At 42.5% G+C, this 288,358-nt stretch overlaps 2 protein-coding genes across 3 annotated transcripts; both read left to right on the top strand.

Annotated features, from left to right (window-relative positions):
* Positions 1-128,879: 128,879 nt before the first annotated feature.
* Positions 128,880-265,472, top strand: LOC308255281 (sperm flagellar protein 2-like; the record flags this gene model as incomplete). Of its 2 annotated transcripts, XM_080682505.1 has the most annotated exons (36): positions 128,891-129,009; positions 139,428-139,530; positions 142,652-142,904; positions 148,368-148,508; positions 150,162-150,226; positions 154,980-155,166; positions 156,639-156,827; positions 161,723-161,910; positions 164,682-164,850; positions 178,606-178,825; positions 180,555-180,703; positions 182,167-182,242; positions 184,018-184,079; positions 186,076-186,179; positions 188,554-188,810; positions 190,982-191,090; positions 192,128-192,285; positions 195,433-195,600; positions 199,699-199,773; positions 202,878-203,026; positions 206,536-206,663; positions 206,747-206,885; positions 207,280-207,417; positions 213,502-213,653; positions 215,516-215,696; positions 223,284-223,431; positions 225,254-225,382; positions 227,000-227,138; positions 229,837-230,066; positions 243,200-243,306; positions 244,174-244,356; positions 249,103-249,195; positions 252,710-252,889; positions 256,802-257,041; positions 257,190-257,312; positions 265,383-265,472. In XM_080682505.1, the coding sequence occupies exons 1-36, from the start codon at positions 128,952-128,954 to the stop codon at positions 265,470-265,472; spliced, it is 5,280 nt and encodes a 1,759-aa protein (XP_080538631.1). In that variant the 5' UTR covers positions 128,891-128,951. The 2 variants fall into 2 exon arrangements, with proteins under 2 accessions (XP_080538630.1, XP_080538631.1); XM_080682504.1 differs by lacking the exons at positions 178,606-178,825; positions 180,555-180,703; positions 182,167-182,242; ... (22 more) ...; positions 257,190-257,312; positions 265,383-265,472 and adding an exon at positions 146,110-146,280 and having other exon boundaries at positions 128,880-129,009; positions 164,682-164,856.
* Positions 240,020-240,790, top strand: LOC308254608 (uncharacterized protein; the record flags this gene model as incomplete). Its single annotated transcript, XM_080680852.1, has 4 exons — positions 240,020-240,049; positions 240,137-240,344; positions 240,441-240,564; positions 240,654-240,790. 4 exons carry the CDS (start codon positions 240,020-240,022, stop codon positions 240,679-240,681), a joined length of 390 nt encoding a protein of 129 aa, XP_080536978.1. The 3' UTR covers positions 240,682-240,790.
* Positions 265,473-288,358: the final 22,886 nt, after the last annotated feature.

The raw sequence follows: 288,358 nt of genomic DNA, 5'->3' as shown, positions 1-288,358 counted from the left end.
TAGTAAGTTTTCCAAAAACCTACTTGCTGAAAACAATACGTACTTATTATTTTATATTTCTCTGCGTCAGGCATTAGGAAGACGGCTCCGTTGCTTGGTTCTGGTTCAAGGTGTCTCATGAGATTGTGATTGAGATATTGGCCAAGACTGCAGTCCTTCAAGGCTGCACTGAGCAAGAGGATCTGTGTCCAGGCTCATTCCTGTGGCTGCTGGCTGGACTCTTCAGTTCCTGCCTGGCCATTGGCCCCAGTTGATCTTCATACATGGGCCTCTCTTATGGAAGTTTGCTAGCTGCTCCCCGAGTGAGTGATCCAAGAGAAATAGCATGAGGTAGAAGTCAGAAGGCCTTTTATGAGCCATCTCAGAGGTAACATACTCTCACTCTTGTCTCGTAGACCAACCCTAGTAAAACACGGAAGAGAAATACACAAGCGCCTGAACACCGGGATGTGGGGCCACGTTTGAGGCTGGCCACAACAGGGGGAGTAATCTAGAGAAGTGGCAAACTTGATTTTAATAGTTGTGGGTGGTCAAAACGATTTGGCTGTTTGGACTGTGACTTAAAAAATGAAGGTTACATTTTTATTTTTATATTCCCAGGGAACATATTCATGGATTGGAAATTTTTCTGTACCTAAACTAACAGATTTGGAAATGTTATCATTCTGTCCACCTATATCATAGGAAGGATGTTATAAGAAATAGTTATGCCAGTATATGTCAGTATTACATAGAAGAGAGACATTTTACAATTTTCCTTTTAAAATCTATGTGCAAAGACAGTTGAGGGACCTCTCATGACTTGGCATGTGCTGGCTATCAGCAAACCCTAATTAGAAGCTTGGGTGTTTGCTTCCATTTGAATGACTTTTTCTTTACACATCCTTTGAGGATTGAATACTTAAGTACTTCAGTAGCATCATGCATTAAGAAGGTTGACTTATTATGCAGCCCTTAGATTTCTTTCTAAAAATTCATACAATACAGGATGGCAGTGAACTGCACAAAGACAAGATGTGGTCTGGCTCCAAGTGAAGACTTAATGTCATTTGATTTATAAGTGTCCAGAGCCATTCTCATCATTTTCAATCCTGGAAAATTAGGTGAATATAAATTCCAACCAATCAATTGTATGTAAGAAACCCCCCCCCCCCAAATACATATGTAGACATCAAAGGCTAACCCAGGGCCATTAGTTTACCCTGTAGTTTCACCTATCACTTGTTCATGGAATGATACTTCCTGATCTTCTACCTTATTCCACATTGTCATGGATGCATCCAGCAAGGGACCCCGAGACTCACATCTTCTCATCTTCAGAGACTCTTTCTGTCTCAGCACAACAGACTTTTTGGGACAGAGTTTAAATGTTATCTATGGGTGATTACAGGATGTCACACCAATTCTGTGTACTACTCTAGCTGTCAGAGCCTCCTCCTGTTCCCCATGCTCAGGTCATCTTTGCTGAGAATCCTCATGATCCCTCTACTATACCCTTCATATACTTTCTGTGGAAATACCATTTCCGTGACAGTGGCAGCTGCTGAATGGGAAACTTTCCTGGGGGACATGTTCGATATCCCAAATCTAATGCCTCTCTCAGTTTGGGGAACAAAAAGATGTTTCTAAATTTAGGTGACCAAGTGGGGAACCGAGGCAAAAGCACTTGGAAGATCGAATCTGTCCCTTGTTCTGTGGAACCACCAGGAGGACACTGAGCCAAAGCACTGAATTACCCACCAACCACTACTTGGCCCCCAAAACAGTGATTTCCCTTTCTTATTTACTACAGAATCAGCTTCAAGTTGAAACTTATATAGCCACAGCTCCAAACAGTGAGTGCTTTAGAAAACGTGCTAGGTCAAGAGAGGCATCAGCACCTAACAGGAGGAACTGAGAACTGAGCATCCACCCAAGTCTCTCTAGGCCATTCTTGGAAAGCCCCAAGCTGGTGCCAGTCAGATCACTTTAAATTCAAAATCTTTTTTTTATGAGAGTCTTTTATTTTTAATAATTTTTTTTTTTATTCAGAGAAGAAGGGAGAATGAGAGATAGAAACATCATAATGAGAGAGAATCATTGGTCAGCTGCCTCCTGCATGCCCCCCACTAGGGATCGAGCCCGCAACTTGGGAATATGCCCTGCCGGGAATCAACCCATGACCTCCTGATTCATAGGTCAACGCTCAACCATTGAGCCATGATGGCCAGGCTAAATTCAGAATCTTAAACACCAAACCATGAGGGAGACACTTCTGAATTTTTCAGGAGCACTAATATATCAAAAATAACTGGGGTCAGGAAATGGTAGATCAGGGAACTCCACCAAATGCCTATAAAGAAAAGGAGGCCAGTAAGACTGAAGAAAGGATGTAGACGTCATTGGGGACATTTAGGTTATATTTGTTATTATGGGATTTCAATGTGTTCTATACATCCTCCACCTGCTGTGATGAATAAAACAAAATTTGCTTTTAGGTTTTTTTTTTGACTTTCAACTGTAGGGAAAAACCTGACCTTATATTCCTCAAAATTGCACTGAGAGAGCAGCTTGCAAGGTGTTATTCTAGAGGAGAACCTCAGCTGTTTCTGAAAGCAACACGCACTTGAAGGAAAGACTCACCATGCTTTGCAAGTCTTCCTTATAAAAGCCATCTGCAATGACAAGGTGGCACTGTGGAATGACTTTTTAATTTGTTTTTCTAAGGAACTGCCAATATTTAATTAGGCTTCAGCTAACAGACTTCAAGTTAATTTAAGACAAATGGCTTTGCTGTGGCTAATTGCTAGGATATGCTCATCTGGGAACCTCCTACTGCAGTGAGTGTCTGCCCTTTGTAATTCTGCTGTGGGTGGCTGAGTGACCCAGGCAGGGCTGTCTGTGTCTGATTGGAAACACCCAAATGGTTTGTTTGGGGCGACTAAGCTCCCTATCACACTGCCTGAGTTTAGCTTTTCAGAGTTCACTCTAAATTGGTACGGATTGAAAACCTGGATTTTATTATCAAATGAATCAATAATAATAGCTTCTATGTGTTACCAGCACACTTACATCTATCACGTCAGAATGCCTTAGAAAACATACCACATCACAGCTGAAATGAACCTTAGAGAACCTTCCAATGCCCACAGTTGATTTGAACAAGTAAAAGCACCAGAGAGAGAGGAGGAATGACTTGCCCAAGGCCATGTAGACTTTGAACTTGGGCTAAAACTCAGGTCTTTTCATTTTGAGTCTTCTGCTTGTTTCTCCTTTCTGCCCTCTTCCCACTCAATAAGTTGTATTAAATTTATCTGTTAACTCCACCTCCTTAGGACAGGATGTCAGAATGGATTTAAGCCAGCGGGTGGGAATGAACATTCTGAAGGGCTGGCCTGACCAGCCCCCTAACCCCTCACAGCAAGTGCTGTGGGTGGCCTGTCTCCTGCCACTTCGGCAGTGCCTGTGAGAGCAGGGCCTGCAGACTGGCGACAGGGCCAGGCTTGCCACTGTCCACAGGAAGGTGTGCTGCGGGCAGAGGGCAAGGCCTGGCATGGGGGGGGCAGGGGGGCGGGGGTAGGAGGAGGAGGAGAGAAAGCGAAAGACGTTGTAGCATAATTCAATGAAATTGTGCCTGCCCTTTGCCTGATAATTGTGCTTCTGATTAGATCTTCTCCAAGTTTCCCCTCTCCAACTCCTCAAGGATGGACTCTTAGACTTGCTTATTTTCAGTTATTTCCTGTCACCAATGGCCTGTCATTGTCCCTCTGTTCCCCACTTCCCTCTGTCCAGTCCCTCATGCTCACTTATCTTTGCTTCTCAGTGTGTCTATTTAAGTTCTCACTTCCTTCTTGGTGTTTCAATGTCTTCTCCACGGTTGGCTTTAACCAATTAGTTTTCTGATCTTCATAGATTGGCCTGATGACAAAGCAAGTAGAAATATGTAAATACTTGAGAAGAATGTCGGATATATAACAAGCACTCTCTAAAGGGTGGCTACTTTTCCTAATCATTATTCCATTTGTTTTAGGATCTGTCTCTTCTTCTGCCTAAGGTTCTATTTTCATACTATGCTCATTTAAAAAACTCTTACTATCTCCTGTCACTCAATTCTCCATTCTGCCTTGAATGCTCCCTCTGTGTGTACCCTCTCTTGTAGACCTGACATAATTGGGGACAAGATGCTCTTCCACTGGGTTTTTCATCTCCTTGTTAGGTGAACCTTAAGATATTATTTCAGAAATTCACATTACACATCCCCCCAAAACTGCATTTTTAATATATATATATATATTTATTGATTTCAGAGAGAAAGGGAAAGGGAGAGAGAGAAAGATCAATGATGAGAGAGAATCATTGATCAGCTGCCTCCTGTGCACCCCCTACTGGGGATCAAGCCCACAACCTGGGCATGTGCCCTGACTGGGACTCGAACCATGACCTCCTGGTTCACAGGTTGATGCTCAACAACTGAGCCACACTAGCTGGGCCAAAGCTGTATTTTATAATAATTGTGTTGTAGAAACTATGTACTTTGTTCAATACTCTTGCTACCATAAACATCAATTTAAGCCATCTTTTCAAATTATTAGAGTTTATAGAATTTTTTTTTTCTAAACTACTTAAAAATGAAAATATTAAAAAAAACACCGAAAATATAAATCTGGAAAAAAAAAACCACAAAAGACATTTAGAGTGAAATTGTTAAAAGGGGAATAATAAAAATGAATAAAGACATTTTTTAGTTTAAAAGTTTATCTAAAAAGTAATTATAAAGGGTCACTTCAGATATTTGTTATAATAGAAAGATAGGCTGATTGTCAAATATTCTAACAACTGGTGAGGTAACAAACATTTTAAAAATCTTCATGAAAATTAAGTGTGTCTTTAAAAAACAAAACTGGCATTAAAAGAAAACTTCTATGATTTGGGGAATACATGAGAAAAACAGAATACAAACAGCTAATGGACATGCTGAATATATTTAACTGAGCAATACGTTATCGTTAACTAATTTTTTCCCCATTAGTTTGCCAGCCTGGATGCCCCTGTAAATGGGCTAGATGTGCCAGGCAGGTTCCCTGAAGCTGAATAAAGACAGGACTTTATGTGCACTGTATGCCACGAAGAGTTTCAGTTGAGGAGTAGAATAGAAATAGCATGATTCACAATTTCACAACATTTATTTTCAAAAGCCACGCAATTTCCTTTTCCAAACTGCAAAGCAAAACAAAGCAGAATGGCACTGCTATTGCTGAAACATTTGGGCCACCTGTCTTTAACTCTCTATGGCTACCGATGGTTTAGATTCCTAATCCGTGTCCAGTAAATCAAGCACAAATGCCTTATAATTAGTAGGAATGGGAAGTTAATTATGTCTGGATGAACGTTTCAAAAAAATAAATAAATAAAGCATGAAACCAATGAACTAAAATATCAGTCAGTGTGCCATTACAAGCTTGTCCCTGGCCCAGGCTTCTAGAGAGGATATTTTAATATGCTTGAAGCTTCGGTCTTTTTCTGGCAACAAGACTCAAAGGCTGCATCTGTTAAGTACTCTGTGGTCATAATGATACCAGTTAGTGATTTCTACCCTCCTGATGGATTTACATAAAATAAACACCCTGCTAGCAACATGACAAAGAGGAACACTGCAGCCAAATCTTCTAATTCAACTGTGGGCAAGTCAAACATCTAATGATTTCCATGTCTTGGACCCAGGAACTTAACCAAGTTTCTAATATGGTTGAGGCTTAGGTATTTCTTTTTGTTTTTAAAATATATTTTATTGATTTTTTTACAGAGAGGAAGGGAGAGGGATAGAGAGTTAGAAACATCGATGAGAGAGAAACATCGATCAGCTGCCTCCTGCACACTCCCTACTGGGGATGTGCCCGCAACCAAGGTACATGCCCTTGACCGGAATCAAACCTGGGACCCTTGAGTCCACAGGCCGATGCTCTATCCACTGAGCCAAACTGGTCAGGGCAAGGCTTAGGTATTTCAAAGTTAAGTTTCTTATGGGATCTATTTCAGTTTCTTTTCCTTTTATTGAATTTACCGGGGGGGGGGGGGGCGGGGGGGACACTAGTTAACAAAATTATACAGGTTTCAGGTACACAGTTCCATAACACATCATCTGTACAATGTCTGCGTGTTCACCACCTCAAGTCAAGTCTCCTTCCACACCATTTATTCCCGCTTTACCCTCCTCCACCTCCTTCCAGCTGCCCTCCACCCGATCTGCCAATCACCACCCTGTTTTGGAAGAAATGTTGTTTACAAGTTGTAATAGATTTTATTTCAAAACATTCGTGAGTCTCTAGCCCTTTCTTCCTCACTGGACACTGTAACCTTTGGGAAAGCTATCATTAATCTAGGTGGAAGTCTACGTGTGTGGACTCGAACCAGACTGCCTGGTTGAATTCGGGCTCCACCTTTCTTTATGACGTGGATAGGTTAGCTAAATCTCCATGTCTCGCTTTCCTCATCGATGGGTGGCCTAACACCAGGCAAGCAATAAGAAATATGCTATTGCAAAGCAATGACAAGATACCTGGCATGCAGTAAGTGCTCCCTAGATGTCACTTGAGATGGTGATGATGGAGGGCCTTCAGCAGCCTCTCAGGGAACCCATGGCTCGTTTACGAAAGCACTCAGCATGCAGGGTTGCAATCGCTCACCTACTGTTTCCCTTTGCAGACTATAGACTCTGTGAGGGTAGGACTCATGTATGTGTTTATTATTTCTTTTTTGTTGTTGTTAATTCTCACCCGAGGATATTTTTCTACTAGTGGCCCGGTGCACGAAATTTGTGCACGGGGAGGGGGTTTCCTAGGCCCGGCCTGCATCCTCGCCAATCTGGGACCCCTCGAAGGATGTCCTACTGCCGGTTTACAGGGATCGGGCCTAAACTGGCAGTCACACATTCCTCTCACAATCTGGAACTGCTGGCTCCAGCTGCTCACCTGCCTGCCTGCCTGCCTGATTGCCCCTAACCACTCTGCTTGCTGGCCTGCTTGCCCCCACCTTCCCTCCCCACTGGCCTCACCCCCAATTGCCCCCCTGCTGGCCTGCTCACTCCAAACTGTTCCTCCCCCCCCCCCCCCCCCGCTGCTGTCCTGATTCCTGATCACCTCCAACTGATCACCAATGATGGCTTGCTCACCCCCAACTGACCCCCCTGCTGGTCTGCTTACCCACAATGGCCCCTGCCATCCCATCCTGGCCTGATCACCCCCCTGGCAACCCAAGGTCCCAGCCCCTCCTTTTTTTCTTTTTTTTTTTCAGCGCCTCCTTGAGCAGAGGCCAGGGCCAGCTGGAAGCAGGTATCTGGGATTTATTTATCTTCTATAATTGAAACTTTGTAGCCTTGAGCGGAGGCCAGGGCCAGCCAGGGTGGGCGGGAAGCTTGGCTTCCTCCATTGCTGGGGCAACCCAAGCCTCCTGCTTGCTCCAGCTACGTGGCTGGCCGCCATCTTGGTTGGGTTAATTTGCATACTCACGTCCTGATTGGCTGGTGGGTGTGGCTTATGGGTGCAGTGAAGTGATGGTTAATTTGCATGTTTCTCTTTTATTAGTGTAGATTGATTTTTAAGGAGAGTATAAGAAAGAGGCAAAGACAGAGAGAAACATTGATTGGTTGCCTCCTGCACAAGCCTGGACCAGGGCCTGGGCTGGGGAGGAACCTGCAACCAAGGTATGTGCCCTTGACCAGAATTGAACCTGGGACCCTTTGGTACGCAGGTCAACACTCTATCCATTGAGCCAAACCTGCTAGGGCTGTATTATTTCTTGATTCATCACCAATTGATCTCAGCACCTACGGTATTGCTTGGCATGTAGTAGGTTCTAATGAATAATTGATACATGATAGTTTAGGGAAGAGGATTTACTCATTGTAGGGCTCTGGGAAAGTTACCCCCTCTCTTTGAGACACATGTGTCTCAGTTTTATAATGGGAATAAGAGAGTTGAGATAAGTAGTGTGAAAGTGCTTTGTAAAGTTTATGTGTGTGTGTTGTTGCTGTTTTTACAAAGGTAGGGGATGGTTGATAAAGGGAAGTCTGGCAAAGTGAAAATAGATGGTAATGATTCACTTCTACAAAGATGATGTAATCTCCAGGTAGTAACCATTATCGGCTTAGTCCTAAAGCTTAGTCCTGTTATGGTCCAGTACATCATCAAAACACTTGCAAACCTCAAAAAAACAAAACAAACAAACAAAAACGGGTTTTCTGAACCTTAAAAATTTCTAGATATTTCCAAATTGGGGGATAAACACATTCAGATTACTCTCAAGACCAACTCAAGTCTGGCGGGTGTGACTCAGTGGTTGAGTGTCGACCTATGAACCAGGAGGTCATGGTTTGATTCCCGGTCAGGGCATATGCCCGAGTTGCAGGCTCTATCCCCAGTGTGGGGCATGCAGGAGACAGTCAATGGATGATTCTCTCTCATCATTGATGTTTCTATCTCTCTCCTACTTCCTTCCTCTCTGAAATCAATAAAGATACACTTAAGAAATAAAAAAAGACCAACTCAAGACCATCTATAGCATCCACTGACCAATGTCTAAGACCCTGTTGCTTGTGCATAAGATACTTGGACTTCTCAGATGACGGACACTGGCTACCAATGGTGTGTTCTCACGAAGGGTCCATCTGTCAGATGCAGCTAGTCATTTTCCTCCCCGGGAAGCTCTAGGCCCATGGCAGATTAGCCAGAATTTGCAGGCCTATTTTTTCCCGCTCCAATTCCCTTCAGCAAGACAGACTGACACCCCATCTCCTAAGCTATACTCCTCTCGAGTGATTTATACCTTAGGGAAACAGCTGTCACTGGTTATTATTACATCATTGACTACTGTAAAATACTAACATCTTAAGGCCATGTTCTAAATTGAACACAAAATTAAAAAGGGAAACCTTAATTAGATATAAAAGTTCCAGTTAAAATAAAAAGTGTTAGCTTTCCTGGATAAGATAAATATTTTAACACTGTCCTCCTTGCTGTTTAATTTCACAGAATGTATTCTTTACACAGTCTACAAGTACAGGTATAAATGATGCATATTGTTAATAGTATATAGTGGTCTCACAGGAAGCAGAAGATAGTTGTCAAATAGAATAAGCATTTCATAAAAAATAAAAAAAAAATGGATTTGATTTAATACTTGCCAGTAACCCACTTAAATGTCCAATTGAAACAATGACATTACAATGACGCACTTACACACTACACTTAGATACTAATTATAGCACACTGGAGGAAAATAATTAAAGTGGTAAATATCTTGAAATGCTGCATAAGCTACAGCAATCTACTAAAATTCATTTTCACTGTATGAAACTCTTTGTAAACTCCAACAAGAGCACTTTGTTTCAAACAAGTGAAGAAAAATCTTTCACCTTCTGGTAAAAAATATCTTAAAGACGAAATTTAAAATATAAACCCTAGTCTCCTCACTGGGTAAAGCATGTAATTTTCCTCCTTAGGTGTGTGGGTTTAAAACAGCTGTCATGCCTATTTAATTATGGGCCCTTTGAGTCAAAATGACGGATTTTCATTTTGATAGCAACCACATTGAATGTTTATTTAACAAGTGTAGGTAATTATTCCAGTTTTTATTTGAATTTTCTCCAGAATTGGTTGTGTATTGTTCATGAAAGGCTGTGATCTCAATACGCAGCACTTCTGGGTCTCTCTTTCCTCCCTTACCACCCCCTAACCCCCCTTCTATGAGACTTTTCTCAGAATTTAAAAAGCGATTTCTCACCCATTGCTGCACAAGCACTAATTCCATCTCTGGAGAAAGAGATGCATGAAAGTGTTGATGAAAAAACTTTTCTATATTTCAGGGCAGAGGTCTGATAGCAAAAAATGTCCCGCTCACCATCTCTCATTCCTGTTCTTTAGTCCTTTCCTGTGAGACACGGAGGCCATTGCAACCGTTCTCAAAGGAGGCCATTCATTTACTAAAGGTAAGAGGTCAAGGTGCCCACACTCCATCTGTTGATGTGAACTGGCTTTCAGAGCAAGGAATGAGGCAGAACTTCAAGCTCCTGCATTGAAAGCTGTACAAGTAAATGATAACTTTCTACTATGAGAGCATGTGAATATTCGGGAAGTGTTTTCCTTTTATTTATCTTGCTTGAGCATTACAATAATAATTTAAGGTAGGTAGGAATAATAATTTAAGGTAGGTATTTTAATTGATGAAAAAACAGATTCTTAGAGCTGTAATATACTTGGTTCAATAAAACAACTATAGGACATTGGGACCTGGAACCCAAGGCTCAGAGTGTCTAGCATAGTGTTGTTCACAAGGATAGCCTTGCCTCTGATATCTTGATGGGGCAGAAAAGAATCTAGAAACTACAGAAGAAGGCTCACAAGAGCCTATTTTAGGGTTGCTAGGTAAAATACAGGTCACCTAGTTAAATCTGAGTTTCATATTAAAGAACACACACCAATATTTTTTAAATTTTTGTATAAAACTATTTTTCAATTACAGTTTACATTAATATTATTTTGTATTAGTTTCAGGTGTCTAGAGTAGTGGTTAAATAATCATATATTTTACAAAGTGTTCTCCCCAATATTTTTAGTACCCACCTGGATCTGTACATAGTTATTACAATGTTATTGATTGTATTCCCTATGCTGTACTTTACAACCCTGTGACTATTTTATACCTACCTATTTGTACTTCTTAATTTCTTCAGCTTTTTCACCCAGTCCTCCAAGCTCCCTCCATTCTGTCATCCATCAGTCTGTTCTTTGTATCAGTCTGTTTCAATTGTTTGTTCGATTATTTGTTCTTTAGATACCACATATAAGTGAAATCACATGGTATTTGTCATTCTCTAACTGGCTTATTTCACTTAGCACAATACCCTTTAGGTCAGGGATCATTACATTAATTTTAATATTTAAATATAAAGGAATAGGGAACAAATGATTTAATTTGTTCTAAAATAAGCTATCTAAAAAATAAGAAGGAACAAGTTAGCCAAAAGAATGAAGTTAAAGGTGTTTTTTTTTTTTAATTTTAAAAAAATGTTAACTCCATATAAATTTTAAAGGACAAAAATCATCTCCATAGGCCTATGACATTCATATGTTGTGACTTTCACAGAGAAAAGCACCTGGGACTCCACTCATTTAATTCATTTACTTATTCGATCACAGCCTACCTTTGTACTTTTGTTTCCAAGAGGGCTAGGGGTATACCAATAAGGTGTGACTTTAATGACTAAAAAGAGAAAAAATGTCATTTTTCTCATGCTTCACATTGGCTTTCTTGCTGTTCCTGACAACCCAGGCATGTTCCCACCTCAGGGTCTTTGCGCTTGCACAACACACATCCTATTCCTGGAGACCATATGCTCACCTCCTACCTCCCTATCTTTGTGAGACATTCCTTGACTGAGCAATGAAAAATTCCCATGCTTCCTCAACTCATGCCACATTTTCATTAATTTCTCAACCCCTCTCATACGTTCTTTATTCTACATACTCTTATTGCTTAACATATCAAAGATTCCACTTCTTGTCAAAAAATTGCCCATTTCAGTTGCAAGGGCAAGGATTTTTGTCTGGTTTGGTTACGACAGTCCATAAGTATTTGTCCAGAGAATGAATGAATGAACATGTATTAAAATATCAAACTTGGATATTAAAAGTTACAATGGAATAGGGTCAGGGCTTCAGGGATTGACAGCATTTCATAGGAAGCAACTTGAAGAACGAGTATCTATATAAAAATATGTCTGTTTCTAGCTTACCAAGAAAGCAACATTCTGCCCATCAAAAGGGCCTTAAATTCTGTCCCTTAGTCAGTATAGAGTGAAGGAGGCCAGTCCAAGGATAGCCACATTAGACAGAGAGGGGTCAGACGACAGGGCCCCAGCACTGCGTGGGCACTTCTGGAGTTGCTCAAACATTAAGACCTTTCAGCAATCAGTTAAAAAACAAAACGAAACAAAAAAAGAATGGAAAGAAGAAGAAGCCAAGATCCCATACCTGTTATCCAGGTTGTCCAAGGCCAAAACAACATGAGACACTCACAAGGACTAATGTACGTAAGAACCATGTCCTTAGCTGTCCAGGTCATCACCTGTTCCTTGGTGAGGAGGAAATAAAGACTGATATGACATTTTTTGAAGGTTTACATTTGTATGTTTTTTAAAGCCTTGAGTAACATCTACTTTCTAGTTATGTGATAATTAAAGTAATGGATTTATCACAGTGGCTAGCACTTACTGTGACTATTATTTTATTATATACAACCTTGTAAAGTGTATTATATGTCAAGAAGAATTACAGGAAGTCTTGAAATGGCAAAAAATAAAAAGAAAGAAAGATTGCTGGATGTTTTATCTAATGTACCAAGTTACCTGTGACATTCATTGTCTTTGAGCTATTTTACAACTTCATAAATGCTATTAATGCAAATCGTTCTTGTCCATAGACATGCAGATGACTTTTGGCCAGTGAAGGTGCAATTGATTAAGACCCCACTGGCACTGACTGGTTGTGCGTCTATTGAGGCATTCATCTCAGCATTTCCAGTTGCCAGTGTAGGTGTCTGCTCTTTGGGTAACGCTTTAAATAGGTTGCGACTTACGATCCTTATTAATTAATAGTTTAAACAAAATCTTTGACCTGTGTTTATTTCCTATCTCATGAGGATTATGATTTTTGTCTTCTCAATATCTTTAACAAAGATACAGTTTCTATTATAAACCATGGTTTCAGCCAGAGGCAGCAAGGCATTCTATTATTTTATCAATGTTTCTTTTAATAAATATTCAGAGCGTGTTAATTTACGTGAATACAAATTACCCAATACTCAATTTAAAATAAACCATTAGAGAGAAAATGGTAAGGGAAAGCCGAGTCGACATACTGACAGGGGAACGCCTAAGGAAAGAGGAGTTGGGGAAAGAAACCAAGATTGCGAAAGGCCTGCTGAGCCAGACGGAGGAGTTTGGATTGGCTTCTGAGACTCTGGACTCCATTTGAACAACAAGGGCACCACTGCAGAACTCTTAGGAATGCTAGGACATCACAGCTCTCTCTAGTGCGGCCTATGACATTCTTCTTTCTGAGCAAACCAGGCCCCGTGGATTTGGTAACTTAAAGTCTGTTCCAAGTTACCCCACAGGTGATAGCAAAGCTCTCAAGTACTTTGCTTCTCCTAATTTTATGCCAATAACTGATATCCTATTACTAATGGGGATGGATCTGTGATGGGCAAAAAGAAATAGTTGGATTGTGTGGACCAACCTGCGCCCCCCCCCCTTACCCCCCCTCCCCACCCTGAGGTTAAAATTCAGATGCTCATACTGGGCAAGTACAGACTGAACTAGCTCAGGACTAGTTTCTTAGCTGCCCCTTTTTGAAAGAGTTATAATTTTAGGGTTTTGATTAACCACTGCTTCATACTATGTGATGATTAAATAAGATAATTTAAGTGAAAGCGCACCATAGTGGCTAGCCCTATTAGCACATTCCTTCACGTCCTTCCTTACAGAAATTTGCCCGATGAGTCCTTTCTCCGTGCAAGTGTATCACATGTTGTGCCCTAAGATACTAACACATGATTCATATAGAAATGGGAAGATTTTGAAACACTTGCCGTTAATCAGTTTTATAAGGCTCTACCAGGGTCAGCGTACTCCGTGAAATTCCTCCAGCCCGCAGTGCAGTGTCCCAGGTCATGAGAGAGTCCACTCTGACTTTTAGGGCATGGATTCAAACACATGGCCTGCTTAAAACAAATGTTATTGTTATTATTGTTTTTTTATCTCAATGACCTTCTGGGGTTAAGGTTTTGAAATGTCTACACTGCTCTTAAAATCCTGGTTGTGAAATGTGATGCTGTGTTTTTGGTTAAAATCACCGAGTGGATTGAAAACTGCAATGGAAGGCAGAGGGCAAAGCCTCCAGGGCTTCTGGGATGGTAACCCTCTGCGTGTTCGGCCTGGGCCATCGACCTACTAAGTAACTCCCAACTCGCAGTGTTAGTAAGCCCAGACGCAGACCCCACGGCTGCCAAGGGTTTTGGAGGGAGAACTCTGGAAACATTTCTGAGATCAACATCTGACTCTTCACAAGGTGGCCACCTCAACAATGTGCTCTGTAGGAACACGAAAAATAGCAGGATAATCGACTAACAAGTAAAGACGGGAAGGCGCAGAGTCCCTGGAATCTTCCTGAAATAATGAGACTAAAAGACTCTCCCAGAAAAAAAAAAAAAAAAAAAAAAAAAGGAATGTGAGCCATGCCCATTCAAGTTCCCTCCTGTCTCTAGAGCACCTTTCACAATAGAGACAGCCCGTCGGTGGGGGTGTAAGCGGACCAGGAGCTAGAAACATGGGTCACAGTGTCATTACTTAACCATCCATCTGTCTCTGAACTTGAACCCTGCATCTAATTCACCAGGTAAGTGACGTGAAGGGTAGTTCTATAGGTTCTAGTGTAAGATGATCTAAGAAAAGACAGGAACAAACATTTGCTTAATACTTTCATCTCTCCTGTACATCTCTCAATAATTCCACGAGATAAACACTTACGATTTCCAATTTATCCCTGAGGTTACTGATGTTTGGGAGCTTAAGTAATTCGTCCAAGGTAGTCATCACACTCACGAAATAATAGAACGGAGATTCAAACCCAAGTAGCCCAATTCCAGAAGCAAGAGCTTGATCACCATTCTCTGATTCTACTAACCTTGGGGGAAAATTTAACCCTCACTTATAAAGCTGAGTCTAAACATTAACAAAATCATCCTCACTGGGATAAATCACATGCATTAAGCACAAGAGAAAGAACACTGGAAGTGTCCCATAAATCTGCTTCCTGAATCCATTTAGAGGCTATATCTTACTGGACAGTGCAAAATAAGAAAGAATCCAGACCTGTGTTTCAACAAAAATGGCCCCAGTGAGGAAAGACTCAGAATTCTCACGGGCAGTGTCTACATGCAGCAGTTTGTTACTAATAGCTAACTTATTGAACATATACTGGGACTAAACTGTTGTCCCAAGCATTCTACATGTGTTAACATACTAAGTATTCATAAAATTCCTATGACATGGGCATATTATTATCCACATTTTATAGATGAGGAACTCCAGGCACACTCCAGCTCATGCAGGAAGTCAGGAGCACCTCTTAGAATACAGCCCCCCAGTGTGGCTCCAGAGCAAGCATATCAAACTCGCAGCCCGCCTCATTTAGGGCGTGCGGCCTGCTGGCCGGGAGTTTGACATACTTGCTCTAGAGCAGTGGTTCTCAACCTTTCTAATGCCATGACCCTTTAATATAGTTCCTCATGTTGTGGTGACCCCCAACCATAAAATTATTTTCGTTGCTACTTCATAACTGTAATTTTGCTACTGTTATGAATCGTAGTGTAAATATCTGTGTTTTCCGATGGTCTTAGGCTCTACAGCAGCGGTTCTCAACCTGTGGGTCGTGACCCACAGGTTGAGAACTGCTAGCAGGGTCGCTAGCAGGGTCGCCTGTGTTTTTGGTTCAGGTGGTCTGGCTTTAGAGTCTACACTTTTAACAACCAGTGGCCTCCATGTTGGATAATGTTGGATTGTGTGAAAAAAATAAAAAACAGACTTCAGGGATTGCGCGGTATCCTTGGACAGTATCCTGATTCTAAAAGCCCAGGTTCCTACTTGAGAACTAATTGCAAGCAGAGCATCTAAGATGAAGTGTGCAATGGAAAAGACATGCTATGGTGTAAAAGTCCAAACTCACTGATGCTTACAATTTACGGTGGGAAGGGCTAGAGAATTTCTGCTTTAAGTCCATTACCCAAGATTATGCCACTAACCCAAGGTCAAGGCACAAGGAGAAGTTTGAGGTGGACCCAGGAAAGGAGTTCATGACAGTAGAGGGACACAACATACAAAGTCAAGGTTTGTTGCATCCTGTTCTGCTATTAACATTTATTTTCTCAGGTGTTAAGAAACAAAGCTTTCTTTCTTCTTGATAAGCATGATTCTCATTTGAATTGTAGACACAGAAACTGCAACAGATACATGAGTAGGGGATTCCCAAAAATGTCACCTCTGAAACAAGCAGTCTCCTTCTGTCCATTAATATCTTCACAGAGTAATCCCTATAGCCACACTTTACATGTATATACATTATCTATATGTTTACATGTACCTCATGTAACTTTCAAGGACTGAAAAGCGCATGACTTAAGTTAATTTAATTTGTTCATTACAATAACCTCCTATTTATTGTTGATATTATCTTCTCACCTGATATTGTACAGATATGTTCTGAAATTCATCCACAAAATCATTTCATAAATGAGAAAATAGGCTGAGAGGTTTAGTAACTTGCCCTCAGCTAGCAAACGGTAGAGTTGCAATTTGAACCTAGGTCTGTGGGCCTGGTTAAAGACCACCAGTCCTAGCCTGTTTGGCTCAGTGGATAGAGCGTTGGCCTTTGGACCAAAGGGTCCTGGGTTTGATTCCGCTCAAGGGCACATATCATGATTTCAGGCTCCTCCCCGGGCCCAGCCCTGGTCGGCCCATGCAGGAGGCAACCAATCAATATGCTTCTCTCACATTGATGTTTCTTTCTGTCCTTCCCACGCTCTTCCACTCTCTCTAAAAGTTCAATGGAAACATATCCTCGGGTGAGGATTAACACACACACACACACACACACACACACACACAGAGAGAGAGAGAGAGAGAGAGAGAGAGAGAGAGAGACAACCACAAACTCTTTTCTACTCCTTCCATTGATAAGAGGAGTCTAATTTCCCTTCCTGGAATTTAGGCTGGTCTTAGTGACTTAGAATGCAGTGGAAGTTATGTTCTGGAATTTCTGAGGGGCTTGGTTGTAATACTGCTTTGCAGCTTCTGCTTGGACCTCTGGGAAACCTTGCTCTCAGGAAATTTCCTCTCGGGACACTCCCTCTTGGAAGTCAGCACCATGCTTTGAGGAAGTCCAAGTGGCCCCATGGAGAGGCTTATATGGAGGTTAATTGCGGCCCACTGCTGACAGTCCAGGTTGAGCTCCCAGTCAACAGCCAATGCCAACTTGCCAGTAATGTCATTGATTCATCCTCCATGACTCCTAGGCCAGTTGAGTCTTCAAATGATTGTAGTCCTAGCTTGTATTTGATGGTAGCTTAGCTGGTATCACAAGATACTTCATTTCCTAGGACTGTCATAACAAAGTATCACAAACCGTGTGGCTTAAAACAATAGACAGTTTGCTTTCACAGTTCTTGAGGCTGGAAGTATAAGATCAAGGTTGTCAGATGGGTGAGGATCCCCTAGAAAGCTCTAGAGAAGAATCCCTTCTTGCCTCTTCCAACTTCTGGTGGCCCCAGTGTTCCCTGGCTTGTGGCAGTGTCACTTCAATCTCTGCTTCACAAGGCTTTCTTCTGTGTGTGTGTCCCCCTGTGTCCTCTCCTCGCCTCACAAGGACACCACTCATTGGATTTAGAACCCACTCCAAATCAAAGATATTTCGCTTTGAGATTCTTAAACTAATTATATCTGCAAAAACACTATTTCCAATGAGGTTACATACTGCATTCTGTGGACATGAATTTTGGAGGACACTACTAAATTCACTTCAGATGCAAACAAGACTTGTACAGTCGAGCTTTTTCTGAAATTCATCCACAAAATCATAGTCATAAAAAAATGGTTGTTTTAAGCCACTGAGTTTTGCAGCAATAGAACGCCATGTCTTTCTAGTTTATGGCATTGCCTCTTTTCACAGAACCTGTAATATTGAAGACTTGCAACATATATTACAAAGAGTTATTTTAAAAACTATAATCTACATTTGCAAACAACTGTATTCTTTATTTACCTCACGGAAAATTATATTTGTGAACTACCAAGCTCAGTAGACATCAACATCTGTTAAATCTTTGTATTATTAATATTGCTAGACCCACAAAGATTTATTTAAAAGTATATTTTTTAAATAAAAAAATCTTAATCCTGTCTCTATACTCTTGAGCTAAGTCTCTAAATATGGGTATATGTTTATTTGGATATTTGTTTTTCATAACCTCTTGGGATCACTCCCAAAATTCAGCCTTGTCCTTGGCTTGCGTTATGAGAGCACATCCTGAACTATGGAAGGATATGCTAACTTGGCATCAGTCATATATATGTTACCAGTTCTACCAGAAGGAAGGCATCTTTGGTTTGTGTGGATATGTAGATGTGTGTGTGTGTGTGTGTGTGTGTGTGTGTGTGTGTGTCACATTGCATAACAATTAACAACACAGGCACATGTCAGCTACTGTGTTCTCTCATAGTTTACTTAACTAGGGCAGAAGTGGAAAATCATCAGCCTACTGAATATATGTCTTGGACTTGATATATCCAGTGAGCTGATCTAAAATCTAATCCAAGGGATAACATTATTCTGCTCATTGTTTTTGGACATATCAAACAATTTCCCAAACCTAAGGGTTAAGTCACCAAGAACAGACCATCTAAAGGATTAGGGCTAAAGAGCAGACAGAGAACGTAGAACAATGTTTATATTGCTTGTTTTAAATCATAGAGGTTTTCTAAAACCACACCCCAACTGAAGAGCATGGTCTGGTGAAAGTCTAGTGAAATATCAGGAATTGCTCAGTCATCTCCCTCCTGCCCAGCTTCTCTTTAATTCTCTTGGTATATGTCTTCCTCTCTTTCTCAGTGCGGTATCTCAGTTCCATTTTTATCCTATTCCATTCCTGGTCTGTTAATTTTTTCCTAGTGACTTTTGTCCTTCCCATTTTTTTTTTCATGTTAACCCATTTGACACTTTCATGTAAGTGTCAATTCACAAGCGATTGCAGTATTTTTCAAATGTATATAGTATCTATAATGACTATTTCAAAAATTCTTAATTTTTCAATGGTTATTTCAAATAGTAATGTAAAATTATTGAACTAAATTACATAATTTATATCTCCATGTCTGATAATTCTGATAATTTATTTTTGCTTCAGGCTAACTACTTTTATGTTTTAGATTATATGCTTAATTATGCCATACTTAAAAAAAAAGTTTTTCCAATACATTAGAATATAAGTTCCATATCCTTTTTTTGTTTGTTTTATTTATTTTTTAAAAATCCTCACCCAAGGATATTTTTCCATTGATTTTTAGAGAGAGTGGAAGACAGAGAGAAAGATAGAGAGAAACATCGATGTGAGAGAAACACATTGATTGGTTGCCTCCTGCATGTGCCCCGACCAGGGCCCGAGCTGGGGAGGAGCCTGCAATTAAGGTACATGCCCTTGACTGGAATTGAACCTGGGACCCTCCAGTCCACAGACCGACACTCTATCCACTGAGCCAAACCGGCTAGGGCAGTACCATATTCTTTTTAGAAAGAAAACACATTTCATTAATTGTTATTACTTTAGGAAGACTCATTTTGAATTAGTAAAGAGCCTCAATTAAATATGTATGCATTTTTTCATGAAATTTTAAATTTTTATCTCAGAAGAGAAGATTGAAACGAGGCCAACACTCTCACCTAGTAGAGGTCTTTAGAAACCTAATTTGTAGAAATAATAAAGTGTATGAGGGCATGTAATAAAGTATGAAGCATAAAAATTTACTCGCCAGAAATTCTTCAAATTTCTCAAAGAAAGCATTCAAAATGAAATGATTATACTTTCCAGTGTAGACTTATCTGTTGAGTAAAGGCAGGGAACATGGATCTGCTGGGGCCGCCAGCTGTCCTAGAGTGACCCCATATGGCCTTTAAGTGTGAGTAGAGTACAAGAAGTTAGTTATTTAATTGTTGGTTTAAATGTGAATCCGGTTTTACATTTGCAATTTTTATTGTTGATTTTATTTTATTTTTATTTTGTAATGGATTATTCAGCCAAACTTCACTAATTTACTCAGAGTAGGTCTGAATTCAGGTTTGTCTTTTCACTAAGAACAAAGACATTTCAATAAATGGTCATCACAAAAACAAAATTAGAAGGTGATTAAAACACCAAATGAAAAACCCTGGCTTTTTTTTCATTCAAAGAACTGCCCTTCAGCAAACAAAAATAGTTCCAATCTAGGTGCCCCATCTATAATAATAAAAGGGTAATATGCTAATTAGACCGAACGTCCTTCCAGGTGTCATTCCAGACGTCCTTCTGGATGAAGTTGGGGCTGAGGCAAAGCAGCCCAGGTTCTGGGTGCCAGAGGGAAGCCAGTGCTGGCAGTAGGGGGAAGGAAGGCCTACTCTTGCACGAATTTTTGTGCATCGGGCCTCTAGTATTTAAATAAATTTGCTGACATTTATAATATATATGAGATGCACTCTGAGTTGTAGGGAAAAAAACAAAGAGGTTAATTATTTCACATACAGTATGAGGTCAACTCAATTATACCCCCAGAAAGACTAAATATTCATAAAATTTTGTTTCATTTTGGAGGTTTTATAGTACACAAAAGAGACCTTTTCCTTACTCCCCAAATTAGAGTGTGCCTCACAGAAGTTGTCATTAGAGATTCAAACAAAGAATAACCAAAGAAGTGAATAAGAGTAAACTTTAAACTCACAATGTCCTAAGCTAAATTATTCAGGCATCCCCCACCCCTTTTCCAAATCTGGCTATTACACTGAGTCCACCTTCTAACTGGCCAGGGTACTTGAAGTCTCATAACGATCTTCTTGGTTTATACACAATCAAGTTGATCATGAAACACTTTTTCCTTAGTTTTATCCATTTCCATGATTTAGAACCTCATCCTCTCATACACAGATGCTTCAGACAGATTCTTTCATCATCTATCAATCAAATCTACCTTCTGCTTTTTAAAATCTTTATTTCATCATGTCATTCCCTACAACCTTCAGTGGCTCCCTGTTTCCCAGCCCATTAAGGCTTACTTTTCTGTGTGGCTTTCAGGAATCTTCATTGTATCTACACTATCTCTGTTGCGCTTACTACTTCTCCTCAGATTGGAATTCTATATATTAGTAATTCTATGTAGTGCCCTCTACTTCTACTAATACATTCTATTTATTTCTTAGGCCGTATCTTAGTTCATTTTGTTTCAGAAAAACTCAACCCTTTCTGTCTCCATTTACCTCTCCTCAAACACAAACTCAAGTCCCGCCTTTCTTCCTGATCCTTCTCGCTCTTCCATCTCTCCTCTGGCCTGCCCTTTTGCCCACAATTTGGTTCTCACTGTATGTGCTCCAACGGAGAGTCGTATATTGCATTTGGTACAATCACTTCTTTCCTCCAGTGAACTGAAGTTGCTTGAATTTAAACTTCAATTCTTCTTGAAAGTCTTCCCAAATTACACCTTTCACCTCCAATTTAGACAGGCCCCCAAATGATATGCTCCCATCACATGCTGTTTTTCCATAGTGACACTCACCACACTTGCTTGTTCATTTCCCAATTGGCCATGAACTCTGTTTATGGCAGCAATCTAATCCATCCACACTGTGCATCCTTGTATCTCAGGGACCATTGTATCCCATAAAGCCTGGCACACAGCAGTTGCTGCAATAACATTACTTGACTTATTGTCGATCTAAAGACAAGGGCCATGTTCTCATTGTTTTTGTTTTTTCTTTTGTTTTTTCTTTTTTTTTGTATTCCCCCAAATAGTTGTTAATGTAAAACTTTTAAAAATTATAAGACCTTGCCTTTAGACATGGAAAAATTATTGATGATAGTTGGGTTTATTTTTCATGCACTGGGGTAGAGATTCAAGCTCACTTTGAGAAGCAAATGATAAACATTAATTTTAAAAAATCTGCTTAGTAAACCACAATGGAAAACAAGCCAACACACCCTGAGGGATCTTGACTCACCTGAGGTGGGGCCTGAGCCTTCCCAAGTCTGGAAGGCAGATACTAACAGTTCCTCTGCCCTTGGTTTCCAGAAAAGAGCGTGCTCTTCTGATCCTTAGCTGAACACCGAGTCCTAGGGAAAAGGTGAGGGCAGGGCATGAGCACTGCAGTGAGGACATCTGACACATCCAGCACCTGTAACTCCAGCCCACAAGTCCTTCTGTGCCTGAAACCTGGGACCCATCACTTAAAATACCAGCTCAGGGAATGGCAGCACCTCATTTTTGGCTGGAAATCTTCAGGTACCCCCAGGGCTGCAGTTAATTTTTCTCCAGGTGCTCATCCTAAGAACATATCCTGGGCACAAGATGAGTTGATTTCCCAATTCTGGAGCTTCCTCAAGCAAAACCTGAGTTTTTGTGTCTTTTTTTTTTTTTTAATTAAAATGACTTGTATCTCTTTATTCTTTCTTTTTGTTAACTCAAAATTTTGGAATTGCACTCTAGGGCCCATGTTTTAGAACTGTCTGGTTTAAACTATATGTGTGAAGGGGGAGTAGAGGGGAAAAGACCCAGTTTCTTGAGGTCCTTCTAATGCCTATCTTCCCTTTCATTCTCCCGACCTTCCTAAATTTCTGAGCAGGAGTTCTTAACATGAGGGTCATGGGTGGCCTTGCAGATTCTTGGATCTGTGTAGACAACTGTCTAAAACTTCATGTGTAGACTGTGTACAGCTCTCAAAGGAACCAACAAGCCCTAAAGACTAGGCACTACTGCTCTATAGGTTTATATGCTACCTTCAGGCTCCATCCCTTGCTAGCCTTCTTTTCTCAACTTTTTTTTTTTCTTCATGATCAAAGGATTCAACCATCAAAAAACCTTACGCCTGATATAAGTTTATAGGATGATTCATTCATTGGTTCAACAGGTAGAGTCCCTACTATGCGCTGGGAACTATTCTTGACACCAGAGAGACAATATTAAACAAAATGGCTACAAGATGCATTATTTGCTAAATGCCTACTCTTTATGAAGTATTTTGTTAAGTGCTTATCTCCTTTCATCCTCGTGACAAATTTATGGAATAGGTACCATTATTATACTACTTTATAGATAAGAAAACAGAGGCAGTAACTAATCCAGGTCCCCATAGTTCAGTAATAATGACTGTAGGGGCTGGAGCCACCTCTTTAAGTGAGGTCTTCAAAGTATTTGAGGGATACAATGGAAGACTGAAGTCAACCAGGCCCAAAAGCCCCAGTCCTAGAGAATGACCAAAACAGCAGGGGCTATGATCCTGAATAGTGTATGGTCCATTCCTCAACGTTCATAAAGGTTAGGGAACTGGGGGCCTATCTAACAATGGAGAAATGGAGTAGGGTGGCAAAACTTGTTCCTAGTAAAAAAATTGAGGTGCAGGTGGTAAGCAGCAAAAGATGAAGTGTGGGGTTTGGGGATAAAAGCCTCATTTGTTAGTCTCTGCGACCTGTATGGAAATTGCAGATGTTTCATCTTTGGACAATTTTCTTCTCTGTCCTCAAATTCATGGACTCATGATTATTTATCAGCCATCTTTCATTTCCCCACCTCCTCATGGAGGTTTCATCTTTACTTACAGGAGAATAACAGGCCCTACTAGCATAGCAACATCCGATTAAATCAACAACAGTATTTTTAGCCAGGCTTCATTAAAGATTCAGCACAAGGCCAAACTGTGTTAGTCATAACATCTGAGTAAAAGCGCAGGTTCCCTTTTCATTCATTTTAATAAAAAATATTTACATATATTTACAATTGTCTCTGTGTACCCAGAAACAATCTTCTCTGCAGGTTAGTCATGAAGCCACTTGCCAAAAGTCTATGTGTTCAAATAAGCGTTAGCTCTTACTTCCAGCCACCTCTAATGGGGTCCTTCCTCCTCCTCCTTCTTCTCTCTTTTGTCCCATACATCTCCCATTTGTATGTTTTGTCCTGTTGTTTCCAGAGATTGAAGATTTTGTATATATATATATATTAAATTTCCATTAGACCCATAAAATATTTTAAAATCATCATTATTTTCTTTGATAGCCTTTTGCCAAGAGTCATCTGAGAAGTCTGGGGATTTGAAAATTAGACAAAGTGGATCTAGAACTGTGTTGTCCAACATGGTGGCCACTCAAAAGTGGACGGTGCCACATGTGAAATAAGACTTTGGATATACAGTATTAGATTATTTTAAAATTAATTTCACTGATTTTTTAATGTGGCTACCCACATTTTTAAAATTATACACTGTATATGTGGTTCACATTACATTTCTATTGGACAGTGCTGAGCTACACAGACCAATTTCTTTTCCATCACCATGCACAGCTGAACAAAAGAATGTCAGCCTGATGCAGACTTAGGTATGCTGTTTATGCAGTGAATAAATAAATATTAATGTTTGTTCAGGCTGTACATGGGAACTACCAATGCAGGGAAAATTGTAGATGTATATTATAGACTAAATTAAAAGAAATTTTTAAAATCATTGTAAGTCACAGATACATTGAAATGATGAACATTAGTTAAGTTTTTGTACTGGGCACTAGTTTCATATGACTTTTCCACTGGACATGCTGAGAGTTATAATTCTAAATATTGTTCTGAGAATGTTTCTGAGAGGGGCTAAAACCTTGACTATTTGCGCAGTGTTGACCCTCTCTTAAAACTGACACATCTCATGAGATGGGACCAGTGATAGAGGCCCCATTCTAGCCGCTAAAGAGGTTTTTAATTATTTATGGACTATGACCACATCACAGATCCACAGTGAAAATCACACGTGCCCACAGAGCTAATGTACCCGAGATGCTCTTTTCATGAACATACACCAGTCAAATATCAATCCACAAATCAACACTCATGAATGTTTCCTTGTATGCTAGAAAAATGGACGTATTGACCAGGTCTAGAATTTCTTTTTCATTCATAGCCAACTGTCCATGAGCTTGAACACATCAGATGTAACCTGACACTGATAAGGTATATTATGCACATCACATACATGTTTATACATAGACGCACACACATACCACAAAATAATCAGGAAAAATGAGGCATTCCTGACTAACCTACAGACATTTATTGATTCCCTAGCATATGGCCAGCATTACCCTAGGCATGTGGGCCTGTGCCTTAAAAGAGTTTCTAAGGTGCTTGGACTCTAAGTTTCACTTATGCCAATGCCAAAGTGAAAGGGCATTTTCCTGCTCTTTCCCTGTCCCTCTAAGCTGACCTGGCACCCTTGTGCCAAGGTTTGGGGAAAGAAAGACTGGCTATTGGACAAACAAAGGAGACTTTGGAAATCAAAGCCTTGGGTCTAATCGTGGTACCATAGATCGCAGCAAACTCACCTTGGACGAATATCCCAAGAGTTTTTCCAACCCACTGTTAGAGAATACAGGCTCTTGAGTGAGATACCTGGGTTTGAACTCTGTTTCACTTCTGATTAGTTGGGTGACTTTAGGCATGTTACTCACCTAATGTCACTTACCTCAGACTTAGTTTCATCCTATGAAAAGTGAGGATAATTATAGTTCCTATCTATTACAGTTATTACAAGAATTAAATAAGGTGATGCCTATACGTTCTTAGTTTAGCATAGTATCTGCACATGGTCAGATAATAAAAAAATATTATTCCCCCAGTTATTAAGTATTGAGGTCAGAGTCCTCCTTTAATGCACCAATTGGTTTTAAGAAGCCAGAGGGAATTCAGCCACATCACTGTTCTGCTCTGCCTGGGCTGTACCATGAGGCCCTTAACGCCAAGTTTTCCTTTTACATTTTACATTGCAGGGACTGCCCTTTGAAAGGCTTTTCTCTTTTCAACCTATGAAGTTGGTGATCCTTTCCCTTCTATCTTCCACACAGTTCTAGATCCACTTTGTCTAATTTTCAAATCCCCCTTCTTCCTCTCCCTCCTCCTGCTCTTCATTCTTCTTTTTATTTTAAAAATACATATTATAACATTGAGTTCATGGTTAGGCAATTCACATAAGTAAACACTCAATTAAAATGAGTTAATTACCTTACTTGATTTAAACATTATGAAGAATTCTCTCTGAAAGTACTATTATAGTATACCCATAGCGTTCTTCAAGAATAAGTACCAAATCATCCAATAGCTCTGTGGAGCTTTGTTTTTATATGTATTACATGGCAAATAAACATAGCAGGGTGCCCATCAGAATTATACAATATCATGGCTTTGTTATGAGCTTGGGTATATTTTCAATATCAAGTTTATTATGGATTTTAAGATATTCAGGCTAATCTCCACTCTGCTTGCTACCAATCCACTCAGAGTCTTCCAGCCTTGTTGAGATAATAGGATTAATCACTATAATGCCCTTGTAGACAGTGAAACAGAAAAGGGGCCCCAGTAATTATCCCTTAAAAAAAAACCCCAAGAATTTATCAGATTAACCTGATTTATAGTTAGTTCATTAGAACTTTTTTTGACTGAAGCCAATGGTTGCTATAAGACAACATGATTGGTAAGCATAACTATAACTATAGTTTACCCCATAAATAATTCAGTGCACACACACACTTAACACGAACAAGCGAAATCACCTAACACTAGCCCTAACCGGTTTGGCTCAGTAGATAGAGCATCGGCCTGCGGACTCAAGGGTCCCAGGTTCGATTCCGGTCAAGGGCATGTACCTTGGTTGCCGGCACATCCCCAGTGGGAGGTGTGCAGGAGGCAGCTGATCGATGTTTCTCTCTCATCGATGTTTCTAACTCTCTATCCCTCTCCTTTCCTCTCTGTGAAGAATCAATAAAATATATTAAAAAAAAAAAAAAGAAATCACCTAACACTAACTTTATATGGGCTATTTTCTCGACTGGGGTCTTTCTTACCCTTTTTATCATCAGAAGTGATTGTCTCTGAAAACATTTAGAACAAGCTGCATGCGATCAAGTTTTACCAGTTGAGTGTTTGGCAGCCAGTACATTCTTTTTCACTCTAAATGTTACAGGCAGGAAGATGACTCTCGAACCATTTTAAATGTAGCTGGACAGTCAGCTTTCTAATAGACGATGTCTTTACATGATCTTTCAGCTGAAGAGTGTAACCCACTGAGGCCTCACTGGACTGCTATCACTAAATGCCACCTGGTCGGGTCTGCTGGCTTCCAAATAAACCAAAAGTAGCAAAGTTTCGAATGCATTTCCTCCCAGCATTATTTTTTAAGAGGGTCTGTAATAGTTTTGACAGTTAGTACAACCATGCAGGAAACTGTTTAAGGTTTTTTAGAATCGCCTCACCCAGCAAGCCTCACATGCCGGGTATCAAATTCAGAGTCTTGGTCATTTCCCAGAGCACTTGGGTGCAGAATATTTTCAAGGAGGAAAGAAATATGAAGAGGCAAAGCCTTGACATTGGCAAAGCAAGAAGCTTTGTTTGGCAAGATGCCCATCGTCGGTTGCTCATTTCAGTCATTGTTCCCCTGTTGGAAATGTCAGCACAGGGCCAGGAGTCTGGATCAGACAGTGAGTGGGCAGCTGTTGAGAGTAAAGCTGTTGTGGTATCCGCAGCAGCTCTAGCAGCAACAGCACAATTTTTTGCCATTTCCTGGTGCTGCTTTCCAATGTCTACCTTCTTAGATACTCTCTAGAGTAGAAGCGGGTGGCATAGTGGCCTCCAGGATGTAACTTGGCATTTACTACTGATGCCTCAGCGAAAGGCATCCAAGGTTACTTATTACCAACATGCAACTATCACTCCCAACATGATGGACTATCAAGCATGCTGTCCCCACCTCAGAAATAACAACAAGACATCCTACAATCTGAAGAGAAAGACAGGAGATAACCCAGCCACATGGAGTAGATCGGGTAGCAAGGACGCTGGTCAACTGGCTCAACAGAGAGAGACAGCAGCGGGGCTACAGGCAGGAGGTGGGCAGCAGTGGGCACTGAGCTCAAGGAGATGGAAGAGAGAACCAGGGGAGGGGACCAGGTCCAGTCATTACCAAATCCCTGAATCAGCCAGAGGTGACCTGACCCTCTTGCCTGCCAGTGTCATGCTACCCACAAAGAACACAGAAACCTGGAAGAACAAACAGTGGGCCTCTGCTGGGAAGATTCCAGCGGCATCATCTGAGGGAAAAAGGAGAAGGAAGCAAATATTGAAGGAGAGAAAAAGGATACAGCCCTAACAGACACCTGTTTACTTTCAGAAAGACAGTACATGCTGAAAGTATGCAAATAAAAATTACCTCTAATGACAGAATGGCGCAAACACGCTTTTAAATTGTTTAACTCTTCACAGTCGCCCAGTCCAGTCTCTCCTTTCTGCTGGGATCTAGGACCATCCACTTGGTTGTATTGGAAATAGTGCCTTCAAAGATGTAATTCAGGTAGAACGAGGTCATATGTGTGGGCCCTAATCGAGTAGGACTGGTAGATTCTTTCATATAAGGAGAGGAGATGGGGACACAGACACAGGCCCACGAAGAGCAAAGGTCATGTGAAGGCACAGCAAGAAGATAACCACGTGCAAGCAAAGGAGAGAGGCCTCAGGAGAAAGCAACCTGGCACACACTTTGATCTTGGACTTTTAGTCTCCAGGACTATGAGAAACAGATTTCTGTAGCTTAAGCCACCCATCCTGTGGTATTTTGTTAGAGCAGTTCTAGCAAACTAATTCAGGCTTATAATAGACTCCTGATGGATGCGAGTTATTATTGCTCGTTTTTCCATTGAGACGCCCCATAATAAATGTCTAAGCTGGGTAAACAAGACTGGCTCACAGTTGATGGCAAGCAACTCTTCACTGAATGGAATAAAAGGCATACATAGCAAGGTATGAATTCTTAAAATATCCCCAGCCAGCACACCGCAGTATTAGAAATTCCTGGCTCATTTAGGAGAAAGCACTAAAGAGTCCTTTTAAGATGCACATTAAGCCGTTATCCTCCATTAATGTCTCCGGACTAATCATTTAGAAGATTGTAGCTAGTTTCAGAGACCAGGCTTTGGAGAGGATAATATCCAGAGGAAATAAGTTTTCAAAGGGGAGAGGGAGAAGGGAAGTATGGAAGTGCAAGAGCATAGTGTACCGAACGAGGAAACTCCTCCCTAGTGTTTCCAAAGAAACAAAGAGATGGAGCCATGTCGTCACTGAGTTCAACAGGGTCCCTCCCGCCCCCCAAATGAAATAAAACAAAACATGAAGGTGCTGATAAAGGGATGCTGAAGGCAAAATTTCTCAGCTCATAATTTGGCTGTAGAAGAGATTTGTTTGTCCCTTAGATACAGTGTCAGAGTGTCTGTGTGTGTGTGTGTGTGTGTGTGTGTATGTGTGTGTGTCTTCTCACATTTCCTCTGCAGAATCAGAACAGTCACCATGAGTTATATTCATATTCAGACACTGAAAAGTTAAATGATACCTCGCTGGGCTACTAAGACATTCATGAGGAAATACATTGAAAACAGGAAGGCAATGGAGGCTAGCCACAGGATAATAGAGACAAAGGAATCCCTACATGCAGAAGAAATCATGGACTCAGAAAACTCCAACTGTTTCTTAAAAAGCCTGATACCACTGTTACTCATTTCTTCCCCAGGTCTAACTTAAATCCCAGTCAATGCAAGTCAAGATTATGTCACCTTGGAGAGTACTTTTCCATGGTTTTCTCTAATAACTCTCCATAAACTTTAATTATCCTTTGACTCAGAGGAAGTTAAAATAAAATGAACTGAAGAAAAAAAAATGAAGTGAGAAAGTAATTAAAGTGAGTAAATCAAATGGTTCCTAAAAGCAGAGAACTTATATCTGACTGCAAGTCAACACAGTTAAAGCAATTATTCGGTGTGGTTGCGTTGTCAAGAAATAGCAAAATCTGACATTTTAAACTGGAAGGAAACCTAGAGACATCAATTTCATTGTTTACAAAATGATGAGGTTGGACTGCACAAATCTAATGGCCATTTCAGCCATATTATTTTTGTGATTCTATAGCTTTCTTTAAATGTTTCTGCTTATCAGGTATTAGCAAAGATTGGCCAAATGATGATATCATTAAATGACGAAGCATATAATTCTAAATCATCAAGAGGACTCAGTGCTAGGTCAGATCATTTTCCAAATAACAAGTTCAGTGTCTTCCATTTGGCTTTCATTTTTAATACGATCAGCCCAAATTGAGGTGTGAGGTCATTTCTTGGACAACGAGTTCCTTTAACTTTAGTTCACCGAATCTGAGTTTTCATTTAAGACTTTCTCTTTGTTGCCCATTTTATGACAGTTCCAACATAGTCACCAGTGACACCTTCTGCATCTGGTACAGACTATGGAACCCAAGATGCCACGAAGCAAACAACTGTGATCCCCCTTGGAGAAAAACTTTCCATTCCAGTGAAATATCTAAGACACTGTTTTATAAACTGGTGATAAAAAGAAATCCTCAGCAAGAGCACATATGTGATTGCAAAATGACCGTCACAAAATATATATCAAACACAACAGCTTGCTTTAAAAAGTAATTTAAACTGCTTCAGATCTTAAAGTCAGCAAAAGAAAAACAACAAAACAAACATGAAAATCAATGGGGATTAAACCTTCAGTTCTCCTTACGTTTTGTTGGAATTGAAGATAGGACTGTTGGTGGCTTTGGACTGTCTAGCACCAAAGATGAAGACCCATTTCAAACAAGTATAGCTAGCAAGTTTCTTGAGGGTGAGAGCCATGTCTTGTTCATCTTTGTGTCTTCAATAGAATTTCACATAAAACATAGAGGCTTTTAATATACATTAGTGGAATACTTGAAATAAAGAGTGACTCTTGTAAATTGGGATCTTTTAGAAGCTTTAGAAATTTATCTAAGTAGAACTGGTTTTGAAGGGCAATTTTCCTTGGGGATTTTTTTGTCTTACACTGGCCTGGACTGGAAATACTAGCAGATCAGAATGAATTAAAAATGGACTTGAAAAAAAAAAGATAAATGTAATTCAAATAGCATTGAAAGATTAGTTTTTGGCCTATCTCCTGTTATATGAAATATGCTGTGAAGTGTTAAACAGTTCCAGTAAACTAGAGTTAAACATGGTTGGGACACCCATTTGGTTTGTTATTACACACTAGAGGCCCAGTGCACGGATTTGTGCACTGGTGGGGTCCCCCGGCCTGGCCTGCACCCTCTCACAATCCGGGACTCCTCAGGGATGTTGGAGAGCCAGTTTTGGCCTGATCCCCACGGGCCAGGCTGAGGGATCTCATGGGTGCATGAATCTGTGCACCGGACTTCTAGTATGCATACAAGATATTTGGTTAATCTCTTCCTACCCTCCCTCCTTCCCTTTGAGATTCATCAGTCTGTTCCATGTTTCCACGCCTGTGGTTTCCATTCCTGCATTGAGCGTTTGCCCCCTGGTGGTCGGTACGCATCATAGCTACCAGCTGGCTGGTCAGCTGATCAACCAGTTGCTTAGGCTTTTATATATATAGATTTGCATATGAAGTTATGTAATCATATGTAATATATCCATTAACAGCTAGGGAAGAGTAACTGAAAGGGAGAGTATTTATGTCCTTTTTGGGAATGGGTTGCTTAGCTTGCCCTCTGCTTTTAAACTTGAGAAAGTTGAACGTGCAGGCATGAGGGCTATGTTGACTAGCCCAGTTTTAGGAAGGAAGTGTTGAGGGGAAGTTATAAGCCTTTCTAAGACATTGCAGACCAGGTGCAGGTTGAATTACGATTTGTTTCTTGCTATTGCAACCTTACTGTGACATATTAATTTGAAAGATGATATTGTTCCTTATTATCATCCTCCCTGAGAGGAAAACATTCAACAAAACAGATGAAAATTATTTTCCAGATCCCATGGGGTTTCTGATTTGTGTTATTGAGAGAAAATCTACATGTTTTAGTTCTCTGAAATATGTAGTAATCCCAATATTCAAAATATGCATGCTATGTGCTCTGCTTTCATAAAAATACTCCTGGATAATTGAAATCAACAATCTAGTTTTGTGGGTTTTTTGTTTTTTTTACAAAAACACCTACCATTTAATCCATCAAACTAGGATGAGGATTTACTCACTTGAATAATTCAAGTATGGCATTTAAACCAGGCACAGTGTGCAGTTTTCCCTCCTGCTGAGGGGCCCGTGCACTTGGGAGAACATACAGATCTTGTTGCTTCTTGATAAAGTCAGAGGAGCTTAGGTAGAATGTAGTGATGCTTAACGCTCATTGGTTTTGCCTCTGGAGCCACAAGGCTGTTACCATGACTACAAAACTGCAGTTGCTACAGCATCCACAGACTCATCTGGTGTCAAGGCTTCTGGGTAGCCAAGCACAAAAGCTATTACTTTACATTGTTTTCAAGAAGACTTTGAATAGTAGTAGAGAATTAAAATAATTCCAGGTAAACAAGGTTTCCTATACTTTTCCATGTAGACAGAAAGCTCTTCTTCAAAGTGGGAGTAAATGATCTAAACGCATTTCTCCCATCAGAAAAATAAATTAGAGTTAAAGAGCGAAAAATGTGCACAGCCAATATAGAAATACTGCCTTATTAGCATTTTCTAAATGTCATATAACTTCACATGAATCTGTAGGTCATGTATATAGACAAGGCCAGACAGCCAGGTCACTGTTTGGTAAGAAGGAAAAGCAGTGTTAAAAACAAGAAAACAGAATCCGAATCAGAAAACCAGAAGGGCAATCTTGCCTCTAAGATAACTAGGATCAACTCCTTTCTATTTCTTTGATTATTTCAGCTTTATTGCGTTATGACTGACAAATAATCATTGTCAAATATTGATCAACAAATATGTAAGTCATAGATATTTAAGGTATGTGGTGTAATGTTTTGACATTTCTATATATTGTGAAATGCTGTGGCAATCAAGGTAATTACCTAACCATCAGCTTACATACTTACATGTGTGTGTGTGTGCGCGCGCACGTGGTGAACTCTACTCTCAGCAAAACCCAAGTGTACAGTTAAGTATCATCACCATTCTCTATCCTACGTCTCCAGAATTGATTGATCTTATAAAGAAAGTTATTTCTTCATGGACACCTTTCCTGACACCCATACAGGATTGCTTCCTGGAGTTTTAACATGCTAGAGTGCTCTGTCTTACTTCCTAGAACCCAACACACTTGTATTGAATGTCAGTCTTTCCTTCTAGACTCTACAAGGCCAACTCCATTGCAGTTCCATCACCCAACACAATGCCTCTAACAGCGCTCCCTAAATATGTGCTAACTGGCTTACAAGACAACAAGAAGCCTACGTGGGAAGGGACAAGTTGTCTGGTGTGCCTCAAGCAGAGGATTCATGAGATGAAATGGTGGACAATAAGTTTGGGGTTATTTTTTTCCAGAATCTTCCAAGCAAGACTGAGGCATCCAGGAGGCAAGGGAAGCCAGTCTAGGATTCTGAGCGAGGGTGTGATGAGGTCAAGGTAGACTGTGTTCACATTGCTTCCTACCTGACATGAGGGCAGACCCGCCAGGCTTGTTTGTCTTGCCTCTTTTACAACGTCAGTTCTCCAGAGTCACGGCCGCTGGTGCTGATAAACATAGACTTGGTCAGAATGTTACTGGACAGGGACTGGCCCCGGGCGGGTCTGTCGCAGGCTGGCCTGTAGTGTATGGGTTCTTGACTTCGGGTAAGAAAGATTTCACAAGAGGTGCTTTTAAGAGTATGTTTAGTGCCCTAACCAGTTTGGCTCAGTGCATAGAGCGTCAGCCTGTTGACTGAAAGGTCCCAGGTTGATTCCGGTCAAGGGCATGTACCTTGATTACAGGCACATCCCCAGTAGGAGGTGTGCAGGAGGCAGCTGATCGATGTTTCTCTCTCATCGATGTTTCTAACTCTCTCTCCCTCTCCCTTCCTCTCTGTAAAAAATCAATAAAATATGTTTTTTAAAAAAGAGTATATTTATTAAAGCTGGGGACAGTGAAACAAAGGAAGGACTTGGGGTAGAAGAAGGACCAAGAGCCGAGGCGGAGCTCTGCTTTCACTCCCTAGAAATGCTATGGGAAAGAAGTGAGCCGAGGTGGGGCTGCTGTTAGCTCACTGGGAAGTCAGAGAAAAGGGGGCCTGGGAGAGAGGATCCTGGGGTAAGCCCTGGACTAGCTGCTGCTGTCCCATGCTCTCCTGGTGGCAAGTCTCCTGGGGACCCTTAAGAGTTTAGGAGGAAGAAAAAAGTTCATGGGTGTGTGTGTGTGTGTGTGTGTGTGTGTGTGTGTGTGTTTTACATTACACTTTTTACTTTGCAGTTTTTCTCACCAACCTCTTTTCAGCCCAGCAGATGTAAATCGTACATTCTTTTAATGTTGCGAGAATATTCCATGGTATGGATGGACCACAATTTGTTCAAGCATTTACTTACTAATTAACATTTAGATTTCCAGGTTCTTCTTCTCCAATAGATAGTTCAATACACACCTATGTACTGCTACCTATACACACTGAGCAATCCTACTTTTGAGAAATTAGCCAATAAAGATAAAAGCAGCCTTGCACGAAAAAGTTGTTTGAGAAAAGGGCATGGGTGTGCTCTAGAGGGAGCCCTTGCTGAATCTGTCCTGAGGGCTTTCTATCTTTTTAATGTGTTCCTAAGGGTGAGCATCTTAGGGGAGGGTTTCAGCAGTATCTTCAACAGCTTCCTAGGTGCATTTTTAACGTGCTGATGCATCAGAATGAGCGCAGAGGGGAGTTTGGGATCATTCTTTGGTCGGTTTTATTGTTTTAATTTTATCTGAGGCCTGTCTGGCTTTAATGGGGTTTTTGTTACTTGTCCCCCTGACTTCATCTGTCCGTGGGTTTAGCTGATGCAAATGTCGTTCACTGGGTCTTTGTTCTCTTATTTCCCAGACCACGGTGATTTAAGCTCTGTATTCTCCCGGCGAGGGCGGTAGGTATCAACTATTTGCTCTCAAGTGCCCTTGGTTAGGGAAGATAAGGTCTTGCAATTCACAAGTTGCTGGCTGTAAGCTGCTCAAATTGTTTGGCCTTGTTTAGTTTTCTTGTCTCAGTTTCCCTATTCCACTTGCCCAGGGGTTTTCCTAGCTTCTTACCATCCTGCCACCATCACAACCTTCGGGGCCAGCATTTCTGCACAGTGTGTTGTACATCATGTCAATGTTACCGGCAACACAGAGATGACATTTTCAGTTCTTCTGACACTATCACGGTTTTACCGCCAACTTGCCCTGGAACAAGAAAGGGCTATTTAAAAATAACTACATACCTACCAACAAGTGAATCTAAAAATCAAGTGAATAAAAAATCTGAAGAACAGAATGGACTGGTGAATATAATAGAATCAGGGACAAAGAAAGGGAGTGGACTGACAATTCTCAGGGGGGAGGGGGTGTGAGGGGTGCGGGAAGAGATTGGACAAAAATCTTACACCTATGGATGAAGACAGTGGCGGGGGGTAAGGGCATGGGGTGGGGTGGGGAATCAGGTGGAGGGGAGCTATGGGGGACAAAAAAGAGGAACACCTGTAATAATCTGAACAATAAAGATTTATTAAAAAAAAAATAAAATAACTAGGAAACACCCTCAAAATGCACAGCCCCCTTTGGGCAACAGGTCTGATTCTGCATGGGAAACTAAAACAGAGCTAAAGCAACGTCAGTGTCACTCCCCTGTCTTCCCCGTAAAGAAAAAAAATCAACGTTATCCCGCCACTGCCAGCCGCTCCGCACATCAGAACCAGAGATGACGATGTAAATAAAGTGTGGACGCAGAGAAAAGAAGGCTGCATTTTTTACTTTGGTAGTTGTTTTTTCTACCGTGAAGCACATAGTTTATTAGCAGCTGCCTGGCCTCTAAACATATCTTTCCTTACAAAAGCTAGGGCCCTGGGGGACCGTGAGTCAGAGCTGTTTACTTATGCTCAACAAAGCATAGCTCCAGACAGTCTTCTGGGCTTTGTCAGCGCTTCATTGTCTCTTACGTACCTGGCTCTGTGCCCTAAATGCTCTGTAAACAGTAAGTAATGGGAATGATTAATGCTACTTTACAGCGTTTTGTGAAACCAAGTAAAACACATAACTAATTGTTAGCTAACTGTCCCAGAAAGACCACAATCTCATTTGGGGTAACTCAGGGACATGTCCGGTAAGATACCAGCTTTAGAATCTAGGCAGGAATTCTGGCCCTGTCAGCTGCTAATTGTGCGACCTTGTGCAAGTGATTATGAAGTTACCCGATGGCATACACATATAAGCGCTTACTCTTTGCTAGCTACTTTACACTGAAGTGTGTACCATTATTATCTTCTTTTTCTGCAAGGGAAACTGAGGCAGGGAGGTTATGTAATTTGCCCAAGATCACACAGCTAATAAGGGCGACAGCCAGGATTCTAATTCCAGGAGTCTGGTTTCTGAAACTTGCTCCTACACTACAGTCTCTAAGCCAGGCGTCCTCAAACGACGGCCCGCGGGCCACATGCGGCCCACCGAGGACATTGATCCGGCCCGCCGGGGGCCGCTGCCTGTCCTGCTTAGCAGCCGACGCGTCCCGGGCCCGCAGTGCACATAGGAATTGGTTCATAGTTTTTTTTAAAAACTATAGTCCGGCCCTCCAACTGTCTGAGGGACAGTGAACTGGCCCCCTGTTTAAAAAGTTTGAGGACCCCTGCTGCCTTAGTTTCCTCTCTAAAACAGTTACAGTAACACCTACCTCACAGGATTGTTGATATTTAAGTGAAAAAAAATATATGTAAAATGCTTACCACAGTGCCAGCCCATAGTAGCTGTTATAGTTAATAATCCATGAAATTGATGACCTTAAGAATATTCACCACGTATTCAATTATCATTTTGGGGGAGGGGTTACCCATGGTATAATTTTAGTCTCGTACTGGACGTCCCCTTGTGGGATGTCTTTGGGGCATTGCCCATCCCCTTGGCTTGGATATGTTCAGAGGGTATTTGATATTGGTATAGTCTGGTGTTATCCAGGGTACCAAGACTCAGCAGTCTGTATTTTCAATGTAGCTGACTTCTTTTACTCTTTAGCTCTGTGAAGGTCCTTAAAGCAATGGTATGTATCTATGGTATGATAAAGGAATAGATGTTAATGAAAAGAAGAGATTTTTTTTTTAATCAAAAGTTTCGGAGTATTCTGAAATAAACGTAAGCATGGTTCTTTTCCTAATGTATACTTCTAAGCTCCAAGCAAAAGCTCTTTACGGGTGCAAAGACCATGGACCCTTTCAAGCTTCCATCTGGAGCTTCCAGTCCTGTTGACTGGAAATCACTGAAGAAGATAACAGTAAAATACAGCCGTTAATTTGTGCTCCGCCCCCACATTCAGATTTTCTTAACTTGCCACAAACCTGCCTCAGGCACCAATTCTGTTCTTCTTTATTCATTTTCTTCCTCTGAAAAAAAAAGGGGCTAGTTTTGTTTTGATACTAGCCTGCCTGTTTCTATTCTAGCCATAGAATTAAGCCACTCATTTATATTTGCTGCTGATTTTATATACCTCCTTACATTTTTAAAAAATGCACATCATTTTCCTAATAAAATAGGCATATCAAATGCCCTTATGTAAAAGGTTCTATGTTCAGTACTAGAGATATAAATACCAAACCCAGAGATATAATCATTGAAGGAATAGTGGGGAAAAGAATACTATAACTAATAAACCCGGAACAGCCAGAGAACTGGGAGGAAAAACAGATATTTATAGTATCACACATGTCAAAGGAAAAGGTGATTATTGGATTTAGGGTCTGAAAAGCACAAAAATGGTGAAGCGAGGGAAAATGCACTCTCTCTCTGCTGGACTGGTTGAGACAGGGAATGACTCCAGGAGTGCTCTTGCAAAACGACAAGAATGTCCTCTCTCTCTCTCTCTCTCTCTCTCTCTCTCTCTCTCTCTCTCTCTCTCTCTCTCTCTCTCATCCACGTATGGCCCTAGGCACTGCTTCTACCGTTTCTATTGCCTTCCTTCCTCTCTGCTGCCCAAAAGAGTAGAAAAACAAACAATTTTGGAAAAACTATGAATTTTCAAATAAATCTAACTTTTATACAGAATGTTTTATGTCACAAAGTGTTTTATGGAGTTATACGGCAATGAGCATCAATGGCGTAACGGCATAATTTAACTTATACATTAAAAAGCAAAAATCTGTGATACGGACTAAACTTTCGAACGGAAGGCAATGTGCAGCGTTCACAGGCTGGTTTGGTTTGATATAATAATGTGCTTTCTTTCAGGCAGTTGTTTGATGAACCTGGGTCAGACTGTCTGGTCAGTTCCGAAGTTGAAGGGAAACTCAAACTTGCTCTCCTTGACCCGGGCAAGACAGCCGCAAGTCTTTGTTCTCAGTACATGGCATCGCATTCATTACCCCAAAGCGGGCTGGCAGAGCTTAGCAAAAAATACATTTTGCAAGAAAGTTTCCAAACCATTCAACTCTGCAAATGATCCATACACTTCACTCTCCACTTAGGAAAAAAATATATCTCACCCTACCCGCAACCCCTCAAAAACACCCAGGAAGCCTTTTCATTTTTGACTCTTTATGTGGTTTATTTTATTTTATTGCTAATTTTTGAGTAGCTATCAAATCCACATCAGTCAACAACTTTAGAATATACATAAAGTGAAATAATTAACTTTAGTCTTAGTCTCCCATCTACCCTCCATCCCACCAAAGATAAAACAAACAAGGAATATTGTTTCTTTCTTTGTGTCTTTCTGCTGGCTTCATAAACACAGATTAATTTGCATTCTAATCCCCACTTCTCTTAAAGAAGAAAGGGACTAGAGTCCAGCCGTGGGCAAACTACGGCCCGCGGGCCGGATCCAGCCCGTTCGGCTGTTCTAGCCGGACCATGGAGCCGAAAGAGCGGAGGGTTCTCTTGCTCTCCCCTCCGCTCCTTTACTTTGAATTTCTATTAGTTCACACAAACACTCCATCCATGCTTTTGTTCCGGCCCTCCGGTCCAGTTTAAGAACCCATGGTGGCCCTCGAGTCAAAAAGTTTGCCCACCCCTGGTAGACTCAGGGAAGCCACCAGTGCCTGTTGGCCCGGGACTTTTTAGCACTGACAGTCCTGTGTCTTGGGAAATTTCTTATCCCTGGGCAAACCAGGTGGTTGAGCACTCCAGGCCTACTTACTATACACTATCCAGAACCAATATATTTGGGGGGATGTTTTCCTATCCATATCAAGATCTTCCTCAGTTTCTTATGGCTGCATAAGTTTTTGCACTGTGTAGTTACAGATTGGTGAGTATTTGAGGTTTTGGGGTTTGTTTGTTTGTTTTTTTGTAATCTTTTATATTCCCAAACCAAAAGTATTTTAGAAAAGATTCCATTTCTAAGTGCCTCCGAATTTTTATAAGTTTCTTTTAAAAGACATGCATAGCCCTAAGCTGGTTTGGCTCAGTGGATAGAGCATTGGCCTGCGGACTGAAGGGTCCCGGGTTCGATTCTGGTCAAGGGCACAAGCCTGGGTTGCGGGCTTGAGGCAGGGGGCGCGTAGGAGGCAGTCGATCAATGATTCTCATGATTGATGTTTCTATCTCTCCCTCTTTCTCCCTTTCTCTCTGAAAGAAATATATAGATATATATTAAAAGACATGTATCAGTGTTTAATACATACATACTTTTACTGCATATTCATATTTGGGAAATGGCCAGGGAGTTCTTCCTATGTGACCCTGGGCATGCAAATTCAAAGACTGGTAGGGTTACTTTTCTAGCCGTCCTTTCAATTTACTTCTCAAATAATGTGACTTTCTCTGTGGCTAAATGATCTAAAATTTGTTTTTCTATTAAAATTATAGCCGAAACCGGTTTGGCTCAGTGGATAGAGCGTCGGCCTGCAGACTGAAAGGTCCCAGGTTCGATTCCGGTCAAGGGCATGTACCTTGGTTGCGGGCATGTCCCCAGTAGGGGGTGTGCAAGAGGCAGCTGATCGATGTTTCTCTCTCATCGATGTTTCTAACTCTCTATCCCTCTCCCTTCCTCTCTGTAAAAAATCAACAAAATATATTAAAAAAAATGTTAAAATTATAAAGTGGCTTGGTTCATTTAGCTGAGTGGGTGATCTGTTAGTACGGTGGCCCTATTTCCACTTGCTGTCATTTTTATCTGCAGCTTTAAATGGGCCAGCCATTTGAAATCAAGCTACTCCTATATAATTGCCAAGCAATGTAATACAGAGTTATCTGAGACGCTCTCATGCTAAGTGGATTTTAATGTATTTGTGTATTATCTGTGGGAGAGGGCAGAGAGATGACCAGGGACGTGAACTGAGTACCTACATCTATTCTGACAAATCGATGTCATTGTTATGGCTCCTTTCAACCTGTTTTCAGTGCCAGAATTTTACAATGTCACAGAACGGCCAGGTCCATAGCTTGGCGCCTGCCACCGATGAGGATCTGTTTGTGGTTAGGAGGATCTGGGTGGGTAAGACTTGAGCATTTCTGTTTATTAAACATTCCTCTAGCGCTTTCAACTCTTTAGAAGTCACTGTACAACCATCCAGTAATATCATCCGCAGTTTATACCTCGGTGAACTTGGCAAAAGCAGTAGCCCAAATTTGGGGAAATATAAACATCTGTCCAGGAACCTCAATTAGCCCGTCATGCATGGTTCTAGGATGTAAAATATTAGTTGGAAAATTATTCTTCCAGGAAGAATTCCAAGAAAATGTTGAATGGAAAATGTAGTAAATATATTTGTATTCAGCCACGTATCTAAATGTTGCTCCATTTTATTCAACTACGTTTTAAATGAAATGCCACAGCTTCTTTGAAACTGAGTATTTGCTTCTGTGCCTTATTCATTTTTGCATCCCCACTGACTAGATACAGGCTTAGCAGGTGAGGTTGATTTGAATAATATAATATGGTTTACCAAGTGCTTTTAGGTAAACTAGCTTTAGCCTTAAGCAGCCATGTACATGGGTTTGTGGTGGTGTTGGGCAATCATCATTGTACAGATGAGGAAGCTGAACATCAGGGAAGTTATTTGCCGAGGGCCACAAGGTAAGAGGGGGACCTGGGACTGGATCAGTCCTGACCTGCCAATTTCTAGCCTCAGGCCTTTCCACAGCTTCTCCGTAGGATCGCTCTGCATCTGCCATGTCCTAGTGCAATAGGAGAGGCTCAAGCCTTTGGGTGGGATCATTGCTCTTTTTGGATTGGTGAACTGGAAATCACGATAACTTATCCATATGGTATTGTCTGACATTAATCTCAGAGCCACTTTCTATTCCTCTTTTTCCTTCACCCTTCATACTGGTTGCCAAATCCAATGAACTATACTTTCTAAATATCTCTGGCAATGGTATCCTTCTTACCATGACCTCTGACTCATCCTAATTCAGGTCCTCACATTTCCTCAGGATGCGGTGGAGTCTCCCTACCCATCTCTCTGCTTCTTGGGTCTCACATGACACTAGGCCATAGAATCCTAGGTGAATTCAAAGCATGTCTGACCCTTTATGATGTCTCACTGTCTAGCAGGGAAGACAAACACGTAAATAGATTACGTTAACCCAATGGAGCAAGTGTAATGACAAAAATATATATAACAGGCCATCAGAATGCAGAGGGGATCTTCAAGTTGCTGCTAGGGTTTTCTTCCCAAAGCACAGATTTGATTTTAAATGCCTTGCATGGTTACTGCCTGCTTACAGCAAACCCAAATGCCTACGGAGGTTCAGGAAGAACACACAGCTGTGAAGTGGGCAGGTGGTGCGGTAGGGGGTGATGGGGAGTTTGGAAATTGTGGTGGACTGGAGAGGAGAAGCCTAGACTAAGGGTCAGTCACTACGAAGCTCTAGCAGGGGTCCTCAAACTACGGCCCGCGGGCCCCATGCGGCCCGCCGAGGACATTTATCCGGCCCGCCGGGTGCCGCTGCCTGTCCTGCTTAGCAGCCGACTGGTCCCGGGCCCGCAGTGCGCATAGGAATTTGTTCATAGTTTTTTTTTTAAACTATAGTCCGGCCCTCCAACGGTCTGAGGGACAGGGAACTGGCCCCCTGTTTAAAAAGTTTGAGGACCCCTGCCTAGCCATTTGTGATCAAGTGTGGTCCAAGGTGGCCAAACCATTTGTTTGTTTGTTTTGTTTTCCCAAGAGAAGCTGGAAGTCTAGAATTTTATGTTAAGTCTCCTAATTTTTAAATTATCATTTTTCTAATTCAAATTCCAAACAAAACAAAAACCTTAACGCACACAAAATACGAGGAGAGCCAACTAAAGCACATCCAGTTTGTAACCTTTGGCCGATTATGGGAGAGTCAGAACTTTTTAGGAAGACATCCAAGACTGCATAATCTGGGCCCAATCTATGTTCCCTTTAAGCTTTTAGGTACAACTAATCCCTCTCTTCTTTTTTTTCCCCCTGGAACATTTTATTCCGACTACCAGTAAAATATTGGTATCTGGTTCAAAATCCCACCAATTATGAGATTTTCCTCTGGTTTTAAGTTCTTTATTTCTTTCTCCCGCAAAAGATGTTATTTTCTTTTCCTTAACATTTAGTTAGTTATATACATTTTTAAAGATTTGTAACATTTTATGCAAAATTGCAAGTGAGTGGCATGAAGTTAACTGTGTTACCTCAGTCCACACTGCGGCTGGAATCTATTTTTCTCCCAAGTCCTGATATCCTATAACACCCTGATAACATTTGTATTAATTTTCTATCACTGCTTTTAACAAATTGTCTCAAACTTCATGGCTTAAAACAACACCAATTTATTGCTTTTCAGATTAGAGGTCCCACATTGGTCTTAATGGGTGACAATTAAGAGATCAGCAGTACCTGCAGAGGCTGCCTGCATTTTTCCCCCATTCTTTTAAAATTAAAAAAATAAATAAATCCCCCCATTTATTTTTTTATTAAGTTGATAGTGGTAATATTAGAAGGTGGCATTATATAAATCTCAGGTCACATTATAATTTACTGTCTGTGGACTCTGCTGCATGCTCACTACCAAAAATCTAGTTTCCTCTTGGGTGTAGTCATTGAACATAGCATCGCGCTTACTGCACATCTCGGTAAACTACCTATTTCTCTGGCTTCCTTACTAGGTTTTGGGCATTCTGAAGGCAGGGTGTGTTTCTCAGCCATCACTGGGTCTTGAGAACCTAGAACCAGGCGTCCTCAAACTACGGCCCGCGGGCCACATGTGGCCCGCCGAGGACATTGATCCGGCCCGCCGGGTGCCACTGCCTGTCCTGCTTAGCAGCTGACTCATCCCAGGCCCGCAGTGCGCATAGGAATTTGTTCATAGTTTTTTTTTAAACTATAGTCCGGCCCTCCAACGGTCTGAGGGACAGTGAACTGGCCCCCTGTTTAAAAAGTTTGAGGACCCCTGATCCTAGACCATTTCCTAGTGTTCAGTACGGCTCTGTAAGTGTTTATTAAATTATTGGCTACATAAAGGAAGAAAGAGAAAGCCACCATTTATCTCTCCTTCACATTGCTCCTGGTTAGGTCGCTATCATAAACAGGACACGCAGAAAAGTTGGCTGTCTCTGCATTCACTCAACTCCCAGGAACCCCGTGTTGATGTGTTAATACGAAGCATTAAAGAGCTCTTTGAGACCAACAGCACATGTAACTTACCTTTAACGTGGGCTTCCTGGCTTGAATACATGATTGCAGCCTTGTGGCTGAGACAAATTGGGTACGGCATTAGTAAAGGCCAAAAGGCCTCCACGTCATGGAGGCAGTTTCCTGGGGGTAATTTACAGTCACACCTACTGGCTCTACCTTCTATTAGCTGCATGTAGCAATAATTTTGAGCCACAGTTTCTTTCTATGCAAAACTAGATGCCAGTAGTTACCTTACAGTGCTGTTGTGAGTAATAGAGTTAAGATTTATAAAGTGCTTAGAACACAGTCTTGCGTGTACTAAAGCCCCAATTAAGGTGAACCAGGCATGGAAGAAGGTGTTCACATTTCTCTAGAAAGTGTTCATTTTGTCGAGATCATCAACAAGACAAGTAACAATAAGTGTTAGAGAGGTTGTGGAGAAAAGGAAACCTTGCTCCCCTTGGTGTGAATGTGAACCGGGACAGCCACTATGGAAAACAGTATGGTGGTTCCTCAAAAATTAAGAACAGAGACACCATATGACCCAGTAACCCCTCTTCTGGGTATCTACTCCCCACATTTGAAAGCACTTGTTCACAAAGATATATGCACCCCTATGTTCATTGCAGCATTATTCACTGAGGCCAAGACATGGAAACAACCAAAGTTTCCTTCAGTAGATGACTGGATAAAGACAATGTGGTACATATATACAGTGGAATACTACTCAACCATAAGGAAAGATGAAATATGGCCATTTGTGACAGCGTGATGGATCTTAAGAATTTCATGCTAAGCAAAATAAGTCAGAAAATGTTAAAAACTATATGATTTCCCTCTTATGTGGGATATAAAACAGAAAACAAGAAATGAACGAACAAGACAAACAAACAAGCAATAACTCATAGACCCAGACAATAGTATGGTGGTTGCTAGTGGTAAGGAGAGTGGGAGGTAGTAAAGGATAAAGGGGGTCTAATGTATAGTGACGGAAGGAGATTGGAATTTGGGTAGTAAACACACAATGAAATAGACAGATGGTATATCATAGAACAGTACACCTGAAACCTATATAATTTAATTAAGCACCAATAAGTTGAATTTTAAAAAAGTCACATTGCTAAAAAAATGTTCATTTTGCAATTACTAAATGTCAAAGGGAATGTCTTCTAGAGTTTTTCCTTCATTGACATATGTGTCATGGTTAATAACTGCAAATATCTATAGCTCAGCTATAGACTCTTGAAAGGAAATGTGACGAAAAGTTCTGTGTACTTTTAAGGGTGTCAAAGAGAAGTGTGGAGGGGGTGTTCTTCCTTAGCGATCACAATACTTTCAGTCAATATTTGGTGACTACATCTGAATCAACCATGTGGTTTCATTGAGCACAGAGGTGGCTTGAAGCTTCCCAAGTGGTATTTTTGTTGACAAGAAAGCTCCTTCTGCTGCCCCCTACAGGCCAGATAATAGAATTTCTGATTGGCATCATTATGCTAACAATTTTGTACTAAGCCAAGCAAAATGGAAAAAAATTAAATAAGCAGTATTGGATTTGCTGGATTCTATTTATTTTTGGCATAAATGCTCTGAAATACTACACTGTTTATTATCCAACTAGAGGCCCAGTGCATGAAATTCGTGCACGGGCAGGGTCCCTAAGCCTGGCCAGCAATTAGGGCCGATATGTGGGGCGACTGGCGAAGGACCTTTTCAGTGTTCCACTGGAAGGACTCTGTAGGTGTAACAGGCTTTCAGCATACGTGTTCAGGTATGGTCTTTGGGAGGAATGAACAAGCGGGAAAGGATAGTACCTGTAGCTGCGGAATTAGAAGCTAGGTGAGATTAATTTTCTTTATCTCAGTGTCATCCTGGCACCTTGTTTCCAAGCTGTCAGGTGGGCTACCTTTGTTTCCCAGATACTCCAACTTCCCACACCATTGGAACCCAAGTTTTCAATCATCTATGTCATACTGCTCAGCCACAACAAAGCATTTAGAATGTCCTCAAGTTGGTCCAGATCTATTTTCATTCACCACTAAATGACCATTACACTATTTTTGCAAAATTATTTTTTTGGACTGTGTCTCTAAAAGCTTTGGCTCCAGAGCATTCCAGATACAACTTCATAGGAAACTCAATGGAAAGCTATGATCTTAAAATCTAAATGAAGTAGCACTTATAATCTGAAGAACTTTCTTTCCCGGTCGTAAACTGGCACCCTGACATGACACTGGTACGGGAGAAACAAACCATAATTGACATCATGGCAAGAAGCCAAGACAAAGGCTTTGTAAGTACAGAGCAAGCCTTTTAACCACCGGGATGAGGTGGTTTGTACGCAACGGTGCAAGTCTACAAAGTTAGCAGAGCCTTTCCAAGCAAAGACGGTCAGACTCATAAAAACAGTCACATGAAGTGGAATCTACCATAGCATTCACTACAACACAACATAAATAAGCTAAACATTCCCTTCCAGAGGAAATCACCTAATGAGTTCCATCTGTATGCATTTAATTGGGATCGTCTGCGGGTTCTAAAAAAGAATTCTAAATACTGGTGAGTTTTCCTTGGAGAAACATAACCCAAATCATCACTCAGTGGGAATTATAAAAAGTATTACTCACTAAACAAGCAGTAATTTTGATTTCAAACCTTGAACAACACTTGGTAAGGAAAAAGAAAGTGAAGCAATAGCCTAGAGCTAAGCAAGCCAATTATTAGTAACTATACCAATGGGAAATGCTTCAAGTCTATGAAATTCAGACACTTTGATCAATATTGCTAAATTTTAATAAGAAACAGGCTAGTATGTGGTACATCATACTTCATTTTTAACTGATGTGTGTTATACAGAAGCAATGTTAGAGTTTTTGCAAAAGTAAAGCTGTTTAGCTGGACTTCAGAGATTTTTTTAAATAGAGGATTTACAGGGAGATGATGTGTTTTTATAAACTGAACACACTGGGTAAATGCAGTAAAGCAGTTTATTTAAGTACAGCCATGCCTTGGGACCCTTAGGGGATTGGTTCCAGGACTCGCCTTGGATACCAAAATCTGAGGATGCTCAGGTCCCATATATGAAATGAATGACAAATACCTTATTTTCACATAACCTACACACATCCTCTTGTATACCTTAAATCATCTCTAGATAACTTATAATACCTAATACAGTGTAAATGCTATGTAAATCGTTGTTATACTGTATCGTTCCAGGAATAATGACCAAACAAAAAGTTGGTACATGTTTAGTACAGACACAACCACTTTAGGCCTCACTACATAGTACACATCAGCAATAATGTAACTTTTTTCCAAATATTTTTGATCCAAGCTTGATTGAATCCATAGATTCAGAACCCAAGAATTCAAAGGGCCAACTATAATAAAAAAAACACACAGAAAAAAAATGGATTTGCCTAATCATGTTAGGGTTTTCCCTTCGTATTTTGCAACCAAATAAAAATCTGTTCCACTGAAGGCTTCATCAGGGCAAAGCTTGGAGTGCAGCCACCAGAACTGTGAGAAAATAAAGTCTTGTTGAAGCCACCAGCCTGTTTTGGTTATGACAGCCCAATCAAACTAATGAACTCAGGTGGCTGGTTAGTCTAGGTTAAAACTCAGGCTCACATCACACTTATAACCTCAAGATTAAATAAAAATAATATAATTTACACCCCAAAGCTAAGGAAATTATAATAATCTATACTAATAAAAGGGTAATATGCTAATTAGACCGGACGTCTTCTGGACATCCTTCCAGACGTCCTTCCAGACAAAGCCACGGTGGCGGGGGCCGAGGCAGATGCGGTTAGGGGTGATCAGGCAGGCAGGCAGGCAGAGGCGGCTAGGGATATCAGGCAGGCAGGTAAAGTGGTTAGGGGCATTAGGCAGGCAGGCAGAGTGGTCAGGGGCGATCAGGAAGGCATGCACGTGAGTGGTTAGGAGCCAGTGGTCCCGGATTGTGAGAGAAATGTCCGACTGCCAGTTTAGGCCTGATCCCTAAACCGACAGTCGGACATCCCCCAAGGGGTCCTGGATTGGAGAGGGTGCAGGCTGGGCTGAGAGACTCCCCCCCCATTCATGAATTTTGTGCACCGGGCCTCTAGTTAATAATAATAATAATAATAATAACAGCTAAACAATGTCCTAAATACTTCACATGTATTAACTCATTAAACCCTTACTATAAACTTATGAAGTTGGCTCTATTATAACATAATACGCTAATAAAATAATTTAAAAGCCCTTATATAAAAATAAAATTTAAACTGCAAAATAAAATAATAGAGAATGGTTAATAACTATGGATACTCTTTTAATATGGATAGATTGGATTCACTATGATTGGACAACTCTAAATAAAGGTGGGGTTTTTTTTGTTGTATTTTTTGTTTTCTCTATAATTCCTAAGCTGACAGTGTTCCTGGAACAAAATTTTTGTAATTTTATGCTTCAGATACTCATGGTGGAAAATTACAAGGGTCTTAAAATAGAAGAATCTGGAATGTGAGATAGGAATATTCACGTGGGACACAAATATGTAGACTGGCTGGCTCGAAAGTGTTCATAGTCACTGATCTAGAGAATACGTTATCTTCATTAAATAAAAACCTTGTCGCAATACAAAAGTTGCCAAAGGGGAAAGATGCACACTTATTCATCAATATGGAAGGATCATAAAAGCATAATTAGTGCTAATAGAAAAGTAATGATATGAAGGAATGAATGAAAGAACAGTTCTATCAAATTACAATAGTTTCGAGCATTAACATTATGAAGGATCAGTTTCAACTGAATAATTGAAAGATTAAATCAAATACACTTCTCAAGATTTTCTCTACTTGCCCACAAATCTTGTGAACTCTTTCACTTTTTAATGTTTTTCATAGTCTTCATTTTATTTCAGAAAAGCAGCATCTTTATTTTAAAGAAAAAAAATCTCATCCAAGGTCATTTCTGCAATCCTACAAAAATAGTTTTAAAAACTTGAACAGTAACAACTATAATACTTGTACATAGTCCAGACCTGATCCATCTTTTCATTATGTGCTACTAAATGCATTAAACAAACAGCTTAAACACCTAGGAATCAATTCTCTATTCAATAGAATCAAACGATAAGGTGGATCACTCACATCCATAAAATATATTCAACAAATACATGCATTCTTGTATTTTTACAAGATCAAATTAATCATAAAGTAAAATTGATAGAATGATATGAATTATATATGTAGAGATGTCTTCAAGTAATGGATGCAATTAAGAACATCTAATTTCCCAACCTAAGTTCTAAAGTAATTGAGATAAGACAAAGGGATCAGCCGATAGAGACCAAAATAACTCCTTTGTTGAAGCAATTCTTTTAAAAAATGTGGCCTACATCTGTAAGCATGTGGGGTTTCTCATACTAAACCCCAAGATGAGGCAAACTTACAAATCAGCATGGGAGTGGGGGAGAACTCCTATCGGCAGGGACAGGGCCCTTCCCAGAGGAGCAGAGGGGAGACTGACTCCCCAAGAGCAGTTAGCTCCCGAGCAGAAAAGCAAAGGAAGGACCTCAGTGACCTTTGCCTCCTCCTTCCATTCAAGTTCAATCATCAATTATGTCTAAGAGGGTACAGGCGTAGGAGTGCTAAGTTACATGAAGTTTCTCACATGGAAGGAAACACCAGAAGGTAGGAAGAAGTGTTTCCCTGCCCACAACATAGGCTGTAATAATTTCTGAAACATAGTCTCACCAGAGGATGATTGAGTCATCACCTCAAAAAGTTCATCACATCCAGGTCCCCAGAACCTCCGAGGTCATGCACAAGGGAGTTACCCTGTATAATAGAACTCCAAGAACAAATACATAGTGATTCCAAAGGTAAAATAAAAGTTATTTAGACCACATCCTACACACTAGGATGGCTTTAATAAATCTACAGAAAATGACAAGTGTGGGGGAGGATGTGCAGAAATTGGACCCTTGTGCATTGCTGGTGGGTGTGCAAAATGATGCAGTTGCTGTGGAAAGCAGTTTGGCGGTGTGATATTGTCATTTATAATGACAAATATTTATTTGGTTTTAGTCCCGTTTCTGGCACAAAAGTCCTAAAACCCTTGACATTTCCCAAACGTCGAGAGAGAAAAAAGGTGTCTCATGTTAATAAAGTGACCTTTGAACCCACCCAAGGATAGGCTGCTGGTTGCCAGTAGAACCAACCATGTGTCTAGAGAGTTGGAATTTTCATTTCTACCTCCAACCTTAGGAGAGGAAAACGGGCCTGAATAAGTCGCAAGTGGCTAATGATTTTATTAATCATGATTACGTAATGAAGCCTCCATAAACACCCAAAGGACAGGGTTCGGAGAGTGTCTGGGTTGGTGAGCACGAGGTGCTTTGGAAAGAGTGGCACACACAGAGAGAGCATGCGAGCTCTCTGCCCCTCCCCACATGCAATGCCCTATGCATTGCTTCCACCTGACAGTTCCTGGGTTATATCCTTTTATAGTTAACCAGCGTCTAGTAAGTAAAATGTTGTGTGGTACTAGCACCTGTGAGCCTCGGCATCAGTCCCAGTAGGGAAGTGAAGGCTAAATGCAGAGACACTGGCTCAACCCAGGCCCTGGGTGCTCATTGCTAACATAGTGGGCTCATTTATTCAAATTCAAATTTAATTTATCTTAAATATGATTTATTAGATATACTTTATTTAAAGTAAACTCACGAAGCACCTCCATGGGCTTGCTCATTGTTGCACTGCTATTGCACAATGTGCTTACATTAATTCTAAGAGCTTTACAGAGGTGAATCCGTTTATTACTCATAGCCATTCTCTGAGCTGGTACATTACTATTCCCATTTTACAGGTGAGGAAACTGAGCAGGAGGGTTAGATAATTCCCCTGAAGTCATACAGGTGGCAGAGTTGTGTTTAAATACTTACTTTTGGATGCTCATTCCTCTCCTCAACTAGTTGACCAGACTCCTGGGGCTGGGGTAGGGAGAGGTCTGATGAAAATTGTGGGTTTCACTACTCTTCCTATCTCCCCATTTCTCTTCTTTCTTTGCTGGGTGCCTCTAGTTTTCGCAGCACCTCACTACCCAGTTTGTGCTACCCCGATTGGCATTTGAAGGGGTATTTGCTAATACTTTTAGTCATACTCGTGATTTGTCTATTCTTGAGCCATGGGGGTGCTTAGGGTGCCTGGGACCACAGTACTTAATGACCCCCTCAGCCTCAACTCCCGAGCAGACATGTCCTCAGCAGGGACTGTGCAGTCAATTTCAGAAATGTCTCATAGGCTTCTGGGATGCTCCGACAGTCCCAAGAAGTTCTCTGAATAAGGCTCTCCATCCAGAAAACAAGTGAGGGTCACAGTGTTCCTCTGGCACTGAGGCCATCTGGCCTGCCGGAGGAGCCACATAAATCTCTGGCTTCCTCTCCATCCCTGCCGCCCTGGTCTCCTCACGTTTCATCTGAATTACTGTGCATCTTCCTAAGTGCCTCCACTCTGCCAGCTCCCAATCCGCTCCTCAAACAACAGCCAGGAAAGTCTTTTTCTGAAACCAGTTTGACTGTGTCACTCCACTGGCTGACCTCCTTCAGTGACTCCACATCACTTCACCGTCACCGCTGTTTCTTCCATTTTTAGGAGGTAGAAGGATCGATTGGAGACCAGGTTGAAGATGCAGGTCCCTGGCCCACCCCACATTCATGAAATCATCTCTGGGAGTTGGATCTGCAAGTCTGCATTTGAAAAATAAATGTTCCCTGGGCGATGCTGACACACATACTTTAGGGGAAATAGTAAGCTATGGGATCAAGTTCATGTTCCTTAACATGTTATGTAAGGAACGTGACTCTATAAGAAGAATATACATTTCTGAAGGTCTCTCCAACCTTATCTCCTGGGAGGACCCATCTACAAGAATGACAGTTTATAGGTTTGTGAATTTTCACATTGTTTTCTGCTTTCCTTTGTCTTTATGGAAGGTTGCTGCATACAGTAGTAGAGGTTGGACAACTCTAAAGGTTACCATTTACATTCTGGTCTGAGGATGGCTGCCATGTCATGGTTCATAATGCCTTCAATCCCTGGAATGCCTCTTTGCTTTCTCTCTACCTGACTTAGCTCCCATTATCTTACAAGACACAGCCCTGGCATCATTAATGCTCTGGAACCCAGAATTATTTGCATAGCTCTTTGATCACATTTATTACATGGCATTCTTTTTCTACATCTGTATCTTCTAGCATACATGAGCAAGTTGAGGGCAGAGTCTTATTTATCCACTTACCCTCACTATCAATCATAATGCTAGACCCCAAGTGGAAATTAATAAATAAAATGTGATGATTCATTCATTCATTCATTCATTCATTCCCTCGGAAACTCTGTTCCTTTTGAAGCTGATCCTATATGTTGACATAAAAATGTAGCAATGTCAAAGACAAGTTATATATTCTAAGTAGATTTCTGTGTTTTAAAGGTATTTTAGCAGTAAGTGAGAAAACTCAAATGGTTAAAAATAACAAAGGTATTTATTAGGTTTCATAAGAGGGGATTGTAAGGCAGGATACACTCCAGGCTACTCCTGAAGTTCCACGGGGCCATAGAGGGCTCAGCCTCCCTCGGGCACCTGTCCATCCACGGCATCAGCTGATTCCCCTCCAAGTCATTCCATGGCTGAGTCTTTTAAGTCTGGTGAGGCCAAAGCCTCCAGCAAATGCTTCTATGCTCATTCCAACACCAATCACTGGTAAAGGGAATGAGAAAATCTTATAACTGAACCTTATAACAAATCCACCTTTTTATTTACTTATTTTTTTAAAATATATTTTTATTGATTTCAGACAGGAAGGGAGAGGGAGAGAGAGAAACATCAATGATAAGAGAGAATCATTGATTGGCTGCCTCCTGCTCACCCACTCCTGGGGATCGAGCCCACAACTCCGGCATGTGCCCTTGAGTGGAATTGAACCTGGGACCCTTCCGTCCGCAGGACGACACTCTATCCACTGAGTCACACCAGCTTAGGCCAAATCCACCTTTTTAAAACGAAGGTCAGTTCCCCAATTCTCCCAAAGACATTCAGTGAAGAGAATGGGTTGGATATTTGGGAGACGACCCCAGTGTGCACAGCAAATGCCTACATGGACCTGCTACTGTGCCTTGGAAGTCCCTCAGCAGCGTCTGCTCCTAGAGGCACAGCACAGCCACACTGAGCAGGCCTTCCTTTGAAACGGAGGAAACATCAGGTATCTCAGCCGTTCCTTTTCTTTCCTCTTATTTTTAATTTAGGGGAAATTAGTGGTTCGGCAAATCCACCTGCTAAACAATTCCGAGAATCAGAGATTTGTCAGCAAGCCCCAATCACAGTTTTCTTACTTTCTGCCTAGGCCGCGGGATGTGAAGTTAGCTGGCTGTGATGAGAGCTGGGCGATTGCTGCCCGAGTGGGGAGAGAGTCCCCTGTAATAGTCTAGCGCCGAGTGTCATTGTGGACTCAATCACCACCTGCCACAGATCATGTGCCCCCTTCCTAGAGAGCGTGAGAAATTCCCGGAATCATGATGTGGGGACAATGTCTGCTTCAGGATGAGTCAGCCCGTCACTAATTCAGCCCTGAGGGGAAGCACAAGTCAGCTCCTACCTGGGCCTCCCGGCCCTCGGCATTTCTCTCCCTCCCTCTCTTCACGGAGGAAAAGGGGGGAAAGACTCATTTTTAGATGAGAAAGTACATTGCCCGCCCTGGTACGTGTTGAAAAACTGCCACCTCTTATCTTGCTTCCATGTTCTGTCCATGTGAATTCAACTTCAAATCAACCCATCTGACCAAACTGAAGTTCAAGTCAGTTTATTAGGTTAGACATGCGACACTTTTCAGGGTTTTATAGGGTCATTCTGACTGGTTATCTTATTCCTTCAAGAATACATCGTTCCCATTCAATTCCTCCTTACTCAGAGTAAGATAAATGAATAAAGGACAGAAAACTGTGTAATTTCCCCTGTCTTATCTCACCTTTTCTCCTGTTATTAGTATCTAAGAGTCTAAGTACCTAGAAGGAAAGGCATAACATAAATAGATATTGGTGTTTTAGTGAATTCCATGTGCCAGATGCTGTTACAACTAATTTTGTGTATATATGTTTATGCTGATTTTATATAAGCGTGTGTATATATATTAAGTGATAAATACCACCTATATTAAGTGATACCATTTATATCACAGTGCTCACAATCATGATATAAAACATTATTTTTATATTTTTTAATATCCCTCATTTACTGATGAGGAAACCTAGGACAAAAAGGTGATGATTCATGCCCATGCCAGGCTATGAAAAGACAGAGACAGAAGACCCACGGGGCCTGATTTCAGAACTGTGCTGCACTGTGGCATCACGGAGGCATTCAGCAGCTGCCTTCCCCCACTTCTGCGGGGAGTGCCAACTCCGTGCAGTTAGCAGCAGCACTCCCAAATGTTTCCGCCCTTCTTCCATCCGTCCATTTTCCCAGCCACCCAGCCGTTCTTCCTGAGTACCTACGGGTGAGGCCATCTGCTAGGCGCTGAGGATACAGGGTGAATGAGATGGACACAGCTCCTGCTCAGCCCTGCTCAAACCTCCCGTTCCCCTGACAACAGATGATAATCCCTGGGAAATAAGCCCTTCTCCAAACATTGCCCCTCAGTCTTCTCTTGTTCAAGAGAAACATTCCCAATTCTTAGAACATTTATATTTTTGCTAAGGGCATGCTGGGGTTAAAGTACACTGTTCTGAGCCCTGATGGCATGCAAAGAATATGCATAGTCCACGGAAAAAGTAAACTTATGATCAGGTGAATAGCAAGATCTTTATCCCAAGAATGTCAAGGAGGTATTTCTAAAGATGCTCTATGATACCATTTGTCTGGTATAGGAATTCTCCCCCTCCCTCTCCACACATACACACACACGTATCATCTTCATGAGGCATAGATTTTGTACATTCATCACAAGAGTTTTTATTTCCTTTAAAATATATTCCTTATGATAGAATTGAGATATGCAGTATAATAAAAATGACAGTGGAACATCAGTCTGCAGTCTGTCATCTTATAACACTAGTCAACTTTATGTTATTTCTCCATTTGTCTTGTAGGATTGATTATTCCATGGGTTATTACAAAGCCCCAGGGTACCAGAAGTGGGATATAAGAGGCTGTGAGGAACCTGATTGTAATGTTCTAAAAGAGTTCATGTCCTTAGATCACTCCTCAAGCCATTACTCTGCTCACTCTTTAGCTCTTTGGCTGCCTTTCTTGCCACTACTCCACATAAGCTGTGGAAGTCTCATTGCCCTTCTCAAGTGGGGTGCACTGTTCCATGTCTCCATGACTTTGCTCAGCTACCCCTTCTTGCCTCAAGGCCAGCTCTTCCCCTAGCCTATTTTTAAGTCATCTTTCTACACTCATCTCAAGTCTTCACTGACTCTAAGTCTAATCTAAAAGCTTCTTTTTTATGGCCCCTTAGCAATTTTACTTCTATTTTAGCAATTCTCATGTTGCCCTGTGGGCCCAACCCCACTCTTCAATGAAGTTCTTCACACCAAGGACCATAGACCTCATTCTGTTCATCTCTGTATCTTCTATTCTTGACACATAGGAGATGTTCAACAGCTGTTCAGTGATGATGAAAGAACCCCTGAGAAGCTTTCTCCCAGAATCAGGCTAAGAGCCCTGGAATGGCCCATAATCTTAATATTAGTAAACACAACTCATAGAATGCGGAGGCACAGATTGTATTTCTGGCACCCAGCTCTTCCTCATTACCTTCTGACACGCAAACGTGCACCATTGCTCACTGTTGAAATGTCTCTAGGAGGACCTTCTGTGTGCAGCACACGTCCCTGGACAGGAATGTCTCTGAGAAACATTCTCCAGGTTTCCAGAACGTCACAACAGACTCAACCGCATTGCCTGAGCATGTCCTTCCTTTCCTTCTTTTCTTACTTGTTGACAGGTACCTTATTTCTCTAGTTTTTGATTTTAAAAAAAAAATACTAATTTTAATGACCTTTGAATTTTAGAATAGTTTTATATTTACATGAAAGTAAACTAACTGGAAGGCAGAGGTGAGAGGAAAGAGTAAGAATAGCCTACATTATAAAATCTCTAACAGTTGTGTAGCCCAACATACTGTTTTGAGACACCCTCGGTATAAAAGTGTTTTGGATAATCCTTTGGGACATGTTTTCTCTGTCTAGTTCACACAAACTGTAATGAATAATGCAAATGCTTTCCCCAAAGTGACCGAAAGCATGGTTTACCTCCAACCTGTACGTTTTTTTGTACTAGAGATTTCCTCAGGCTGTTGGTGAGGCGTTCCTGAGTTCTGAGCCTGGGCTGTTGACACAGTGTGCCAGCTGTCTCGGAGCACTGCTGAGCTCATACCTTCAGGGCAGTTGAAATCAAATGACGAGGGAGGGCATAATCTGAATCCAATCAACAATCTGGTGAGAGTCCAGTGACTGTTCTGACACATGACATTTAGAGCGCGGAGCAAATGCAGTGATTTCTGGTCTGGTTTCTGTTATTCTTTAGCCCTGTAAGCACTAAGCAAATACAGCATAACAAACTTGAGGCAAAACAGATAAAAATGAATTTTATATAGCTATGACATTGGAAGGCATTTATGTGTGCCAGAGACTTGTCTAAACATCCTTCAGGAAGTAAGCCACATCTGTGGGCCATTCTGACCTTCCCTTTTAATTCTTATTAGTGGGTTTCTTAAGTATAATGAATGACAGGTTGTTGTTGTTTTTTTTTTTTAATATAACATGAACTGTTTGTCAAAGCTTGAGATTTATTTTCAAATTGAGGAGGATCAAATTTTCAAGCAAGGGAGTTTTGTTTATCTTCTTCTATCTGATTTTCAGTATGCTTAGGCAGGAGCACTGCTGGATGACTGAAGAGGAGAAAGAAATCCATGTCAAGCTTAAGAAGTGGATCATCATGCAGCAACACATACTGGTTTTGGGAGCAATGAGGCTCCATGGAAAGATTTGCCTCCTAACAAAGGGATATTATCAGTAAAAGCCCAGAGGGCGTATAAGTGGATGAAAACAAAGTCACTATGGCAGGTGTTGTTTGTGAGAGACGCTGTAATCTGTGAAAGCAATGGTGAGCAATGTAGCCTTTAGATTCAAAGGCTGTAGGTGGCTACTCATCCATGCCCTTGCCTTGTGCCTTGGCCTGTCACTTCACCTTTTGGAGTCTGTTTCCTTCTTTGTAAAATAAAACATTGACTCCTAACATCTCTCAAAAGTCTATAATACATTTTACACTTGTTGAGAAACAACCTGGAAATGTTATTGAAAGGATCTAGCTGCTCAATTAATCTGAGTCTCACAGAGTCTTAGCTTGTCTCACAGAGTCTTAGCTTGTAAGCTGATAGTCAAGAAACTATTTTTATACCATTATTAGAGGGCTGTTGAGGCCAGGGAGCTCAACCAATACTTTTTCAGACTCAATAGAAAAAGAATTATAGAAAAGTCGACATGTAAATTTACAATGAGAAAAATAAATGCTAAAGGCACTGGGACACACGGGTTTCTGGCCAGTGAACTATCTCTCTCTCTCTCTCTCTCTCTCTCTCTCTCTCTCTCTCTGTGTGTGTGTGTGTGTGTGTGTACTGATATCTCTCAGGACTCCCAATTAGTCAGAACTGAGTGATTATGGACCCCGAGCCCAGAGTCTTGAGAATTCTTCCTCCAGTTCATGGTAAAGTCTGTTGACTTATCTCTAAACCAGAAAAGAAAATATTGTGCTGGATAACACTGTCAGTGTTTTTGATGCTTTTTTAATTTCAAAAGCAGTAAGTTGAGAGAGAGTTCAAAGGAATGAGTAACCTGTTGACAAGCTTTTCTAAGGCCTGCTACATGTAACTGGTTAGGTTTCAATGTTTGGATTACTAATCGTTTGTGTTGCCAACCTGAATTGCATCCAGGTTGCCTTGGATGATGGCACTTGAGTGTTCTCCTCTTCTCAGATCAAATATTGATGAACAAGCTCTTCATTTACTTCTCAAATGTCATTTCACATTTCATAGATGGGGTTTACTAGTTTAAGAGAGTAGCCTTATTCAGAATCCCTGTGGAAACCCTTTGACTTTAAGATCAAGTTTGAAAGAACTGGCTGTTCAGGACTGATAAAAGAACAATGACAGTGTGAGACCGACTGGGGATCCCCTAAGGCAACAGTTACCATACTTTAGTCCTGGGGTCCATGCTAAAAATGCAGATTCCAGGGCGTCAGGCACTGAGAATGTCACTCAGTAGGAATTACAACTGTTCCAGATGATTTGAATGTGGGCAGCCAACAGAACCCTCTTCTCCTAAAGTCTCTTAGTTGCAAGGTAGGCTTGGATTTTGATTTATTTATTTGGGGAACAATTCCAAGTTTTTGGGAAAAAAATGCCTCCAAGTGAAGGCTTAAATTCATAGTCGAGAACAGTGGTCGGCAAACTGTGGCTCGCGAGCCATATGCGGCTCTTTGGCTCCTTGAGTGTGGCTCTTCCACAAAATACCACTGCGGGCGCACACGTACAGTGCAATTGAAACTTCGTGGCCCATGCGCAGAAGTCGGTTTTCGGCTCTCAGAAGAAATTTCAATTGTTGCACTGTTGATATTTGGCTCTGTTGACTAATGAGTTTGCCGACCACTGGTCTAGAAGAACCTAAGAATAAAAAACTAAGGTACTGAGTGGGCCATGCTGAGGTTTTAGGAAAAAAGGGGCCGGCCCTACAGATGTACACACTACTGTACAGCCATCCTCAGAGAATAATAGCATTCAGCTCTAAAAAAAAAATCTATATATATTTAGTCTATTCTATTAAAATTAAAATGGTGGGGGAGGGGCTCCCTGCCATCCTCATTTGGGTACATAAAACACAGCCTTGGGTCTTACTTCTTCTTTCTCAGCACTAGCTAGGTATAAGAACCCCACAAATAATTTACTAATTTGTAAATAAACAAATTAATACTGCAGTATTGGAATTTTCTGTTTTCCCTCCTGTCACACGCATAGGATTTTAAGTTCCAGGAAAGACTGGACATGCCTGCGTTGTTTGTCATTGTATCCCTAATGCCCAGCATAACGACATGGCATAATTTTTCAAACAGTCATTGAATACACAGGTGAACAGTGGCAATGAAAACGGAGACCAGCAATCAGGAAACTGAAAATTTTCACCAGGAAGTCCAGCTTATGCGCTGCACAGATACAACTTTTAGTATTTTCTTTTCACTGATAACTTTCAGTCAGGAATCAGGATGACCGCCTTGTTTGTATTGATCTAATACAGTCTATTTTCATAGCTGTGGTGAGGAGGGCAGTTGTAGCCACAGAACAGGGACTTCTGAGGAGGGATTTGAGGAAACAGAACGAATAGTCTCTCTTTGAAAGATCAGGCAATTGTTGCTGAGCAGGGTATGTACACAGGGCTGATTACACAAGAGATAGTCAAGACAAATAAAAACCTCTCACCGTAGGATGATAGGTCCTCAAGATGATAGCTTTGTTTATTTAGAGCTCTGGGCAACACTGCATGATGAAGACTACAGGGGAGAGCTTCCCTGTTCCCAGCGCGGTGCCCTCTGATGGGCACCTCTTCCTTGGTGCCTTGTACCCAGTGGGGGCACTACATCTATCTGAGGATTTGTCAATTGAGAGAGAGGCTGTGTTTCCCCTGAGAAAGGTAGGTGTCATCCAACACCCAGCTGTAGGAATTACAGTTCTTCAGGATATCATCCATGACATGAGAAAGATGAGCCCCGGGACCACCAAAGAGCTCATCTCAAGACTGTTTTCACGTTTCCATGGATTTCTCTTCTTGTGCAATAGGCAAGCTGTGTTAGTTTCTTACTGCTGCTATAACAAATGACCACATACTTAGGTGGCTTAAAGCAACACACATTTATTATCTTAGAGTTTGGCACATAAGATTCAAAATGGATCTCACTTGGCTGAAATCAAAGTATTGGCAGAACTGTAGAACTGTGTTCCTTTCTGAAGGCTCTAGGGGAGAATCCATTTCCTTGACTTTTCCAGCTTGCAAAGGCTGCCCCATTCATTGGCTCATGGCCCTCTTCTTCAAAGCCAGCACCAGCAGGTCAAGTTCTTCTTGGGGCACATCCCTTTGACACTGCATCGGTTGTCACATATCTCTGACTCTCTTCATTTGCCTCCCTCTTTCACTTTTAAGAACTCTTGTGATTATATTGGTTCCAAATGGATAATCCAAGATAATTTTCTTATCTTAAAATCAGCTGATTACCAACCTTAATTCCATCGGCACCCTAATACTCCCTTTGCCCTGTTCATGTTCATGCTATTCAGATTCTGGAAATTCAGACCCGTCTTTGTGGCCATGATTTCCACCTACTACACAGATCTAAGGTCTAAAGTAATATGACAATGAGGATATTAGATCGGATTTTAGGCTCATCTCACTCCCAGCATGGACTAATCTTCCAAATAAATAATGTGTAAATAAAACTAAAGAGACTAATCTTTTTTATAATATTTTTTATTGATTTCAGAGAGGAAGGGAGGGAGAGAGAGAGAGAGACATCAATGATGAGAGAGAATCATCCATCAGCTGCCTTCTACATGGCCCCCACTGGGGATCAAACCTGCATCCTGGGCATGTGCCCTGACCGGAAACAGAACCATTGACTTCTTGGTTCCTGGGTTGATGCTGAGCCACACCAGCTGGGTGAGACTAATGTTTATATTCTGTCACTGAAACACAACTTGTGTCTAACTGTCTTCCCTAAAGACATTTGACTTTGGAAGAAAGTATGGAGCTTTCAGCTAATGATGAACTGCAAAGCACTGTTCACAGTGCGTGGATTACAGCAGTGTCAGTCTATCCATACAGTGTACTCTGATGCCACTGCAGGACTTGCCAGGTTAGCTACGTCAGTGGCCATTAACCTCGGCTGCACATCGAAATCATCTGAAAAGGTTTTAGCAAACCAGATGCACAGACCAGGCCTAAGAATAACTCAAATCCAATATGTAGGGGGTGTGGCTCAGACATATATATTTATTAAAGCTTGCAGATAGTTCTATTGTGCAGCCAGGAATAAGAAGCTGCTCTATAGGCAAACACCTGTTTTAAATAATTTTTTCTAGATTAAAGGGGAGCTGGCTGTATGTCTATGGACTTCTAATAAAGCAGACAGAATCATTAGAATTAATGCACCTTGTCAGTTTTAAATTAGCTATCATTTGAGCTATTTCAAATTTCCCATCCTGTCAACAGTGCCCACTCTTATTTAGATTTTTGTCTTTTCATGTTTCAAAGCAACTTCAAATAGTTTCCTTACACTCTTCGCAAGACAATTTCCCATAAATATATTATTTCTTGAATTACTGAAATAGTTCCTTTAATGACACTTTCTCTAAAGAACCTGCTAGGAAATCTGAAAGAGGGGTCACTATTTCCACACATGATAGACATTTAATTCATCTTCCTCCATGTGTCTTTGCTATGCACACACACATATTGCTCCTGTAATAGCTTTCTGTGTTTCTCACTGCAATCTTGTCAAAGCACGAGACTACCCCCAGTTGCATAGAAACCCTGGAGAGTGCAGGTTCTCGGGCCCCACCTCAGACTCACTGACTCAGTATCTCTAGGGGCAGGTCCTAGAAATCTGCGACTCTCACAAGCATCCCGGGCGGTGTTTTCTCAGGCACCTCTAACTCGGCAGACAATGAGTCTGTAGACTTTCTCTCAATGAGCTGCCATCTTTGTGAGAACCTCCGAGAACCCAGGCCCAGCGTCAGGTTCTGGGGGCTTGTACTGCTGTAGTAGTTCCACAGTGGAAGATTAGCCTTCAGTCTTTTCTTCTGTTGACTGTTCTTTCTTTTTGTTTCTGTTCTTGTTTTTATGACACTAATTTTTCAAGCCCCAAAAGGCGTTCCATCCAGGAAATTTTCGCAGAGGAAGGTAGGCTTGCATGGTGTGTGAGTAGACAGGTGGGCCCAAACTGAACTAGGACAAATGATAAGACATAAAATAAAATCGAAAAACCTGGAAAATCATATATAGCAGGTAGACTGTGAATGATGGGCCTTGTGAGGCGGGGGCCAGAAACCAAAGATAAAGTCAGTTAATTTTGGGTGGAGGAAAGGAAGAGAACCCGGGAGCAAGTGTGTACTGTCATACCGTCACAAAGGGATCGCGGGCTGAGGAGGAAATGGATGTGAATTTGTAACCCTTACTGCATATTGCGCAAAGCCATGCTAAAAATTAGAACAAGGGAAAAGTCCCGAAACACATAGCTAGAGGCAAAAACTAACGTTTTGAAAAATAAAAATTAAACAAGTTTGTGAACCAAACAAAACCGCATGTCGGCTATGGTTTTTAGGACTTTTAGAATATGTTAATCGTTTTGTGTGTGTGTGTGTTTTAAAGTATGTGAATATGTTTTGTTTTGTGGTCTGGGATTTAAAAATAACTAAGTTGCAGCCAGCATTAACATGAAGCGAAGCACATGATAAATAGTAAACTTGGTTACCCAGCAGGCCTAAAGCACAACCGTGGAAATGGTGATCAAGAACCGTGGAAACGTTATATTCGAAAGAAAAATCGTTAGCAAGCGAAAACAAAGAACTCTTTTGTGTCCTTGGGATGGAAATATATCCTTATTAAATCTTCAAATGTTAATCCAGATCGTCTTTTATGTTTTTAAAAAGCTAAGCTTAACGAAAGCAGAATGTGGGCAACATGACTCCAAAAGCTGACATATAAGACAAATAAGTTCCCGGGAAGAAAAGTTCAACTTCATGGACGGACTGCGTGTGGGAAGTCTCGGGAGCTTGGGGGGCTCAGCAACAAGAATAAAACTCTAGTCATTAATGTGTGAGTTTCACGTAGAAAAGGAACCTTCACAGTTTTAAACGGCTGTTAATTCAATAATCAGGGCACTCAGCCGAGCACTATTAAAACAATGAATTATTCATGAAAATGTTTCCAGAAAGGGAGGGAAGACTAACTAATGGGAACTACTCCGTGGCATGAACGGCAGTGATAACGGAGAAAAATGGGTGGCTCAGGAGATTTTGTAATAGTGCCAAGTTCAAATGCAGCTTTTGATCGTCCGTCTTAGGGATCTGAGCCAAATAGAAAACCAGAACCAAAAGGAAGAAAGTTTAGGCAACAGGTGTTCAATGCTGATGCTGTAAAACAAACCCACTTTGCAGGTGGCATTAAAACATGGTCCGAAGTTTCACAAGTTGCCATGCCTTTCTCCTCCAAGAGGAGAAATGGTTTGTATTTGTGTCGTTAAAGGATGCTCCAAATCAACATCAGAAATGCTCAGACTGCTGGAGAGATACCCAGGAAACCAGCCACAGGGCCTTTCCCGGACAGAGGAACTGCACGGCTGGGCTGAGGGGCAGGCAAAAGATCTATCCCCTCTGAAGTGCCTTCACTGTAGCCACGTTTTCTCCCAGCTGCCTGCCCACAGGAGCTGACGCCTCGCTGACTTCTACCTTTTCTTATTTGGAGAGCAGTTTTCGTCTGATGAACACTGCAGTGGATGTATGTGGCTGCCTAAGAAATTGCCTCCAAACGTAGAGGCTTGAAGCCATGAGCATTTGTTACCCCCGGGTTCCTGAGAAGGGGTGGCTCTGGCTCTGAGGCTCTCAGGAGGTTGCAGTCAAGCTGCTGGCTGCAGCCTTCTGCCGGCGAGGCTGGTGCGGGATCCTGTTGTCAGTTCGCTCATGTGGCTCTTGATGGAGGTCGCAGGTCCCTGTGGGCCTCTCTGTGGAGGGGCTGGCCACACGGCATCTGCCTTTTCTCCTGGGGCGTTACCCAAGAGGACGAGAGAATGAACAATGAAGACGCGAGCCACGTTATCTCTGACAAGTTAATTTCAGAAGAAGCGCACCATTACCCCTGTCATAGCCTATGGGAGACACAGCTAACTCTGGTATGATGTGGAGGGGACGACACAGGGTGTGACACCAGGAGGGCCATCACTGGGGCCATCCCAGGGAGGGGGGCTGCCTTCTGCAAAGACCATTTGACACTCAGTGACGGCACTAATCTCCTCCCCCATTTGGATTGTTAACTCCTTGAGAACAGGACCCAAATCATATGACCCTTCTAGCCCCCCTCCTCCAAGTGACTTAGAAGTTCTGGGAAACTTTCATTCTTTCTTGGTTCCTTTCCTACCTATATAACCTTAATCTAGAGGGAAAGCAAAGTCTGATCCCATGTGTATTAGACCGAAACAGGACACAATGTGGGACGTGAGAGGGTAATCCAAAGGCTAATATAGGCTAAAAAAAAAAAAAAAAAAAAAGTCAAGGAATACTATAATGGACAGTTTGACAAAATAAGATTATTTTTGAATCCTCATTTGAGGACATGCTTAGAGAGAGGAAGGTGGAAGACAGACAGAGAGAGAGAGAGAGAGAAGAAAATTGATGTGAAAGAGAAACATCCATCAATTTGCCTTCCCTACACTCCCCAACTGGGGATCAAACCCACAACCTAGGTCTGTGCTCTGACCAGGAATCAACAGGCAACCTTTCGGTGCACAGGATGGTGCTCAACCAAGTGAGCCACTCTGGCCAGGCTATCATAAGATTTTTTTTAGATTTCTATTCTCATAGCTTGAGGAAATCTCCTGTCATGGCCTCCGATACCGGGACGATATTCAAGAGCCAATTCTAGACATCTGGAAAAGTCATGACTGACTACTAATGTCCATGTGTCGGGCCTCTGGGAGAATGCTGTTCTTAGGAACTGAAAATGTTCCCTTATAAAAGCAGCACAATTAGATCTTCTTTGGTCACAACCAAACCTTCACTCAGTACCACAGCTGACAATGTTTTGAATTATTTTAAAAGTCCTGAAAGTGAGTCATAGTCGTAGAATAATTTGTCACAACTGTCAAAATATCGATCAAATTCTTCTCATCTGGCGAAGTGCCTTGGTTTCTTCAGTGGCCCCTGGCATTTGTCTTCATCGCCCCCTCCGACTCCTCTTTGTATCATTATGGAGATTTATATCAAGTAAAAAAAACACACACACACACAAATAAAAAAAACAACACAACTTTTCCTTCACATTTTGAATGACATGAGAGTAAAGAGCAATCATACACTAGATTGCATTGAAAAATGTGTTGTTTTCTTTAAAAAATTTATAACCACAGCAAAGGTTAAATATTCTGTTTAATAGAAGAAGAGAAGAATATTTATTTAAGCAACATAAGTTATTTTGGGTACTAAGTTTACCGTAAACGGGGAAGGACTGACTAGGCATGCCATACCTTAAATCAAGCAAAACCAACAGGATGCTGATGGAATGAGCACAACCGCTTCCCGTTTTAAGTACCTATTATTGAAGGAGCAGATCTGCTCATTATTAAAATGGCCTCACATTTTTAAAGCACTTTCATCTTTTTCAAAGCACTTTAAAATTAATTGTCAGTTCACCCACTCAACAATCCAGGAAATTGACACTTAGAGCTAATTTTTCTATCCTTCCGGGTTCCCATGACCCAGAAGCCTTTCAAACTACCTGGCCTGTTTAGGTCACTGGGTGATGTCAATTATTGTGACTCAAAAGCTAATCATCTCTGTTGTTCCTGTCTGCTGAACTCAAAACCTTTTCCATTACATTCTTACTTGGGTTTTGCCTCTGAATGGTTTTTATTCCCTGTAATTCTTTCTTCTCAGACCTTTTTTTAGAACTTGAAGGTAGGCTAACCCTTTTGTGTTATTGGTAAGCAAAGAAATGATCCCCCAGAGAAATTAACTCAGTTGCCTAGAGTTACAGGTACCACGGTCCAAAACATTGCATCTATTATACAGCTCCCCACTGTTAAAATAATGGTCTAATCTGAGTTCATATCTACCCAATAATCCTTTATTAATCCTCTCAGAGCCATCAGGTTCTCTGTTAGATTATGGAAAAACTAAGATTAATTACCCCGTCAAGAAATACTATCTAATATTGATTGAGTGGTCATTCTGTACCAGATAGGACATTACATGTATTATCTCATTTAACTCCTGCAAAAACATTGTGAGATGAATAATTTTATTATCTCATTTCTCAGTTGAAGAAACGAAGGCACAGAAGGACTAAGTTTCTTGCCCAAACTCACACCTAAATCAGTGACCAGGCAACCTCACTTAAGGGACGTCTGGCAATATGCTTTAGATTGATAAAGTGCTTTGTGCATTCCAGAAGACATTACAAGCCTATTGTTTCAGTTGGTTTGACAATAGTCTTATAAGAAGAGTATTATTATGCTCTTTGGGTGGGTAATGAAACTACCAGTAAAGCACAGAGGGTTTGAGTGATCAGTTTAAACTGATAAATTGTAGAACCTGGGTGAGTATCAGGGCTTCTAAACCTCACCCTTTCCACAACACACTGTGGCATGTAATGAAATGATGGAAAATTGACCATTACCAAAACAAGCATGAACAAGAATTTCATGAACATGGAAATTTATAGCCATGTTGCCAATGGATTAGAACCAAAAGAATAAAGCACTATGATACATTTGCTATTCAAACTTAAGCATAGAGAAAGACAAGGGGGGAAAAGACAGGATTAAACAACAAAAAATACATTTGCTAATTCAAATTCTGGCAATGAATGGTGGGTGATAAAAGAACTAGCAAAATATAAAACTCCCAGGATGTGACACATAAAAACACATAAAACTAGGATGCTAATGAAAAACTCATGAGCAGCTAAGCCAGTCTCCCAGCGTTAGCTCCTTCTGTAAATGATTAAAATGTCTCAAGTGTGGAACTATCCACTAAAGTGTGCGGGGAAGTCAGAGGAAAGGAACAGTAAAAAACAAATAGATTCTTAAAGGGTGGTAAACAGAAAATTTAGTTTTAGAAACAAGTACCCCAAAGAATCCTCCTGTTCTCTCCAAAGGAAGCCCCCTCACCCTCTGATCCTAAATGAATTCCGATCAGTAAGTACTTTTGGAAATGAGTTCTTCTTACTGCAACTTCCCACAAGAGGTGAAGCCATGCTGTTGACATGCTCAGGTTTCCACGGAGACCCCAGTGACATGAATGTGCTGGAAGCACAAATTTCATTCTTCTTTAGCATTTCACTCTGGATGAGAAATATTTTCAATTGATATGCATGAGGAAATTTTTCAGAGGAAACCATCCATAATATGTAACATGTTGTTCTATTACGTTTGGCATACTCTATCTACCCTTGCATTCATTCATTTGTTAATTCAACAAATATTTATTAAGTGCCTACTATGTGGCAGGAATTAATGAACATAACAGATAAACCCATGTTTTCATTAAGTGGGTGAAGGCAGATAAAATCTATAGAGCATATTTTTAAATGTATTTTACCATTACCATCTTTACCACTGCTGTCTGTTTCCCGTTGGTGTCTGTCAAACATCACCCTGTTCTCCATCCTACCCCACAATAAAATCTACAGGATCCTTCTTCCTCACTTTCATATTTGGCCCAATCTTTGAAATAGAGTAGGAAGTTTGTTGTACATGCCACTCAACTTAGATCCCCAGCGCTAACATTGACCTGGTAATGAACCTAAGTCACACTTCCATTCTGCATTGGCAATAGACTTCATATCTTTTAAGGTGAATCTACCCTTGATTTGGTGATTTGCACATTCCTTGTGTGCAATTCTGAATTCTGTATAGAATCAAGAACTGGGTATAGTCTTTAATGATGTAAAAATATATATAGTATTTAATAAATTATTCATAGTCTCCGGAACTAGAGTTACAATGTAACTGTTGCATAGACAATAGAGCATTGATAAAAAATTTAACCATCTGGACACTGAAAACAAATTATTACATGTACTATATTGAACACTTATGGAGTTGCCTTCTTAGCAACATATAGAAAATGCCCCCCTCCCCATTCATTGTTATGATCAAAGCCAAGGTCATACACAGTGATCCTCTCTTTCTTTATTACAACTGACTGGTTTAGGGATGGGCACTTGACTCAAGCTGAGCTAAGTAGGTAATTAGTTTCCTACCTAATATTTGCTGAGTAAATGAATTATTGGCCTGCTCCCAACTTTGGTCAGTGGGATATTTAAGAAAAGACCCGAATTCGTTGGTTAGAATCTGCCTATGGTGATCTCTAAGAATCTATGAATACTCCATTTATTTCAACACTGGAAAAAGTATCAAAATAATTTCCTTACCCAAATTTGCCTCAAAATCCTTCAATGTTTATTTGGTTGGCTTTAATCCCCAGTGACCAGTCTATCATTAGGTCCATGGGGCCACTTTTCAGACCCAGGACAACTGCCTTGGAATTATTTTCCTCCCGAAATCTTACCTTAGAAACACAATCTGCTTTCCTACTGGCTTTAATGCTAATCTGAGTCAGTCCATCTCTTGGGATTTTTACTCCAACTGTATCTTGGAATACACAACAGGATACTTTCTGGCTACAACCGTACTTTCTACAGCTCTTAATTTCCTTTCTACCTTGGAAAGAATGCACAAAATATCCAGGAAGAAATAAACCCACTAAAGCAATATTTTGAAGGATTAGTGCTTGTCAGGTTTTTTTCTTTATACAAGCATAGGAAGCTGGTTAGTTATTTAATCTATGAAATATCCAGAAGAATGCTTCAACTCAAGACATTTAGAAAACAACAAAAGTAAAACTCTGTATGTGTTTTTATCTTTCTGGTAAACTTATGCTAAACAATTACATTCCGCATAGATTCAATACAGTGGTCATTTGACATTCATTTCCAATTCCCTCTCAAATGAGAAGTTGGTGAAGACTCTTAAATATTAAGAATATAGTGTCTGGCCCTGGCCGATTTGGCTCAGTGGATAGAGCGTCAGCCTGTGGACTGAAGGGTCCCGGGTTCGATTCCAGTCAAGGGCATGTACTTTGGTTGCGGGCACATCTTGTGCAGGAGGCAGATGATTGATGTTTTTCTCTCATCATCGAAGTTTCTAACTCTCTATCCCTCTCCCTTCCTCTCTGTAAAATCAATAAAATATATTTTTTTAAAAATAGAACATAGTGTCTGTGATTTTTCTGGTCCAAGTTTTTTTTCCCAAGTCTTGGTGATCTTTTCGGGGTCCTACATTATCCTCCTCTCCCACCAATGTGCAACAGCATCTTGGTCCTTTCTCAGGGCCTCTGTAATAACCTGAGAAAAGTTCTTAGGTTTGTTTATGTACTTTTCAACATTATTCTCCTTTTTGTAAAAACAGTACAGTTTGAGTTTCATTCTGAATGCTTTGGGCAAAACCCAGAAGGGGATCTCCTTCTAAAAAAGCATAATTAGACATTCCCTGGAACAGAAGCTCAGGGCTGTGTGGTTAGAATTTTTCTGAAGCTGCTGTCGCAAAGGCTATACAGGTACACAGGACTTCGATCTTTGATGAGTTTTCTTTCTAATCATTGTGGAGAAATAGCGAAAGGAAAGCAAATTCCCATAAGCTTTTTGTATTTCACAAAATCCTTACAGCTACGGTTTATTATTCCTACCTCTGAATGTTGGTGGCTAGAAACTACCTTTTAATTTCTGCTTTGTGCTTTATTCTTGAGGGCATGCCTCACCAAATATCAATCCTTTCTACTGACTCCCATTCAATGCAAGCACACCTCCAAATCAGAGAACAGCAAGGGGCATAGACCCGTCCACATGCTGTTGTTTCAATGAGCTAGCTGCACTTCTCAGGACTTCCAGAAGAGAAACTCCTATTTCTGTCGTCCCATTGGGCTCTTGCTATACTTTCTTTAAGTATTTGGGTTTTATTTGATAAAAAATATCAAACTGTTTAATACAGTGCTTCTTACAGGCATTCACCCATATACTTCCTCCCCCAAAACATATAAGTACATATATCATTCACCAATTCAGAGCTTATATATATATATATATATATATATATATATATATATAAAATTGATATTTTTCAGAGAGGAAGGGAGAGGGATAGAGAGCTAGAAACATCGATGAGAGAGAAACATCAATCAGCTGCCTCCTGAACACCTCCCACTGGGGATGTGCCCGCAACCAAGATACATGCCCTTGACCGGAATCGAACCCGGGACCCTTCAGTTTGCAGGCCGACGCTCTATCCACTGAGCCAAACCAGTTTTGGCTCAAAGAGCTCTCTTTATATGAGGATAATTATATTTTTTGATCGATTCTCTCCATAAATACTTCCCAAACTCGCTTGTCCTCTAAACTAAGAGGACCACAATATGCGTTACATAGAGAACCTGGGCCTTATATTCAAGAGTCTTTCAATGTCTGGCTCTAGAAGGTACTGCCTGTATGAACAAGCAAAGTGAATCTCAGTTGCATTGATTTTTAATAATATCTTATTCAGTTGGGCTTCTGTGAGGATTAAGTGAAGCAGTACTGTATGTGATTGTACCTAATACAGAGCCTGGCCTCGTTCAGGAACTCAATACATATTAGGTTATTTTCCTTGTATTTTTTTCTCAGAACTTTACAAACAAGAGGTAAGCACATCACAAAAGAACAGGTGACTCTGCTGACTCAGTAGGTACAAGAAGCAAAAGTGGCCAAATGAAGCATTTTATTTGCTGAACCCGCTCCTGAAAAGATATTCAGAATTTAATTTCTGGAGCAAGGATCTTTGTATCCCCTGTTTATGCTCTTCTTTGTTCATTCTCATGTGAGATTGATATCACCCTCCACATTGAACAATCAGGGGCAATTTGGCTCAGAGCTTTCAGATAAGCCTCTGTTTCCCTGAAGCCATTTTCTGAAGGAAAGGTCTAAAAAAATAAGTGATTTTTACTTTCAAAAGCCATAGATATAGCTGAGATTAAGCTGGCTCAGTAAGTCTAGGATGAGGTCCCTGATTCTGTGTTCTTCTTCTCCCAAGATCTTATTCAGTTAATTGGTCCCACTTTAATAAACAGCAATCTACAATGTCTGATGACCACGGACATGAGGGGCCATGTGACTGATGGCATCCTGGTCATGACTTCTGGTGAAGGATTGTTACCTTGCATGCGGCCCCATGAACCTTGGCCATGAATTAGGAAAGTCTGCCTTTTAAGATTCAAAACATTCCCCAAATGTCGTCGGCTTCTTTCTATGTCTCCTGGTCTGGACCGAGTAAAGCGGATTTTCCTCCCTATTCTGTTTGGGCCTCACTCAATCAGTTGACGTTCTGAATTGAAGAGAAAGTCCGAGGAGGAGCGCATGCCTGCCTGACCACCTGACATGGGACAGAGGTCTTTTCGGGCCTTTGCATTCACGCTGACACATTGGTTTGCCTTGGGTGTCTGGTTGCCACCTGCAGATCCTGGGACTTGTCAGCCTTGATAATTTTGTGAGTTCATAGCTTTGAATAAATCTCTCTTTCTCTCTTGATTTACATGTGGATTGACATGGATATAAATATTGATCTTCTCACCTGTCTATTTCATTGAAAAGCCGTAATGGAACTAAAACAATACACTGGCTTTGTGGCTCCTCCTACCCCAAATAATCTTCTACCAACAGACTGGACATTTGAATGCAGCAACTCCTCCTGCTTCTCAAGGAAGGCAAACGTCTGCATTACAGCCACCTGTTAACAGGCTAATATTATTGTTAGTAAGAGTGGGTCTCTTTGGCATCCATAATTTAGCCACTTAGGTTTTCAACATTGTAGTAGAAAAATTGACTTGACCTTCGTCCGAGGGCTGCTGAGTCAGACCTTTTAATGACCTCATTTACTGTGTTCCCAATGCAGTTCCATGACCACGCATAACGTCAGCATCTTGAGAGTAGAATCGGTACTCTTTTACATACAGAGGGTTGAACTCAGAGAATAAAGAAGACAGCTGAAGCCCTTATCCTCATGGAGCATCTGAAAAGCAATTATAGCTTTCATTTGCAAACACCTCGCCTTCATCAGCCTCACTCTGGGGCCTGATCACAGGCACCTTTGCGTGTCAGGTAATCTGTGCACCTTTGAGAACTACTTGTCCTAATTCACTTCCTTACATTTATTAGAAAGTCTCTCATGGAATCATTGTCCTAAAAGATGGTATAAAATGTGAAGGATCTTAGACTTACAAAGCCAGCGAAGGGATCAGAGATAACTTGTGCCGTCTTGAGTGTGGAGAAATAAATTTAGGTAGTGCATTTGGGTTCATGGAAAAGAAGACAAAGCGAGAAAAGTAAAAATCAGAACATTTGTCTGTTTCCATGTGCCTCACCTTACAACATTTTAGAAAACACATTAGTAGTATTTGAATGTATGTAAATGCTGGTTGTACACATAGCAGCTCTCAGTGCAGGCTCTCCCTAGTGTTCTAGTTACTCTCATCAACTTCGAACCTCAGAGATGATCAAGAATGAATATCTAAAGTCAATCTGATTAACAAAATATCAATGTCAAGCTGTCCTTTGCTTACAGTATGTAATTACTTTTTTTTTAATATATTTTATTGATATTTTACAGAGAGGAAGGGAGAGGGATAGAGAGCTAGAAACATTGATGAGAGAGAAACATCGATCAGCTGCCTCCTGCACACCTCCCACCAGGGATGTGCCTGCAACCAATGTACATGCCCTTGACCGGAATCGAACTCGGGACCCTTGAGTCCGCAGGCCGATGCTCTATCCACTGAGCCAAACCAGTCAGGGCAGTATGTAATTACTTTTTTTTTTTTTTTTTTTAAATATATTTTATTGATATTTCACAGAGAGGAAGGAAGAGGGATAGAGAGTCAGAAACATCGATGAGAGAGAAACATCGATCAGCTGCCTCCTGCACACCTCCCACTGGGGATGTGCCCGCAACCAAGTCACGTGCCCTTGACCGGAATCGAACCCGGGACCCCCCAGTCCGCAGGCTGACGCTCTATCCACTGAGCCAAACCGGTTTTGGCTGTAATTACTTTTAACATTTTCTTCTTTGTGTTTAAAACAAGTATCATACTTATTATATCTTTTCTGCCATAATTCTTTCACTTATAATTTTAAGAAAAAAATTAAGAAAAATCTTTCCCCCCTCCCCCTAAATACTATTAACTTTTGTTGTTGTTGTTAAAGAGCCGTGAATGAAACTCTTTGATTACTTGGAAAGCAAGCTGTTTTAGGGTGTGTGGGTAGACTGATGACTAGGTAAAGTTATTAATTAAATTTACACCAAGAAAAGAAATAAATATTCCAATGAGCGGAATCACTGTTTGAAACCTAACTTTGAGCAAGTTAAACTTACTGATAAAGAGAAAGGACAACGTCAGTGATTGATGAGCTACTTACTCAGAATTATGCACAGTCATTCATTAACTATTCCACTTAAGAAGTGATTTAAGCAAAAACATTATCCTGGGGTGAGGGCAGAACAGGGAACTAACATTCACTGAGCATCCACTCTGTGCCAGGTATTGGACCCGTGCTATTTCATTTGATCCTCAAGAGAAATCTTCAAGGGTGTTATTACAATGTCATTGTTCTACAGGTCAGGCACCAAACTCTAAAACCAGTGACCGGCCCTCCTAACTGAGCAGAATTAAGTAAGGGGAGGAGCAGAGTGTCAAACCAGGTTTTTATTACTACAGAGTTTAGTATCTTTATAGAATGTTGCCACTTAAAAACAAATAGAGAAAATATAGGAGTAAAACGTCCTCGTGAAGACTATCTTTAAACATTGACAATGCATACTTTTGTTGAGTTTTATTGAAATGCTAGGTTTCTTGACATTTTTACTTTCAAGCCTTCAAATTTGGCACTTTCGAAACTGCAGTGAGAACTTTAAAAGAATTACACAAAATTTGAGTGAAGTCTTTTTTTTTTTCTGGTCTTTGCATTGTTTTTGTTTTAAATCTTATTTTTCAATTACAGTTCACATTCAGTATCATTTTGTCTTAGTTTCGGATTGAATTTCAGCGGGGGTGGTCGGCATGAACTGCAAGCCAGACTGATTTTCAGGAGTGGTGGGATGGACTAAAGACTGATGGTTTAACAAACCGGGAGAGGTTTTCTGCGGCTAGGTGAGAAGGCAAGGTTGCCTGAAGTAAAACGAGGGGTTCGGGAGGCAGAGATAAAAGTAACCTAGAGACCTAGATCCAGGCTAGATAAAATACAGCCGGCATCAGCCCTGGGGTGGAGGTGGGAGGAGGGAAGAAGCAAGTGGTCAGGGCAGCAACAATCCCCACCATCCTGCCTGCCTTCCCGCACTGTTGACCATCTTCCGGAGGCTCATACCTGTGTGCAGTGCCCTGCCCCAGATGGGGAAACTTGGGGTGCCAGGCTCAGATGCAGCAGTATGCTCAGCTCAGTGACGGAGCAGCAGCCATGCCTTCTCTGAATGGGACACGCATTTTCTGGACGATGACAGTCACCTGGAGTTTTCCTGCAGGTGCCTATGAAAATCTGGGAGATGAGAGTCATTAGACACCCCAGAACTCCATCTCCCAACACCTCAACACACGTTTTCCAGGCAGAAGGAGGATGGTAGAAGGACTGAGACAGAAGAAATTGCATCCACTCGTTTTCCTTCATCCACTCCACCTCCAAGAGCTGGTAAATGCAGTCAGCATACAGAAGTACCAGTCGGCATTCCTGTCTCCAAAAGGGAGGATGGCCTTGGCCGCCCCTTGCCTTCTCTCAGGGATCCCGAGCCGTGGGAGAGTTTGATGGGCCCTGCATATCCCCAAGTTTTTGATAACTGTAGTATCATCAGTGGCTACTGAAGAGGGCCCCACAGGCTTCTCTGCTTCCATTTGCATCCTTGTTCCTCATGCATAAGCCGCGGACGGTAGCCAGCGTTCCCAGCAGATAGAAATGCTGTGATATCCTTTCCACAGGTTAGGTTCCAAATAGCCAGAGGTTAGTGCCGTGTCGTCCAGGTTATGGAGAGTAAAGAATTTTTTTTTTTTTAGCTTAAAGCTAGGGCTTGTGGGCAGAATGAAAATGAAAATTTCAGACCCCTAGCCCAGTGCCACCGGGTTTAATAAAAATCTATTCATTATTGATGTGCCTTAAGAGGATGAAAAAGTACAATAACTCTCTTCTACCATTCCAGACATCCAAGATTTTAAATGGCAGTCCTGAGAACTGCTTTAAAAATTAACAGTGCTGAAGTAAAGAATAATGTTTCCAGATATTTCTATGTTTTTACTATATGCTGAGCTAGGTAACCAAAAATCTTAGGCAGACTCTAAAAGTGTCAGAAATAACGATGATCCAAATTCAACATCGTTTTAAGTAATGGCCTCAAGTCACGTTTCTTCCAAAGGGCAGCCTCGTGACCAGGGCCAAAGAAACTGTCCTGCTTCCTGGCAGGTTGGTCCGAGCAGGGCCACCACTACCTACATAGTGACCTGTGTGAAGTAGGAAATGGGGCCTCCCCTGGGGGGAGGCTGCCCAGGTGGCAGCTGGCAGGGGAGACACAAACGCTGGATTTCAGCCGCTCAGCACCTTGGCCTCAGTGCCCCAGCTCTGGTTAAAATCCTGCTCCCAGGTGGATGAGACCTAGCTGGGGAGTGTCAAGAAATGTATACAATTTGGTCTGTGAAGACCTCTTTCTCAGGCCCCGTGGAGTCTTCATCAAGACCAGCCTTGGACATATGACTGAAGTACTCTATGTCTCCAGAGCGCATACACTGTCTCGAACCAACTTTCAAGAATGTTTTAAAAATAAAATATTGATCCAAGTGCACCCAGGGGGAGAGTAAGGGCCATTGCACAGGCTTGCAGTCTCCTGATCAATGATTCATTCACCGCGCAACAAAGCTCCCACAAGGTGGGATCTGCATCCACGCAGGTAATTTACTTTGTTTTCAAAGACAAGTGAGACTCCTTTGAAGGAGGCTGTCACTCAGATTGTACACTGCAGCTGTGTCATCTTTGTCACTGTGCTTGCAAAGCCCAAGGGGATGTAGCCCCCTCTCCCCACAAGCTGGAACTGCAAGTATTAACAAGAGGCAGCTAAATGTGTAAAGTAAAAATCGATTATTTCAAAGATAGAGTCAAAAAATGTGCAGCTAATTTTAAAAATATGTCTTTGGGAGATTTTTTATGTCTATCCTATCTAATGAAAGGGTAATATGCAAATTAACCATCACTCCGTCACAAAGATAGCGGCACCCATAGCGGCTGGGGCGGTGGACGCTGGCAGCATTGACCCGGCGACAAGCCCCAGTGTTTCACGTACCCCGGCCCGTGGAGGGAGGGCTGGCAGGCCTCTGGCCAGAGGCTAGCCAGGGCACGGGATGCTGGCATCATTGAAGGCCGGGCTGAGGAACCCCCACCCCCGTGCACGAATTTTGTGCACTGGGCCTCTAGTAAAATCATATATGTGGTATATGCATTGTAAAACATTCACATGCAAAATATACAGAACAAAAAATAAGTGTCCCTTCACTGTTCCTGAAATGCCACTCCTCTGACCAGGAGGAACCACGGTTAATAATTGATTATTTCTAATTTTTTTTCTAAAAAATTATACATGCACATGTACTTATACAAATGTGTTTAGATACCGTTTGAAAGTAAGCTTTTTAATTAAAGTATAACACAGATGTAGGCATAGCATAATTTTATATCTTAATAAATTGTCACAAACTGCACGCTCCAATGTAACTACCAAGAAACTACCAAATCAAGACACAAAGCACCATCAGCACATAAGAGGCCCCAAATGTTCCTTATCAATCTACGTATAGTTTTGGTGCATAAGATACACATTTTGCTGTCGTTAACTTTTTCCAGTTAACAATAATTTTTATGCCAAAAACGTATATACTAGTTTTACTGCTTTATAATATTTCTTTGTATTTGCTTTACATAGTTATTAAACATTAGCCTGTTAATAGACATTTATTTTATTAAAATAATATTGTATAAAATATTAAGCTCTAAGTGTAAACATCGATGTGAGAGGGAAACATCGATCAGTTGCCTTCCATACACACCTGGACCAGGGATTCAACCAAGGATTGAACATGCAACCTTTTGTTGTAAGGGACCACCCTTCACATAAGCAACCCAGCTAGGGCGCATCCCAGTTTTAAGGCCACAATTAACCTTAATCACCTCCTTAAAGACCTTACCTCCATATGTAGTCACCTTGGGGGGTTAGGGCTTCAACAATTGACTTTTGGGGAACACCATTCAGTGCATAACTCTGCCATAACAAATTATACACATTTAGCAGATTACAGCCGCACAAATTTGTTACCTTCTGTGGGTCAGAAACCTGGGTTGGTTTCTCCGCTCTCATTTCACGAAGATTAAGTCATGCTCTTGTCCTGCTGGGTTCCTGTAAAGAGGCTCTAGGAAGTATCTGCCTCTCAGCTCTTCAGTTATGGGCAGAACCCAGTTTCTTGCCGTTAAAGTTCCCTATTTCCTTTCTGGCTATCATCTGGAGGCCACCCTTAGCATCTAGAGGCCTCTCTCAGGTCTTCATCTGTGGGCCCCTCCGTCTTAGAGCCAGCAACGTTGCATCAATGTCTTCTCACACTCTTTGACTGCTTGTTCTGTGTTTGCAAGGGATCGTGTGTTTAGATTATGTCCACCTTTATAATCCAGGCTAATCTCCTGATTTAAATTCTGTACCTTTAATCACCCCTGCAAAATTCCCTTTTCCATGTATTCTACAGCATTTTCACAGCTTCCAGGGATTAGAGAAAGGGCCTTTTGGGGAGCCCATTATTCAGTTTACTACATTAGCATTTCTATTAGAGCTTCCAATCCCTCCAAGAGAGAATTGTGGGAACAACACCAAAAAGTAATGGTAATAGAAGTCCTTGATTTGTTACTGGTTTATGAGACTCGTTCTAGCACTTTATAACTTAGCAGGATGCTGGCTTTGGGCCTGTGTGTGTGTGTGTGTGTGTGTGTGTGTGTCTGACTTCCCTGGTAATATATGTATATTAAAAAGTATCCAGTTGTTATTTTCTAATTTAAAAAAAAATAATAATTGCTTTTCAACACTGTGAAATGCCTTTTTTGGCATCTACTATAATGTTTATGTTTTTCTCTTTTGACCTATTAATAAGGTACATAAATTATACTATTTATATTAATAGTTTTTCTACTATTGAATTATCTTTACACTCTGGAGTCATTTTAATATATGCCCATAATCCATGTCATGTGAGTTTTTTGTATGTATTTTTAAAATATAACTTTCTATTTTGTCTTATTTGTTAAGTTTTTATATCAGGGTTATTATGATCTCATAAGAAGAATTGGGATGATTCCTTTTTCTCTATGCCCTGGAGCTCTTTAAATATTACACCAGGTGTGTGTTCCTTAAGAGTTTAAAAGAATGCCTCTGAGAACCACTTGGAGTTAGCACATTTTGAGAGAAAGTTTCTTTCATAAATTTTTAATTTTTTTTCCTCTTTTTGGGTCAGTCCATCACAGTTTCTTTCCCACATTAAATACTTACACACGTACTTTGAATGAACACCACATATCTCAATACACAGTTTTGAATATGATCAATGGCATGCTTTTTGCTATATCTTCTTGAGGTTGGGTTGACAATAATGCTACATGCAGAGGGAAGAGGGACAAATATGCCCAAATTGCTTTAATAACATTCATAGCAGAGAAACTCATCTCTCAGAAGTGTGGTGATGGGAATGAAAATGAGATACTGAAACAAATGTAACAAATGTATCAAGTTTTCAATATGAATATTTCACTTTTTCACAAAATGAAGAAATAGAGCTGTAATTTCAAAATCCATCTTCAATTTGTCATCAGTACTCAGCTTCAAAATTTATCCTTTAAGGTTACAAATGTACAATATCTTTTGATGAAAGAACAAATGAAAAACGAACAAAATTTCCTGGAATGAATCTTCTCTTGACAGAAGATAAAACTCAAAACATCCTACCATTTGAAAGGGTTTCAGTGATTATTCTTCGTAAGTGTGCAATATTCAAATCATCACCTCCTTCATGGTTCATCATCGTTAAATTATGAAAAATGTCACAGTGGTCTGTAGAAACTATTCTTACAACTTCCTTTGCTTTCATTTTTGCTCTTTTATTTTAACTGCCTTTGAAAAGCATGTTGCATATTTTTTTTTTCTTTCATGGACATATTATACATTAAAATACAGAAGAGAAAGATATATATTTATAGGGATGTTAGGGTCAATGTAAGTCCAGATGTCCACTTTGCAACTTTAAAATGTTGGGACCAAAAACATTAAGATATTTTTCCTAGCTCAGATATTCTCAACAGAAAATTTTACCTTAATAACCCTTGTATGTCAGCATGTAGTAATAGTTGCTTATGATCAACTCACATGGTAAACAGAATATGGAGAATAATCTCAAAGTTAACACATTAGCCTCATGAAATTCACAAATTTTATGGCATCAGTGAGTGCACGATGTACATGAGTTGACATTTTTCATAGCAGGAGTCCCAGTGAAGGAAGCAGGATACTGATTGATTGACAGTTCCCGAACCTATTAACGACTTCAGAATGCTTCTCATTGCAGCGGCACCATCAGAGCATATTCCTGCAGGAAACTTAAATCCCAAACCCATTTGTTGACCAAAAAATTGATGTGAATAAACATTTAAATGATTGCATAAAGTAACAATTTATAAAAACGAAAAACACTCTTACATTTTCTCGTTATTGTACACATTTGGTTTGCCTTCAGATCTTAAACTATCACAAGCTGTAATGCATGTTACCTTTTTGGCTATTCTTAGTAGGACTTCTTTTTCTATTATGTATTATGATCCATACATTTACAATAATGTTGTAAATGGCTTCCTTGGGTTGACTAGTATGCAGTCTTCCACAGAAATAAGTGTGTCTTCTTTCCAGTATTAATGCTTCTCATTTCTTTGTCCTTTCTAATTGTATTGGGGAGTACAGAATTATGTTAGAATAGAGTTCTTCAGCTTCAGCGGGTAGGGGAAGGGAAGGCCCTCCTGTGCATTGTAGAATATTTAGCAGCAAAGCCGGGCCTCTACCTACTAGATGCCAGTAGTAACATGTTGTGGTCAAAAAGCTGAGTTAGAGGTAAGTAAGCAAGAGGTCGGAGAGGATAGGAGTAGCAATTAGGAAGTTGGATATGGACGGGTAAGATCTCTGTGAGGAGTGTTATCTAACACTGAGCCCACTTGAGATGCTTTCTGATTTATTATTTGTGTCTATTCATTTGCTTAGAAAGCAGTGACACAGCACAATCTATTTAAAAATCTGCAGAGACAAAAAGAGAAAGGAAAAACGTTCAAAATTATGAGAGTTGCTATTTCTGAGTGGAGGAAACTTTGAAATTTTTTTTCAACTTTTAAAAACATCTTTATGATTTGATGGACACAATTTTTAAAAATTGAGCTTATGTATATTTATAATAAAATAATAGTATTTAAATATAAATTTACAAAACTTGGTGGATGCTGAATAACCATAATTATGCTAAAAGCTAGGTCATTAGAAACTCTAATGTTAAAGCTATTTGTTTATGGATTATAGAAATGTCTTTTTTTTGTATTTTTCTTTTTTGTGATAAACATGTGTGATTCTATTGTTGGAAGGAATTTTGATTTTTTTAAAGAAAATTTTTTGGAGATGGATCTTGACCAAAAGCTCTGAGGTATTATGGTGATGGGAGTAAGTTGTTTAATAGAGTGAATATCTCTAGAAGCAGTAGCGAGTAAAAAAAAAAAAAAACCTAAAAATACTCTAACTTGCCTTTGTTATATTGGAAATTCAGTGAGCTAAGCAGAAGACGCCATAATCAAAGCGCCGAATTTGGAGTCTTTATTTCAAAAGCCGGCGTTCACGAGAGGACTCATGCCTCTCCAAACCTCGAGACCCCCAATGAGCTCAGGGGATTGCATATAAAGGCAAAAACTACATCCGGTTAGAACAAAGGGGGAAGCTGTGCTTAGCAGATATTTTGCAGAAAGCTTGTAGCCTTGAGCACAGCATAGCTTAGATAACCCGAAGACACCTGGCATGGGAGGAACTGAGGATGGACCTGACCCTTACGTCAGCAGAAAGGCTTGCAGGACCAGATAATTAAGAAGGGGCAGTGACTTAGTTATAGGCTAGCAAGAGTGTACATTAGGTTACTGGCACAGATTCAGATTGCTAGGCGCCCCCCCCCCCCAAAAAAAAATGTCTTATTTTCCCCATTACTCGAGCAAGCGTGCTTACAGAAGCTAGAAAAAGCTGAGTTACTTCCTGGAATTAACAGAACAAAGGACCATCTGTGTTTAGTGGAAAATTTTAAACAGCAGTTCTTACAAAATGGAGGTTATGGGAACAAGATGGAGTGCCTGTAGTTCAGATGGAGGGTGAGGGACAGGATGGAATCAGTCCTTTCAAGGCGCACTGTTCACCTTGTAGCCAACTTTATCTCCAAGGAAATAGAGACAGCGGAGAAGTGATTTCCTATTATGAATGCAGACCGGTACCAGGACCACCTACATAATTTATAGAGCTCCAAGCAAATGAAACTATGGGCCCTTTGTTCAAAACTCAAGGATTTAAAGACGGTGGGAGCAGGGCATTGGGAGAAGCGGGGGCCCTCAGAGCACTACATTTTGTGCCAGAGCACAGATTGCATGCCCTGGCAGTCAGCCCTGCCATCGTGGAAGACTTTTTTTTATTTGCCAAAGAAGTCATGGCGGGGCCTGGCAGAAAATATTCATTTCACAATTCATAATAGCCAATAAAAGGTTATGTCCTAGATGTTAGAAGGATGGGCGTAAAGAAAAATCAGAGAAAATCACTTCACGACACGAATAGATGAAGTCAATTGAGAATTTCTTGAAAATTTAATTCAAATTTCATAATTGAGGGTGAAAAATGGGGGTGGGTATCTAAAAAAAAATACATGCCCATTAAAAACACAGGGCTCCTCAGACGATGTCAGATTTTAAAGGACTTTTATATAAGACAGAACCGTATAACCCAGTGGTCGGCAAACTCATTAGTCAACAGAGCCAAGTATCAACAGGCCAACGATTGAAATTTCTTTTGAGAGCCACATTTTTTAAACTTAAGCTTCTCCTGACGCCACTTCTTCAAAATAGACTCGCCCAGGCCGTGGTATTTTGTGGAAGAGCCACACTCAAGGGGCCAAAGAGCCGCATGTGGCTCGCGAGCCGCAGTTTGCCGACCACGGGTATAACCTAAGGGGAATGTCGGGGCCTCCTACAGTGCTGGAGTGCCTCCTTTTCCTCAGGGGATGTGACCCAAGACCCCCAGTAAATGCCCGACACTGTGAATAGAATTGAACCCAAGTGTACCATTTTTCCTATGCATGCCTATGTTTTCCCTTAAAGGAGGCCTTTATAGCTTTTCCTTGGTATTTCAGAACTGCTAGTATCTCTGCTCTGGTGCTCGGTGGGGAAGGAGGGCATTATTTAGCAAAATAAGAGTCACTTGAGCACAAGCACTGTGATACTGTGACAGCTGTATGATGACTCCTAAGTGACTAAGGGGCGGGGATGGCGTGCAGGGTGGATGCTGTGGAGAAAGGGATGATTCACTGTCAGGCAGGACCCAGCAGGAGGAAAAGAGATTTTATCACACCACTCAGACCAGCTTCCCACAATTTAAAACGCATGAATTTTTTATTTCTGGAATTTTCCATTTAATATTTTGGGGTAGCGGTTGACTGGGAGTAACTGAAACTGCGTAAAGCGAAACCGTGGATAAGTGGGGACAACTGTACTGCAGAACGATGCCGGGGTGGTCAAAGCTCAGGGTGATCTGAGTCCTGGAAGGAAAAGTGGTTCTTTGCATGTATATTACAGACAAGTAAAAGACAGCAGCCCAAAGTCCATGAGTCACAGGTGTAAAGTGAAGACTTCTGGATAGTCACATAACAGGGAAGCTTTTATGACTGACTGTCTAGCCAGGTGGTGAGAGGGCTGGGAGGCAGGCAGGAGTCCACTTGAGGGCAGTTTCCTGGTACATTTTCAAGGACTCTGTTCTGGACCCTGTTCTTCTCAACAGCTCAGTGACTTACATCCCGACAGAACAATGAATTAGGTAAAAACTTGCTTGAAGCAGAGAGATGGCTAATGTAATTTGGTGACAGAACCAATATTATCTTAAATCATCTTAATAACTAGCATCATAGGTCAAATTGGACAAGGTGAAAATAAGTATGAAGTGCTGAACTTTGACTGAAAAAAAAAATCAACTGCAAAAATATAATCTGAGAGACATGACTTCATAAGACTGCAAGGTTTAGTAGATGCGTTCACAATTGATGTGATCAGATTAAGCACAGAAGTGTACTCTTAAATAATAAGTGAGTTAGGAGTGCTCTAGTCAGATCACACTTGAAGGACTGGGTGCAATTCTGAGGGCAACTTAAGATAGGAACACCTATAACATCTAACCAAGAATTGCAGACCACTGAGTCACCATAAAAAGACAGTAACTATGTCATGGTAAGAACTCTCAGATCCTGCCAGGGGATGGGGAGTAAACCGGTGTAACCACTTTAGAAGACGTGTGAACACAGCATTTCTGCTCCTCGGTATATACCCTGCAGAAACACGTATTTTTGTGCCCCAGGATATGTGATCTGGAAAACTCATAGCAGGCAACACTGTGCACAATACCCCACATGGAAAGTTCCCAAAGGTGCCTCAATTTTAGAATGGCTTTAAGCAACGTACCATATTCATTCATTCAACAGAACACAATAAGAAGCAAACAAAATACAGCTACACACAATAGGCATGAATTTTAAAAACAGCTGTTGGGTAAAGCAATGAAGACATGATTGCCTCTATATACTGTATGGGTTCATTTTGCAAAGTCCCTTCTCCCCTCCGCCCCCCCCCCCCCCAAAAAAAAAAACAGGCAAAACTAAACGTTATATAGTTAGTTAGGGTTATATAGTTAGGTGAATAAACTACCAAAAAGTAAACAAATAAAAGCAAAGAAAGAATAACCTTAAAATTCAGAATAGTGTTTTTCTTTGGGGGGGATAAAGGAAGAAAAAGGAAGTTCTGGCAGTGTTGAGGTTATGGACACTCTTCTGCTTAATGCCCTACATGGTAATTAGGCAGGTATATAGAATTGTGTATTATGCTAGTCATTGACTCTACTGTGTATTATATGTAATATATACAAATTTTGAAGAGCTTAAAAAAAGATAAGGAGTTCAAATTAGTGTGAAAATGGGAAAAAAATATCTCAAGGTGAAAAGTTGGGAACTGAAAGACTCATAGGAAGCCTGATGGTTATCTTCAGATATTTTACTAGATATTATTCTATAGTAGAAATTGTGGATTTGTTTACTCCAAACTCCTCTTTATCGGGGCTTTGAGACCCCCTTTTTTGGGAAATCACACCTTCCACTTTCCCTTTCTCACTTCATTTACATGGTAAAAGTCACCCATTTTAATACAGTGTGAGCACTCCACCCTCCTCACACACACAGCCACAGTGGATTAGTTACAGAGAGAATATCTGGCTCAGGTTAGGTCATAAGAGTCTATTTTCTATAAATGTATATTTAGGGCAACTAGAACTTATCAGTTGAAGTTACAGGGTAAAATGTTTGATTGTATAGAACCAATGTATTATTACAGAGTCACTTTCTTCTAAGGTACCGACTGCCCTGTGCCTGGAGGTGTTTAGGTGTGGCCTGAATGATTCAGGAAGATAACAGGCAGAAATAGGGACAGAAAGAAGGTGAAGGGGTTAACTAAAGAACATATATGCATACTCAAGGGACAGAGATAATAACAGTGTGCTGAAGGCCGAGGGAGGGGAATGTGGGGGTGGATGAAGATGGGCAAAGGGTGGGGGAAGTGGAGGACATCTGTAATAGTGTCAACATTAAAAATTTTAATTTAAAAAACTACAGAAGTTCTTAAACATAATATAGATACATGACCATTCCCCTCATGCACCCTCTCTCTTACAATTTTAAATGTCTCTATTTAGAACTAGCTTTTTCCTTTAAAATTAAAGCATGTCATTCCTCTCCTCAAGCATCTAACCAACAGCTCCAATATAGGATTCCTTTTGCACACTGAGATTTATGAAAGGCTATAATGACTAGGCCATCTTCATTTCATATCACCTCTCCACATGTCACCTCTTGACTTCAGCTAGGTGAACAAGTTTAACATTTTACATGTTCTATCTTCAAACTCCCAATGCCTGTTTCTTCCCTAGTGTGCTTTTTAAATTTCCTTAGTAATGAAAAAAATTATATCTAAATGGACCTAATGTACTGACTTGAAATGCTAAGATTGTATTTTCCAAGAGGAAGAACCGACTTGGTAGAACTAATGCTGAATAAATAACATTAATTATACTGACAGGTTTTCCTTGGTGGATGGATGGGCACAGAAATTCTTCAGGGAAGAACCCTTGTTAATGTGCTGGAAAAATTGTGTGCTATCATTTAGATTGTTACTGTAATGATAAAAGATTATTCGTATGTTGCATTGCATTATTCAAAAAAAGAGAGAAAAGTAATAAGAAATGAGAGAAGTGTGTAATATGTGTCATCCATTATTTAAAATAATCAAGCAGTTCATTCCACTGTAGGATGGAAATGCAGCATTTTTTTTTATTTTTTATTTTTGCACAGGACATTTTGATACTTAAGGTGAGAGAGACATTCCCCAGTTCATTTGACTCTTACTTACCTATTACCCGAGCATATCAACTGGAGTATTTAAATTTGGGGCAATAATTTTATTCCAGTATTTTTTCTCTCCAGCCTTTATTAACAAATAAAATAAAACACTGTTAAAATAAAGTTGTTTGAAATCCATAATGATAAAATTTGTTCATATTCTTCACAAATAAATTAAATAATTGCACAAACTGTTGAAAAATCCCTGCATTTAAAAATATTTTCAAATAGTCTAGAATTATTATTTAATATCTGAAATCAAGAGATGTTAGACTGGAAAAAGAGGAAGATTTGTACAATTTTGGCATTGAAAGTCCCTGAAGTTCAACATAGGAGGGTATTTGTGGTAAGCAGTCTGTAAGACATCCTCCAGGGATACCAGCCTCCTGATTGTCATGCATTATTTATTCCCCTCGAATATGGGCTGCATGAATCAGCTCACTTCTGGTGAACAGAATATGGCAAAGAGTAGGTTAGGAAAACGCGGTGGCTTCCGTCTTGGGCATGTTCGCTCTTTCTGTCTCCTGGATTGCTCCTCTTGGAAAACCCAGTTACCATGCTGTGAGGCGTTCCCGGGGAGACACCCACAGAGCAAGAGACTAAAGCCTGCCAACAACAAATAGCTGAGCTTGGAAGTGGATCCCACCTCAATCAAACCTTCAGGTGAGGTTAGATCCCCAGGTGATGGTTTGAATGCCACCTCGGGAAAGATTCTAAGTCAGAAGTGCACTACTCACTTGTGCCCAGATTTCTGATTCATAGAAACTGTAAGATAATAAATGTTTGTTGCTGTGCGCTGCTGAATCTGGGGGTCATTTGTTATACAGCAATGGATATCTAAAACAGTTGTACCAGAAAACGGAGATTTGGGGAAAGGGTACTTCTGATAATATTCTATGCATGATTTTACCTAGAAAAGTCAGGCAAAGGGGTGGAGGTAGATGAAAAGTGGTGTCCTGGGATGTCCACATGCTAATCCATGGAACCTATGAATCTGTTCCTTTAATAGGAAAGGGGATTCCACCAGGGTAATTATAGTTCTTAATTATGGAAAGACTATCCTGGATTATCCAGTTGGGCCCAAACTAATCACAAAGGTCCTTTATTAGGGAGGCGGGAGCATGAGTCAGAAAGGAGATGTGACCATGGCAGGAGAGGCTGGAGTGCTGTGCTTTAAAGAGGAAGAGTCATGACCTAGGAATGTAGGCGGCCCCTCGAACCGGGGAAGGGGCAGGAATGCATTCTTCTCTAGAGCCTCCAGAAGGAACGCGTTCCTGCCAACAGGTTGATTTTATCCCAGTGAAGCAGATTTTGGACTCTGACCTTTAGCACTATCTATACTAATAAAAGCCTAGGTGGTCGTCACGCCCTCATACTGTCACACCGTCATGCTGTCACACCGTCACAATCCATCACCAGGGTGGGTGGGGCTTGATGCTGTGTGAACGGCACGGGGGCGGGTCCTGGCGGTTGCTCTGCTCGGCTTCTAACGGGGTTCCTGCGGCCCTGCACGTGCTGTGGAGCCAGGACCCCCAGCTCTGGCTTACCTCTTTGGGGCAATCCATCAAGGAGCCCCGGATGGGTGGGCAGGGCCTACCTCTTTGGGGCGATCGATCGCGGGGCTCCCGCACTGTGAGACCGCACAGGCCAGGCTGGGGGACCCTCCCCCTGCCTGAGTGCACAAATTTCGTGCACCGGGCCACTAGTAAGATAATAAATTTGTGTTGTCATAAGCCATTTTGTGGTAATTTGTTATAGCAACAGTAGGCAACTAATACAGGAGCGTTTGTGAACATCGCACTGTACTGTAATATCTCTGTAAGTTGTTATATTGGAATCCACATGTGAATGGCAAAACCAGGGGTTTAAGACAATACAGACTGAATAAAAAGTGGTATCATGTTCAAATTGGTCTTGAAGTAACAGCACTTCCCACCCTCTGCCTCCTTCCACCTCTGGCATCTCACAATTTTCCATTGTAAGACCAAAGGGAACATAGAAAAAAAAAAAAAACACACACACCTCACAACGAAAATTAAAATTTACAAACAAATGAGAGGCTAGGCTGTATGAAGGCAAGAACCTTTTCTGTTTTAATCATGACTGTTAAACCAGCAACCAGTACATCACTGCCATATTGCAGACTTGGTAAATGTCTGCTGAATATTGTCAAATGACATCCTAAAAAGAGACGTCATCATAACTTGCCTGTAATGATAGGACAGATGGATTATACTGAGGAAACCCATGTGGACGTCACATGATGGCATGTGCAGTCTGTCTTGAAACTTAGCCTACCTGGGGGGAAAACAGGGGAGAACCCGGGACTTTTTTATCCAGAAGACTGCGTGTGGTTGGTTCTTCTTCTATGAAGGCTTTGCTTTTTAAAAAACAGAGAGAGAAGTAAGTCTTGCCTCCATCCCTCCTTTGTTCTAGGTTCATTTAAATGCATCAGCTCTAAACTTAGCACAGTCTCCTGGAGTGAAAGCTAACTCATTAGGGTACACGCAGGAAGAACAGGCAGTACTACATAGTGTTTCATCGCGTTCGGTTGTTCAGACTATCAAATAATCATAGGCAGGGAAAAGGAGAATAGGACTAAACTGAAAACAAAGTAAATATCTGTCAAAAATCGGTAATTGGACTGGGACTTGTCTATATCTTTGTATCCAGGTACAAATCTGAGAATGGAATTTGACTAGCACAAAAGTTGAAAGAGAACAAAATAGGGGAAAATCTGTATCTATGATGTGATAGAAAATGAAAAACAATCAGTTTTCTGAAGACTTAGAAAAAAAGCACATTGGTGGAAAGTCATGAACTAATAATCTAAGAAGAAAATTCTAAGAATTTTTGGCAGTCTCAGCAAATAAAAGTAGATATGATTTCTTTGAAACAGATAAAAGGCATAAGAAAAAAAGAGACCAAAATAAAAAAAGAACAGTCCAAATATAAAACACACACACAAAAATAAGATAGTGAGCAATTACTAAGAAACTAAAAAGATAATAAAAACATTAAATCCCACATTGCAGGGAATAAAGGATGGAAATAATGAGTGAAAAACTGAAGTAGAGGGCTGAGATGCTATCTTGAAATGCCAAGGAAAGAAAGAGCATAGATATAAAATAGAGAATGAAAATGTAATAAAAGAAAAATATTCATAGAGAAGAGCAAAAACTATGAAATGATGATAAGAAACTTTCTCAAACCCCCAAACATCTACATGGTGTTTTTTTAAATTTATTTAAGAGTTATCCATTCTCTAGGCAAAATTAATGAAAGGGAATCTACAACTAAATGCATCTGACAATATTTTTATTTGCAAGGATTAAAAATGCTCTATAAAATCTCTAGAGAAAAATAGATCTATCTATGATTATATCTAAATCTATAAATATTACATTATGTCTATATCAATATCTACATCTGTATCTATGACCCATATATAGAGCCAAATTTCAGATTGGCCCAAGATTTTTCTTCCTCAGAAACATATGGCAATAGGGCTATGTGACCAAACATGTCCCAGACTAAACTGATTATCATGTATAAAAGCTGTTATAAATCCACACTCACATTTAGAATGGCTCATCAAGTCTATCACCCATTTATTCACCTTTCTTAAATAACTTGAAGACATATATCCAATGATCAAGAAGTAAAATAAAATTAAGCTTATGAATGAAGTAAAGATATTTCAAAGGAAGGACACAGTGCACTAAAACTAATGTTTTTTAAAAAAATCTGAATTATTTTAACATGGACGAAACAACTCAATGGAACTTGCAAAAATTATTAATTGTGGAGAAGACATAGCAATTGCTTCACAAGTAATATATTCCAAAGAAATGAGTTTGCATTTGTGCAAACATATAGCTAATAAATGTTCACTAAAGATATATATATATAGTTACAAAATGAGAATACCTTAAATCCACCAACAGGAAAATAGTTAAGTTCATTGTGATGTATAGCATTATGATGAATAATGATACAGTTCTTATGACAGTATGCTAGAAGAACATTCAATAGCGTGGGGAAATGTACACAATCTATTTTAGTGGGAAAAATAAGTTATAAAACAGTATGCACAAAATAAACAGTTTTTGTGAAAATAATGCATGTGTGCACGAAAGGATACTGGAAGATTTTGTGCATAGTCACTCACAGTGATGTTCTCTGGATGATTTTCCTTTTTTTTTGGTTTTGTTTGAGATTTATGCACTTTCCAAATGTTCTGCCATAAACAGGTATCACTTTGGAACAAACATGCACATTCTCTGCTTCAGCAGCAAATAGGAACACGCGTATCCTACTTTACATTTCACGAGCTGCGTTAAGAAGCAGAAGGAGCCCACCACAGCTAACATATAAAACCGAAACTGTTATGTTGAGGTAGGCAGACATTCTCCAGCACTTAGGTGGACAGTCACTCAGCTGGCTGGAGGTGCATTTTCTCATTAGGGCCGAATTTAGGTGGACACTCAGCCAGCTGGAGGTACATTTTCTCGTTAGTGCAGACCAGCGCACCCACTGTGGTAATGGACTCTCAGAATCCAGCCTGCTCCAAGCACCAAATTAAAATTCTTTTGAGGTTCCATGAAATCACTGTTAAGATTTACCCTGGAAATCGTCCGGGCCAGGATATTTTCTGTTCGCTGTAGACGTTACTAATTGATCAGATTAGCTGTTTGCCATCCTATGGTCATTACTCTGAAACTGCATTTATTCATTCAACCACTTGCTTAGTCAGACAGTCCGTCTGTCCATCAACAAATGTTTCAGAGTCAGACATCATTCTACCCATTGTGTTAAAGCTCAGCAGTGAACAAGACACCCGAGATATCCACTCCTGCAGAGCTTACGTCCTACCGTAGGAAGATGGTCAATGAATAAGTAAACATAAATAAGCAAGATCATTTTAGCCAGTGATGAGTATGATGAGAAAATTAAACAGGGAAAAAAGTGAGGAAAAGAGAAGTTTCAGCACGAGACCATTTGAGAGAAGAGCATTTCACAGAATAAACAACTAGTGCAAATGTCCTGGGGCAGGAAGGCGCCTGAGTTTAAGGAAAGGCAGGAGGTCCAGTGTGGCGGAGGCAGAGAAATGGAGATGCATCAGTTACATCCATGAGAAAAAACAAAAACTGCTACTGCATTTAAAATAGAGGGAATTAGTGTATGGAATTGGGTGCATGGGTGGTAGAAGAGATCAGAAGCCAGTGGGAGGGTGAGGCAATCAAAGATCAGGAGTAGCAGCCCGGGCTGGGAGGACGAGGGGAGGGTGAGCTGTAGCGGGGGCCAGGTCAGGGCCACCCAGCGGACGCTGGACTTGTCCCACAGAAGTAGAGCCATGGAGGAGACAGGTCAGAGAGACGGGGTGCATGTCCTAGTTCCTCCCTTCCTCCCTCTCCTTCCAGCGCCTTCCACTGGCAGACTCAGGCAGAGGGCCACTGATGCAGGAACAGACCGGGGAGTGGGGAAGGATCGGGTCTACAGGCAAACAGGAGGGACAGGTGCAGGCGGGAGAGGCGTCAGGTCCCAAGGAGTCAGGTCAGGAAAACCCTTGCGGGCTGAGGGAGAGTCAGGAGCAGAGTCTGAGGGTGCAGGGAAGCCGTGGAGGGTCTCTAGTCCCAGGAAAGGGTGATGCAAAGTCCTGGAACTTAGAAAGTCTGGTCCTGCCTTCAAGCCTTCTGGGTCCCATGTCCTTGCTGAGGCATCACTATCCAGTTCTCTAATCCCCATCCCAAATGCTGTAGTGAGTTATCAGAGCAAAAGGCCAATTTACCGTTTACCTACAACCCAGCTAAACTACTCAGGAAATATTCGCAGTTCCAGCGCTGCAGGGACGTCAGTGAGCTGCAGGATAGCATAGCAACGAGAAGCACAAACAGCCTGGGTTCGAATCCGAGTTCTGCCATCTGCCACCCGGTGGGCTCATTTCAGCGACCTCTTCTGATGGCAACTATTCACACTCCCTCCCGTTGTGAAAGATTCCGGGTCTTAGATCTTTCTGCACTCTGGTGTCCACGCTTGTAAACCAACTCGAGTTCCTTCGGGAAGCGGACACGGTTGGTCTAGGTCAGTGGTCGGCAAACTCCTTAGTCAACAGAGCCAAATATCAACAGGACAACGATTGAAATGTCTTTTTTTTTTAAAATATATTTTATTGATTTTTTACAGAGAGGAAGGGAGAGGGATAGAGAGTTATAAACATCGATGAGAGAGAAACATCGATCAGCTGCCTTCTGCACACCCCCTACTGGGGATGTGCCCGCAGCCAAGGTACATGCCCTTGACCAGAATCGAACCCGGGTCCTTTCAGTCCGCAGGCCGACGCTCTATCCACTGAGCCAAACCAGTCAGGGCTGAAATGTCTTTTGAGAGCCAAATTTTTTAAACTTAAACTTCTTCTGACGCCACTTCTTCAAAATAGACTCGCCCAGGCCATGGTATTTTGTGGAAGAGCCACACTCAAGGGGCCAAAGAGCCACATGTGGCTCGCGAGCCGCAGTTTGCCGACCACGGGTATAGGTAATGGATGAAGCAATGAAAAACTGGTCTTGGGCCTGATGTCCTGAGGCAACTCTTTGCCAAGTTACAATACAGCTGTGCTCTGAAATGCCATTTCTTCGAACAGTAACAGTTTTGTTTATTTAATAGAGGTGCAAGCTCTGAAATCAGATTTCATGGGGTCACCTCAGCCCAACTGCTTTTCAGTTTGGGACTTAACTGTTTGGTAACTCGATTTTCTCATCAGTAAAACAGGAAAATGAATAATATCCCTTTAAGAAGATAGTTGTGAATTTAGATAAAGTATATGTAGAGCACTTGCCATAGGGCCTGGAACTTAACACATGTTAAATGCATGTCGGCTGTTGCTGGTATTGTTACCATTGTTATGGTTAGTTATGGCAACTTTGCTCTAACAAAAGATTTAAATGGGCTTCAAAGATTATGCAATTCACAAAATGCCATATTTAGAAGGAAGTGCAAGAGATTAAGAACATGTGCAGTTATATTCTAGACTAACTCATCATTTCTTTGTTATTTTTATTCCATCCTCAATGATCTATCTTTGTCATTGGCATTGTAATTAACTCACAAGCAATTTTCAAGTTTTTGAGTTATTAAGGAGCTTACTTTTTGCTTTCTTATTTGCACTACTAGTCAAGACTTTTCCAAATGTTTGGAAGTAAATAGGCATTATTGCATACACTCTAAACCACACACATGCGCACACATGCACACACCCGGAAACATGGGGTGTACACATCACCACGCCTGGATCACTAAACACCCCAGGAGCAAAATTATCGCGGTTTCCTATTCTCTCTTCCAGAGAAAAGGAGCATTTACTGAAATGCCCAGGAAGCGTCATGTAAATGAAGCTACTGGAAAGAGGTTAAGACATCCAGGTTCCCGAGCCTCTGGCAAACCTACTGAGTCAGACTCTCCCGGCATGAGAAGTTACCGGGTTTCCTCACAACCGGGCCTTCCCTGTGAGGATGAGCAGTGGCGTTGACTATAGCAAAAAGGTGTGCGATGGTCCCCGCAGGGAGCTTTTCAATGCCGCAGTGATGGGGGAGCACTTAGTGTCAGAGCAGTGGACCCAAAAGAACAAGTGTCAGATTATAGCGGGAAGGCTGGGGAGTGTTGGGGAGGTGGGGGAAGAGATCAACCAAAGGACTTGCATGCATGCATGTAAGCACACCAATGGACACAAGACACTGGGCGGGGGTGGGGAGGATGGTGGGATGAGGGCATGCGACAGGGGGTAGGGGAGGCTGGGGGAAGGTCAACGGGGACGGGGAAGGAGATATATGTACTACTACATGTAATACTTTAAACAATAAAATAAAATTTAAACAACAACAACAACAACAAAGAACAAGGGAACCATCACCTCTGCGGAGATAAACCTGGAGAGAAGATTGTTGGAGGCTTCTCTCCGATAGCATGGCTGGGGCGGCGGGGTGGGGGGTGGGGGGGTCCGGTTCTCCTGCGCACAGAGCTGTGCACACCTCATTCCAGGAGAACAACAGGACTTCCTTCAGATGGCGACCATTTTGTATGTGAAGCTGACAAGGAAAGATATTTAGCTAATTATGTCATTCTGAGTATTTGTGTGTGTGTGTGTGTGCATGTGCATGTGAGTGTGTGTGCGTGTGCATGTGCATGTTCGTGTGTGTGTGTGTGTGTGTGTGTGTGTGTGTGTGTGTGTGGTTCTGGAGAATTCTTCCTCTAATATTGATGTTCTTTATGTTTACCTACACTTCACCCACACTCTCCTCTCCAAAATAGAATTTACAGTTGATGTGAAATAGGTCTTTCTCTCAAAATTGTCTTCCACTCTAACTCCATAAAAAAGGAGTGGGCAGGAAAGCACTTTTGCCAGAGTGAAAGCAGCACACACTCCGCCTGCTGCACGTTCTCCCCCCCAAGGGGCTTCCCCAATTGCTGTCTTACAGAAGCGATGGAGTTCCATGGGATCCTTCTCTTTGGTGATACGAGTCCTTGTGTTTTAAAAGACAGAAAGGTGGTGGGCATGAAGAGGGGCCCTTAGACTAACAACCCTATCCATTTTATTGTGTTTTCATCTAAAATCATGCCTTCCCCTTGGATCATCCTTTAAGCGATTCATGACTACCGATTCAAAAGCACTTTTGCTGTTTGCTTTGTCCCTGTGCTTGGAAATAAATGCTGTGTTCAGACCGCTGTGGGGCCCACTGAGGTCCCCATTTCTGCCCGTGGCCCCTCTTGCTCCTAGGTATCGGTTCTATTATTTTATGAAGATTATTGTGATGGCTTTTCCCTAGAGTCCAAGCACGCAAGCTGTCTCTTACGTTTATCTTCGATTCCAGAGGAAGTAATTTTAAATGTGAAAGAACACAATCCATGATAACAGTGGAGGTTTCACAGAGTTCTCCTCCACCCCTATTCTTACTTTATCCACAGGTAATGTTGAAAGCTTGCCAGGTGCAAGTCCTGAGCGAAATGTTTTCAGTGTATTATGTCATCTATCCTCCTCACACCCTTTTATGGAGGTCAGTGAGGTCAATGAAGTCAGTGAGGTACAGAAATGTTAAGTCACCTGCTCATAGTCACACAGGTCAATAAAAGCACAGTGGGGACATGAACCCAGGTCTGTATGACACTGGAGTGGACCAAATGTAACATCGCTCAATATTACCTTGCATATTTACTACAATTACGTGATGTTTTCAGTTTTGTAAGGTCTGTATTTGTAATAGCCTAATTATGTCCCCCCACAAAGACATCAGTTCCTAACCCCTCATGCCTATAAAAGTGCCCTTATTTGGAAAAAAGGTTTTTGCAAATGCAATTAAGTAATTATTCTAGATTATTCATGCAATCACATGTCTTTATTTATAGATAGGGTCCTCATGAGCGAGGCAGACGAATGTTAGAGACAAAAGAAGAAAAAGCAATGTGAAGGTGGGGCAGATAGTAGTGATATGGCCACAAGCCAAGGAATGCCAGTTGCCATAGGAACCCAATACATATTCAAGAAACTGTGTGTTACTTCACTGGTAATTCAGACAACAGAAGAGAAATGGTGCCTTGGTGACGACCTTATCTTTTAAACAGTCTGAAATTTTTCCAAGTTGACTACATGTTTACATATTTCCTCTCATTATTTTAAGATAAAATGAAGGCGTGCATATTGAAGAGTGAAAATGTGTAACTTTGGAAAGCAAACTGGAGGAAGAAAATTAAAACTGAAGTGTCTTTGTCATTGATTCTTCACTATTTTTTTCTTGTGTCACTCCCATCTAGAGCACACTTGATAGCATGTGCCTGTAGCTGGTCCTATGTGACGTATCTGAGTTGCCCTTCCGCCTTGGCCACGCCCTGGTACTTCGGGGTGGCCCAGGGCTTCAGAAGCAGCCCAGCTTGACAGTCCCCTCGCAGCTGTGATGACTAGCAGTTTACTACAGGGTGTCATATTGAGAGCCCTTTTAATAACTTCCCGCTGAAAAAATACATTCCCCAAAGTCTAGCTAACTGCTTGTCTTAATCCCTGATTCCTTCTTCCCCCTTCCTGTGAGAAAGCCTAGGAGAAAAGCAACAGGATATTCTGCTGATCATTTCCCCCTTTTTCTCCTCCAGCTGCCCAACCTCAGGATCAACCCTTTTACTCCCTTATGTGAACACAATTCTACATTCACTAGTTGTTGTTTCTAATCTGATTTCTGATGCAGATTATCTTATGAAATAACTTGTAAGTATAAAAATCTCAGATGATATCATAAACAATTTTCTAAAAGAGTTAAATAATTTTAATAATATTAAATAGAAATTTAATAAATTTAAAACAACGCAAAGTAAATTTTGTCACTATTTGCATATTTTTTTCTGATTTTTGTCTTCTTGTTCTTACTCTTACCCTATTTATTGCCAAAGTTTTACCTTACAGTTTCTCCTCTATATAGTTTCGAAAGGTCAAAGTAGCTTTTCAATATTCTTAGCTCCTTTTAAATTCATTTGTAAATATAAATGAACTGAAGTCATCAATTGTGATTGATTGAATTGTGTAGCCTCCCCAAAAATATGTTGGAGACCTAATCCATTGTTTCAAAAAAATGACCTTATTTGGAGATAGGATCTTTAGAGAGGGAATCAAGTTAAAAAGAGGTCATGAGGGTGTCCTTATTTAAAGGGACAATTTGAAATCAGAGACAGACACATGTGAAGACCCACAGGGAGAAGTTGCCCATGTGCCTGAAATGAGGCAGCTACAAGCCAAGGAATGCCAAAGAGTGCCAGCAAGCACCGAGCACCAGGCATGGAAGGGTGCTCCCCGATAGCCTTCAGAGGGGGCACAGCCCTGCCAGCACCTTGGTTTTGGACTTCTGGCCTTCAGAAATGTGAGACAATAAGTTTCCGTTGTTTTAAGCCACACAGTTTTTGGTAAGAAACTAATGCATTAATAAATAAAGAAAGACAAACAAGCATAGAAGTATTATTAATTTTAGTCATTTGTGCTGTTAAGAATTTCAGGCTATATTTAAATGTGACCACCCAAAGGGATCACCTGGAGAGATTAGTGTAAATTGCGCTAATCAGAGAAGTTCGGAAAGAATAATCGAGGAAATCAGTTATATCAATCAAGATTGGTGCCTATTTCCCAAGATGTCTCCCAAGTAGTTACTCCATTTGAAAAGAATTCATTGATTTCAGAGTTTTGCCTTTTGGAGATCATCTAGTAATTGTTGCAGACACCCCGTGGTACTCAGCTAAGGTTTACCGCCTTGGTGAAACCTTCCCTATTCCTTATCCTTGAGAGGACTGATGCCTCCACCTTTTTGGCCCCCATGGTTCCTTTCACACTGTATTTACAATTATTATTGTGTTTTTTTCTCTTCCAGGAGTCTGTTAGTTTCTAAAGGCTACTAATTGGCACAGCGTAGCTATTCAGTACATATTTTTGGAAGCATAGAACTATCTGGAGTTTGTAGAGGTCAGGTGACTCACACAAGTTCACTGAATTAGCCTCCTATGGCTGCTGTAGCAAATTACCATGAATTTAGTGGCTTAAATCAACACAGATGTATTGTTTTACACTCTTAGAGGTCAAAACCTCAAACGCAGTCCCACTGGGCTCAAGTTCAGGTCTTGGAGGGGACGTATTTCTTCCCAAGGACCTGAGAATTTGTTTCCTTGCCTTGTTCAGCTTTTAGTGATCACCTGCTGGCTTCCTCATCTGGTTTCCTAGATAGTCCATCTTCAAAGCCAGCAGTGCAGCATTTTCTCATCTCTCTATATCTCTGACTTCTGTTCCCTGACTCTGACCTTCCTGCTTTCCCCTTATACTGGGCTCACCTGGATAATCCAATATAACCTCCCCATATCAAGTTCTTAACCTAACCATGTCTGCAAAGACTCTTTTGCCATGTAAGGTAACATATTCACAGGTTCCGGGGATTCTAACATGGACATCTTGGGGGGATCATTATTTATCTACCATGGTCACACAACTTCTTCTGGGAAACTCCTGTGGTTTTTGCCTGCCACTCACAATAAATACCCTGATGACAACTGCATAGGCATCTTCAGCCCAAGCTTATCCTCACAGATCCCAGACTTCCAGGGCCCAAAGTTTATCCTCTATTTTTTCATGAATGCCCCAAAGATACCATAAACTCAAGATACCCAAATTGAGCCTCTCAATTCCGCTGTCACTCTCATCTCTTATTGGTCATTGGCTCATCAGAGGCCACAGCAGTCAGGCTAGAAACTTTGGGATGGTACTGGTTTTCTCTTGTTGCCTTAACCCCAAGTAATCTATCGCCATGTTTTACTGATCCCACTTCTCAGCTGTTTCTGAAGTCTCTTTCTCCCTGTCACTCCCCATGCCATGTCCTGACTCAGTCACTCATCAGTTCAAACCTGGGCAATAAAAATGTCTTCTAACTATGTCTGCCTGACTCTGCCCACCATTCCTTAAGTCTATTTTCCTGTCTGCAACAGAGGACTTACTTAATCGCTATATCTTAGCTTTTTTTTCTTTCCTGAGGATATGGTGTTATTTTTTTTAATTGATTTTAGAGAGAGAGATAGAAACATTGATGTGTGAGAGACACATTGATTGGATGCCTCCCATATGCGCACCTACTAGGGATTGAACCTGCAACCCAGGTAACGTGCCCTGACAGAGAATAGAACCTGCAATCTTTTGGTGTATGGCATGATGCGCCAACCAACTGAGCCATCTGGCCAGGGTAACTGAGCCGTTTTTCTCTCACTCTCATTCTCCAGAGAGCACATTCTCAATCTTTCACAAGAACCCACCTCTCAGACTCTCCTTTAGGGGACTCAGCCTAGGATACAATCGCTGTATCTCAATTATCTCAGATTCCCCCTATTCTCTTACCTCCATCTAATGATGCCTTCTGTCTCATTTGCTTTAACTGCGCCACATACCCACGCCCAGACTAAGCTGCTGTTAAGGAAAAGGCATTAACATTATTACCTTAGACCATGTATCAGAGATGGAATAGATTTAGGGAAGATCAATCATTCAAATATCAACGGATGTTACAGGAGGATTTTATTCTTCCCTTGGTTTACTTGGAATGGGGGGTGCTGGGAAGCAAATATCTGAATCTGAAATTGCAGGGAACTGCAATGAGGACACATGAACTTATGAAGCTGAATAAGCTTTTGATAACTTTAGAGGAACAGTATTTTCCCAGCTCATCTAATTCGCAGGCAATTCCAATGCCCTAAGTCTCTAAAGCAATTTTAAAATGTTAATGGAGGACAAAAGCCGAAGAGCACATTGAATCATTCCCGCTGCACAGTGACACAGAGTTAGGTGGACAGAGAAAGCTTCGTTCCTCTTTTCTCTCTTTATTGATTAAGGTGTTACATATGTGTCCTTATCCCCCCATTGCCCTCCCACCGCCCCACGCATGCCCTCACCCCACTGGTGTCTGTGTCCATTGGTTAGGCCTATATGCATGCATACAAGTCCTTTGGTCAATCTCACCTCCTTACCCTCAGCCTCTCCTACCTTCCCTCTGAGGTTTCACAGTCTGATCGATGCTTCTCTGTCTCTGGATCTGTTTTTGTTCATCAGTTTATGTTGTTCATTATATTCCATAAATGAGTGAGATCATGTGGTATTTGTCTTTCTCTGACTGGCTTATTTCACTTAGCACAATGCTCTCCAGTTCCATCCATGCTGTTGCAAATGGTAAGAACTCCTTCTTTTTTACAGCAGCGTAGTATTCCATTGTGTAGATGTACCACAGTTTTCTAATCCACTCATCGGCTGATGGGCACTGAGGCTTCGCTCCTTTACAAAGCACCAGGTCACTAGGAAATGCTGTGAGATTTAACAACTGGTCTCATCCTGAAACCATGGACAAAACATAAAAATCAATCTATTATAAACAAAACTCATAGGAAATAAATTTTTCCAGATATCACCAGAAACATTTATCTGCTGCTTCCATTTGTGGAGAAGTTAGGAAATTAGAGAGTAAATGGGGGACACATGAGGGGGTCTCTTCCCTACTATCCTGGACTTACCCCATGTTCCAATCTTTCCCCTTGGGGTACAGCTTCATATTTCCTGGCTCTTTTCATTGAAGTAAAATACAATGAAATGAAAAAAGAAGTGAGTTGAAAGACATGGTATTTATTATCTGAGAAAACAAAATACATTGTCTTTCTTCTTTTCTTGCTTTTAATTTTCCATCCCTTAAAATTGAATTTGGGGTTTTAATTTTGTTTTACCACTTCCTCAGGAGAAAATGGGAAGATACAGGTGAGTTTTTGAAAAGTAAAACAAATTTCTTACAATAAAATCAAAGTAGTGGCTAGTGTTCCATTATTTTAGAAAGTGGACAGGAAACTATAAAATTTAGGCCCATGTATGTGATGGCCCCTTATTAAAGATACTTTTCTAACATAGGAGGCATAACAATGAGGGGGAAAGCATATTAGATTGTTGTGGGAGTCTAGAAATCTGAGTCCGTTCCCTCCCTTACCACTCGTTCACTGTGGGTAAGTCACTTATCCTCTCTAGTTTGAACTTTCTTATTTTGAAATCCTCCTATATAATAAATAGGTAATATGCAAATTGACCCTCACACCCTCACAAGATCACTGCCTATGACCAGGCCGGCAGGGGGGTTAGTGAGAGACAACCAAATGACTGAACAAGCAGGCTTCATGGGGCAACCAGGCCAGCGGGAAGGGGGGGTGGGCGGGAGGGGAGAGCAGTTGGGGGCAACAAGGCCAGCGGGGGGGGGGGGGGGGAGGCAGTAAGAGGCAACCAGGCTGGCAGGGGGTGGCAATTAGGGGCGATTAGGCTGGCGGGGGGGGGGGGGGCAGTGAGGAGCAACTAGGCCAGTGGGGGTGGCAGTTGGGGGTGACCAGGCCAGTAGGGGGGGTAGTAAGGGTGACCAAGCCAGCGGGGCGGGGGGCAGTTAGGAGCGACCAGGCTGGCAGGGAGGGGGCAGTTGGGGGTGACTTGCTGGCAGCAGGGGGCAGTTAGGGGCAACCAGGCCGGCAGGGGGGGCAGTTAAGGGCGATCAGGCCAGCACGCAGAGGCAGTGAGGGGTGATCAGGCTGGCGGGGGGAGGGGGCAGTTAGGGGCAGCCAGGCAGGCAGGCAGGTGAGCAATTAGGAGCCAGCAGTCCAGGATTGTGAGAGAGATGTCTGACTGCCCAGGGATTGGGCCTAAACTGGCAGTCGGACATCCCCCAAGGGGTCCCAGATTGGAGAGGGTGCAGGCTAGGCTGAGGGCCCCACCCCCATGCACAAATTTCATGCACCGGGCCTCTAGTATTGAAATATTAGGAGACTGCTACCACTAATAGTGCTGTTCATTATAACAATCGTGACATCTACTGAGCACATGACAAGCACTGTGTGATATGTGCACACCTATGCCTCCTATTCTTTTCTCACAAACCTCCAGTACAGGTATTGAAATGCCCATTTTATAGAGTTGGCTTCTCCGTTAAGAGACTTTCGTTATCAAGTCCTATAGGGAATTTATACTCTGCTGTGATCTTGCAGAAAAGTGCAGGTGATAACATGAGTGAAGTTGCTAATACAGTGGAGCCATGTTTACCCCTTACCATGGACACTGTGAGTGAATAATGGTGGCAGCGCATGGCCTTTGACTTCTGGCTGCTATGGGCATCGATAAAATATGTTGGCGTGGCCCTAACTCTTACTCTCACGCTGGTTCCCTCTACTTTCTTGCTTCTGTGCAGTAGGATGGGTAGATTAACCCAGGAGCCTCTTTCTTCTTTTACACATTACTTAGACCCCGTGGAGCTTGCATCACTTTAGGATTTTCAGCAGACTTGGGGACCCATGGGGGGAAAGAGAGGACTGCTTGGGCCATAAGCCTAAATTGCATAATCCAACTCCATGGGGAATTCTTATATCATTCTTATATATTCTTAGCAGGCAGAAGTCCAGCTAAGAGTAACGTGAATGCTTGATTTCCCATTTGTCATTGTCCCATTGAGTGTGTTAATCCCACAGGCTCCTCAGGGAGATGAGAGGGCATAGGACCACACAGTAGAAATCAGTAAGTCTGGATCTTTTGACCATCATAGCATCATGGAATCCTCTCACCCGCAGTTCTGAAAAACACACGTCTATGGACAACATCTGGGATTCCTATGCCAGATTCGAATATGCCAAAACATGGCCTGCGTGAGCGCCAAAGAAGGAACAAGTTTAGGTTGTAGGCTCTAGTATATCCTGTATTTAGATCAGCCGTGGGCAAACTACGGCCCACGGGCTGGATCCGGCTGTTCTATCTGGTTCTCTTGCTCTCCCCTCCGCTCCTTTACTTTGAATTTATATTAGTTCACACAAACACTCCATCCATGCTTTTGTTCCGGCCCTCCGGTCCAGTTTAAGAACCCATTGTGGCCCTTGAGTCAAAAAGTTTGCCCACCCCTGATTTAGATAGTTGACTAGATGGATAAAGCTGGCCTGTGGGGGCAGGAAAGCTGTCTTCGGACTCTAGTTAAAAATGGCATACAGTGATTGAGGCCTTTACCTTAGACATTTCAGGTTTTGTTTAGTCAAGAACACCAAGTTATAGACTGAAACTAACCTGCCACCCAAGCAAGAAACTTTTATTTTAAATTAGAAATCCCTTTAGCCATGTGTTGGATATCAACATGTTTTAGTAATTGAAAATAGTTGGTGTTTTTCACACACAAAAAAATAAATGTTTGTTAAAGTTTTGGGGGGAAACTTTGGCTCTGGAACAATTGTGAGACAACATCATGGTTTTTTTGTTTTGTTTTTTTAATATTTTATTGATTTTTTACAGAGAGGAAGGGAGAGGGATAGAGACTTAGAAACATCGATGAGAGAGAAACGTCGATCAGCTGCCTCCTGCACACTCCCCACTGGGGATGTGCCCGCAACCAAGGTACATGACCTTGACTGGAATCGAACCTGGGACCCTTGAGTCCGCAGGCTGACGCTCTATCCACTGAGCCAAACCAGTTAGGGCGACAACATCATGTTCTGCGAAAGCAACCCAGAGTGCTTTTATTCTCTGGCTCACCACTTTTCCTTACCTTGTAGGTAATCCTCCCTTTAGCCTGTGCCTAGCTTCTAATGGGTTAAAGTACTCAGAGCTATTGCCTTCATTCTACAAATCCAATCCCAGCAACAATGCTCTCTAAATTCATTTTTGTTGTCACTCGGCTCAATTGAGTAATTAAGTTTTGAAAAACAAAATGAAGCTAGGAAAATGACATTTCAGCCATCTGAGATCACCGCTGATGGCCAGGCAAAGCTATGGTTACTGTTAGTGACATGGGCAACAGAGAGCAGGGGAAAGGAAGTCACAGACTCTACAGCAGGGCTTGTGGGCATTGGTTCGTGTTTTGTCTGTCGGCGGGAGAGAAATGACTTCACATTTAGCATTTTACACACCCTTTTCCTGCGCTACAATTTTGGGATCGGGAATTCAGGCAGAACTCAGCTGGTGATTCTCACTTGTGGCCTCGGATGCTGTTGCAGTGAGATGCTAGCTGGGGCGTCACTCATCGATCATCGACTGCAGTGGACAGCAAAATGACTCACTCCCGGGGCTCTCAGCTGGGGTGTCACCCAGAGCAATCGCACATGGCCTGGGCTTCTCACAGCATGCCTGCCAGATCCCCAGAAGAGCGATTCCTGGGGAAGCATTCAGCGGCCTGGCTTCTCAGGGGCAAGGCAGGAGCATGGTTTTCTTCCTAGCTAGCCCTGAAGAGAACTCGACGTCACTTTCTCCGAATTCTGTTGGTTACCAAACCACCGCAATGGCAAGGAGAGGGGCATGGGACCCCACCTGCTGAAAGGAGGAAAGTCAAAGAATTCATGGCCATCTTCACCTGCCAAAAAACTGGTTAGCTACCTGAGCAGCTTCTCAGAATGCGCACAGAAACCACTCTCAGGAAAGCAGAAGCGGTGGGAGGGCTGTTTCAGAGGTTTTCCTACCTGCTCCTTGGGGGTGACGCGAGGAGACTTGATTATTTCCACGGGGTTCTTTCCTTCTTTCCCTGGAACTCTGTTTACAGCTGTACCCATAGTGAAATTCTTGCAAGGATTGAAGGGATTGTTTTATTAACCTTGATTTCCAGGAAAAGAATTTTCCATCCATCTGCTCTTTCAAACCAGGGATATTATTTTCCACCAGATGTGATAAGTTTCAGTGGCCATGTTATTTTTCTGAATTGTTTTTGTTCAAATATTCATATGTTTAGGAGTGTAGTTTTGAAAGTAGCCACTTTTGGACACATATGTAATACCTTAATCAATAAAGAAAATAAATAAATAGATAGATAGATAGATTTTTAAAAAAAAGGAAATAGCCACTTTCACCAAAAAAGAATCCCTGGCAGCGGAACATGTCCTCCATAAGCCATGATGTAAAACTTGCTCATGTAAAGGCATCTATGTGTTTGTTTGGTGAGGTCTGTGGATAGAAGAAGGAGTCATATCACTTGAACAATGGATCTCATTGACAGATGTACTTAAGCAAATGTCTGAGATTTCCCCCATCTTTGAATTTTCTAGGAAAACGTCAACTTGATCTTGATTTGTTTGGTCTGAAATCATGCAGCGGCATTTTAAAAATAAAATTTGTTTCAAGCTGGGCAGGTAGTCCTATAATAGTTGTTTCTACCCCCAAGGTCAGGTTTAAATCAAAAATAAAAACAAAAAAGAAGGAAATTGAAAGCATTTGTTCTCGTTACTCCTGACCCAGTGTCTCTCAAATGATAAACGGAATACAAATCATATAGAGAAATTGAACCTGTCAGTTCTCATTCTGGAGGTCTTGAATGGGGCTGGAGAGTTTGTATTTTCCAAAGCTCCCTGAAGATATGGCTGCCATCGCTTAACAGACAGCATTTTGAGGAGCAATAATTAGGTTTGACTGGGAGGGGAGACAGTGGGAAAGGGACTGACAGAGACGTGCTATCTGTTTAGATGGACTTCCAAGAGTAACTAACACATTTACATGAATTTAAAACTTAATTTTTAAAAAGGCGATTAATGTTTATCAATGGTAAAATATGTGGAATTAACCACATATGGGAATTCTATTATAGAATAAGGCATAGTGAGAAAAACAAAACAAATGAACAGAATCACTCCAAATGCTACTGTTAATATTTTGATATCTCTTTCAAAAATAAGAAGTACTTCTTATTTTGAAATCAACATATAGTTTTTAAGTAATTCAAAAATATTTTTTCTGATATGTTGGTTAAATTTTTTTACTAAACTCATTAGTAAATTTAACAGTCCATGTTAAATATGTTTCTACAGCATTTTAGTAGCTTTATAATGCTTTAGTGTGCACTTATTTTATAATTTTTCAATAATCTATTTAAGTTGCTTCCATTTTTCACTACTTTGCAACATCTTAATAAATTTTGTTAAATACTCATTTTGCACATGCTCTCCATTTTCTTTTACAAAAAACTTTGTCATTGATGTTATTAAGTCAATGGTGTGATGTTTCTAATGTCCTTGTGTACATTAAAGTCATTTCAGAAAATGACAAATTGTCCTCCTGAAATGTACAAGATATACACTGAGTGGCCAGATGATGATGATCTCTGAATGCATAATAATCTGGCCACTCAGTGTATTTCCTATATAATAAAAGGCTAATATGCAAATTGTCCCCTCGACCAGGAGTTCGACCAGCAGGCAGGCTGGCCAACCGCCAATGTCCCCTTCCCCTGGCCAGGCTGGCCGGACCCCACCCATGCACGAATTCATGCACCGGGTCTCATCCTATATAATAAAGAGGTAATATGCAAATTGACTATCACTCCAACACACAAGATGGCCTCCTCCATGTGGTCAAAGATGGCCACCGCCATGTGGCCACAAGATGGCCACCACAAGATGGCCTGCAGCAGAGGGCAGTTGTGGGCGATCAGGCCATCAGGGGAGGGCAGTTGGGAGGGACCAGGCCTGCAGGGAAGGACAGTTAGGGGTGACCAGGCCTGCAGGGGAGGGTAGTTGGGGGCAACCAGGCTGGCAAGGGAGGTAAGTTAGGGGTGACCAGGCCAACAGGGGAAGGCAGTTGGGGGTGACCAGGCCTGCAGGGGAGAACAGTTAGGGGTGACCAGGCCTACAGGGGAGGGCAGTTGGGGGCAACCAGGCCAGCAGGGGAGGGCAGTTAGGGACAATCGGGCTGGCAGGGGAGTGGTTAGGGGGTGATCAGGCTGGCAGGCAGAAGCAGTTAGGGGCAATCAGGCAGGCAGGCAGGCAGGTGAGCGGTTGGGAGCCAGCAGTCCTAGATTGTGAGAGGGATCCCAGATTGGAGAGGGTGCAGGCTGGGCTAAGGGATACACCTCCCCTCCCCCCGTGCATGAATTTCAGAATATATATATACTGAGTGGCCAGATTATTATGCATTCAGAGATCATAATAATCTGGCCACTCAGTGTATAATCTCCCTCCAGCTCATTCACTGTCTTCATCTTTGCCAATTTGCCATTTGACAAATGGACTGCTCAATGCTGGCAAAGTTGTGAAAAAGCCACTCTCATAAGCCATTAATGGGAAAGTAAATCAGAACAATATTCCTGGAAAGTAATTTTTAGTGGAGTATTAAGAGTCTTGAGAATGTTCATACCCTTTGACCTACTTCTGAGAATTTGTCACAAAGCAACAATTCAAAATGTGAAGAAATAATTGTATACAAAATAGTTATCCATTTATATTTTAACAGGAAAATATTGTAAACATACTAGTTGTCTAAAAATATGAAGAAATTATTATGTAAATTATGACATACTAGTACGTTTTTAAAATCTTAGGCAAGGGTTAAAATAATATTTATAAAGGTATAACATACGCATAAAAATGCTCGGTGAAAGTAAATATACCCAGGTTATTAAAGAGTGGCTGCCTGCGAGTGGTGAAATTCACCATGTGATACTCAAGGAAGCACCATGTACATGCACTACAGTGTAGGTGCCGCCCCCTGGAATTGTGCAGTGAGATAACACTGGTGAGATGATTGAATTTTCCATTCTCCTTCACTAGAGGGCGCCTGTCCCCTTCGGGCTAATGTGAAGGGATGCCCAAAGGGCATTTTCATGAGGAAGACACAAGAAGACTAACAAACAAAAGCATGTTTACTGACTGCCTCAAATGAAAGAGCTGAACATCGGTACCAGAGGTGCTCTGCTAGATAACGGGAGATAAAATGTAGAAACAGAAACAGCTACACTGTGGGATGGTTTCACTGCTTATTCATACTACAAATAGCCCTAACCGGATTGGCTCAATGGATAGAGTGTCAGCCTGTGGACTGAAGGGTCCCAGGGTCAAGGGCACATGCCTGGGTTGCGGGCTCAATCCCCAATAGGAGGTGTGCAGGAGGCAGCCGGTCAATGGTTCTCTCTCATCATTGATGTTTCTATCTCTCTTTCCCTCTCCCTTCCTCTCTGAAATCAATAAAGATACATTTTAAAAATACCACAAATAAGTAATACTGTATAATAATGGAACCAGCTAGGTATTTCAAACCATATGCTCAGGAAATGAAACCTTAATCTCTAAGGTTGGATTTCACATGATAGTAGTACACCTCGTCTGATCAATTCAGGGCAATGGATTTTGTCTCAGGTGTTTCTGGTATGAATTCAGTGAAATCAGGTTTCCTTCAATTCTTCTGACCCTCTTTTCCTTGGAAGATCCCTCAATTCTAGCTCGTGTGTTGTCCTGCCTTCACTGGGAGAGCGGTTTCTGTGCATGGATATTGGCACTGTTGGTTTCCTCCACTGAGTCTCCATGCACTTGCAGAGAGAGCTCCAACACCTCTGCTCTCCAGGGACTGACCTCTGAACATCTGTATCCTCCTCAACCTGATGGGTGCCACTCCAGGGCTGTGGTCCTCTCAGCCGCTCCCTCCCAGCTCACCGGGGCTGAGAAAATTTTGCTCATTCTCCTGCTTTTTTCTGGGATGTGTGTGTTGGTGGGAGGATTGTGGCGAGACACCTTCATCCTTCCCTGCCTAAACATATTATGCTACCATTTCTTCTGTGGTTGCATGCTTGGGTGTGAGGGAACAGGGATGGCAGAGGGGCTACGGTGAGAAGTTTGTAATCTCTCTGGACTTCACAATGAAAGTGAGGTACCCTCTGACCTCAGATTCCCAAACTTACGGAAAAGTTTATCATTTAACTCAGTCATACACAGGGATTCAGTTCCAGACAAGAGGAAGAGGGTCAGGGTTCAGGGACCTCCTGTTTGTGTTCCCTTATTCCTCTCCCATATGTCCCCAAGCTAGCAAGACCTTTACCTAGTCTGTGGTGGCAAGACCACCTGGCATCTCATCTATTCTCTTTCCAGTCTATGGTTTGGGACCAACTTATATGTATATCAAGCCCTTGCAAAATCAAAAGCATTGGCTTCGAACTACTATTGTGCCTGAAGGTAAAACGTTGACTCCTTAGGTCTCACTGTTTGAATAGGGATCTTCTCTTCAATAGTCTCCTTAACAAAGTGAAAGGGAAGTTAAGAGGGATTTTAGTGTAAAATCACCTCTTTGCCAACCACCATTACCAGGGCTCCAAAAATGCCCTTACCCTCTGACTTCTTAACATTTTAAATTTCTCTCCTATGCAATCTCACAAGAGTACAAATGCTTGTTTTTTTTTCTTATTGTTTGTCTATTTGTCCCATGAAGGCGTGGGTTTTGTGTGTTTTGTTGGCTGCTGTATTGTCTGTCAAATAAAAAACAATTTGGAATTTTGTATTTCATTTTACTTTATTCAAAAGGATTATTCCAATTAAGGAAAGGGGACTATGACAATCCAGAGGATGGTGGGGACATTTGCAAGAGGGCAGCACTCCAACCATGATTATCTGCAAGCATCTCACAGGTCTGATCGATAAGGGATTGCTAATAGGAAGGAGTAAATGAGACTAGACAAAACCAAGGGTGGGAAGTGAGATGAGCAGGTGGAGTGATAGGACAGTCAATCAATGAATAACTTACCCTAGGTTAACCAATTCTTGTCATTGAGGAGGGAAGGAGAGGTTATTCCACATTGTTCACGGGCACACCGAAGTCCAGTTCCCTTTTTCCTGAAGGAAGAAGAGAAGCCTGTCTAAGTTTGGAAAGCTCAGGATAGTGGGCATTTATTTTACTCACATTGGTCAATGGGGACCAACGGTTCAGCTAATCACAAGCTAAAGAATGGGAATTTGGAGGGTCGGTGTCTGACCTTGTTGTAGATAAACAAGGGGGTCATCATTGAGTCTGATCTAAGCCATACGAGGAAGGATGGTTCTTTGCAGTGAGCTGTTTCCTGGAACACAAAATGGTGGGGGTGATTTCCAGGAGGAGCCTGTCTTCTAGGCCCAGGTAAGATCAGCATGGCCAGCAAGTGCCTAAAACAGCGCCTGCCATATACTAGACACCCACTAAATATTCGTTAAATAAATGAACTAACACCACTTAGGCAAGGAGGTAGGGGAAAGGGCCACCAAGGAGAAGGAAGGAATGGGCTCAGACTTCACCTTCTAAGATAATAATTAATCATATGCTAATGTTGTTGCTATTGAGGGCTCATTACACACCAAGCGCTGTGATAACAATCTTATCCACACAATCTAGCCTCGGTTCTAACCGAGCTGTGATCCTCACTCAGGCTCTTCCATCCTGCAATGGTTTTCACCTGTCACTAGTTGAAATGAGCCGACCGACATGGACAATAGAGGACTTACTCTGTCCTGCTCAGAAATCTCCTTTTTCAAAGCCACCTTTAAAAAAAATTGGCTTTCTCCTCTGGTGTTCTGCATTCATTAGTAAGCTCTCTAAAAATGTTATCCTTTCAAAGAATCGAGGGGCATGTCTACAACTTCAAAATCCTCGTGTTTCTTAGCTTCCATTCCAGAGATTGCCTAAAATTTTATATTTACAAAATACTTCAGGTGCTCTCAACAGAGTTGTCACATGAAAAATGCAAGTATTCCACTGAAGTTCATCTCTCAACAAAAGCGAATATGTCTACTGAACTCTTCCTCATTGTTCTTAAAGAGGAACAGAAGAAAAGCCGCCCCTTCTACATCAGTGTTCCTTACACAATACCACAGAGAAGGATTTGTTTGGAAATTCTGAAAAGCTATGCTCCTCAACTTTGCTTCTAGAAGAAGGACATCCTTTATAGGCATGACCTGTATGCGTATTGGATTCCTGCAAGGTGAAGTGCACGTACCACAATGTTGATTTTTTTTAATGTTTTTTTTATTGATTTTTAGAGAGAGGGCAAGGGAGAGGGAGAGAGAGATAGAAACATCAATGAGAGAGAAATATCAATTGGCTGCCTCCTGCACGACCCCTACTGGGGATGGAGTCTGAAACATGGGCATGTGCCCTGACCAGGAATTCAACGGATGACCTCTTGGTTTATGGGTTGGCGCTCAACACTGAGCCACACTGGCTGGGCACTAGAGTGTTAGTTTTTTCCAGAAGTTTACTCCTACCATTCTGGAGTTATATAGTAAGCTTAAAGATGGTGATTTGAGCTTTTATTCAAATAGAACAGACAATAGGCATTTTGCATTCAGAGAATAATTCCTCCTAGCTCAAAGATCTAAACCTTCATAGAAACAAAAGAATTTCCATTGAAAATCTGAAGTTTAGCTATTGTGAAATATTTAACCACATCAAATAAAATTGTGTCTAACTTTAAAATATTAAACCCATTGTTTATTTCTGAATACACAATAGTTAAAAGCCTTTGTTGTTTAAAAGAGAATTATCCAACCATATGTGCCAAATTGAATTATAAATTTTGCATTGCAAGGTCCCATTTTTGAATAAGATCAGTAAGTAAATAGTACATTTAATTAAAATTTAACTATTATAAAGTACTTAATGAGGGTGTTTTCAAAAGCATCGGGATTACTTAATGAGATTAGAACAGATTACTTTAAATGCCAGAGCATTTTTTTTTTCAAATTTAATTAGATTTCCCCTGGGGGAAAAAATTTAGAATGACTTAAAAAAAAATTCTCCACCTTCTTTCTACCTCAAAATATTTAAAAACACATTTCTTAAGTGCTTTGGAACAGACTTTAGAAGAGATCCAGCAATGGAAAACGGTTACCCGTTGTGTGTGCCATTTGAATGTAGTGCCATCAGGCAGTGGTGATTTTTTATAGTTTTAGGAGGGAATGCTGGGGTTCAGACTGTTGTGCTTGCACACTTGGGGAAGTCAGCTAGTATGGGCAAAGCCTCTTCAGACCTTCAAAAGGAGCTCAGCTCCTGTGAGGCATTGCTCATGAAGGCTCATTTGGACCAACCCTATTTTCCTCTGGTTTTAAAACCTCTTTGGCTGGTTGAGCTTTCTTGACTTCACATGGGATTAGCCTTATGGACTCATTCTCACCCACGTAGTAGTTCGCTCTGATCTGCTCCCAATATTGTGTTTGCTTCACAGCTTAGGTCCTTGCTTTTTCATGGCATCTAACGTGGGCATTGCAGGTTCCATTCATGTATTAACTGAACATGCATATGGCACATACTATGGTCCAGGCACTGCATTAAGAAGCACCCTGCTAAGCATTTATCAAGTTGTAACAAGTATTAATTAATTTTAAATTCATAGCAACTCCATGGAGTTGCTATTGCTATCAACCCCAGCTTGTAGAAGAGAAAATTAAGTAACTTGAAAAACTGGGATTTGAACCCAGGCAGCCTGATTCCAAAATCTCTGCTCTGAACCTTCGAGTCCATGCTCACATTCCCATCCAGGACTGGATGACAGAACAATGGGTTCTAAACAGTAAACTTTAAGCCAAGTACACAGATACCGTATACATAGCAACCCAAACAATTGAAGACACACCAATTTGTGGAGCATCAAACAAATACTATATTTTAAGGTAACAGTAAGAGCACCTTATCAAGTATTAAAAATCTAGAGTCCAATTTGATCCTTTTCTCACTTATCCTTAGTTCTGCCTTTATTATTTCCAGCCTAATCTTTCACATGACTTTGAATTAAAGGGTTCATTTATTACTCACATTGAATCTACCCCATTATGGAGTTTGGGAGAGGTTTTCCAAGTACTATATCCTATTCTTTTGAGTTATTTCAGCTTTTTAGTGCCTCTGGTCTTTTTCTCTGGATTTTAGGTTCATCTGTTTCCTAGGTGTGTTTTTTTCTTAGTTACAGAAGAAACTACTTGAAGCAGTGATTCTCAAATTTTATTCTCAAATTTTTGGTCTCAGAACCTCTTTAAATTCTTAAATATTATAAAGAGATTATCTTTATGTAGATTAGTATCAATCAATATTTACCACATTTAAAATTAAAAAGGATAATTTTTCAAATATTCACTTAGTAATTTATTTTTAATAATAATAATAAATCCATGACATATTGACATAAATATCACGTCTTTATGAAAAGTATATGTTCAAAGACAAAAACATTTTGTGGGAAGAGTGGCATCATTTTGCATTTTTGCAAATGTCTTTAATCTTTGGCTTACTAGCAGACAGCTAGATTCTCGTATATCCTTCCCTATTCAATCTGCTATGATATCACATGTCCCATCGCTTCTGGGAAACTCCACTGCACACTCATAGGAAAATAAGAGTGACAAGGCCAATAATGTCTTAGTGTTATTAGGAAAATAGTCTTGACTTTACAGACCCCCTGGAAGGGTCTCAGACAATAGGTGGAGGACCGTTGCTTTAGAGAGAGCAGGTCAGAGAGAAGGGAGAAAAACTGCTTCCTCTGCTATGCTGTCCCCAGCTCTCATTCATCCTCTTTGCAATGTCCTAGAGGGAAAAGCTCAAGAGAAAGCTAAGAAAGACTTTTCTATATTATGAGCAAAGATGCACTGTGACCTTTTGCTCTAACTTTGAAAAAAGAAGGCATTTTTAAATTTACCTTTTACTTGTAAGGGAAAGAAAAGAGTCTGTCTTACTTTTCTTTCAGACCAGAATCTCCTTGGGTACCTGAACCTGACATTGATTTAACAAGATGGTAATCAGTCAATGTTCCCTAGGACAAGTTGCCTAGCAACTTGGAACTTCTATAACATGCCTTTAAAAAGAGTTATAAAATTTCCCGAGAAAAAGTATTCTAAAGAGAGAAAAGGTTTTTTGTTTGAGTGCTTGGAATTTAGTAAGAACTATTTGTGAATACACTGAAAGGGAATAGCAAGAGAGCTGACTTCAGTATGAACTTCACACTGCTACTTTAATATCAACTACTACTAGAAATCTATATATATAAAAGCCTAATATGCAAATTGTCCCTGCGGAAGTTTGACTAGGAGACTGGGAGTTTGATTGCTCACTATGACGTGCAATGACCACCAGGGGGTGGCATGGAACAAAGGAAGGCCCTGGCCAGCAGCCGGAAGGCAGGCCCCAGCCAGTAGCTGGAAGGCCCCAATTGGCTCTGATTGCTGGCCAGGCCTAGGGACCCTACCTGTGCACAAATTTCATGCACCAGGCCTCTAGTAATAATAATAATGAAAATGATGATGTCATATGCAGTGTAGATCTAATTCGTTAGTTTACAAGTCTGTAAGCAAGCACGAGTTGTTCATATGAAAACAGCAGTTTTCAAGTTGAATTTTATGTTAGGCACACTGTTGCCCCCCCCAGGGCCCTGGAAAAGTAGAAACCTGAAAAGATAGATGGAGCTGGGTGTGACTTTTCATCCAAACTCCTCATTTTACATATTACATAATCAAGGTCTGGAAGGGTGAAGTGACTTGCCACAAAAGACACAATATTTAGTCATTTAAAGAAAAAGAACTGGAAGACACATCTCTAAACCCTAAATAGTTAAAATATATTTTCATTACCTCCCTATGCTTAAATAACTATAATAATAGCTCACAGTTACAGAGACCTTAATTTACTTTTATTACTCAATACATCATGTCTAGATTTCAACAAAAACTTGCATGCTAATAGGCAAGAAAAACAATCTGAAGAGAAAAAGTAAGCATCAGATTCAGATATACAGACATTAGAATGATCAGACAGGGAATTTAAAATAACAAGGATTAATATGCTAAGGTTTCTGATGGAAAAACCAGACAACCGGAAAGAATAGATGGGCAATGTAAACAGAGCTGGAAACTCCATGGGTTTAAATGAAATGCTAGAAATCAAAAGAACAGCAATAGAATGAAAAATGCTTTTGGTGGGCTCATCAGTACACTCAACGTGGCCAAGGAAAGAATTTGTGAACTTTATGATAGGTCTATAAAAAGAGGACAGAACATTCAAAAACTGTGGGGCAATTTCAAAAGGTGAAACATATACATAATTTGAAGACCAGGAGGGGAAGAAAGAGAGAACAGAGCAGAAGAAATATGCACCTAGGCATACCATTTTTAAAAAAAATATTTTTATTGATTTCAAAGAGGAAGGGAGAAGGAGGAGGAAGAGGAAGAGGAGGAGGAGGAGGAGAGAGAGAGAGAGAGAGATCAATAATGAGAGAGAATCATTGATCGGCTGCCTCCTGCATGCCCCACACTGGGGATGGAGCCTGCAACCCAGGCATGTGCCCTGACTGGGAATCAAACATGACCTCCTGGTTCACAAGTCGACACTCAACCACTGTGTCATGTTGGCCTGGCTAGACATGCCATATATAAACTACAGAAAACCAAAGACAAAGAGAAAATCTTGAAAATAGCCAGAGGGTAAAAATCATCTTACCTAACTTATCAGAAATTATACTAGCAAGAGGAAAGTGAAGTGAAATACTTAAAATGTTGAAAAAAGTTTACTCTGGTAGCACTCTTGAAGATGGATTGAATAGAGGATTTGAATTAGAAGCGGAGGGATATTTTGGAGATTATTGCAGTGGTTAAGGAAGGAGGTTCAAAGGGTTTGAATGTGAACAGTTCCAGTAAAAATGCACAGGAAGTACTGGTTTTACAGGTTTTTGGGGAAGAAAATTCAGTAGCACTTGGCACTTGCCTGCATAAGAGCAATGAAGAGAAGGTGGAGTCAAAGCACAATCTACAATTTCATTGTTGATTGCTTAGGAAAATGCAGCCAGTAACAGTGACAGGGAAATCAAGAAAAGATGCTGGATGGGGGAAAGAAATATGTCGCTTACTGTTATTTCCTGTTTTCCATGTATTATAAAGAAATTATTAACTATGAACCTTTAATGGCCATGTTTTCTGAAAATTATTTAATCTGTGAGTGATTCTAAATCTGTTTTGCTTTCTACACATCACCGATTTTATTCATTCATTCATTGTAATTGAGTGTCTATTAAGCATAGAGTTAATGGAGTTTTGTATTAGATGCTAATCATTCCTCCAACAATATTCATTACCTTTCAGCTCTATTCTAGGCAGGGGTACAGATATTAGTAAGACCAAGTTTGATTAAAGAGTTTAGAAATGTCCTATTTCTTTTAGTCATTGTTATTATCTTTTTCAAATTAAGGCAAATGTGTTCAGGTAAGAAATCCTGATGCTTTAATATCTGCTTTCCTCTTTTACATTCCAACTGAAATTATAGATTCTTTAAAAATGGATTCTGCCTGCAAAATCCCTCATACACTTTGATTTGGCACTGAGCACCACATTACTACAAAGACATAAAATTGCTTTCAGAATAAGGATCTGAGCAACAGAGGACTCTTGCAAGGGGTTTTTAAAACTAAAATTCTTGAGCTAACTTCCTACAGCAACAGTCTATTAAAACAAGTTTTGAGGCCCGGCCAGCTTAGCTCAGTGGTTGAGCATTGACCTCTGAACCAGAAGATCATGGGTTTGATTCCTGGTCAGGGCATCAGGGCATATGCCTGGTTGTGGGCTTGATCTCCAGCAGGGGGCATGTAGGAGGCAGCCAATCAACGATTCTCTCTCATCATTGATGTTTCTATCTTTCTCTCCCTCTCCCTTCCTCTCTGAAATCAATATATATATATATATATATATATATATATATATATATATATATATATATATATATATATATATATATATATACTAGTGGCCTGGTGCACAAAATTCATGCACATTAAAAGGGGATTAATTAGAGGAAATAATTTAATATTGCTATTTGCCCTTTCTCTATAATAGAAGTGTCAGAGATGAAAGAAAATTAATAAAATGTATATGAAAACCTTCCTCCTGTCAGAGTCTGGGGCACACCACGGGACCCAGAGTCAAGTCCCAGCCCACCCACATGGGCCTCAAAATCGCGTGAGACCCAGACCTGGCCAGCCCCCCACCCCATTGGGCTAGATCCAGACCCGGCCAGTCCCACCCTTGTCAAGCCCTGCTGGGCAGGAGGTGTAGCCTCAGGTCCCCTGGCCTGGTGCCAGGATAGGGGGCATGGCCTGAGGTCCCCCAGCTCAGACCGGGGCAGGGGGCGTGCCTTGAGGTCCCCTGTCAAGCCCCGCCAGGTGGGGGGCACAGCCTCAGGTCCCCTGGCCTGGTGCTGGGGCGGGGGGAGCAGCCTGAGGTCCCCTCGCTCAGCACCAGGACGGGAAGCGCACCTTGAGATCCCCCGTCGAGCCCTGCCGGGCGTGGGGCATGGCCTCAGGTCCCCTGGTCTGGCACCAGGGTAGAGGGTGCAGCCTGAGGTCCCCCAGCCTGACACCAGGGTGGGGGGCACGGCCTGAGGTCCCATCAAACCCCACGAGGGCGGGGGAGGACGTAGCCTCAGGTCCCTGCTGACTGCTCGTTAAGGCTCCTTATGGGAACTTGGCTTCAGCTGTGGGTGCAGCCATCTTTGTGACGGAGTGATGGTCAATTTGCATATTCCCTCTTTATTAGATAGGAGATATATATATATATATATATATATATGTATATTTTAATAAATAAATAAAACAAGTTTTTGGGTTTTTGTTTTAACATTGCCCTAATAAGTGCTTCAGATCTAGGCAATAAAACCAAGCAAGTTTTCAAAATTCATAGGCATTCTAATTAAATTTAAGGTTCTTGGAAGATCACTGTATTCTGGAGGCAATTTTTATTTAATTAATATTAATTATATTTATTTATATTGTCTACTCCCCCTCACCCCATTTCCAAGAGGCTTCATTGTTTATGACTCAAAGCCTCTTCAGATATAACCATGTTGCTCAAGGTTCTTGCTTCAACACAAGACATTTATTTCCTCCCACTGCAACGATTTCACTGCCCACCATGATTCTATAGAAGAAAGCCCTTCTCAACTATTAATCAACAAATGTTCCTAATCTTAAAAGAATCTGCCAATGTTGTCTCCTTGAATAGATGATGAATAGAATAGATGATGCTCAATATATATTTCCTGAATTAATGAATAAAAGAGGATTTTCTATATTTGCAGTTATCAAGTTTTTTCTGATCATGCACCCCATCAGTTAAAAAAATAAATCAGAGGTACCCGATTTATTTATTTAAACAAGATAGACATGAACTACGCCACCATTTATATTTACTAAATAAAAAAAATGAATATTTGAAAATACCAAAAAAATTAAAGTATCAAGTAAAAAGGTATAAAAGGAATTTATAAATTTTCTCCATCCTCATATTGTATTACATTGAATGCATGGACTGCACTTCAGGAAATACTAGGAAGTATTTCTCTGAGGAGAGATGGCTGTATGTTATATAAAGTTCACTGCACCTTATTTTTTTTTCAAAGTTCTAGGAATTAGGTGATCATGGATCATTTCACTAGGAGAATCTCAAATCAACTTAAAACAGTTCTGCATCATAGTAGGAGATTGTAGGAGATCAGCATATTCCACCCCAAAATATGCCATTTTGCCATAAAGATTATTTTGAGCTTCAAAGCAATAGAAAAAGCAAACACAGGGTGAGCTCTCTGCTGTCCTACTATGGGCCAGAAAAACAGATCTTACATTCCCCTAGTGAAGGCGTTCTCCCTCGCCCCTTCTTGTACCAGGAAGGGAAAGACACCCTTCTCGCCAGAGATAAGACTGCCCCGCAAAGGAGTCTACACCACAAACATTTCACTGGGAACTGAGTCGAGAGGCAGAATAATAATACAGATGGTGATGTTCTTGGGGCCAATGGCCAGGTGAGCAAATGTAAAACTCCAGCATGAGACGCCAAGTTTGTGTCCATGCAGTTACTGGTTTCTCTGTGTTCTTTAAAAGGTGTTTTAATCCCAAGGTCTGCATGATCGCATTCAACCTGTATCTCCTCGGGAGCTGAGTTCTAGGAAATGTGTTCACGTGGTTTTCAAATGCCTCAGCTCTCAGCCCAGGTTGTACTGGGACCTCCCACATATCTGGGAAATGTTATTTCTACCCTCCAAGTCCTCTTGAGCCCAAAGCATTTTCATTTTTCTGTTTTCCCATGGTGTCGCTATCTTCTATACACCCATTATCAAAGGACCCTCAACCATAATCTAAGCCAGGGGTGGGCAAACTTTTTGACTCGAGGGCCACAATGGGTTCTTAAACTGGACCGGAGGGCCGGAACAAAATAATGGATGGAGTGTTTGTGTGAACTAATATAAATTCAAAGTAAAGGAGCGGAGGGGAGAGCAAGAGAACCCTCCGCTCTTTCGGCTCCGCGGGCCCGATGGAACAGCCGAACGGGCCGGATCCGGCCCGCGGGCCGTAGTTTACCCACGGCTGAAACACTTACCCATCAAATCATAATTTTTTTTTTTTTTGCGGGTGGGAGTAAGGGGCAACTTTCAGTGTTTGTCACATGAGATATATAATCCATCTCCTAATGTTCTTTAGGCTCTTGAAAAAAACATCATCAAACGAACTTTAACACCAATCTAGTACTACTTAGTATAGCTATTACAGCTCTCATTCTTCTGAGGTAGTATCTTACTACAGTAATATGCTAGAGCATTTCTATTTATATGTGTTGCCTAACACCAATACATCTTCTGATTCCAACACTTTCTCCTTACTTGCAATGGAGACACAAGTCTTTAAAACAGACACAACAACAGTTTATAATGTTGCTTTTTTATAGCCAGCCAAGTTCTTCTACTATCCCTTCCTATACTACCGTAGTAAGCTTTATGTCTGCGGTTTTACCCTCATGATTAAATTGCTAACCAAAATGAAGCTGCATATATTAAAGCTCAAATTTACAAATGTTTGAAGCTAAAGCCTTTTCAGTATTAGTTCTTCAAATTCGCTACAACATTAAATTACCTTCTTTAGTGCTCTCCTGAAATTCAAGTTAATTACAAGAAAATGGTGCATTGTCTATAGAAGTATTAAATCATAGTTAAATCAACAAAAGGGACACGTTAGAGTATTTTATAGGAATGTGATTTTATTATAACTTTATTAAAAGTGTATGATCCTGCCGAAACCGGTTTGGCTCAGTGGATAGAGCGTCGGCCTGCGGACTGAAAGGTCCCAGGTTCGATTCCGGTCAAGGGCACGTACCTTGGTTGCGGGCACATCCCCAGTGGGAGGTGTGCAGGAGGCAGCTGATCGATGTTTCTCTCTCATCGATGTTTCTAACTCTCTCTCCCTCTCCCTTCCTCTCTGTAAAAAATCAATAAAATATATTAAAAAAAAAAAAGTGTATGATCCAAATGGAAAAACGTCTGAAGTTTTCCTTATTCTTTAGTTAGCAAATTGGTGTCCTTTTTGAAATATCTGACATCTGTGATTGGCAGAGGGTAGCACATTAGCTCCCATGGTAAGCTTCAAGATCAAGTAGCCCAGATGCTGTGGATCACAGAGATCTCCCTTTTCTTCACTCTATTTTATTCTTTTTCTCTTTCTCTCTGTCCTTCCTTGCTTCCTCCTTCTCCTTCTCCTCTCCTTCCTCCTCCTCCTCCTCCCTTTTCTTGTACTCACCCCTCCTCTTCCTTTCCTCCCTACTCCTCTTCTCTTTTTCAGACTCAGAAGTTAAATTTGGTTAAATCCAGAAATGCAATCAGCTCAGTCATCTCTAGATACTAAATTGCCAACGGAGTACATGACTGACATTTTGACCAAAAGGAAATTACCCATATCAGACTTTTCCATCTTTGGACTTTTCCCTCACTAGTTATTTCCATAATATGAGTAAGGCATGTAAGAAAAATACCAAGTCACCATCGTATTGTAATGGTGTGAATTGAAAAAAAAAGAACAGCTTTTCCTTCATCTGGTTTTTGGCTTTTACCTCTTTTGTCGCATCTTTCACTCTTTCATTTGTGACTGTCCTGGAATAAAAGCTATATTACATCGCTCATCATCAAGTCTTCCTGCCCATTCCCCATCAGAAATTGTTTTGCCTCCCTTCCTACCTCACACCCCATGGAGTCATTCATGATACTTCAAAACGGATATCAATTCTGAGAATCTTAAAAGTACATCTTGCTCAGAACTTCTTTGATTTTTCCCTTATGTAGTACCGCTGGCCCCCCGATTTTATCCTAAAGGTTAGACAACCTTCTGTAAATTTGGGGTGGAAGGAAAACTGATCTCTCCACTCCCACCTTCCTCCTATCAGTCCCCCTTCCATTTCTGGGATAGTGATCTCTTTCACTGTGCTCAGCTAGTCTACAAGCCCCTTCATCCCACTCCTGCCGATCTCTCATAAGATAGTAACAGGTAACTATGTTGTAAGTGACATAAGGTGTGAAATCTGACCTCAAGTCTCCAATGGTCTTCAAGTTAATAGAGGGCTCTGTTTTCCAAAAACTTTACAGGCTCAAAGAAAAGCAGCATTAGAGTTAAATGATAGGCATTGGGTTTATATTTTATAGGGATTTCTCATATAATGATGGCTTATTCTGCTTCCAAATACTCATGTCTTTTCAACCTGTGCTAGAAATAAGCACAGTGATTTGCTCTTCCACTTTTTGTGTAATGTTTGATACATATGCACATATATAAATATATTTATATATCTATACTAATAAAAGCTTAGGTGGTCTTTGTGCCCTCATGCACGACATCATCACAAGATGGCCTTCACAAGATGGCCGCCACAAGATGGTTGCCACAAGATGGCCACCACAAAGATGGCTGCCACAAAGATGGCCACACACACAGCAGAAGCAAGGCCTGGTGGCTGCTCCACATGGTGAGGCCTGGGGATCCCGCAACTTCGTACAGCACAGAGGAGGTGGGTCCTGGTGGAGGAGGCAGGTCTCAGCAAGGGAGGGCAGTTGTGGGTGATCAGGCTGGCAGGGGAGGGTTAGTTGGGGGTGATCAGGCCAGCAGGGGAGGGCAGTTTGGAGCGATCAGGCTGGCAGTGGAGCAGTTAGGCATCCATCAGGCTGGCAGGGGAGCATTTAGGGGGCGATCAGGCTGACAGGCAGGTGGGCAAGTGGTTAGGAGCCAGCAGTCCCAGATTGTGAGAGGGATGTCTGACTGCCAGTTTAGGCCTGAACCCAGGCCTAAACTGGCAGTCGGACATCCCCCAAGGGGTCCCAGGTTGGAGAAGGTGCAGGCCCGACTGAGGGACACCTTCCCATACACAAATTTCATGCACTGAGCCTCTAGTCTACATTCTAAAAGTCTATATTCTATAACACCATAATCCGGAATGATCAAATGACTGGTCACCAGGGGGTGTATGGAGAACATCTTGGTCCCTCCCCCTGGCTCGTGAGCCACTCACAGTGGTGGGGCGGGGCTCATGGCTCACACAGCATGGCTTGGTCCCTCCCCCGCAGGCTCTGATCGCAGCAAGGCTGGTGGCTGGCAGGTGGGAGGGGTGGTGGGTGGGTGGGTGTGGCGAGGTGGGCTCTGCGAGGCGCACGCAAATGGGCAGGGCCACGCAATTTCACTGATGGGCCTCTAGTATACATATCCTTTTATGTTAATGTCAAAGAATACAGTATGGAGGTTGCTCAGGGCTAGTGAGGGAAGTTAAATATACAGTATATCTTCTTTTGCCTGTGATTTCCTGATACAGAATATTTCCATTATTTGACTTGCAAATTATTTAAATTTATACCCTGTGGACTTGTCCTCATGAACCTTTTTGTCAGAATAAAAATGCTACCTTTACTAATAAAATAAAGGTACTTTCTAAGTAATAGAATTTACTATAATTATTGGTCACCACATCATTGCTATTTTAGCATATATTACATTCATTAATTTCCTGGTAGCTGTCAAAATCTTGCCCTGTCTTTGGGGATGCACTAAGTATCTTTAATAGGGATTATTTGGTGAGACTAGTAGGAATTTAATATAAAAAGAGCTCCATCTGGTAGATAGATCAAATTAATAGTACTTGAACATTGAGTTCCCCTTTCCAAAAACTAATTAGGCATAAAAAATCAAGTTTCTTAACAAATACAGATGTGTTGTCATTATAATTTCACCACAGGTTGCCTTTGTCCCATCTGAGTGGTTTAGAATCAATAAAACTTTTTCAGACCTGTTATTAACTTGATGAAATACAGTGCTTGATGACTAAGTAAGGAAACTGAAGCTAACTTCATGCTTCATTTATCATAGACTAGAGGCCCAGTGCACGAAATTCATGCACGGGGAGGGGGTGTCCCTCAGCCCAGCCTGCACCCTCTCCAATCTGGGACCCCTCAAGGGATGTCCGACTGCCTGTTTAGGCCAGAAGATCGGGCCTAAACAGGCAGTCGGACATCCCTCTCATAATCCAGGACTGCTGGCTCCCAACTGCTTGCCTGCCTGCCTTCCTGATTGCCCCTAACCGCTTCTGCCTGCCAGTCTGGTCACCCCCTAACCACTCTCCTGCCAGCCTGATTGATGTCTAACTGCTCCCCTGCCAGCCTGTTTGCCCCTAACTGCCCTCCCCTGCAGGCTTGATCGCCCCCAACTGCCCTCCATTGCAGGCCTGGTCCTTCCCAACTGCCCTCCCCTGCTGGCCATCTTGTGGTGGCCATCTTGTGTCCACATGTGGCAGCCATCTTTGACCACATGGGGGCAGCCATCTTGTGTGTTGGAGTGATGGTCAATTTGCATATTACTCTTTTATTAGATAGGATGTTTGGAACTCTTTTGGGTACAGCCTGATCCAGTCAGTCTTCTCAAACTTGTAGAGGATTTGATCATTCAATCACGTTCTCAGATCAGGTATGTAGGAATGTGATATGGAAGTTGCTAGTATCCAAAGCAAATACAGACCTTACTTTGGATTTGACTTCCTGATACAATTCAAGACAGCATGATTTAAAGCACCCAGATTAGTGCTACAAGAATTCAGCAGTGTCCCAGAGGTCACATAATCTGAAGGAAAACTTTTTCTTCTTGGGGATTTGACTTATCAAGGGCCATTCTCTCCTGTATTGCAGAATTCTCGAGTGAAATTTGTGTGTGGATTCTATAGGTTCTATAGAAAAAGGCCTCCTATTAACATTTCTGTTAAAGTTTGTCCTTGCCATCGCCAATAAAAATATTTCCTTAAAAATCTAACTATATTGCCCTAGCCTGTTTGCTCAGTGGATAGAGCATTGGCCTGCAGACCAAAGGGTCCCGGGTTCGATTCCAGTCAAGGACATGTACCTTGGTTGCAGGTTCCCCTGTCCTGGTCGGATTGTGTGCAAAAGGCAACCAATCAATGTGCCTCTCACGTTGATGACAGAGATGGCTCTCTGTCTCTCCCTCTCCCTTCCACTCTCTCTAAAAATCAATGAAAAATATGCTTTGGTGAGGATTAACAAAACAAACAAACAAAATCTAACTATAGCCCATTCAGCATGGCTCAGAGGGTGAGCATCAACCTATGAACCAGGAGGTCACAGTTGGATTCCCAGTCAGAGCACATGCCTGGGGCATGCAGAAGGCAGCCGATCAATGATACTCTCTCATCACTGATGTTTCTATCTCCCTCTCCTTCTCCCTTCCTCTCTGAAATCAATAAAAAAATATTAATTTAAAAACTTAGCTATATTTATTCTTTCAGAGGGCATAGAAAGATAGGTGGTACCCTGAAAGAAGAAATTGGCTTAGGCTGAAGAAGTCACATACAGATACTTTGCCCTCACATGTACACACACACACACACACACACACACACACACACACACACACACACATACACACACACCAGTGGGGAAGGAAGGGTTGCAAGTATCATGGAGCCCAAAGTGGTACCGCCTAGGTATCGGGTTATGGGACAGAGTTTGTCAATAATAGGTCCAATCTATCAAGACATTCACCAGACTATTATGACATACTGGGGGCTTTTCATAAATCCTATTTTTCAGTTTAAAGGACTGTTCGTTTTCAGATTCTGTGCTTCTTATTTTTTTGGTGTGAATTGTTCTTTCTTATGTGAAATGATGGCCAGAGAAGATATAGCATTTGTTTTTATGTTCTTACTTAAAACACAAAACAAAACAAAACTGTGGCTTTCATTGGCTTTCAAATTTGCTTTTGGAATATTGCCAGCTGATCAAATTCAAGAGCTTAGAAACTGCTACTCAACATGAAGCATACACACTCCCTTCATTCTTGCTGAATAAAAGGAATTATCATTCTGGTTTTATAAACCATTCCATAGAAATGTAGTTTTATGTTACTGCTCTGGCCAAACATGCCATCTCCACCCCATCCATTAAAAAAATAAAAAGTAAATAATCAAGAGGGAATGTGATTATAGTATAGCTTATTTCATCAAGTAGATATATGGCTAAAATGCTTCCAAAATATATGTTTTCTCTTACCTCTAATATCATATTCCTTATAAATTAGTATAGTGATTTTCCTTGAAATAAAAAATATAACAATTCAGTAAACTTTTTGTAATCCAATGGCTACATTATGAAATGGTAATTTCTTTTATAACGTTTGTAAAAGAACTAATAAAAATTTAAAATGTGAACAGATGAAGTTTGAAAAATTAATGAGACCTTAACTGAATATAACATAATGCATCATAATGAAAACACAGTTCATAGTAGGAAGAAATATGAGAATAACTTTCTTCATATGATTTTGAAGTCATCAAGGAGTCAATATAATCTCCTACAGTATCTTTGGCTTTAATTGTATTACCATGTAGTTAAACAATCAGCCTTCAGTAGCTGCCTCCTTCCAAGGTAGGTAGTAAAACATATTACTGAGTATATTGTTTTCTAAATATCAATATGTTAATCTGGTCAATACAGTGTCTTTCAAGTTTTCTATATCATTAATAAACATTTTATCTAGTTTATCAATTATTGAGAGTGAAGTGTTAAAATCTCCAATTATGGTTTTATAAACTTTTAAGTTTATGTAATTTTAATTTTCCTTTAGTTCTGTCAGTTTTTGCTTCTGTTATTTGGGTGTATAACAAATAAGATTATTATATATATTCTTAGTGTTTTTCTTTAATTTTAATAACACTCCTATCATGAAATCAACTTTGTCAGGAATCTATATTGCTACTTAAACTTTCTAGTTTACATAATGTGTGATTTTCCAAAATTTAACTTACCTTTGTATTTAAAGTGCATTTCCTTTAAGCAGCATATAGTTGGGTTTTGCTTTTTTAAAAAATCCAATTTGATAATTTATGCATTTTAACTGAAGTTTTTGGTTAATTTATAGACAATGAAATTATTGGTGGTGGTTGAGTTTAAATCTGTCATATTACCACTTATTTTATTTGTCCCATTTTTTTCTTATTCCTTTTTTCCTCCTTTTCTGCATTCTTTTGGCTTCAGTATTTGCTTTCAATAATTTCTTTGCCAGACCTTAAGCTATATCATTAAAAAAATTTTAGTGGGTTGCTTTAGGGATTAAATATGTAACCAGAACTTGTTGGTATGTGCCTTAAAAATATTATATAGGAGCGTTCAAGATCTTGCTTCCAGGCATGTCATCAGTTTGGCTCAAATAAACTCTTTTTTTATTTTTTATTTTTTTCTTTATTGATTAAGGTATTACATATGTGTCCTTATTGCCACCCCCCCCAACCCCCCATTCATGCCCTCACTTCCCTGGTCAAATAAACTCTTACAAAATTTAGAAAAATAGATTATGTAGAACATTAGGTTATTTTAAAGACTTTATAATAATACAATTATACTTGTTCCCCTCCTGTTCACTGTGCTATTCTTAGGATATATTTTATTTCTACATATGTTTTAAATACAAAAATATATTGTTATTATATATGCATTCATCAGTTTCTTTTAAAAAACAGAGGAAATGAGAAAAAAGTCTTTCATATTAACCCACACGTTTCCCATTTCCAGTGTTCTTCCTTCTTTTATGTTGATACTAGAGTCCTGATGCATTAAATTCGTGCATGGGTAGGGTCCCTAGGTGATCAGGGCCAACTGGGGCCTTCTGGTTGCCGGCTAAGGCCTTTCTTCCCCAGCTGCCAGCTGGGCCCTTCCTTCATTCCGTGCTGCCCCCAGTGGTCAGTACACGTCATAGCGAGCTATTGAACTGCCAGTTCCCGGTTGAACTCCTGAGGGGACACTTTGCATATTAGCCTTTTATATATATACTAGAGGCCTGATGCACAAATTCGTGCACCAGTGGGGTCCCTCAGTCTGGCCTATGGGATCGGGCCGAAACTGGCTCTCTGACATCCCCTGAGGGGTCCCGGATTGTGAGAGGGAACAGGCCAGGCTGAAGGACCCCACCGGTGCACGACTGGGGCTGGGGAGAGCTGCAGGAGGTTGGCCAGGTGGGGGAGGGACTGTGGGAGGGCTCAAGGACATATCTGACCCATCTCACTCAGTCTTGATCGGCCAGACCCCAGCAGCAAGCTAACCTACTGGTTGGAGCATCTGCCCCCTGGTGGTCAGTGCATGTCATAGCAAGTGGTTGAGGGCCTTGACATATCATTAGCATATTACGCTTTGATTGGTTGAACGGCCGACCGGTCGACCAGACACTTAGCATATTAGGCTTTTATTATATAAGATAGATGAGTTATCATCCAGTATTATTTTCCTTAAACTTGAAAAGTTTATTTTAACAGTCTCATGGTGTAGGTCTGCTGGCATCAAACTTCTTTCTTCTTGAGACTTTGTTATCTAAAAATGCCTTTATTTTGCCCTTATTGTTGAGGAAATTTTTTTTTGCTGGATATGGAATTATAGATTTAATGCTTCATCAATAATCTAAAAATATTCTATTGTCCTCTGGTTTGCATTGTTTCTTATACCATCATTTGTCATTATTCTCATTGTTCTCCTATATGCAATCTATGTTTTTTCTCTGTGTCCTTTTTAAGGTATTCTCCTAATCTTCATCTTTATGCAATTTGACAACATGACAATTTGACAATGAGCTTATGCATAGTTTTTCCTATTTAGGTTTGTTTGAAAAATATGTAAGTATATATATTTTTAAATCAAATTCAGAAAATGTTTGGCCATTGTGTCTTCAAAGATTTTTTGCTACTCCAATATCTCTTTCATCTTATTTTAGATCTTCAATTACACAAGATATTGTTCTATAAGTCATGGAGCTCTGTCTATTTTTTTCAGACTTTTTACTCTTTATGTTAAGTTTGGATAGTTTCTAGTGTCCTACTTCAAGTTCATCCATTTCTTCCACAGTCTGTATTTTACTGTAAGTCATCCAGTGAAATTTACATTTTAATCAAAAGACTTTTCAGATATAGACCTTCCATCAGTTTTTTTAATAGCTTTTATTGCACTGCTGGGTTTCCAGATCTGTCCACATATTACAGCCATATTTTGATTTACATCCTTAAAATATTTATAATATTTTGTATAGCTGTTGTCTTTGTTTCCAAATTTAATTTTGACTGCTTTAGAGCTGGGCATGTGAAAATTTGTTCTAGTTTCTGGGTATGTAAAAATGAAAAGCAATCCATGTATTAAGATATCCAAGACTCTACTGGTTCATCTTACCCACTGGAGTTGAGATGAAAGGGCTGTCAACCATAATTTTAGAAAAGTAATTTGACTTGAATTAAAGAGTAGACTTTGGTACAACTGGTCATAAAAATACAGACAGGAATTAGCATGGTATATTGTTATTCATGATGGAATGTGTAAAATTAGAGATTCATGGAGAAAAATAGAATCAGATTATGGAATGTCTGAAAAGTTTGACATGTACTTTTATAGAAAATAAGAAGCCACTGCCATTTTATAAGGTATGAGGAATAGCACAATAAAGGGAAATCGTTCTGCTGATTTTCCTTTTTTTGTGATCTATCCTGTACTCAGAAATACAGGCTAGAGCCCTGGCCTACTTGGCTCAGCGGATAGAGCGTCAGCCTGCGGACTGAAGGGTCCCGGGTTCGATTCCGGCCAAGGGCACATGCCTGGGTTGTGGGCTCGATCCCCAGTGGGGGGCGTGCAGGAGGCAGCCAATCAATGATTCTCTCTCATCATTGATGTTTCTCTCTCTCTCCTTCTCCCTTACTCTCTGAAATCAATAAAGAAATATATTTAAAAAAAAAAAAGAAATACAGGCTAGAGATCATTGTCTACATATGAAATACTGGAAGCATGAAAACGAAAGATTCCCATCAAAAGCTGAAGTATAGAAAATATTGACTTTTATGAGTTAGTAATTCAACAAAACCCTATTCTCTGGAAAATATATATAAATTTTTTAGAGAGCAATTGCAGTGGAGTTGGTTGTAAAATTTGGCATACATAAAAACCAGTTTTCCATGAAGCATAATCCGTGAGAGAGATGAGATGGCAGGCCTCGCCGCACAAGCACAGTATTGCTATCGGGACAATTTGATTACAGTCAGCAGAACTGAGAGTGTTTACTGGTAATGTTCATTTTTTGCTGGGGCGGGAACAAGGCATGAATTTAAGGCTCTACGTTTGTGATACTAAAGTGTGGTTTGGCTTCTCTGAAAACTTCAGTCTGGGAAAATAAGACATTAGAGCAAGTATTCTGATAAATGAACTTTGGTTACCCTTTCTTAGTTATAGAATATATGACTCACTTTTTATCATATGGCACCAAGTGTTTTGTTTTATTACCTTGATTTTGTCTCAAATCCGATTGTTCTCTCTATGATTGAACATTTAAATGTTTGCCTTCGAAAGACACAAGCCATATGCTATAAGACAAATCATATAAGACAAATCACATGAACCTGGAAAATAAGACAAATAGTAGAAAGGGTCATATCTGCTTTAGTATAAAAGACTCCCAGAATGTTGAAACTGTCACAGTGCTATTGTTATTTGCCATAAATAACAAGATACAACGTTGTCTCTGAGAGCCTAAATTAATGCTCTTTGAAAAAAAAAAAAAAGGTTGAGAAAGCTGTTAGACCATTGCAAAACTGAGTTGTTGGCCAAGCTGTGGGTAGTTGGTAAGAGTTAGGTGTCGGGGATGAAAGTTCAGAGGAAAGTACTTACTCTCAGCATTCAGAAGGGTGAAGGGACTGGAAAGATGGAGGGTGAAGGAAGGTTTTATGAAGGTGATGACTGATGATCTAGACCGGGAGGACAGGCAGTGCTGGCTGAGAGAGGGAGCTGCCCGTTTTTATTTTGAGGAGGAGGGATACAGTCGTGGGAAAATTGGGCAGAACTAATCATTAGGAAAATTCAACTCTCTAAAATGTTTTGAGAGAAAAATATTTAATGATTTTTTTTTTTTCTGGTCAGATTTTTCTTCCAGGTAATTACTTTTTTTTTTTTTTGCATTTTTGACAAAGACTCTCCCTGTGATGAAACCTGAGGTCAGGCACCTCTCCCCCACTGTAAAACCCCACTGGTCTCTTGTATAGTCAGTCCTTCCTTACCCCCCAATCTCAGGTCCTTGGGGAGCATCTTGCGCCTGCGCACATTGCAGTCATACCCACCAGAAGGGGGCAGGCCAGGATTTTCTTTCCTCCGCGCCTGGGTTCTGTCACCCCTCTTCTCCTCCCCTGTTCCTGAGCTCCCGCCTGGATACGCTTCCTTAGCAACGGGTTGCCCTTGGCAACAGGAGGACGCGAACACGTAGGCTTGCTTTCCCCCGCTCGCTCGCAGTCGGAGGCCCAGGCTGAACCATGTCGGAGATCTTGTGCGAGTGGCTCAACCAAGAGGTGAAGACGTCCCAGACCGTGAGTGAGTGTCACAGCCCCGGAGAGCGGGCCGGGCCGAGCGGGGCACCGCCGATGGAAGGCGGCGAGGCCGGCGCGAGCTGCGCAGGCGGGGCGCCTGTCCAGCGGCCCCCTCTTCTCTGGCCCCAGACACTGCCAGGCTTCTCCCGCCCCCACTGTGCCATCCCGGTGGGTCCAGCCCGCAGTTTCGGGCCTGCTGTGTTGGCAAGCCCATGAAATGTGCGTGCTCCTGGCCCCTTAGCAGTACCTTCTCTGAGTGTGTTTCCTCCAGTGCAAAAGAGACCCCAGGGATCCCCTCCACACACCTGCCATATAGTGCAAAAGAGACCCCAGGCATCCCCTCCACACACCTGCCATCTAGTGCAAAAGAGACCCCAGGCATCCCCTCCACACACCTGCCATCCAGTGCAAAAGAGACCCCAGGCATCCCCTCCACGCACCTGCCATCTAGTGCAAAAGAGACCCCAGGGATCCCCTCCACGCACCTGCCATCTAGTGCAAAAGAGACCCCAGGGATCCCCTCCACACACCTGCCATCTAGTGCAAAAGAGACCCCAGGGATCCCCTCCACACACCTGCCACCAGGTGTGAGTTCATGCAGAACATGTCAACGTGTACACACTTCTCAGTTTCAGCCCCAAATTTGCAGTCCTTAGCTGACTACTGTTGACTCTGGCCCAGAGCTAACTTCATTCTAACCCGATTTCATTCCCCGCCATGCTGTTGCCACCCCAAGTCTCTCAATCTCACAGGGGCGGCTTTACAGCTGGCATCTTCCCTGAGAGGCCAGGAGTCCCAGCTCAGCACCGTACTCCCTCTCAACGGCTTTCTGTTGTTTCAAAAACAGGAGTTTGTTTCTCAGCTGGTATTGTTTTGGCTCAAGGCAAGAGGTTTTCAGCCCAAATCATTTCAGTCTGTTTTCCCAGAAACACCCTTGCATAACACCAACTTGCTACCTCTTATTGAACACGTGGGCACGTACATCGGACCCTGTGCCAAGCCCTTTCTGTAGATTTCCTTATTTAATCCTAAAAACAAACAAACAAAAACCCCCAAGATGTACCGATGAGAAAAAGGGGCTGAGAGAGCGTGGTGATTTGTTCAGGGTCGCACAGCTAGAATTCGAAGCTAGATCTTGGACTTGTGCTCTTGGGCACTATCTGTACAACTCTATATTTAGGGAATATATTTTTAAATAACTCAGCTCCCCCAAATGTATCCATGTGAGCTGCTTTTGTAGGAATCATTGTCCAATTTGAAGTCACAAGAAGTACAGAAGCTCATCCGCCCAGCCATGTTGTAACTTCGCAGGGCATAACCTAATTCCTCCATGGTCAGGTGCCAAAGGTGGACTTACTAGTGTTTGTTTAGCAGTGATTCCGTCTTCACGTTACTCGCTGGGACAAAGAAGACAGGATAAGAATACCACATGAGTGCATGTGCTTCCTTGACGAGGTTGAATAATGGCTCAGTCATTTTTCAGAGGCAGCTAGAGTCCGTTGATTTCTGGATTATTCTGTAGGAAAGAAGTCAATTTGGATAAGCACGTTATTGAACTCTGTGTTGCCTGGACTACCCTGAATATCGGCAGTAAAGAAAAAGAATTCCAATGATCCTTAACTGAGAAGTCTCCCTCTTCTTACCAGAGGGAGGTTTCCGGAGTCACTAGAAACTTGATCAGTCCCAGCGTATGAAGATTCCCATCTATGTTACCAAAGCTAAGGATCTTCAGTGAGTTAAATGTAACCCGACCATTTCCCCTAGAAAATGATGCTTAGATGTGTGTGTTAGTGAAATGTCTTAGTATACACAAAAGTTGCTCGACACAAAATGATACCTGAAATTCAAGCAATTATTTTCATAATGAAAAATAAGTAATGTTACTAAAGAATTTGCTAAATTTTAAGGACGCTCCATTATTTTCAAGAATAAACATTGCCTCTTTTTACAAAACCCTTAGGAATTCATCATAAGAGGAAACTAGCATCAGAATAGTCTCCATAAAAAAAAGTGAACATTCTCAATAGTTGAGTAGAAACCTTTGAATTCCATGTACCGTACCAGTCAGATCCTTCGTAAAGATGGATGTACAAGATAGTCCATGTTCTTTTGGATTCTGGGTGTGGCTATGTTGAAAATTTTGCAGTATCCAAAATGGAAATAATAATCTCTAGGTCCCCATATTATACCTGAAAAGTAAGAATAAGAATTGCTATATAGTTGGGAGGGTATTAAATGAAGTTGCAAATGGAAAATGCCTACCACAGTTCTTAACATCTACTACATCAAGATACTGAAAAAAATATATTATCTCAATTATTCTTCTGTCTCTCACTTTATTTTTTTAATATTTTTTATTGATTTCAGAGAGGAAGGAAGAGGGGGAGAGAGAGAGAGAAACACCCACAATGAGAGAGAATCATGGATTAGCTGCCTCCCACAAGTCCCCCACTGGGGATCGAGCCCACAACATGGGCATGTGCCCCTGACCGGAATCGAACCCGGGATCCCTCGGTTCGCAGGCCGATGCTCTATCCACTGAGCCAAACCAGCCAGGGCTGTCTCTCACTTTAGATTAATGCCTAGTATAGTACCTGTCACGTAGTGGCATTTTGTAAATAATTATTTATTACCTGAAAGTCTGCAAGGGAGGCAAAAGTAGAGTATAGGCTGAATCTTACGGATTTGTTCATCTTGAGAAGGTCACCCTGGGAACTTTGACCCTCAGCTTTGTGAGTTCCGAAGTTGTTTTATTATTTTAAGCAAGTTCTTAGGAATTGTTTCCTACTAACTGAAATCATATTTTCCTGATTTTATTAAACCAGGGTGCCAATTTATCATGCGGAAAGGATAGTGGAACAACCGGTCCTGGCAGTTGAGCACAGTGCACCATCTTAATGGGCTGGTGCACTCGGGAGAAGAGAGCAAATTTATAGATCAGATTGCTCACTGACAATCAGAAATTAGATATTATCAAAAGAGCTCTCAAATTAAGCTAATATTTGATTTGTTTTACTTATCTGCTCCACAGATACTGTATCTACATAGCTGTGACAGGTTGGATTAGATTAGGTTAGATTCTATTAGAGTCAGAATCCTTCCTTCTTCCACCTCCTTCCCCTCCTCCTCCTCCTCCGCCTTCCCCACCAGCGCAGGAATAAACTGTACTGCTCCATGTTATTTCCCAGTGTCACTGCTACTACAAAAGTTTCTGAAATTGCAATATTTGTCTACTCTTTCATTGCAGCAAATCTCTGTTCTTAATAAGGTTAATTAATATATCCAAAGATTATACTTTACATGATATGTAAAAAAATTAAATAGATAAAGTTATAAGAGATAGGCTGTGCTCCTTGTTAATTTTTTTGTATAAGTGAATTTCCATAGGTGGCTAATTTTGTTCTTTCATATTAAATCTTAGTAATTTTTGTTTTAGAGAGTGACATTTTTTATTATTTGTGTCCTTTATTTGAGTCTCCTTGTGCACTACCTAGACTTTGATGATTAGTTCTTATGTCAAGACCTTTTCAAAAGCATCAAATTTTATTTTTTAAAAGGAGCTGTTAAAATATTTTATAGACTATTTATTTATATACATTTTGTAATATACTAGAGGCCTGGGTGCATGGATTCGTGCACCGGTGGAGTCCCTCAGCCTGGCCTGCACCCTCTCGCAATCCGGGATCCCTCAGGGGTTGTCACACTGCCGTTTGGCCCTATCCCTGCAGGACCTGTGAGGATCAGGCCGAAACCAGCAGTCTGACATCCCCCGAAGGATGTACCAGTGTGTGAAGCGGCAGGTGGCTGGGAAGGAGTCCAAGCCGGGCGGGGTGCCTCACCGCTCCTGCTCATCCTGGCTCCGCTGCGCCTGCTGCCACTGCTTGCTGCTTGGTAGCACTGCCATGGAGGCAGAGGCGGGAGAGGCTCCCGCTGCTGTAGCTGCACTCGCCAGCCGTGAGGCCGGCTTCTGGCTGAGCTGCACTGCCACTATGGGAGTGCACTGACCACCAGGGGGCAGCTCCTGCATTGAGCATCATAGCAGTCACTTAGGCTTTGATATAGTCTACTAGAGACCTGGTGCATGAAATTCATGCACAGGGGTGGGGGGTGTCCCTCAGCCCAGCCTGCACCCTCTCCAATCTGGGACCCCTCAAGGGATGTCTGACTGCCCCTTTAGGCCCGATCCCAGGCAGTCGGACATCCCTCTCACAATCCAGGACTGCCGGCTCCCAATTGCTCGCCTGCCTGCCTTCCTGATTGCCCCTAACCGCTTCTGCCTGCCATCCTGATCACCCCCTAACCACTACACTGCCAGCCTGATTGATGCCTAACTGCTCTCCTGCCAGCCTGTTTGCCTCTAACTGCCCTACCCTGCAGGCCTGGTAACCCCTAACTGCCCTTCCCTGCAGGCCTGGTTCCCCCCAGCTGCTCTCCCTTGCAGGCCTGGGTCCCCCCAAACTGCCCTTCCCTCCAGGCCCCGTCGCCCCCAACTTCCCTCCTCTGCCGGCCTGGTCACTCCTAACTGCCCTCCCCTGGAACCTTGATCGCCCCCAACTGCCCTCCCTTGCAGGCCTGATCACCCACAACTGTCCTCCCTTGCAGGCCTGGTCCTTCCCAACTGCCCTCCCCTGCTGGCCATCTTGTGGCAGCCATCTTGTGTCCACATGGGGCAGCTATCTTTGACCACATGGGGGCAGCCATCTTTTGTGTTGTAGTGATGGCCAATTTGCATATTACTCTTTTATTAGATAGGATAGAGGCCTGGTGCACGGGTGGGGGCCAGCTGCTTTGCCCTGACGGGTGTCCCGGATCAGGGTAGGGGTTCCCTTGGGTCATGGGGCGGCCTGGGCAAGGGGCATGTGGTGGTTTGCAGGCCGCCATGCCCCCCGGCGACCCAAGCAGAGGCCCTGGTATCTGGGATTTATTTATCTTCTACAATTGAAACTTTGCAGCCTGGAGTGGAGGCCTGGGCCCACCAGGGTGTGCGGAAAGCTTGGCTTCCTCCATTGCCAGGGAAACCCAAGCCTCCTGCTTGCTCCGTGGCTGCAGCCATCTTGGTTGGGTTAATTTGCATACTTGCTCCTGATTGGCTGGTGGGCGTGGCTTGTAGGTGTAGTGGACTGATGGTTAATTTGCATATTATTCTTTTATTAGATAGGATATAAATTGTGGTGACCTATGATGACCTTACCATATCAAAGAGTCATAGAACTTGAGATCTGAAAAGGAATCTCAGACATAATTTAATTCTTCTTTGGCATATAAGGTAATTAAATAAGATATGTTTAGAGATTTGTTTAGGATTATACAGCTAGGTAGTGGCAAGTTAGCAGTAGATTCTGAGTCTGCTGACTTTTAATTCATTCCTCTTATAATCTGGTCTCACTAAACCACACATTTTTCTCATGCTTCACCCCTCAGAGTCATTAGGAAATACATTGCTTCTCACGTAATACCACAGATTTTGATACTTTCTGGCTAGCTCAGCAGCATTTCCCTTCATTAAAACTTGGCTTCTTTGGGCTAGAAATTGAGACAGCAAATCTAGCAACAGAAGGCTGTTGCGTAAATCAATTTCAAAATTTTAAGATATGAAGTTTCAAGAAAAGAATGTAACCCGAAATTTAAACCATTAAAGGAGGTTATAATAACATAGAGATTTCATTTTAAACAGTAAATCTTGGGAAATAAGATAAAGTTTTCAAAGGAGAAGACTGGTCATCCTATTCTCATACTGGAGGAAAATAAACGGTCATTCTCCTCTATACAAGACCGCGGTATACACCTGTAGTTGAACCAAGTCAGGTTTATTGTCTGGTTGACAACTGTGGGGGCATCTCAGTAAGAGGGTGGGTGTGAGGAAGGATTTAAAGCATTTGTACTTATGCTAGGTGTTTTTGAGGAGGGTTCCAGGAGGTGGTGTTCAATACTGTCAGAGCATAAGCATCTCTATGGCACGGCACCATAATAAATCTTACCCAGGGAGTGGAGAGAATAAAGCGCCCCAAAGCCACGACTGGTAAAAAAGCAGCAGCCAGCCTGGCCAGTGTGGCTCAGTGGTTGAGCGTCAACCCATGAACCAGGAGTTCACTGTTCGATTCCGGGTCAGGGCGTATGCCTGGGTTGCAGGTTTGATCCCCCGTGGGGGGGCCGTGCAGGAGGCAGCTGATCAAGGATTCTTTCTCATCATTGATGTTTCTCTCTCTCTCTCCCCTTCTCCCTTCCTTTCTCTGAAACCAGTAAAAACAATTTTTTTTTAAAAAAAGCAGCGAGCACTCATAATGGGAAGATGAGTGCATGTTTGGTCATTTTTGTGTTTTGGACAGCTTTGTTTTTGTCTGAGTACAAACATGATTACGGAGGGATTTTGTTCTCGTCTTGATCCATCAGCGTGTCGGAGTGGCCTTGGCCGGCGTTGGTGTGCTGTGAACCTGATTGTGTTTGGCAGGGCGATGCCCAGGCCTGGCCCTGAGGGCCGGCCAGTACCTAGGAACACCAGGGCCAGATGGGGCCAGGCCGGTTCCCCGCCTTCAGCAGCTGCTCTTCTCTCTCTCAAATAGAAGTCAATTTGCTTGACTTTTTAAACGTGGTGGATGATGCAGGCTAGAACTTTGCTCGTCTGTTACAGGAAGAGTGAAGGCCATGGAGCACAGAATGGATAGCTCTACAGACTCACACACAATGCCAGCACCCAAATGTCTCTTTACTCATTTGGTGGCAAACCTTGACCGGAAACGCTGTGGCGCTATGTGTAGTCTTTATTTCTCCCACTCAAATGTTTCGCTGTGGAAATCAACTGCGTTTTGATTGCACGTGTTTCTGGTTGGAGTGTTAGAGCTTATCTGGCCCTAAGTGTCGGCCTGTATCTGGGTTTAAAAGACAATGTCAACTATTTGCTCTCCCTCGTACTGAATTACCTTTTAAGTAAGAATGTAGTGTAGTCCTTGAGGCTCTATTACGGAGCTTCTGAATTATCTCATTAATACAACCTGTTATCTTTAATTAGGAGGCAGTAAGAACAACAACCATTGTCCTGAGCATTTACTCTCTGCCGGGAACAGCACTAAGCACTTGGCACGCAGTATCTTGTTTAATTCTCAGACCACCTCTCATGACGTAGAGAGATCCCCAAGGCCAGTGGCTTCTCAATGAGCAAGGAGTCAAAGCCAGAGGATCTGTCTGGGGAGCCTGCGCTCCCCTCGCGGCCACCTTGGAGTGTAGAAGGCTTATCTCCTACCCGTGCTTTCTCCAGCTGGCTCAGGGCCGTTTCCATGGAGAAGCACAGGGACGACCCCCCCCCCCCTGCCCCCCTCGGTCCTGGCCTCGTACAGACCTTTCACGAAGGCCCACATCAAAGCTCTCAGCAAAATACACTTTAGGATGGGGATGAGTCACGTGGCGTGGAAGGTTGGAGGCACGGTTGAGGCTGCTGACCAGGCTTAGCCCGGATGTAGAGCATGTCAGAGCTCAGCACGAAGCCCCTCCCTGGGCTCCCATGGGTCAGTCATTTCTCATTTTCTTCACCGCGCCTTGTCCTAGAATCAACCCGCTTCTTTCCCGCAGGAGATGCCAATGGTTAGTGCAAATGAACTTCTGGAGGGGGCTGTCAAGAAATTAGTCATGATATTCAGGAACACGTACTGGGAAGAAAAATATGATAAACCAAATGGGGGGAAATAAACTTTTCTTTATTTTTATATTTATATAAAATTTATGTTTATATTCTTTATAAAAAGTGTTTGCTTTTTCCCTACTGTTTCTCTCCTCCCAGCCCTCTCTCTGGCTTCTTATCTGTCTTCTCAGGCTTTTTAATGTATGTAATTTCCTTTTCTTGTCTAATTCCTTGCATGCATTCTTCTTTTTTCTTTATTTTTTTCTACATGTCCTCTCTTTGTTGCTTTTATTGGTTGCTATAGTTTTTCACCCTTCATTCTCTTTTCGGTCTGGGTGGCACGCAGTAAAATCTGCAGTGTCCTATGCATGCAACACTGCAGATAGGTGTTTTTTGTACTTGGTTATTTGTAGTGAACTCCTTGACAACGAAATAATGAGTGTTTATTGTTCTCCCTTGACCTTTATGCCCATAAGTGCCTCTATTTTACCCATATCAGAATTGCATTATTAATACGACATGCCAATCCAAAGGAAGTGGATTATGGTTTTATTTTCCTAGTGACCTTTTTGTAGCAGTTTGCTACAGACGGTTTGCCTGCCACATTGAGAGTGATGGAATCAGACACAGTTATCCCCCAGTTATTCATGAGCTAGACTTCAGTATTCAGTCAGCATGGACAACAGGCCCAGTGCAAAATCCAGAGGGAGGGAGAGGAGGAATGAGACCCTCTGAATGCAACGTAGCTCCTGAGTGCAAAGCTATGGTGTTTAGACTATCACTGGAAATCTGTAGTCTGACAATAGCTCTTTGTCCAGTGTCTCTTCAGAAAAACAAGAGAAGAATGGGTATGGGCTAGGGAAGAGAGAAGGGAAAACAGCAGAGAGAAGGAAGCAACAGACAGAAGGGGGGCAAGGCACATCCAGAGCGGCCCAGATAGCACAGTGAGGACAGTGGTGCAGCCGAGACCAGGGCACAGGAGTGGTGGCCAGCAGTGAGCGGGCAGGGGTGGGGTGGTCTTCAAGGAAAGGAGAAAGCAGCTGTGACTCGGGAGGAGGAGGTGGTGGCACACCTCTGCCCTTTGGAGGTGGAGACAGCCATTTGGATTTCAGTTGCTTCAAACAACTACTACTGTATGATGCCAGAAGACATGGCCAATGGATACTAATGCTAGACTGTTCCAGAGCTCATCCTTAGTAAATGGAATCAATGGGAATCATTGACATCATTGTTTAACTACTTTATTATTATACTAGAGGCCCGGTGCATGAAATTGTGCACAGGTAGGGTCCCTAGACCCGGCCGGCGATCAGGGCCGATCGGGGTCTTTCGGCTGCTGGCCGGGGCCTCCCTTCGTTCTGCGCCGCCCCCTGATGGTCAGTGCACATCATAGGGAGCGATCGGTCTCTCAGTCGAACTCCCGCAGAGACAATTTGGATATTAGGCTTTTATATAGAGAGATTGTTCAACCTAAATATTGGAGTATTATTAAGAGTATGAAATATACAAAAATTAGGAAGACTTAGGGCAAAATTGTGGGCTGGTGTCATATATGCAAGAATCTTATTCCTGTGATAATGTGTAGTGTTCTGAATGAGGTCTCTGGGCTGTGGCTTTTATGGAACAACTGGCTTCGCCCCACTGCAACCTCACACCAAGCATCAGATGGACAAATTCAACATTTCTTCATATTCAATTAGTCACCTGATTATCGGTCAAATAGATAAAAGAGGACAATCTGGCACACAGGAGTTTATGATACTGCAATGACATACAGTGTTTTGACTGCTATTGCTTACAACAACCTTAAAAAAAAACATGTTGAAGATTTCTGCAGGATTTTGAAATCATCTGAGAGATGATGGCTATGTCCTATGATAGTATAATTTATGTATCAATTTTATACATCATCCTTGAATATCATGTAACCCTATATCCTTTACTTCATAAGAAAAATACAAGTGACCCCCAAGCTAAGGACATTTTTAAAGAAAGCAAATTCTGTTTAACACTTTAATTTCCTTTTTTTCTGCATTTTTCATTAGATGCCTCCTATCTAGCAGGCATTGTACTAAGCGATTCTCATTCATTATCTGTAATCTTTAAAATAGGTCTCCAAGATAGGTGTAGCTATGTTCTGTATGTTCTAGAAATGAGAAACTCAGAAAGTGCACCACTACTAAGGGGCAGAGCCAAGATTTCCACATCCATGTGTCTGGCTCCGATGCCTGTTTTCCTCTGGGCTGTCTCCATCGTTACGCAGAACAGCTGGACCAGAGTAACCTTCCGTAGCACCAAGGAAAAGCTTGACTGTGTCCAATCAGCTTTACTTAGGGAGGTGCAGATGATTTTGTAAGACTTCCATTGTAAAAAGGTTAAAATTGAGTCTTCATTATTGTTTTAGAAAGATATATCGCTTGGCCAGAATTGTATGCTATCACCATCCACAGGTTGTACTGATTACTAAGGAATTGCAGCGTGATTTCATAAAATACATTGAAGGTTTGTTTTTAAATATAAGGTGATGGATTTTACTGGTTGTGTTTTATTTTGGTCAGAAGTTGTCTCTTCTTTCTAAATTTCACATGTCACTAAGTATTCATATATGTTTATGCAGGAATTTTTAAAAGGCATCTACTGTTAAACTTCAGTGTTTTTATTTGCTTATTAAAATAATAGTTCTAGAATTAATTTTATGGAAATTTTGAGTTCAAGTTAAATTATGGAGTTTCACTCTATAAATACATGATTAAAATATATAGACTCTATGTGCAACAGACTGACTTTTTAATCTCTATGCCTACACTCAGGCCCCAAGTCCTTTGCAAAGGCATTTTCCAGTGGCTATCTAATTGGAGAAGTTCTACACAAATTTGAACTCCAGGATGACTTTTCAGAATTTTCACAAAGCAGGTTAGTCATATGATTTCTTACTTAAAAAAGGGTCAGTTCCTTTGGCATCTGCATGGGTTTAGCCTCTAACAGTAACTTTCAAGAATCATCAATCTCAGGATCCCCTTTAAAGCCTAAACCGAGCAAGAGCCCCTTCGTGTGGGACTTGTCCCTTCCTCGTGCATTTGTACCGTGTGAAGTTGCAATTTCTCCACATCCTCATCGCTTGTTTATTGCCTGTCTTATCATAGCCAACCCAGTGGCTTTGGGAAAGCGTGTAATGACGTGAATCCACCATTACAGTATCACACAGAGTCCTGTCACTGCCCCCAGTTCCTCCGTGCCGACTGTGCATGTGGCCCACCTCCACCCTGGGCAGCCACTGATCTTGCTACTGTCTCCACATTTTTGCCCTTTCTAGAATGGCCTCCCCCCGGAATCACATAGTACACGGCCTTTTGCGATTGGCTCCTTTCACTTGGTAATGTGTGCTTAGGGTCCATGGACAGCTTCTCATGGCTCGAAAGCCTGTTTCTTCTCTGTGATGTATCACATTCCGCGGTCTCTCTGTCACGCAGTTTCTGTATCCATTCACCTGCAGAAGGGCCTCATGGTTGCTTCCAAGTGTTGGCGGTTATGAATAAAGCCTGTGTAAGCACCCACAGATGGGGTTTTGTGTGGACATACATTTTCAGTTCTTTTGAGTAGACACCAAGGAGCAAGATTGCTGGATTGTAAGGCTTTTTGCTTATTTTTACACTAGAGGCCCAGTGCACGAACTTCATGCACTTGGGGGGGGTGTCCCTTAGCCCAGCCTGCACCCTCTCCAATCTGGGACCCCTCGGGGGATGTCCGACTGCCGGTTTATCCTCTCTCACAATCCCTCTCACAATCCGGGACTGCAGGCTCCCAACTGCTCGCCAGCCTGATCACCCCCTAACGACTCCCCTGCCAGCCTGACCGACGCCTAACTGCTCCCCTGCTGGCCCGATTGCCCCCAACTGCCCTCCCCTGCTGGCCTGATCGCCCCCAACTGCCCTCCCCTGCTGGCCCAGTAACCCCTGACTGCCCTCCCCTGTTGGCCCAGTCGCCCCCAACTGCCCTCCCCAGCTGGCCCAGTAACCCCCAACTGCACTCCCCTGCTGGCCCGATCGCCCCCAACTGCCCTCTCCTGTAGGCCTGGTTGCCCCTAACTGCCTTCCCCTGCTGGCCTGGTTGCCCCTAACTGCCCTCCCCTGCTGGCCTGATCGCTCACAACTACCATCCCCTGCCAGCCATCTTGTGGCGACCATCTTTGACCACATGGGGGCGGCCATCTTGTGTGAGGGTGTGAGGGTCAATTTGCATATTACATCTTTATTATGTAGGATATTTCTGAGCTTTAAATCTGACCTCTCAGACGGCTGCTGGCTTTTACAGCTTTCACTGTTGCAAAGCTGCTGGGCTTCAAGGCTACCGTGGAGCGGGGAAGATGGGAATAGAAATAGGCCAGTTAAAATGACTAAAAGTGTTGGGCTCAGCACAAAGAGTGCTGGCCTGGGGACTGAAGGGCCCCAGGTTTGATTCCAGTCTAGGGCACGTATCTTGGTTGTAGGCTCAATCCTCAGCTCTGGTCGGGCTGTGTGTGAAGGGTGTCTCTCTCACATCAATGTTTCTCTCTCTGTCTCTCTCTCTCTCCCTTCCACTCTCTCTAAAAAAAAACAATGGAAAAATATCCTCAGGTGAGGATTAACACAAAAGAAAGAAGTAAAATGACTAAACCCTCTCTTTGCTTACTGATATTGTTGCTGCTGCTGCTGCTGCTGCTGCTGTTTTTAAATAAATGCTGCTTGGATTGTTACAAGCCTTTGACTAATTTCTAGAATGATGAAAAAGTTGACAGATAGGGCTCGTGCCAGGTTTAGGGCTTGGCAACCTGAGCACAGGGCAGCTTTCACACCTCGCCCCACCTTTGGATGGGTGTGTGCCCTGCTCATTATCACAGGTAACAGCCTGCTTTTCCCACCACAAAGGACTCTCTCTCCCAGGGAGAGCCACCGCAATACCGAAGATGAGGAGGAGACCTACTTCTCCTGACCAAGGAATACTCTCTCCATCTTTAGATTTTGGAACCGCCCACCTTTTTTCCAGACCAACCAGTCTTTTAAAGAAGGCAAGGGTCAGTAAATCCATGGATATGACCTTTGTCCTAGTGTGTTTGGTGGGGAGAGAATCTTTCTTTGTTAAAATCTATGTTGGGGGCAGCTGTCCAGGGCCAGAGCTCATGTTTTGGGGATTTTTGTCTTATGTTTTTTAGTTGCTTTACTCTAAAATGTAAACAATAAAGTAAGTACATGTTGCTAATAACTAAGTTATTTGCCTTGGAAACTACTAAATCCTAACTCTGAAAGAATTCTCGGTTTTGGAATATTTTTAGTCCATCTCAGAAGGTGGAAAATGAACAGATTACTTAAAAGAATGAAAAATAAAGAGGCACAGATACCCTTGGGGGGCAGCTTCTACTTGCTCTGAAACGTGTATTCCCTCACGGAGGGGCAAGGAGAAGGGGAGACAGGTAATCCCTTGGCAAATTAGAACTGCAAATAGGGAGGGAGAAGACTTTTCCCAGAATGCATTTCTTTTCCTTAGAGTCGTGACTTACATCACATACTCTGTCTCCAGAGCAAAGATGCCCCAGTGGTTTCTCTGTGTTCAAAAACATCTGAGTTGACAGTGCGGTGTTCAGGGCTATTTTCAGACTCTAGTAATAATAGCATTTGAAGAAATGGACGTTTTATCTGTCATTTTGACTTCTGAGTAGTGGTATTTTTCAAAACCGTAGTTTCGTTTTTCCCTTAGAAGAAGGAATCTAGTCATCTGGTTTTGTATTGACTTCTTGTAACAATTCCAGCATCTGTTTTAGCAGGAAAGTATATAAACGGAATGCGTTTTAATTTAGCCATTGAAGAGAAATACTCGTAAATGCATACATTTCAGGGCAATAGGAGAGCTCAATGTGTTTGCATGATTGAGTGGTTTTAGAGAGGAATGATATATTTAAAAGAACACAGCATAATTCAGACTACTGGACCATGATAGTGTCTCTGTATTCGTTTTTAATCCAATGCCAGTGTCTAAATATGTAAAACATTTTAATGCCTAGTGTTTCGAGTGCCAAGCTGAATAATTTTTCTCGCCTGGAGCCAACACTTCACCTGCTGGGTGTGCAGTTTGATCAGAAAGTGGCTAGCAACATTATCACAGAAAAGCCTGGTGCAGCAACGAAACTCTTGTATCAGTTGTACACGGCTCTCCAGAAAAAGAAGAAAAGTGGGCTGACGGGGGCGGAAATGCAAACCATGCAGCCCCTGAGCACCATGCGACTTCAGAACATGAAAAGTGAGGCTTTCCGAGATGTAAGTACAGAAGGAAACGGCAGCTGATCGCCACGTGGAGCTTGCCAGAGAGAGTGGCAGGGCTGCTGCGTTCTCTGAGAAGCCCCAGTGGGTGTACGTGTCCCTTCAGCGGCCCTTACGTGATTGGCTATAGTGGGGTTTTACTTTATATTAATAGTTTCGGTGCATTTATCCATGTTTAATATCTCCCTCATGCTGTCCACATTTCCAATAGCTTATCAAGTTCTGTTTGTTCCTAAGTCCCAGGGGTTTTATGCCTACCCCCCTCTCTCTCATTGTAGCCACATCTGCTTATGAAACTACTGCCATATCTCCTGAGCTTCAGGCTTTGTACTAGACGAGTCTCCCCTAAATTCCACTTTCACCGGGTTCTTCTTTTGCTTACAGACCTTCTGTGTTACATATATCCTGCCTCCCAATGTAGACTGATATGCAACAGCTTTCACTGAATGTTCTCAGTCTGTCTTGTAAACATTATTTCCTCATAGTCCTCAGCATGAAGTCTCGCTTCTGCCCTGGTTGGCAGCCTGTCCTTGCTTGTCTGTTCCTACTCTTTCCTTTTCGTGGCCAAGCTGACTCTTCTCATCTCTCCTTGTCCCCAAATATCTCTCCCTCTACTCCACCTCCTGTGCAGCCTTCCCAGGACACATGGGCTCTTCCCGGGCACCTCCTTGGGGACAGGTAATTCTCCCTCTCTGGTGTTAACCTTCTGTTCCTGATATCGCTGCTGGCTTTCAATATTTATTTGTCTTATGACCTCATATGATTTTCAGTCCCTCAAATTCAAGGGATATGCCTAGTACCATGCTTTCAACATTGCGACCACTCACTGAACATGTTCTGATCACTTGATAGGACTTCCTGGGTGGCAATTACCTTGAGTTCCTGTGCTATTTCCTCATGGTCAGTGAAGTGCATTAACCTTTCCAGGTCTCTAGGATAATGGCGAGTGCTGCACTGATGCAATGCACCACATGGAAATGGAAGTAACTAAAATTTTTACTTTAATTATGAAGCAACAGTGACATAATAGATGTGAGGGACAGTTCTCCTTTCAGATATGTCTATGCTTAAGGGACAGCCTTATGAGCCTGGTAACAGAATGAAGCCAGGACCCGTGGAGAGCTAGAAATGAGATTCGGCTTAAAGCTGAATCACAGGATTGCATCCTGCGTTCTTCACTTGCAAGCTGATTAACTTTGGGGCAGTCCCTAGAATGGTCTTAATTATCCCATCCGTAAAAACAATGGTGATTATCTCTATCTACCTCAGAGGTAGGCTTTTTTCTTTTTCTGTAACTTCAAGAAGACAATACACAAGACATTGTAAAGTATGAAATAAGCATCAGTAACAAATGCTGCAGAGCTGGGGAGATGAGGCCAGACTAGAGACCATTGGGTTTCATGTTGGCCGTGGGTGACCTACCAGAGTCAGCCAATCATCCATTGAACACATATTTGTGGGGCTCCTACTCTATGCCAGGCACTTGCACAACGAACCCTAATCCTCTTAGAGCTTACATTTCAGGGGGAAAAATGTTTCAGTTTAGTGGTTAGATTGCAGTGAGTTGAGGAATAAATTGGAGATGAGAAAGAGGGGAGCATAGACTATTCTTTCAAGAAATTTGAAGGTGAGGGAGAAAAGGAAATAAGAGCAATAGCTGTGGGAGAGAAGCTCGAGGGACGTGTGAGACTTTGTTTTATGGCTATAGATACGGGGACAACCCGCTGGTTGAGGTAACAGAAATCAGTGGCAGGAGAGGCCTGGTGTGAGGATGAAGTGGAAGGAGAGCCTCTGGGAGGAAAGAGGAGGAATGAGGCAGTGGTTCCGTTGAAGGAGCAGAGATGACACTCTTCGGTACCAGATGGAGGAAGACACGGGTGTTTTTATGTAGTAATATTCAAATCCACTGATTTGAATGAGGTGCCACGCCCTGTTCCAGGTGCAGTCTATATATCATCTTGCTTCATATTACTTCGCATCGGTCCTGTGAGATAGGTGTTTTTTCTCTTCCCACTTCGCAGATGGTGAAACTGAGATACGAGGGTTAGAAAACTTGCCCAGCTTTACAGAGCAAGTAGCTAAAACTCAAACCTGCAGGATCTGACTCTAAGAGCCACACACTTCACAGCAGGCTCCCTGCGGTCTCCGTGGGTACTTCCTGGGTTGGGGGGAAAGTAAGAGTGAAGTGGAAGACCTAGGTATGTGTTGAAGCGGAGAGGTGGGATGATCCAGGACCTTCCATTTTTGCTGTCCCCATGGAGATGGAGGCCAGGCCATTTTTCATAGAGAAAAGGGCCGAAGGTGTGGAGGAGCTGAAAGTCAGCTCACAGGTCCTCAAACATTCTTCTGAGTAAGTGGCAGGATCCGCTGAGGCCATATTAGGAGGACCAATGTCATCTTTTTTTTTTTTTTTTTCCCCAGTAAGTCTTCAGCTTCAAAGGAGATTACTTCTAAATATAAAAGTTTTAGTTAAATACATGGTCCATGTTTCTGTGTCCCACTTTACAGGCATCTTTAAAAGTTTACTTTCTTATAATATTGCATTCCCCAGTGGCCTGGAAGTTTTAATGTTTCCTCACTTGTTACTAGGAAGAGAGAGGCTCAAGTAATAGAATCCGACTTACATTATCTCTTACTTAGGTTGAAATTGGTTTTATAAAATTATTTTTATAAAAATGTATTTCCAGTAATTTAAATACCACTTATTAAAAAATTAACTCAGGCCCTGGCCGGTTTGGCTCAGTGGATAGAGCGTCGGCCTGTGGACTCAAGGGTCCCAGGTTCGATTCCGGTCAAGGGCATGTACCTTGGTTGCGGGCACATCCCCAGTAGGAGGTGTGCAGGAGGCAGCTGATCGATGTTTCTCTCTCATCGATGTTTCTAGCTCTCTATCCCTCTCCCTTCCTCTCTGTAAAAAATCAATAAAATATATTTTTTAAAAAATTAACTCAGGACAAAAATTTACTATACAAGTATATATCAGATTATTTTGTAAGAAAGAATTCGAGTCGTATTTTTGTATTCTCTCCTTACATCAATTAAGGATGTGAGTAATTAGAATGGGGCTTATAATTATTTTAGCAACCAACACTAGTATCTTATAGAAATTTTATTTCAAAGACAAATTTTATGTGTGCTTATAACAACGATATACTCTTTATTTTCTAATAATGGCATCTTTTGAAATGCTTTCTTCATTTAGAGACTTAGAAACCTGATACCACGTCAAACTGATTTCAATCTGATGCGGGTTACTCACAAGTTTCAAGAAAAATACGTACACATGAAAGAAGATGTTGTCCGCATGCAATCTGAGAAACTTGAAAAATTTCAAAAACTCAAGGAACAGCAAAGATGTTTTAATATCGAAAAGGTTCTATAGCACAATTTTAACAGAAATTCCTGCGTGCATAGTACACTGTGCGACTGATGCCTGAAGTACACATTGCATAAGCATTAACGTGGCACAGGTTGCATGCTGCCGAGGCACAACTCCTGCTCTGCCTGCTCTCACCTCTCTGTCCTTCCCTTTCCCCTTTTCTCCATGTCCACTCTGCTCACTGTCACCTCCACTCATGGCTAAGAAGCAAGAACTGCCATTCTCTGGAACGGCAGGACAACTTGATCTCTTTATAAGATGTCTGGTAGAAATCAATGAATCAGAGGCATTACTGATGGGGTGGGGGGGGGGCCTTCTGGCTTCTCAGCGAAGGCTGTGGCCATTGTCACCACTGAGGGAGACAGCGTGGACATTGCTTCTCTCCTCTCCCTCCTTTGCAACCCCTTGGCCTTCCTGTCCTCCCCCATTTCTCTCTTCCTGGCAACGTGGCTTGCCTCCCTTTCCAGCCCCTTAAACCTCTCGGCCTCTTCCTGGCCCTTCAGGCTTTGACGGACTCCCTGCTGCCTCTCCTGTTTCTCTGGAAGTCTTTTGTGATCTCCTCTGACAGGGTGGACCTGAGAGGACAAGAGTGTGTGGAGTCATCACAGACTTTTCAGAGAATTGCAGGTGGCTGTGTGTATGGAATGTGTAAACTGCAGGCAGAAGAATTATAGTTCTCATTGCACCATAACTCCCTTTATAGGAATTCATATGTTTAGAATGCTAAGAAGTTAACATATCCCGAATGCAGCCGGCTCCTCATGAGGAGGGAGGGAAAGATGAGAGATGGACACCGGACAAAGGGGTGGGCTTTCCTGGGCATTTCATGGCGAGGAGACAGGCACGCGGAGTGTTTAGGCTGAGACGGGAGCTGGGACTGTAGGTGGAACCAGCCTGCCCAGCCTTGATGTGCCGAAGCTCCTGCAGAAAGTCTCTGCAGAAAGCTGGGAAAAACGAAGTATGATAACAAAGTATGAAACAAATTGTTAACATGATAAGAAGCAAATAGGACAAACGGAGAGCCTATCTCTTCCTGGTTTTCTTAAGAAAAGGGGCTAAACATATTGCAGTCAAGTAACAATTCGCATTTTAGAAAAGGAACTGAGGAACATTTTAGAATTATTTTATTTCTGACTTGTTTCTTATTGACGTTTCTTATCTTTAGATGTAGGTACTAATGACCTTATTCATTTTAACATATTGCTTTAGTAGTAAAGTCACGATTAGTTTCACCTTACCCCCTAAATCAGCCGTGGGCAAACTACGGCCCGTGGGCCGGATCCGGCTGTTCTATCCGGTTCTCTTGCTCTCCCCTCCGCTCCTTTACTTTGAATTTATAGTAGTTCACACAAACACTCCATCCATGCTTTTGTTCCGGCCCTCCGGTCCAGTTTAAGAACCCATTGTGGCCCTCGAGTCAAAAAGTTTGCCCACCCCTGCCCTAAATCATTCATTTATAAAATACTTTACCTAATGTTTTTTTAAATTATGCCCTTCTACTTATGTCTTCTTAAAATAATTACTGCCTACATGGAGAAGAGATGATTTCATAATCATCTTACATGACTGAGGGACATGACACGAATTCAGTATTTTATGAATTCCGTGTGTAAGTGTGACTGAGTTTGGGGGAAGTTTGTCATTCCCATTGAGTGCCCAGAAGTCCCCCTAGAGACCTTCTCCTTGACGGAGCCTCCTCTTCAGACCATCTTCAGACAGAGCTTTCCCTTCCCACCACCGGGCGGGTCACGAAGGTGGAACTGGGGAAGGATCGTACTCTTCTTTGTGTTTGGGACACTTTACATTCCTTTCCGTAGCAGCACCCAGAATGAAAATACACACATTTGATTGGTTTAACTTGGGGACTCCAAAACTGTGTTTTAATATCATACTTTCCAAACTAAGTCATGTTGACACCTGCTTTGTAACATCATACAGTTGTGACCCCCAGTCCGCTGGTGTATTGATGAGTTCTGAAAACTTCAGTGGAGAAATTGTGTGTGTGTGTTCCTATGAGTGAGTAACATTGCCTATTAGTCTGATGAACTGAATGACTAAACTGATGTCTATGGGGTATTCAGCAACGCATGAGCAGAAGACGACAAAATGAAATAATGGCCAAAATCCAAGCGGCTATCATACAGATTCCAAAACCTACATCAAATCGCACTCTGAAAGCAATTGAGGCCCAAAAGATGATGAAAAAGAAAAGAGAGGCAGAGGTACGTGATAGTCCTTTAATACCGGGTTGTGTTTATCTTCATAAAGGAATGATCATTCCCTAAAACACACAGAGAGATTTCCCAAAACTGCTTACTTACTTTACAGATTATCTCTGGCACTGTCCCTTCTCATGAAAACGCTTCCACTCTATGCATATTCCATCCATTTTATACTGTTACTTGTTCAGAAGCAGAAAATGCAGCTCTGGGCCAGAGATGACACACTCTGATGAAGGGATGGTACCTGTGTGAGTGCCTGTGCTGAGGGTTCTCTGATCGCCCACGAACTAGGCCAGAACGGGTGCTGTCAGAATGACTCCCGGGGGTGCCACAGGGGCCAGCGGAGGTGCACATCCCATGCATGTGCTATTCCTACCTCATGTGTTCACTCAGCTGCTCCTGGCCATGCTGCACTGTTTTCCTATGAATCCTAGACGTGTTGAGTGGTTTGCTTGTTTTCAGTATATGTATTTAAGTTTAAGTTACCTACACCAGTGAGTTTTTGCTAGTGATCCGTGCCAAAGGATGCCATCTGATTCTGTTCCGTGGGGGAATAATAGTACATTTTGGTAGAAATTCCTGTAGTCCACTTTGCACACCACTACAATAATGACCCAAGAAAAAGATGAATAGCTGCCATTTATTGAGCATCTTACAGGGGTTCTCAAACTACGGCCCGCAGGCCCCATGCGGCCCGCCGAGGACATGTATCTGGCCCGCCGGGTGCCGCTGCCTGTCCTGCTTAGCAGCCGACTCGTCCCGGGCCCGCAGTGCGCATAGGAATTTGTTCATAGTTTTTTTTTTAAACTATAGTCCGGCCCTCCAACGGTCTGAGGGACAGTGAACTGGCCCCCTGTTTAAAAAGTTTGAGGACCCCTGATATGGAAGCTATGGATTGGACTCTTGGCACGATCTTTAATTGACACATAACCCTCTAGGTAGACTCTTCTTTCGCCCATTTTGTAGATAAGGAAACCGAAACTCACAAAGCTGACCTGTTCTACTCAAGCTCCCAATGCTGGCAAAGCGGAGTTGACAGGTCTCCCTGGTTGTATTTATTTTAGTCTACATTTATTTTTTTTAATTAAAAAATCCTGTGTGTGGATTCTAAGAAATATCACCCACAGACATTTTCTTCTGACCCCATTTTAGTAAACTACATAATTCTTCTATTTCCTAGAGTTGATTAAATTTTATTAAGAAGAAGTGCAGTCGACAGAGGATGAACTAATAGAGAGCAAATTAATAGTGTAAATAAGGCTGCATGAGACAGCGATTTTTAAAGAAATATTTATATCCAAAAATGCGTATTCTCATTTATAAGAATTGCAATTAAAAATCTCAACTATAATTTAATAAATGTTTTCAAACTTAAAAATAATTGTGTCCCAACTCTTACTAAATTTAGAGCTGAAATTGTGAACTAAATGATTCAGGTTAAGCAATTTTCATATTTTTTAGGTATATTTTGTCCAGAGTAGAAGTAACGGACCAGAATTTTAAAAATTTGCTGGAGTGTGGCTTTTCCTATCTCACTTCCTAATTAGCTTGAGTTAGTGGTGCATGTTACCTTGTAAATTTGAATAAATAGGGTATGTGGCAATTTTCAATGATTTTTAGAGGCAGAAAACTGATAATGAATTTTTTTTAAAGGATGTGGCCAATGAGATTATGGAGTTTGAAGCATTACTAAAAAAGGATCTCCAAGCAAAAGAAAGGTGGGATGTGAACTTATTTTAATAATCACAAACCTACGTTCTTTTTAACCTGTAAGTTTTGAATATTTTGGAAAAGCGTACCTGGAATAGCTGTTCCGAGACCTTTTCACTCTGTAGAAGCTTCATTATGACAGTACACGGAAGAATATAAATGACTTAATGGTTCATTAACAACTTTTGTAAAGTTCAAGAGGGAAAATGGCTATTATAATGCGAAGTTCAATTATTTTTCTATTCTCTGCTTAACATTTCTTAAACTCAAATTGTTTCAAGTTTAAATTTGTCACAGTAAAACCTTTATTAGACACTAGTTGGTTTCTTACGTGGCCTCCTGAGCATTTAACACAGGGATTCAATAATGAATTGTTGAATCAGTTTGTTGACCAAATGTCACTAAGTCAGTTTGGGGAATTTATTGAAAAAGTGCCTGGTTAATGGGCTTCATTTGCCCAAAGATAAAGATCTTCTGTTAGTGGGGGTCATTGACTCACAGAAAAGAATCCATTAGGGACTACATATATAGGAGCAACTTGAGGTGTTTTTCTTTTTTTTTATGTAAACTATCAAACTCTACTCAATTTATAGAATTTAAATTTATAGACTGAAATAAATCTTGGTCAAAGAAGAAAGATGCAAATTGTATATTTCAGTTCCATATTGATATTTCTGAGGGAAGGAAACAGAGTCAAATGAGGAGACATAAGGAAAAGCTAGGAAAAAGGAAAGCCGAATGAAGAATGCATGCAGTACCCTCCCCCGCTGCAGAACCTCCTGATGCCCCGCTATGGTTCCCACTCCCATGTTCCAGTGGTGCCCCGACTCCATGAGAAAACACAATCCATGCCCACGCACCCAGGTGGCCTCCGCCTGAACCCACCCCATCCACCTGACTGGCCCACGAAAGCACTGGACTTCTACCAACTCTTTCACTCACCTCACCAGCCACACACTCTGGAGTGATAAACACATGACATCCACCAGCACGACCACCTTGGACTATTTCGTTACTTTCTGGTGGATGGTGTTCTCTGTGGCTCCAGGGCCAGCTCCTTTTCCTAGAACACCACACACTTTAGCCACCAGAGGTGACACCCAGCAGCACCGTCCACTCCCTGCCCCAGCAGCCATTCCAATTGATTCGTGACCTTGCCATGTCGGTTAGATGATTCAAAGATCATCCCTGTACAGCATGGCCGCAGACACGCACCCGGCTTCCTCTGGCCTTTGCTAGCTGGACCAGAGCCTCGGTCTCTCTACCAGTTAGCTTTAGGAACCACAAGACAAGAGTGGGTTGAAGTAGATGGATGTTTACTTCATTCTTGTGTCTCAGAAATCAGAATGGAAGCATCCAAGGTGTGTGTTGCAACTCCGAGGTCCTCAAGGGCTGAGCTCCTCTTTTCCTTTCGCTCCACTGTCCCCTTGTGGGGTTTGCATCCTCACGTCACAGTCACAGATGGCCGCTGGAGCTCCGGCCCCTTGGCCCATGTTCCAGCATCAGGAAGGAAGACAGGCAAAAGGAGCTATCTCCAGTCTTAAATAGCTCCTTTTACGAGCCTTCCCAGAAGGCCCATATAACATTTCTGCTCACATCTTATTGGCTGGAATGCAGTCACACTGTCATACGTAGCAGACTGGAAGGCTGGGAAATGTAGTTTTTGGCTAGGGACGTTGTTTTTTTCTGAATAAAATCTGGGCTCTGTTTGGAGGGGGAAAGGAGGGATGTAGCAGTGTCTGTCACACATCTCTCTCGATAGGAGCCTCCTCTTCATCTTGCTAGAGATTTCCTCTGGGCACCATGACTATGACACCTTTCCTTCTCAGAAAGGCAGGACAGGGCCCGGGCAGCAAGAGTCCATGGACAGTCACCTCTCGCTGTGACCAGCTCATCAGAGACTGAGCGTCCCTTCCACATGCTGCCCAAAGAGCATTTCCTCTGATGGCCCTAAAGTGAAAAATGTTGGGACGCACGGGGCTAGAGCAAACTTTGAAAGAAAACCAAGGCTCTGGCACAGCATGGTCCTTCGTAAGCCTCTTTTGCAATCGCTACTCTTTTGAGACATTCTGAATTCTTAGCTTAGTCTCCAGCATGTTCTGGGCTCGTTGAGAAACTTCACACTAGTTGATGCCCGAAAGCACTGCAATCCTCTCCCAGCCAGCTCCCGAGACAGTTCCTCGGGGATGTCACCTCACAGTGCACCTTGTTCCCCTGGTGGAGGAATAAAAGGTCTCAGTGGGAGCAACACAGGAGTTCCCATGGCTACTTTGCCTCACATGCCCGTCTTTATTTTTTAAGACAAAGAACAAATGTGATCTGCTCTTTGCTTCTGTTGCTGAGGTTGCTGGCTGCTGCAGCCTGACATTGGGATTCAGACATTGCCCGTAGGCTCTTCCTAACAAGCTGTTTTTAATATTTACAAATCTGGCCAAGTTTCCTAGTACTAATAATTCACACACATCCTAACTCTATGGAAGCCTGGCAAGCAGATATAAAGAAAACATAATTATTGCCCTCAATAAATCCATATCTAGTAAAATGAATATTCATTCAAGGAAGTATCGTGTAGCTTTGTTCAGACCTTTATTGTAATAAGACAGCAGATGGATGGGTGGATGAATGAACTGACTGATAAATAAAGGAGGAAAATTATATTTGTTATATTATTGGTAGCATAAATACAGTGTCAAAAGAGCCACTAACCCATACTCAATCCAGGAAAAAAATATCTGAACAACACAGTTATGTAAAAATATGATACAAATTTTGATGAACGATCTAAAAAAGTTACGTTCCATAATTTTCATAAATACTTAATTGTACTAGATCTTGACATATAGATTGGGATAAACTTTGTCTTTAATATTATTGAGACTTTGACAGCTACTCAATTTCTGCTCAGCAACTTTCAGTGACAGAATAAACTGAAGGTTGAGCCCCTGCTGATGAAATAACCAGAAATTTAGTGTGGGATTTTAAAAATTATATCACACATCTATTATGCTTCTTAGCATATCTTTTGAAATTTAGCAAACATCAGCTACATGGCAGGCACATGAGGCCTAAGTACAGACAGGAGTAAAAGTGGATATTTTTCTTATGTGCTCAGAGTTCAGCGGGGAGCAGCAAACCTAGAAATAATGAACTATAATATAATGTGATCTGTACTATCAACATGCAGTTGTTGCCTCATTGAACATGGATTAGCTGTGCTTTTGCAAGAGTACCTTTCTCTGTATGAGAGTTGATGAATATTTAGTTCCTACACACAATGATAATGTGTCCTGTCTTTTAAGTAAAATTATAAGTTATATTTTAAAACAAATACACTAATAATTTATAATATTAAAAACCATAATTATTCCTAATATTAAAATTTATTATTTCTTGGCAAGCCATATTATGATATATCTTATACCATTGTCTTACATTGTTTATTTTTTATTTTATTTATTTATTTATTTTATAAGAGAATGGCTTTGTTCCTTTTTTTAAATATGTTTTTATTGATTTCAGAGAGGAAGGGAGAGGGAGAGAGAGATAGAAACATCAATGATGAGAGACAATCACTGATTGGCTGCTTCCTGCACGCCCCACACTGGGGATTGAGCCCACAACCCACGCATGTGCCCTTGGCCAGAATCAAACCTGGGACCCTTCAGTCCACAGGCTGACGCTCTACTCACTGAGCCAAACTGGCTAGGGCCATTGTTTATTTTTTAAAGAGGTATGAGGATGAGAATTGGTTATTTGATCCATATAGACATAAAAATATATCTTCTCATGATAACTTTTGAAAGAATCTAGCAAATCTCTTCTAAGCCACCATCTGAGTGTGTTTGCTTTGTGTTGGTGAGACCAGCTCTCCTTGAGCCTTTAATTTTAGACACAAGGCAGGACAAATCCCCGAGGTAGGTCTCTTCACCTTGGGTCTCCAGGACTTGGGCGAGAAGCTAGGTCAGACCTGTGCCTGTGAGTGTGTCATGATGAGCAAGTCAACATTCAACTGCCGAGCTTCCGGCAGGAGCTGGGCCATTGCCCTCAGCAGCCCGATAGTTGGGAGGTCATAGAGCAGCTTGCACGTGCGTAGGTGAGAGAGAGTGGCAGTGGACAGAACCACTCTGGAGGTACTCTGTGTCCTGACATTAATATGCCTGTGACTCCCCTGACACTTGGGGTTACCAATATTGTGCTACTGTTGACTCAAAACAGGGGAAGCAAGAGGCCTAGAGCCAGCAGGGAGAAGAGGGAGAGAAATCCAGAGTGTCTGGGTAGAGTGAAGACCATGAGAAGTGAAAGAACAAGGAGTTGATGGGCCTAGAGCAGCCGTGGGCAAACTACGGCCCGCGGGCCGGATCCGGCTGTTCTATCCGGTTCTCTTGCTCTCCCCTCCGCTCCTTTACTTTGAATTTATATTAGTTCACACAAACACTCCATCCATGCTTTTGTTCCGGCCCTCTGGTCCAGTTTAAGAACCCATTGTGGCCCTCGAGTCAAAAAGTTTGCCCACCCCTGGCCTAGAGAAAAGGCGACGCTAAGGACCCCACAGAGATCGAGTCCCGAAAAGGGGGGAGGCAAAGCGGAATCTGTTGACCACACTGAAGTGTCTCACTGAAGTTCTAGTATTCACTTTCATGCTTATAATGATACATTAGCAGAGGGCTGCAAGGACCCTTCTGAGTTCTCCCTCCATGGTCACAAGTAGTGGCCCGTGATCGTATTACGTTTTGAATCTAAAATAAAATCTATTGTCCTCAGTACACCCAAGGCTTCTTTAGATACAGCAGCCCAGACAACTGCCGATTTGTTAAGCACTTACTCGGATGACGACTACATTAAAAAAATCCAAAAGCGCCTCAAAGAAGATGCGTTTGCACGAGAGCAAAGGGAGAAAAGACGCCGGAGGCTGCTAATGGACCAGCTGATAGCCCACGAAGCGCAAGAGGTTAGATGTTTGGATGTTGGTTAAGTGATACTGTTGGAAATGTCACAAAATGCAGTCTTTTATATGCACATTACGTGTATCTTATGTACGTATCATCTGCCACTCTGCCTCAGATACCCATGGGACATCCTCACATCATAAGATCACTTTGTGCTGAAAGGTTATTTCTCACTTCCGATACACATTTACCGACATTTTTACATAATCCCCAGGTTCAAGTTTTGGCATTTGCCGCAGTATTGTTGTTATTTGTATCGTGATTCTGAAAAGATACGCAGTATTTCTCCCATAATCTCATCGTGGGAGAGATGGTGTGAAACTGTCTCATTAATGATGTCAGATTTTCTTCTTCAATAATTGGGTCATTGAGTGTTAAATGGGCAACTCCGATTCTTAGGTGTTTTTTTGAATTTCCCCCCTTGAGGATTGAATTACCTCACCCTTCCACATGATGTCTCTGTTTAGACAAGTGAGAGAGCTCGGAGGGGCTTTGGAGAGTACCTTACACCTAAACCCCTCATTTTACTTGTCCAGAAAGAGACCCTGAAAATCCGACTTGCTTGCCTAGGACACACAGAGGTGCACTGGCCAGGGCCTCTGGGTCCCAGTCCCATGCTTTGTCCACTGTTCACTTACTGCTTCCCCTTTAATTCTCTGAAAGAGAACTGAGCGAATGCACCTGGTTTCTCTCCCAGATCGCAGCCATTACAATTTTCTAGAATCGTGGTTGGCAAACTGCGGCTCGCGAGCCACATGCGGCTCTTTGGCCCCTTGAGTGTGGCTCTTCCACCAAATACCACGGCCTGGGCGAGTCTATTTTGAAGAAGTGGCGTTAGAAGAAGTTTAAGTTTAAAAAATTTGGCTCTCCAAAGAAATTTCAGTCGTTGTACTGTTGATATTTGGCTCTGTTGACTAAGGAGTTTGCTGACCACTGTTCTAGGGTAAGCTGTAGGTCATTTCGCCTTAGCCTCTTCTCCGGTCTTCCCATTCTATCAGGTTTTTGCTTTTCCTCACTCAACAAGGGTTGCATAGTTCCCTCCGGGAACTAATCCAATCCGCCCTCTGCAGCCAGATAAAGCCTGCATTTGTTTTTATAACTAGCATTTACGTTAAGAGTGCCTACAGCACAATTCCACATACTGAACATTGAGAATCAGATCCCTTGTTTATAAAGCCTTGAACACAATCACCTATTTTTTTTCTCAAATTTTAAATGAGGCAATACATTATTTAAATAATAGGGAGCTGTAAATCCGTAATGCTTCTTCTAGACACCAAAAGTGTGCAGCCTTTGTTGGAAATGTTTTATTTTCATGACTTGATGTTTGCCATGTTCAAATTTAAGTCAAATGGCAGAAAGGGATGCAGATGAATGCTCTACCTTTTACACACTGGTCACCTCCAGGGTTGTAGCCCAGTGGGAAACTGGGACATGACCTTGACAGTGATCAGCTCCCCGATGGTGTTCTCAGGAGGCGTACCGGGAGGAGCAGCTGATCAACCGGCTCATGCGCCAGTCCCAGCAGGAGCGCAGGATCGCCGTGCAGCTCATGCACGTTCGCCACGAAAAGGAAGTTCTATGGCAAAACAGAATCTTCCGAGAAAAACAATATGAGGAGAGGCGACTTAAAGATTTCCAGGATGCTCTCGATCGAGAAGGGGTAAACAATAGCTCCCTTGAAACTCTCTCCCAGGTTACTTTTGCTTCTTTCTACCTATCAAGGTAAACAAAGCCGTAGATATGTGGCTGCCAATCAGTGGTCTCTCTAAATTATCTCCCCCTTTTTACGTTTGCACAACTGCAGTGAAAACACATCCACTGTCTTCCTCTTTCGTCTCGATTCTATAGATATTACCGCTCTCCACAGTCCTGTGTCTGCCGGACACTGACCTCCGTGTCCTCTTCAAGAGCGGAATTGTCTGGATGACAGTTTCATTCCTCTTTTTCCTGGCAAGAGTGAAGCTGAACGGATCGAGTGCCAGTTGCTTACCTGGAAGTGATGTGTTTTAGCTCATCTTTCCAGGTGCCCGTTTGAAGAATATATTTGCCTCACAAGCCCAGTTAATCAGGTGCAGGATAGGAATGTGGTTCCGGCAGCACTGGTCTCCCTGGGATGAGAAGCGTCCCCTCCCCTCACCTGGGAGGGAACGTCTCCGGAGGGCTGGACCACTCGGGCCTGCTGCAGCCTCGGAGACAGGGATGTAAGAATCGCATCCCTTCCTCCACGGAATTGCCTTTCCTAACGCTGAGGTGGCTGCTCCCCGAAGCCCCTCCCTTTGAGATGGCTCATTTCACAGCTTGAACTTATCCCCCCCTCCATCAACAGTAGTGCCCAAGGAGGAATGAAATGAAGTGTTGAATTTTTTAAGGGAACGCTATCACCTTTTCTTCCCAGGAATATCCACTAACCACACAAAACACCATTTGCTTTCTACAGCATTATCCCTCTCCTCTGTGAAGGCAAAGGGAGTTTTTAAAATTAGTTTTTAATCGTTCTTCTTTTAATTGTTCTTGTTATTGATGGTGGGAGACTTCGATAAGTACCTTTCAATTTATTAAAAATGTTCAAGTTTGTTCATGGTGCTCACAAGCTGCTGGTAGTACTTCATACTGTGAATGGGATGGACTCGCGATTTCGTGGTCAATCCTGTTGAGCACAGCTGAGGACACTCCTGGTTTTCCTCCTGTTTCTCTGGCCGCCTGGCCTCTGCTCTCGTTGTAGGACATCCTCCTGGAAGAGCAAAGCATTTCCGGGGTCCTTAAAGCTGAGTCCTGGCCCCTCCTTCTTTCTTCTGTTGCTTCCACAGCCAAGGGGTGTAATTACTGCAACAGACATGGGACTCACGCATCTATGTCTCTGGCCTCTGATGTGTGCATCCGTATGTCCAGCCGCGTTTTCCTGACATCTCTCTTCATATATCTCACATACACGTCACGTGTTAAAGTCATATTTATGACCCATGTCTCTAAACTGGTCTTTTTTAAGGTTCCACATTCCACCAAATGACGTTGCCTTTCATTCAGGTGTACAAGTCCAGAACCTCAGGCCCACTTGACGTCTGTTTAACCCTCACTCCTCCATCTCCAAAACATCACGTAGTCCCACCGATTGCAGGGACTAAATAAAAATCTCTTCAGTTTGCCCATCTTCCTCCATGCCAACACCACCACCCCAGCTACTCCTGCTGCAAGGTCTCCTTCATCTATTTTTGGTGGCCATGCATTGGCAACCACAGCTGGGGTATGCAAGATCCTAACGTTATTTAGGTCTTTCAAATCGACCTCAGCTAAACTCCAACAACTCACCACTGCCCACAGAGGTGTACAGTGGCCAGGTCACGGGGTCAAGTCATCAGGGAAACGCGTCAGCCATCAGGCACAAGCCCAGTCTGTTGCCATTGAGACTCAGCTACGCCAGCCCACACGTTGCCATCAGCACACAGGTCTTGAGGAGGCCGTTCCGGCCTCTGTGGGCCCCTCACACGTTCCCCTCTGAGGCTTTGCTGCGACCCAGGAGCTGCAGGGGAGAGGGGTACACCCTTTCTCTTTCTCCGTGTTCCCAACACCTTCCCCTCGGCCCTCTCTGAGTAATCCAGACTAACTTGCCTTTGGATGTAGCTTTTAAAGTGAGAAAGAGCCTCCATCAGTTTCATCTTTTCCATCTGCAGAAATTCCCTAATGCAGGGCTTAACAAGACTTCGGATAACTTGTTAGGAATGAAGAAAGGAGAAAATTAGATTGAACTTATACAAATTGCCTCTCCTACTCTCATCCCTTCCACACCCCTCTCTGCTCTGCAGCCAGGGCAGTACTGGTCATTCAGATGTGACCACAGCCCTCACGCTAGAGGGCACCCAGCCCTGGCTTCCTGCCCACCAGGTCCCTGCTCCGACCTGTCCCCCTCCATCCCCTGGACTCTGACCACACTGGCCTCTCGGACCCTGAAGAAGCCACTTCTCTCTCTTTCCCCTCTTCCCAGCTGCCTTTCCCCAGCTTGCGGTCATCTTGCAGAGCTCCTGCACGTGGCCTGTCCAGCTCACGCTGCCTGCAGGGACCCTCACACCCCACGTCTCTCCCTAGTGACGCGTATAGTGCATAATTATAAGTGGATTCGTGTGACTTTCTGACGGTGTCTCCCACTGGATGAAAGTTCCGTGAGGACGGGGACCATGTGTGCCTCTGTTAATACTGCTTCCCCAGGGCTTACGCCAATGTCTGATACAATGAGAGAGAGAGACCTGGAGTTGTGCACCGTTATTTAGGAGTTTTTGTCTGTTTTGTTTTGATTTTAGATTACTTTTGCTAATTTCTTTAAGACAATTGGGTGTCTTTTAAGATAGTTTCTGATTTTAAATTCCTAGCCTACTATTGTTTTAACAAAAATCAAACACATTAATATTTAACATATTTTGAGCATTTACTTTGAGTCAGGCATTGAGCTATGTTCATTACATGCTTGTGTAACTCTCACAATGGCCATTTCACGTGGCACTATCCTTTCCACATGTTACACGTAAGGAAAATGAGTTCTAGAAGCTCAGGCACACAGCTTCTCAGTGGCGAGGCTGGGAGCAGGCCAGGTCTGTCAGACTCCAGAGTCCGAAGTCACACCACAGACTTCCTTTTCCCTTTCCTTCTTTCTTTTTTAGGGCTGCAACCCACTTTGCTGTGAGGGGCAGGAAGTTACAGTGGGTTTAGCACAGGATCCGGGGTGGTAGTGTGAGTAGAGGTAGAAGACTAGGTAGCTAGAAAGATGGAAGAAAGACATGGAAGGGTCATGGAGGGGGAGGGTAGAGAGAAGCGGGGAGAGAGAGAGAAGGGCAGGGAGGGAGGGGTACCGGGTAAAGGCTGTTCTGGTCCCGCTAGGGACAGACATGGCCCTGCTGCCCTCAGGTTTGGTTTGATCACATCCTAGCATTCCAGTATTTCCAGGCACCTGTGGTAAACCAAGCTCATGACCCATTTTGCTGTCACTTTCTCCTTACATTCTCTTCTACCTACTGTTCGCTCAGATCCCTCTCTCCCGAACTCTTCCCACTTCCGAAAGCATGCCATAAAGCTTTGCACCTCAACTGTTTGCTTTCTTACGAAGCAGGGCCTGTGGAGCAGCACGAGGCTAACGCATTCTGCTGTAACTCCTCAGCCTGCCACGTGGACAGGGCCAGCCTCAGAGGCCACCCAGCCCGACCCCTTTCCCAGCAACAATAAAATAAGCAAAACTACAATAACAAAACAAAAGAACCTCCCGTTTGGTTCAGCGGACAATCCCAGTCTATTGTCATGCCTTTAGTCCCGTGTGAACAGGATCATGATGAGGAATATTTGCTGTGACGAGACGGTTCTGTTAGTTTTCCTGTTCATGGCAAATCTTGCTAATCTTCCCACTGTGCGTGGAGGAGAGGGAGGCGCCGGCCCTGATTGGCCCAAGTTCACAGCTAGTACTTGACTCCTGTACAGGACCTGGGGCTCAGATCCCATCACGGCTCCATCCAGGCCCCAGCTCGCCTCCGTGTTCCCCGCACTGGGTTACGGTACAGGAGGCAGGTCTTGTTTCTGGAGCCTGTTGGCACAGGATGGAATGTCTCAAGGAGCTGGGATCGCTGTTTGAAAAGCGGTATGTGGCCATGCTGAGTTCGACCTTCATACCTGTGTGAAGAAAGGGTTTTCTAAACAAACCAAGAGGGCAAACCGAGCTGAGGGTAATGGCAAACCGCGTAAGCGCTTGATCGCCTTCTGCAGAAATAGCTGTCCCTACGCATGAATGCTGTCAGCGCAGTCAGGCTGGACAGCAGCAGGTTCTGTTTGTGTCTAAGCACACTTAACATTTGGCGGCCCGTGTGCGGTACTTTCAGGTCATAATCAGGGTATTTCCAAAAGACTGTCTACGTCTAAATCAGTGTTCTAGAACTCCCCCACGAAAGGCACTGGCCGAGCGGCTGTGTCCCAGCAAGGCTCCTTAGATGGGTACAAAGAGGACAGACGTGCCGGAGGTCTAGCCCTGGCATGCCTGCGTCTTTTTTTTTTTTTTCTTTTAATGTTTTTTTTTTTTTTTTAATTGATTTTTTAGAGAGGGAGGGAGGGAGAGGAACACAGAGATAGAAACACATGTGCCCTGACCAGGAATGGGACCAGCGACCTCCTGGTTCATGGGGCTACCCTCAGCCACTGGGCCACACCGGCTGGGCAAAGGTGCCTGTTTCTCTCCCATCCCTGACGATTTGAAACCCGTGAGACCGGGCCTTCGTTTAAAACGCTTAAGATGCAACTTGTCATTAGTCCACTTGGGCTCTCCCTGATTAGCCCAGTTTCGTCTGTACTCGGTTGTGCTGATCAGTAAGCTTTAAGGGGAATATTTCCAAACTTGTCTTTGCCATCATACTCAGAACTTAATGTGTCCAGGAGAAAGGGCTCTATCGTTTATTTATTTTTTTCCTGGTGTGAAAGGAGGTTTCATTCTATTTAGAGGTTTATTTCTGTTCTATCGAAATGAAGACATGACTTTCTTGTCCACCGCTGCCCAGTCACGGGGATTGAAAGGTGTCCGTGTCTCCCTAGGCTTTGGCAAGGCAAGCCAAGCTCGAGTTTGAGGAACAAGCCATCAGAGAGCGGGAAGTCCACGAGCACATTGCTGTGGAGAGAGCACAGGCGCTCTACCAGAAGCACTACTTAGCATGCGCGGAGATTCTGGATCAGATACTCGACTTGTCCACCAAAGTGGCAGAATACCGGCTTTTGACCAATAAGTAAGTCTTGTTTTTTCACAGTTAACACAATAGAGACGCCCCAGAGAATGAGAAAGGTTACGATTGTAAAGCAGACCCTGGGTGGGTAAGAGAGAAAAATGTTTCATGAGCTCTAACGGGTTTGGCTCAGTGGATAGAGCGTCGGCCTGCGGACTCAAGGGTCCCAGGTTCGATTCCGGTCAAGGGCATGTACCTTGGTTGCGGGCACATCCCCAGTAGGGGGTGTGCTGGAGGCAGCTGATCGATGCTTCTCTCTCATCGATGTTTCTGGCTCTGTATCCCTCTCCCTTCTCTCTGTAAAAAATCAATAAAATATTAAAAAAAGAAAGAAAGAAAAATGTTTCATGAAAGGAAGGCGAGAAGTGGGGTCCGGAGAACCTGGATACTGACCTAATTCACCCCTGACTCACCTTATTTAACATGCATTTATGCGTCTTTTCCATTTAAATGTTCTGTGTAAATCCACTACAATTTACTAAGACAACTATGATAATTTATTTGAAACACTCGGGACTTCCTAGGAGATGGGAATTGTTTAAAGATTCTTTTGCTAATAATTAATGCAATTTATAAGAAAATATTGAGCAAAACAAGAAATATTAAGACTGTCAAAATAAGAACAAGGAAAAATCTAAATTTAAGTAGAAAGCTAACAGCGAGGGGTAAATTGAAACACAGTAACATGGGCAGCGGGTTTGCCAGTTACTGCAGCTGAGCTGCCCATTTTATCTGAGCTTCCTGGTGGCCAAAGCAAAAGGGAAACATACTATTTCTGTGTCAAATAAATGACTGAAAAGCCAGCTGACAGAGCACAACGCTCTAGCAAGCTCAAGACTTCCGATAGGCATTCGTTTGATTATTGTAGCGTTTCACGGAGGCATACACTAGTCTGCCTCTTACTACTCTTTTCTTTTCTTTTTTTGTCTAAATGCCTCTTACTACTCGTAAGCCCTGCTTCATGAAAATTAATATAGAGAGCATATCGCCTACATGAAACTATTTTTGTTATAATTTTAAAAATACATAAAATTTTAAAGTTCCAGAAGTATTGATATATAGAACTTTTAAGGAGGCTTTCCTTTGAAAATGTGTCTTTTAATTGCAACTGAATAAGATAATTGCACATGAACACAGGTGGGCAAAAGTAGGTGTGTAGTTGTGAGTATGCAAAACCGAGTTTATTCTGTTATTTATTAATTATTGTATTACTTATTTGTATTATAACTATAAATCTACTTTTCCCATCCCCTGTATGTTAAGATTTTTTTTTTAGTTTACATGATTAACAATCAAGATAAACTCATTTTAATTTCTCTATATTCTGCACTAAGCAAGGTATTATCAGTATATATATCTTTGGTATCAAGCTGTTTATATGAACTGACTTTTGTTAAGACTGCTCCTTAACAAAATTATTAATATTCAAATAGTAGGCTATTAGTTCAATAACTGCAAGATTAAGTTTGGGCAATATATAAGTTGTTAATTATTTACTTCATCATAGAAGCCAATGCCACTTTAATAATCCTGGTGTTATTTCTATGCCTGAGCTTATTAATTTCTAAACTTCCATGTCTCCATAAAGCAATCTCTAGCAACTATTACTATTTTATTCATGGAAAACATGATTATATTTTAAATTGTAACTTTAAATACTACTTTTCATTGTGGTAAAATATAGAATGAATCACTTTAACGTTTTCAAGTGTACAGTTCAGTGGCATTAAGTACATTCACATTGTTGTGCCACCATCACCAGCCTCCATCTCCAGAACTCCTTTATCATTCCAAACTAGAGATCTGCGGTAATTAAACAATAACTCTGCCCTCCCTCCTTCCCCGGCCCCGGAACCCACTGTTCTACTTTCTGTCTCTATAACTTTGACTGTGCAAGGTACCTCGTGTAAGTGGAAACATGGGGCATCTGTCCTTTTCTGTCTGGCTGATTTCATTAGCATGTCTTCAAGGTTCATCCATGTGGGACCATGTCTCAGAATGAAATACATGAAATACTGCTGGTTAAGTTGTGATTTCAAGCTCTAGTCCAGCTACTTTCAGAGAACTGTATCTGAATCATGTCAGTCTCTTTCCTTCCTTGCCCGCTTCATTCATCTTGGAACCGTTGTCCCATCACTCTGTCTGATTACCTCCTCTAGTCATTCCTCAGATTCAAATAGAAATAATTACTGATAAATCATCTTAAAGGTTACCAAACGTTCAGTGACAGTAAGACAACCATACAGTTGATCTTTCTGTTACACATTAGTATGAAAATATGTAAACCAACTGGCATCTTAAAGAGGCCTTGGGAAGTGTTCCACCTGTTCATTTTGCATAGGAGGGCACTATTGCCAGAGCATTTACATGATCTCCTGAAATCACACAGCCATGTAACAAGACAGCTGGGAATGAAAAACCCTAAGTGCTATGATAGTGTGAATCATTTTGGAATATATTGTTCTTAGTTCACAGTCAGTTAGAAAGTTTGAAGAACAGTGTCTTTAAGTAACATTCATTTATTCAAACTTACTAAGCTCCAGATATTTCATGGTTGGTGAGCATTGTGGCCCGCCTCCACGGCAGCACTAAGCCGTCAGTCGGACATCCCTGGACTGCGAAAGGGTGCAGGCCAGGCTGAGGGACCCCCCCTCCCCCGAGAGCACGAATGTTGTGCACCAGGCCTCTAATATAATAATAGAAAGACTACAGTTTAAGGTGTATGTATGACTAACCGTTGATTCATCTCTACCTTTTTTTTTCTTTTGATATAGTCTGATTCCACATAAAATTATGCATGATTGGAAGGAACTGTTTTTTCATGGAAAGCCCATTTATGAGCAAGCCTCTATTAAGGATCTGCCAGCTAAGCCTTCTGCAGAGCAAATTACAGAAATGGAGAAAAGGGACTTGCTAGATAACAATGATTATGAAGAATATAAGGTATGAACAAAAATGGAATAACTAAGGTGAATGCAACATAATAAACATCATGTTAACATTAATTTTGTGACATTATTTTATTCCTATTAATAAAAATGGGAATTTTATGTTTGCATTTTTCCCTTGGTTTAATTTGTATTAAAGTACTAATTTTTAAATGCCTAACTACATATAGTCTATTATCTGTTACTCCCAGTTAATATTAAGAGTAGTCTGAAAATAATCAAGCGTTATATATTGCCTGGGCAGATAAATTGCAGAATTTTAAAATGTTTTTATCTATCAGCATTTTTCTTTGTATGAGCTAACTACCTTTGCTTCATAAACCCCTGTTAAAGGGTATTTCTTTAAAAATGTATCTAAATACTATATTGTTCTTAGTGGCAAATGAAAGAGGAGAAGGTTTGAGCTTTATGAGTAGCATAGATTCAAACAAAATTTTATTCAAAGATATTTTTGTATTGGGTGCCAATTGTTTTTCTTAGATGAGCTGCTGAAAAGCCTTTGGGGTTAGACAGAGCAAGCGCTCATCATTGGCACTGCCATATGCTAGCTGTGAGACCATAGTCAGCCAGTCCTTTCGTGTCAAAAAACTGATTTATGAAATGGCAATATAATAATATACCTACCTTATTTTGTTGTTGTGAAGATAGTACATTTTAAAATATATATATAATTTTTATTAATTTCAGAGAGAGGAAGGGAGAGGGAGAGAGAGATAGAAATATTAATTATGAGAGAGGATCGTTGATTGGCTTCCTCCCTGCACGCCCCATTCTGGAGATAGAGCCCACAACCCCGGCATGTGCCCAGACCTTGCTGCATGGGCCAATGCTCAACCGCTGAGCCGCCCTGGCTGGGCGGAAGGCAACACATACTGAACATTTAACCAAGGGCGCTGCATGTTGGATGCAAATAATACATATCAGTTTCTTTCCTCACCCAACCTCATCTCACCGTTACAAGGAGAATGTAAAATTAATAGCTGTTGGACAGAAGTTTTGGGTTGATCAGCAGTAATGGGAGAAAGTATGAGGCTTTTTATTACTAGACACATTGACTTAATTCCAGAAGGGCAATAAGTGCAATATGAATTATTTGGCACAATCATTTGTTGAATTCATCAAATACTAAATAGTTGTTGAAAGGATGCATGAATGAAGTAAATGAAGGACAATGAATGGGGCAAAGTGTAAAATAGCACTAATACGTACATACTGGAAGAAGATAAGCATATGGAAAAAAGGCAAGGAAAGAAAATAAGATTATGAGAAACTAAATGTACACCATATTTTAATTGGATGAATCTGTATTTGTATTACTAAGAGAACTGTTATTTATTAAGGATGAGTAGAATCTTATGGGATGTGTGGGCATATTTATTTCGTTTGGCCGTAGAATATACTAGAGGTAGTGTGTCAATTGGAAGTGTAATGCTACAAAATAAATTTTTTTTTCTTTTAAAACTATTTTGTTTTTTTTTGTTTTTAAATTTCTTTATTGATTAAGGTATTACATATGTGTCCTTATCCTCCCATTGCCCCCCCAGCCCCCCCACTAATGACCTCACCCCCCCTGTTGTCTGTGTCCATTGATTAGGCTTATATGCATGCATACAGTTCTTTGGTTGATCTCTCCCCATTATAAATATCACATGATCTCACTCATTTATGAAATATAATGAACAACATAAACTGATGAACAAAAACAGATCCAGAGACAGAGAAGCATCGATCAGACCATCAAACCTCAGAGGGAAGGTAGGGGAGGGTGGGGGTAAGGAGGAGAGATCAACCAAAATAAAATTGTTTGACAATATCAAGTTATGTAAAGGGATTTCTTTCCACTGTAAATTGTCATTTTATTTGACAGATCTTGCTGATTCATGGAATATTAATTTCTAACTTATTTCTTAAACAGCTCTATCTATTCTTGTTGTTCTCATAAATCAGGAGACCGGGTAGTCTGCAGCTTAGCAAAGATTTGTCTTTTTAACTTTTTTTCTTGTTTGGGAAATCATTACCACAGGAACACAGTCGTCTTACCCACATCCTTTGTAGGAAATTGTAAACTTTTGTTAGGTGTGTGTGAACGTCTGGCAATGCAATTTATTGTGTTTAAAGCTTTTTACTGTTTTTGGGGAAATGAAAATTACCTGAGAATTTCTGATTTGTGTTTATATACTTTGCTCCTTTTGACCACATGATGGAAAATAATATTCAGATGTTATACATTAATCCTTCCCTATTGTTAGCGCTTCTTTGCCTCTTCAGGATCTTGTTAACTGTTTCTGCCTGCAAGCAAAAAAAATAAATGTTTCAACTTGTAAAACATATTATTTGGCTTCAGGGGGACAACACAGCCTGGTTTAGCTGAAGGAAGCAGCTGTCCATATTTATCATTGCTAAATTTGCTCAGCCTTTTTACTCCTTAGGTAAATGCATAACTTAGAAATTAGTCTTCCAAAGGTTTGCATTCTGAGCATACTTTATTGATGCCCATAAACACCTTAAAAAACTAATATCTCCCAGCTTTGAGCCCACACTTTAAAGCTCCATTAGAGAACTATCATGCTTAAATATTTTAAATATTACTCCTAGAAGTTGGCATGAAACGCAGTTTTGCTCATGTATGCATCATATGTAGCTGCCAAATTTTTGTCTCATTTCTTTTTTTTAAATATATTTTTATTGATTTCAGAGAGGAAGGGAGAGAGAGACAGACAGGAACATCAATGATGAGAGAGAATCGTTGACTGGAGGCCTCCTGCACGCCCCTCACCAGGGATCAAGCCCACAACCCGAGCATGTGCCCTTGACCAGAATCAAACCCGGGACCCTTCAGTCCGCAGGCCTACACTCTATCCACTGAGCCAAACCGGCTAGGGATGTCTCTTTTTCTCTTAACATTATTTCCTAAATCATCATACTCCATCATCCAGGAATGGTATGGCCAGAAATATCATTCATTTGTCACTCCTAGGGAAGAGGCAGTAACAGCATCATGGGACAGCCGGACCCACTAGGATTCCCGGACAACTGCCACAGGAAAACAAGGCGTTGTTTAGTCAAGTAGGGAAGAGCCCTGGAAACCCAGTGCACCCCGGGCAGCCGGGGGAGCCAGGAGCCCAGCTTCTCTAGCTCTCTGGAGGCACAGTCCTCCCACAGCAGCTAGGGGTTCTCAGTTATGCACTGGACTCCTGCTGGTAAACCCCAAACTCTCCCACGTGCACGTCCTTTTCAGGAAGTCTCCGCCACAACGCACTTGGCAATTTGCAGAGCTCTGCTGTGCATGCCAACAAACAAGTGTTAGTTGGAATTCCCCCAATTTGAAAGAAGGGTATTTTGTGTCCAGTATATCATGTTGTTAAGTCAACCAAAGTTTTTTTCATTGTTATTTTTGTTTTTAATGAAAAATTACTGCTTAAGTTCATGATCACTTGAGCTTGTTGTGGCTGTTGGGCTAACCCTAGAGTGTATGTTGCAATGCACATTTTTATCAATGGCACTGTTGGCTTATGATAGTCTACTAACTAGACTTTAAGATGCATTTGTATATACTGTGGTTTAACATTCATGCTCCTGTCACCACACCAGATGTATACACACCCCTCCCCAGATTTGTTTATACATTGACACATTGCCAGGTCCTTTTCCACTAGAGAATAGGAATGAGGGACTGAATCGACCAGGGGGTTGCCTTCCTATGTCTCATCTGATTTGTCGGACTGAAAAACTCCAGACACTGCCTTGTTCTTACTCTCAACTCCAGCCCTTGGTCTGGATCCAGTGGCTTCAGACTCAACTTCTAAGAGTGGACACTCCAACTTAGCTCTGGCCTTGCTCCCTGGCTTCCCGGTGAATGGCCTCTTCTTCATAGCTTATTATTTAATCAAATATTCTTATAGGCAGAATATCAATTTGAAGCCGGTGTCACTCAAGTGACATCTTGGGTAACTGACACAAGCACAGTGATAGATTTTTGTAGCAGGTAAGTGATGGTAAATAGACCATTTTTAAAAATTTTTATTTAAAAGGTATGTATTGCATTAGTCAACTCAGGTTGCCACTGTAGACTGGGTGGCTTCAAAAAATAGGAACGTACTTCTCACACCCCTGGGAAGTCCAAGATCAGGGTGCCAGCAGACTCAGTTTCCTGGTGGGGACTCTCTTCTAGACTTGTAGGCGGCCACCTTCCCACTGTGTCCTCACATGGAGCAGAGAGAGAGAGAACTCTGGTCTCTTTCCCTTTTAAAGGACACTATTCCCATCATGGGGACCCCCACTGTCAAAACCTTGTTGCCTAATTACCTTGCAAAGGCCCCACATATGAATTGTGGAGGGACACCATAGAGTCCGTAACATACATGTTTACTCGGGACACTTATGAAGTACCTCAGAGTGCAAGCTTAGGTAATACCTCAAGTGCAAGACTCCTTAAATTCAAATGAATGGCTGTTTTGTTGCTGTATTTTTTGTTTTGTTGCTGTATTTTTTGTTTTGTTTTGTTTTTTTGTTTTTTTTGCTCCCTGTTGAGAAAGAAGTCTTAAAATACCTTATTATTATTTATTTTTTACTCTGAAGATATGTTTATATCTTCTATTTTGAGCTTTGCGGGAGTATAGCTTACTTGTAAGTAGAGTGAGCAGCTGCTCACATGATGGAAGTGGAGATAATCTGTCAGACCTCCTACTTTAAAAGTTCTGTTTGCCATTGTACCCGATGCCACACATGATCACTTCTTTGGATTAAGACATAAGAGGCACCTGCTGATATCCAAACGTTTCCCAAGATAGGTATCAAGAATAACAACCGGCCTCTAAAATAGGAGCCAGGAAAGAAGGTTGGTACCGAAAAGAATATTCCCACCATGGTTCTCGTTTAGTTTTTATGCTATGCACTGAATGGCTCTATTTGTTTAGAGTTTTGTCTCCAACTCTCTAAATTCCTCCCGTAATGGTAAGGCTAGCCGGCCGGCTTTCCCAGGGTAGGCCTCATTGTGTGGCTGTGTCTTCGTGGGATCACCAGTAGGTCCTATAATACTGATTTATGGTAACCAAACAGTGATACTCATTTACAAAGTAGAATATTAATGTATTGATTTCCAAAGGGAGCTGTTGTTATCCTGGTCACGTGGTTGCCAAGAAACAAGGCCATCTTCCAACTATTGTTGGCCAAGGATTTCAGAAGACGGGAGGGGGGTTGGCAGAGGTCTTGAGTCTAAGGAGTAGAGGGACTAGAAGGGGAACTTTGGTCATGGGGCCCAATAAATCGCAAGAAACTTGAATGGATCCAAGAAGGTCTTTGAATTTTGGTGTGGGGCAGAGGTGTTAGGCTGAGAACTCTCCCATCTGAAAGAACCCCCCACTGCTCCTGCCCAGTTCCCAGGGCCTGTCAGCAATACACTCTGGTACACTGGACATAGAGTTGTCTTTGATATATTGGTCAGTGCCAATATATCAAAGCTTTTTTGGAGTGGTCTACACCTCTTTGAGGTATTGACCTTATGTGACATTAGAGAAATTCCAAACAAGTCTGTCTCTCTGTCTGTCCATGGCTGAGCAATGGTAGCAGGTAGGTGAATTCAGATGTAGAAGCTTCTGGAAAAGTTTTTTGAGCAGCAAGACCATAGAGGTTGGTATCGAAGTGATCTTGAGGGAGACACCACCTCCCTGGTGAATAAAGCACAGTTTGACCAAGTAAGAAATACAGTTTACTGTTTTTATTAGAAGTGATTACCAACTCTAGAATTGTTTGGTGGTCCTTTCACAGGGAGAGATCTGATATAATGTTCAGTGTGATGCTGACCCGAGGGCTGTTGGGGGTCAGGAGGAATGCAGTAGCCTTAGCGTATGAATTTGTTTTAGACCCAGGCAATTGTGCTGTAAAAAGCGCTGGACTAGCTGCACAGCTGCTGGAATCCCCAATATGCTGCGTTCAATGCCCCAGGAGGGCCGGGGTGCTTGCCAGGGCAGAGAATGGAACCAGGACTATGGACCTGTCCTTTTGGGGTGAATAAGCTACTCCTCCCTGGATCTCCTCCACTGAGTCCCTTTGAGCACGTCTGGCATCAGAGTGCCACGCTAGCCCCTGCCCATTGTTTGCAGCTGATTTGTCACTGAATTTCAGCAGCACAGAAATATCCGTTTTTAGGACAGAAGAGCTCTCAAAGTGGCTTCGTTTCAGGCGCTCCTAGTAATCGGACCTGCAAGACGAAGTGTCAGCCCAGTTGCTCTGGCTGCCTGATCTGTAAGTGAGAAGAAGAAGCCTGCCCCTTCTTGCAAGTGCTGGGCTTTCTGAACTGATGGACTTGTTAGAAGCGAGAGTTGTTGGGTTGTGCATAGTGAGGTGCCAGCCCCCCTCAGGTGTAGGCCTCTCGGCTTTGACAATGATCTTCATCACCTGCGGGGTAAGTGACCATGGCCAATGTGAATTTCCCTCCAAGCAGGGGGATTCGAATTAGGCACAGTGTAGGTGGAATTTGTTACCTGGGTCTCCTTTTGTGATAGGCTAGAACTAAACATCTGTTTCCGTGGCATTAGGTCAGGGCAGGTTGGGGAAGGCTGCGGCTGGGACCTAAGTGATAAGGTTCTGAGTGAAGGCCGTTATTAGGATTAGGACCAGGTCTTCACATTTCGAGATGAGACAGAATTAACTGCAGGATCTGTTGATAGGCAGGCACTGACTACTCGCAATTCTTCTTGTACCAGAACAGTCTTCAGTTCAGCATTGTGGGTGAAGTAGAGTTAACCGCTGTCTCTCCCTGCTTACCGTGGGCTACGTATGCACTTCCTGAAAACAGGTAGGGGGCTCAGACTGAGAACTCGAGCACAGAGGTGCATGAAGGCATATCTTCTCTCTAGAGGTGCATCTGCCCTGCCAACATCAGTGAGAGGTGTACATCCCCATGGCCTTAGCTCCTCTGGAATCTACAGGCAAGCCTGGCAGGAAGGTATGGCCAGGTAGCTAACCATGGCTATGACATGACTGGAAGTCAGGTGACTTAGAAAGGCTGCCAAGCTCACTCAGCAGGGCCAGCTCATCTTTTATAGTTGCTCTGAGACCTTTAAATTGGGTCCCAACACAGAGCCTACTCCATGACAGTTCCGAGGTGAGACGTCAGAATTTAGTTGTCCATCAGCTGCTGACGTCTCCTCTCTTCCTCCTTGTTAAGGCTTGCACAGGGCAGGATCCATTCTTCTCATTGGAACCTGGCCATCAAAAAGGTTCCACACTGTGGTTAAGGAACCATATAGTGCTTCCATGAGCTGACTCCTCGTGCAAAGTATCCAGCCACCCTTTCTGCTTCTCCTGAGAATCATGGGCAGTTGCCAGGAATTTAAAAGTCTGAATTACAGATTTAGGCAGTTCCCCCAGATTCCCTCGGGGTTTTTGAGTGGTTGGAGGAGAAAAAGCCTGGAGAAAAAGCCTGGGAAGGAACGTCAAAGAACAGAAGCTCTGAAAGCTACCAAGTTTTACCTTAGTACTCCATTGTGGAGTATGGCTTTTTTTTCCTGAATGCCAAACTCCAGTAATTGGAATAATGCCCCTGGATTTTCCATGTTGCCATAGTAATAAGTGTGTTTCTATAACATCTGATTACCTCTGGTAGGAGACAGGACAGATCCAAACAGAAGATCAGCCAGGATTGCTGGTGCCAGAGATTGAATTCTTTGAACTGGAACCAAGATGATCAAGATAGTTTATCTGAAAGTAGCCAGAAACAGGAAGCGGCAGAGGTGGGCTCAAGCCAAGTCCTTTGAGTAGGCCAATGATCAGAGCTGAGATTGGTGAGAACCAGACCAGAGAATAAAAATGAAGCCGGGTGGTTGGAAGGGAGGCAGAACTGGAACAGAAGAAGATGCGGATTAAAGGCTTGGAAGCAAAGTGAGGAGGCCCCAGGCGATTGCCACAAACAGAGCTGGAATGTCTGTGCCTTGTTTTTATTATCTGCCCGTCATGTGGGACGTGGTTGCATCAACCTGGTTTAGGAGACCCAAGGCAAGTATCCCGTTAGGAATATGAAATGAATCAGGTCACACACAGCTCTCCACACATCACCTCTTACGTGCCCACTCACACAGGTGGCTCCTACCCATTCCAGGCCACTGTAAAGTCTCTGGCAGTGCTTCTTACAAAGTCCCAAACATACAGATTGTGAATCATTTATTACATTTCAACTGAGATGCTTTTTGCTGCCATGAAAAGGATGCCTTGATTTAATGGAGACGCTCTCTCAAAACCATACTACAAACCCTGACTTCAAGAAATGCTTCCAGGACTAGCTAATTTCGTACATGGCCTGTGGATTCTTGCCGACTTCTTTCTGTAATGATGACATTTCCTGATCTAGATTTGGGGTTGAGTTGTGTCTGTCAATCTTATTTGGGAAACTAAGATCTAAAATCAACCACACAAATAAGATCTTAAAAAAAGGTGAGTAAACTGGATCTTTAAATTATTACCAATTATGAGAAATTGCACCTAGAATTATGTTATTATTTTTAAAATACATTTCGGTGAATCTCTACTTGGTAACTCTCTGGGTTGAGTCACTGTTAGTATAAAGTTAAAGGTTTGTCCTTCCTGTTTAAGAGATGAATCCAAGATGGTACTCAGACACATGAAATCAGAACTGAGGGCACCTGGTGTTCTGTCCAATAAAACATCCTTTATTTTTTTTTGTTTTTGTTTTTCAAGCAGTGGATTGAGAATAGCTTATGAAATTAATTCATAGGTCATAATCATTATTTCTTAAAAATAGAAACACGACATAATGAAAATGATGCAGTGGCATACAATAGAAACTAAAGCACCCCACCAGCAGTAAGGCTAGTATTGCGTACAACATTTTTTTCTGTCTTACACGTACTTGTGCACAAATGCTGGTAACAATGTAAAATGCGTTTCTTATGGAGGGCCCTTGGCCAAAATGTCTGAAAGCCACTTTCCTGGAAGATGCAGTACAATTGGTAATTCTTCTTCCATGGAGGCCAGGCAGGTGGAGGAGTGCTCACGGGGTTCATAACAATAAAAACTGGAGACATTTGGCGAAGTGGTTGACCTGGAAGGAAGCCTGTACTAGGAGCTAAGGAAAAGGTCATCATGATGAACAAAAATAGAACCTCCTCTGGAATCGGAGGGCTGGTAATGGCTACGACAACCCCTGAGCCTTCGCTGTACATCAGCTATCACAGACTGTCTTCGCTTCCTCACTCTCTGACGAGTGGCGGGCAAGAAAAACCAGCCATCGTAGATGCAGGATTCATGCAGCTCGAAAGCCTTGGCAGGGTGGAGCTGTGGTGCTTTGGCCACGGCGCTCTAAAGGAGGCGTAGCCTCATTTTGTGGAGTTACTACAGGGGGTATTTCTCAAAGTCAGTTTATTAGAAGCTTCCACCATTAGTTTTTTGGCCACTATAACCAGATAATAGGTCTGTTGTTGGGTTTTATTATCTCTAGGTGAAAAGATGGCATTTCAAGGGAACTGGCAGGTAGGAATGCATTAGGGGTTGAATCGTGAGACGCTTGGAGCCTACCAGACTGGGAGTAGCTGGGCACTCAGGCCATGTAGATGTTGGTAAATTCTAGTCACTGATGAAGACAAGCACTGGATTGTGTGTACTTTCAAACCAGTGCCGCCACGCTACAAAAGCCACATTCAGAGGTTGCTACTAAATAGCATTGGCATAGCCCAATGTGTGTTTGTTGAATATTGTGCTAATGGAACTCACATGACAGTAGAATGTTTCCCAAGGTCCAGATTCAGTTAACACGGGTTTGTCAAAGTGAACTGTGTCTCCCCTCTCTTTTAAAAGGATAGATGAGAAAGCTCTATTTCCATCTCGGATCGCTAGAAGAAATGAGAATGAGGTACATTTGCTTTGCTCCAGGGGTAATCAGGTTCAGAGAAGCAAGCAAAGTATGTTGAGAAAACCATGCATCTCCATCAGCAGCAGAATCCAGCCACTTGGGCAATATTGCAGTCAAGGAGAGAATCCAATGACCTGAACACCTGGGAGATCTTAGGTGTGTCTTTGAAGTGTGCACATTCAAACACGCTGTTCTCAATCAGGTCTGTCTGTAAATGCTCATGATGCTTGTAGCCATAGTTAATAACAAGGGGACCAAGGACAATGACTTATTACGCCACAGGACACAAAAGGATATGACAGACTGGATGTAACCAGAATCAGAAGACTAGGGAACCTGAGGTAGCGACAACATGATATAGAGAACCATGTGAGTGTACTGAATCCAGGCTGGTAAACAGATTATTAGGTCCATGTTATCAGTGAAAACAGGAGAATTGAGAGACACCATGGTCCCAGGAATTCAGAATTCAGTTTCTGGAAAGGTCAGTGTTAAGTCAATTAATAAAATAGTACTAGTAAAGAGGTTATGACTTTTAACCAAGGTCAGGGGTTGTTTGCTCTGTTGTAATTTTATGATCTCTGTGTGTAGGTAGACAAGAGGTGTTGATAGATCTTGAGTCTTGTACTTTTACCTTCTAAAAAAATACATATTGATGGTATTTATATAGGCCCAATAAAAATAAAGAGATGTTAATTGTTCATTATATATGCATGTCAGTTGACATGAATTAGTGCTAAGACCAAGGAGCGCACATCTACACACAAAATAGTGTCTCACTAAAGTACTAGTTTATACCAGGTGAGACTCACCTGGTGTGGCCCACTCTAGGCATCAGAGTCCTGAAACTAATAGTTAGATGTCTATTTATAACAGTACCTGAAGGAGTAAGAATTAAATATATTGTATAATTTTTCTCTAGTCTAATTTCATTATATAATTATGTAAAATAGAAACCTGGTTCTTCTTCACTAACGAACTAGACAATCTCTTTTGCCCAGTGGAGTGAAACTAGTAATCATTCTGGTCTGAATTTACCTCTTTTTCCAGTTCTTCTGACCTCTTTTTCACTCACTATGTTCTTGTTCCAACCTGAGCTATTTACCTTGACTTAGCCTTTATTCTTGGTCTTCAACTGTGTTTTTAAGATGGTTCTGAAAAATGTTCCCCCCCCCAAAAAAAAATACCCAAAACACCTTGATCTGCTTATCTCCACAGGTCAGGCCTCCGTTTTTTTTCTAAGCTAAGCATTCCATTCTCTTCGTGGTCAGCATTCTGCTCCATTGTGTTCTGCCACATTCTAAACTAACTCAGGGATGGAAGAGGGCTTTATTCTGCCGCCTCTGAGCCGCAGCCGCCATCTCTGTACCAGAGACTCAGTTCCACAGCCACCTCCACTTCCCTGCGGACATTGCAACTTCTTTCTTTTTCTTATGTAGAACTTCTTGTTTAGAACTCCCAGCATAGTGTGACTCTTAATGCTAATGATGAGCATCTTTTTCTTATTTCTGCCTTTAATGGAAAAATGTATCGTTCATCTTTGTTCACCACTACCTATGGTTCCTAAGGGTGCTAAGGATGTCATCTTCAATTCATTGCACATTAAAGGATTTGCTTTGGCCGAAACCGGTTTGGCTCAGTGGATAGAGCGTCGGCCTGCGGAATGAGAGGTCCCGGGTTCGATTCCGGTCAAGGGCATGTACCTTGGTTGCGGGCACATCCTCAGTGGGAGGTGTGCAGGAGGCAGCTGATCGATGTTTCTCTCACATCGATGTTTCTAGCTCTCTATCCCTCTCCCTTCCTCTCTGTGAAATATCAATAAAATATAAAAAAAAAAATAAAGGATTTGCTTTGTTTCATTTTAATTTATATATATATTTTCTCATCAGAAATGAATTTTGAATTTGATCAGATGCTGCTTGGTCAAAATGATCATGGCTTTAAAAAAATTAGCCTATTAATGTGATACGGTACCAGGTTTTCTAATATTTATCCTACCCAGTATTCATGAAATAACTCTGATTTAGTTATGGCAAGACAACTTCAACATAATATAGAGGTTATGAGCACTTGTTCTGGAATCTGCCTGCCTGCGTCCCAATACAAGTTCTGCCATTAGTATTTGTTGTGAACACTGACAAGAAATTTAGCTTCTATAATACTCAGGTGTTTTCTTCTGAAAAATCAGAAAGATAAGGATACTTTTGTAAGAATTGTGTGAGAATCGTGTGAGATAATGCATAAAAACAACAGTATATGGCACATACTGTGTAGTAAATGTCAATTGGTATCTTTATTGCCTCTTAATATAATGCTAATTCTGTTACTATTGTAGGCATGATTCTTGTAAAATATTTCCAAGTGAGGTTGGCTTGTAGTTTTCTTCTTGGATGCTATTTTTGTCACTTACTTTTGATATCTTTCTGGTATCAGGATTATGTTAGTTTTGTCAGGTGAACTGGAAAGCTTTCTATTTCATTCCATTCTCTGGAAAACTAAACAACACTTGCATTTCAGTTTAATTATGGTATGACAATTTTTCTGCAGACTATTTATGGTCTTCAAGATTCCTCTGGAAATAGTTCTTTGACAATTTTTCCACTTCTTTCATGGCTTTCATCTTTCAAATATTCCACTTAAATTAAAAATTGTATCATTTTTACTCTCCTAAAATATCATTTTACCATACAGTAATAAATTCAAGTTTTTTATAGTAGAGTTATACATAACATTTTCTTAAAGATTTTTAAGTCTTAAAATCTGTTACTTTCTTCCTATTATGTTACAAAATTGATACTTGCTATTCACATTTGTTCAGAACTAATAGCAATTTTATTATCAGGATTATCATGGACAAATGTAGGAATATATCAATAAAAGGTATCTCAATAGTTTGCTCTCTAATTTATCAATTTCCATTTTTATGAGTCCCTTCTTCCTTATTTTTTACTTTATTTTAATATTACTTTTCCTATTTCAATGCATAGTTTATTAATTTCCCTTCTTTTTAAGTCAAGGCATTATACTAAGGAACTATGAATTTTCCTCTAAGTACAGTTTGATCCCATCCCATATTGTTAATAAATTTATTGTTTTAATGTTCTTTTTGGACATTTATATTTTTAATTTCTTTCTTGCATCAAGAATTACTCAAAAAGACTGATTTTAGTTGTTAATAATTTATATTTTTCATATCTTTCAAAAATCAATTTTTAGTTTTATTACACAGAGCTCAGAGAATGTGGTCTGTAGTGTTGTTTTTTTCTTCCCCTCTAATTGTTTGATCATTTCAGAAAAAAACCTGGAAAAAACTGGGAGTTAAACATAGACACCATATTGGGCATGAAATAGTAGATCAAACTATTACTGTTTTTTATCTGCTTACTTGTGATAGTTTTAATTTAAGTATCCTAATGCTCAACCTGGACTATAATTTGCCTCAGTTAACTCAATATGTCTCCTTTTATAAACTGTTATGGATTTTAGAGTTGGGTTAGTGTGTGTTTTCTTAATTTTTATGTGGTGAGCTCAATTTTTGCTCTCTAATATGAAAGTATTCATGTTATTAGTCATTTATGTAATACTAGAGGCCCGATGCATGAAATTCGTGCAAGGGGCTCAGCCCTCGCAGCTGTGGCGGCTGCCTCAGCCCTCACAACCCTGGCTTCGTCTGGAAGGTCATCTGGAAGATCGTCCAGATGGTCCTTCTGCTGTTTGGCCATCCAGTCTAATTAGCATATTATGCTTTTATTATTATAGATAATAATTTGACCTATTGATTAGCTTTTGTTTGTTATAATTTGGATTTGCTTTCAATATCCTCATATGCCTAAATTCCACTTTTAAGAATATTATGTTTTATTTGTCTCATTGCTGCTTTCACAGAACATGGTTGGAGAGTGGGCCTTACCAGAAGAAATGATTGAAAATGTACCACCCTCCAACAATTGCATATTGGGCCATGTGGTTCACAGACTAACTGAAAAATCTCTTCCCCCTCAAGTTGAATCAATAGAATCTGACGTGCCTTCATGTGCTATTAAAGGGTGCATATTAGGGAAGACATTTAGTGGAAAAACAACTGCTGTAAATGCTCTAGAAAAAGGTAGAATTTTTTCCTTTTTATATTTGTATTTATCTAATTATCTTAACATTGACTGTAACTGCAAATGGCTGTGTCTGTAGAAAACATACACGAGGGTCTGCTGATATATTAGGAAAATCTGTCATCAAGAATTTTATAATAGAATGATCAAGTAATTTGTTTCCTAGTCAGACACTCACCGATAGAGTCATAAACTGTGACTGTCCCAGGCAAACCTGGTTATATGGATATGCTATATTATCATGATGCAGAGTATAACTAGAAATAACAAGTCTTGAACCTTTCCTCATAATTTTTACTTACTTTACCAACAGATGAAGTAGGATATTAGTAATTTGTCACAAGTATAAGAGAAATCCACTTAAAATTATATATAATATAAAAAATGTAAATATTTTCATTCTTTATATTTGTTGAATTTTCACTCTGTCTTTAATGAGCCTTAGTCTTTCTCTGTAAAAGTTCTTTCAGTTAGAGGCAAAATCACAGGTTTCCATCTGTTCAATTCATTTTTATTCATTATATGTTTGCCTTTTTCATGGGAGAGCTCAAAATTTGCGCTGAGGCCAGTCCATCTTGAATCATTCTAAGACAAAGAAGGGCAGGTCATTATTGAGATGTCAAAGAGCCCTCCTTAAAAAGAAACTAGACAAAATCACAATGAGATAACTCTTCACATCACTAGGTGTATTTTTTAAAATATATTTTTATCAATTTTTAGAGAGAGAGGGAGGGAGAGGGATAGAGAGATAAAAACATTGATGAGAGAGGAACATCATCGATCGGCTGCCTCCTGCATGCGCCCCCACTGGGAATCAAGCCCACAACCCAGGCATGTGTCCTGACCAGGAATCTAACTGATGACCTCTTGGTTCCTGGGGTCAGTGCTCAACTGCTGAACCACACTGGCTGGGCAAGTGTAATTTTTTTTAATGGGAAAAAGACAAGTAGAGATATTGGGACACGTTGCTGGTGGGAATGTAGAGTGGTACAGCCATTATGGAAAGCAGTTTAGTGGTTTCTCAAATAAGTTAAACACAGTATTGCCATATAACCCCAGCAATTCCACTACTAGTTATATACCCCAAAATATTAAACACAGGTGTTCAAGAAAAAGAAACAATATTGTATAGGAATATTCATAGCAGTACTGTTAATAATAACCAAAAGTTGGAACTAATCCAAACGTCCTTCAACTGATGAATGGATAACAAATATCCATACAATGGAATATTATTCATCCATAAGAAGGAGTGAAGTACTGATGCATGCTACAACATGAATGAACCTTGAAAACATGATACTGAGTGAAAGAAGTCAGACACAAAAGGCCACATATTATATGATTCCACTGATATGAAATATTCAGAATAGAAATATCCATAGAGACAGAAAACAAATTAGTTGTTGCCAGAGACAGGGATACGGTGAAGAAGTGACTGCTTAATGAATACACGGGTTCCTTTTGGGATGATAAAATTTTTCTGGAACAAGATAGTGGTGATGGTTGGACAACATTGTGAATAACTTAAATACCACTTAAGTGTGTCTGTAGAATGGTCAAAATGGGTACTTGTATGTTCTGTGAATTCTAACACAGTAATTTAAAAAAGCAGCTTGATCCAGACAGCAGTTCTAGGGGGCCCTTAAGACAGTGTGAGAAGGTGAACCTAGCACAGAAGGACAATGATGTCAGTGTCCTAATAAAAAGCTGCCTTTTGTGCTTTAGACTTTCCTATCCAGGTACTTTCTATCGACACTCTTCTCCGAGAAGCTATCAAAGCATGTCATGACAATGAAACAGTCAGTGAGTCCCTTCTAATTCAGCACGAAGCCGAGGAAAAGGCTCCGTCAGATCTGCATAGTAGCGAAAGCCAGGCAAGTGCGATTTTAGTTATCTTTCTTGCCCCTTGTATATGAGATTTGAAGCTAGATGGAATCTAAAAGATCTTCCAGACCAGAGATTGATGACCTTTTCTGTAAAGGTCCCAAGAGTAAATAGTTTAGATTTTGTGGGTCAAGAGGCAAAATCAAGGATATTATGGGGTACTTATATACCACAAGAGAAAATCCACCCCACCACCAGTTTCCCTGGGTGGTCCGTCCAGGGTGATGGTCTGGCTTTGTGCCCAGTCACCTTCCACTAGTGGCATTCTCCTTGGGAAAGAGCCACTGATAGTGAGGGGGTGGAGGGCCTGAATTTTAAGGGCTGGAGGGGAGAAGATATGAGTGCTGTGGGGAGTTCAAGTCCCCAGCGCCCGGAATGAAATTCTACTACTGAGAGTCTGGCAGTGGCCAACAGCAGAGTCCCCATCATGTAGTTGGAGCCAAAGCCAGCCCTGGGCAATGGTCGAGGCCAGTGCTAGAGTTGAGCAGGGGACAGGAGGTGGAGGGTGACACCTGGCTTAGTCCCCAGGCTCACAATGGTGTCTTATGGAGTTTTAAGTGCCCACGGACCATATAAAAATAGTCAGCTCCCTAAATTTGGTCCATGCCCATTGTTGGCCAATCTCTGATCTAAACTCATAGATCTCAATTTGTGGAGGTGGGGGTTGAAGGGAGGTTTACCAGCATCACATTCTCATCAGTATTGCATCTTGCTACATTATTGCATGAAGGTTCTAGTGCAGGAAATAGGAGAATGTGGCCCCACCTTGGGAGACAGTAGAAGCCTTAAGCATGAATTGGTTTGATTGGGGTAAGATGCTTGGTAATGTCCAGACTGTGATTGGGATCCCAGGTTCTAAACCCAAAACTCTTTCCCCTACCTTATGCTGTCTCTGCAATTGAATAAATTCGCAGAGAATCTAATCCAGATCATTGGCATGAGCTATAAAATAAGTATCCCTTAACTATGAATTCTGAAAATAACTGGGAGTTTTCTTCACTGTGGGATGCTTTGTCTTCCATGTTGTGGTACTCTTCATATTCTAACCTTTTGGGTGCCAGATAACACACATCTTTACTTTATTTCCCTTATGGCTAGCTATGATTGATATCTCTAGGCTTGTTCTTTCTAAGGTGGTTTCCATAAACTCTCCCTCTTTCTCGTCTTCCATTGTGTTTTCAAAATGGCAGTTGCTCTATTTTACATAGTAATTGAAGGCCAATTGAAAGACAGATCCACCACAGGTTACTGTGTATTTCCATAAGTACAATTATCACCAAACTTTGTTTCTTTCTGGAAATTATTCAGTCCCTCTAAATATCACTTACATTTTAATGTTACAAAATAGTATTTTTTTCAAACCTTACTTATAGAAATGAAATTTATAATGCTTTTAAAATGACAATATTAAAACCTGTCCGTGTTTGTGTGTGTGTGTGTCTTCTCCCCAAAGGATCTTCAAAGTAAATTTTCACTTGATCAGCTTTCAGAGGAAGCCTTACCAGAAACAGAAGATAAAACTACACTTAGTAAGTAGACATTAAAACACATCATCCAGCCCTAGCTGGTTTGGCTCAGTGGATAGAGCGTTGACCTGTGAACTAAAAGGTCCCAGGTTCAATTCCGGTCAAGAGCACATGACTGGGTCACGGGCTCAATCCCTACTAGGAGGCAGCTGATCCATTATTCTCTCTCTTTGATGGTGTTTCTATCTCTCTCCCTCTCCTTTCCTTTCTGAAATCATCCATCATTTACATTAGAGGGACAGACAAACAGTAAGAGCACCTGTATGTGATCACAAATGTGCTTGCAGGAGAGTCTCACATAATTGTCTCCATCGTCATTTGACAGACCGAACACAGAGATCCCTAACCTTTGTCTACAACTGGGGATAAGAGACAAAAATAACAAGAAAATTTTTCACACTCCTTCAAGTAGTTGCTCAGTTTGGCTGTGTTATAAAGACCACCAGAATATATCATCCTTCTTTCTTCCTGGCTTTCCATTGTTTGTTTCACCTATGAAGGTCTGGGTGAGTGAATGGTACTGGGCCCTCTCCGTGTACTACTGCTTTGTTCACAGTGTTGAGGGAGGCTGCAGGGTCTGGACTCTTCAAGCCACCTGAACAGTGGTAATGCTCAGTGTATTCCTAACCGTGGGCAAGGCAAATAGAGCCAAGCTTCCCAAACCACTGAGAAATTAGCTCCAGTCCTTTAGATCCTTTGTAGAACCACTGGTAGAAAGCAATTTTAAGTCTTAAATATACTTTCTATGTGTGCTAGTGAAGGCTTTTCCATATTCAATAGTTTCTTCATATCTATACTAATAAAAGGGTAATATGCTAATTAGACCAGATGTCATCTTCTGGACATCCTTCCTGACAAAGCCATGGTGGTGGGGGCCGAGGCAGAGGTGGTTAGGGGGCAATCAGGCTGGCAAGGGAGCAGTTAGGGGGCGATCAGGCTGTCAGGGGAGTAGTTAGAGGGTGATCAGGCTGGCAGGCAGAAGTGGTTAGGGGTGATCAGGCAGGCAGGCAGGTGAGTGGTTAGGAGCCAGTGGTCCTGGATTGCAAGAGGGTGCAGGCAGGGCTGAGGGAACCCCTTCCATGCACGAATTTTGTGCATCGGGCATCTAGTTCCAAAATAATGTTTAGATTCTGCTGTGCCATCATCATGATTGCCATCACCACTGGACAATGTCTAGATTCCCTATGAGCATGCAACCTCCTAGAGCAGCCGAGTTTTCCATTGTTTAAAAGGAGATAATCTGTCCCTTATTTGGGGTATTTGTTTCTTCCAGATATTTTCATTGATTTTTAATCTACAGACTGTATAACCTATTTTATTACAAAAGAACAGTGATTATAAATGGACTCTGAAAACTTCGTATTTTTTCATAGAATTTAACCAAAACCCCTCTGTCTTCTAACATTTTCTACTTTTAGACTTGTTACTTACAACTAGATAATCCAGGAAAATAAAAATATTAACATTTTCTTGAGAAACTTGACTTGTTTTCTGAACAGAAAACCCCAATATGAGTGCATTTCTAAGGATATTGTTGTGAGTGAGCCATACTGAGGGAAGGAGGTGGAAAACACCAAGCCACACAGTGGCCAGGATCTTCATGTTGTGGAATGAGGGCAGCAGCCATACTGTGGTGTTTCTATTACTTCCTTCCTCTGCGTATTAGGCATAACAGGATCCAATGACCCATCAATCCAAAACCATAGATGGGCAGATGCTAACATGGTTGTTAGTTGTAAGTACTGGCGTTTGTTCTTACCACTTTTTCCTATTGATAGGTTCTGATACCAATAAAACACCAAAAGCTGAAGAAGTCAAGTTAAGTGACAGTGTCTCTAAAGTAAGTATTGTAATCTAATTTTGGTTGCTGGTATACTGGAATGTATCATGATCCCTTGCTCTTAGGAGTATCTTCAAGTGGAATGAAATAGCAATGTGTTCCTCTTTGGGTTAAAGTAAATCTGATAGTAAAATATAAGCTAAATCTGAGTTTACTTGATATTCTTTATATTATTTATCTTTAAAGCAGTGGAAATTGATATCCAATTTTGCCAAGTAAGAAAGTAAACACATTCTTTTATTTTAGACTTATGCCAAATTTATATTTATGTGTTTTTCTTTACCACTCAATTTATGACTTTTCTTTTCTTTCAGACTCCCTTTACCTCTAAAGAATTTTCCCAGAATTAATTCTTTGCCTTATTTGTGACTCGACAGAATATTTTATTAATCTCTGAAAAAATGTTTACAACAATTCACTCACTATTGTTTTAGTGGAAACTAATATTTCTGTATATAGTATTGCTTTCCTGTATATGGAAACATTTTTTGTTTATTTTGACAGTTCACTGCATGTGCTCAAATAGAATGGCCAGATTAATCAAGTATAATTTCATTGACTTTATCTTTTTACATTAGATTACTTCTTTATGCATTTCATCATGGAAAAACAATTTTATAATATTTTAGATTTCAAAACTGTTTAAAGAGAGAAAAAGTTTTGGAAGGATATATACCAAACTGTAAACATAATGACCAATAGAGAAAGTGATAAAGGGGGCCTTATAATTTTCACTCTGTGTATTTGAAATATAAATGATCAGAAAGGCTGTGTGTTTTTATATTTACATTTATTGAGTTATAGGTCCCCCAAAGTCCATATTTCAGTTCAATTCAAAGGTTATACTTTATTTCATACACTGTTGTAATGATTTGGGATATATCACTGAACAAAAAAGAGTGTTTGGACCTTATAGAGTTTGCATTTTAACAGAGGAAGACAGATAATAAACCACAAACACATAAACAAATGAATTGTATGGTCTATTAGATGGTGATGATGCTGGGAGAAAAGAAAAAGTAGAATAGAATGGAGTGGAGTGGAGTAGAGTAGAGTAGAGTAGAGTAGAGTAGAGTAGAGTAGAGTAAGGGGGATCAGGGATTTAGACCGTGGAACAAGGGGAAGTTTCTGTCTCACATGGGGTAGTCCTCCTTGAGAAGGTGAAATTTCAGCAGATTGAAAGAAGATTGAGAGAGTCATCCAAGTGGACCTGAGGAAACACTTCAGGCAGAGAGCAGAGCTGGATGACAACCATGGCAGAAAGGTGCTTGGTACCAATGGGAGAGGAGTAAGGGATGAGACGACAGATACACAGGAAGAGAGAAGAGTCAGGCCATCCAGGGCCTTACAGGCAATGATGAGGACATATGGAGTAAAAGGAGGAGCCTTTGCTGGGGACTGAGTAGAGATGTGGTATCATTTAACTTACAAAATGCTCAGTCTGGTGGCTGAGTGCAGAACAGGCATGAGGGCAATTGATATAATGGAGTAGCTTTGTTGGACTGGCCCTCCTACAGATAACATTCTAAGGCTGGCCAAAATAGAAAAGCTTATTATTTGAGGGCCAACGGCAGGTGGGTAAAGCAAAGCAGCAAACAAACACCAGGGAGAAACGTATTGAATGTGGCGTTGAATGAAGAGAGCGTCCCTGAACAGGAGCCATGCTTCTGCAGGTCATACCAGAGGCATGCCCCAGCTGCGTGGCTCAAGCTGCTAGAACTCTAGCAGAAAGCCTCCTTCTTTCTGATTTAAAGTATTAGAGGATGAAGTTGGGGATGCCAAAAATTAAACAAGATCTTGGAAGGGAGGGAGCCACAAAGGAGGAACCTCAAAATCTGCATACGCATTTCCCTTAGATGCTTGCCTGACCCTGGAATTGTCACACACGATTGGTATCTTCATCAGAGAAAATGACCATTTCATGTTTTTTCTCCAAATATTTAGAATCTTATTTTTAAAGTAGCTGTACTCTACCATCCAGTGTTTATTTTTATAGCTCACTGTGCGTGCTCAGCTTGGTGCAAAATCCGAAAAATTGCTGAAGAAAGGCAAGAGCGTTTCTGACACATTGCTAGTTAACATCATGGTAAATGCTATTAAGTAAGTACTATTTTTTGTATCTATTTAATATATTCTCTACCATATAGAGGTATATAAAAATAATATAGAATTATTTTATATTTAATATCTAATGAATGCTACTACTCACCTATATAAGAAGACACACAGCAAGATCAAGATACATTTTGTGATTTACATGCCTGTATTTCACTTTCTGCATTACCAACTGTATTTTGTTCACCCAGATGCTAATTCGGGTCAGTTTCTATAACCTGTGAGAAATTGAAAGAGAAATCAGGTACTACTTAGAAAAGCCAATGGACGATGGATTATGGAGGGGAGAGACCCTAACTGTGGGTTCACAGGCCAGTGTGCTTCCTCATTTTGTGTTTCAGGAGGAGGGTGTGAACTTAGGGATCCAAAGGTTGAGCAGTGATGGGTAAGAAGGTGGTGAGAATGTAGAGGTGCACAGGGAAGAATTAATTATGTGCAGAACACAGAGGTGACATGTGATAGGGGATGAAGAAAAGCCAAAATAGGCTGCAATTCGGTAATCTTCTTCTTTTCTAAGGAAGGAGAATTTCCACAGGCCTTCTTTGTAATACAGAAAAGGGGCAAATTAAGAGAAGCCATAGAAGCTCAGTTGACACATATATTAAAGAGATGAGGTTTAGGAGGATGAAAAAAAAAAGAATCAAAAAGCTATCATGAAAGAGAGCTGGGATGGGTGAGGAAATAGAATGGGGTAGCTGTGCTGTGTGGGAAACATGAGACCAGTGGGAGAGGGAGGGAAGGAGGTTTTAGGGAAGTTGTGCTCTGCATCTGGAATGGACTCCGCCTTTAGTGTTTTCTTAAGACCTCATTAAAGGTTTGAGTTGCTTCTCCATTGTGATGTATCTTGGAATGATTGCTCCTTGAATGCACTGCTGAAGGAAGTGGGTCATCGGGATGCTCCCCCTCAGAGCTGGGAGGGATCTCATTCTACTAGTTGTAACATTTCTCAGAACTGGTGCAAAATATGTCTTACCTATGGGACTCCTTGTTCAAAGCATTGTGTATGAAAAAAAAAGCAGCTATAAAGCAGATCTTAGCTTTGGCTTCAGCAGTGTTAGAGTGTCTGCACATTACCCTCTTCACTACCCTCCCACAACCATCCCCACTGCTCCTGAGGCACCATCAGAGGACTGTTGTTGCTTTGAAATGCTTTCATCTAGCCCAAACCCATCCGTTTTCAATGAGGAAAGTAAGGCACGTGGCAGTTCCATGAGGCAGTTCAGTCAAGTGTCTGGTGAGTAGGGTGGCCAGAGCCAGGTCTTCTCACTCTATGTCACCTGATGTCATCACCGCTGAACAAGTGTGACCCTGACCACCTCCTCCCTCTGAAGTAGCTCCTGAGACTGTGGGTGGAGGAGGGGTCACACAGAGCTGGTGAGGTGCTCAAGAAACATCTCCACTGTAGGCCAACAAACCGATTCTATGTGGTTCTTTACCAAACTCTGACAAGTTATAAAAGCAACAATGAGGTATTTTCCTGCTTTTCATAGTTCTAACAGAAAAAAAAAAACAAGATCGTAACTTTTAATCCAAACACCAGAATCTCACTTGTGCATAATTTAGAGGTTTCGAAGAGCAAAGTTAAAGTTTATACCCTTTTCATACTGTTTTCCAATTTAAAGAACTAAAATAATTCTTAGATCACGCATTCTCTATAGAGGATACTACACTAAGGGTCTGTACCCAAGTTATAATTTAATTGAGATAAATAAGACTCGCTTGAATTGTTCTAAGTAGAAATATGATAATTACCAGTTGTGTGGTGAAGTGGATGAGAGATGAGTTCAGATCAGGCGGTCATGACTCCATGCTGGCTTGGGTGGGGGAGGAAGAACTTCCCAGGTTGGCATTGTGAGTATCCATCATGTACTAACCTCTGTGCTGGGGTCTTAAAATGTATCATTTCAGTTCATTCTCACAACCACCCTGTGAGGTATGCTATCCCACTACGTATAGATGGGGAAACAATTTCAGTGGACAAACTGCCTGGGAACACAATCTAGAAAGTGCAATTCACACTAATTCATACTCACACAACAGTGAGGAGATCAGTTTGTTTGAAGTAAATAGTACAAAATTGTGAGAGAGAAGATGTCATAGGTAAGGAAGCTGTGTCCAGGTAGTTCTAAATACCAATGCATGGCCTCTAGAATAAATGTGGAGGGCAGCAGGTACCCACAGAAGGATTTTAAGCAAGTGAATGATTAGTTAACCCAAATTTACTACAGAGAAATAATATTCATACAGGAGGAGATAGTTATGAAATTGAAATAAAGATAAAGGAAAGATTCATTGTATTATTATTTCTAATGTACTTATGCCTACCGACATGTTCATGGTTTGTCCATTTTCAATTTAGTCAGATACCTGTGGATCAAGGCTGGGTCCTCGATGGTTTTCCAATGACACTGAACCAAGCAGAGCTTCTGGAGCAAGCTCTCACAGGCTGCACCAGAAACCTCACGGAACTGGAGGAAAAGAAAGCACGAATATTCACACTGGCTGTTGATCCTATAACTGCCAAAGATGTGCCTTTTTCCCCAGCTGTATTTGATTTTGTCATGTTATTAGATATTTCAGATAATTCCTCACTGGGTCGCATGAATGACATCATGGGTAAGTTGGACACTTCCTCCTCCTCCTCCTTCTCCTCCTCCTTCTTCTCCTTCTCCTCCTTCTTCTTCTTCTCCTTCTCCTTCTTCTCCTTCTCCTCCTTTGATGATCTTATTTACAATTTAAATTTCTCTAGGATACTGGGTATCCTAAATTTTCTGGCACTACCTAACTGGAGTTAGTGCAGACTCATTCCCACAAAACTGCACCCAATTACTGATGTCAATCTCAAGTAGTGGATCCCCAGGTTACTAACACTTCTGTCTAAGTTGAATACAGATGTGGGGGCTTCCATGACTCCTCCTTGGGTTTGATAAATTACTATAATGGATCACAGGACTCAGGGAAACACTTCACTTATGATTACTGGTTCATTATAAAGGATGTTATAAAGGATGTAGATGAATGGCCAGATAAAGGGGTGCATAGGTCAAGGTCTGGAAGCATCCCTGTGCATCTTGGAGTGCACCCTCCTCCCAGAATGTGGATGCATTCGTCAACCCAGAAGCTTTTGAGGCCCCTTCTTCAGAGTTTTTGGTTTTTTTCAAAGATGTCTACTGATTGATATTAGTATAAGCCAAAACACATAAATTAAAGTTATTAGATGAGGGAGAGAAGTTGAAGTGTTCAACCATGCAACTCTGGTTTGCTAAAAAATAAAGCAAAGCCAGGGTAATGCTGCTAATTTGGTGGAAAAGGATGTTTAGGGACTGAATGATGTCAAAGAAGTTCATCAGCGACGTGGGAGTACTGGACAGATAATCAGTGTATAAATCGTTACGATTGCAGAGATGGAGCTGTTCAAGGTGACCACAAAATCCTAGATGTGGCCATGGTAGTGAGTGCCAGAGGTAGAGAGAAGGAGTAGGGTTGGGGAGAAAGGGATGCTCATCCATGTGCTGAAGGCCTTGACATACACGAGAAAGTGACCCTGAGATGGTGCATGGCAGCATCTCCTGAGAAAAGCTCCCACAATTTCCTTCAATCACCCATTACTGATGTCAGTCATCTTTGAGTTTTATAAATAACCAGAGCATTATTCTGTATTCTAAATCCATTTCCTCTTTTTCTGCCATAAATGTAGATGGAAAAAATGGATTGCTGTATCCTGTGAGGGTCCTTCATTTTCTTGAACACCGTTAATTCACTCTTCAATGTTCTTTTGCATTGTCTGAGTAATTCTATTTTTTAAAAATCTAGTTCAAGGCTTTTCCCCCCTCTTCATGATTTTATATTTATTCTAAATTCATGAGCGTTCTGGGCTTTAGACTATTAATTCTGAATAGGGCTCAGTCAGAGCTGTTGAGATTGTTTTTGTTATTGTTTTTGGCCTCTTGTGATCATTCCTTTCTATTTATTCTACGCTAGGGAAAGATCATAGTGTCTAGAAAGAAAGATAAATTACTTCATTGTAATATAATACTGACAAATAACTTGTATGCATATTTGAGTTTATGTCTACCCTGTTATTTCATTCTTAATTTTTACATCCTGGTGGTGATTTTCTAATCACTTGCTAGTCTGTTATTCACGATGACCCATCATTTTTCATTGTCATCTCTTCATAGTTAATCCTGAGACCCTCTCCATTGAAACTACAACTCCTCTTTATTGTTATATTTTATGTTTTCTCCAATTTCCAAGGAAAATTTAAATTCTGATGCAAAAACTACACTCTTTCAACATCTTACTGAGCATTCTAAATCATTTTGGACCAAAGGTGGGACCATATCTATCTGACTTTCTTGCATCAGTACATTTTGTTAGGTCCACGCTGACAGGAGCCAGGCCAAGAGACGTTGTGAGAGGTTAAAAGATGTTACTGCATTCTCTCACAGCGGGCTGAGACCAGTGTGTCGGTGTCAGCCCCAAGGGGGAGGTTAGGTCCTCTCCTCTAGGGCAAAAGTGTGCAATAGAGGGTCAGGATGTGGGTGCCTGAGTTGTTCAAGGGAGTCAAGGGAGGAGAGTGCACAGGTCCAACAGGCAGAGGGGCAAACTTCTTATCTTGCCCCTGCAGGGCCCAAGCTATGGGAAAAGGCTTATAACAACATCTGTTTCAGAAAACATGTCCAAGCAGGAGAGTAAGGGCAGGTCACCCTAACACATCTCAACAGTGCGTCAGCAACTTGGCCTCGTTTTGCAAATTATCTAATTAAGTGATTTTCATGTCACAGCTAAAGCATTTTCAACTGAGACTTCTCATGAAGATGTCAATCAGTGTGTAGCTGCTAGAAAACCAGATACGGATGGTGACCAGAATTTAAGAGACCAAATACAGCATCGGTTAGTATAAAACTCAGCACCCTTGCTTCTTGTCCTTTGAAAAGACTGACAACAAGTCACTTTGGGATCATCAGATCTAGGGGAAAGATGCCTCTCCTAGCATTCAGTCTTTTCCCGAGAGAGCAAAACTAAGTAGCTTTGATGTTGAGCGCTAGCTTGCTGACATAGTCAGAGCACCAGTCACCATAACCTGGGAGGGAAGAATTAAATCAGGTAGCACCTCCCTCTGTGGTTACAGGAACTTCCAAATTCATTATATGGAATCCTAATCCATCCCTACTCAGCAAATGCCCAGGAAGACCGTGAAGTCTCAAAGAGCTGGCAGCAGACTACAGAGTGTAGTTCTAAAACTACTTCTGTTTTGCTAAAATGAAGTTAAGCTGTTTTTTTGTTTTGTTTTTTTTTTTTTTTTAAAGAAACTATTCTTTTGGTTGCATGCAATTTGTTCCTTGGAAAAGAAAATTTAAACAATTTTATGAAACCTTGAGGAGTCTAAAAATACATAGTGATCCAGGGACAAGTAATTTGAGCGACATTAATTAAGCCTACCGCCTCTCAGGGAGCACAGGGAAGTTTCAAGGATCATTCCAAGAATATATTTGAGTAAAGCAAGTAAGTCTGAACCAGCTCCACTTACTCGAGGATCTCTTCAATTTCTATCTCTAAGAAAAGAGTAGATGACGAAGGTGGCTCAGGCTGCAGCTGCCCTCAAAAGTGTATTCAGTTCTTCCCCTGTGAGTGCAGACCATGTGTCCTCAGAAAACTGACTGCCACTAAAAGGTTCCTGAAATGATCCTATTTTAAACCTTCTTTCACTCTTTCATACACCTCAAAAACATGGCTTTTGGGTATTAAATAATTTCTTCTTTAAAGTGAATATTCTTCCATTGCCTGCAGAGTTCTTAAAGTTGGTCTTTCAGATTTAACTGGATTGGCAACGTGTGTTTTTTCATTATGGATGTGAGATAAATGATGCATAACGTTACTTGAATATTTCAGTCAGTACGTGATGTTTATATAATATTTTGATATTGTAGAATTATAGGTTTCTTGGAAAACTGGCCTTTATTGGAGCAGTGGTTTACAGAACCAGAAAATATTCTGATAAAAATTAATGCTGAAGTAGATAAAGAGTCTTTATGCCAGAAAGTGAAAGAAATGTTTATGAGTGAAGTGGTTAAAAAAGAGAATAAAGGTAACTAAATTTTTTTTATATAATTTTGAGCTCATATAATCAAAATGTATGGTTTTAATGAATTTAGGAGGGAATGAGAATGTGATCGCAAAGTCCTATTTTGTATTTGGATTATGCCATCTACAAGTGTCTTATACCTCTGGTTTTAGTTTTCTGCCACAGATGTTTCTAAATAAAATATTTTTCTCTTTGTTTTAATTTAATTTAATTAATTAAAATAGATCATCTAGCTGAAAGCATTGTTTTCCTATGAAAAACAATAATAGCAGAGTTAAAATTAAGGCTGTTACAGAAAAGGGTAAAGATACCACTCTGTCACCCTCGGCCTTCTAAGGAAACAGTGTGTGAATTCTCCTTTTGGGAGGGGAACACGAGCCAGTTTATTTCCCCCAATTTTCCCCTGTTGGTGTGAGTTTACTGATTGTGAACTATTGCCTTCTATGCCTGCTTCTGGGATACATATTACTGAGATCAAACCATCCTGCCCTCCCGTGCCTTTCATCTAACCAGTAATAATTGTTCCATGGTACCACTGGGACTTACTATTGAAAGGAATGAGGAGTCACCCACTGTCAATGTCAGACTTCAAGTGGAAACTTTCCCTTGAGAAATGATTTGCAAAATGTTTCCCTTTCACCAATCCCCCCTAATTATATTGGCAACGGCAGTTTCTTGGTATAATTGAAAAATGGTCAGAGTCAGTATCACAAGGATTCTAAAACTGCCCGCTGCCCCCCCCCCCCCCCCCGGGCCACTAGACTTGTGACCGACCTACCATCGTGTGTCAGTTGCCTGACACCGAAGTAGCACCCGGGTATCAGGCACAACCACCCTGGGGGCCGGGATCTCCCACAGAGAAAGCCAAGCTCCTGGAACACCCGTGTGAAGCTCTCAGACAAAGTAAAAACCGGACCCATCGATTATTGAAGAGGCTTAGCGTGTTCTTGGAAGGTCGGGTATTAGGCCAGGGGGAGGAACGAACCCCAAACAGCCATCCTAGAGTCTGGGCTGGAAGGCCAGACCAAACTGATGCTGAGCTGTGGCCTCGAGCACCTGCCGGGAAGAAGCCACGTGTTCGTCTCGGCTGGCAGTCTCACTTTCACAGTTTCCTAAAGATTTCACATTCCCATCACCGACCGCATGAGCAGACTGGCCTGCCGCTTAGCTAAGATCTACAGTCCGATCAGTTGGTTATTTTAACAAATATCTTATCCTTAACATACTAAACATCTGCTTAGTACTCTGTTAAAAAATAAACAGGGGTGGTGCTTTTATATATATTCTGATGCCAAAAAAAGTGACTGTCATATATTGTCAAATAGGAAAAGGCAGGTTATATATTAAATTATCTCGTTTTTGTTTTTAAAAGTGTGTCTATGAAAAAAATAAATGAAAGTGTGCCTATGTATTAAATATGCCCAGAAAAGAGTCTGGCAGGCGATAACAGCACTCGATGGTCAGGAAGCGAGAAGCACAAGGAGCCTGAACAGACCATTTCCCTTTCCACTTCTTTGTCTAAATTGTATGATTTTTTTAAAAAAAAATAGTAACTATATTACTTTACAACCAGGGAAAAAGTTAATTTCTACTTTGAAAAATAATCTACTAGAACGAAACCTCCTTGTGTGTCGAACTGCAGAGAATAATCTAAGGGCAAAGGGAGGATGTACAAAGAGAAATAGCCATACGAGAGGGTAGGGACTCATTGCCAGGGCTCGGGCTGTAAAGCTGTGGCCATTTCCGGCATGGAGGGCTCGCAGGCCAGGGAGGGCAAGGGCAGTGCTAGAAAGGGTGAACTTGGATCGTGGAAGCCGAAGGGCCTGACAGTAACGGGAACCTGGGGAAACAAGCCAGCCACCCTCTGCCACTCAAGGCCCTGGGCTGATTGTCCCCTCTGCCCGGACACTCTTCCCTCCCTCACCCACCGGCCTCACTCCCTGACTCTTTCCAAGTCTTTGCTCAAACCCCACCTTCTCAGTGGGCCTGCCCTGCTCAGCACTCCATTTGAAACGTCATCGGCTGCCCCACAGCCCTCCCAATCCCCTGTACGCTGTTCTATTTATCTTCTTAGCACTTATCACCTTCCAACCTCTTATATAAATTAACCTATTCCTGCCCTCCTGGCACCGCTCAGGGGTTGAGCGCCGACCTGTGAACCAGGAGGTCACCGTTCAATTCCCAGTCGGGCCACATGCCTGGGTTGTGGGCTCAGTCCCCAGTGTGGGGCGTGCAGGAGGCAGCCAATCAATGATTCTCATCAATGGTGTTTCTGTCTCTCTCTCCCTTCCTCTCTGAAATTATTTTAAAAAAATATATTTTTTAAAAATTGCCTTACATTGATGGTTTGCCTCTCACCACTGGAATGCAAGTTTCACGAGGCAGTGATTTTTTCTCTCTCGTTTTATTGTTGTGTCTTCAGCAACCGGAACTGTGTGGTGTGGTCTGTAGCAGGAGTAGTGGTACTGGCAGTGGCAGTAGTAGGAGCAGCAGCAGTGGGAGCAGTAGTGGTGGTGGGTAGTGGTAGTCTTCCCTTATTGTCACAGCCCTTCCTTTCTTTCAAGGCACAATGCAGGTTTAGTGAATGGTTGTTACATGAATGAATGAACTGCTAAAACTCAATGGAGTGCTCTGTGCTACTTTCAGCGCTTTATATCTATTCACTCACAGGTGTTGGTGCAGACATCTCCTTCCCCTTCTTTCCCCCCCGCCCCCCACCTCCACCTCCTCCATCACATTGCTCTTCACCTTCTCTTTACACTTTTTTAAATCTTGTTTTTCCATTGGAAATTTTGAAATAATCCTTTTTTCCTATTCTTCCACATTAGCTATGTTTATATTGTTGCTTTTACATTTGGCACCCCCTCAACAAGCCACACACACACACACACACACACACACACACACACGCAATTCCCTTTCCATTCCCATCCCAGCCTCACCACCAACACCATCGGGAGGGAAATGGCATTTCTTACCAAGCAGCGAGGCTGAAAATCTTAAGGACTGGATAGTTTAAGGGAGACCCCCAAAACATAAATTTAGCCTTAAATCAATTTATATCCGTTTAGGTAGTTAATTAGTAGGTCAAGTGAAATAGTAGGTGTTTGAAATTCCTAATGAGAGTTCATTCTTATCGTCCCTTTGAAGTTAAAAGGAAACTAGAAGAAAAGGAAGCTGCGAAAAAGGAAGAAGCTTCCCTGGCTGAGTCCCCACCTTTGCCGCCGCCTCCCCCGCCTCCTGAACCAGAAAAAGAGAAGGAAACGCACCCTCAGCATGAGCTCCGGAAAGCTTCTGGGAAAGGAAAACGCGTATCAGGTGATTGATGGAGCAGTCTGCCCCCCTGTCTGCCAGTCTCGTTTTCACTTAGAAGAGAATGACGACAAATGGTAGTCCCAGTCCTCTAGCCTACAGTCAGACTTGTAGCAGCCCCAGTCCTATGGAAACAAGCCACACGCTCAGATGGAGGGGGAAGAGCCCTTAGTAGCTAAGAGTCTGGTTGTCACCAAGCCCAGGCACCTCACTGCGTCGGGGGTGGGGACCGTGAAGTCCTCACCCCCAGATCTGCTGGTTAGAATAAGTCCGCAGATGGAAGAGAACAGGTACTGAGGATCATCAGAAGGAATTTAGAGCAGATCAGGAGGACAGACGTCTGTGTGCTGAACTGTAGTTTTACGTATCGTGAGAACATCTATGACCAGGAGAATGAGCATAAGCAGGTATCCACAGAATAAGGGAATAAATCAACAGTACTCATTAGAGCAGCCGTGGGCAAACTACGGCCCGCGGGCCAGATCTGGCAGTTCTATCCGGTTCTCTTGCTCTCCCCTCCGCTCCTTTACTTTGAATTTATATTAGTTCACACAAACACTCCATCCATGCTTTTGTTCCGGCCCTCCGGTCCAGTTTAAGAACCCATTGTGGCCCTCGAGTCAAAAAGTTTGCCCACCCCTGTGAGACTAGTATTTATATGTAACTTAATCTTCAGTGCAGTATGATTATAAAAGGATAGGAGAAGTATACAGTGTAATATATAATGTATATGGATAAAGTTTGTGTAGAAAATATTTTGTAGCTTACATTTGTTCTAGATTCTTAACCAGTAAGGTCTGTTACGTTATGTGTTAGACAATGAAGATAATGACAAATGTAAAGTGCTTAATTGTTGAAATGCATGATGTTGGTAGAATATCATTGGGCTGTATACATGAACAAATATGGCGGTAGTTTCTGGTTTCAGCTTTATGAGTGGCAGGTGGTACAGTTACCCAAGTCTATCTGAGTATATCTAAAAATTTTTAAATTATTTTAAAATATATTTTTATTGACTTCAGAGAGGAAGGGAAAGGAAGAAAGAAATAGAAACATCAATGATGAGAGAGACTCATCAATCGGCTGCCTCCTGCACACCCCACACTGGGGATTGAGCCCACAATCTGGCATGTACCCTGACTGGGAATAGAACCGTGACCTCCTGTTCATATGTCAACGCTCAGCCATTGAGCCACGCCTGCTGAGCTACCTGGGTATATTCTTGATAGTGTACCATGATTGTATTTCCAACCCCATCATCTTCATGCTTCATGGAGATTTGAAATGGGCCTGAATATGTTTAAATTCAATTTATTTATATTAAACAAATAACTTTGAAGACTTGGCAACATGCTATGGTCTATGAAAGACCATTATATTCCAACAGAATGGGGCTTCACTAAAGGCAAAATACACAAACTCCAAAAAAAGTTTTTTATCATATGAACAATAAAACATAAAGCTGTGCCCTGCCTGGTTTGGCTCAGTGGATAGAGCATCGGTCTGGGAAACAAAGGGTCCCAGGTTCAGTTCTGCTCAAGGGCAGGTACCTTGGTTGCAGGATCCTCCCTGGCCCAGGCCCTGGTCAAGTGCACGCAGGAGGCAACCAATCGATGTGTTTCTCTCACATTGATGTTTCTCTCTGTCTTTCCCTCTCTCTTCCACTCTCCCTAAAAATCAATGGAAAAATATCCTCAGGTGAGGATTAACAACAAAACAAAAGAAACCCACAAAGCTGTGAGTTAAATATAAACCCTTCCCCGCTATCTCACTAGGAATTTTTATAAAAACAATTCAGAGATTGGAGGAAAAATGGAAATCTTTAAAATGTCTGGTAGAACTGGGAAGATAGTCTCCACAGCAGCTCAAGTGAGACAGGCCTTCAACCTGTGGCTCAGCTCTCCCTCCCCCGACCCCTCAGCCTGCTCACAGGTGGGATGGTCCATGTAGCTGAGCCAGGCCCCTCAAACCAATCTCTGGTGTTTCTGGTCATGACACAGCTCAGTCTGAGTTTCTGAAGTTTCCTTGTGAATTTAAAATTGTTCTTGAATACTGTGCACTGGAGATATAATAAAGCTATTGTTGCTTCAAAGAGTGGTTGTATCTGCTGTCTCTTTTTTTCCACCAAGGACAGGGCTGGTGCCTGAAATGTTCAGAAGGGTTCATCTCCAGAGGCCTAATTACCGCCTCCCTATTGTATTTAGAATTACTGTAATCCCTATTGCAAGGAGATCTCGGTGCTTTGGGGCATTGGTGGGGCAATAGAACAGGCCTTGCTGCCCTCAAGGCGCAGGGAAGCTTGGTTAAGCAATTTTAGGAGGAAATTTTCCAGCAGGTTTTTTTTTTATGTAAAAATTTACAACTTTTTCAAAAGAGAAGATTTCAGAACTAAAAGCCTGAGGCCTCTGAACATGGCCAACTCAAACACCCAATTAGAATCACCTTTAGGAGTTGAGATAAAAAGAATAGGAATTAGTAAAAAAAAAAAATTAAGGGTGGAAATGGGGTCAAGAGTGAGGCATAGGCATAGCATAGTGAGTACTAAGTGATTTTTGTCCAAGTGTACATTGAATATGGTTCTGCATTTTACATCTGCTGCAAATGCACTTGGGATTAAGGTTGAAAACTTCAGAGTTATGGTCTAGTAAAGAGTTTAGTACCAAATCTACTACCAAATGTCAGAATTTCATTTAAAACTAAAACTCTCACTGTGATGAAATCACCCATGCTGCTAGTTAAGAATATTTGTTGAGACTTCAGAATATATTTTAGAACTGATAAAAAACAAACAAAACAAAACAAAAAACGTGGACAGAGTGCATGCTGTCCAAGCAGAAATTAGACTTGCCCACAATACTTTATAAGTTGTGTTTTAGGTACCACTATTTTTACCTTCTTTTCTCTGTTGCCTTGAACTTAAGTTTAGAGCGAGTTAAACAGTTTATTACCCAGAATAATGTTATTAAAGGAACTAGAAGCATACGTAGACTTTTACTGTCATCATCATCATCATCATTATTATTTTATTAAGCTTATTTCTTTAAAAAGGAATGAATTAAAATGTTTGAATTTCTTATTTATGAGTTTGGAGGTCAGCTATTTGGATGTATCAAGTCCTTTTATGGAAGTTAAAAAGATTCAGGATACTCCTCTATGTCTTGCACTGGTCTTATTTCTATGGACTCTTGGTTGTTGGATCTGAGATGTTTAAATTTAAGTGATATGTGGTATGCATTTACATGTTCTTATAACTATCACTTCTAAATACAAAGGATAGGTTCAGATGGGGTCTCTCTCCATCACAGACATTTAAAATTGCCCTATATAATCATCTTTCTACTGAAGAAAAATACTATAGCTCCAGGAGAAAGGGAAAAAATGATTGAATTTATTGACTGAATAATGCAGGATGTAGTGAATTTTTTTTTCAAGGAACCAATTTATTATTTGGGACATCTTATTGACCTCCAGATCATCAGTTTCCCATTTTCTCTCTTCCAATATATTTTTGGACTAGATTTCAGGGAATCCATGAAAAATATATCCAATCTACCCTCTGCATTGCAAATTACAGTCAATGCAAAATGGAACTGCAGAAGTCACAAGGTAACCAAGTGTGTGGTCGAGGGAAGTTCAAGGATGCGCCATATCAAAACATGTGGTTATTTAACTCTTCTTCAAGGTGTTTTGGCATCTTTCTATTACCAACTCAGTTGTCGTGTTGTATAAGGATCCTTCAGTTGAAATAAATCAAAACACAGCCATACACTTCAAATGGATTTGTGACTAACTTTTAAAACTCTACAGGGCTGTTGCCTTAAAGAATTTACTAACAAACCCACTATGAAATGTTGGTGTTAAACTAGGACTAAACTTCTGTGAGACAAAATAGAATAGTTCTAATGAGGCTGTCATTCAAGGAGTTCTGAACCACAGCCTGTCTTCTGATGAGTTTTAACTCATGGTGAAGGCCTGAGCCATGTTATGGGGTTCACAGATGTAACTGTCTATCTGTGAGAAGTAACATTTGACTGCTTACAAATCATATAGCTCAGACTATTAAAGAAAACCATAAATGATATGTACGTGTTGAATTTTGTTTAGAACCCCAGCATGGTAAGCAAGACTCTCCTCCGGAAGGAAAGGGGAAGAAAGGTGATACTGCACTCAAAAGAAAAGGTATATCTGATTAAATATAATTCTGCACTTTCTAACTGTCTCAGTGAAAAGCTAGATTATTGGTATACACTGAATACTCCTCTCAGGCATTTGTACGCCATGCGCCCCTGCCGAAGAATATAACCTCATTGTTTCTGCAGCCTGGCTCTTAGCAAAGGTCCTGCTGAGAAAAGCGATGCTTGTAAGGAATAATTTCAAGAACATCTAATATGCAGAATATCCATTCATCACAGATATTATAGATGTTATTCTCGGGCTAAGCTATGTCATCAGAAAGCTACGTACCGAACCTATTTCTTGGGTTCCCACGGGATCGCTTTCACTGAGAAGCACTTTGGTATAAAATCCTCAATGTCCTTCATGACATAACATAGCAGTGGAGGTGAAACTTGCATGATTATATAATATTATATTAAATATAATACCAATAATAATCTGGTATTATATTAAATAATTATATTAAATATAATACCAATAATAATCTGTATTATATTTTCTGAAGGGGTAGCATGTCCACGACCCTATATTTAATGGCCCCTATTTTCAATGGCCCCTATAGGAAATCCTCAGTGAGAAATTTCATTTAGAATCAAGGGACAGGAAAATCCTTCTTCCTCTAAGTGGTTAAATAATTAGCTAAACTGCTAAAGGATAGCATTTCCTCTTTTTTTTTTTTTTTTCCTGTCTAAAAGTTTAGAACCGATTAGTGATTCAGATTTAGTATCTATGCAAGGACCTAGGTCTCAGTATCTGCCTTCTAATTCCTCCCCTGGTTTTGACCTTCTACTTTAAGTTGTATTTTTCCTGACCCTAATTTCACTTATGCTTTTTTTTTCTATTTTATCTTAATTGTTTCTGTGAAATAAGGGGGATATGTTTTAAAGTAATTGACAGTTGGTAAAGGCAATCCCCGCTTCTAAAAGCATGTTAATTAGATTTATGTTGAAGCTGCTGCAATGGCTAGTTAATTAGGTCTTGAAAGGTAGTTCTAGATACAGACAGTTGGCATTTTCCAGGGTGCATTCGACTGGGTTGTCATGAAGTGGGTACCTCTGTTTAACTTACAGTATAAATTGCCAGTGTAGTTGCCTCCCAAGAGTGTGTAACGTTCACAAAATGAAGTGCTTTATCTTCGGCATTTCAAGATACATAACTAGGAATCTCAAAGAGAATATCACCCTTCTCTGATTCTATGCCCTGATGGGCTTAAGTAACTAGAGCCACTTGGTGAGTTAACACTGAGATACAAATTTTAGCTGAAATGTTAAGGGCTATTATTTATGCTCACCTCTCACCTACTTATACTAATAGGAGAATAGTTTTCACATTTACATGATTCATCCCTTGCTTTCTTAGTGTGATCAACAAAATCAAATGAAGGATTATTATAAAATCATCAAAAGTAGGAGTTAATTATACCTATGCATATTAGGTACTAAATCATCAAGTTAGACATAATAGTGCACATGCTCTAAGATCATGAAAGTATACAGACTCTAAACAAACAATGAGCAGATACAAGTTCAACCAGTAAAATATATACATTGGAGTGATGTAATTAGTTCAACTTAAGTAACTCCAGGGACTTACAAAAAAATGTTGCTCATATTTTACTGAAATTCTATTGCATTTAATAATATTTGGAATAGATGAAGAAGAAAAAGAAACTCATTCCATCTCACATTGATAATTACAAGGTTCTTCTTAGGAATCTTTCTTAGAGGAATTTATCTTGAAGTGGCCATAGCATTCTCACTTTTATTGCACCAGAAAGTCAAGTCAAAGGATGAAAAATTATCAACAGAAAAAAATAGATGAACATTTTGGTTATTGACTAAATGAAGATTTTCTTAAATTTTTCTAAATTAAAAAAAAAAATCTAGATACAACATTAGACCTGTGAATAATGGATACTCTTTTTAAGTATATAAGTAGAACTCACCTAAACTACCCACAAAATACAATTGCCAATTTTCCCCTCTACATATAATCCATATATTTTAGCTAGCATTAAAGTAGAAGATGTATTTACTTCCTAAAGAACATTTTTATTCAAAAAACATTCCATACATATATTTTTGGAAAAGAATGTGCTCCCCGTTCTACAGGCGTCTATAAACTGCATCTAGAATCTGGATAACTAATCTGAAGATAAGTTGAATTTAAACAGAATGACTTTCTACACTCTGACAACCTTGACCCTTTAAGCAAGTAATGGTTCTTCCTGGATCAAGGGGCCTTGGTCAGTGACAGTTTTTTAGATCATTATGGTGCACTTGACAGGTCTCATCCCCATATTGGTGCTGAACTGAAAATTAAGTCTCTTTCTCCTCCTTTTCTTCCTCTTCTTTCTTCTCCTCTTTCTCCTTCCTCTCTCTTTCCCTTCTCTCCCCTCAGCTGCCCTCCCCTCCCCTCTCCTTCTGTCTCTTTAATGCCTTAATTCAGCCAGGCTGTGGCACAGCAATTACCTTTATCCATACTCCCTGACTCCAGCAAGAAATACAGTTTTCCACTCAGAAACCCAATGTCTCATGCTCTACAGCAGCAGTTCTCTTTGTCACGTAAGTTAAACAGAGGTACCCACTTCATGACCCACAGGTTGAGAATCGCTAGCAGGGTCGCCTAAGACCATCGGAAAACACAGATATTTACATTACGATTCATAACAGTAGCAAAATGACAGTTATGAAGTAGCAACAAAAATAATTTTATGGTTGGGGGTCACCACAACATGAGGAACTGTATTAAAGGGTCGCGGCATTAGAAAGGTTGAGAACCACTACTCTAGACTCTAAACTTTGTAAGAACTATATGTTCATTGTGGAAGAAAGGACAGAGATAAAAATAAAATACCAAGTTGCTTTTCATAGCCAAATGAACAAGAGAGGTTGTATTGCTTTAAAAAACTAGTATTGGTATTATTGGCTAATTTCTAGGCTGTAGAAAATGAGGTTTATTATTTTTGATTAGCTGATGCTACCCAGAGTTGCTTAAAATGTAATTAATAAATTGCCTGAAGTCCATGCATTCATATATTTATTCGCCTGCCAGAATCTGGTCCCGTTCACCTACTTGTAGTGGAATGATTTCTATGCATGTTTAAGGTTCTGTTAAAGGAAAACTGTCAGGAGGAAAAGCATCAGGAAGGAAATCACCTGCTGAATCCACAGTTCTGTCACCTATCCCAATAGTGCCACCACCCCCTAAGCCAGGATCGGAAGAATGGGTCTATGTGAATGAACCAATTCCTGAGGTATGGCAGTTTAGATTCAAACTAGTAGAATCTATTCTTGTTATCATTTATAGGAAGAGTCACACCAGTACATATATGTTGATGAATATATTCATCAAAAACCAAGATGATTTTTTGAGACTATTCCTTGAACCACGTCTCATCCTTTCTCCACTCCCTCAAGTTACTGAGTCATGCTTTGAACTGCTGTTGAGTGCACTGTTGTTGAACTGCTGTTGCGTACAGAAGTCAGGGGAGCAAATGGCTCCTGTGAGGACCCATTTTCTCCCCAGGGACAAGCAGAGACGCAGTTTCCTGGAAAAATGACTTCCCCAGAGCACGTATCCAGCAAATTATAGCTCCTTTTCCGTGTTCCCGTGCCCGTCATAATGCTTCCAGATGAAGTTTAACCTCTGGTTTCCAGAAATAGAAGGAATGTTTGGAAGCTAACTAACCTAATGAAAGAACAGGCAGTTGTCTGGCCTGAGGACTTTAAATGGGTGCATCATTCAGGTGAGGAGGTGCCCGAGGTGAGCCCTGAAAACTCCATTCAGCTCTTTGTTCTCTGACAACTGCAACGCCCAGTTGCCAACTAGATACATCTAATTGCCTGAATAGAGAAATCATCTTGGAAAATCACACGGATTGGCCTTTCCTTTAGCTAACCATCTGTGCCAGGCATCTGAGACTAAGTCATGAATTTCAGTGATTGTGGTATGGCTGTTATTATTGAGGTTTCCTAGGAAATGTCTTACCTCCCCAATTACAACATAAACTCTTTAATTAATTAATTCGTATTGAGGGGGAAATTACCACAGAAAACATGTGAAGATGAGAACATGAAGTTATGTGATTATGGATGTGTATAACTGATATCACTACGCCAAACTACGCTACTTTTTAAAATAAACATTAAAAACTGTCATAGAAGCAAGATATATACATAAGTGGTGGTTTAAGTGACATTATTTGGCAAGGGTAGAGAGTGAGGGACAAAAATATTGAAACCCAGTCTTTAACTCCAAATCTTGAAGCCATTGAGAAATAAAATCATAGAGGACAAGAGGGAAATAGAGGACAGGAGTAGTAAAATAAACATTAACACCAGCTGCCATCCATGTAGATCTTTTAGCGGTCAGGATTCTAGCAGAAAACAGATAATAAATTAAGAAGAGTCGAGAAAGGACTATTTACAAATATGCAGCCAATAAGTAAGGAAACCTATGAAAATTAGATCATTATCCCTGAAAGAGGGATACCTGGGAGCCATCATGGCCCCTAGGCCTGAGAAGGTGAGGATCCTCAAGAGGACCTCTGCATGAAGAGGGCCACCGACAGGAGCTGTGACCTTCAGCAGAGGGATGCAGGCAGCCACAGTGACCCAGCAGAAAGGAGCAGGGAAGGACGAAGGCAGATCTCATGGTCTCCCCTCTCCCTTATCACTGGCCCAGCAGGTGGAGGGCAAGGGCATTTCCTGAAGTATTTCTCCTAAGTTAGTCTTCCAGAGCACTGAGCAGGGTGAAGAATGAAGGATAGGAAGTTGGTTAGAAGGACAATGAGAAGATGTGCAGCACAGACCTCTAGTTGCCTAATCAAAACCATGTAGAAAACACTTTCTGTTACAACCAGAAGTAGCCTAGAGCCTAGAGTCTATAAAGCACGCCACATGATCCACTCTAGGCCTTTCCCCACTCTAAGCTTCTCACATGGTTGAGTTGTAGAACTTACCTACTAAGGAAGAGGAACGAGATGCCCAGTTAAATTTGAATTTCAGAGAATGGACAAGTTTAACTGACATCTTGTATTTTATCTGGTAATACTAGTTTCAGGCCTGCCAAGGACCCCATATGTATCTTACCTCAATAGAGGAGAGCAGAGGGATGGAGGGAAGGAGAGGGGCAGGGGGGGAGTCAGCAGCCAAGTTCAAGGAGAGCCTTGGTCTCTCTTCCTTTGCCAGCCACAAGGGAAGGTGCAGAAAGAACCCAGGAGGCAATCAATATGAGAGGTCTTTGCTTTCCAGTTCTAAAGCTTTGGAGAATAACAAGGATGGATAGGTGGGTCAAGGGAGTACCATTGACATGGTATATTGACAATTTTTCATGAATTTCATGGTGTTTGACAATTTTTCATGAAGTTCTGTAGATAAATGAGAGCTGTGAGCAGGATGTTAGTTTAATTAGGTCCATTCTTAGGTGTATCTCTTCATGCAGAGAGTGTTAATTCATGGGTTGAAGTCAACCAGGAGAGAGATTTAGCAGTGGGCTTATTTAAAATGGTCTTTACCACCATTCTGGATACCACATCCTTTAAGAGAGATCATGACAAACTGGACACCGGAGGGGGGAACTAGGTAAGAAAAAGGTGTTAAAATAATGTCAGAGGAGCATTAAAATAAGTGTAAATGTTTAATTTAGATGAATGCTTGAAGTATGGTTGGACATAGAATTATAGGCTTTTAAAACTAGGTGGAGCCATCCAGTCTTCTAAAAATTTAACTTACGGTAAAATTGGGTTCAGGTGACTTGATTTACATTCTTATTAACATTTATTGAGCACCTGTTATGTGCTGCCCTGGATGCTGAGAATCCCCAAACAACAAATTTCATTCCATACCCCAGCCCACTTCTCACTGGCATCTTTACCTATTTGACAGGCTGTCCCGGGGACGACTGTGTGAGGACTCTCTTCTCCCCCAAAGGGCACAGCGAGGGCTGATAAGTGGAAACTGCAGGAAGGCACATTTCTGCTCAACGCAAGGAAGAATTTTCTAGTAACATGAGTTGTGTGACACTGTAGGGGGCTGCCTTAGAATGTCGTGCTTAATGCATCAGTGAGGTCCACATAGAGACTGCATAATCCATTTCTAGTATTTGGCATTTCTGAATTGAAGAGAAAATTAAGCCAAATGACCCATGTGTGATTCCCTGAGCAAATAAATGCACAGCCAATGAGAGAATAAGTAGTACAGCGAATTTATACTGAAGATCATCAGTTTTATTTCATTTTTATTATTTCTTGGTTTTTAATTGTTTATTTGCATTATTAAAGATATCACAAAAGAAACTTCCAATTGTCAAGGTGCACAGAACAAGATAAAATCTCTTTGATGAATTCAGAGAAATAACACATCATCACTCTGACATGAACACTAGGTGTTCTCTATACAAGGCAATTTTCCAACTTAGGTAAAATGTGATTATCTGTGACAATGCAATTCATTCATTCATTCATTCATTCATTCATTCATTCAATAAATATTTCTTTGGGCACCTACTGTCCCCCAGAGATGTGGAAATTATAGGGAGAACTGTACAGTCTCCAGTAAGACAACCATTGTTCCTGGCTTTGTGAGACAGGTAGCCCCAAGAATTAGCTGGGTGAGGGGAAGGAAAAAGGAGCAAGAAGTTGTGCAGGGACTTTTTAAATATTAGCAGTTGCATCTTGACCTTCTTGCTTAGTATTGCTCTTTTGACTCAGTTATTCAGAATTTCACTTTGAAATTACGATTTGTGTGCTTTTCCATTTAACAGGACATGCCTTCATTTTTAGCACCTTACTGGGAACTAATAGAACGTTCCTATGCAAACTCCATCAAATTAGTCCTGAGAAACCTGCGAGAAGACCAGCACATTGTGCTTGCTTTCTTGTATGAGATTCGGTAAGTAAAGCTTCCCAAGTTCAAATGCTGTAGTTTGCAGGCATGACGTGTAGGTGCCAGCTCATTCTCTTAATGCCTGACAGAACAAGTTTCCAGCAGTTTCTGAGGCGTCCAGATCAGAAGCAAGATTTTGTATCTCAGTGGCAGGCTGATTTCAACTCTCTTCCTGAGGACTTGTGGGATGATGAGGAAACAAAGGCGGAATTACATGAAAGAGTGAATGTAAGCTGCTGGGCCACACACTCTCTTGTACTGCAGAACCCTAGCCCATACCTCCTTGCTTCCCTGAGGTGTAAGGATGAAGAGGGAAATGGCCTGAACACTTAGTCTCAAGAGCGGTTGTGTGAAGGCCCCCCCGGGAAGGAGCAAGTTCAGTACAGAAGTGACTGAGGGAGCCATGTAGATATTTGGGGGATTAGTGCATCAGTCAAGGGGGAAAACCAAGGCAAAAACATGGGCGTGTGACTTGGTGTCTTTCAGACAGAATAGAAGCAAAATAAATATTTGTTGAATGACGTGTATTAAGTCTACATTTTCTTTAGGGACCTTTTTAAGACAGGCAAAGGATTTGAGTTTTATGACACTCAAATAAACAGCAATGTTTCTTTCTGCCCAGGATTTACGAGACCGCCTGTGGGACATCTGTGATGCCCGGAAGGAGGAGGCAGAGCAGGAGCGGCTGGACATCATTAGCAATAGCTGGTTGCAGGACTCGACTGGAATACTGATTAACAATTTCTTCTCACTGATGCAGGTAAGAGCACGGGTCAGGATGACCCCGACTCCGCCCGCCACGGCCATGTTCCTCATGTAAACAAGTCCTGTGGGAACGTGAAGGGTCTGGTCAGGGCTCATTTTACTCAATGCTCTCTGCCCGCCCTGAGCTCTAAGCCCAGGAAGTCAGCAGAAAGAAATCATTCTGGCTCCGGCCAAACAAGCCCCAGAACTGGGAGCATCTCAAGCAACTACCCACCAGCTCTGCTTCCAGACCACCTGGAGCTGTGGAGGGGACCGCGGAGATGGTGTCTGTGATGGTGGCTCCCTCGTTAGCCTCTCACACCGCACACCCCGAGTGGCCAGCCGAAGCCCAGGAGAGCGGGTCAGAAGTATGGGCCAGATCAGACTCAGCAAGCATTTGATGCCAGAAAAAAAGGTTATGCCTGGGTTGGAAAAGCAGGCCATTCATGAAAACAACCTGATTAACATATTTGCAGCCTGTTACATAGCAAGCTGCACCGAACAAGAAGACAGACATTGATTTTTCCCCCCCAGACTACTATCTACAGTAGGGGGGAGAGCACAGACCAAGCTCTGCCAAGGATAAGGGCATACAGTTTCTAAGACCTGGGGTGGAGTGAGGGGAACAAGTTACTGGCCACCTGTGTTTTCTAATCAGCCTTGCCTAAAGGGGGAGTACGCTATGTCCTATGCTCAAGACAGGAGGAAGCTGGACCACTTGGACCACGTCATCCTCCCAAAGGAACCGAGACCTAGAGGCCTCTCTTCCTGATGCTTACATTTCAGAGAGGTGGTCCCCAGGTCCTAGAAAAAGACAGTCTGGGTTCTAAAACCAACAAGGTTATCAAAAGATATCTCAAAGGGACAGAGAAAGGATTTACAATGACAGGTTTTCTAAAGTCAATATACCGCCTGGCCAGCATGGCTCAGTGGTTGAGTGTCAACCTATGAACCCAGAGTTCACAGTTCAATTCCTGGTCAGGGCACATGCCAGGGTGCAGACTCGATCCCCAATCGGGGGCATGCAGGAGGCAGCTGATTGATGATTCTCTCTCATCATTGATGTTTCCGTCTCTCTCTTCCTCTCCCTTCCTCTCAGAAATCATAAAAAATATATTTAATTGATAAATAAATAAAGTAAATACACTAAGAACAAGGGAGGTCAGGAGCCTAGGGTTAGGAAGAAGCCTGTCTGAAATTCAATCTTTCTAAGGGGAACAAGAAAGCTGTTGTGGTCAAGCTGTGTCTACAGGAGTGTTTTTTCCTAAGCAAATAGCAGTCAGGGCAGAGAAGGGAAAAGGGGGCATTTCTAGTCTTCCGCTGATTCACTTACATGAGGACCTACTGGAAAAATGAGAATATTTAGCTGGTAATCGCCGGAGCTAGGGTACAGTAGGTGTTCAATGAATGCTTTTTTAACAAATGACTGTGAATTCCAGAACAAACCCCTGGTGCGTGGCAGGTTGGACCACCGCTGGCCTGAAAAGTCAGTAGAAACCCGTGAGGTTGGACCATAGTTGGCCTGGAACAGCCCCGCCAATGACTAACTCTGGGATCCTGGTGGGACCTACAAGGCATGGATTGTGCAAAAGATGAAAGTGATACAACCAAGTAGCTAAAGCCAGTCTGGGTAGCATTCCAGGACATGCGTTTGGGCAAGCAGAGACTGAAGGTTGAAACAAGTGTGTCAAACGCTTATAGCAGAAATAACTGAAATCCACTAGTGCAGGTAAAGGGAATAGAGAATTTTTGTGAATCATTCTCAATAGTCTGGGCAATACTTGGAAATGGTATAACTCTCACATCTCAGCAATACTTAGGTTTAAGGCTCTCTCTCTTTCTCCCTCTCCTCTCTCTCTCTCTCTCTCTCTCTCTCTCTCTCTCTCTCTCTCTCAGAAACTGAGTCCACAGCTAAAAGCAACTATGGGGAAAAGAGGACAGTCTATAGGATACATTTTCTACCAAATAAATTTTAGAGAATGCTATCCTAGATCATTTCTAAGATTCCTGTCACTAAGATTTTAGGACAAGAGAAATAATAAGAACGCATTATTTACTAGTTATCATAAAGGTGAGGGGAAACTTGTTTAATTCTGCTTATATGAGAATCCTGGATATAGAATGGCATCTTACTTATGGTTAGCTATAGATATATCAAATTCTGCCCACTTATATAAAACTAGAGGCCCGGTGCACGAAATTCATGCACAGGGGAGGGGGGTGTCCCTCAGCCCAGCCTGCACCCTCTCCAATCTGGGACTCCTCGAGGGATGTCCAACTGCCCGGTGGGATTGGGCCTAAACGGGCAGTCGGACATCCCTCTCACAATCCAGGACTGCTGGCTCCCAACTGCTCCCCTGCCTGCCTTCCTGATTGCCCCTAACCACTTCTGCCTGCCAGCCTGATCACCCCCTAACCACTCCACTGCCAGCCTGATTGATGCCTAACTGCTCCCCTGCCAGCCTGTTTGCCCCTAACTGCCCTCCACTGAAGGCCTGGTCACCCCTAACTGCCCTCCCCTGCAGGCCTGGTCCCCCCCAACTGCTCTCCCCTGCAGGCCTGGTCCCCCCCAACTGCCCTCCCCTGCAGGCCTGGTCCCCCCCAACTGCTCTCCCCTGCAGGCCTGGGTCCCTCCCAACTGACCTTCCCTGCAGGCCCAGTCGCCCCCAACTTCCCTCCTCTGCCAGCTTGGTCACCCCCTAACTGCCCTCCCCTGCAGGCTTGATTCCCCCAACTGCCCTCCCTTGCAGGCCTGGTCCCTCCCAACTGCCCTCCCCTGCTGGACATCTTGTGGTGGCCATCTTGTGTCCACATGGAGGCAGGATCTTTGACCACATGGGGGCAGCCATCTTGTGTGTTGGAGTGATGGTCAATCTGCATATTACTCTTTTATTAGATAGGATAGAGGCCTGGTGCACGGGTGGGGTCCAGCTGTTTTGCCCTGAAGGGTGTCCCAGATCAGGGTGGGGGTTCCCTTGGGGTGTGAGGTGACCTGGGCGAGGGGCCTGTGGTGGTTTGCAGGCCAGCCACGCCCCCTGGCGACCCAAGTGGAGGCCCTGGTATCTGGGGTTTATTTATCTTCTACAATTGAAACTTTGTAGCCTGGAGCGGAGCCAAGCCTTCTGCTTGCTCCGTGGTGGCAGCCTTTTTTGGGGGGATTTATGTATCTTCTATAATTGAAACTTTGTAGCCTTAAGCGGAGGCCTGGGCTGGCCAGGGTGTGTGGAAAGCTTAGCTTCCTCCATCGCTGTGGGCAACCCTAGCCTCCTGCTCTTTCCAGCTCCGTGGCTGCCGCCATTTCTGTTTGGGTTTATGTATCTTCTATCATTGAAACTTTGTAGCCTTGAGTGGAGGCCTAGGCCGGCAAGGGCAGGTGGAAAGCTTGGCTTCCTCCATCGCCAGGGAAACCCAAGCCTCTCTCCTGCTCTCTGTGGCTGTAGCCATCTTGGTTGGGTTTATTTGCATATTTGCGCCTGATTGGCTGGTGGGCGTGGCTTGTGGGTGTAGTGGAGTGATGGTTAATTTGCATATTACTCTTTTATTAGATAGGATAACAAAACAATGTTAGCCTAGAGCAGTGGTCGGCAAACTGCGGCTCGCAAGCCACATGCGGCTGTTTGGCCCCTTGAGTGTGGCTCTTCCACAAAATACCACGGCCTGGGCGAGTCTATTTTGAAGAAGTGGTGTTAGAAGAAGTTTAAGTTTAAAAAATTTGGCTCTCAAAAGAAATCTCAACCGTTGTACTGTTGATATTTGGCTCTGTTGACTAATGAGTTTGCCGACCACTGGCCTAGAGCACTGATACCAGCACTGTGCCAAATACCAAGAGCATAAAATAGGATCTACTAAACTTAGTCATAATTAAAGAGTTCAGTTCTCTAAGCTAAAGGGGAAATAATTTGCTGGTCTCTCAATTTATTTACCAAATAATGTAATGCTATAGATTAATGATTAATGATTTTTATAACCTCACAGTGCATTTCTTCACTTCCCCAACATTATTTGCCAATACCCATTTTGTACATGGGTTGACCATTGCATGCTGCTCACTGCCAGGGGTTTCGTGCAGGTCCTCATGAGTATAGTTTACAAGACTCATTTTCTCACCACTGTTTTAGCAAATCTAAGCACGGCAGGTGCAAACACTTACTGCCAAACTGTGAAATTAGTCCATATGTGGATATTTTAAAACTCAATTGGGTTTCTTGGCAAGGAAAATGTTTCATTTTCCTAATCATTTCCAAATGCTAGTTTGAAGTTACTTAAATATATATTTATGTTGACAATCCACAAGTAATTCAAGTGTGTCCCATAATTTAAAACAATATATGAGTGGTAATTCTATTGTATAATATAGATGCGAACGGACCAAATGAATTTCCTCCTGTTTCATTGTTTTAGCTAGAAAAGTTTGATACTGCAGAGAACAGCTTTTCAGAAGCAATTTGGCTTAGCTTTGGGGGATCAAAACAAACTTATTGAAACCGTTCTTGTCTTTTGTTGTAGACTACAATGCAGAGCAGACATTTATTCGTTCCAAACTGAATATGAATTGTACAAGACAGTCTCTTGAAAGTTATTGTCTTATGAAATAACTGACAACATTAATTGCTTGATGAATATGGGGATCCCTTCAGAAACACCCTCGGGTCAGGCGCAGCTAAGGGCTTTGGACACTAGGCCAGCTTCGCTCCTTTTAGGAAAGAGGCTTTCTGTAATGGACTGGCTATATGGAGTTCCTTTTAGGAAAGGAGCTTTCTGTAATGGACTGGCTATATGGAGTTCTTTTAGGAAAGGGGCTTTCTGTAATGGACTGGCTATATGGAGTTCCTTTTAGGAAAGGAGCTTTCTGTAATGGACTGGCTATATGGAGTTCCTTTTAGGAAAGAGGCTTTCTGTAATGGACTGGCTATATGGAGTTCCTTTAGGAAAGGGGCTTTCTGTAATGGACTGGCTATATGGAGTTCCTTTAGGAAAGGGGCTTTCTGTAATGGACTGGCTGTATGGAGTTCCTTTTAGGAAAGAGGCTTTCTGTAATGGACTGGCTGTATGGAGTTCCTTTAGGAAAGAGGCTTTCTGTAATGGACTGGCTATATGGAGTTCCTTTTAGGAAAGGGGCTTTCTGTAATGGACTGGCTATATGGAGTACATCTGCACCAGAGCTTCAGTAGCTAAACCCTCAGGTACCTGTTTAAGTAGCCCCACTGACTAAAGCAATGTCCGAGGCCGCGTTTACACAACCAAAGAGAAGACAGAGGCGCCGACAAGACTGACACCTAATGGCAGCACAGGTGGGAAAACTCCTGTGTGTCTTGCTGCAAAGGGAAGTGACCTGGCTGGCAGGGAGTCGCTGGTGAATAACTGATGCTCGCCTCGTCACCAGCTCCTCTGTGCTTCTCCATTCCCCTCAAGGCACCTACTGGCAAAGCGTGGAGGAGTGATCTGACCCTACATATTGAGCAAGGATGGACCTGTGACGAGAGAACTGCCCATCATCACTTTATTTTCCTTTTTCCGCAACTAGAGACCAAGCCTAGTCTTTCTTTATATTTCAGTTTTTTGTATTTGTATTTTATATTTATATTTATAATAGTTTTGGCATCTCTCAAATCAACTAACATGTGATCTATGACAGAAGACACTCAAATGTTTATTAATATATTGATGGCTTGAATACAGGGCACAGAAAGAATTCTTAATATCAAAATAAAGAATAATATGCTGTACACTACATCAGACATCATGCAATCTTTTGTCACAGTATTTAGAGGCCCTGGCTGTGAGAGAAGCCCGGGTCCCAGGTGCCGGAGGGAAGCCGGTGCCGGCATCTGGGGGAAGGAAGGCCTACTCTTGCACGAATTTCGTGCATTGGGCCTCTAGTAGTCAGTAAGTACAGAAAATGCAAAGTCACCAGTTTTCTTCAAATTTTATGAAATTTTACACATACACGTGTAGCCAATTCTCTTTCTTAATTTTCAGAAAATTGATTTCAACCTAAATGTTTTAAAATAGTGTTCACAGAGCTTATATAGAAAATACACACAGATCAGATTGGGTTTTTTTGTGTGTGGGGGTATTGACATTATATTTGCTATTAAAGGCAGAACTGAACCGTTTTCAAGATACAAGGAGACTCCTTCAAGATTATTACAAGGGAATGGAAGGCAAAATCCCAATAGAAGACAATAAGAAATTTACTCGCCTCCCATTGGTCCAACTGGATACTAAAGAGATTTTGGAAAGCCAATTTAGGTAAGACAGATTATGATGTCATGCTGTAATTTGTCTGAACATAAAGCTTTAAGACTTGAAATCGAATACCACTTATAAAAACGACACTCCTGTATCTGCAAATCCAAAATCCAACAAAGCTCTAAAAACTGAACATTTTTTCTAACTTCACCTTAGGACTATTGATATGCATTATGTATTCCACTAAGGGTGAATATTGACTCATTTTTGCTGCAGAGGGATAGTGTGTTTTGTTATGAATGTTGCCACAGACTCTGCTACGAATAATAGAAATGATATAGTGTGTATGAACTCTGAATTCTGAAACCAAAGGGTTTCCAGTAAGGGATTGTGAGCCTCTACCACTTCATGGAAATCTCAGGCTGCACTGTGTGAATGTGTGTATGTATCATACTATGTACGTGAAAATGGAAGGGGTTATGAGTCTTCTTTTACAGGTAAGAAATTTGAGAAATAGTAAAGACTCAGTCATAGGTGATTATGATGTTGTGAGACTAAAAGACATTAGTGGTCTAACATCGAATTCCTGCCAGTAAGAAAACTAACTTGGTAGTAAGGGTGGAACAAAAATTATATTTTCAGCCAAACACTCCTGTGAAATATGAAAGTTTTATTAAAAATATTTTATAGACCCAATAGGTGGGGGCTGGGGAGGGACAAGATCCTAAACACTGAGAAGCTACAAACAGATAGCAAAATCTCTTTAAGCCCTAGCCAGTTTGGCTCAGTGGATAGGGCAACGGCCTGTGGACCTAAAGGTCCCGGGTTTGATTGCCGTCAAGGGCACGTACCTTCGTTGCAGGCTTCTCCCAGCCAGGGCCCTGGTCAGGGTGCGTGCATGAGGCAACTAATCGATGTATTTCTCTCACATTGATTTCTCTCTCTGTCTTACCCTCTCTCTTCCACTCTCTCTAAAAATCAATGGAAAAATGTCCTCGGGTGGGGATTAAAAAAACAGCAACAACCAGGCCAGCTAACTGTTTGCTGGGGCTCACAATCCGCTGTCGGAGTCACTGCTCTGTTCCCCAGCAGCTGGACTGCCAAGCCCAATGTTCCTGACTCCTCCACAGGCCTCAGCAAAGCATCCTCAGAGCGCCTCTCTCCCCATCCCTTGCCGAATCCGAAAGTTCTGCTAACTCTGTCACCAAGGGGATCCCAGTCCCAGGGAGCATGCTGCCCCGAGGCTCTCTCCTGCCCCTGTTGGTCTTTGAGATCCTAGGGTCCTTAGGTGAAGGACTGTCCCTCCGCGGCTCTGCAGGCACTACGTGCAGGTGGAGCAGCAATATGATTGACGGGAGGGGGAGGGAGATGTAACCCCGGGTTCCCACATCACTTTACAGGACAGAGGACAGCCGTGGCCAGCCTGGTGCAAGAGAGGGGAGGCTGCTGGGACTCCTTCCCACTCGCCGCCCAAATGTGACTGCCCACTTGAACCCCTTGGAGAGCTCAGCCCTGCCACGCCCAGCTTTCTCTGTCCGCTTCAGAAAGCCAGATGCTAGTCAGCTGGAAGGAGCGAGGCTCAGTGCCACATGGTTTCCCAGCGAGGATTTGCTCCGTGTTGGAAGTTTAGGCCCTGGGGAAATTTCAAAACTGCATTTCTTCACAATTGCCATCGTTTAATCCCCCTTCCCACGATTACTAAGAACTAACCCTGAAAATTATGTCTGGTCATTGTTTGTTTCCAGTTTCCTCTTTTTTTTTAAAAAAGATGTTCTAGACCACAAAGTTGTGAATGCAGCCTTCTACCAGGAAAACTTTGAAAGTGGAGATTTAAAGCAAGACAACAAAATTCACAGAGTAACGTAGGCATGAAAAATAAAATTCTGTTAAAGTCTTTATATTTTTTTGTTTGTTTTCCAAAGAATTCCTCTAGTTTCTCGGATATCCATTTCTACGGATTTAGCTTTCTCCAAACCAAAATCAAAAGCCATTCTGAAGGGCAAGACTGATTACTCGCTAGAGAAAGTAGAGCTCAACTTTGAGACAGACGAGAAGTTGATTATGGACACCTGGCAGCAGGCTTCCTCAGCCATCTCTCACATGGTAAGCTGTGCTTGTTTACAGAGTTCAGTCATGCCCATTCACTAAAGGCCGATGTTGGTCCTCAGGAATAAAAAACGTGCACCATGCTTGCAAGCATTGTATACAATACCTCCACTTTTTTCTGAAAGAAATATAAAGTGAAACAATTAAAACAGCACATATAGGTGCTCAAGAAAGGAATGAACCAACATTGAGGTTATTTTTTATGCCAGGCCAGGCAGGGTTCCAAGTACAGGGCCAATCAGAAGTGTCAATGAAGTGGGTCAAGTGTGAGGCAATAGGGAAGGGTGGGACTATGGCCAAGTGGAAATCACACCTTTGTCTCAAGAGACATGGGCTACTCGGTCCTAACCAACTTTGCCACTGAAGGACAAAGCCCAGTAGGACCAGATTTTCAATTTTACAGGAAAAGCCAGAAATTCATATTTTTATGTGACACCTACTGATGTTAACATGTTAGAAATTAAGTCAAATTTTTCAAGATTTACAGAGCCAAGCAAAATACACATCTACCCTTTAGGCCCCTAGTTTATAACCTCTGCTAGGCATTATACATAAGTAGCCTATGGCGTGAGTGTTATTATCCTCTTTACATTGAAAAACCAAGGTCCCAGCAGGGGTGGGCAAACTTTTTGACTCGAGGGCCACAATGGGTTCTTAACCTGGACCGGAGGGCCGGAACAAAAGCATGGATGGAGTGTTTGTGTGAACTAATATAAATTCAAAGTAAAGGAGCGGAGGGGAGAGCAAGAGAACCCTCCGCTCTTTCGGCTCCACAGGCCGGATAGAACAGCCGAACGGGCCGGATCCGGCCCGCGGGCCATAGTTTGCCCACGGCTGGGTGAGATTAAGAAACTTGCCCAAGGTCACTCATCAGTAAGTGTCAAAATGAGGTTTGATTCTGGGTCTGTGTGACTTCAGAGTCATGTCCTCTTCTCCTTCCCTGGGAGGTAAAGTAATGATAGTCCCTGCCTGCACGGAGCCTGCACCAGATCAAAGGAGAAAGGAAGAGCATCTGGTCACCTTAATCTAGTCTGAGGCTGCGTCCCCTCAGAAGGCACACACGGAGTTTAACTCGGTCGACATTGTTCCCTCACCCTCCAGCCCTGGGCCCATCGATGCAGTTTCTGTCTTCGTTATGTTCCAAGCCTTCTCTGATTCTCCCTAAACTATCCCGTTCCAACAGAAAGCAGAGCCAACTTTCCAAAAGATTTTGTGGAGGAGGTAGAAGAGGATCTTGCGTGACAGCCTCTCTTGGCGAGCAATCGGCACTTCTGGTTGGGCCTTTTCCGAGTCCCTTCCTGGCCAATCTGCCTCCGGGGTTCTTTTCTCTGGCCCTTGTCCCACACCAGCCTCAGTGCCTCCCTTCTGTCCCCTGCCCCTCTCCTTTGTTCTGCTTGGTGTTTCCTGCCTCTCAAAAGGGATTGTAGACTCTTGCCATTGTCTTGCTGCTTTTTAAAACCACTCAGTGTGCATTTTGACACACCTATGAGAGGTGCATGAAATAGAATTGCATGCCCAGACTACATACTCCTGGAACCCCCAATGGGGAGAAAGGAGGTCTACACCTGCCAAGTCCTTCACATGCCCCTTCCCAGCCCGAACCCCTTCCTCCCTGCAAACGGGAGCCTCCATCCTGCCTGCTTAGCAATCATTTCCTTGATTTTCTTCTATTCCCCAAGTCTATACCTCCACGCAGCATAGTTTAGCTTTGTTTGCTTTTGAGCTTTAAATAAATGGACACCCACCTCCTGCCTCTTTGTGTCTTCTTTTGCTCGACAGTATTTGTGATATTCACCCCATCCTGTCGAGCGTAGCTGTATTCTGTTCAGCGTGGTCACTGTACAGCGTTGCATTATGTAAATAGATCACAGTTTAACCAGATACACATGCAGGCTCCCTTTTTGGTGTCATTGTGGCTACTGCTGCTGTGAACGTTCTTGAACTTGGCCCCCGATGTGCATGTGCACGCATCACTGTGGGGCGCATGTCTGGGCATACGTGCTATCTTCCATGTCGGTGGACAACACTATACATAGTGCGTCAGCTTGCAGAGGCAATGCCAGCGTCGTTCCCCATCTCACTGCGGTATCATCCTGGCCGCCACACATCACACATTCTCTCTACTGCCTCGCTCTCTTTGCCTATCCGTGTACCCGTTAAAGGCCAGTGTTGGTCATTATGAATACAAAATTTACACAATGTTTTCAAGCATTGCATACAATATCTCCACTTTTGGGGTCATTATATGCATTGATTTGTTATCTGGATGAGCAAATCTTCCCACCTGGCCATCGTAAGTCAAGACCCGGGCAGGGGTCCTCAGACTTTTTAAACAGGGGGCCAGTTCACTGTCCCTCAGATGGTTGGAGGGCCGGACTATAGTTTAAAACAAAACTATGAACAAATTCCTATGCGCACTGCGGGCCCGGGACGAGTCGGCTGCTAAGCAGGACAGGCAGCGACACGGTAGGCTGGATCAATGTCCTCGGCGAGCCGCATGTGGCCCGTGGGCCGTAGTTTGAGGACCCCTGGGCAGTATCTCCACTTTTTTGGTCGTTATATGCATTGATTTGTTATCTGGATGAGCAAATCTTCCCACCTGGCCATCATAAGTCAAGAGCATTTTGGCTTCTCTAGGCTTTCTGCCTTTCCATACACGTTTTCACATCAGCTTGTCAAGAGTTAGGAAAATGTTGGCTGTAGATATTTTTTTTTCCATAGAATTTATCAGACTATGAAACTTTCTTTTCATTTCTAGCTTACTATGAAGGTTTTTAAATGAATTGTGCCAGTAAATGCTTTTTCTGCATCTATCGAGATTATCATGTGATGTTTTTCTCCATTTTATGCTAATGTGAAATATGTTGATCAATTTTATAATGTTAAACTGACATCACATCCCTGGAATAAGTCCAACATTGTAACGAAGCCTCGTCCTTCTTACACATTGAATTGGTCTTTTAATAACCTGTTTAGGATTTTTACACTTTTGAACAAGTAATTTCAGCATCCAGGTAATACTAGCCTCCTGAGTTGAGTTGGGATATAGCTTTGGAAGATTTTGTGGAAGTTAGAATTATTTCTTCTTGGAATGTTTGGTAGCATTTGCCAAGAAGACACGTAGGCTTCTAGGAAGTTTGCAGAAAGTTTGTATGAAGAGTTTCTGTTGCTCCCTCCACACAGGGATTTGTTTTCTTAAGCAGATACGGGTTAATTTCTATTTTTGTGTCTTCTTGGGAAAAAGGCTGGGTTGGTTTGGTAAGTTTTGTGTTGCTAAAAATTTTCCCATTTCTACATTTTCAAATGTATTAGCATGAAGTTCCCTAAGCTATATTTTTATGGTTGTGTTACTATAACACAGTATATTATCTACTTGATGATATTTATCTTTGTGCTTCCTTCCTTGATCATCTTACCCAGAACTTTATCAATTATATCAGTCTTTTCAAAGAACTAACTTCCAACTCCATTGATTCATTTTACTTTGTGGTTTTTCCCCCTTAATTTTACTTTTTTTCCTCATTATTTTTGGGGGGATTATTTTCCCATTCAAAGAGGTAGTAAACTGATGCGATAGTGCATCCTATATTTTCAATGGGCATTAACCATTTCAATGCCTTGGCTAATGCCATTTCTCTTCCCTAAATTGTGTTTCTCCTTCCTTGTTTCACATAAATTCTACACGTTCCTTAAGTCCTCAGAGCTGGTTTATACCTTGATCCCTGCCCAGTTGGCTGCCTGTTTTTGGAAGTCCTAGCCTTCTATGACCTATGCTCTTCCAATTCTTTTCAAGGTTATTGCCTCTCCCATTCATTTGGCTCTTATTATCTAGATCATTGTTTTAGTTTTTATTTTGTTATTTTATTGAATACTAATGAGATTCTAAAACTTTTATATACCCTACACCTAGATAATGCCCACATCTAACATGACACTAAGCCTTAAATACAGTCTCGGATGCTGCTGCTTCCATACCGATAATGTTGATGTTAATATTAGCGATGGTGGCAATAACAGTGGTGATCACCACAAAGACCACAAAAGCTACCAAGCACTAGAGCAGTGGTTGGCAAACTCATTAGTCAACAGAGCCAAATATCAACAGTACAGCGATTGAAATTGCTTTTGAGAGCCAAATTTTTTAAACTTAAACTTCTTCTAACGCCACTTCTTCAAAATAGACTCGCCCAGGCCGTGGTATTTTGTGGAAGAGCCACACTCAAGGGGCCAAAGAGCCGCATGTGGCTCGCGAGCCACAGTTTGCTGACCACGGCACTAGAGAGTAGGAAACCAGAGCTAGGAGTTCTAGGGAAAAAAAGTACGGATAATTATTTGTATTGCTAATGGAGCTACATAAACATAATTTGCAAGGCTTGTGAGTCCCATTATAGTTACCTGGGGGAAATGACATTTCAAAATATGACATGTAGACATTTTAAATTTATGAAACACTGTTAGAAAGAGAATGTGCTACAGCACAAAGAGCACTGGCTACCCCTCTTGTTGAAGCTATGTGATTTTAGGAAAGTCTGAGTCTTCTGTTCCCTCAGTGTATAACGTGGAAGACATTCTACCTACCTTCTCTTTTTCGGATGGTTGAAAAGATTTCATGAAATAATGTATGAAAGTGTTTTGGAAATTTCAAGTGTAACAGATCATTTTGTTAAGATATTCAGAATTGGACTTCTTTCCTTGTGGGGACTTTAAAAAACACATAGAAAGCATAGGAGAAAGGATTGTTTGCGAATTAGTATTATCCGTAATTATTTTGAATCCTGCTTTTATGTTTCTAATAGGCATTTCTGACTTTGATGTCACATGACCTTGAGGAGCGTTTGAGTTCCAAATGAGACAGTGCCAGGTGAACTATTGCAGGGAAAACAGTGCCAGCTGAGATTAGTTCCCTGAGAGGAGAACTCACACAGGCTTTCTTCTCTGCAGTGGTCTTTCCAGGAGCTATTCGTTTAGTATGCTCTGCTAATTTTTAGGAAAACTTCCTTCAATTAGCAGGTAGGCAATGATTTCAAAGAAACAAGTCCTATTTAATGCCCACGGTGCCAAGGCATTATTTCCAGAGTTTCTTCAGCCTTACAAGCTAGACTGCTGAATGTATTGTGAATTATGTGGTTTGTTTTTTGTTTTTTGTTTTTTTGAGAAAGACCTAAAGGTCTTTGAAAGACGTGAGTAGAAAAATTAAGATGATGATAATTACCAACATCATCATCATCACCAGCAGCACAAGGTTGTTTACAAGGGAGAAAAATCCAATTTTAAAGGAAATTGCTAACTTGGTGCTTTGCAAGAACAGATTCAAAAATGAATTGCTTGCAATTTAGGGTGGAATGTTAACAAGCCAGCTTTTACCAAGAATTTGGAAGTACAGTATATATCATGAAGTCCATTTTTATCAAAAGAGCATCTGATTAAAAAACATACCGGCTTGCTCTTTGAAACCTTTCCGTATCCCTCCAAGGTTCAGCTGATACGGAAGAAGCTGTGGAATATGATTATCTTAAAAGAAATTCCATCAACTAACAAGCATTTCCTGGCCACCTCTTCTGAGCACAGCACAGTGCCAGAGGGAGAATGCCGAGAAGTAGGACTGGCCCGGCTCTCGGGAGCTGCCCAGCCCGTGTGGAGGGTGGGTTGACACTTAGCGCTCACGGAACAGCTGGGGGCAGTTATATGCCAAGCCATGGGGTATGGAGTGCAGCAGGGATTTGGAAAAGACAGGAATAGACGGGTCTATCTGGCCCCCACGACTAAGCTTCTTTGAGGATAGAGATTGTACCTTACCTCTCTCTTCACCTCCACCCAACTTCTTCTTTCTCCTTCTGGCCCCTCCCCCAATCCGCCCCCCCTCCCCCACCCCTCAGCAGCAATGTCAAGCTTGGACACTGTAAGCACTTTAGCAAACAAATGAATTCCCTTGGACCGCCATTTCCTCACCAGTTGCCTTCTTAAGATGCTAACGTTGAACCACACGTGGCTCCCGCCTCCAGGGTGTGTGCAGGTTTTCTTTCTCCCCGTTGGGAGTCTTTCCTCAGCGCTTATTTCCCAGGGTTACATCCAGAAATGCCCTTCACCTCTCCAGGGCCACTTGGACTCCTTTAAAAAGGTCCAATCTGCCCTCACCGGTTTGGCTCGGTGGATAAAGCATCGGCCTGTGGACTCAAGGGTCCCAGGTTCGATTCCGGTCAAGGGCATGTACCTTGGTTGCGGGCACATCCCCAGTAGGGGGTGTGCAGGAGGCAGCTGATCGATGTTTCTCTCTCATCGATGTTTCTAACTCTTTATCCTTCTCCCTTCCTCTCTGTAAAATATCAATCAAATATATTTAAAAATAATTTAAAAAGGTCCCATCTTTCTAACGTAGGCACAGCCCCCGCTGTCCAAACCTTGAGACAAGGTTTTCCTGCCTGAAGCACAGGGCCAGCCTGAGAGGAGAGCTGAGGAGTGTCCTGCAGCACCCTAACCCTCCCCATTCATCAGCTAGTGTGGGGTGGCCACCCAACCCATCTCTCAAACCCAGACACACGGGAGAATGAAAGGAGGGGGGTGCTGAGATGAAGAGCGTTTCCTGAGCAGAGGAAGCTAAGAAGCGACAATGAGGTGAGCCTGCAGGACAGGTCCACCTCACAAACACTGCGCCTTCCTGGGCGACGACATCTAGTCTTAGAGTAGAATGAAGCCCAGGGTTCCAGTGTCCAGGAGCCCCATCCTACAGGGCAGGCGCTTTCCAAACTGCTTGGGGGGCATGAAGAGTTCTCACCCATGTTATGCATAAAACAAAGATATGCCTAAAACACAAAGACAGATGCAATCTCTTCTGCAGTGTTAAAACTTCCTGGAGGGGGATGTGATGGGAAAACTACTTTTAAAAATCCAAAGCGGGGAGCCCTGGCCAGTGTGGCTCAGTTGGTTGGGCTCCATCCCAAGCAGTCAGGATACATGCCCAGGGTTGCACGTTCAATCGCCAGTAGGAGGCGTGCAGGAGGCAGCCAAATGATGTTTTGATTTCACATTGATGTCCCTCTCTCTCTCTCTCTCTCTCTCCCTCCTTCCCTCCCTCCCTCCCTCCCTCTCTCTTCCTCTCTCTATAAAAGTCAATTTTAAAATCTTTAAAAAAAAAAAGTCCAAAAGGGGTCAATAATAATAAAAAAATATATATCTTGAGAAACACTGATATAAGGGAATGCCCCTGATTAAAGGCCCAGAAATAATAGGAACTTGGGAGGATATAGGTAGTTAGATCCATAGGGTCTGAGGTTTTTTAAAAAGGGACTTTTGCATAACCAGGGAGCTGTCCTGGTCTGGAGGTGGCAATGAGGAGACGTAGGCTGCACCCCTGCAGGCAGGGCTTGGGAAGGTGCGCGGCCTCCGCAGACAGCCACAGGGAGCTGCACCTTGGGACAGGGCCAGGCTTCCATCCAAGTACAATGCCGAAGTGTGCGCGCTGGAAAGACTGAATACAGGGCATGGCTGTTGGTGGTGGTTTCAGTGGAATCACATGAGGACGAAATCTAAAAGGTTATCGTATTTCACAACGTGGCCCTCGCTGAAATAGTGCTCTTATACAACCAGGTGGCTGCTGAAATCCATCAGAGGCTCCTGGAAGAGGAAAAAGAAAGCCAGCCAGCAGAAGCCAAAGAAAAATCTCCTCAGACGAATGCTAACAAAAAAATAAAAAAGGAACCGCCCAAGAAAAAACTTACAGAGAAAAAAGAGAAAGGTATTCATGGTTTGGGCATCCAGAACTGTGGCTGCTTAAGCCTCTCCTTGGTGGAAAACCAGCATTTAAGCTCGCACACTAGCCTCTAAGCTGCTGAATAAGGTCCATTAGGTTTGACTTAGAGACCCAGGCTCCTGGGAACTGAGGTATCGGTTTGTAAATCATACTGAGTGCCGGTCCTACCTAACTTGTTTATCCAAACAGCATGCATGTCCAGGATAAAATTAACCTCCAAGGCAGTTTTGAACATGTTAAAAGAACTCCAACAGGACACTGTGTGATCTGAAAAGTGTGTGCCAAGGGGCTGACACTCGCTGCCATAACCAAGAGGAAGGTACAAGCTAATTATATGTACGGACGTTTAAGGTTTCACTCAGATTTCAGGTTTTAGTCAAGCAAGTCCTTCTCTCCTGGAGGCCTCCTGGAGAGTCGAGAGGAAAGAAAACTCAGGTTGGAAGAGACCTCCCCTTAACCTTGGAGATGAGCCCTGCCACACCGTTACCCCCCCACCCTCCGAATGCTTCCTCGTGTACATTTCTTCAGAGATGTGGGGCAGGAGAGGAGGAGATGGAAGGAAGCACATGAACACCAGTCACTCCACTCACCAGTTGCTCATAATGAGGGTTAGGCACCCGCTATGTAAGCACACTCCGATGGGTGCTGAGGACACATGGTGAATTTTAGAGAAACCAGAGCATGGCCCCTCGCCCCATGGGACTGGAGTCTATCAGCAGAGATGGGCCTTTGGCATCTCACTGTTCTTCGGGAGGGGAGGTACAAGGTCACCCCACTCCATCTGAGGGGCAGGGAAACACTTCCCAATGGAGTCCATTTAAGCAGCCATGGGAGGGAGGGAGGGAGGGGTGTGGGTGGTGGCCCTTGACGCAAATGGAAGAGTAGCAGCACGATAAAGGACAGGCCAGTTCAGTGCAGCTCAGGTGATGAAAAGAAAAGATACACCCAACATTTGAAGGGAATGCTTCCATTTACTTTCCTGGAATCACTAGTTGTATCCAGTCTCTTCATTTCACAGATGATAAAACAGAAATGCAGGAGATTGAGCTCTCTTCCATCTATAACTTAGTACATAGATCCACTATAGTTATCGATACACCTTATTACAATTTCTTTGTTTACACTTATGTCTTCTTCAAAAGATTTAAACCCCTTGAGGTAGGTCCTTCAAGAACTATTTACTGAACTTAGCAGAGTTATGTAAAGTGGGCCCACAACTAAGAATCACACTGTCAAATTCTCAAATACTGACAAACTCTTAGGTTCCAATGTTCTGTAATCGCTGACATGCATATAGTTACGTGCTAGTTGCAAGGTAAGTAAGTAGACTACAGATTCGTGACCATCAGCTACATTTCAGCCGTATGATCCTCTGGTCTTTTCTTGATGAAGATCTTGGGAACACTTGGCTAATTAAGTAACCCTTAGAGAGTTGTCCTTCTACAGGTGGCCAGTGGCGTCCATGGTGTGTTGAGGTTCACCAATTTCTGTCCCCAGACTCTGAATTGCAGCCTCTTTGGAGTTGGTCCGTAACCATGTCTGCATTTGCTGTACAACCTCATTTTCCCACGATGCCACACAAATGGGGTGTTTTTATCTGTGTCCAGCCCAGATGCCACGTGGCGAGTTCTCAGGGAGCTACTATCACTATTGCACACTCACACTAGCAGGACCAGGGCTTCCTCCTTTCTAAGTCACTAGAGGGTGATGGCTTTACACATTTTACTTTATTCTCATTTTGTCCAAGCACCACGTGTGTACACTTGTCTACTGTAAGCTTACTCGGTGGGTTTCGCTGGCCTCTCAGGTAAATCACCACCTACAGCAGAGGCCACTCCTGTAACACTCTCCCCAGAGGATATGATGGAAATGGAAAAGAAGAATGAACTGAGACTCAAAATAAAGGAGGAACATATTGCTGCCCTGCAATTTGAAGGTAACAATTAGAAAGAACTAAGATGATCCTTCTCAGTAGGAAATAGGCCAGTAGGCACATAGCCCACAGCCAGCTCAAACCGTGTCTTTGGGGACACAAAGCAGACTGGAAAGTACAGCACTCCATTGGTTGTTTTCATGTGACTCCAGGAAGACCAGCTCTGACTGCTGTATCACTGTCTGCTAGGGTCTCAAAGAACAACACCAACAAAGAGACTTTGGGAAGGGGTTAGGAGAGTAGCAGTAATGTATAATCTCAAAGAATAGAAACACAGAATATTCTAGAGTTGGTGTGATTTTACAGATGGAAAGAAGGTTGGGTAGGTGGCTTTGTATTCTAATAAGATTTACTTAGGCATCTCATTAGAAAAACCCTACCGAAAGTTGAACAGGCTCTGAAAGTGAATTCTTGGGAGCAAAGCCCATAGGAGAGCCAGTCGTGGATCAATAACGTCCAAGGGCCTCCTTCTCTCTGGACAGCAATGACTCTACAAGACAGTCTCCTCGAGTTGTCTTATAATGCATTGCAAAGTGGGACTTGAAGAGATCAGGAAAATGAGCAAAAGTATCCTAATTGGAAAGGAACTATGGTCAATATAGTAGATGACAAAATCATAACATTACATTATTAGGTCAGCTGGGACACATTAACTACTCAATGACCAATGACGATTAACTATTACTGATGTTTTCTATCCCTTGCTTCCTCTCCTCTTCTCCCTTTCCCCCAATCCCACTACCATCTGCTTCCATAATCCCAAGACTTCCCAGCAGGAGAACTGAACACAGGAAGTAAGTTGAACACAAAGATCTGTGGGGTCAGGAAAGGCAGGACACATCTTCTCTCCCACTGCCCATGCCCACCTCTGCTTTCAGTAGTTAGGTCTACTTCATCTTCCAGTTCACTCATACCGACCCCTGCTGTGGTTAATTCCCTCGTTCACACAGTAAATGTCTATCGGGTTTCCACTATGTGTCAGCCCTGTAACGGTTGCTGGGAACACACTCATATATACACAAACACGAAACTAACAAAAGTAAAACCCAATCTGGAGGAAGAGAAAAGCAAACAATCCCGTATAATATGTTGTGATATTGAAGGTTGGTTTACAGGACATAGGGAGCATTGGAGGGGGGGGATGGGGAGGAGGGGAATGTCCAGAAAGACTTCCCAGCAGGTGAATTAATGCTAGAGCTGAACTGGTAGAATGTGGAGAAGTTTGCTCTGGGACACATGAACTTGACCCTAGTTTTCCCAGTGCTGAGAAAGACAATGGCATTGTCATTCCAAATCAAGAGGCTCTCTCCCTCTTCTGAAATTAGGACATTATCTATTTGTGTTTTTTCATTCCAATTTGTCAAGGAGTATATTATTCTGAAGTGCAATAAATGTAAAGCTCTCCTACAGTTTTGGTTTAAGTAAACTGTCAAGTGACTCTACCACATCTGCTTCTCAATGAGATATTCAATGAGGTATTACCCATATTTTTAGATTAAATGTGTGTCTAAAGTTTCACAAATTGACGACGCATGATTGGTTTAAAATTTGACTTCAATTCATCAGAAAATGCATGTACATATAATACATTAAAAAATCCTTATTTCTCTTTTTAAATAGAAATAGCCACCCAGTTCCGACTTGAGCTGATCAAGAGCAAAGCGTTGGCTTTCCTTGAAGATCTAGTAACAAAGGTGGTTGAGGTCTATAAGCTCCTGGAAAAGTGGCTTGGAGAGAGGTACTTGCGTGAAATGGCCAGGTAAAGGACTGCAGGACTCTGTAAAAATACACTTTGGTAACTTCTGAAGACCAACATTGACAAAGAGTTTGAAGGTGTATACAAATGCAAATTACATTTACACATAGAAATGTTGGCCTTTTAGACAATCACATGTACCTTCGAGTTGACTCTTTTCAAACGGTCAATCACGTTTCAGAGGGTTGCATTGCCATATCCAGTCTTGCACATGATTTAAGAGTCTGGCTGTCACACTACTCAACGAGGACCTCAGTTCACAAGTGAGGAGTATAGGCAATCTTTAGATATTTTTCAGAAGTAACGTAACGTCTCATATCTCTCTAATGCCAGGCTTATTGCTAGTCAGGGCCAGTTCGTGGAAGGTTGAGAAGTCATGACATGTTTTCCTCGGCATGCTGGCCCCCTTGGAAAGGTAACGGCACCCTGCTCTGCTTTCCTGCTGGGTTCCAAAGGCTTTCCAGCCTCTCACTGCTTTGAGGGGCCGTCAGTCTCATCCTCTTCACTGTCCCCTAAAAAGCAGGAAAGAAGCATCTGGGCAGAGTGAAAATAGCCCTCGGGAGACCTGGGCTCCCACTTCGTCCACAAATTAGCAGCGTGCCGGATCGCTGCAGGCCCGCTTCCTCTGTGAAAGGAAGCGCTCCAGCTGGAGTATTTCCCAGGCCCTACCGGACAGGGATTCCGATACACTACAGCTGGCAGCCAGCATTAACTAAACACTTGGAAGTTGCTACGTACATATGGCAAGTCCTGGATACAGATGGCAAGTACTCTCAGAGGCCAAAGAGGTGGTTGATATGGCTTGTTTTCTCCAATCCTTGTCTCATAATGAAAGTTCTGTTGTAAAATATTTATCCCAGTTGTTTATATCCGTTGCTTCATGGTAATACACCCGCACACACACCCGCACACACACCCGCGCACACACATGCTCACGCACTCACTCCGTTGGTAACCTTACTGGAGTAATACTTACAATGATTTCACTGAATAGCCAAGTCCGTTACGCATCAACATCACGGAGCACTGACGCTCAGGTCTGTCCCCTGCCTGTCACTTAGCAACGAAAACCTGTCAGCTTCATTCTGAGGCGTCACAGCTCTCACCCATGAGCCAGCACATGTAAATGCTCTTTATTTCTCTCAGATGCCCTCATATCGCTCAGGCGCATAGTACGTGTCTGTAGACCTCTGATCTCTGAATGTGGCCACGAGAATTTGAAACCTAGGGCTGCTCCGCTGAGCTTTCTATGTTGGTTATTGCAAAAATCCTTCAGAGAACGACAATGAAATAGAGCCTTCAAATTCCTTGGAACTTCAAACCCCGTTTTTCATTTTCCTAGCATGTCCCCCTCCCCTCCTTGCTAAGGTTGCTCTTGGTAAGTAACCTTTTACCAGACGGCCTGCTTACGGTGCTATCCGGCTCATGGCTTGCTCTCTGCCTGCATCGGGAGTCCCTTCCCGCTCACCAGTTGTAGGCTCAGCCATCCAATGGCCTCCTCTGCCCCCCAGCACACTAACACCATCAAGGCCAAACTAATTAGATAGCATGCTCCATGGACACGCACCAACATGGCATGCTGGACTTAAATGGAAGGGTATCATTGGAAAGAAAGCAATCCATACTGCTTTGGAACAATTGCAGGATGTGAATGTTTTGGGGTTCCTAAATTCTGTAAGGACAGATTAAACATGCATTGTTTTCTATTGTGTTCACTCTGTGTTGCAAGCTATGAACAAAATCCTACCAGTAATACGGCGATACAGTACTTATGTATAAAACGTTTTTGGCCTTTAATAGAGCTGTAACTCTAATCCCCACTGCAGCTTAAATCCATGCCCCGTGTGAGTCCACTTTTCTAGCCATGAGGTGTGGACGTGTGTGTGACGGCAAAGAGAAGGGCATTCAGAGAATTCAGTACGGTACCCAGGGACCCATGGCTACGGGGTGGCCTGGAATGAGAGCTCACCCAGGGCCCACAGTGGTCCCTAACTATTGCTGCTTATCCTTCAGTTTATATATGCTGATATACATTTGATTCACTTTATAATTTTTTAAAAATATATTTTATTGATTTTTTACAGAGAGGAAGGGAGAGGGACAGAGAGCTAGAAACATCGATGAGAGAGAAACATCGATCAGCTGCCTCCTGCACACCTCCCACTGGGGATGTACCCGCAACCAAGGTACATGCCCTTGACCCGAATCGAACCCGGGACCCTTCCACTGAGCCAAACCGGTTTCGGCTGATTCACTTTATAATTTATCCTGATTCCAAATGAGCGTGTTATTCCAACAGTCATATATTACAGGGTTGTTTTTTTCCTGGCATATAACCATAATCTGGTTCATACTTAGAATGAAATATATCACTTGTCATAATCTCTCCTATGTAATAAAATATCTTTTAATACAAATATAACCACATTTAATGATCCCTTCTTGTTTAGCTTTGTATAAGATGTGTGGCTGTAAGCTCTACCACAAGCATGTATTTTGATTCTAATCTGAATTTATTTATCTCTACCCTGCCTCTTCACAAATGGATTTGAGGAGAAGTTAGAATTTTTAAACTTGCGGATTCAATGGTCTAACTTAGCCACCGACTGTCATAACTTGGTGTGCGTATCGAGTAAGCAAGCCGTGTTAACCTCGTGGGGTCTTCACTGGCAATAACCCTCTTCATTTTTTCCACGTTCAGTGTGGAGAAACTCACTGAGATAGCTCGCTATCACATTGAAACGTCTACGAAAATTCAGAACGAACTTTATTTAGACCAGGACGGCTTCTTCATTAACGGCGACATCAAAGTCTTCCCCGACCCCCCTCCTCCGGTTCGCCCTCCGCCCGTGGAGAGGGAAGAGAACGGCACCCTGACCATCGAGCAGCTGGACACTCTGCGAGACCAGTTCTCAGACATCGCACCCAAAGGTAGGAAAGGCCGTGGCTCTGAAAAGAGCACAAAGCAGGTCAGGGTTCGCCTGGATCAGGGGTGGGCAAACTTTTTGACTCGAGGGCCACAATGGGTTCTTAAACTGGACCGGAGGGCCGGAACAAAAGCATGGATGGAGTGTTTGTGTGAACTAATATAAATTCAAAGTAAAGGAGCGGAGGGGAGAGCAAGAGAACCCTCCGCTCTTTCGGCTTCACGGGCCGGATAGAACAGCCGAACGGGCCAGATCCGGCCCGCGGGCCGTAGTTTGCCCACGGCTGGCCTGGATGCTGATCACTTGCCCACGAGCACAATCAGCCCTCTGGGATGGCCCGGCCCCCACGTGAGCCCTTGCTATGTTATAGTCCATCTCTCATTTGCTTCGTGCAACACAGATCTGAATTTAACAAACGGAAGAAAAGCAGTGATTAACGCTTTGGCCTGGTGGGGGTCCTCATTCCCGGCTGGTGAGTTGGTAAATTGGAGCTGTGCTCCACTCGGCAATTGGGAGACAGCTTCGTGTGCACTTCTACGTTAGGCTTTGTATTGGGATTGCGAGTTTGTGGAAGTGGATTTTGAAGGTTATCAACCACTCTGAATCCCTTTCGGAAGGGACCTTAGTAGCTATGATGGTAACCATAATGCGTGCTTGGATGCAACCTTAAAAACAGAGTTTGTATTTCAACCAAAAGTTTAAAAATAAATAACAAAAAGCAGCTATAACTTGACTTGTGTATGTCTCAGAGTAACTCTAGAGACCCTTGGGACTAAAAGATGTCAACTGATACAGTTATCTATTTTGAGAGTATGGTGGAGTACAACAGCTTTCAAAGTATGGTAGAAAGGGGAAGGAAGGGAGAAGAAAGACAGGGAAGCAGGGAGGGGAGATGGAGGGAGTTATATTTTTAACAAAGTAGGTGTAAAAGGAAAACCACTTTCCCTGGGGACTCGGAGTGAAATTTGCATAGGCACGCGAAAAAGAAAACCTAAACGTCTATTTAGGTTCTTTCTGGGACAGAATATGAACTTTGTAAAAGTCCTCGAGGATGAAAAGCAAAGGAGGATCAGTGTGCAGGGAGGTCGGCCAGGCAAAATTTTGTGCAACTGCACATTGGAGGGAGGAACTGAAAGAAGGGAAGAGTGATTTCATGGCAAGGTTACCGGGGGGATTGAACGTTGGGGAACAGTTACTAGGAAGTGTGTGTATGTGAGGCATGAGTGGGGATGTTTCAGGAAAGGGCTGCTGCTCTGCTGCTCCTTCCCCCTCTGCATGAGCTGCAGGCGAACGGATGGGGAGGCCTCCTCTGTCTGGGGAGCCACCTCCACCCACCCCAGCTGGGGACTCACTAGGAACCCCGGTTTTACGGATGCTGGTTGGTCTTAATGCAGAATTTCCAAGGCTGTATAATACTGAGGGACTTGTGGATGTTGATGGTTCAAAATGAGTTATGGTCCATGAGCAAGCAGTTCAATGCCTTTTCTTTATTATGAACGCAAGCATGCCATTTGGGAAAAAGTACCTATTGCATATTTTGCTTCTTAAGGACATGGAAAATACTTTGCACAGCATTTGGGTCGTCTACCAAGAGAAGTAATCTTCCATGCTGCTGTTTCTGCTAATGTTATACAGGGAAGGCAAACAATAGTTATTCCACTTCCTGTGCCCCAGAGTCACCGAATTAGAGGTTCTCTCATGGCACCTTCAAGTCAAGCTGCAGATATTGGCACGGCCCCCACCCCTACCCTGAGCAAATCCAGCGATTACCACCCACTCCTTCTCCCCCGCCCCCCAGCCCCGGAAAGCATCCCCAGACTTTCACCTTCCCTCCATATTTCTGTGACTGCTGTTCAGTGCCTTAAATGACTCATGCCTTTCTGTCTTTTACATGATGTCTTTTGTCATATTCCTTCCCAGAGTTAGAAAACAATCTGTTATGATACTCTTCATTGTATTTACCCCACCACGCTACGCTATCGAAAGGCAATCTCGGTGGAAGTAGTAGCAAATTGGAAACGGTGGAGCAATTGTCAGGAGGTGGTACATTTCTAAATGTGTGATCCACAGAACTTCCTGCTTGAGTTTTAAAATTGCTATTATTTCTAAACTAAAAGAAATAGGAGCTTTTTCTTACACTATTTCATATACGCCACCACAACCCAGGGTATTTCAAATGCAGACTTCAAGCTCATTAAAATATATAAAATAAAATGAACACGGGATGGATTTTTTTTTCTAGGAAAAGAGCATACATATTTGCACATAACAGTCATTGTGTTACTAGACCTGCAGTAAGATTATTTTTAGCAAATTTACATGAATGATGTAAATAGAGTGATAAAGGCTAACTTAATGATGTTAATATTAATCTACATAAATAAAATTATAGAAGGAAATAGATAATCTTTGATTAAAACAAGTGACTGGTATTTTCAATACTTGTGAGTAGTTACTCTCTGTATATAAATGGCAAAAACTAAAGCTTAAGGGGTTTTCTGCTGAATATTAGCTGATCTACTTGATCTTACTAGCCTTGGCCTGTGTGGCTCAGTTGGTTGGAGCATCAGCCCATGCACTGGAAGGTCGTGGGTTCCATTCCTGGTCAGGGCACATACCTAGGTTGTGGGTTCAATCCCCAGATGGGGCAAGTACAGGAGGCAATCGATTGATGTTTCTCTCTCTTCCTTTCTCTTTCTCCCTCCCTCCCTCCCTCCCTCTCTAAAGATCAATTTAAAAAATAGTTCTTACTAAAGATAATGTAAAATTGAAAATGCATCATGTACTCTAATGCTTATATTCAACATTCCTTTCCTGGTCAAATTCTGCTGCTTGTGATGATTCTAAATCTCCTTTGGTGAAGGTAGTAATTAGACATAAAATATCATTTCTTAATATGAGTGTCATAAATAGGCTGGGGGAAATGACCTTATGTGTGATAATCAGACAAGGCCATGCTAAATGCAACGGAACAACTCGTGCTAGCATTTTTCTTGCTGCCTGGCGGCCTGCACACCTTAGTATCTTAAGAGCAGCGTAAGTAAGAGGCAGTCCCTGAATCAGCAAGACATTTGTCCCATCGACGTCTGTCTCAGGCATCACTCCCACGAGCATACTCCCAACGGAGAGGGGATTTAGTGAGTATTTTCTGAATTTTATAAAAGCCAATATTGGCATGGCATCAGAAGCTAAGCATCAAACCCCATGCTAGCATGGCTGGATGGGTAAGTAGATTCACTAATGGGTAAGAGGGGTCTGACAGCTCTTTTCAAATCCACTCTTGTCAAATGACTGCAATATGATCTTGGGCTAGTTAACCTCTCTATCTCACTTTCCTCATCTGTAAAATGGGTAACTAATGGGGTTATTATGACTATTATAGTAATTGATACACATAAACTGCTGAGGAAGTGTCTGGTACCTAGAATGTACAATTTAAGTGTAACCTAAATCATTTAATTATATAAGTACAATATTAATGCAAATTATTCTTATTATTATTCAAAATGTTAGCTCAGCATCCTGAAGGTGCATATACCCTACTAGCACCTGCAGCAGTACCCTAGAACACATCCAGAAAAAATTACATCACCTGTTCGAATTAAACCCTGGGCTATGTGGCTGGCTCCCCGGGGACCGCAAGCATCCCAAACAAAAACACTCACTTTGGTGTGGCAGTAGCTCTGGGTCGGTACAGCCTGTCTCTAAACAGCAAGTGCCAAGCACATCAGAAAGACAGCCCTTATCCAGGGGAAGCAATTTGGAGTCTGCAGAAACGGGAACACTTTAGCAATGTCCTCTGTCCCCATTTAAACCATAAGAACTCCTTTCTCTTGTAAGCCTGTCAGCACTCCACGTAATGCCTGCAGAGATGCAGGTCAGCGGGTCCAGCAGATCTGACCCTCACTCCTTCCTCAGGAGAGGCAGCGTTCAGTGCAGTGGTCCAAGGCCTCTCGCATTGTTCTGAGAACTGACGAGGACCCCCTCCCCCCGCAAACCCCTCTGGGAGACCCTTAGCGTCAGGGACTGGCCTCAGAGGGCACCATGTCAGAGCTCCAGGCTGTGGTGGCTAATTACCATCATTCAGCTCCTTGGTCTTAGAGGAACTCAAGGGAGGCAGTAGTCATGGCCGCCCGGGTGGTCAGCCCAGAGGTTGGCTGGCAGGAGACTCCTGGACGGAAGCTTCCAGGAAGAGAAGCAGGGCAGGGCCTGCCAGGCACCGGAGATTTTGAGGTGGCATGACGTATTTAGGGAACAGCACCCAGACCAGCTGGGGCAAGAGGCAGGAGGTGAGGACCACAAAGAGGTTGTGGTCAAGTCGTGAAGTCTCAAGTGGCTTGCAAAGGGCACGAAAGAGGAGGGTTACCCAAGGCGTGTGGCGCCGAGGGACGAGGAGCAGGGATGGGAGGAGGAGGAGACCAGGAGAGCAGCGGGGGCTACTCCATCTACAAAGCCGCCACCAGCCCGCAGGCGGGAGCAAGGGCGCCTGGCTCGTTGCCTGTGAGGAGGTAGGTGTGTGCGCTGGGCTCTCTGCCTGCAGAGAGCAACTGGTACTGTAGGGTTTTGCTTTGTGTAATTTTAATTTGTGTGTGCCTCCATCAGGGAAGTATATACTCCGCTCTCTGACAGGTCGTCACAGATGAGACCTTTGGGGGGAAGGAAAACATGAGGCATGAATCCCAGCTGCTTTACAAAACCCCCTGACGGGCCCCAAAGCCTGACGCCCTTTTGTAACAAGGAGGCTATGCAGCTGCCGGAGAAGTGCGGGAGAGAAGAGACATCCATGGCAGATTTTTTTTAAAATTTATTTCAGAAAGAGAAAGGGAGAGAGAGGAAGAGAGAGAGAGAGAGAGAGAGAGAGAGAGAGAGAGAGAGAGAGAGAGACATCAATGATGAGAGAGCATCACTGATCAGCTGCCTCCTGCACACACCCTACTGGGGATCGAGCCCACACACAGGCATGTGCCCTGACCAGGAATTGAACCTTGACCTCCTGGTTCATGGGTCGACGTTCAACCACTGAGCCATACCGGCCGGGCCCAAACCTGATCTTGCAGACACACTGCTGTGCGTACCCTGTTGTTCTTTTTTTTCTCACCATGAAAAGGAAGTGATAGCAAAAACCGTGTTCCTGTAACACATGGAGAAATGGATGCTGGAGTGAAGAATAGCCCCCTTTGCCCTTGTGAGAAACCCGTAATAATGCAGTGGGTAAATATGGGGGGCTGTGGAGTAGGACTGCCTGCTAGTGAACCCCAACTCCACCACTATGAGCACTGTGACCCTGGACAAATTAAGTAACCTCTCTGTGCCTTGGTTCTTTGACCCATAAAATGGTGATAATAGTAATTAGTCCATTTCCTTCACTATGAAGTAAGGAGACTGTATTACGAGGATTAAATGACATAAGCCATTGAAAACACTAACCAGGATGCCTGGTCAGTAGTAAGCACGCACTTTGATTTCTTCCAGAAATGATGAGCAAGTGCAGGGGCAGGCATTAAGCAAAACTGGGGGTAGACTTTGGCGGACACTAACAACAATGTAGAGCTGTTTTAAAGGCAGGGATCCTGCAGGCCATCTGAGTTGAGTCACCGAAACACAGAGAAAAATATGGACGCTTGACCACTACCTTCCAAAGAAGAACAATCCATTTTTTTAAATCTAGCTAAAAAAAAAAAAAAAAAAAAAAAAAAAAAAGACCCCTGGCTTGTATATGATGAGACCCTAATCCTTATGTTCTGTGGCCTGTGTCCTAAGCATGGAGTGATGTTGAGGGGAAATCAAGTGAGTTCCTTCCACGGCACTGACAACTTTAGGGCTGGGTTTCTCAGAGCACAGCATCCCAGCACAGCATCCCAGCACAGCATCCCAGCACAGCATCCCAGCACAGCATCCCAGCACAGCATCTCAGAGCACAGCATCTCAGAGCACAGCATCCCAGCACAGCATCCCAGCACAGCATCCCAGCACAGCATCCCAGCACAGCATCTCAGAGCACAGCATCTCAGAGCACAGCATCCCAGCACAGCATCCCAGCACAGCATCCCAGCACAGCATCTCAGAGCACAGCATCCCAGCACAGCATCTCAGCACAGCATCTCAGCACAGCATCTCAGCACAGCATCCCAGCACAGCATCCCAGCACAGCATCCCAGCACAGCATCCCAGGACAGCATCCCAGAGCACAGCATCCCAGCACAGCATCCCAGCACAGCATCCCAGGACAGCATCCCAGAGCACAGCATCCCAGCACAGCATCCCAGCACAGCATCCCAGGACAGCATCCCAGCACAGCATCCCAGCACAGCATCCCAGCACAGCATCCCAGCACAGCATCCCAGCACAGCATCTCAGAGCACAGCATCCCAGCACAGCATCCCAGCACAGCATCTCAGAGCACAGCATCCCAGCACAGCATCCCAGCACAGCATCTCAGAGCACAGCATCCCAGCACAGCATCCCAGCACAGCATCCCAGCACAGCATCCCAGCACAGCATCCCAGCACAGCATCCCAGGACAGCATCCCAGCACAGCATCCCAGCACAGCTCAGGCCGGGGCTTCATTGATGGGAGCAGCAGATGGTCCTCCGGTGAACAGAGCCTCCACGGAGCTGGCAGCGGGGACCATGAGCCAAGTAACCCTGGGCAAGTCCAGAACTTACTCCGATCCTGCCATGCTATCACCAAGACCCGACGGCCCCTCCGAGATTCTATTTGGATGTGCAAGTTGGCTGATACGAAGGGTGTCGATATTGGCCGGTGTTCCAAGCTAACAAGTCAGAACATTTACATATCTTATTGCTAAAGGAGAACGGGGGGATCTAAGAGAGAAACCAGAGAGAAGTAAGTTTTTCTCTGTCCTCAGGGATCGGCTCTCAGCCAGAGCCACGGAGGACGCCGAACTTGTCTATGTGCACTTTGCACATGGAAGGTGCATTGCCAGCTCGCTGGGGTACAAACAGTAGAAAGAAAGGATCCTCTGGCCATCAAAACTGCCACTGAGAAAATTCTGGAGAGAAATCTTCAGCTGAGGCTGTCAGACCAAGACTGGGCAAGGAAGCTCGTTGGTTTTGGAAGTGATGGTGCCTCTGGCTCAGAGGGAGAAAACAGCGGGGTGGCCCTGCTTTTAAGAGAAATCCAGCCACGTGTGCTGGCTGTGTATTGCTTAGCACATCACCTTGAACTTTCTCACGAGGCAGAGTTGCAGAGCGTTCCCCTGTACAACGGTGTCAGAGACCTCCTCCACAGCACCTGTCACTTCTATCAAGGTCACCGCCACCTAAGAGCTCCCTGGTAACTGCGCTCAGAGGCCTTCACCTTCATCCTGTGATGCCTCCTAGGGTCAGAGGCAGGGGTGGCTGCAGGATTACAGGCAGCCCTCCAGACCTTTCGCAAGGGACACCCTGCAATTGTCCAGCAACGGCATTCAGTGAGTAATTATGAACTAACACGCTATTTTAGTTTTTCAGAATAATAGAAAATATTTTTTTAATCTGTGATTCTTTTTTTTAATTTAATAAATCTTTATTGTTCAGATTATTACAATTGTTCCTCTTTTTTCCCCCCATAGCTCCCCTCCACCCGGTTCCCATCCCACCCTCTCTCTTTAACTCCCCCCCCCACTGTCCTCATCCATAGGCGTACGATTTTTGTCCAGTCTCTTCTTGAATCCCCACACCCCTTTGCCCCCCCCCCGCCCCGAGAATTATCAGTCCACTTCCTTTCTATGCCCCTTATATTCACCAGTTTATTCTGTTCATCAGATTTTTTTACTCACTTGAATTTTAGATTCACTTGTTGATAGACATGTATTTGTTGTTCATAATTTTTATCTTTACCTTTTTCTTCTTCCTTTTCTTAAAGAATACCTTTCAGCATTTCATATAATACTGGTTTGGTGGTGAAGAACTCCTTTAGCTTTTTCTTATCTGTGAAGCTCTTTATCTGACCTTCAATTCTGAATGATAGCTTTGCTGAGTAGAGTAATCTTGGTTGTAGGTTCTTGCTATTCATTACTTTGAATATTTCTTGCTACTCCCATCTGGCCTGCATAGTTTCTGTTGAGAAATCCGCTGACAGTCGTATGGGTGCTCCCTTGTAGGTAACTAACTGTTTTTCTCTTGCTGCTTTTAATATTCTCTCTTTGTCTTTTGCTCTTGGCATTTTAATTATGATGTGTCTTGGTGTGGTCCTCTTTGGATTCATTTTGTTTGGGGTTCTCTGTGCTTCCTAGACTTGTAAGTCTATTTCTTTCACCAGGTGGGGGAAGTTTTCGGTCATTATTTCTTCAAATAGGTTTTCAGTATCTTGCTCTCTCTCTTCTTCTGGCACCCCAATAATTCAGATGTTGGTACGCTTGAGGTTGTCCCAGAGGCTCCTTACACTATCTTCATATTTTTGGATTCTTTTTGCTTTTTGCTTTTCTGGTTGAGTGTTTTTTGTTTCTTTGTATTTCAAATCTTTGACTTGATTCTTGCGATCCTCTAGTCTGCTATTAGATCTCTGTATAATATTTTTTATTTCAGTCAGTGTATGCTTAATTTCTAGTTGGTCCTTTTTTATATCCTCGAGGGTCTCGCTAAATTTATCGGCCTTTTCTAGGAAATTCTTGAAAAACCTTATAACTGTGGTTTTGAACTCTATATCCAGTAGTTTGCTTTCCTCCATTTCTTTCATTTGTGATCTGTTTCTTTGTCTCCGCATTTTGGCTGCTTCCCTGAGTTGATAGAGTAGCTTTGTGTGCTAGGTGTCCTATAGGGCCCTGTGGCTCAGCCTCCCCAGTTACCTGAGGTGGACACTCTTGGTGCACCCCTTTGTGGGCTGTGTGCACAGTCTTGTTGTAGTTAAGCCTTGATTGTTGTTGGTATCACTGGGAGGAATTGACCTCCAGCTGTGAGGATCAGCTATATCTATGCTGGGAGAACTTCTGTGCTGGAGACACCCTTATGGGAGAAAACTTGCAAAAGCCTTTGTGCTCAGCTTGGATGAGGTGGAGTCTCAGGAAGGAGCAGACAGCATTGGTTTCCCGTCAGCCCTGCCCTAATAGGCCCCTGTGTCTCAGTGTCCCATGGTAATCGCTGCAATCACCTCTGAGAGAAAGCCACCCTCAAGTTTCGCCCACTGCCAGATAGTCCAGTTTCTCCCCGAATGAGTCTGGGTCCCCAGAGTCTTGCCCGGAACTGGAGTTCAGTGCAGTCGGGAGCTTTTGTCTCCCTCCCGCTTGAAAAAGCCAGCCATGTACTCAGTTGCCCGCCCTCTCCACGCGCGCGCCTCAGTACCTCTGCCTTTTGCAGTTCCTCTGAGTCTCAGTTTGCTTTTCTCTTTCCTTCGACAGTCCAGTTTCACCCCATATGAGTCTGGGTCCCCAGAGTTTCACCCTGTATGAGTCTGGGTCCCCTGGAGTTCAGCACAGTTGGGAGCTTTTGTCTCCCTCCCACTTGAGAAGCCAGCAGCGCACTCAGTTGTCTGTCCTCTCGGCGCACGCCTCTCAGTACCTCTGCCTCCTGCAGCTCCTCTGAGTCTCAGTGTGCTTTTCTCTTTCCTTCTAGTTGTAGAATTTCCAATCAGCCAGCCTTCCTGTGGTTCTGGATGATGTCCCATTTTGCCTTTTAGTTGTAGTTTTGAAATGGTTGTGCAAGGCAGCAGTTTAGGTGTTTACTTATGCTGCCATCTTCTAATGTGTCTAGAAAATATTTTTATTGAGCAATTTGAAATAATAATTTGGAGAATGATACACCACTCTTTTACTCCCAACCTGTGTTACAGACAGGTGAAGGCAGAAGTCATACCAGTCGTGAGAAAGCCAAAGGACTTCTAGGGTTCCTTCTCCGAGCAGTCATTGTTAGCTTTGTTCATTTCCTGGTGGATGTCATTCATGAGCTTAGCATTCTGTCCCATGTCAGCCAAAGCGAAAATGCTTCAATCGCGGATGTATTTGCTACCTTGGAGTCGACATGGGAAATGCTCTGAACGTGTCAGACAAGGTGAGGAGTTGGGGATGATCTCTTAGGAAACTGTTTGCCAGGGGCTTTTCTGTTTAATGGTTATGTGAGAATTTTGTTTCTCCCCAGCCCAGAGCCTGGAGAACTAGGGTGGCTTCAGTCGCACACTTTCATGGTAACTGCCTCAAAGGAAAAGGAAACTTTTCTGGTGTGAGAAACACGGTTTTGACACATCTTGTCACGAGGCTGCAAGGCTGTTTCAGAGATGCCAGCCACGATGTGGTGAAGGCAGCCGTGACTGGAAGCTTTAAATCGTGGCCCACAAAGATCAGTCAAGGTAACCTGTATGCGCTGACTCTGAACCTACGGTTCTTTGATCGTCTGCATGAGTGCTTTTTCTAGAAGTAACTTTTCGTTTGTATATTGATGGCAGAATTCAGAGATAAAGAGGTGTCCGTCCTGATGGCACATTATGGACCAGTATTGGCAGCTGCCAATGTGCAAGTCGATGAAGTGCCAACTGCGTGGAGCGTGCTGAAATTAGAGACTTATGCTGGGTAAGTATCAGCAAACTAGCTGATCCTTACAAATATTAGGGTAAAACTTGGGAGTCTCAGTCTTGCACATTTTTCACCTTCCCTCCTAGGTTACAGGACATCCGCGAACTGACCTGAGATGTTGTGACTTCGGCTTGCTTACACAGATATCCAAATACCCTGACCATAGTGGACCTCGTGCTGACCCTCCTGGCAAACTCAGCAGGGCTTTCACCAGATGCAATGCACCAAGTCCCAGAGGCATGCCAAGGTCAAAGCTGATGGCATGTCAGATCTCCTGACTATTCAACTGAATTCTCCAGATGTTAATAACGTTGACCCCAGGAAAGCCAACCATTTATGGAATATGAGAACACTATCCTCAGCTGGTGACACAAGACCTAACTCGGATTGCTCATCCAACTCAGGAAGCCGTGATGAAAGTGACTAGTAATATGACAAATGTTGACTTCATCTTTGATTATAGCAGAAACAAAAATATTATTTTCAAGCCTGAAATATGAAAGTAAAACCATCGCCGGTCTTCGCATCAAAGACAAAAGGCATTTGGTATCTCCCAAGCATACACAGCAAAAATCCAAAAACTGGTTTTCCAATAACACTCTGATTCTACTTGTATATTCACACATTCTTTCACAGTCTTTGGGTGGAGGTGTATATTTCTAAGCAATGGTGTTATTTTTATGTCATCTTTCTGAGAGTTATGTGGACAGATCAGATCACTATATGCCTTGTCATTTAAGTAACAGGATAAATATTAAAATAGTTATTTTACAGTTCACACTTTGGTAAAGTATGAACTGGTATGTCCCCAGGTAAAGAGTTCCTATGTAACTAGAAGTAGTGTCATGCATCCCTGGCCAGTGTGGCTCAGTTGGTTGGAGTGTCCTCCTGTGCACAAAAAGGTTGTAGGTTCAATCCCAGGTCCAGGCTCACCTCATTGGGAAGCAATCAATCAATGTTTCTCTCTCTCTCTCTCTCTCTCTCTCTCTCTCTCTCTCTCTCTCTCTCCCTCCGTTTCCTCCCTCCCTCCCTCCCTCTGCTTTCCTCCCTTTCTCCTCCCGCCTTTCCTTTCCCTCTAAAAAAAATCAATGAAAAAAATGTATTGCCTTACAACACTTTGCTTGCACCATGGCTATTAGAGACAGTGGAAATATTTTCTACATCTACCAGAATTTTTAAGTATTTTGAGCCTCTTCATGGTTTCAAAAGAGGTTTTTTTATGGTTTTATATTGAGGAACATGAATGGTTTATTTCTAACTTACCTGAAAACCAGTGTTATATCATGTAAAGATCATTTTACTGAAAATTACACTACCTTGAAAAGTATTCTCATCTCTATAAAATTGAATATTCAGGTTTGATTTTTAAAAAGATAAAGAATTTATTTCTGAACAACCAGCTGGATGGCCAGTCAAACCAAAGAAAAAAATATTCTGCTCTTGCTCCCCAGGAAAATTACCGTCCAAATCTCAAAATGGTAGATTTGGTTTGAAACACTGAAATTTTGCAGGGATTACTGCATGCTCCCAAAGGTTAAAGGGGATGATAAAGTGTAGTTTGGACTTTCATAAATGCTAAAAATTTATAGTCAAAAGAAAATTTGAGATGCTGTGTCTATAGCTCTCATTCTTTTTATTTCTAAAAAAGAATAGCCATCCACTCTGGACCTGAAAGATACCCGATACATGTAGGAGTCTCCTCAGCTCTAGCAGGAACCTCTGCTGTGGGAGTTAGACATTTCTGAAGCAGACTCACTTATTTTGGTTTCCTATCTCTTTTAAATGCATATGCGTACAATTTGAAATGAGGAACCGACTAAGCAAACATCATTGCCGGACAGGGTGAAGTAGATTAGTATATAAGAGCAAAACATTGAAAAGGTTAGTAGTAATCTTTTAAAAGTTCTTTGATGCCCTTGGTTTGGCTCAATGGATAGAGCATGGGCCTGCGGACTGAGGGGTCCTGGGTTTGATTCCAGCCAATGGCACATGCCAGGATTGTGGGCTCAATTCCCAGTGGGGGGCGTGCAGGAGGCAGCCAATCAATGATTCTCTCTCATCATTGATGTTTCTGCCTCTCTCTTCCTCTCCCTTCCTCTCTAGAATCAATAAAATATATATATTTTTAAAATTCTTTGAAATAGTGAGCCAACTTTATGATTGAGTTAATAATTTCAATCCAATAATTTAATAATTCAGATCTCCTTACATTTATAAAAACAAATATATTCTGATCTAAAGAGTGAAGTGAGGATAAATGTGTTAACTTGATCATGGTGGTGATTTGCATGCCTTTGAAACACCTTTATCCCATATTTCCTGCAATATTTTACTCTTGCATCCTACTGTATAATAGGAAAGCTTATGTATGTTTAAAAATTCAACCGATTCCAAGTAAAAGGTAAAAAAAAAAAAGAAAAAAGAAAAAAAAAAAAAGAAAAGAAAAGAAAAGGAAAAAAAAGCCCTCCAAAGTAAAATATGAAGTCCCAGGAAAGAAATAATGGGAGATCATCAGGAAATTGATAGTTATTTTTATAATGTCTTCTGCTTCTCTCAAGGTTATTGTTTTAAACAATGTGAATGAAGTGATTCCCCATCACATAACTGACAAACACGTTTCACTGTGTTACAGGCATAATAGGAAGTAAACTCTTCACGGACATTCTTCTTGACTTGGTGACGCTAAACCTTGGGACCAACAGCCTTCCCAGCAGTTGGCTGCACCTCACTCAGCCTGAGGTAAGCATCCATTTCGGGTGGGTTTCAAGGCTCTGAGAATTTTTATTTGATCAATAAATCAATAGTTTTAAGAATAAGCAGTTACTCACACAGCATCTGACATTTCGTAGGCAACCAATAAAAATTGAACGATTGCGTGGATGAACGTAAGACACGTGCTCAGTCTTGGAAGAAAGAATGAGGATGCTCACAGTCAGTGAAACATGATTGCGCCCATGAGGCTCAGCCCCTAAGCTTGTGGCCATTGCTACCTGATGGGACGATCCTCACTAGTAAAAGTAGATGATTCTGGCAGTTCTTGCTTTTCTTCTTCCTCTGTTTCTCAAGAATGTGTCAGAAGACAAACTGGTTAAGGAGTATTTCCCTACAGGCAGCCCCTTTATCACTTTTCTCCCTCCTCTGTTGAAAACGTGCAAAATCAGCTGAAACCGGTTTGGCTCAGTGGATGGAGCATCGGCCTGTAGACTGAGGGGTCCCAGGTTCGATTCCGGTCGGGGGCACGTGCCTTGGTTGCGGGCACATTCCCGGTGGGAGGTGAGCAGGAGGCAGCTGGTCGATGTTTCTCTCTCATCGATGTTTCCAACTCTCTGTCCCTCTCCCTTCCTCTCTGTAAAATATCAATAAAATATATTAAAAAAAAAAAAAAAACGTGCACAATCAACTGGGACACATGTATACATTCACGTAACAGTAAGCAGAAACCCAAATGTCAAAGAAGCGGAAGATGAAACGCTCTCTAGGTGCTGACTGCCTGGTGTAGAGCGGCCGAAACCCTTCCCCCAAATCTCTTACCAAGACACATGGGCAGATAGAGCGTCACGCTAGAATCATACAAACATTCCAATGGCATATCCTGTTTTCTTCTAGTTTCAGGAGTTAACATCGTTAATAACAGTAAACTCGGAGTTGGTAGACTGGCGGAAATTCCTGTTAGTGACCTCGCTGCCGTGGCCCATCCCTCTGGAGGAGGAGCTGCTGGAGACCCTGCAGAGGTTCAAGGCCGTGGACGAGGAGCAGTCGGGCACCGTCACTTACGAGCAGTACATGCAGGTGGCTAGCGACGCCCAGTGGCACTAATCCCACACCACTTTCTGCCTAAGGAGGCAGATGTGACTGGGGCCCTTCACCAGAGCAATTCTGGTAGAGGGCGGAGTCCAGATTGCAGAGGAGTGAGGGCACCATGAGGTCTTTAGACAGTGACCAGAAGAAAAAAACTCATTTATGAGAAGCGTGGGTAAGGAAGGAGTGAGAGTGAAATCCCATAGGTGAGAAGGGCCTGCATTGCTCATTGCCTGCCTGTAATCGAATCCCCCGTCGCCGACCAGTTCACACGGCTGGCAGACACAAAGATGTCCACGCTTGTAAGATGCTCATTTTGAAAAGAGTGATACCCTAGATGCCTGTATCTCAGGTGCATGCCGCCCCGGAAAGGTCACCTCCCTCCCGCTTCTTTCCTCCCGTATGAACGCCAGCCCCGACGTCCTCACGCTCTCACAGCTGAGCCAGAGGGAGGAGCACTCACATGGTAAGAAGCTCCCGTCAAGGCTGATCAGACCCGCTCAGGTGACTGGGCTCTGACTTCCGTCCCAAGGAGAGCCGTTTATGAATTCCGAACAAGTTGTCCCGAGCTTCCAACTTGTGAAGGTGACTTTTCTCTTTGGCTCAAGACTTTTAACCAGGGGTCCTCAAACTATGGCCCGCGGGCCACAGGCGGCCCGCCGAGGACATGTATCCGGCCCGCCGGGTGCCGCTGCCTGTCCTGCTTAGCAGCCGACTCGTCCCGGGCCCGCAGTGCGCATAGGAATTTGTTCATAGTTTGTTTTTTTTAAAAACTATAGTCCGGCCCTCCAACGGTCTGAGGGACAGTGAACTGGCCCCCTGTTTACAAAGTCTGAGGACCCCTGCCAGTGGGCACTGTGCAGTCACCCGCCTTCACTGTTTACAGTGCGTGCCCGTTAACACAGGATATCCATTGAAACATCCCTTTCCACAAACAGGAGATGAGCAAAGGGTGTTAGCGACTTTTACCGAAGTCCCGAGCCAAAACCAGAAAGCTCCTTTCCCAAAGGCATGAGTTTCTTTTCTTTTTTTTTTTTTAATATATTTTATTGATTTTTTTATATATATATTTTATTGATATTTTACAGAGAGGAAGGGAGAGGGATAGAGAGCTAGAAACATCGATGAGAGAGAAACATCCATCAGCTGCCTCCTGCACACCTCCCACTGGGGATGTGCCCGCAACCAAGGTACATGCCCTTGACCGGAATCGAACCTGGGACCCTTCAGTCCACAGGCGGATGCTCTATCCACTGAGCCAAACCGTTTAGGACCAAAGGCGTGAGTTCCTTAGGGAAAGCTGGCTGCTGCCTTTGGAGGAACTGAGAAACGCTTCCTTGGGCACGGCCTGTGTTTCGGGAGCAGCTGATTTCTGAAGTCTGCCCTCTCCTCTTGCCCCCACAATCCCCGCTCCTCGGGAGCCCCGGAACAACGAGGCCATCTGGGGAGGCCCCTGGACCATCCCACGTCAGGACTTCTACAGATTTCCCACACTCCCCAGCTCACCAGAAGCAGTTCTTTTATGGGAAACGTCCGACAGCTTCTAGGGCCAAACCTGGTGGGATTTATTGCAAATGCCACATGGCAACGGGGAGATGGTATAGGAAGCTTCCTCGCTGAGATGAAGTTTTCCGGGAGAGAAAGGCTCTCTCCTCTGCTGTTTCTCTTGTCTGTCGTCTTTCTCTTCTTCTGACTAACTGCAAGTTGGCCACAGCAGCCACATGAGAGAGCGCGCTGACTTCCCGGCTCTTGCGATGGAAGGAGACACGAGGTTTGTGAGGTCAGGGCCCTGCGCCTCGGCTCAGCCTTGCATGCGAGCACGAATGCCCGCACGCCCCGTGCTCCCCGCAGCCCCGTGCTCCCCGCAGCCCTGCAGCCGCCGTCACACGCCTGCCTCTGTCATGTGTGATGTGCAGTCACTCTCACGTGCAGCTCTGTGATGTGCAGCTCTCACTCCTGCTCTCGGTGAGCGTGCGCGTCATCGCAGGCTTCGTGAGCCAGGCGTCCTAGGGTTCCAGCAGTGCGGTCGTTATTGTCTAAGCAGGGGTCCTCAGACTTTTTAAACAGGGGGCCAGTTCACTGTCCCTCAGACCGTTGGAGGGCCGGACTATAGTTTAAAAAAAAAAAAAAAAAACTATGGCCCTAACCGGTTTGGCTCAGTGGATAGAGCGTCAGCCTGCGGACTGAAGGGTCCCAGGTTCGATTCCGGTCAAGGGCATGTACCTTGGTTGCGGGCACATCCCCAGTAGGGAGTGTGCAAAAGGCAGCCGATCGATGTTTCTCTCTCATCGATGTTTCTAACTCTCTATCCCTCTCCCTTCCTCTCTGTAAAAAATCAATAAAATATATTTAAAAAAAAAAAAAAAAAAAAAAAAACTATGGACAAATTCCTATGCGCACTGCGGGCCCGGGACGAGTCGGCTGCTAAGCAGGACAGGCAGCGGCACCCGGCGGGCCGGATCCATGTCCTCGGCGGGCTGCGTGTGGCCCGTGGGCCGTAGTTTGAGGACGCCTGGTCTAAGGAGAGGCATTGAATGATAAAACCCTTTGGCCATATTTTAGCAAGAGCGTTCCAAGGGCATTTCCATGTTTTAAGGAGAAATCACCTCACTCCCCAGTGAGGCAGGGTGTGGTGGCCTGAAGCTCGCTTTGTCCATTTCAGCCCTGCTCTACCGGTTCAGGTCAGCATTTCACATTGTAAACGTTTTCATGGATGACTTTTTTTTTAAACACCGTAAGTTGTTTTCCAACTCGGTTATTTTGTTCTTTCTAATGTGGCCCTCTCGTGTGTGAAACTTATTTTTAATCCTCACCCAAGGATATGTTGTTGTTTTTACATTATTGTTTTGGAGAGAGGAAGGGAGAAAGACAGGAGAGAGAGACCACTGATGGGTGGCCTCCCATATGTGCCCCGACCTGGGACCCAGCCTGCAACCTAGGTGTGTGCTCTGACTGGGAATCAAATCGGCGACCCTTGGGTGCACGGGACAATGCTCCCAGCAGCTGAGCCACACTGGCCAGGGCATGTGTGAAACATTTGAAACAGTTTTGTAGTTTCTGAAATGCTATAAATGTTTGGAAAACTAATCTAAATGAACCATTGGTTTTAAAAATCAAGGAAGATCCCTGTGCACAGAAACCGTCGGATGTGGAGTTGAGAGTTGGCCGAGCGATGGGGGGAAGGGTAGGGATCCTAGCTCTGTCTCTTTATTTCCACTCTGGCCTCTTTTACTATTTCCTCTTTATTACATGTACTCAGCAATTTGATTGTTATGTTCCCCCATGTAGTTATTTTTCTGCTCGGGGTTCATTGAGCTTCTTGAACCTGTGCGTTTTTTAGTTTTTGTTTAATTTGGAGAAATTTCGGGATATTTTCCCAAATATTATTTTCTGCACCCTCTGCTTTCTGAAAATCCAGTCACATGTTTATTGACCCACAGGTACTGATGCTTAGCTCAGTTTCCCCAGTCTCCTTTCCTGTACTGTATTTGGTATTCATTTCTATCTCTGTGTCTTCAAGTTCACTGATTATTTCCTCTGCCACAGCGACCCTACTATTAACACCATCCCGTGGATGTTTCATTTCAGGTATTGTACTTTTTAGAAGCTCAGGTTGGGTTTATTTAATTTATTTTATTTCTTCCTTCATTATGTGCATGTTTTTCCTCCACGTCCTTGAACAAGTGAAATATATTTAGAATCGCTAAGTGAATATAACCTTGTCTGTTCATTCTATCATCTGTTTCATTTCTGTGTTTGTTCATTTCTGTTGATTGATGTTTCTTCTGGCTACAGGTCATATTTTCTAGCTTCTCTTGCATGCCAAGTAACTTTATATTGGATGCCAGATGGTGTGAATTTTATATTGTTGGGTGCCCAGTTTTGTATGTTTTACATGTTGTCAGACATGCAGAGATGTTACTTGAGTCAGTTTTATCATTTCAAGGTTACATTAAGATTCGTAAAGATGTGTCAAAAAGAAAGTAGAGAACATCTGAGCAGGGACTGATATGACGAGATGAAAGTTGTGAGAAGGTTGATGTGGTTGCATGGTGCAACTAAAACAAATAAGAGGGTGACTGGACACATAACCAGCTCCGAGGTGACTGGGGGAGCCTGTGAGGGAGTAACGAGCTTCCACGCCAGTATGGCAGCCTGGGAAGGGAGAGATGGGCAAGACATCGCCAAATGGGAATCCAGGGATTTCATAATTGGTGTTAGATACGGGCTGAGAAACAGCGAGGTCAGTAAAAAGTAGGCCTTTGAGCTCTTGAGTCAGCTAGTGAGTTACTCAACAAAGACTTTCCAGAACCAACAATGGGCTCTGAGAACAGACAGCAACTCAGGCAGGGCGTGTGGAATGCGAGCTGCTGTCACTGGTGCAGTCCCCTCCAAAATATTACTGTGTGAGCAAAACCTAGGGCAATGACCTTCAAGCCTCATCGCATGTTCCAAGTTCAAACACAGCTAGCATCCCTAATTTGTGGATTTTCATTTGTAAATTATACATGTGTGCTACTGCAACTGATATATTATAGACATTATTACATTATAAAAAATAAAAATTACAAATGATCAAAATACATGCAAATGCTAGTTCTAGTATTTGCTCCTGCATCCCCAAGGTTTCTCCAACCCACTTCTGACACCTGCACAAGGTGGGTTCAGGCTCTGCGGCTTTTAGCGGAACAATTATATCTCAGCATGCTACATTAATAATTTTTATTTTTGTTATAGGCTGGTCTGTGGTTTACAGAGGATGAAGATATAAAAATTCCAGAAAATCCTCTTGAACCGCTGCCATTCAATAGGCTGGAGCATCTCATACAGGTAATGACGGAGATCTTTAAAAACATTAATACTTGGCCCTGGCTGGGTGGCTCAGTTGTTAGTTGTTTGGAGTATCATCTCATATACCAAAATGTTGCAGGGTTGATTCCCTGTCAGGGCACATACCTAGATTGTGGGTTTGATCCCCAGACAAGGTGTGTAAGAGAGGCAACTGATCTAAATTTCTCTCTGACATCAATGTTTCTCTCTCTCTCTCTCTCTCTCTCTCTCTCTCTCTCTCTCTCACACACACCAACAAAAACATATCCTTGCCCTGGCCAGTTTGGCTCAGTGGATAGAGCATTGGCCTGTGGACTGCAGGGTCCCAGGTTCAATTCCTGGTCAGGGCACATGCCTGGGTTGCTGGCTCAATCCCCAATAGGGGGTGTGCAGGAGGCAGCCGATCGATGACTCTCTCATCATTGATGTTTCTATCTCTCTCTCCCTCTCCCTTCCTCTCTGAAATCAATAAAAATATATTTAAAAAACAAAAACACATCCTTGAGGGAGGACTTTTTTTAAATTGAGTACTTTAACACTGATCAATTCCTTTGTCTTTTCTTCCACTTGTATAATTTGTTTTAGACACCACTGTCACCCTCCAATTCCTCTGCTCCATCCGCCAGGGAGAGACTAACACTCACTAAGTGACAGCACAGAGGAGCCCTGGGGAGGAGGCAGGCCCCACTCCTAGGTATAATCCTGCTGTTGACCCTCTAGGTGATCTTGGACACGTTCCACCACCTCTCTGGCTTCCCTCCTCTCATCTGTCAAATAAGCTAAGATGTTACTCACCACATTTGTCTCTAAGTGCCCTTCCAATTCAAAAAGCTTAGGATGCAAACGGTCATTTTACCTATATATGTCTTTGGTCATTTCTTTCTGATTTTGTCTAACATGGTACAACATACCAACAGTTTGCATATGGTATTGGCCATGGCCCATTGGATTTTCATTATCACCTAAAATACCAAGAGTAACTATTGATACTAGTACTATAATAATAGTGGTAATACACTGATGATAAAATAGAGTAATGCTGTTACCTTCTATTCTTGAGCCCACAATAGAAAGCAATACCTTAAAATCTAAAAACTACTCAGACTTCAGTGTAAATGTTTAGAATATGAAAATATGCCAAACTCAATAAGCTAGGAGAAGTGTTGGAGGATAGATTTAGACACCGCAGCAAACTGTGTAGATCGATTATTCCATTTCCAGCCAACCATGAGTCCGAAATTGCCGAGCAAAATTGAACATGACTCCAGTTATAACCTCAAAGTGAGCAATTTCCTTCCATTGAATGGCATATTATGAGCACCTCTGCTAACTGCGAGCGGAGAGCAGGGAGGAGAGAGGGCCCAGGAATTACCAGGAGCCCGAGACAGGTGGCAGTTTCAGGGGCAGCTTTTGGTTTGGGTTTTCCGTGTGTTTTACAGTGGGATCCTGAGGGGCTGAGGTCAGTTCTGTAAAGCTTCGCGAGGCCATCTCTCTACGATTTTGTGAGCAAATCTGCAATGACATGAACAGGTCCTTCATTCCTTGGCAAGAAACCAGCAGACTGAATAGCACCTTCCCTTCCAGACAGCAGTTTTTAGAAATGTCAGACAAATACCATATGATCTCAGTCATATGTGGACTCCAATGGACAAAATAAAATGATGAGCAAAATAGATCCAGAGGCCTGGAGGCATGGAACAGACTGGCAGCTGTCAGAAGAGAGGGTGGTTAGGGGACTGGGTGAAAGAAGGTGAAGAAATTAAGCCAAAAAAACACATATGCGTAACCCATAGACACAGACAACAGTGTGGTCATGGCCAGAGGGAAAGGGGGTGGGGTGGGGGGGCAAAGGGAGGATGTATGGGGCAGAAAGAGACCTTGCTTGGAGCGAAGGGCGCACGATGCAGTGTGCAGATGATGTTTTGTTGAGTTGTACACTTGAAACCTGTATGGTTCTGTGAACGGATGTCACCCCAATAAATTCAATTTTAAAAATTAAATTCAATTGTTAAAAAGAAGAAGAAATATCAGTCGAGGGCAGAGCCTTTCAGTTGCTCACCCTGCCGCTGAAGCCAGACAGCAGACAGTGTGGGTCACCCCCGGGACCGAGTAGCAGCAAAGCAGGAAAGGGCCAGCCCCCTCTACTCCTCGTCCTTCTGGAAATCCCTGAAGCAACTCAAAGGCAGGTGATAAGGAGAGGAAAACGCATGGTCCTGGATGAAGCCACGAGCGGCATCATGACCCCTGAGAAACCTAAGGATGCCTTAGCCTCCGAGGGAGTTTCTAAGCATCTCAGCCTGCCTCCGGGCCTGGCTTACAGCAGACACTCAGTACACGTTTGCTAAAAGGGTGGCTGGATGAATGAACTTACAGATCCCATCCAACTCTGATTCTTTTCTGCTTTGTTGGCATAACCAATTTTATGCATTTTCCTATAAACATTATTTTTATTTACAGGTTTACTAGATTTGCTGAGTATCAGAAATTTCCTTTTCCATCTTCATGTATGTCTCAGTAGATGTGCCCACGGTTGTAGGGATTGTTGGTGACAGAGAACGGCATGGTATTTCGGATCGAGGCCCTTGCTCCTCACAGCGCAGGCCAGGCCCAGCAGCCCTGGAGCCCCCTAGGAGCTTGCTACACGTGCGAGACCTCAGGCTGCTCCAGACCATCGGCTTCAGCAGAATCTGTATTTCGAACAGATTCTCCGGGTCACTGTATGCACATGTTTGAGAAGAGCCAGTCACTTCCCCAAACGGATCCAACAGGTCTTAGCTGTGGCCTGTGGGTCTCAGGCCATGGCCTCAGCTTTGCAGGGCCCCAGAGGATGTTAGGTTCTCGCGTACCAGCTCCTCATGCTGCCAAATGCACATGACGCTGTGCATAGAGCTGGCCGCCCCCTGGGGCCTCAGCATGAGAGGGAGACTTAGCAAACAACGCGACTCAGTGGGTAGCGCACTCTCTCCCTGGAGGTGAGCCCACGTTCCTGTCAGCAGATTAAGTATGAAGTCCAGAGCACGGTGGGCCCGTCTAAAGGTTTTAACGGCGAGAGCCCCAGTAGCCTTGGGCATGGTTGGCTCCCCCTCTCCCCACGCCACACAGAGAGGGGTGTACCGGAAGCTTCAGGCTCAGGACTCAGGACCTAGTTTGTCAGGGTGGTGCTGAGCACAGACCGAGGGGTCCTTGCTCTTGGTTTCTCTTTTCCTACTTAACATGTGGTCCCCACCACCTTGATGAGCACATTTTTTCCTGAATACGTTAATGCCATTGGTGAGCATACAGTTTCCTTTACCATTAGAATTCCAAGCCCTACTTTTTAGGGGGGTTTTTTAATTTTATTTAGCATATTCTTTGTTTACTGTCATCCATGATATGTTCGTTTTACTGATTCTGTCCTCAGAGAGTGACCGTTTTCCACAGCTGCTGGGCAGAGGGCGTCCGCATGCCCTGTCCACCGGCTGACAACCAGAGGGCGTGCCATTGACGTTTGGCTGAAACCCTCTGTGTGTGGCAGTTCTTCTTTAGGCTCTTCGCCGACCCTGAGAAGCAGCCACCCCTGCTCAACTACACACAGATGCTGCTTTACTTTGCTTGCCACCCAAACCCCGAGGAAGGGGTCTACAGGGCGCTCAGTGTGGCCATTGGGACGCACATCTTCCAGCCAATCGAACTGGTTCCTCTTCCTATAGAACAGGTAATTGAGTTCCAGAAATGGACCAGCCCTGGGGTCTGGGGGGGGGGGGGGGGGCGGGGGGAATGCCAGCAGGTCCTACACGTCTAACAAAGACTGTGTTCTTTTCCTTTCTGTATTTTCCTGGATAACTAACACAACCAAGTTGCACATACTAGGTCTTCAATCAGCCTTATTCGGTTGGACCACACTGTCCAAAAAAAAAAAAAAAAAGGCTTTTGTAGTCGTCAACATTTGCTCCAAGTTTCTTGGCGGAATCAACGTTTTCTCTGTAAAGGACAGCCTTTCTTTTGCATGAAGTGTTAATCCTGATAAATGAGAAAGACCTGGGGTCAGCCCATTCTATTTGAACGCTTTATGGAAATCCTATGTAAAACCCACCCAGCCGAAACTGGTTAGGCTCAGTGGATAGAGCATCGGCCTGCGGACTGAAGGGTCCCAGGTTCGATTCCGGTCAAGGGCATGTACCTGGGTTGCGGGCACATCCCCAGTAGGGGGTGTGCAGGAGGCAGCTGATCGATGTTTCTCTCTCATCGATGTTTCTAACTCTCTATCCCTCTCCCTTCCTCTCTGTAAAAATATCAATAAAATATATTTTTTTAAAAAAGTGTTTAAAACCCACCCAGACTTTAGACACATCCCACGTGTGTGTGACGCCGGTAGGGTTTCAGGCCAAAGCCCATCCTCCCGAAACCCAGGCGCTTTGTGTCACCTGTATCCGGGGACAGAGAAGCTTAACATCTAACAAAACCCCACGTTCCCCTTGGACGTCTAAGGCATTGGCATTGCTGGGCTTTTTCCAGTGAAAAAAACCCCGGCCAGGGTACGAATGAATCTCCTTATTAGTTATCCATTGACATGGCATTTTAGGCTTGCCCTGACCTTTTGAGGATACATCTGTGACTCTCATGATGGAATGTCTTTTCTGTTCTTCCTCGGTGGTCTCTCTGTGGAGAGATATAAACAGAGGCCCGGAGAAGGTGGGGAGCCTGGCTGATCTCTGAGAGAAGAGCATTTCAAGTGAAGACAGCAGTAAAGGCGAAAGCCCTAAAGTGGGGTCACGTCTGGTGTGTTCCAAGCAACAGAGAGTCAGCCGTTGTAGTTGGAGAGGAGTGAGCTGGAGGAGTGGTTGGAAAGGAAAGTGGGGGAGAGAGAGCTCAGAGGGCTTGGCAGGCCCTGCCAAGAGATGGGACCGGACGTCATTGGAGTGTGGCCATCTGACTGACAATGTGTGGCCTCCCAGGCTGCGGTATTGAGACCAGACTGCAGTGGGCGGAGGGGCGGGGGGAGGCGCGCAAAAGAGGCAAGAAGGAGAGCTTGTTATTCAGGAAGGCGGTTGCTTACCCATGGAATCCTTTTGCTAAGTTATTTCTACCTTGATTTGGGGACAACATGTTACCCCAAAGTAGTTGCCACATAACAAGTATTCAACTGTTTGTGAACATGGCAGGAAAGAAGGGAGGAAGAGAGAGGGGAAGGAATAAAACCCAGTCTCCAAGGTAAAGCAGAGGAGAGCAGCTATTCCAGGCAGAGACAAAGACAGGATCCATGAGGCTGCCAGGAGCGAGAGACCAGGAAAAAGGACGCCCATGCTAGAGCTGTTGCTACAGCAACAGACAGCTGCCTTGGTGGGTAGCAGCCAAGCCAGCTAGCAGGGCGGAACCCCTTCTATCCCTGAATCGCCCATTCAGAGTCAGCCACTGCCCCACCCAGGAAGCAGCTCCCCTGGAGGGCTTCTCTCAAGAGCTCTTTGAAAACCCAAGGACGCTGCTGCACCTGAACTGACCCACAACCAGAGAACAGCAGAGTGAACCGGAGAGGAGCCAGGGATGGAATGCACGTGTCCCACACCACGCGGACTGGCCTGTTCCTGGCTGGAGTGAACCCTAGGAGGTTTGACCTACAGGATCCACCCACCTCCCTCCTTCTTGCTCATGCCTGTCCTGCCATCCTGCACCCAATGATGCGGCTCTGTTCCTGTGCCCTTTCCAACTGTGTTCTAGTTTCCCGGGCAACCTCATCCCAGGAAGCCATCATGAACCTATTCAGAAATCACACCTCCAGTGGATTCATAGCCACTCCCAAAGCACTGAATCAGAGCTCTGCTTTTGCTTTCCACATAAACAGCTAGAAATCTCCCGGATATTTCAGCTTTTCTTGCTGGCTGTTCTCGTTGATGGGGCCCAGAACTCCTGTTTAAACCCCCTTCTTCTTGGGTATTTTAAAAGGCGTTCGAGAGCGGAGCACGAATGAGTATGCCCTAGTCCCAGTGAAACTTGAAGTAAGTTGACACGTTGGAAAATGGTTCATTCTGACCCATGCTAATGTTAATGCCATTGGTTAGCATGCAGTGTGGGGTTATGATGTTGGAATTTAGTAACCGGTCAGCTTGAATCTCCCAGAGTTTGCAAGTCTTGTTAAAGCATCTTGGCAGAGCCTTGGAGGCGCCGGGGTTGGAAATACACACATTTTTATTCCATTTGGCTCTTTGATGCTTTGCCCCCATTGGTCCTGTTAGTGACCTGCTCCGCCCTGAGATGCGGGAATGAACTGATTGCATATAGAAATGCGTGGTCTGGCACCATTCCGGAGACGCATCTGCTGGGAGGCCTCCAGGGCTGCCTCTGGGCGATCGCCGAGTGTGACATAGCATTTGCTAGGGCCACAATCCGATGACAATGTAACTCACACAGAATTTTGATGCCACTAATAATTGCTCATTCAGGCGCACCGGCTCTTCTCCTCTCCCGCCTCCTGGCTTTGATCACGCACCTCCGTTAAAAACCAAACCGTGGTCTTTCCAAGATGGGTGTTGAAGAAGGTCCCTCTACACGCCCTGCAGTCCTGCCAGGAGGCCGAGCTAGTCTCTCTGGTCCCAATCTCAGCCTCGCTCCCCTCTCCCCTCCCTCTGAACCATTAATTCCACTCTGTCCCAACCCCTAGAGAGCAAAAATAGCAAAAATTTTAAAAGCATCCTCTGACACTAATAAGTTAAGGATTAAAGTGTTACCCTTTAGCTAAAATTGAAAAATGACTTATCCATGCTGATTGTGTCAGGCCTTGGACCAGCTGGATCCTGTCTATGGAGAGAGTGCGGAGAGACCAGGTCCCTTCTCTCTTTAATTGTGGTATCACCTGCTCCTTTAACCTGACTGGTCATTGGCTCACCCACAGGCTCTGTCTTTATGTATCCACACAGCCTCGTTGCTGCATCTGAATAGGAATTCATTCATTCTTCACTCACTCAGCAGGCGGTTTCACCTCTCTAAGTTCCTTTCACTGCTCTGGGGAATTGTTGATGGGCAGCCACTGTGATGAGCCCCAGGCTTCCTAGGTGGAGACAAGGCCAGTTTCACATTTCTGCCATGTAGCGTTTCAGCTGTTTAAAATGGAGAAGAGGATGGATGGATGGATGGATGGATGGATGGATGAATAGATGTGCTTAATTCCAAAATCTTCACTTGATAGAAAATCCCCCCCCCTCTCTCTCCTTCCTCCCTCTCGGTTAGATTTAATTGCCAACAGAATGGGGCTAGGATTCAGACATGATTTTCATTTTGGCCAGCATATTCTCTTCTTGACTGTGTGTAGCTATCAGGGGTGGGCAAACTTTTTGACTCAAGGGCCACAATGGGTTCTTAAACTGGACCGGAGGGCCGGAACAAAAGCATGGATGGAGTGTTTGTGTGAACTAATATAAATTCAAAGTAAAGGAGCGGAGGAGGGGAGAGCAAGAGAACCGGATAGAACAGCCGGATCCGGCCCGCGGGCCGTAGTTTGCCCATGGCTGAGTTTGTGGTAGGCACTATCATTCCATGGCCTACCAAATAGGTGACAAAGTTGGTGCTTTTTAAATGCCTCTGTTACTGGGAAGAATTCAGTCTGACTTCATGTTCTCTTCATTTATTTGTGCAGACCTACTTCTTTACCGATGAGAGTCCACTTCAGGACTATTCTGAACCAGAGGAGACCTTTTTCAGTGCGTTAAGGGAATTCAGAGAGGAAAGGGAGGAAAAGGAACAAGAAATTCCTGAAAATCCCAACACTGAAAAGATTTCTTTGGAAATGCTGCTCAGTGTGTTCCGAGCACAAAACAAAGCCCAGGACGCCAACAGATTTGCCTGCCACCTGAGGGCAGAGAACGCCTACTTAGAGGTTGGTCAGACTCGGTAAAGGAAGCCACCTGTGCATAAGAAAAGTTGCCCCAAGTTGAAGCATATTTTATGGAATTTCTTTATTAAGTAAAAAAACACTTTTTAACATTTGCAGAATTGTAAAATGAATTAATTTTACTTTTTTTAAGAACTTCATAAAGGTATTTGAGGATCTGGGTGCCAAGAATCTGGAGCCGATCGAAGTCGCGGTTCTTTTGAAGCATCCTTTTATTCAAGACCTGATTTCAAGCTACTCAGGCTATAAGATTCCTGTGAGTATTACCCAAAGGCATCCTCGTGTGGCTGAGCTCAGGTTGGAGTGTAGTGGCACATTCAGATGTGGACTAGCAGGAAGGGGGAAGAAGCTGGACTCAGCCAGACAGGGTCTGGAGAAGCTGAGCTGGGATGGCATCCGGCCAGCTAGGCCAGCCTACGGTACCCCAGGCAGCAGGCCAGGCACAGTGCAGATATCTATCAGTAATAGGGGTCTCTTAGTACTATAGATAGTACTGGAGATACTAAGGATAGTAATCTCGATGCTATAGATTGGGGTCCTCAAACGACGGCCCGCGGGCCACATGCGGCCCACCGAGGACATGTATCCGGCCTGCTGGGTGCCGCTGCCTGTCCTGCTTAGCAGCCGACTCGTCCCCGGCCCGCAGTGCACATAGGAATTTGTTCATAGTTTTTTTTTTAAACTATAGTCCGGCCCTCCAACGGTCTGAGGGACAGTGAACTGGCCCCCTGTTTAAAAAGTTTGAGGACCCCTGCAGAGAAATACTAGGGATAATACTCTCAGTGTAATGGATAGACTAGAAACACTAGAGATAGGACTCTCAGTGCTATGGGTAGTATTAGAAATACTAGGGGTAGTACTCTTGGTGATATGGATAGTGCTGGAAATGCTAAGGATAGTACTAGAAACACTAGGGGTAGTACTCTCAGTATAATGGATGGTACTAGAAATACTAGAGATGGTATTCTCAGTGCTATAGATAGTACTAGAAATACTAGGGATAGAACTCTCAGTACTACAGGTAGTACTAGAGATACTAGGGGTAGTACTCTCAGTGCTATGTCTAACACTAAAAATATTAGGGATAGTATTCTCAGCACTATACATAGTGCTAGAACTACAAGGGATAATGCTCTCAGTACTATAGATAGTACTAGAAATACTAGGGAGAGTACTCTCGGTGCTATGAATGGAACTAGAAATACTAGGGGTAGTACTCTCAGTACTGTGGATGGTACAAGAAGCACTAGGGGTAGTAATCTCAGTACTGTGGATGGTACTAGAAGTACTAGGGGTAGTACTCTCAGTACTGTGGATGGTTCTAGAAACACCAGGGGTAGTACTCTCAGTACTGTGGATGGTACTAGAAGCACTAGTGGCAGTACTCTCAGTACTGTGGATGGTACTAGAAGTACTAGGGGTAGTACTCTCAGTACTGTGGATCTGCCTCATCAGGACCATAAGACTACCTTGAATCTACAACAGAAGGCTGGAGGTAGATGATAGTTAAAGCCAGATGGATGCCAGCATTTGTGTTCTGGATAATTCCCGCCGCCTAATGACCCTAACCTGTGATTAAAAAGTATGGAGAGCCAAAACCGGTTTGGCTCAGTGGATAGAGCGTCAGCCTGCAGACTGAAAGGTCCCAGGTTCGATTCCGGTCAAGGGCATGTAACTTGGTTGCGGGCACATCCCCAGTGGGAGGTGTGCAGGAGGCAGCTGGTCGATGTTTCTCTCTCATCGATGTTTCTGACTATCTATCACTCTTCCTTCCTCTCTGTAAAAAATCAGTAAAATATATTTAAAAAAAAAAAAAAAGTATGGAGAATAAATCCCCCCTTGCAGAAGAGAATTGAAACCATGATCCCCAGCCAAGTGCTGACATATCCATGGGACACATTGTCTACGTAACACACACGGTCACCGTGCCTGGGAAAGACTGGGTGCCAGTTCCATCCAGGAAACTGTGTTCAGGATGGGGAAACTGAGGACGAACCCCATAAAGACTGGACAACCCAGCAGAAGAAAGGAAGGACAAAAGGAAGCGCTGCACCTCAGAGCTCACTCAGTAACCCAGCAAGTTTCAACTCCACGTGCTAAATGTACCCCCACCGTGGCCAGCCCCGGCTCGCCAACAGCAAGGGTAGGAGGACAGAGGCTGGCCCCTTTCAAGGTGTGGCAGGTGGCTGTGACCCTCCTACATGCGTGAAGTTCTCCTATTTGGCTCCTGCTAGTTGTTTACTGGACGAAAACACGTTCGCTAAGCTTAAGATACAAGCACTTAAGCTTTGGTAAAATACAGGTGATATAAGATGCATTTCTCTTGACTTCTCGGTAATAATTACCTATGCCCAGAAATGGGACTATCCAGACTTAAATACCTTTGTCTCTAAATTGGTGATGCTTTCTCATACAAATGTTATTACCTATATTAGTAATCATGAAAGCGGATCTCTAATAAGCCGGCATAAAGCATGATTATAACATTGAACACAGGCTCTGGAATCAGGAAGTCATGGGGCTGAGTCTGGGTCTGCCGCTCTCCAGAATCGGACTTTCACTCTCTCTTGGCCCTGGCTTTCTGGAATGTTCAGTGGGGATAGCAGCCCTTCCTCTTTAAAGGGTTGTGGTGCGGACTCAATGAGATTATGCAGCTGACGCACTTGCCGTGGTGTCTGACGCATGGCAAGCACTACAGAAATGACGGCTGCTGTGATGACTAGTCAACCCCCAGCGCTCACCGCTGACGCCGGTCATGTAAGGACCCAGGAGCACCCAGCTCGCTGCTGCTCCCAAGCAATACACGTCTGTTTGCAAGAGAATGTTTTCGTGCGGGAATCCCATGAGAATGATGTAAGGTGAGCCACCCAAGCGCACGATTATAGGAATTCAAAACAGAGGGCCTTCTTGTATGTGTGTGCTAGACAGCGAGTCCTTAAGGATGGCCAGGGTTTTGGAAAGTGGAGGGAGCGGAGGGGTGTCCGCCTGGCTTTTGCTGTGGGGTGGAGCAGGGGGCAGCATCCCAGGTGAGAGGAGGGTCCTGGGCAAAGGTGTGGAGAGGACTGCATGGCAGGAGCAGGCGCAGGAGCCTGGCCGGCTGACGGGCGTTGGTCAAGAGTTAGTGATGCCATCGGAGCAGTAAGATCGGAGCAGTACGATGGGGCCAGATTGCGAAGATCCCAGAGGCCACCCGGGGAAGTTCGGATTTGACTTGAAATGCGATGGCGAGTGGATACAGGCTTCTGAGCAGGGGTGTGAAAGGGCATTAATTTCCCCATCCCTGCATGTTTCTTTGTCTTAACCATAGCGTGTCATCATGCCTCTACATCTTACAGGACTCCTTTAAGAATTATTTGTGTGTCTTTCTTTAAATAGGTCTGAGATATTTGGAAACACAGTTGGCTCTTATTCCAAGTTATTCACACATCCCACAAACATCTGCTGTTTGCACTGCAACTAGTATGCCACGTGTCCCTTTCAGCGTCTTCTATTTTATTCCTTCACCAGAAGCCCAATGCACGAAGATTCGTGCAAGAATGGGCCTTTCTTTCCCTGGCTGCCGGCACTGCCTTTCCACTCCCGCTCCAGAGCCGCCTCTTTCTGCCCTGGCCCCGCTCCAGCCCCACCTTCCCACGCTGCCCAGAGGCCCTGAGTGGCTGGGATAGTGCGGAATGCCTGCATCCCGCCCCTCCTCCAGTCACTTGGCACCTGTATATGCAAGTTAACCCGCCATCTTTGTTGGATTAATTTGCATACTCACTCCTGATTGGCTGGTGGGCGTTGCGAAGGTACGGTCAATTTTCATCTTTCTCTTTTATTAGTGTAGATTAGTACAGGGCAGCTTTCTTCCCCACTTCAATTTAGGAGGGCATAAGTCAGTACACCCCTAGAATTAGTGGGGACAGAGCACACCAGAACTAGATAAAGGAGCAGTGAGAGAGAGATGAGTGAGTGTCACACACAGGATGGGGGAGTCATCAGCTGTGGGGATCTGTCCCCCTTTTTCCCTCTTGTTGGACATCCTTCTGGGTACGATGTGTTCCGGAAGCCCGTGACTTTAGACTGCATTTCATCCCACGTGTTCCGTCCATGTTTCAGGGAGCAGCCCTTTTATTTTGAACCAGCAAAAAGGTTTTTCAAAACCCCTTGGCACGTGGACAACAGGATTCATCTCCTATTGCCAAGAATAAGTAGGAGCATTAAATGACACCACAGGTATCCCAGAGGGGAGGAAAACTCACTGTGAAGTCAGGACCACTTGCAATCACCCCTACTCTCGCCGAATGACTGGCCACCATGGTGGTTACCTTGCAGAAAAGAGCTAGTCCTCACTTTGCAGAGAAAAGAACACAGCCCGCAGTGCTGCCTCAGAGAGCCAGCTTCGGTGGAGGTGCCCTCTCTCCCGGGGAGCTGGCCTCCAGGAGGCTGTTTTTAACATGGTTCCTCCCTCATTTGGAGGGAGTGTCATCATTTTGCAGGCTCTGCCACTGAAGTCCTGCTGGCATCTTGGATGGCGCAGTTCGTCTTTGCGCAGGGCTGTCTCCTGTGTGGCAGCAATCTAACATTTGGGCCCTTACCCACTGTGTTCCACCTCGTTATATTGACCCCCAAACTACCTCCGCACCTTCCCCAGTCCCCCCTGGCTGAGGGTGTCTGACCCCAGTGACCTGGCTTCCAGCACCAGGGTGGTCTGATGCTCCAATAGCAGAAAGGGAGTTTGTCAGCCACTCGTCAGTCTGTTCAATCTCATTCCCTCGCTGCCAGGGTGCTTCTGCTGAGTCAGCTTCCTCGCCTCTCCTCTCCTTGACCTTCACATCTCCTCCCAGTCACTCCACTGAGGCGTCTAAGGAGTCAGTGGGCCACCACCATCAGGACTCACTCACGATTGTGAATCAAGGGGAGTTGAGCCTGCCACCTGAAAAGGCTTAATTCTGATATTCTAAAATGAAAGAAGTCTTCTTTCCAATAACATGCTCTATTCCCACTTTCACTAAACAAAAAAGGAAAGACAGAGAGAGAGAAAGAGAATAAGAAGGGAGGGGAGGGAACGAAAGAGGGGGGGGAGAGAGGGAGGAATGGGGGAGGGAGAAAGGGAGGAAGAAAAAAGAGAAACAGGAGGGAGGGAAGGAGGAAGGAAAGAAAGAAAGAAAGAAAGAAAGAAAGAAAGAAAGAAAGAAAGAAAGAAAGAAAGAGAAAAGAAAAGGGAGGGAGGGAAGAAAGGGAGGGAGGGAAGAAGGGAGGAAGGAAGGAAGGAAGGAAGGAAGGAAGGAAGGAAGGAAGGAAGGAAGGAAGGCAGAAAGAAAGGAAGAAAGGAGGGAGGGAGGGAAGGAAGACAGAAAGGAAAAGAAAGAAGACTCTGAAGACTCAGGCACAGGTCTTGTCATCATTTCTATTCCAGATATCCATGTACAAGTAAGTAGATGGCATTTTATTTTTTTTTAAATATATTTTATTGATTTCTTACAGAGAGGAAAGGGAGAGGATAGATAGTTAGAAACATCGATGAGAGAGAAACATCGATCAGCTGCCTCCTGAACACCTCCCACTGGGGATGTGCCTGCAACCCAGGTACATGCCCTTGACCGGAATCAAACCCGGGGACCCTTCAGTCCGCAGGCCGACGCTCTATCCACTGAGCCAAACCGGTCAGGGCAGAGAGAAATATCAATGAGAGAGAATCATTGTTCGGCTGCCTCCTGCACACCCCCTACTGGGGACAGAGCCTGCAACCCCGGCATGTGCCCTTGACCAGAATCGAACCCGGGACCCTTCGGTCCACAGGCTGACCCTCTATCCACTGAGCCAAACCGGCTAGGACTTAGATGGCGTTTTAAAATGAACTTTAACCACAGTGGTGTTATTTGAAGATCTCTCAAGATAAGTAGAGCACAGTGTGGTTTTTCAGGTTACATTGTTTGCTCTTATAAACAGTGGGAAGTGGAAGGTTGTTGCCTAACAGCTCTGTTGGGCAACAGCTCAGTTTACAAAGTTCGCGTTTGAGAGCAGCAACATTTTAAAAGTGCGTATTTAGAAACCAAGTACGCATAATTATTTTCATATGTTTTATTTTGCTCCTGCTGGGGGTGGCCTGGCTTTGCGGTTAGGAAAACAGGCTCGGGACCACACTGATTGAACCCAGTCCGTGTGTTGGATTCATACCAACAAATTGCGTGATCTTGGGCAAGTGACCTCATGATGCCTTGGTTTCCCATCTGTAAAATAGGGTTAGTTATCACACATACCTCACAGCGTTCCTGTGTGGATTAAATTACTTAATCTATATATAAAAGTGCTTGGCAGCTATAGATCCCTCAATAAATACTAGCTATTAGCCATTATTATCAGTGGGTCTGATGGTAATTGCACGGGAAATGTTTCTGAGCTGTGGAAACGCTATGTGTGGGAGAACCAATAAGCTGGCATGTTGCCTCTTGAATTCAGTGTCTGCTCTTGGAGGGAAGGAAAGCGGTCCCTGCTGCAGGGCCCTGGAGACAAAGGTTCAAGCCCAGGAACACCGTGTGGAAAATACCTACACGGAAAATTCAGATTTTTATATGGGATTTTATAGTCTCTTATTTCACCTCTGCTTTCATAGATCTGATACAAAAAGTAAGCTTCCTAAGTTATTAAGAAAATGCTTTGGTGAAATGTGCCAAGACGAATGAGAGCATTGTGCCTTGGTTATTAGCGAGTAGAGTTCATTCATTTCCTCTGACAAATATATTTACAAATGCAAGCGAACACAAGATTTTCTATACAAACCTCACAGATACCGTTTCTCATCATGACCATGTGTTGAGTATATGTAAATTTCTTTTAACTAACCTCTCAATGGAACATATAGCCTTAAAGTTAAGGCTTCCATTCAACAGGAGAGAATGATAAATCTGTTCGTGCTAAAATCGGGAGAATTTCTGTGAAGACCCGATCACACGAAGACCCAAGTCCTATAACTGTAAGTGTGACTGGAAGGAATTCTCGTGCTGTTTGGTCTTCACGGCACCTGACTTTAAAATATGCTCCCACCTTCTCCTTCAACTTTATAAGAAAACATGATGACTGCTTCAGGGCCTCGTGCTTTCAAAGCTCCCAGGTCAAACATCTCCAGACTCTTTCAAGCTTTCCTCAATCATCTGCTCCTGAAAATGATGGCCTGCGATTTCAGCTATAAACGTAGCCCAGGTTGGTTTAAGTATCTGGAGTTTTCAATTCTCCCCATGCACCGGAGTGTCAGATAACCACAGGTCAGCTCCTCCCTGAGCCCCCGAGTTGACAGTCAGTACATGCACTACTTAAAGGTGTTCAGAGTCCTTGGCGGGTGGACTGCTGCTTCTCTCAGTTCCTCTTCACTCAGTTCACTGAAGTTTATGGTAGTCTTATAAGAAGATCTGTTTTTTCAAAGAAGTGTTCCTCAAGACAGTGATTCATTACGAATTCCTGGCAGTGACATGTAGAAGCAGCATGTGTGTGTGTCACTCAGCCGAACTAACCCATGTCTTTGTGAGTGAAGTGGCCACAGTCAAACTGAAACCTTTGGAACTCAGCTCTGAAGAAAAGAAACTTCCCTAAATGTGTGTGTGTAGGGGAGGGGGGTGGGGGGCGCAAACTAGAAACCGCATAAACATAATTCTGTATTTTCCACAAGTGTTTGTATCCCTGCTACACTGTGATGTTAAGTTTATTTTTAACAATAGGGTAGTGAAGGCGTGAGTTAGGGAGTGGGGGCAGGCTAGAAGAGGTCAAAGGTGGGGGGGGGGGGGCGGGAAACCTATGTAATACTTTCAACAATGAAGTGTTTTTTAATCACAAGTATAATACTAATTTACAAATAGATTGAAAAAATATCTGTGATTTAAAATGTAAGCAAGCTGGGCATTTTAAGTGGGTGAAAAACAGATCCTTCTATTCCTGGTATTAAAAAAAAAAAAAAAAAAACACATGAAGAAATGAGGCAATCCCCACCCCCTCAGTAATCTGCTGTTCTAAAAGTCTACAAGTCTGTAGACATGATTAATTTAGCATGAGGATTTTCCTTTAACAGAAAGTGAATACTGCTTTTTATTCATTAATAGAGAAATAACCTTTTGGCTTACCCATTATGTGCCAAACTCCGTGTAATTGCTTTTATAAACGTGTATAAGCTAATAGGACAATTCCATTATGAAATGAGGAAAAGCAGGAGAGGATTCCAACTAAACAGAGAGCAATTTTATCAAAGGAAAACAACAAAAACCTACTTGCTCTTTAGTCACTGCCATGTATTAGGTGATCATTATTCCTGTCATTTGTAAATATTTATAACTTCTCTTTCAATCTCTCCTCTTAGGATATTAAATTGATTCTGCAAAGGAGTGAGCATGTACAAGGAAGTGATGAAGAGAGATCTCCCTCAAGACTGACAGAGGAAAGGAAATGAAAACAAAAGAGTGTGATGGTTACCATTTGGCAAGGAATCCTTCAACATCCAATGCAAACACGGTGTTTGTCATGTATGTTTTTGTTGTAAGTGTAGAAAGGACCCCTACCAGGTTATGAGGGGGGGCTTCTTTCACTCAGAGAATATTCTGTAATAAATCTTAAATTTCTGAGCAAAAATGTAAAGTGAGAAGAAATGCATTTTGAAGGGATTCTGAAAAATAAAAGGCACCAGAACAAGATATTCCAAAAAAAATCAACACATGAACAATCCCTCTGAGAAGTATCTAGATGAGGCAGATGCAGTCAAAATTCCCCCAAAGCTCCACGCCAGGGCATTTCTGCTGTGGACATTTTGTGGTTCTTGCTCCACGTGCTGTGAAGTCCAAGGTTCATCCCACTAGCCAAGGAGAAGGCTACTTTATCAGCCGCTGGTACAGTCACGCTCCTGTAGTCTATTCCTAATGCTTTCATCATAGAATAGAATCTTTCCTGTATCGATAGAGGTACAATTGTATCTTTTTAGTTGTATAAATTAGCAAATCAATCAATTCTTGAGGTAAGTAAGTTGGGTGTGTTGTTTTTTTAAGTGAGTGATCATATATTCTCAATGGCTGGGATCCTATGAAACACCCTCTGGGTTCCACACTGGCTACTCCCTCTGAGAACATCTTGCTGGATTCTCCTCTTACAGATGTTGTTGGGTCTCCAAACTGTTGGGTCTCAAGGGTTCAGTGTTTCCTATCCACAGTCAATCCCTGGATGATCCATCCATTTCCATAATTTATGGGTGTTATAGAAGCTAGTGCTAAAGTTTCCATCCCCATCTCTCTGGCACACTTCTCTTTTGCTGCCCACATGATTACCACATGGGTAGGTCATAGTTATCACAAGCACATGTCTACAGCCAGCAGAGGAGCCTTTTATAATAATGCAAGTCAGGTCATGTCACCCCCCTGCTCCAATCCGCTATTGGCCTCCCACCTCATGCAGAGTCTAGCCCAAGTCCTCACCTTGATCTCACCCCTTGCTACCTCTCTGATCTCATCTCTTGCTATTCTTCCTCTTGCCCACTCTGCTTAAGGGACAACTCCACCTTGTTGATTCTGGAACACACCAGGCATGCTCCTGCCTCGGGACCTTGGCTTTTTTTTCTTTCTCTCTGCCTGGAAGGACTTTCTCCCAAATATCTGGGCTTGGCCCCTGACTTCCTTCTGGTCTCTATTCAAAAGACACTTTGCCAGTAAGGCCTTCCCTCAACACATAATACAAAATAGAAGTGACTCACCACCCCCACACAGCTCACCCCCACTTTGATTTTTTCCCATTGAACTTATCAGCAGCTGGCAAACTATACATTTACTCTTTTGTTTGTCTGTCATTCCACTAGGTTGTCAGTTCCAGGAAGCAAGGGATTTTGTGTTATTTTCTTTATTTCTATGCCCCAGAACCTAAGAGTAAAATAATAACCAGCTTTAACTGTGTTGATGCATTTATGCAAAATGTGTGGGAATATCACATTTAGATTGCTCACTAAAACAATGAGCAGTTTCTATTGTACGTGGGAATTATAGTCTATTTCCAGGAAGTGACACATGTCCTGAATTTGCTTCTTATGGGCTAAGGTTTTCCCAAAACTTTGTCTTCGAGATGAAGATTAATGACTCAGAAGCATGCTTGGGTGGGAAATGCAGAAGAAACTCTACCAGAGGTTTCAAAGTTACAATTTAGCTGATTCACATGTCATTCTAGTTATTGTCAAATAATTCTAGTTATTCTAGAGAAGGGAACAGAGGAATAAGGATATCCTCTGCTCTCCTGAAGTTCATCTTTTACCAAAGACCTGCATTAGTACATTGACAGCTTTTTCCCAAAAAGTGAAATCCTCTTTGGATTTTCTTTCTCTTCTCTTTCTTCCCCTAAATAGATCTCCACCTCCTTCATGCCTGACTCTCAATGTCCATTTAAATGAAAGACCCACTTCTTCATCTATAATAAAGATTGATGTTTTAGATTAATTCCTGGGGAAAACCTGCAAGGGAGTCACCATTTCCTCCAAATCATGGTCCAGGAGGTGTCAGCTGGAACTGCTTGAAAAGCCACCTCCTGCCAGCATAACATTGGCCTCATTGGAAGTTTATATCAGCTATGGCTGCCTTCTCTCCATCTTCATTAAACTCGCCCACCATATTGTCACCCTCTTCAGCATTTCTCTCTCTCTCTCTCTCTCTCTCTCTCTCTCTCTCTCTCTCTCTCTCTCTCTCTCTCTCTCTCTCTCCTTTTCTCTCTTCCTCTCCCCTCTCCTCTCCCCTCCAGCTATTGCTTTTGTGAGATGGATCTGAGGTCTCTTATCCTAGTTACTCTCCCCTGGAAATCAGTATGGCATTTTACAGGATCACTTTTGGTATTCTCATATATCTTCAGGAACAAGGTAAACAATACAGACTAAATGGGGGGAAAAAAAGACAAGTGAATTTATATTGGAGTGGAGTATCTTCAGCAAGCACAGAAGACTTATCACATGAATAATTCAGTGTGTCTCTTCCTCAGTGGACTGTCGGCTATAGGAGAGACTGACTATGTCTGTCTTATTCACCTCTGTGACAGAAAACATCAAAGAAATTCAAAGAAAGATACAGAATCCATGCAAATTATAATTATGGTTGACACGATATTGGAAGAGATTTGAATTAAATTACGTTTAATAAGAGAAAGAAGACCCAATGACAAAGTTAGGATATTACTAATAGGCAACAATAGATAATAATAGCAAATATTGCTGAGGGTTTACCAGGAGGCACCCCACCCCAGGCATTCAATTCTCACTTCTCACCACTCTGCAAAATGGTTACTCTGCAGCTTGCCATTGACATGTAATGAAAATGACATTTTCAAGAAATTGCGTAACTTGCCCAAAGTCACACAGTTGGTAAATAATAGACACAGACTAGAAACCTTGTATTAATCCCAAAAGCCTTCCTCCTACCCAGTTTGCTCAATAAAGGTACAAATAGCCAATTACAAAGCACAGGATGGAGGAAGTATGGCTTAGCAGTCTTTAACAATAAAAACACAAGGCTTAAATGGATAAAAAAATCAACAACTTATGTAAGAATCAAGAAGAAATGAAAAATGATATAGCTGCAATAAAAAAACACCATGGAAAGTTTCAACAGTAGACTAGGAGAGGCAGAGGACCGAATTAGTGAACTAGAAGACAGGGAAGCAAAACACAGCCAAATTGAATTGCAACTGGAGAAAAAAAAAATAAAAGACAGGAGGAGAGCCTAAGGGAGCTATGGGACAACATGAAACGAAGCAACATACAAATAATAGGGGTGCCAGAACAACAAGAAGAGGAACAAGGGGTAGAAGAACTATTTGAAGAAATAATGTCAGAAAACTTCCCTGATGTGGCAAAGGAAAAAGTCACAAAGCACAGAGAGTCCCAAACAGGATGAACCCGAAAAAACCCACACCAAGACACATCATAATTACAATGGCAAATATTCAGGACAAAGAGAGAATCTTAAAGGCTGCAAGAGAGAGACAGAAAGTTATATACAAGGGAGCTCCCATTAGATTATCAAATGATTTCTCAATAGAGACACATCAGGCCAGAAAAGAATGGAAGGAAATTTACAAAGTGATACAAACCAAGGGACTGAATCCAAGAATACTCTATCCAGCAAAGTTATCATTCAAAATTGAAAGGGAAATAAGGAGCTTCACAGACCAAAAAAAATGCTAAGGGAGTTTATCACTACCAAGCCAGCAATGCAAGAAATGCTAAAGGGATTGGTGTAAAAAGAAGAAATAAAAAGGTAAGAAGGAACACAGACACAAAAAAATAAAAATGACTACAAATAAGTTCCTTTCAATAATAACTTTAAACATAAACAGACTAAATGCTCCAATCAAAAGACATCGAGTGGCTGAATGGATAAAAAAACATGACCCATATATGTGCTGTCTACAAGAGACCCACCTCAGAAAAAGAGACTCACACAGACTGAAAGTGAAGGGATGGAAAAACAACTTTCATGCAAATGGAAATGAAAAAAAAATCTGGGGTAGCAGTACTTATTTCTGACAAAATAGACCTCAAAGTAAAGGCCATAACAAGAGATAAGGAAGGCCACTTCATAATAATAAAGGGATTGATACAAGAGGATATAACCCTGATAAACATATATGCACCCAATGCAGGAGCACCCAAATACATAAAAAAAACTCCTGGAAGATATCAAGGGAGAGATCGACAGCAATACAATCATAGTAGGGGACTTTAATACACCACTGACATCACTGGATAAATCCTCTAGACAAAAAATCAGCAAAGAATCAGCAATTCTAAATGACTCACTAGATCAAATGGACCTAATTGACATCTTCAGAGCATTTCACCCCAAAGCCATGGAATATATGTTCTTCTCAAGTGCACATGGGACATTTTCAAAAATAGATCACATATTAGGTCACAAACAAAGTCTCCCCAAATTAAAAAAGACTGAAATCATATCAAGCATTTTCTCAGACCACAATGGCATAATATTAGAAATAAACTACAATAAAAACATTCCAAAAAATTCAAACACTTGGAAGCTGAATAGCATGCTATTAAACAATGATTGGGTTATCAATGAGATCAAAGAAAAAATTAAAAACATCCTGAAGACTAATGACAATAAAAACACAAGAATGCAAATGCTATGGGACACAATGAAAGCAGTCCTGAGAGGGAAGTTTATAGCTCTACAGGCCTACCTCAAAAAACAAGGAAAAATGGTAATAAATCATCTAACTCAACAACTCAAAGAATTAGAAAGAGAGCAACAAGAAAAGCCCACAGTGAGCAAAAGGAAAGAAATATTAAAGATCAGAGCAGAAATGAATGACATAGAGACAAAAAAAAAAAAAAAACAATACAAAAGATCAATGAGACCAAGAGCTGGTTCTTTGAAAGGATAAACAAGATTGATGAACCTCTAGCCAGGCTCACCAAGAAGCAAAGAGAGAGGACCCAAATAAACAAAATCAGAAATGAAAGAGGTGAAATAACAGACCCCACAGAAATACAAAGGATTATTAAAAAATACTATACTATGAACAATTCTATTCTAACAAACTAGACAACCTGGAGGAAATGGACACATTCCTAGAAAAATACAACCTTCCAAAACTTTCTCAGGAAGATACTAAAAATCTCAATAGGCTGATAACAATGGAAGAAATTGAAGCAGTCATCAAAAAGCTTCCAGCAAACAAAAGCCCTGGGCCAGATGGCTTCACAGGGGAGTTTTGCCAAACATTCAAGGAAGAACTAAAACCTATCCTCCTCAGACTATTCCAGAAAATTCAAGAGGAAGGAACACTTCCAAGCTCCTTCTATGAAGCCAGCATCACCCTAATACCAAAACCAGATAAAGGTAACACAATGAAAGAGAATTACAGACCAATATCCCTCATGAACATAGATGCCAAAATCCTCAACAAAATTCTAGCAAATTGGATCCAGCAGTACATCAGAAAGATCATACACCATGACCAAGTAGGATTTATCCTGGGGATACAAGGATGGTACAATATCCGCAAATCAATAAACGTGATACATCACATAAACAAATTGAGAGATAAAAATCACATAGTCATATCAATTGATGCAGAAAAAGCGTTTGACAAAATCCAACACCCTTTCTTGATAAAAACTCTCAACAAGGTGGGAATAGAAGGATCATACCTCAACATAATAAAAGCCATATATGACAAACCCACAGCCAACATCATACTCAATGGGCAAAAACTAAAACCATTTCCCCTAAGAACAGGAACAAGACAGGGATGCCCACTCTCACCACTCCTGTTTGACATAGTACTAGAAGTATTAGCCATTGCAATCAGACAAGAAGAAGAAATAAAAGGCATCCAAATTGGAAAAGAAGTAAAACTATCCTTATGTGCAGATGACATGATACTGTACATAGAAAACCCTAAAGACTCCATCAAAAAATTATTAGACTTAATAAATGAATTCAGCAATGTAGCAGGATACAAAATTAATGCCAAGGAATCTATGGCATTTCTATACACCAATAATGAACTTACAGAAAGAGAGACTAAAAAAGCAATCCCATTTACCATCACACCAAAAAAATTAAGATACCTAGAAATAAACTTAACTAAGGAGGTAAAAGACCTATGCATGGAAAACTACAGGACACTGAAAAAAGAGATAGAGGAAGACATAAATAGATGGAAGAGCATACCGTGTTCATGGATTTGGTAGAATCAACATCATCAAAATGTCCATACTACCCAAAGCAATCTATAAATTCAATGCACTTCCCATTAAAATACCAACAGCATATTTCACAGACCTAGAAGGAACTTTCCAAAAATTCATCTGGAATAAAAAAAGACCCCAAATAGCTACAGCAATCCTGAGAAAGAAGAACAAAATAGGTGGGATCTCAATACCAGATATCAAGCTGTATTACAAAGCCACTGTTCTCAAAACTGCCTGGTATTGGCACAAGAACAGACATATAGATCAATGGAATAGAATAAAGAACCCAGAAATCGACCCAAATCACTATGCTCAATTAATATTTGACAAAGGAGGCATGAACATACAATGGAGTCAAGAAAGTCTCTTCAATAAATGGTGTTGGGAAAATTGCACAGATACATGCAAAAAAATGAAACTAGACCACCAATTACACCATACACAAAAATAAACTCAAAATGGATCAAGGACTTAAACATACGACGGGAAACCATAAAAATACTAGAGGAATCCATAGGCAGAAAAATCTCTGACATATGCCAAAGCAATTTCTTCACTGATACTGTTCCTAGGGCAATGGAAACTAAAGAGAAAATAAACAAATGGGACTACATGAAAATAAAAAGCTTTTGCACAGCAAAGGAAACCATCAATAAAACAATAAGAAAGCCCACTGCATGGGAGAACATATTTGCCAATGATATCAACGATAAAGGTTTAATCTCCAACATTTACAGGGAACTCATGCAGCTTAACAAAAAGAAGATAAACAACCCAATCAAAAAATGGGCAACTGATCTAAATAGACACTTTTCGAAAGAAGACAGAAGGAAGGCCAAGAGACATATGAAAACCTGCTCAAAGTCACTAATCATCAGAGAGATGCAAATCAAAACAACAATGCGGTACCATCTCACACCTGTCAGAATGGCTATTATCAACAAGTCAACAAATGACAAGTGCTGGCGAGAATGCAGAGAAAAAGGAACCCTCGTGCGCTGCTGGTGTGAATGCAGACTGGTGCAGCCACTGTGGAGAACAGTATGGAGTTTCCTCAAAAAACTAAAAATGGAACTCCCATTTGATCCAGTGATCCCACTTCTAGGAATATATCCCAAGAAACTAGAAACACGAATCAGAAAGGATATATGCACCCCTATGTTCATAGCAGCACAATTCACCATAGCTAAGATTTGGAAACATCCTAAGTGCCCATCAGCAGATGAGTGGATTAAAAAACTGTGGTACATCTACACAATGGAATACTACACTGCGATAAAAAAGAAGGAGTTCTTACCATTTGCAACAACATGGATGGAGATGGAGAGCATTATGCTAATAAGCCAGGCACAGGAAGATAAATATCACATGATCTCACTCCTTTGTGGAATATAATGAACAACATAAACTGATGAACAAAAATAGATTCAGAGACAGAGAAACATCAATCAGAACATCAAACCTTAGGGAAGGTAGGGGACAGTGGCGGTAAGGGGAGAGATCAACCAAAGGACTTATATGCATGCATATAAGCCTAATCAATGGACACAGACAACAGGGGGTGGGGGCATGAATGGGAGAGGGGGGGGATGGGGGAATAAGGACACATATGTAATACCTTAATCAATAAAGAAATTTAAAAAAGAAAACAGAAAAATAAATAAATAAATAAATAAATAAATAAATAAATAAATAAATAAATAATATAAAAATAAAAACACAAGGCTTGTTCCCGGTAAACTGAATCTAATCTGCTGTGGGACAGGCCCTAAAGAATCCAGTGTCCTCAAGCCTTCCAGGTAGGAAGGGCGATGCAGCTTTTCCTCCAGGCCCTGGTGGTCAGGCCTCTGCTGCATGCAACTCGACGTGCAGTTTCTGGCCACACACTCTCATTCCTTCACGTTTCATAAACGCAGACGAGCTGATCTCTCCGTTCAGAAGGGAAGGGACTCAAAATCCCTTAGCCTGGGCCTTGACTGGAGAGGTTTCCAACCTGAAGGGAAACGGAGCCATCCCAGCTAGTTGCAAAGCTGTCCAGATGAAGCCTCTTTTCTGCAGCCCCAGGGGATGAAGCAACACTAGGGTGGAGGTTGCAGCAAGACAGATTTCAGCTGAGCTCATGGTGCTCCAAGTTCCCTGTTTCTGGAAGTGTTCTGAGAGAGGAAGGACACCAGGTGGCAGGGAAGTGGGCAGCCATGACAGCAGCCCAGAACTTGACCTGTTTGTCCTGCTCCTGCTGCAATTCTCTCTCTACTGAATCAGCTTCTCAGCTCTGCTACCCAACTTCCACCTCCCCAAGGGTCCTTTCAGCTGGGTCTCCATGGCGTGTGGGTCTCACCTTTCTTTAGGGCACTTTGGCTCAGCTTAGCCCACTGTTTGAGCACCCCATAGTTGCCTGCACTAGAGTTCCCACCCATGGAGCCCAATACCAGCCTTCAGCCACTTAGCTGGTGCCCTGCCCAAGCCAGCCTTTGGTTCCCTAAGGGGATGACAATGGGGTCAGAAGGGATGCAGACACTGGATGGGGCATTTGGTGGACTCGCTGCAGGTTTGAGTGTGAGAGACCACGATACCCATCAGCGATGCCCTTAAAACAGGATTGGAAGGTAGGAGGAGGGGGTCTCCCCAGAGAACCTCAGAGATAGATGGCGCCATAAAGTCATCCATCAAACCACATCTGCTAGAGGCTGACTGACTCACGGAAGCCAAGAACCTGCCTTTAGGACCTGGAACCTGGTCTAAGCCCCGAACGGGTCAGCCCAGTGGCCCCTACCATCTGGGCTCCTTCTAGGCCCCTCTCTACTCCCTACCCATTTCCTATCTGAAAAAAGGAGCCCTAGTTCTACCCCTACACCTCGCCCAACTCACTCTGCCTTTCCTACTGTACCGGCACGTTTGTTGGAATAACAACTGTATGTGTCCTGGTGGAACAGCTCCTGTGGTCTCCCATGGTTTTCCTGTCATGTTCTCTGGCACAGGCTTAGCTGGTGTCCTCTGTTACTGGCGGCATCACCAAGGATGCCGGTGACAGAGGGATAGACAAATCTGTAAGCGCGTTCACTCTCGGATTCTCAGCGTAAGGACAGAGGAACGTGTTGTTTTCAAGCCGGTGTCAAAACAAATCTGGAAAGAGATGCCACCAGAGTCTGTGGCTGCAGTTCAAAGCCCCCAGAGGGCCGGGCCGGCCTCAAAGCAGCGCCTTGAGCTCTGGAGCTGCGAGCCAGCGCTGTTGTGTCTTTGCTCACTTCACGCTAACCGCAGGGAGACAGCGACACCAAGCCCTGTCTGAACAGCCTCACCTTGCTGTGCCCCCACAAACCAGGCCGAAACCACAGCATCCTCCTCACCCACGGCAGACTTCACCGTGCACCCCGAAGGGTGAGGGCTGCTGCTGCTTCCGCCGGCCTCCCTCTTTGTGCCCAGTTCATGGTGAAGTCCCTCTAAGTCCAGGAGAGCCTTTGTCACCATTCTTCTTGCAAAGGGCCTACAGGAACAGTGCGCTGGGCTGGCAGACACCACTGAGCTTCCTCTTGCTACGGGAGATCTTGGCAATTCCCTGCTGAACGTGGCTGCCCCTCATAAAGCTCACCCAGGGGGCCGTATGGACATTTTCTTTAAAATGCCAGCCGCCACTTGTAAAACTAGGCTGCTGTTCTTTTTCCCAGAGGGCAACCCTCCAAGCCGAGACCCATGTTCCCAGATATTACATTTTCTAAGGGCGGGGAGAGAGGTAGCCAGTGCGTAGTAATAAATACTTCTTGGGTATTTGCCATGTGCCAGCTACTATTCTACACACTTTCCAAGAATTGGCTCATTTTAATTCTCATCTCCAGGCAACCGTATAAGGTGGGTATATTACTCCCCTCTTTATACAGCAAAAGGAGCTTAGGCGTGAGGGGTTAAGGAGTTCACCTAACTACACAGCCAGTACGAGGCCAGGACTCCTACTGGGAGGGAAGGGATCTGTCTCCAGATGTTGGCTCTGAACCTTCCACTGTGGGTCAGGCAGGGGCATCACAAGGTCGAACCTCGTGGGGAAAGTCCCAGTCGCTCCCCTCGGCTACAGACCAGCCTCTTCAGCGCCCTGGAGCCTCCCCTTCGCCCTGGCAGCACTTTGCCAGCAGGGCCTTGGCTTATTGGATCTGACTCCGTTGACAGACAGACCCCGCCTTTTGTGGCCACCTGGCTGGCCTTCCCTGTGTTCCTAACGTGTCTATTCTCCCCACCCCCACGTGCATCTCCTCATGTCTAGTCACAGTGTCCCGCTGTTTGACCTTTGACTTGGCCGCATGCGGTCCACTCACTATCTAGACTCCCAGGTCAGCAGGAAGGCTCTAAACCAGCCGTGGGCAAACTACGGCCCGCGGGCCAGATCCGGCTGTTCTATCCGGTTCTCTTGCTCTCCCCTCCACTCCTTTACTTTGAATTTATATTAGTTCACACAAACACTCCATCCGTGCTTTTGTTCCGGCCTTCCGGTCCAGTTTAAGAACCCATTGTGGCCCTCGAGTCAAAAAGTTTGCCCACCCCTGGACTAAACCCTTTATCCCGGCAAACACTGAGGGCATTTGGAACAGATGAGTCCCCAGAATTCACTCCCCAGGGTAAGCCCCTCGACTGCAGAGGAGTCATAATAAGCCAAGATTCTTCTGTTAGCCGCGTAGCTTCACTTAATGGCCAAATGAAGACTCACGTGCTTTCCGCTGAATTCCTCCCATTTCCTGATGGCACGGTTACGAGATGATTTGACCATAAGAGCACAGGCTGCAAACACAAATGCTAGAGGGACTGGGCAGGCATTTTTTTTTTAAGTACTGAGCAGGTCGGGTCTTTGTTTTGTGTGTGTGTTTAAATGGCTTCTCAGGCTATCTTTGATTTTAAAAGAAAGCACAGGACAGTCCTGGCCCAGCGTTGGTTGGTGGTTAGAGCATCGGCCTGCACACCAAAGTGTTGCAGGTTCTGTTCCCCACCCCAGTCTGGGCATGTGTGGGAAGCAACCAATTGATGTGTCTCTCTCACACTGATGTTTCTCTCTCCTCTTTCTCTCTCTCTCTCTCTCTCTCTCTCTCCCCACACACACACACTCCCTCCCTCCCTCCTACTCTGTCCTACAGCAATGGGAACATATCCCCAGGTGAGGATTGAAAAAGAGAGAGTACAGGATAGACTTCACTTTTTTTCTTAATTTTTACTGAAGAAAACAAGCACAAGCATGATGATAAACAGCGATTACCCTTTATCCTTGGTGTTAGCGAGGCCACTGGGCGAAGCGAGGACTGTGACACACAGTTATGGCTGCCACCAGATGTCACCGGCAATGGCAATACCCTGGGAAGCCAGAAATTCTGGTCCTTATGCAAACTTCCTTAAACGGTAAATATTGACAACGAATTCAATACGTTGAAACCCTCTGCGGGCCAACTCTGTGTAAGCCAAATGATTGTATTCCTACTTTTGCACTGTCAGGTTTTCCCAAGGGGTCACTCCAGGCAAGTCAGAAGGACTGGTCGTGGCAGTAAGAATAGGCTGCCAAACCCAGTGCTCACAGTTCAAACCTTGTGCCCAGGGCCACCACTTGCTCATCTAGCACCTTCACATGACTTTCCACAGACATGCTAGGGGAGATGTCCCTTCCTCCAGACACTCAGCACGTGGCCGGGCACAGCAGATCCGCTAAGAGAGTTCATCTCCCTTTTTTCCTCTCAACTGGTTGCCTTTTTGCAGTGCACAAACCACCCAGCCATGTTCAGCAGCCCTAACGTGTCCCCCGCCAGCATATCTGGACACTCAAGCCTTGAGGATGAAACCATAAAACAACCTGAAGAAGGAAGGCAGGCAGCAGCCAGGCTTCTCCAGCTGGTGCTCGGCAATTTCTAGACTGCCAGGCATTTGAGCCCCAGGAGGCTAGGGTGCACAGCTAGACCAAGATCAAAGGCACAACCCTCTCTACAGCCCATTTCTCATCACCTGCATGTCCCATCCACAGAAGACACTGGAGGAGAGAAGAGAGATAGATATGCACATATGCGTGGGACACGGCTGAGCCTTGAAGGAACCTGGAAGTGGTGAACTAGGCCAAGTCCAAGAATAAGCACATGACCGCATTGCACAATCTGCTGATGCTCTTGCCCACACGTTCCTTTGCATAAGGAGGCTGCATCGCAGTGCACCTACCTTGTACCTAGCACTCAATGTTATCTGCAAGGCTGAATTGAAATGGAAAAGCCAGCACCGCTTCCTGTAGCCACCCCTCCTCCTATGACTAGAAACAGGGCAAAGCTACCGAGGTGGCGAGTTTACTCAACACTCACATATCAATTATGATCAAACTGTCGTTCCCAGACCACAACTGGTGGATCTACTTCCAAAGTGACTGCAGACTCACTTCATAAGACACCCCCTTCCTCTGGCAGAAACTCCCAGAGGTGGAAAAGCATGGTCAGATGTGTTTCCTCTGCCCACCCCATCATCCTGTTCCTTTTCATTGCCACCCACTTTCCTCTTTAGGAAAATAAGACTTTATGAAAACCTCTTAACTGATTCTAGGGGAACTCTGGGTAAAAGCACTTCCTGGATCTCCTCCCATCCTCTGGTTCCCCACCTGTCCCAGCACCCACCCAATACCCAGAGATCCTCACAGCTGAGCTGCAGGGACCTGAGAATGGAGAACAACCCCCTTTCCCTCAACTTTCCCTGGAAGGTGATGCGTGCTGCTCTTTCCCACAGAGGACAGGTGAAATTAATCTCCATGTGCATGCTAGAGAGAGCTAGAGGTGCCTCAAGACCAGGTAGGAGCCAATGACTGTACAGCTGGCTGGTCCCTGTCCATGGAAGTTCCTCAAGAGCTGATTAGATGGTAGCTGGTTGGCCGTGACCCTCTTATTTAGGTCCTTGGTTTTTTCCCAGGACCCGGAGAAGTCCAGAAATAAACCACTATTTCTCATGAATTGAGAGTTTCTGCTATGGGGGTAGTAGGAACTCAGGTGGGGACTCAGAAGCCCGTATGCAGAAGTAAAATCCTGAGATAAAGTGTACCCTGAGCATAAAGGAGCTAGAGCAGCTAGATTCAGTCCCGAGGTCATGGCCACAGTGTGTTTTCTGTTACTTGGGATGGTGATCACCGTTTTCACACTATGGGGTTGTCACAGAAAAAGCTGGGAGGTGCCCTATGACATTGACTCACTCTGTTATTTGACATTTGCCCTGCCAAGGGTTCCCTTATCAGATAACCCCCACTGACATCATTACATTTTCATATCCTCATAAAGTATGCTGTGTGGCTCAGAGAATGCCTCACCAGGCTTCCCAAACTAGAATTTAAAATGTAATATATGAACTCCCAGGACAGACAAAGTCCTTTTCTGTGAAAATGCTTTAACTAGTGTGCGCTCTCCTAATTAATCCTAAAAATAATGTCCATCCTCTTTAAGTAATTATGGCAGGAGAAAGTAGACTTACATGCTAGAACTTAAGAACCACTTCCTTAACAAGAATTTGATGCCAGGTTCTCCTTTCTCCCCCAGGATTCTTGCATGGCATCGTCCTGCCACATAAAAGCAATCATTACCTGGTCTCCTAGCATCAGCTGTCTGTGCTATCTTCTCTTCACCAGAGAGTCTGCCCAGTAATATACCAAAACGTCACTTCTGACCTTGGGGAGACTCCTTATATTCAATTATTTAATGAAATGTACATTTGGGGTGCTACATTCTTCCGGAAACAGATTTTGCTAAGATATTTTTCGCTAAGTTTTTAAAATGTAAAGTGCTGCTTTCTTATCATTTTCAATAAAATGTTGCTTATGGTTGTTTACTTGTCAAAGAAAAACAACAAAAACCACTGGAGCCACATGGGCTGCCATCTCCCTGTAGACTTGAGGGTAGAGAGTGATCATTCTGTTTGCAACCAGTTGCTCTTAACAACTTTTAAACAAATAATACACATGGAAATGTACAAAGGTTACACACATATATGGTGAAAAGCAAATTTCCATCCCAGTGCTGTCTGCCAGTCCCACAATGCTCCACAAAACAGTCAACTGCTATGACTAATTTCATAATTATCCTTCCAGGGAGGATACTTGACAAATACAGCCCCTCTCACTTTTACACAGATTGCAAATGACTTAAAACATTAATTTTAAAATGATAAAGTCCATGTGAGTCACCCAGGGGTCTTATTAAAATGCAGATTCTGATTCAGTAAATCTTTCGTCCTGAGTCCCGCTAAGACCCTGAATTTCTAACAAGCTCCCAGGTGAAGCTAAGGCTGCTGGTCCATGGAGCATACATTGAATAACAAGCATCTTGAAAATTACATTCCTCTAATACATGTTGGGAGAAGTGTGAGTTCATACATGTTTTTTGGAAAGAAATCTTACAACATTTGTTAAAAGTCTAAATACTTGAAGTCTTCAACCCAACAATCCCATTCTTGAAGATCAGTGGAAAGAGGTGGAGAAAAATGGCCCTCCTAGAGGAAATGATTGAGTTAATTATGATATATGCATATCATGGGACACTATGTCATCATTAAAAAAATAATAAAAGAAATTTTTTAAAAGATGAAAAAATAAACAAAAAAGGAAAAATATACAGAGAGAGAAACTTCAGAGGTAAGTAGTTGATTTAGAGACATTTCCACAAGGTATGTTGAGTGAGTAAAGCCAGATTCAGGAAAGTATGTATTATATGATTTTATTTTTTAAAATAAAAGACAAAAACTAGATGCATATGTATGTGTGTACCATGTGTTCTATGTGTATATACATTTGTGTGTGCTGCTATATATGCATGTAGAAAAATATGAGAAGACACACACTAAGTTATTAGCCTGGATTTAGGTGGCAGAATGTGATTGTGGGTGAAAAGGGCAAACAAATACAAAAATGTGGGAAAAATTGTGTTAAAATAGCATGTATGATAGTATTATTGTATATATCTAAGTAGGTTGATACACAAAAAAATTGGAAAAATCCCTATTTTTATATTAAACAAACACCTATGTATGACATCAAAAACAAACTATACATATATTTTAAGATAAAATGTGAGACCCTCCCCCCAATGTTCTCAGAACATGGTCTTCCTCTCTTAACTTCTTTATAATGACTTTGGTGTGAATGTGTGAGAATCCATGTTTAGCTCATTGGTGCCTACATGCTACCTCCTAGTTTGGTTGTTTTCAGCAGGAAAAAAAATGAAATCGGAGTGAAGATTGGTATCTCAATAATGGCCAGGGAAGGACAGGATTTGGGGTTCCCCAAATCAATTGCTCATAAGGGTAGGCACCATAACTGTGATTGAATCCCCTGTCCCCAAGGTCCTCATTGAGAGGTATCACCAATTTCCCTTTATGTAGCTCAGTAATCACCACCTGTCTGCAACAGCTCCCTTCAAAGCTTGTTTTCCCCCAAAGAAATAAACACCAGGTTAGCAGTATTTATCCCACATCACGGGGCAGAATGTAGGGCAGATGACCCAAGTACGTGAAATGCACCAAATTTAAAATCCTTTTATCGGCAGAGTTAAGAAACATTATTTTTTCCTCCCCACCACTTACCCACATCTGAGCACAATCAGACACTTAAAATACACACACAGCAGAACAGCTAGAAAAAATACAACCACACTTGCATTTTTTTAAGACTTTCAGATAATATCAAAGATTGTTTCCAAGCCACAGTCCTGGTTTTGTAGTCCGAAGCAATGCTATAACCATTTCAGAAATGGAGCACAATACAGGTATGTTTCCAGCTCCTTCTTTTAAAATACAGATTTTAATTTGGCTTCAATGGCAAAGTTATTCGACCTAAAAATATATATAATCGAATACATTCAGTTACGCCACCCAAAATGCTTATTTTTATGGGAAATTGAAAAGTATAAGATATCTAGATATCCAGATATCCAAAACATCTGCTGTCTGCTTCCTTCTTTTCTGAGAAGTCTCTTTCCCAAAGGAGAAAGTTCTAACCATGAAAGAGAACAGACCATCTTCCCTGTCTCATTTTTTCTTGTCACCTTCATTAACTTTTCTCACAACAGTGTCGGAGGTTAACATACTGTTTACTTGTGGTTTGTTAAGGCGGGTCTGAAAGAGTTGGTGTTCTCGGGGCTTCTGGTGCCAGCCAGGTGTAAACATTTAGTCTTCCTGGACAAATAGCATCACGTCCTTCTCACCTCCACCAAGTAGACAAGCCTGTGTGAATAAGATAGTGGGGGCATCACCAAGGCAACTGGAAAAACTATAACCTCTGACCCCTCAGAACTTCCCCTTCCAGACAAATATTGAACTGGCACTGGGCAGTAAGGGTTCAGTCCCACCTTCCCTGCAAGGCAGCAGCCTCTCTGGGATAAGAAGGCACCAGGGAGATGATGTCCCATCCTGCCTCCTCCCAGCACCTGAAGATAAGGTCCATTGGAAATTCAGACCTGTCGCTGGTTCCTGGAATGCAGCTAAACAGTCCTGCAGGGTGATGTAGGGTGATCCGTGGATAGGGAGGGACACCCAGGATGAGACATAAGACAAAACACCAAAGTCTTGTGTTTTTCTGTTTGACTGCCCACCTCCCCCCCCCCCCACACACACACACCCCTCATAACTTCGTAGCATGGTACATACTAGTTGTCTGATTTAATAGGGAATCCTTTCTGAGTTCAGGATGAGAGTAAGCAACATAATACTCTCTCAGCAGTATAATTCTACTGATTACAAATATTAAAGGCATGTGTTTATAGGAACTAGGGTGAAAAAAGGACATCCTGATGCAAGGCCATTTTCCACACGATGGACTTTGCTTCCCCACAAGTTAGCCTCTCTGAAGCTGGAATGAACCTTACAATTAATGTCATCTTGAGTTGGTGAATTGTGTGAAATAAGAACAATATCAAATTCATATATAAATGTTGCTGATTCTAAAGCAATTATAAGTAAAGTAAGTTCCTTTCTTTGTGTGAACCACGTCCCACATGGTTCAGGGTTCGGGATCTGGGGAAGGGCCATATGCAAATGACAGAGACAAGACAAGAAATAATAACTTGGAAATTGGGGGGTCAGGCAAAAGTTCAACTCAAGGAGAAGGACTTCACTGGTTCCCAGGCCTTGCCAACCTTTTATTTAATTTTGGATACACATATAGCCCTTAGTCAGGCAGGCAATTCCGGTAACAGACAGACTATCTTAAAGGTCAGTAAATATTAGTAAAGATTTACTCTGAGACTATTTGGTCAGGAAATTGCTTGAGCTACCATTGTCTCAACTAAACAATCAGTGCATAGCTCTGGCCCTTGCCAGGGCTCAAGGTTCACCAGCGTTCTGGGATCCTTGTTTATACTTCTCTGATAGTGAAGACAAAGGGTAGCTTCCAACATTTCTTAATCACACCCTCTCAGGTTTTTTGTTTTATTTTTAAATCATGTATTGATCTATGAAGTAGTTTATTTATTGACTAGAGGCCTGATGCACGAAAATTCATGCAAGAGTAGGCCTTCCTTCCCCCAGCTGCCGGCACCAGCTTCCTTCTGGCAGCCAGGACCCAGGCTGCTTCCCTTGAGCTGCCCGCAGGCACCCGGGACCAGAGCTGGTTTCCCTCCAGCCCCGGCTTTGTTAGGAAGGATGTCTGGAAAACGTCCAGTCTAATTAGCATATTACCCTTTTATTATTATAGATGATTACTAATTAAGCATCCCTCTAGGTTACCTAATTTACCAGAATGCTGAAGTATTTGGTGCCGTAGTAATGATACTTTGCTTTAAAGGTAATTTTTACTGTTACTGTGGTCATCAATTCCATTGGATGGATTGCAGCTCCTATTTCATCACTGTGGAAGGAGGGCTCTGTAACTCTACCTTTTTTGCTTTTGTTTTCAAATATTACATAGCTTTTTATTGTGAAAAAAGGAACTCCTACTTACACAAGTAGAATCGTGCTTAGCAGGGCACTGACCTGACCTACTTTGACAAGGATGCGTTGCACAATTGCAAATCACTTACCAACACTGGCTGACCTATTTCCAATCATATAAGGCTTCTCTGAAACATTGACTGAGAGGGAACATGAATTAAAATCATTATGGAAATACTTCTTCAGCCAGGCAGGAGCAAAATTACAGAAAATGCTACCACAAAATCCTATCTATCCCACCCTGCTCTTCAGATAGAGACGTCTTTTTCCGGGTTCCCCTTTTTCCTCCTTGAGTGTTCTGAATGATTTATTAAGAATTATCCTTAAGAACCAAACTGCTCCCTTAGTCAGCTCTTATCTCCTCTGAAGTGACCAGTTTGATTCATCGTACTAGATTGGTGACTCATATTTGAATGAATCATTTTGAAACTCTAGATTAAAAGCTGTTTTCAGGACTGGATCAAATTATATGGCAGTTTTTCTTTTGCACGGGGAGGGTGAGGCTGTATCATGCAAAATATTACCTGGATGTCACATTTTTTATGCTGACCCTTCTGTACATAAAATATTCTATTTAGGACACATGGAAATACACCTCAAACTGGCACAAGATTAAGCTTTTGGAGAGTCTAGTGCAGGGGTGGGCAAACTTTTTGACTCGAGGGCCACAATGGGTTCTTAAACTGGACCGGAGGGCCGGAACAAAAGCATGGATGGAGTGTTTGTGTGAACTAATATAAATTCAAAGTAAAGGAGCGGAGGGGAGAGCAAGAGAACCGGATAGAACAGCCGGATCCGGCCCGCGGGCAGTAGTTTGCCCACAGCTGGTAGTGTCTGCAAGTTCTAGAATCATCCAGATAAAAAAACATCCATCCATCCATTTTCATTAAATAATTGCCAAGGTGCTAATTGCGTGTATTTTGGGTGTTTTCTTATTGGGGAAATGTTTTTAACACCTATAAACCACAAGCAGAGTGTTAAACAAAGCTTTTTGTTCCCACAATTTGTTCAAGAACAATTTGCGTCTGTAAGCAAAAATTAATATCAACATGGTTCTGGCCCGAAGTGCTGAGTTAGACCATACGTTGGGAGCAGGTTTATTGAAAGAAAGGGGTTCGGATAAACTGGATTTCAGAAACCAAACAGAAGAGGAAGATGCAGGATCCTTTTCATTTCTATTCAAAATTGGCTCATGGTTTTTACTTTGTTTTTATTGCCTGGAAAACAAGATCTAATCCTACTTGTTTGAAGTTAGTCTCAGAACACAGCCCTACTTCAAAGTGGCTAAGACAAAATCAACTTCTGGTGCATCACAAAAATAAAAGCCAGGGTGTCAAAATAGAACTATTGTCTAAACTATGTAAACAGGAAAACCTAATCTCTCTAAAGTTTCCTACCTGAATACCTTTTTTGCTGTTCAGCAAGCAAGTTGGTAAATCATCAAGAAACATCAAGATGGTGCCTGCAATGGATAAGACATTGCTTCTTTGATATCGTAACTCACAGCAAGATAACCAAGATGGGAATAGTTGCAGCCAGCCTGAACTGAGCCAATCGTGTGTCATCTGCAACCAAAAAAAAAGGGAAGAGACCAAAGAAGAAGGAAGATGGGTGAAAAAAGCATGCTTAGAACTATGACTTGTTTTATTGAGAATCAAAATAAGAATTAGGAGGCCATTTTAAGCCCGGTTGATAAACGAATTCAATCTTTTTAAGCTTGAAATCGACTCATTTAAAATTCAAATAAGAAGCTACTTTGTCCCTGAGAACCTGAATGGTTCTTCTTTCCTTGTTAGTTTCATTGAAATAACATTGTCCTCAAGGAAGGTGTGTGAGTATTTTCCAAATTTTAGCAAATGTGGTAGCGCTTTCAAGAAAGTCAGGGCTGACAGACATTTACTGGCATCCCAAATCACATTCTGTGACCTAAGACTAAGCAGGAGCAGAACTTCAACAGACATCAAGAACCCTGCAGATAGGATTTGAGATTTGCATATGACCGAGCAATGGTCTCCATGTACGTGAAGGCTCTTCTAAACACCCATGCATAGCAATTCTTGATGTTTACTGACCTCAACAAAGAAAAATGAGCCTAAATCACTGCATGAAGGAATTAAATTAACTTTCAAGCTTTCTTTACTCAGTGAACATTTATGAGGAATTAAACTGGAAAAAATTCTAATGATGTTTCATACAGTTATGATTCCAGGACTCCTACTTTGCAATCAATGCTACAAATAATCAACCATGCATTCATCTTCTCAATACAGTATACCTGGTATAACCAGACAACCAATGGGTCCAGGCTGCCTGTCACTGCTTGAGCAAATTAAGCAGAGACAGGGTTGAATCATATATGAGCATTTATGCCAATACTCCCAGCAGCATGGGAGAGCAGCAGGTCAGCCACAAAAATCTGCTCTGCACCCCACCATAAGCCAGCTGCTTATATTGGGTACATGGGGAAGTAGCTAAAGGGTATGCCAAATGGGCAGTTAACAGGTTAGAAGGCTGGATATTTACAAAGGCCTGCAGGTGTGCAAAAGGGCTGGGGATTTTAGTGATATGCAAGGGTTGGGTCTTCAAAGGGCTGGCGGCTCTGGTTTCTACAACAAAGTTGTTCATCTTTCCATGATCATAGGCAGCTCCAAATGGGGAGGAAGGGCTGCATTTCCAGGTGAGCTCCCAGATCCTGCGTGCAGCTGCCAGCCAGGTTAGAATGTACCTTCTTTATTTTTTTTAAATATATTTTTATTGATTTTTTAGAGAGGAAGGAGAGAGATAGAAACATCAATGATGAGAGAGAATCATTGATCGGCTGCCTCCTGCATGTCCCCCACTGGGGATCGAGCCCGCAACCCCAGGCATGTGCCCTTGGCTGGAATCGAACCTGGGGCCCTTCAGTCCGCAGACTGACGCTCTATCCACTGAGCCAAACCGGCTAGGGCAGAATGTGCCTTCTTTAATCAGAATAAAGCAATCACAGTTAACAGAGCATGATTAATATTTCTTACAATTCTAGCTGGTTCCCCAGCATTCTATTTCTGCCCCTGTCGCTGGTACTATGATGGTGATACAGAAATGGACAAGACATTGTCCATTCCTTTCAGGAACTCCTCACTTAGTGAAGGACATCGACTAATGAGCAGTGTCCTCATTTGCATGAACCCCCAGAAGGCTATGGGAACTGCAGCAGAGAAACAACTGAAGTGTGTACCTTCTCCTCCCAGGAGGGCTAGCCAAGTGCAGAAGAAGAAGAAATACTTCTCCACCTTTCCAAGTTCTTCTGGTCGGCTAACAATCAAATTCACATGAGACAGGTTAACAGGGGGAAAGAACCTGATTTAATAAGTATATACAAGAACATGAGCCCTGCGGAAACGTGGGGCAGTTGAAGCTTAGATGCCATCTGCAGCTGAGGAGAACGCGTTGTGGCTTGGGACTTCAAAAGGCAGGAAGGCAATTCACATGGAGATGAAAAGCAAGCGTTCGGTAAATAAATATTTGCTGGGCCCTCTGAACCATGGGACACCCAGAGGACGTGGAATGGTTCCTGTCTCTCACACACCAGCTCCTATGACACTATCCTAGTAGTTATCTATGATGACATTGCCCTTCCTGGAGCAGCTCTCTATCTCAGTTCCTTTTAGGCAGTTAGGGGGAAAGGCTAAGGCTTTTCCTGAGTCTTCTGTTTCTTAAAAATAATCGCCTTAAACTAGTGTATAACCCAAAAGGCATATTTTGGAGTGGCATACTCTGCTCCCCCTCACACGGTGTATGCGTATATCGCCTTTAAATTTTGTTCTTTGGGGCAGATTAATATAGCAGTTTAGAGCATGGGTTTGGAATCATACAGACCTGCATCCTCCTTAAAATAGCAGCATAACTCTGTGGAGGTTATTTAAAATCTCAAAGGCTTAGTTTCCTACTAAATAAGTTTGTTGAAATAATTAAATGAGATAAAACAAGATGTTCAGCATGTGTTTGCAATGATGGTGGTGGTGGTGGTGGTGGTGGTGATGATGTTGATGATGATGATGATGATGATGATGAAGGAGTGTGGGCCCCCTGCATTGCATATGCATTTATTCACTTGGCTCTTTGAGGAGCCATTGCTAATTGCAAGCCTTTTGAGGGTTGCCCTTCCCTCCCAGCAATGCAGTCCTCCCATGAACTGGTTTTACCTGGTTCTTTTCCTATTATGAGCTGTATTTCTCTCTCCTGCCTGGGGCTTTTTTTCCATTCACCATTCAGAACTTTCAGATTTTTCTTTTGATAAATGTGCTCATGATTGCACACCCCCCTCAGTTATGGTCATAACAATGCCTAATTGCCTGCTGGCATTCATAGTGGATTCTTACTTTGTATCATAGTCATTCCCTCAATTGCTTCGTAAACAAACATTTCTTGGAATCGCCAAACATCTACCTAGAAAGTTGAAGGAATGGGGTAGTGGCTTTGGTTTTTTGGGTTATTTTTTTTTTTCAGTGTTAATCAAAGAAAGACTGAAAGTGATGTTTTATGACTAAACTGTTGAAATGACATTATTCAAATTGAAGTTTTTGTCTGGAGTCAGTGGTTAGCATTAACATACTTCTAACATTCTGATATATCATCTTGCATACATTTTAAATTTCATTTTCCAAGTGATGAAATTTTAAATTTCCAAATAACTATTACTTTAAATAAAGTGAAAT

This window comes from Plecotus auritus (genome assembly GCF_963455305.1).
Source record: "Plecotus auritus genome assembly, chromosome: 7".
In the NCBI taxonomy this organism is placed as follows: domain Eukaryota; kingdom Metazoa; phylum Chordata; class Mammalia; order Chiroptera; family Vespertilionidae; genus Plecotus; species Plecotus auritus.
The sequence above is the reverse complement of the archived record's forward strand: the minus strand, read 5'-3'. Positions and strand labels throughout refer to the sequence as shown.